Source organism: Gavia stellata, chromosome 1 (assembly GCF_030936135.1).
Source record: "Gavia stellata isolate bGavSte3 chromosome 1, bGavSte3.hap2, whole genome shotgun sequence".
In the NCBI taxonomy this organism is placed as follows: domain Eukaryota; kingdom Metazoa; phylum Chordata; class Aves; order Gaviiformes; family Gaviidae; genus Gavia; species Gavia stellata.
The window spans coordinates 81106015-81394372 of NC_082594.1; the positions used below are offsets into that span (position 1 = coordinate 81106015).

Sequence of the window (288358 nt, forward strand, 5' to 3'; positions counted from 1 at the left end):
GATGAGCCAGCAGTGTGCCCAGGTGGCCAAGAAGGCCAACAGCATCCTGGCCTGTATCAGAAATAGTGTGGCCAGCAGGAGCAGGGAGGTGATCGTGCCTCTGTACTCGGCTCTGGTGAGGCTGCACCGCGAATACTGTGTTCAGTTTTGGGCCCCTCCCTACAAGAAGGACATTGAGGTGCTGGAGCGTGTCCAGAGAAGGGCGACGAAGCTGGTGAGGGGTCTGGAGCACAAGTCTTATGAGGAGCGGCTGAGGGAACTGGGGTTGTTCAGTCTGGAGAAGAGGAGGCTGAGGGGAGACCTTATTGCTCTCTACAATTACCTGAAAGGGGGTTGCAGAGAGGTGGGTGTTGGTCTCTTCTCCCAAGTGACGAGTGACAGGACAAGAGGAAATGGCCTCAAGTTGCTCCAGGAGAGGTTTAGATTGGATATTAGGAAAAATTTCTTCACTGAAAGTGTTGTCAGGCATTGGAACAGGCTGGCCAGAAAGGTGGTTGAGTCACCAACCCTGGAGGTATTTAAAAGATGTGTGGATAAGGCGCTAGGGACATGGTTTAGTGGTGGACTTGACAGTGTTAGGTTTGCGGTTGGACTCAATGATTTTAAAGGTCTTTTCCAACCTAAACCATTGTATCATTCTATAAAGCCACACTTCAACCAGAGCTGTGCTGAAACAGTGATGACAGAAGGATAAAAAACATTTCTGAAGTTCTCTTCTAGACACATCTGAACTGAAGGGTCTAGAGCATTAGTACAGTCTTTGAGTATCATGTCAAGGATCATGCAATTTGTGTAAGACTTCCACAAATTCACATGACAAGCTCCAGCTCCATCTCACACTTCCCTGCAGCCTCTGTGTGTGTCTGAGATCTTATGTGCCAGGTGTTGATGACTGGCCCATACAGCTCTGCCTGGTCCTTGAGGTCCCAGACGGGGAGAGATACAGCAGAGGGGATGCTGCTGCTGGGAATGTATTACCTAGCACACACCAACCTCTAAAGAACCTCTACTAAATGGAAAACTCCCTCCATGCTGCTGAAAGCTAGTGCCATCTGGTCCTCAACCCATCATATGAAACAATGCCTTTAAAGACAAGTCTTGCAGGTGATTGCATGGTTGGGAGCAGTCTCTTATGCCATCCTACAAGTTGGACATCACCCCCAGCACAGGCCTTCACCCCATGAGAAAGTCTGAGAACCAGTAACCTGAAAGGCCCAATTATATTTAAAGGCACTAATTAAGAAAGTATACTAGCTTTTTTTTCCTTTCCTCATTTACCTGCAGGTTTTTAAAAATCTTTGTTTTAGGAGCTAAAGGCAGGTTGAGTTTTAGAAAGCAGATCTGAAACCCAGCTGAGGTATATAGACTACTGAATGTAATTAAAACAGCTTTTCAGAGGACCCAGTATTAATTCCAGAAGTGAAATGCATTTGGTACTGTTTCGGTTTCTCTGCTCTGAGAACTGGTATCATAGCCACAACCTTTTGTCACTAGCAATTACTGGAAGCAAAAGAAGCGTTGACTAAATTTCAAGTATGCCTCCATTTCTGTTTGCTCCTGCTGCTGAGAACATCAGGAGGTGGGACTGTGGCCACAAAGAACTGACCTTTACCGCTTAGACTGCAGCATTTCATTTTATTCTTTTTAAAGGTAAGCTTGATGCACAGATGACCCAAAAAAGACTGTGAAACCACTTGGCAGTTGAGAGAGCAGCTTGCTTCCATTTTTCCTCCTAGAAGCAAGCTTGCAGATGTAGGAAAGTCAACACAGCTCCCAGGCATCCTCATCTGTTTCTTGTAGCTAAAAGGGAGAAAGTCATGTCTCAGTCTGTCCCTGAAATATATGGGCAATGGCTCAACACACTTTTCATAAACAGCTACTCACTGTGCAATGCTTGATTTAAATAAAAATAAGCAATAAAGACAAAAGGATCCTTCATGTTTCTGTATTTGGATGAATTCACTAGCACGTATCATCTTTTACTGTTAGCTTCTGTCTTCTCTGTGCAAATTTCCATTGAATGCTAGCAAGTTTACATTTTACTTTTACTCAGGTAGGGTATTTAGCTAAAAATACATCCATGAAGAAAAGCCCTTCCAAATGAAGGAAATGAAAGTTGTATTAAGAGAGAAAATGATAGCAAGGGACTATCAGGTGAGAAGCCTGTAGAAACAGCTCTCCTTTTTTAGCTATTGTTTCTAGACTTTCCAAAGACTGTCCCCAGAAGCTGCTGGAATGCTTGTTGGATTGGACTGAATCGATTTTAAATAAAAATGTTGACGAAATCATGGGACACTGAGAGATGGAACCATAGCCACCTCTTAACACATTTCTCTTGCTTCTTTGGGTGAAAAGGGTTTTCAGTCATGCTTTTCGTCCAGTGGCATACACACCACATAGACCTAGCTTGTTCCTCCTGGCAATATTGCCTTCATAGGCTACATCCATCCCATGAAATAGCTGGCATGCAGACTTTGAATGCTGAAATCTGCAGCTCTGAGTGAGCTTCCAAATCAAGAACTGCATGCCTTCTTATTCAGAAGACCTCGTGTAGCTGACTGAATATGAGTTCCTTTGCCTTAGGAAATTTCATATAGTGATCATGTTACATCATTGTACTATTCAGACTGTATAGGCAATCTTACTATACTAATTAAATTAATTCAAAATATTTATATAATTACTAAAGCATGAAACCAGCCAATAGATTATGCCAATGCTGTACGTTGTTAGCACAGGCTGCCATATGATCTGGGCTTTGAACTGTATTTTATCCAATATAGCTCTAGGCATGCAGGGACTGAGCTTTCACATTTTTCTCTTAGAAGGCATTGCACAGGGACCAAAGGTTTTATCAAAAAAAATTATTTCTTTGCTTTTTTATGTGAATGGCAAGTTAGTGTTGGATTAAATTGTTCCTTTCCAAAGGGGATGCCTCTGTCTTTGAAACCTACAGGAAGGGCACTGCTGGCGCCGGAGCTGAGTTCAGGGCCTGCGTCACCTCCCATGGATGGAGACTCACGCAGGGTGACCCCAGCGTGCATGCTGCTCACGGAACCTGGCTGCTGAGGTGAAAAGTTGGCCCATGGCTGCGGAGGGTGCTGATAAATCCCGACACTGCTGTTAGCCCCAGCTATGCGCAGGGCCCTGCCGCTCTTCTTGCTACAAGGCTTCCTCCTTCCTTCCTTCCTTCCTTCCTTCCTTCCTTCCTTCCTTCCTCCCTCCCTCCCTCCCTCCCTCCCTCCCTCCCTCCCCTCCTTCCTCCCCTCCTTCCTTCTTTTCTCCCTCCCTCCCTCCCTTCCTTCCTCCCTTCCTTTCTTCTTTCCTCCCTCCCTCCCTCCCTCCCTTCCTTCCTTCCTTCCTTCCTTCCTTCCTTCCTTCCTTCCTTCCTCCCCTCCTTCCTTCTTTTCTCCCTCCCTCCCTCCCTCCCTCCCTCCCTTCCTCCCTTCCTTCCTTCCTTCTTTCCTCCCTCCCTCCCTCCCTCTCTCCCTCCCTCCCTCCTTTCCTTCCTTCCTTCCTTCCTTCCTTCCTTCCTTCCTTCCTTCCTTCCTTCCTTCCTTCCTTCCTTCCTTCCTTCCTTCCTTCCTTCCTTCCTTCCTTCCTCCCTTCCTTCCTTCCTTCCTTCCTTCCTTCCTCCCTTCCTTCCTCCCTTCCTTCCTTCCCTCCCTCCCTCCCTCCCTCCCCTCCTTCTTCCTTCAAGTCTCACAGCAAGTGAGCCGCTGAGATGGGTGAAATCCTGGAGGGAGACGCCCTCTGCAGCTCACACCCGGTTTTACTTGGCCTCTGCAAGTGAAACGACCCTTTTTTGGCAATGCTTGCTACAGTAGTCCTGAAAAAGAAACCTGTATCTCACAGAATCGCTACATTTGGGGGAAAACGGGTTTCCCTGATGGACTTTGCCAGCTGGCAGGCACACGGCGTGACCTCAGCTGGTGTCCCGGCTGGACCGCCTCGGTGGGATGCTCCCCGTCCCACGGCATGCCGGAGGTAGATGCTGCGACCTGCGGCAGTGCTCAGGCTTAGGGTCTATGTCGGAAAATTGAGACTAAATAAGTTCTTATCCAAAGTCTTCCCTTAAAATCAATGCTTTTGGCAAGTGATACGTATCTGTTCCCATTTGATGATACCAGCAAAACCTATAGTGTGTTTATTAATATTCATAATGGTAGAGACTGGAATCAGGAACTAGATCTTTGTTTTAATTTTGACATGTTTTCATATGGCAAGCAAATTCCTGTAACTATTTCACCTGGATATTTTGTTCCTTATTTTCTTGCTGAGTCTTAATACCAAGAGGTCCTAAGTACAGGCTTCTGTCTGGTTTTCCAAAACAGGCAAGTATGATAACTGTAATTCAAGTTCACCATCGATCTCAAAACTTCTTTTTCACCTTGATTTTTCTCTAAGTCAGTCAGTACTATCAGGTTAGATCAAATACGTTCTAGTGGGCAGGGTGTGGAGAAATGAGCCAAAATGAATCATTTCCTACACAAGCAATTTTTTGTGTCTAGACATTTGGTACCTCATCTAAAGCCCATCTTTGTTAGCTGGTTGTTCTCCAGTGTTTTCGGAATGTTTGTATAAGCCTTGAATTCTTTCATCCTGCGTGTTTGCTTGTTCTGTGTTTTTTGTGAATCTCACGGGGGAAAACCCCTTTTCCTATATTTTAGTTTTATAATTCAATTCTGGACACCATTCTAAGTAGCTTAGCACATGAAGGTTTGAGGGCTCAGTAATCACAGATACAATCTCATTTAATTCTGTGAGCAGACAGGTGGGTAAATTCAATCCATGAAGACATATATACTGATGTACTCTGAACAGCTCTCAGTGACATGGATTGGCCTGCTTGCCTGTCTTTTATGACCTTGATATCAGCAAGTTGTTTAAATGAATGTTTATGATGTATACAAAAAGCGTTACAGAAATATGGGCTCTGCACAAAATGGTATTTTAACATGGTTCAGGTTTGGTCTCTGTGTGCTCCACTGATTCAAACAGAAGGAGAAGGGAGTCAGCGCAGGACTCCTTTGATCGCGTTCTTTTCTGTCTAAGCATGTTCCCATCACGAGACACATACAGAAATGTCACTGTTTTGATGTGGAACTGGGACAGAAAGAAAACCATTCATTATTTCCTGTGGGGCTACTATGCTGTATGGCTGGTAACAACTGTTAATTAGATAGGGTGTTTATAATCACCTTTTAAATAATGATGTAGCAGATTGAGATAGCATTTATAAATCGGTTTGATTTTAAGTAGATAAAAACACAGTAGGCTATTCCGGAGCAATTTCCTCCATGCAAGAAAGGGTTAAATGTACATTTGCAATAATGGGAATTAATATGTCCCACAGGAAATCAGTCCTATCGGAGATACATAGATGAACCGGGAGACCGAAATGACAAAATTGCAGATGTTGCCATGTTTTGCTGATGTCAAAAACCGCTCTGTCCCATCCTCTTATCACTGGCATCAGCTTTGGGACTGAAGTAAGTATATAGTGGGCACCAGTATGAGACAACAGAAAGTGTTTGCTTAAGGCCATATTGTTATGAAGATATTTTTTATTTACTATTTCCACAGCTGGATTTTTTGCAACTAGATTGTATCACTGAATCTGTTAGGTTAAGGTAAGTAAATAGAAACGTTATTGCTTTAGTAACAAAACATAGTTGCAGATCTATCTTCTTGTTATTAGAGTGAACTTGGTACAGTATTTCTTCTGTCTTGAATGCAATGGGAGCAGGAGAAAAGGTATTTTAGATAACTCATAAAATATAAAGATCCCTAGAACCTTTGAGATCTACACAATAAAATCAAGGCCACATCTTCTCTGATCACAAATCATTCCTATAATTGTTCAGAAGGTTGTATGAAAGACGTGAGAAATGAACAGATTTATTTTTTTTTTTAATTAGAATAAACCCCTAAGTTGCACTTAGAATGTATAGTCAGCAAACAAACCTAAACTCCTCGGCTAGGCTAAATGACGCACATCTTTTCCACCACAGCGTTAGGATGATTTGAACTGGAGAAGTTGGGCAGGTTATGAACGAGCGTGATTTGTGAAGGTAAAACACTACAGAAACCTTCGTTGAAGTTTGAGGCTGGGAAGGCAATGGCAGCACACCCAGGCTCCAGCTCCTGCACAGAGCCTTATATTTCTGATTGATTCACGTGTTTCTGCTAATGCATTCACAGTTAAATAATCTAAAAATGGTCAAAGTTCAGTGGTTGTTATTAGACTTTGTGGCCTGGATTTGCTCATGCCTCTGAACTACAGTGCTTTCTGTCTGACGCTGGCCCCAGCAGCTCTTGGTAAGGGCAGCACAAAAGCTGGTCAAGCTGGGCTGCAGCACCGAAAACACAGCTGCCAGGGGAGTGGAGCGTGGCTTCTGCTGCTGCTTCGTAGGATCTCTTGCAACAGGCAGGATCCTGAGGATTTTGTCAGATTTCTTTCCTACTAGCCAGTAACCCTAGTTACTGATTGCGTGTAATGTGCATAAAGATCTTTGAGCATAATGGTTAATTACCAAGGAATAAAACAACTTGGAAAAAGATGTGAATTTTCCTTTTGTGAATGTAAAAAGGAGATTGTAATGGGAGCTAATCAGAGACCCTGACTTCTCCTCCTGATACAATGACATATACAGAATTAAAACTTAGACGTTATTGGTCTATGGGCATTAAACTTCAACAATTCATTACAGTTGGGGAAAGGTGACTACCAACCTCCCTCTGTTACATGTATTCTCTCCTGCTTTTTCTTTTTCACTAACAGGTTCACCTATTCACACCCAAATAATAATTGCCTTTGTAATTTTATGCTATGTTTCTTTCCAGTGCCTCTCTCTCTTCACATGGCAAGCGTGCCTGCGACAGAGTAGAAGACCTCCAGAGGATGAGCTCCCTGGTCAGCAGCTCGCACCTCCAGCTAGCTGCCTTTGCTCTGGGTACGGTAGGCTGGATCCTGTGCACCGTTTCAATGGGAATTGTGGAATGGAGAGTGTGGCACGTGGACAACACCACCATTATCTCCTCTGGCATTGCCTGGGTGGGGATTTGGAAAGTCTGCTTCATCAGTTACCTTCACGTCTCGCCTGGCTATAAAGAACAGTTCTGCCACAAATTCGGTGGCTATGACTCCACAATCCCCCATGAAATTTATGCTGCTCAGGGTCTCCTGTTGATTGCTATGTTCATGGGCTTGCTGGGACTGACTGCCACAATATTTGCTCTGAGAAATGTTTATATGGGAGTCACTCACAAAACTCTCATTACCCGTTTCTTCCTGGTGGGTGGCTTCTTCTACATATTCGCTGGTCTGTGCATCCTGATTCCCGTGAGCTGGAATTTCTATTCTGTAACACACAACCAGAGCATCGCTTTTCCTCCTTCTTACTACATGCCCTCCAGCCCAGCGGCGCAGGAAGCTGGTGCTGCCATTCCTATTGGGATTGTAGCTGTCATCCTCCTGCTGCTAAGTGGGACTTTTTCTCTCTCGTACAGATTTCCAGTGACCGCGAACACTATCATGAAATCCTGACAGGATAAATCCCCCCATGCTGTTTCAGAACAAGAGCATAGTCAAGAGATAAGGACGGCAGCACGAGTGATTTTATAGTCAAGGAACAGCAGAATTTAATTTTAGTCTATAGTAGCCACACTATTTTGTTATATGAACCATCTGAATTACCATCTTAGTTGTCACATATGACCAGAGGTTCATCTTTGAGATAATTGCTGTTGAGCAGCAAAACTGTAATTAAGTTTTACCAGTTGTCCTCTTTTGTATATGCAAACATTATTGATTAAGTTATTTTTTGTGTAAGATATTTACCATGCTCAAGGAGCTGACTCTGAATTAACTGTCCTGTTAGAAAAATGTGAAATAACATGTATTAAATGTGAACTTGTTTCCTTGTTGGTACTAAACTATTTTGTCCATTATTTAATTACATCTGTAGCAAAGTATGTTTTGTGACAAGTCAAGACTTTTAATACCAATAATATGAGTGTCATCATGGTTGTGTCAAATGAGTCTTCCCTGAATTGTCTTACAAAGGTCTTGCCAGTTTGTCTTCTTCCTCTAGGGCACATAAAGAGCTGTATCTTTTAATGCTTCTATTTTTCTTTCAAGCTATTTGCATTTTATGTTGCAACAGGCTTGCCTGTGGGCAAGGTGTGCTCTTAGTTCCTCACTTAGGCAGAGCCAAAAAGTCTGCAAGTGTTTGCTTCTTCATCAGACACTTCACCGATCCAAAGGTATTGCAAAAGACGGAAACAACTTCTACAAGTTACTGCAAAACTGCTGTCAAAATCAGTGCTCTCAGTAACCGGGAATATTCAGTACAACTTTCAGGGTATGATTCATCTTATGTAGACATCTATACCTAAACCAGTCACTTCAGGCTCCATTTATAGTCAACGTAGAGATAAACACATTCTTTTTCCAAAATAGATAGAATGTCTGGGAGATTACATGCTCCCTAAAAACCTGTTTCTCTTAACCCACTGTCATGGCTGTAATAACTACAGTTGCTAACTCTGGTGTACACAACCAAACTTCACCTAAGCTAGATAAAGTTAGGTGAAACAAATCTGTCATTTAAGTGGCATTTCATATGCAGTACCATTAAAAAAAACAAGTGAAATGTCCCAAACGCCATAATAAGGGCAATTAAAAAAAAAAAATTAAGATGTTGGGAGGAATGAGTAAACAGTGTTGACAAACTGATGATCTCTTGAAAACAGGTTCCTCAAAAAGTTACATTTTTAAAGAAATGCTACAGGAATCTAAGTAATTTAGTTTTACTCTTTTAATTGTCCTCCATTTTCTAAAATACTCATAGATCCAGAGAAAGAAGAAAAGAAAATGCAACAAAAATTTAACAATTCTTTACATTACAAGAAAAGGTAAAATGCCAACAAACCAGGTCTTATTGCTTGTGACTGTTACTAACTCAACTTGTTCTAGCAGTCCAATTTTGACTCCACATCTTCCACACAGTCTCGACTGTCTATACAGAATCCCTACAGCACCTTCATTTCCTCTCCAGTCTTCCAGTCTCTTCTGAAACAGCAGCTTATCTCATCACTGGTAAGTTTTTCATCTGCTGCAAGGGTTTATCTTTTGACTGTTTACAATGCTGTAAAGCACTTTCAAGTGGTGTTTCAATGAAGGCAAGTGATTTAATAGCTTCTTTATTCTATATTGTTTCTAGTTTGATTTCTACTATACATCCTTTACAATGTTGGTAGGTTTTGTTTTTAAATGTGCAAGTCAATAGAACTGTTATCTCTTCCCACAGGGCCTACAGTAAGATCACATTTTATCTTACTGTAGTTGTAAGGAAAAAAAAGATCTATCCATGTGTTTACGCCAGCATTTTCCCACACTAATAAACCACTAATATCCCCTGGCAAGGAATTTGAACTTTACCAGAAAATGACTGATTCTTCAATTTTTTTGAGTTCATGTATGCACAGAAATGTCAATAACCGCAACTGTATTTCTCAGCTATATTAACTAAATGATTGGGTTCAATTTACATTTATTCTTTCTGGCTGAAAGAAAAAGCAACAAACAACATCAGACACATGCCAAATTTCTGCATTGCTGCCACAGCTGTTTCCACCAGGGATTCTGTTGATCTCTCCTGATGTGTGGCTGTAAAACACTGGTGGTGTGCCCGACATAGGCTAGATGGTGAGGAAATTCCCCATCTAAACACTGGAATAGATTACCTAAGGAGATGTGTGGGGTTTTAAAATAACATTTTATCAAAAATATGTTTAGACAAATAGTGCCATGAAGACTGTAGGTATGAGTGAGCCTATCTCAGGACAGAGGGGTGAACTAGATGGAGCTCTTGGCATCCTTTCCCACTGTGCCTCGTAGGTGTCTAATACAGAAGTCTATCAATAGTCACATGGTCCAGATTATAAGTTGATATATGAAAAAACGTAGTCTATGGTCAAACACCAGGCTATATTAAAACTCCCAGTCCTTCCCTGAAGAAAAGATAGGAGAAAAAAACCCATCCTAGCTCAAAACAAGGGAGAGGCAAAACTTCCATTGATTACAATGGGGTTGAGCCTGTCTAACCTTGATCCCTTAAGGCTGTGTGATTCATTAAATTTCAGTGAATTTGCGTTCATTAAGATTTTGGTATTGGAAGAAAGTAAAGCTCTTGTGCTTTTATTTCACCAGCGAGGAGGCATAGTTTCTTTGTGCATATTTTCATGACACATTTGTTTTAGACTTTGAGAAGCTGAGTTACCTTTCAGTAGGTTAGTTTGTTACCATTTCAGTTGTGCTTGTATAGCTATTTTTAGGGTTGTCTGCAAAATCAGGCAGCTGAAATGATTTCGATTTAAAACTCAAAAATGCAAAAAATTTTTGGAACGCTATTTTTAACCTAGATTGCTTTAGGGACCTACACAGTAGCCTGGCCCCTCAATCATTTGTAGCAGCACAACTGAGGACAGGCAGCAAGCTGTAATGCCAAGACAGGAGTGAGTGGCTGGGGCCTTGAGGTAGAGAGATAAGGGGCAAGAACCTCTTAAGCAAATTTCACCACTGAAGAGATTGTATCGTGCAGCTCCATCTCCAGCTTCAGACTGGGACCCGCTGCCTCCCCAGTGACAGCACCACTCGCCTTGTGGACTCCACCCTGTCTAGGAATGTCTCCACGCTGGCCTCAGTCTACACATAAACCAGTCTCGCTTTATTTTTTCTGAGTTGACAATAAACAAGTATCTTGTGATTCACTCACATGTCTGAATTCACTGCTGGGGAAATGATCTGAATACCGAGACTCCCTTTGAGTTCTGCTGCGTATCTAGGCATAATGATAAGGCACCCATCTTTGACCTCCATAACATACTCCTTGGCATTAATCTACCACATGATGCATTTTGTTAACCTTATTTACACGTACCTTTTACCTCACCTGTCCATTCATGGCTGCAGACCAAAATGTGTATGAATATACGTTAACTGTTCCTCTCAAAGAAGGATACTCGAATAGTGGCTGGAGCCAAAAAGTGCCTAATAGTAAAACAAGCCAACAGCACAAAGATAACTGAGATTTTTCTTCCCAGGTGAATACGAAATTCTGACCAACATCATTTGTGTTCAGGTAAAGGAAAAGTGAGGAACTGGAGACATTGTATTGCAGCGTAGGTCATCAAATTAGTTGGGTTAAGTCAGTAAACAAAATTTTTATTCAAGTCAGCAGTTTTACATGAAGACAGTCCTAATTGCTGATTGTGAGTTCTTTAGCTGATTAAAAACAATGCCAGTCTCAGAAAGAAATGTCTTTGTTGTCACATGGCTTATGGTATATTACAATGATGAGAGGGAGGGTGTTTTTCAGGAGAGAGCTATTTTTAGACCTTGGACCATTTTTCCCTTAGAATTGAAAAACTGGAATGTCACAGGCAATTTCCTGCTCTTTAGGCCATTAAAATACTTCAGGACAAAGAGTTTTTCTTAAGTCTGGCTTGTCATAGTGTTTAACAGCAAATTGTTTTCTTAAAATAGGAAAGCAATGTACATTAAATTAAAGGTCCCCAGAAGAGACATGTTCTCTGTGAAAATCTACCTTTTTCAAAACTGAACTGGGATTCCTTTCATTCTTGCCAACATCTGTATTGTCAGATCCAGTATCGGCTCATAAAAACATATTTTTCAACCAACATATTTCCCTTTCCATTACTCAAATAATTTACTCTATTTCCCTTGCTTGAGAGAGGTGAAATTGTTCAATAATTAGCACAGTGGTTTGGAATGTATTGCCTTTCAATTATTGTGTCAAAACCAACTAGATGCCAATCAAGAAAATGTAAGTGAATCTCATCTCAGAATTATAAAACAAATAGATACCAGCTCATAATTGGGAATGGGGTACAGCGTGCACTGTTAGGATCCAATTCATAGAACGTCATGCCACCCCCTTTCTCTTGGGATATATGTGGAAAAGACCAAGTGCGAGGATAATTCCCAGAATGGTATTTTGAAGAAGCATATACATTATGGGCGCAATTTTATACCCAGCACCGTCCAAGGTTACTTACTGCACGTGCAGGCTGGTTTCCAGCAGCTGAATATGCAGACCCATTACGGAATAAATTGGTAAAGGTAAAAAAATAGATCTCACTTTGAATTAACATTGCCAAAATATTACCAGATACCTGCGATCAGCCAATGAGAACAATTTGTACCCGCCCACCCAGCCTGCCCCACATGGCCTCAGGAAAGACATTGCAAGCAGGAGAGAAAGCATATGGGAAATTGGAAATGAGAGGCATTGCACCCACTACGTAGGTATATCACAGCTGCTGGTTGACTGAAATTGAGGGGGAAAAATTCCTTGCACAACGGAAGTGCTTAAAAAACACTGAAGGCTACGGAACTGGAAATGAAGCATTCACAGCTTGGAGAAGAGATTGGAAATATCAGTGCTATTGCTGAATAGCAGTTCGAAGGTATGGGAATAAAACTGGCCAATATGGAGGTGTTTCATCTATCTGTAAAAGAACTATGTAATATCCAGTAGCCGGCCATGGCCAAAAAAAAGGACTAGATCTTGGGGTGAATTTGGAATTACTTAAAGCCAGATTTCTAGTGATTTGCCCATGTAAAGATGTGGTCATCCACTTACTGGAATTTCAGAAGTCCTGCTGAAAAGCTTAAGCTGTCCATATGCGACTTTTGGAATAATTAATGTCAGTGGACCTCAGAGCCTTATTTACCTCTGAGCTTTAGTATCACAAATATGTGTAAAGTCTGACCCATAGTCTTTCCATACGAGAGCTTCCCATTTGTAAAACAAAGTTAGTAGCAACTCACAAAAAGTTACGGCAATAAATACATTAAAGATTAGTATGATGGGAGCCACAGAAGGCACTGAAATAGATCTGCTGAACCACTGGGTTTTGTTTGTACTCCAAAGCCATACTGAGGGATACAGAAGTCCCTTGGGTATGTGAAGCTGTCTTGATGTTACTAGCAGAGCAGAGGCAGAAGAGGAATGGTGTCATGCAAGGGAAAGGAGGGGGCAGGGGAAGAGGGACAGCAAGGGAAACAAAGGAAGAAAAGGAGGGAGTGAAAAGGAAAAAGAGGCAAATTCCAGGATGTTATGAAAATACATAATATTATCACTATTTGACATAATCATAATAAATATTTAATAAAAATTTCAACAACAGACAGAAAGGCTGACTAACAATTGATGAGTCAAATACAGAAAAATAGATGAAGAAAAAAGCAGGAATCACGTGCTTCGAAGAGAAGTGAAAATGAACTGAAGAAAAGCAGAGGAAAAAAGAGGTAGATCATACAGAAGGCAACACTGCAAAAGAGCAGGGAGGGGGCCCACCATGCTCTTATCTAACTACACCAGCTTCAGCAGAGTCCTCCTTGATGGCAGTGACTCAAGTGGGAACCGCGTCCTTTTGCAGCACTGAGGACACCAGGGACCTGACCGACCGACTGCAGGCAGCAGCCACCTGTGCTGAACCCCACTGTGCTGCTCAGGCCAAGCAGTCAAATAACATACTGTACTTTTTTTTCCCCCAATGCATCCATCCTGGGCTGCGTTTGCCCATGGCATGGCTGTGGCAGTTTGCAGGGGTGTCTGGACCATGCTGTGTTTGGTACCACCTTCAGCGGATCGGTGTCAGGTATGCCAGGCTGGATGCTGGGTGTCACCTCCGGAGCAGCACCAAGCATGGCATACCAACAGCACCTCCATCATCTTCTCCAGCACTGCTTGGGTGGGAACCAGGAAACTTGAGCAGTCACGGTGGAGTCTCCAGGGACTTCTGAATAAAGGTCTGTCATAGAGTCAGACTCAGTGAAGATGTTACCCCCTGGAAACTTTGTTTGCTCAGATGCTTTCACTGGCTGCTACGATCCTGGGAACACTAGGAAAAATCTACAAGCTTTGCTCTAAGAAATATTTAGAAGGGTTGTGCTCAAAAATCCATATATCAGCTTTTTCCTAGCTGGGGGGGGGCGGGGGGAGGGGGGGATGTTGCAAATGTTCGCTGGCGTATGTATGTTAATCCCTGGGAGCTGCAATTTCTGTTCTGCAGCGTGCAGCCACGGTGTCCCATTTCCCCATCTCCCCATGCCAGCCCCGGGCGCAGGAAATCGGTGCTGCCGCTCCTACTGGGATTACAGCCCTTGTCCTGCTGCTCGTGAGTAGGACCCTTTCTCTTTAACATAAACATGCTATTGTGCTGGATGACAAGGCTCCTTCTGATAATACAGGCTTCAGATGCCTGTGAGAAATGAGAGGCAGGGCTACAGGATAAACATAGCAACCCAGTGACTTCATCTGCTCAAGGAGCTCTCTGGGTTCAGCTGTGACTCTTCAGTGACATTCATAATTTGCTGTTTGAATTCAGGGGACCAGAAATAAACTATGCGACAAATCATTTTCACCCAAAGAATTATTTCTTATTAACTAACTCTGAAACACTGCTATGTCCCGGTCGGGTAGCTGAGTTCAATTCAGTGTTGCTGATGAGTGTTATTTCTAAAGTGACCTTCTGCATAGGTGGACTTTGTTTTGTTTGTTTCTCAGAGGTATGTAAATTCAGTGTTCATTTAATTGAATTTTTGCCTACTGTAATCAAATGCTGTATCAATGGACTCTTTACCAAAAGGCACTTAAAGGATGCTTTTTTTAATAACATTGTTTTAGAACTGGCCTGCATTAGTTCACACAGAGATCATGGCCTGCATTATGCAGGAGGACAGACATGATATTTGCCATGGTTCAGTGTAGCTTTAAGTATTATAACCTATGGTAGGAATAAAATAGGATTGTTGAAGTGACTGTACATTTTAATGTAAGGGTTTCAAACTAACAGGTATAATACCCCTCCAGCAGGAAGGCGCTCAGCACATGCCAGTTCATCCTATCTTTCTGTGAGCACAGACTGTGAAAGCGTACCCCATGAACCTATCAATGTGATTAGCTGCAAGAGCGTTACCTTATCTTGCTGCTGTTTCTCAGAAATGTTTGTATCTGCCAGGACATCTTTCTATAAATGGCTTAATTTCCAGTGAAAACTCAGGAATTCTGAGACGTACATTTTGCAGCTGTACGTAGTAAACGTTGTTTGGTTTGCTAATAGTGCAGAATTCCCAGATGGTCCTGGTGACGTTCAAAGCTGATGCAGACAGTCACCGAAGTTGGTGGCAGTCTTCAGTGCCTCCAGGGTCCTTCTAGCTGCCATGCTCAGTCCAGGCCTCCGATGTTGCTGTCAGGTGCTGCTCTCTCTTTTGAAAGACTGGTCATCAACCCAGTTGAAGAAAGCATTGACATCACCCACACCCTATGCCAGGAGGAGTTTTGTCCACAAATTTCACAAGCTTTGACATGAACATTTAAACAGCAGTCATGTGAAGAGTGTTATTATCGGTCAGAAAAACTTGCTTCTGACAAAAGCATTGCTTGCTTCTCAGAGACCTAGCAGTGCTTCAGAAAATCTGTTTTGTTAGTGAAACTTCATATTTGTGGCAGCAAATACAAAGTACTGCAGAGTAGGTATAACCAAAATGAACCTGAGTGTGAAAAGATAATTCAGGCTTTTGGCCTGAAAAGTGAGTCTTACAGGAGTCTGATCATGGAAGTAAAAGGGAATTTAGGGAAGTACTCAGCATCTTGCAGGATTGCTCTTTAATTCTAGTCTAAAAAGGCTAAACTCTGATATGCAATGTAACTGTCTAAGGACATGCTGTCAAAACTTCTTGCTTTAAGCTAAAGGTAGTTTGAAGAAAACTATCAGAATTCCATAACACCTAAATTACCCCATTATTCTATTTGCAAATCATGTTGTTTCTAGAAAATCTGATGAGGAATTCCAATTATTTTTAAACTACCTAAATTCAAATCACCCTTATTGTAATAGCAACTCCAATGCCCTAAAAGATCTAAAAGATTTTTTTCTTGTCTAAACAACCAGTGCAAACTGAAGATCAAAAGTGAGACAAAAGAACACACAAGCATATGAGCAATGAAGGACAAACCACGGGAGGCACAGGAGAAGAGCAACACTGAATAGAAGAACTATTAAAAAAAGGTTGTGAGGGTTAAGGGAGAGGAAAGTTGAGAGAGTCACTGAGGAAAAAACTGTGAGAGAGGAAGGAAAATGCGAATGAAGAAGAGAGAAGCAGAAAGGGAAAGCGAGAGGTAGGTGATTTAACAAAGGCAGGGAAGAGTAAAGGATAAAATCTGGTTGGCGGTTCAGAAAATACAGGTTTTGCCTGTACAGGATTCAGTCTGAAATGGTCTTCTACTCAGAAAATGAGAATTGACACTTTTACTTTAGGGATTCAGATTCAGAAGGAACATAAAAAGAATAAGTTACACAGAGAGGTAACTTAGCTGACCTGTGATTTCATGGTTGACAGAGGGTCTAGTACTCAAATCTAGAGAGCTTAGAGTTGGTACATCTGGCAGTGGAGAATGCAAATGACTGCAGATTTATATAACACATATAAAACATATTTTGCAGCATACATGAGTCTTGGCAGTTCCTGTCCTCATACTAGTATTCATCTGCTTAAGCCTTTCTTGGGAATTAACTTTTTGAGTTACAGGGGTTTCTAAATGGATGGCCAACATCTCTATCCCGAGCAGGTATATCTATGTTAGTTTCTCTCAACTAATAGCTTTCTCTGTCTGTTTACTGCAGTCTGGTGAATTATGCTGCAAGAGGAAGATTTAACCTCAAAGACAGTTTTACACAAAATCTTAGAAATTGTGCTCAGTTACTGGAAAGTCAGCAGAAGAAGTCCACATTAACACAGCCTTTTACACATGCTCTCTCTGATGAATTCAGTGCTGGTAAGTAAACAAAAAAACAGAAAGTCCCAAAGAAAAGGAGTTCTTTGTCTTTTAAAACAGAGGCAGTTAACAGAGTATCTTCTGCTTTGAAGCTTTTACAAGTAACAAAAGTTTTTATATCAATCCACTTTGGCAGATCGGTGTTGGTGACCAAAGTCTGGATTAGGAACCACAAAAATGCTGTTACCCAGCTGTTGTGGTAAGTGATCTAACCACTGTGCGATGGCTAGACGCACAACTGTTGGGAGATGCACTCATGTCTGTGAAGTACTCAGAAAATTGTTTGCATTGCTCAGACAACACCTGGATGGCTGAACTAAGGATCAGTGATTTAATACATTCAGAGTGAGTAGTAAGCAAGTAGCTACAGATAGTAGCTTGGTTTTAGGACAGGTTGCCTTTTTGCCAAATCATCACTGGGAAAAGATTATCAGCTGACATCATAAAATGAAAGCAATTAACATCAGTTGAGAAACTGGGTCTTGTCCTATAATAGACATACATGAAGACTAAATATGCTTAAAAACTCTACTAACCTTAGTTCAGCATTTTCGGAGTAACTGTGTGGCAATGGGATTATGAAAAAAAACCCCACATGTAATTTGTGATGCCTGTGCTGGTTATTTGAATCCCCTTTTCTGATCACTTGTCAAATAATACTTTACTTATTTTGCATGAATTCTTTTTTCCTCTTTTTTTTATTATAGGTATTTCTGATGGGCTAAATTTTGCTTCTTTACACTGAAAAGCTGGAAGGTTATTATTGAGAGAACTAACTGATTCAAGCTTGGGGATTCTTGCAGAAGGAAATTGTAAAAACTAAAAGGAGTTGATCTTGACTGAGAAATTCTCTACTCCCATGAAAGGCATAAAAGAAAGTTTCCTTTCCTTATGTATTTAAGCAAAATTGTTAAAAGAGAAAGATTCCTCTTAAAATAATTTGTTCAAGTGTTTTAGACCACAGATGCAATTTCAGTGCTGTTGATTTGTAACTGCCATCCATGGCTCCTTGCCACGTTCATTTAATGTAAGTCTACCTCCTTTAACAATTTCAATGTTGATTAAATAAGTTAGTTTATCATTTTAAAATCGAATCGAATCGAATCAAATCGAATCGAATTGAATCATTTAGGTTGGAAAAGACCTTTAAGATCATCGAGTCCAAGCATAAACCTAACACTGCCAAGTCCACCATTAAACCATGTTCCTAAGTGCCACATCTACATGCCTTTTGAATACCTCCAGGGATGGTGACTCAACCACCTCCCTGGGCAGCCTGTTCCAGTACTTGATAACTTAATAGTTTGGATGCCCACATGTTAACATGCTCTAACGTGCAAATTTTAGAAGCCCAGAAACCTGAGCTTTTACAGCTTTGTTCCCAGCACATTGAATGGGAATAAAATTCAATATTTTTCTTCAATGGGATTTAGAAAAAAACCAACCACCTTCAAACCTTATGCACAGTGCAAAATACCACACAGAGTTAAATGTCTGGAAACTCTGGGGACATCCTACTCTTCTGTTCCTTCTGCTGAATCTGGGTAACCCAGTGGCAAAACAAAAATCAAGACTTTGATCATACAGAAGAGCTTGGCTGCACAGCTGGGAGCTCAGCAGTGCTAACCACAGAACCTGTCTCGTTGCTCAGGATAAGGAGGGCCTTGAACCCAGGTCAGTCACTTTTAAAAGAGATGTGCTCTTATAGTAGAAAATGGTGATTAACGTCCTTGCAGGCATTTTTTAAAGTAGCTGCCACTGCATGTTGTGATAGAAAATGGTGATTAACGTCCTTGCAGGCATTTTTTAAAGTAGCTGCCACTGCATGTTGTGAAGGGCTGGATTGTCTTGATGAGAGTCAAATGTGCCCTGTCTGCAGCTTCTGGGTTTTAGGGTATTACAGAGGTTTGGATGGATCATGTTTCTACAGTCTAATGGGCCTTTAACAGGAGTTACCTACCTGACCAGGAAGGTCTTGGGCTCTTGCTCAATACAGAACTTCAGGCATCATTAAAGCTTTGCAGGACACAAAAAGCACAACACAGACTTTGGACCACCCCAGAACTGAGGCCTTTCCTTCTGTCAATTCATACTCATCGCATGCACTGGGTTTTTCAGTGAATGTTTAGTTTTCTGCACGGCCAATATCATACCCAACAAAAATGTGCCAACAGCTGATCACCTTCAGGTTGAAAATTTCTTGTCCATCATTTTTATATCACCTAATTGGAATTGCTTTCCATGTGTTAGGGTGGGGTTTGTGTATAGCATTAATGCTTCCTATAGAATGGAAACTGTGGTATACTGAGGATGCTACTTTCAGCTCATCCGTGGACATTTTATAGTTCAGACTCGGGAAAGCCCCACATTATTTGAAATAACTCTTCTAAAAGTTTTTGTCATTTTTGTTATAATCCTCCTGCCTCCACAGAAATTACTGCCAACCAAGACTGCCCTATGTTAGCTGCTGCCATGGAGATAGCAGCGATAGGCTTGGGCTTTTTTTTCTCTGTGGAATATCTCCAACAAAGAGTTTTAAAAATACACCGCATTTTGTCTAGTGGGAGGAATCCTAAACACCTGTCCCAGCAACGTTGTTCTAATGCCAGTAGTCTTGAGTTCAGTTAGTAGTTAAAATTCAGGACATTTTTTTTTATCCTTAATAAATTTCTTCTCCAACCCAGGAGGCGGGTTCCTTCTCAGAAAGCTGGGGATGCTGTTTCTATTGATTTCACTTTTGCTGTTACACCATTCTTAATTGGGGTCTTAATGATCTTTGGCAGATATTTGGACTCTTGCAAACAACAGAAAAAGAAAATTCTTTCTGTCAACTCAGAACAAACCTGTCCTCCTTGTAGCTCTGGGTTATCAATTGATTCATGGTGCTCAAAGAAAGTATTTGTTACCGATAGTTGCTCTGGGACTGTCTGTGTGAAGTATCTTGCATTTTTAAAAGAACTTTTGCAACAGAAACCTGAGACCAACCTCTCTCACATTGCTGTTGGATGTCCTCCATGGCAAAATTGTACGTATGTAAGGGCTATCATGGATCTTCCAGCAATTCATGGAGAAAAACTTTATCTTTAGTTTGGCTAGCCGTTTTCAAACTGCATCTTTAAAACAGAAGTTTCGTAAAATCTCTGGAAAGGGAATAAAAAAGTGAATGATATCTGTGCTTGTCAGAAGATGGAATGGCACCCTATATGTTATGTTGTTTTGAGGCTTTAAAAAGCTTTGGCCTCTTATCTGTTGCTTTCATTAAAGTTCTTTACATTACGCACTTAAATATATCTACAGTGCGGGTAAGCAAATTTTGTCGCTTGTAGCACAGGTGTTGCACCTGTATAATTGGGAAGAGAAACCAGCTTTGGACGTCCTCTAGTAAGTGATGTGTCTCCTCCTGCCTCCTGCAGGATATTATCCCCTATTGAGGCCACACGTTGGCCTGACCTCACCAAATTCCAATCTGGTACCTGTGCGCATGTACAACACTAAAAGACTGAATGCCTTTATATCATTAAAGTTAAGATGGTGATATTTTACATTTTAGACTCAGCATTAAATTGTCTTTGATATATTGATATATATATTGATATATATATTATTATTGATTGGCAAAGTTACAAGCTATAGCAATGTGAGGAATCGTTTAGCTCTACAGTTGGTATTTATTTCCAGCTGTTGCCTTCTCTGTCAAGTTATTCCTTTATTAAAATTAAAAAGATCTTAAAAAGTGAAAGAAAGGGCAGGAGTTTCTTTTCTTGATGATGTCTGGTTCATGTGCAGACTTTCTACTTCTTAACATCCCATACTTTGGGAAGCAAAACTTGATGCAGACATTTGTTGTGGCACTGCATAAAAGTAAGTAAATCCTCCATTTAAAAGCACAAGAAATTAGTAGCGAGTGCTCTTTAAAAGCAAGGACTGCAAATATGAGAAATGTCATCAAGTGGGCAAACTTGTCAGGACTGGGATGGGGAAATACTGTCCACAACGGTCATGTCAAATATTTGCAGGTTTTTAGGCTAGCTTTACTTTCCATGGCTTAACTCATGTATATGTCCACAGCCACAGCTTTGTGTTTATTTTCACCTTTCAGAATGTATGAGGATTAGAAAATTTAATAATAATCTTTGTCTGTCTGGAAAGAGATTGTCCTAGAGTGGTTTTCTGCATTGCCACTAAGATCTTCCAGTTTCTTTGGGGCTGCCCTGAGTGCATGTGCAAAGTGGCTGCAGAAGAGGGCACAAGGAACCTTAGGCAGCATGATTGTGAGCCCATGGTACCTGACTTACTTCTTTTTGTAGCTAACTCACAACCCTGGTCTTCACAGTAAAGGAAGAAGAGGTAGGCTTAGCACTCTATTTTCTTGCCTTTAACTGAACTTGTAAGGGGAGGTACACACCTGCCAACGATTCACTAAGAAAAACAGCTGGGAGTTCAGCGGGTGGGCACCAGGCTGCATGAGTAATTACCTTGACATACTGAGAACATGGCAAACTTTATTGTAAATGTGTAGGTCAATGCAAAGTCACATATGTCACATATGACTAGCACCATTGTTTTGTATTGCAGAGAGGTTTTGGTAGGTGTGAACTTGCTTCATTTTTGAGAAAGCTAAATCAGAAGAGTCACTCTAAATATGCACCAGATGATACACCTGATGTTTTCAGAGATGCAGTGGGTATCGCCATTCTGTTGGTGAGGACTGTTAAACTTTTAAAAGGGATTCATCCTCATGAGCAGCCATGGAAAGCAAAAGTCTCATGATCTCACCAGCATCTCCCACTCGTGTTATCTGAATGCAGAGCGTTTGGAGTTTGGCTTTACAACCACAGCTTTGCCTGCACTGACCAGCCATGCTGGTAGACATGGGGGGTTGCAGTTCTCCACAGGGCATAACTGCACTTCAGAGCTCCCACGTGGCCCATCAACATCTCATTCACTGACTACAATGCTGTAACTCCAGCTGATGGCCAGTGGTCTCAGCTGTGTGCTTCTGCATCTGGAAGTTTTGCACCTACTCCCAGTTATGCCAAGGGTAATGTGGTCCCAACAGACTCTGGGGAAAAGCAGCTGTGGTGACAGAGATTTCCCAGAAGTCATGATCCGGGCCTTCCTTCTCAGACAAAAGGACTCCCAGGAGGGTCAGTTCATTTGGGATGTCCCTGCAGGGTTTGTCTGGGGGCTGATGGTGGCAGTAAACCCACAGTTCCTTCCCCATGGTACTTCTGTTTTGAACAATAACCAGACTCAGGGTCACAAAAAGGTGTGGACAGCCTGCACCATGCTCATTTGTGAACAAGCCAAAGCAGAAACAAGGCAGGCATATCACCACCAACAGAATTAAAGGTTGCTGTCACATGCAATGCTTTATACAAGCAATGTTGTCAGGGGCAGCAAGCTGGTAACATCTCTTGTGAAAGACAAACACAAGGACTACACGGGGCATTCTAGAGTGGCCTGCTGAGGGGTCTACAGTTGTGAAAGCAAAGCTTTCCTTTAAATAGCTTCAAACTATGTATATGGTTAATAATTGGGATGTTCAGTCCAGGAAAAATAGACAGATCTGAGAGAAAAGCCTGTGAAAAGGATGTAGTGTAAATGTCAGAGGCTCCTCAGGTTCAATTCTAGGGCCAGTTCTGTTCAATGTGTTTATCAACGATCTGGATGCAGGAGTTGAATGCACCACTAGCAAGTTTGCTGTGATACCCCACTGGGAGCTGCTGTTGACTCTCTTGAGGGACAAGAGGCCTTGCAGAGGGATCTAGATAGATTGGAGCATTGGGCAATGATTAATGGGATGAAATTTAACAAGTGCAAATGCCGGATTCTGCACCTGGGACAGAGTCACACCAGGCACAGGTATGAATTGGGAGAGGAGTGGCTGGAGAGCAGCCCTGCAGAAAGGGATCTGGGGGTGCTGGTCGACAGCAGGCTCCATATGAGTCAGCAGTGTGCCCTGGCAGCCAAGAGGGCAAACCACATCCTGGGGTGCATCAAACACAGCATAACCAGCCGGTCAAAAGAGGTGATTATCCCACTGTATTCAGCGTTGATGCGGCCTCACCTTGAGTACTGTGTGCCATTCTGGGCCCCACAATTTAAAAAGGATGTGAAGGTCCTTGTGCGTCCAGAGAAGGGCAAGAAAGCTGGTGAAAGGGCTGGAAGGCATGTCCTGTGAGGAGCGACTAAGGACTTGGGGTTTGTCTAGTTTGGAGACAAGGAGCCTGAGGGGTGACCTTATTGCTCTCTACAGCTTCCTGAGGAGGGGAAGCAGAGAGGAAGGTGCTGAGCTCGTCGCCCTGGGATCCAGTGATACGACGCATAGGAATGGTTCAAAGCTGTGCCAGGGGAGGTTTAGACTGGACATTAGGAAACATTTCTTTACTGAGAGGGTGGTCAAACACTGGAACAGGCTTCCTGGAGAGCTGGTCGATGCCCCAAGCCTGTCAGTGTTTAAGAGACATTTGGACAATGCCCTTAATAACATGCTTTAACTTTTGGTCAGCCCTGAAGTGGTCAGGCAGTTGGACTAGATGGTCACTGTAGGTCCCTTCTAACTGAAATAGTCTATTCTATTCTATTCTCTTCTGTTCTGGTTTTTTGGGGGGTCCTCAGCACCCTCGGCTTCAATCGACTGCTCTCCTCCTGTCGAGCGCCATGACTCGCTAACGTGGGCTTGGCCCTCCAGCACTGCAGAGCTCTCTGGAAGAGGTACGTGGCTTCTTGCCCCTTTCCTCCCCCCCAGAAAAAAAGATACCGGACACCGTCGGACCGCTGCAGGAGGGCCGAGGGCACCGCAACCTGCCGGCGGCCCTGGAGGAGGCCGGCGGAGCGAACGGCCCTCAGTGCCGCGCTGCCGGGAGGCGGCAGAGGGCGCCCGGGCGAAGCGCCGCGCCCGCCCGGCCCGGGCCGCCCAGGCCCGGCGGACCCGCCGGCGGCGAGCGGCGCGATAGGAAACGGCGCCCTCAGCCTGCCCGGCAAACGCCGGTGCTTCTGCTGGAGCACCGCAGTGCCTTTGTACCCCCTTCGCCCGTGCCCCGGCGCCGAAGGCTGCCAGAAGAAGGAAGGTGGATTTCACCGTTCGTAGCCATACCCGCGGCAGGCATCTTAACAAAGCACTAAACTTCCAGCGCGCACCACCGAGAGCAGATAAATGCCTTTAAAGCGATTTCTTTCTCCCTCTGCAGGCCCGGCAGACCTGTATGGTCTGTATGGGAAGGAAAGCGTCTTTCTTGGGTGGAGAAGGAGCGAGGGAGGCGCAGGCCCCGGTCGGCACGTGGAGGTGCTCCAGAGGGCTTCAGCTGCCCGGGCCTCTGCCTCTGGGTTAACGGGAGGCAGAGCTGCTTCCGTCATAGAGAGCGCTGGATCTGCAGGTCGTTTTCCTCAGAAGGTGGCCTCTCTCCACTGCCTACAAACACGACAAGGCGAGACCAGACTACTGGTCCAGACAGAGGAGATTTTTCAGGTGATTTATTGCAACCCCCGTAGCACTCCCATGGAGAAGACAAGGCGAGGTAGCGCGTAAGCGTGCATCACCGGAGGTGTCCGAGAGCAGGTTTCCTCAGCGTTTATCAGGAGATGCGTGGCCAAGGCACTGGAGAACAGGGGGTTGGACTAGATGATCTCCAGAGGCCCCTTCCAACCCTTATCATTCTGTGTGATTCTGTGATGCAGGACAGCTGTGATAAATCCTCTTCATCCCTTTAGCCCTTTTTCTCATAATTCCAGTCATTTAATTAATACCTTTTTTAATTTTAATTCCTTGTATAGTTTAATTGAATTTTTGCAGCACATGGTGCAAGGTATATTAGTTGTATTCATTCAATAAAGGTTTTTTCCCCAAAATAATACATAGTTTAAGAAACCTGAGCCTTTTTTTTTGTTCTCCTTTGAACACATTTTTTACTATTGATGTTCACAAAATGTTTCTTGAGGTCAAATTTAGAATTTGCAGGAAGGGGAATAAAGATGCTCTTAACATTTTTTTCTGAAATATCAATACATTTTGTCTTATTCCACTGGCTTTGAAGTTCTAGCACTTCTAGCAAATCAATTTCAGAAATTCATCTGACTCCAGTTATACAGGACTGAGACCATAAAGCTTGTTGAACTGTGCAATATTGGCATGCTGTATTGAGCTGGAGCCCTCCTAGGGTGCTTGCTCTGTTCCCACACTGCACGATGCTGCTGTGGTGTGGTAGACGGATGTTAGCGTTGCTTGAAAAACATATGTTCCCATATTACAAGAGAAGGTGCTGCTATGTGTATAACACAGGGCAAAATTAAATTTACATATAACATTTCCAAGGTTCTTCTTTGTTACACTGAGAATGAAGCTTAGAGGCACGGGTCTAGTACAGGAACAGCACTGTACCATAATTCTGGTTTAGTTCTCCTGAAAACTGCAGGTGAGTATGGCAACATGGGAGACCACTCTGTCTACTGCAGCCTGGGCTGAGACAGTCACTTGCATGATAAGTTACTGATGTAGCTACAAAGGATATGTTTATTTTACAGCAACTCTTTTTTTTTAATGCTGAATTATACTACTGTGCCAAAAATAATTATGATTATTCTGAAAGACTTTTTTCTTTTTCAGTTTTTAAGGCAGAAAGACAATCTTTGTCTTCTGAAGACCTCAATTTCCTACTGCCGGAGAGATTTTTCTCCTTTGTCTCTTTAGTTTTCCCGGTGCTTGACATTGTTTGGTAATCTCCCCTCCACTGCGCTGCCATATCTCTGACAGTTCAGGAAAGCGGACATTACAAAAAATTAGTCCTGAGAAACACACTGTGTATCACATGCCAAACTCTTACAAATGTTTCAGGTTGTTCATGTTTTAATCTGACCGATGAAGTCAATCTGGAGGAGGGCCTGGACAGGCAGTGATGAGATATTTGGATTCAGTTTCAAGGCAAACCATCAAACAGCATTTCTTATGCCAGTAAAAGGAAACCAACCTGAGGAGCCTTCTGGTAAAGACTTCCTTCCTTGGGAGAATTTATGGAAAGGGAAAAAAAAAAGCTTTTTATTTAAAAATAACTTGTTCTCTCAAAGACACAACTAGAAAGAGCCTTGACCAGGTAGGAAACACCTGATTTTTAATATTCTCTTTACTTTTAAATCTATCACTAAGGTATGTGGGTAGCAGAGTATGACATCCGCTTTAAACTGTATGATAAACATTCAGAAGGATTTATATAATTAGATACTACAGAACTAAGATAACACAACGGTGCAGAAATCTTATAACTGTCAAAGACAGCTAATGAGTTGCCCTTTGCTCTACCATTTAAACACATGCTACTTGAGCTGGTGTCATTCCACATTGATTTAAGGAAGCTGGGAGAGGAGGCTAGCTGCACAATGCACTATACTCACACACTGTTTGGGCTGGGAGTTTTCAAAAGATTTAAGGGTGATTGGTGCTCAACTGCTTTTGACCAGAAGTTTTTCTTTTTCTTTGACTGGAAGTCAGTATTGGACACCTAAATCTTTAAGTTCCCTTCCATTCCAGCTTTCAGGTTTTTATCTAAATGAAAAACTGTAAATTCAGCTGGGGTGGAAAAGGGAAACTCCTTAGCAAGTATCATTGATAGGTAATACAAGACAGAAGACAGAAGGCAAAAACTGGCTATGCAAGACTAATACTGCCCAAAAAATGAATGGTGCTACATCTAATTTAACTGAGATGCTGTCATGACAGCTCACATTTGGATAAGCATTACCCATAAATCTACTTTCTAATAAAGATCTACAAAGCTAGAAAGAAATTGCAATACTGTGCAGCAAGAGGGAGTGTTTGCGTGTACATAGGTATGTGTTGTGCCCTGCCTAGTGGCATAAACATTTTTTCTGGCTGAAAATTTTCAGGCTGGGTCTGGGTTCCAAAATAGATTGAGATGGAAAGAAAGAACTTAAAGTAACATTAATTTTGGGAAAAGATTTTAGACCTATATATAGGCAGCTTTTAGTAAAGACAATGATATGAAAGATGACAAAACATGTAATATGAAATACTGAATTAAAACAACAGACAGAACCATGAAGTAGGTAGAACTTCTATTCTTTGTTGATAATTTTCAAATATGGGTTGATCACCAAAATGCATATGCCATGTGAGTGAGCAGCTTCATGGATATGAATGGGTAAAGGTCCTATTGAACAATTTCTAGGACTGTGGCCAATATTGCAAACACGTTCAAAGATTTTATTTTCTTACAACCAGGACATGAAACCCCACAATCAGTATTAGTAATTAAATTGGTTTATTTTTAATTGGCATATATGTAATGATAATAATGAATGCATTGGTTTTTACTTCAGTGCTGCCATAAGAATCCGTGTGGCTATTTAGCTTTTTTTAAAGACTTGTGAAGATTGCAATTCAATGTTTCCTTGTAATACAAGAGATTTCCTTTGGAAAGATACCTGGTTTCTCTTTTGGTTCCTGTGCTGGCTTTTATCCTGCAGTACCAGGAGCAGGCAAACTGGAGGCTGTGGTTTGTGAATCATACCACTATCTCTGCCTCTGGCATCACTTGGGTAGGAATATGGAAAATCTGTTTACCTCCAAACTAGAGGTGTCTGTTGAATATAATGTAGTGTGCTGCCTTGATTTTTGTTTCAATGAAATATTCTTCCCTCTAGAAATGTTTGTTGTTCAGATGCTTGTGTTCTGTGCATGTTTCGTGGGAAGATTAGGAATACTTTTCACCTTCTCCTCATGGAAGGTATTTATGGAAACATTTCTCAAAGACCAGTTGGAGGTGAACACGTGAGGCAGGAGGAATGTCATTACGTCTTTTCAGGCCTCTGCTTCTCTGTCTCTGCAAGCTGGAATTTCTATTCTGTTGTAAACAATGGAAGTATCTCCTTTCCTCCTCCTTTCCGCCTGCCCTCCATCCCAGCCAGGCAGGAAATCGGGTTTGCTCCTCCTCTAGGGACCCTGTACCGCTTCACATTGCTTACATACGGGATCCTTCTCCTCTTTCTCCACTAACCTGTGAAGTCTTCTGTCGAGATAAATCCTGTGATCGCGCCACCTTAGCTATCGATCAATGGGGCACACTTGGTGCCAGCAACCGGTTGCAGGAAGCTCTTTGGCCTGCGATCATATACGTATAGGTAATCTTTGAGTTAGCTGTGAACAAATAAAGCTGACGGTTGGAAGGGACAAAAAGAAAACTGTTGTTTTTGCTAACTGGCTAACATTTGCAAGGATTTGGCAATGTGATTGCCAGCTGCTACAGCTTGCAATTGATGTCACCTTCTCTTTGTATATAAACATTAGTCATTTACTAAAGAATGTAAAAAACAGGTGTTCAGTGTTCACTGATAATCTGTTCTTTTAATGGGATGCTGTAAGACAGCACCTGACAGAGAACAATTCCTTGTATGCTTGCTGTTATTAACATAAACACACTTGTACTGTTACTTATGCAGTGCCATTGGTATGCATCGTACAGAAAAGATAAACAAAATGGCAGATTGCTAAGCCAGATGAAATTACAATTAACCTAATGACAGACAAAAAAAAAGGAAGTGTGGCAGGAAAATGTGAAAGAACATAAAAATCACTGCAAGCTATGCTCACTAACTTTTTTTTTCCTTTTTAAAGAGGCACTTCTGCATTTTGTGGTTAATACGGGAAGTGAAGGTCAAAGCCACAAACTAACGGAGGGAAATTTGGCTTCCAGACATGACTCTTTAAAAAGATTTTGAAATGCAGGAGTGCTTTTCACACAGGATGAGAGAAGATATGGAAGACCATGAAATTTGCATGGAAAAAACCACAGTGATTTGTGGAAAAAGGGAATTAAGCTATCTCCTGAAGGGGTGCCCTCCAGAGACCTTTAAACTTAACCTTACTATCAGCTGTGTAATGTAGCAGGACTGATGCCACGGCTCTGTCTACATTCAAACCTGCACATTTTGTTTGAACTGCCAGGAACAGATTTCATTAGATCATTTCAAATTTATGGGTAGACAAGTCCAAAATTAAATTAAGAAAGCATTTAAATAAAGTACATCTAAATGAGAATGTATTAATAAAAGGTACCCTTTTTCCTACAGTAGGTTTTAAATTTCTCTAAATGAGGTACACAGAGACATTTACATGTGGCTGCTTTGGCAGAGGAAAGGCTTACTAAATCAAAATCAGGCCTCCCTGCTTTTCAACCCATCAAGAACCCACTGAGACTGAGATTCACCCAGCTGGCTGCCATTGGTGCTGCCCCGAAGCCAGCCTGCTGGGTCAGTGGCTTGTAGATCAGGTCCTGCTCTCACAATCTTGACAGAGCTGCCCAGATTTCGGTTCCCCACCTTGTTCGTGGGGGCACAAGACAAAGGGAAGTGGGGCATGCAGCAGCAGGGAACGTCACCTTTCTGCACAGTGCAGGTAGCGGGCTCTTGCTTACAGGTGCTTCATTTGCTGGAGCTGGAGGTGAGCCCGTTCGCTTTGGTTAGGATGTAACAGCTGCATTGAGGAGTGATTTGTTCAAGTCCCATGTTCACATGATGTGAAACATGCATGTTTCACGTTTGTTGCCTATACCCTAACAACATAGTAATTGCAATAGGATGACATGATTTATGTGGCACTTGAAAAAAACAGCGTGGCTCTGAACTAAAGACACTGGACTTTTTTTCTCCCAGGTATAAGGGGGATGCTAAAAATAAGAATGGAGAAACTGCCTTTGCTAATTATGGGCTAGAATTTAAGAATGGTAGGATCCTGTTCGGCTGAAGAAGGAGCTTGAAAAGTCAGGACAGACATGTATAAGGAAAGCGTGATAAAGTATTAATCAGTGTAATACACAGTCATAGCACACTGGCAGTCTAACTGCAGTCAGACTTTGTGCAGATATAATCAAATTGTGTTTTGAGGATTAGTGGGGTAGCTTTGAAGATATCACTGAAGTGGTCCTCCTCTTCCAGGCAAGTTACACTGAGTTGATACACATTCAAAAAAACAATGGTCCAAAGAAAAAGTGATCTCAATTTTTGGTCACGTATGGTACTCACAACTACATTTTTAATGCAGGAGATAGACAACTACCTAAAAGCATTAAGTTCTTCCAAAAGAGTGTGAAATGCTCATCCGGGGGTGAGCAATCAAGCAGCACCCTAGCAGAGCTAAAACATTTTTCTGCACTTGTGACAGCATCATTTTCTTATTGTCACAAATTGTCAGGGCCTCCCAGCCAAAATTATTGGAATTTTTTCCATTGTGCATGAAGCATTTTTACACAATAATTCCATCTATTCTTAGCAAGATGTTCTTTGGTGTGAACTCTATCTATTGTTAGAAAGTGTTTTTGAGAAAATGTGATTCTAATCTTGTGGCTTTTTGCCTTGATATCAAGAGAATTACAACCAAATATGCAGTCATATCTTTTCTTAATAAAATCAAGTTACAGGATCTATTCATAGCGTAGTAATAAATAATAGTGGTGTTGGGGGAGGATTATATGTCATTTTACTTCTAGTAAAATGATACTCCCAAAGGGTAATGATATTAGGAAAATTAGCTGCTATTAACCTAGTTCATATACAGTCTGTCTCGTAGAAAAAAAAAATGCATTGGAATAACCTCTGTGGAAAGGAAAATGTCATTTATAAGTTTTTCCAGCCCTTTTCCAGAAAAGCAAATTTCTACTATTTCAGCCCTAAAGCATACCACTGACATATGCTTCAAGGGGCATATTTAGTACAGTGCGGTCCTAAAACGTCATCATAATATTGACACCCATGGCAAACAAAGAAACCACAGTCAGGAATCTCACAACAGAAAAGAGAACGCCACCTGAAATGGTCCTTTCTCATTTTCTAGACTTTCCTTTATTCTCACAGCGGAATATAGGATATTCTAAATATGCTGACCAAAACTTCAGCAGAGCTAGTGGTTATGGAAAAGGACATACTAATAATGTATGTCAGTTGGATGGCAACAGGAAGACCCAATGGACTACCACAGCTTTCATGCACACAATTACCACATTCTGAATAACACTGTAAATTAATGCTTTCTTTTTTCTTTCTTGTTTTTTATTTTATTTCTGTGTGACCTCCCTATCGTTCTATCAGATCTGATAATGAAATTAAATCAGTATAATCCATAACCTTCAATTCAGACATAGATCAAAATTATGTCTCACCAGGCTTAAGGCACATCGCACATACTGTTTGGTTTTGGGGTTTTTTGTTTTGTTTTGTTTTGGTTTTTGTGTTGATTCAATTCCATGGAACATTTAATGGCCTGCAGATTTGTTTTCTCCCAGTTACATCAGTGATTGGCCGAAGTGGTGTCTGAGACCTACAAACCAAGGAATAATTTAGTAGGCAACTCACCTTTTTAGGACAGCCAGGCCTGGAAGTTGGGCATGGCAGCTCCCTTTCCATCTTTAGACTGGATGTCTGCAGGATACTAGCAACTGCTAAAAGGAAAAAGCTTCAGTCCCTCAACTTTCCGCCATGCAGATTTCCCCTGGCAATCCCAGTGTCAGAGCTTGTGAGGGAAACACTGGCGGCCCTTGGACCCGCAGAGTCTAATGTCAGCGGCACTGGTCAGTGCTGTGCTGGTCATCCAGGAAGGTCTCTTCAGCTGCATACTCAGTGTCATTTTAAACCTTTCAACTTCGGTTTTGACAGAACTTAGCATTTTTCACTTTTGTGTCCCAAAAGCTGGAAGCGTTTAGAGAATGAGGCAAAACACTGCACAAAGAGAAAGTCTGGTGATTAAATCAGCTGCCTCCTGCCCCGGAGAACTGTCTTGCAGCCTTGCCTTTAACCACAAAATTATTCATTCTTTGTGATGATGGGCAGCCGTTTATAACAGATACTACTAAAGGGTGTTATCTTCATTATCTGCTCAGGCAATTCAAAGTGTGTAACTTGGACATAAAAATCCAGAGCTTCCAAAGCGGAGTGCCTACATTGCTGGTAGAATTAATAGAAAGGAAAATACATTCACTTTTCTAGAGGGGCACAGAAGAGAAGCGCTTTCTGCTTGGAGCTAGACCAAATCTTCTGTGTTATAATGGCATGACACAAGGAGTAACTCAGCATGGTTCTCCCCAGCATCAAACCGTTCTGAGGGTACTGACCTTGACATAAGGATTTTTCTGTGCAGATGAGGGATTGGATCAAGTAATGAAAAAAACCCTAGATTTTTAACTTTGTGCCAGATTGCTGTTTAGTGACAGAAGCTCACTGCTGGATACTGATCTTAATTCAATATAGTGAGCTCAGCAGATGCTTTTCCTTAGGCTGTATTATCGCTATACCAGGTATAGCAATATGGTTTTTACAGTACTAGGCATTACAGAAACTTGCAGATTTTCCTATAGTAAAGGTAAAATAAAGGAAAAGAGCCTTGATTTTACAAGTTTGATTTTAAAGTGCTGAGAGATCTTCAAATTAAATTTTAAAAGCCAATTACAGGTTTTTAAACACTGGAAAAAATTCTAAGCAGCCAAAATGATAATTTAAATTTTCCTTAACATTATATGTGATCCGCTGAGAATATTAATCCAGAGATATTTAAAAAATAATCTCTGGGTGTCAGTTTAAAGGTAAATGTTAATGTAAACTTAACAAGAACTTAAGGATATCTGAACTTTAAAAGCTCTTGGAGCACATAGAAGTCTTGTGCCTAGGTAATTTGTCTAGGTATTTTTGCTGAGATGATGTTCATTAAGGGATGATGGAGGACAAAAATTACAAAGGACAATCATCAAACTGATTTTGCTTATTTTTGTTTTCATGTTTTGAACAATAGAAATTAAAGAAATCAGAAATTCTTTGCATATATCCTGCATCTAGCAATGATCTGTTACACCACTATAAAATATAGACTTGATTTGTGAGGGTGTTATTGGCTTAAAAGAACAGTATCCATCCAGCTGCATTGGCAGTGCTGTCCAGAATAAATTAAAAAACCAAACCAAACAATAAAACCCAACAAAAAATAAAAAATAAAAAATCCCTGAACAAATATCAATGACTGCTATATTAGAGGAACTATTCTGGTTATGAATGTAATACTCCTATAACGTTCATATAATAGTACTGTGGCTGTGTTTTTCTGATCTGGGCATACTGGGGAATTCTGTAAGAAATTCTGCTTTTCTGAGCTTTGAGGGTTCTGAGGTTCAGCACTTCCATGCACATCCACCACATGTGAAACATGCACCGAAGGCCAAAATAAATCATTGAATTGTATTTTTGCCTTCATTCCAGAAAGGACAGACTACTGGGGACTATTATCCAACTCTGTTTTCTAATTTGTTGGTCAGTCATCATGGTGAATGAGGGACAATGATCACTTCAGTCCAAGTTGAGTGGAATAAAGAAGAGATTTCTTCCTCCGTAAGGCTGGGAAGATCACAAAAAACACATCATGGCAGGGATAGAGGGGGGATATGGTGCATCTGCATGAAGAAGACAGAGAATAATCACAGCTTCCCCTAGCACAACAGATAGAAGACATCAACTGGTAATAGCACGAAGGTTCAAAACAAAAGGTAGTACTTCTCAAAGTGTATAGATAAAGATCTTTGCTGTATATATTGAGGATGCTAAAACAATTGGATGAATTCAGTAAAGAAAATCCCTCGGGAGCTGTTGAATACAAGGATAGCAGCTCTGGGCCAGAACATCCTGAGCTGGAATTCGCTGGAGATTGGAAGACAGTTCTTGAAAAATGTCGCTATATGTCTGATTTGTCCTTACACTCCTCTGGGCAGCTGTTAGTGGCCACCGTTAGAAACACAGTACTAGGCTGGACGGACTTTGGTTTGACTTGATACAATCATTCTCATGTTACAGAGGTTTTATAGCATCTTTCCAGTATCCGAATCACAACGCTCATTGCCAGTGTTACTCTCGTATTACTGAACTGGAATGTATACTCACTGGAATGCGTGTGAACTGGCATGTTTCTTTAGATGGAAAAAAACAGGGGATTGCGGGGGGTTGTTCTGAGTTGTTTCTTTCCCTAAGAGTATGCAATACCACAGACAATACATCTTTGGATGAAAATGAAAAATGAATTTTAATAATGTGCTTTTGTAGAACAAAATCAGGCATATTCTGCACAGCAAACATCTTGTGTTGGAATAAATATCTCTCCAGTGATGTCAATGTGAGAACAAGCGCTACAGTGTTGTTGAAGTAATTGGGAGTCGCAGAGCGAATGTACTGGGGAATCCTGCAGAAAGCCTATATATGGTAATTTATCTAGAAAGTTCTCTATTTCTGCTTTTTAAAAGCTTTATGCAGGAAAGTGAATACATTTACTGTCTTTCAAATCGGCAGGAGATGCACACCAGCCTCCAGGCCTCCAAAAGCCTTCCACCGAGCACCCTGTCCGAGCGGTGCGCAGCACCAGCAGCAGAGCGAGGGCCTCCTCGCCGTGGGGTGGCATAGCATGTGCGCTGGCTCTAAGGCAAGGAGGCAAAAAACATGTCCTGTTGGGGCTGAAATGTGGTGGTCTGTGGTCACCGGGTGTATAAAAACATGCTGGCATGAGAGGTTTCTTTGTAAAATCTAACAGAACAAATAAATCTCCCTTACTTCAAGTATAAAGTGAAACAGAACTCCGGAAGAGAATTTTTTTCCTCCAAGTTTAAGTTAACTAACATTTGTAAAAAATCAAGCTAACTTCAACATTTTTATTTTTTTAGAGAAGTTGCCTTACAGCGACTTGTTACAATGACACAGGTAACACAAAATTGTCACTGCAGTCACTGAAGTTAGTATAATATGGGGTAAATATAGTACAATAAACCTTTAAATTATAATCTCACTGAGTTGAAATGTATTTTTGTACACTGAAGTTCACAGTTCTCTCTGCTCACATCTCCACAGGTTCTCCCTAGCACCCACCATCTCGTCCTCCAGCCTTTGGGTCCTCTAGGTCAGTTCCACCCTCCCTTCCACCACCCTATTTTATTTTGGGCACACGACAAGTTTGAGCTCAGACAGAATCTCTTTCTCAATATTATTTTTTTAATAAAAATTAATAGCAGCATGAATAATGAGGCAAAAGGAATAATAACATCCCAGTATCCAATCATACTGCAAATGGTTTGAACCATTAAAGCGTTCCAGGTCCTCTGTGGCCAATTGCAAAGACCTGGATTGAGGAGGAAAAAACAATTGTATTCTGCCAGGAGAAGCTGTTAAATTCCTGTGAGTGAATGTGGTCCTGACTTAATTACCACTTCCAAGAGCCTATTTATAGTTGTCTGGGAAAGCACTTAAGTGAAATAGGCTTAAGTTTGCAAATAGAATAAGTGGGTGAGTATTCACAGTGAAGACAGAGATGAGAGAGAGGCAACTGTGGCGTAACTACCCCCTACCCTCTCAAGCCATGCGGTGGGATGTTAGAGCAGGAGTTTTATATTGACCGAACTAGCTTGATGACTCATCAGATCCCTACAGAGAATTTTAAAAATCTAAAATTTTGAATGTTGTGCAATTTATGCACAGCACTTCATGATGAGCTTCAGACTTGAAAGTTGACTGGGACATCACGTACCACAGGAAGGCACATGAAAAGTTTCTTCTGTATCCATAAGAAAAAAAATTAAAAACTTCTCATAATTATAAACATCCTAAATGTTTTGATAGATAAAATGCTGAATCTGGGCATTTAAATGGTTGGCAAGCTGGGCTGTAGCATGAAGAATGGGATTTGTCCAGGGGAACGTAGTCAGTGGGACTTCCTGAGTATGAGCACTTACACTGTTCAAAGCAAATACTACTGACAGCTGATAAATAAGTCAAGTGAAACATTATATTGGGAATGATAAAGAGAAATTCACATTGACTTTATCCCAGGCCTTTCAGAGACAAATGAGTAGGTGCCATGAAATGGAGGATTAGAAAGGAATATGCAAGCTGGACATAAGCAGGCCTGCACACTCAGAGGAATTGATGTATATTTAAATCTATTGCTACAGTTATTTAATATCTAACTTCTATATATTTCATAACTTTTCTGTTTGCAGCTAATATAATCTTATTAAGCTGTGAAGCCTAGAAGAGTATATCTTACTGTCTTTACACAATTTGGTTTCTTTAAAATTTTCTGTTCAGTAATTCTACCTATATACAGTGTATTAAATCAGTGTCATAAGTGAAGAATTTTGGCATGCCATGGAATTTCAAATGTGCATTATAAAAGCACATTATATATATTTTTCAATGTTTTATGGGTATAATTATATGAGAACAAATATTTGTATATACATTTCATTGCAGTGAGAGAGAGAGAAAGATGCACACACATATACATGTACACATATCTCCAAACCAAATAAATATACATGCTGCATTTGACAACCTATTAGCTGGCTGAATTACTTTACTGCTGAGAAATCTGTCTTGGGGGAAGGGTCTCCTTGGGAGCACTTGATTCACATTCATTCAAAGGCTGACCACACCCTTAACACCTGAACTAAAATTACTGTAAGGCACTATTCTCTTCATGTGCCCAGATGTACTGTCCGATTTGTCATCTACCTCACGTGTCATCTATGCATACTATGCACTATGGCGATGCAACTCTTGATGCTATTTCCCTACCAGGAAGTGAAGCACCAAACAATAGCTTGTTGTTATTTCCTTGACTGGATGTGGACTACTGACCCAAAGACTGTGACTACAGACCTTCCATGGTCCATTTAATTGGAATTACTATGAAGAAAAGAAACAGGAGGAAAAATATCAATGACTACAAAAGGCTTGTAGGACTACTCCTTTTCTCAGATGGACTTGTTGCTGCAGAATGAATAAATCTTCCCCTATGTACATGCCTCTTGATAAAACACCCTTGTTTATGAAATCTTTCAGTTACACTTCATGTTAGATTCAGACTTCTCCTCTGTTTTTTTCCCACTGATTTGGGATTCTCAGTCTATTTTCTATGTGGAAATACCCTGTCTCAAGAAGAGATTCTTACCAGACCTGCTCAGTGTGTAGAGGGAAAGACTTGCTTCCTTCTCGTGTACACAGACACAGCTCCCTCCTCTGTCTCCCACCCTGAAAGCCCTCAGGGATTTTACATTTCTGCTTTCCATCTCGGCACCCTTCACACCTGTAGCTGAGCCAGAGAATGATCATCAACAGACTCTCTATTCTGGAGGCCTGCTCTTGGCTGTTCACAGCAAGCGAGGGTTGAGGGTTTGTTACTCTTTGTTCCTCTGCAGTGGGTGGCTGTTGATCACGCTTCCTACTACATACCGTATCTCTCAGTGTCATCCATTATGCTATCCCTGAACCCCTGTGTAATCCACAGGGACTGGCACTTGTCCAGTTCCCCTTCCAGGCCATCTCAATTGCTACCCCTATGGAAGAGCCAGTGTCCCACCTTCTTCCACATATTTAAACCCATGTGTCAGATCTTTCCTTTGCTCAGTGACCATCTGAAGGAACTTCACACACCACACCAGCTTGTGGCTGCAAAAGCGGGGCAGCCAGCCTGGTTTCCACCATGCTGGAGGATGCCTGAATCTCTGTATGGCAACCCAAGGAGACCCTTCCCCCAAGACAGATTTCTCAGCAGTAAAGTAATTCAGCCAGCTAATAGGTTGTCAAATGCAGCATGTATATTTATTTGGTTTGGAGATATGTGTACATGTATATGTGTGTGCATCTTTCTCTCATTTATCTTTATCTTTATATTTTTACATATGTGTGTGTGTGGTGAACAGAAGAGACCTGGAGGGACAGAGCTAATACGTGCCAGTCTCTTATGAACCTTGTATTCTGTTGGATATGGGAAAAGTAACAAGCCCCAGCTTGCAGGATGAGTGTGATAGCTGGCCATCAGAAGGACAATGATGACAAAGGAGCCTTCGCTTTGCCATTCCAGAAGACATCTATGATCACAGAGAAGTGACAATTTTTAGTTAGGTGTGAAGGCAGTCAGTATAAAGGACTCACACAGGCTAGAATACATGGGAAATTGGAAATAAATTGCAAATAAGTGCTCACAACTAAAAGATGAGGATGGAGTTGTTATTATACAACGAGGTAACAGTTCTGACTGGCTGCCATTTTCCAGCAACTGTGAGAAAGAAGTGGAATGCCAAAATGAGGTTGGGATTTTTATGCAGAATTAAGGGCTTTTCCTGTGGACAGTAGGAAAGTTGGAACTTGTTATCTACAACCTACAGCAGGAAATGTTATCTACATTTTCTATGGAAAATGTTGTGGTATCAATCATAGACCTGGGTTGGAGAGCATGTATAACTGAGAAGATGTGTAGGGAGAATCTGTGATTATAACCACTGAAGATGGTAAGGGAGGGTATATGAAGAAAAGTTATGTATGTAATTTTGAGTTAATGGGAATAGGTGTGCCTGAGGAATGAGAGAATGTGTGAGCAATGTTTGTGGGTGGAATAAAATGGAAGGAAAGGAAAACAGGTGTGGAATGAAGGTGTGTGAAATACATGAGAATTGAGATATGTATGTATATATGGAAAAGATATGAGTGAGACAAGGGACTGATGTAAATTTACATAGATATACCTTTATATGAAATACGATATATTGGCATTTGTGCAGATTGATTAAAATATGCACTGCAAGCATTTAATTTCATGTGGCAGACTTCAGTCTCATCTCAATCTTCCATGTTATTATCTGTTCCATACTATGCAGGTTGTCTTTGTTTGGCAGAGAGGTTTCTTTCTGCAACCCAAAAAAGAGAGATGCTGTAGTGCACCAGGTTCTCCATCCCTCTCTTTCCCTTTACCCTTATGAAGTATGACACTGTATTGGGTTTGTGTGGCAAGGTTTTGGTAGTGGGGGGAACTACAGGGGTGGCTTCTGTGAGAAGCTGCTATAAGCTTCCCCTGTATCAAATAGAGCCAATGCCAGCCGGCTCCAAGATGGACCCGCCGCTGGCCAAGGCTGAGCCCATCAGTGATGGTGGTAGCGCCTCTGTGATAACACATTTAAGAAAGGTGAAAAAACAACTGTGCAACGGCAGCCAGAGAAGAGAGGAGTGAGAATATGTGAGAGAAACAACTCTGCAGACACCAAGGTCAGTGAAGAAGGAGGGGGAGGAGAGGCTCCAGGCACCGGAGCAGAGATTCCCCTGCAGCCCCTGGTGAAGACCACACTGATGCAGGCTGTGTCCCTGCAGCCCATGGAGGTCCATGGAAGAGCAGATATCCACCTGCAGCCCGCGGAGGACCCCACGCCGGAGCAGGTGGATGCCTGAAGAAGGCTGTGACCCTGTGGGAAGCCCATGCTGGAGCAGGCTTCTGGCAGGACCTGTGGACCTGTGAAGAGAGAAGAGCCCACGCTGGAGCAGGTTTGCTGGCAGGACTTGTGACCCCGCGGGGGACCTACACTGGAGCAGTCTGTTCCTGAAGGACTGCACCCCATGGAAAGGACCCAAGGACCTATGCTGGAGCAGTTCATGAAGAACTGTAGCCCGTGGGAAGGACCCACGTTGGAGAAGTTTGTGGAAGTCTGTCTCCCGTGGGAGGGACCCAACACTGGATCAGGGGAAGAGTGTGAGGAGGAAGGAGCAGCAGAGACAACGTGTGATGAACTGACCGCCACCCCCATTCCCATCTCCCTGTGCCGCTCGGGGGGAGGAGGTAGAGAAAATTGGGAGTGAAGTTGAGCCCGGGAAGAAGGGAGGGGTGGGGGGAAGGTGTTTTTATGATTTGGTTTTATTTCTCATTATCCTACTCTGATTTTGACTGGTAATAAATTAAACTAATTTCCCCAAGCTGAGTCTGTTTTGCCCATGACGCTAATGGTGAGTGATCTCCCTGTCCTTATCTCAATCCATGAGCCTTTCATTATATTTTTTCTCCCCTGTCCAGCTGAGGAAGGGGAGTGATACAGCAACTTTGGTGGGCACCTGGCTTCTAGCCAGGGTCAATCCACCACAGACAGACATGGAAGAAGGAAAAGAAAAGGGAGGGAACAGCGAGACAGGCTCCGGAGGGTTTCATTGTAGGGTAAGGATGGCACAGAACGCATTCCAAATTAGTGCTTTGGCATGAAAACCACAGTGACTTTTTCAGGTTCTTCTCTTCTTGCCTTTTCATGTTACTCAAAAATAATCCTTGGTTCCTGAATGCTTTGTTCATTTCCTCCCAAGGAACAGGCAGAAGGATGAGGTAACATCCAAGGAAGGGTACCATTCTGGCCTGAAAAATAATTGAGAGTTCCTGGCTGGCATCTTGGCATGAGCATGCTGCAGACAGAGGGAGTTTCTATTCTCATGAGGCAATCATTAGCCCTATCATTTCTGGTTACTGTAGGCAGCTGTGTGCACAGTTGTCTGGATTCTTGGAATCAGGTTTTTCAACACCGTTATTCATAAGCATTTAAGAAGCTTCAGCTCCTAACTGAAGCTAATGATTTTTCTAAACACAGAAAGCCTAAAACTGAAATCTGGAGTCTAGGACAATTTTAAATCTGAGGTTTTTAGGACATATTCTCATGTTTAGCCTGAAAACTTTGCCCAGGCAGAATCTAAGGATTTTTTTCATGTTCGTTCAAGATTTAGGGAGATGTAATCTATCAGTTGCAGAAGCAGCTACAGTGCACCTGAAAATCTTGGACCTGTCCTTTACATAGCAGCATATGCATCCTCAGCTGCATTTATAATGAATCCATGAGATCCAGGCCCCAGTGGACATACAGGTCATGTTTTACACAGAACATGTGCATCATAATTCTGCCTGAGAAACCACAGCCCAGCCAAGTCCTTTTCTGGCTCTAACCAGGAACAATTTGCCAAAGTTAAGACAAGAATTTAGTCAAAGGGCTATGAGCTGAACTAAATGTTCCACACTCAATCCCGCCATTTCCCCTCTTGCCCACTGCTGGGTGGAGCTCCCCACCCTTATTTGAAATCTTTTTGCTGCCTCTATGGTCAGTCCCACACTGTTTTCTGCAACCTCCATCTACAGGTTCTTCACTGAAGCTTGACCCTCTCTTGGGACCCTGGGGACTGATGAGGAAGAACCAGCCCATGTCAGAGGGCGATGCTGCACATATCCTCAGCAGGGCTAATTAGTCTTGGTGGATTATTATAGCAACCTGGCTCTACTGCTTCCAGGTATTATGAACTAGTCCAGTGTCTTGGCATGGTGCTGTGCTGTGCAGACATTGTGCTAAGGTAATTGCTGCAAGGACATTAAAAGCAATGAAGTGAGAGCTGAGCTGTGGTGCACAGAAAACAGGGTTTTTTTTTTTGGAACAAGAAAGTCCAACGTCCCAAATCGTTGTTAAGATAGACCTGGGCCATTTGAAAATGCCTACCTCTGCTAAATAAAACTTCTGAAAATCTGGGAGACATACTTAAAATAATAGAAACTGCAACCCCTGAAAAATAGAGAGTTTGTACCGTGCCTTAAGTATGCCCTCTTTAAAATATGCCTCAAAACCATCTGTAACACACAAGCAGCACCTTGCTCTTGGAAAAACTGCTGAACTCTCGGCACCACACAAAGACAGCCTAACACCCAGTGTTTGCTAAAGCAAACTCTCTGTTGAGATGAGCTGATCCAAATATAAACTGTTGTGCTTTTGAAAATCAGATCTACAACCTTGCATTTACTAAATTTCACACCTTTACCACATTTTTAATCTACTTCACCATTGCCCTCAGAGCTTCACACACTGCTTTGCTTTCATCATTAAACCTGCATATTACTCTCCTATCTCACCTCACTGCTGACAATAGCCCTGGTAAGAAGACTCCAGTCTACTGCTATTGAAATAACCTGTGAAATATAGGTAAAATGCCTGATCTGTCCTATTATCTATACTGCCTCTCATGCACTGCTCTGTTCTTTGATAATTAATGGGAGGGGGAGGGGGGTGAATAAAAGAAAGAGAGAGAGAAAGGCCTAAGAAGTCAGGAGCAAAAGTCCTCTAATTTCCTGCATTTATAACCACGCTGCAGCAATTAATGTTCATAGAGCTGTAACTTAAAACGGTGAATGCAAGTGGAACATAATTGGAATTGCAATATAATCCCTGGCAGGGTACTGCCAATTTCAGGGGGCTGAGTTAAGGTTGTTTGAGAATATATTGTTAACTCTTTTCCTAGTTTTCAGCAGCTTAGCCTGCATTACCTTAACTCTTTATTTCCAGATTGTCAAAGGTTTAGCTGAATTCAGTGTCCTGGAAAGGCACGGAGTACCACAGGTCAACTTTAGCTCCGTTCTAAGTTTTGGCGAATTTAATTCCAGGAGGTAGCTGGAACTCTGTGTTCAGGTTCAGGTCAAATCAGATATAGCTTTCTGCCTGCTCTACAGGATGAGGATAAGGGACCGGGCGGAGATGTCAGGTGAGTCAGATGTATAATTTTCCACCATACATTATCCAAGCATCAGTACAGCATGATCGCTGTGACTCGTGTGGTCTTCAACACCTCTCCTGGCTCTGCAGCGGACCTCTGTCCCTTCCCCACATCCCTACACACATCCAGTTTGCTCAGCACCCCCGAGGCTCTTCGGGTGGGCATCGCAGGATGCATGACCCAGGGAGGGCCAGGCATGGCTCCCCTTTTCCTTCGTCCCCCCCGCTCCCCAACGGGACGTAGCAGAGCACAAGCCCCAGGGCGGGACAAGTCGGGCCCCGGTGGGACCGCAGCCACCTTCCCCGGCCCGGGCCCAGGCCGGAGGGCTGCCGCCCTCTCTCCGTAGCCGACGTGTCTGGGTTCGGGCCCGGCTTCCGCGGCGCGGGGTGCGGCCTCCCGGCCGGGCCCCACTGCTTCCCTCCTCCCCCGCAGGCCGGGCCGGGCCGGGGCAGGAGGACCCTCCTGTCCCGGCCCGGCCCGGCCCGGCCCGGCCCTCCGCGGCGTGGGAACAGCCGGGCGGGGCGGAGGCGGGGGCCCGGCCCTGGCGGAGGGAGGGAAGATGGCCGGGGCAGGCGCCGGGCGAGAGCGGGGGGAGGCGACGGCGGGGCGCTGCTGAGCGGCGGGGCGGGGGCGCTCGGGCCGGCGGGCCGAGCTCGAGAGCTGGGAGCTGCGGCGGTGCGGGGCAGGTCCCGGGAGGGGTTAGGAAGCGCGGCGGGGCTGGTCCCGGCGCGGAGCGGGGCTGGCGCGGGGGAGGATGAGCCCGGCGCGGCGCAGCCGGAGCCGCCCGAGTCCCGCTCCCTGCGGGGCCGCCTGTTAGTGCTGGAGGAGGAGGAAGAGGAGGAGGAGGAGGAGGAGGCGGCGGCGGCGGGCGGCCGCGGCCCGGGCGGGACGGGAGCTGCCCCGGCGGCGGCGGGCGGGGAGCGGGTTTCGACCGGAGCTGGGCGGTGGCGGCGGCCCGGCGGCGGAGCGGCCATGCCGTGGTTGAGTGGCGGGCGGCGGCGGCGGCAGCAGCAAGTGGCGGCGGGACAGGGCGGCGGGCCGCCTGCGGGCGGGCAGCGGGGCCGGGAGAGCTCGGAGCTACCACTGCCCGCCGGCTGGGAGGAAGCGAGGGACTTTGACGGGCGAGTCTTTTACATCGACCATAACACCCGGCAGACCTCGTGGATCGACCCCCGGGACAGGTAAAGGGCGGGAGCCGCCGGCGGACGAGGGACACCCCGGGGGAAGGAGGGCCCGAGCCCGGTTCACCCCGCCGGGCGCCGGCCCCGCCGCCGAGGCAGAGAGGGCGCGGAGCGGGGGGGACGGGGAAGCCTCAGAGCCGCCTCCCCGGCCCCCCCCCCCCCGCGCCCTCTCCCCTTCGGCGGCGGGGCCGGGCCCGTCGGCGACATTTTCCTTCCCCCGGCCGTGGCCGCGGGGAGGGTGTGGGCGGCGGGGCCGCCGGTGCCGCTGCCGGCGGGGCGCCCCGCCTCGCCTCACTTCGCCCCGAGGCGGGAAGGCGGAACGGGGTAGGGGGGCCCTGTCACACCGGCCCGGCTGGGCCGAGGCGCTGAGGGGCAGCCCCTGCCCTAGCGGCTGAGCAGTTTGCCGCCAGGGTTAGTGTTAAATTAGGTCAAAAATCCGGGAATTAAGGCTTTTTTTGCCCGTGGTGGGTGCTCGGACCCAGTGTTGTCTCTGGGAGGGGGAGAAGATGGGCAGGCGGGAGCACACCGCCTGGGTTTGTTCTCCTCAAGTGCTGGGCTAGCCCCGCTGTAACCGAATGGCATGGCCATCCTGATTTATTAGCCGGGCTGAACTAATTGGCAGCAGCAGGCTGGAGGCATGCTGAAGTAATTTGGTAGATTACCTCCTCATAAAAGATAACGCTGCGTGGAGGTAAGCAAACCGGTAAATTCCTGCAGTTAATTTGACAAATACGCGGTCTGCTACAAATTACCCGTCTGCTGCGTTGTTTTGGGATTGCGTTTTCACGTCTCTCGGGCCTGGCGGTGCGTGGTAAGATCGGGTTAGGCCTTTTCATTGTAATTAGGGTGAATAAATACAGACAGGGTTTACATATTTCAGTAGAATTGCCTTATAAGCAATATTTAAGCCTTATAGCTTAAAACTGGTGGAAGCGTGGACTATCTGTAGCGGGTACTGCCTGGTAAATACAACCTCGCTTGAAAGCATTTGCCTAAAAATTTCCACGCAGAGTTAGTGAACACAAGTGTCAGTATTCTACGTGTCTGCGAAATAAGAAACATATGTCTCTGTGTATACTTTTCTATATTAAACAATGTTTTTATAGTAAGTGAAAGTTGGACAAGGACAGTTTGAACCTCAGCCAGAGCTACCTTGCCAGAAGTATGCCTGGAATGTTAAGCAGGCCACAGAAACATTTAAGCACAGTCTGGGTTAAAGACTATAGTAATTTGAGCGATTCCTGCCATCTTGCACAATGATACATAACTGTTTAAATAGCCTGAATATTTACCTACCAGATGAAGATCTTTTGTCTCATTATTTAGACATACTTATGCATGCACATAGTTTTTTTGCTGAGGCATTAAATATGTCAGTATGCTTTAGATAGCACATTTTCCTACAACATGTATATGCATTTTAATGTTAGTTTACTTGTAATATGCTGTTGTAAAGGTAACTGGTGACATAGCAATGTGTCTGTGGCTTCCTTGCATGTCATCCTTTTCATTAAATTTCAGAGGGTATGCGGTTTCGTCTTCTGGATTATCTTGCATACAGACAATAATAAAAAAGATTTAGCCATTTACTACAGTGTTTAAATTCAGTCACCATTCAACTTAAATAGTATTGCTAAACTTATGACTTAATGTTTTGAAGAAATAATTGAAATGCCACATGATGCTTGAAAATTTGTCTCAGTATTTCACACCAATGTTTAAACTTAGATTTATTTTTCATATTGGGTAAGAACAGGCTGTAGAACAGAGATTGAGACATTTACATTGGGGCAGGTAGAAAAGACATGATGTTTTCATGAGCACTTACCAGTAGTTTCTACATAATTCAAATAGCAGGAGCTAGTTTTATGATTGCAGAGTTAATCTCTAGTTGAGAATAGACTACTGTTGTTACTTTAGTGAGATGTCTGTGTTCTTCTGTAGAGCAGAAAGTAACCAGTCTTTTTGGTTTTCATTGCAGCTATTCAGATTACCTTGGGCAGCAGCAAAGTAGGAAGGGATCAGGTTAGTTGTGTTCTGCCAACGTTTGGGAAAGAAAGGTCAGAGCAGTAGGGAAATGGTACCAAAGCTGTATTTTTGCAAACAGGAGTTGAAAAAGTGGAGGGCAGAATAACCTACTTGTATCATATCTACCTCAGCATTTTGAGTTTGGTATAGGGTGACAGAGATCAGCTCCCCATTTCTGTGTTTGAGTGGTTTAATTTCTATCCAGGAGGAACTGGACAAAACTATGGGACCTCAGGCCATGTTGCACTTGATCAGGGCTTTGAGAATCAGCGCCTCCAAGCTTTCCTATGGGCAGTAGTCTCATAAGCATCCCCACAGGCTCCTCTTTCCCTGTAGCTGGCACTTAGTAGTTTGTTTTTATTTTCAGCATTCCTGCTGAGATTTCTTACCCTTTTGTATAGTTTGGTTAATGAATTTAATTTGAAGGAGTTATCTGATTAAAACAAAATAAAAATCTCCTGCCTCCCCCCACATTTTTGCCATTGAAGCCAAGAAGAGAAGGAAATACTAACTGGAGAAGTTGAGGAAGGAGAAATGTGCTCTATAAAGGATTTTGGAGTTTGGGAAAGAGAAGGTGATGAGGGCAAGGGAGGTAAGTCAAAACAATACAGAGTGAGACGGGATAAAGGACTCAGAATTGGATGTCTTATGCTTTTCTATGGTAAGAAAAAGTGGAATAAATGAAGAAAAAAGAGGGAGAATAGTAGAAGAGTGATGAAATAAGCAGATTTGAGAAGCATCTTATCTTTGGTATCAAATCAGAGGTTAGGTTGGGGAAGATACTGTGTTGGTCTGTGTGGATTGTGCGTAATGAATAGATCACGGATGGTTGTCTAGCAGATCCTGTAGGTCTCAGAATGGAGCCATTCAGTGCATGTTTTCACCTCACGGTAGTAGTCGTCTTTTATCTTAATAGATTGTAAGTTCTTCAGGGCGGCGAACTGCTTTTTTATCTTGTGTTTGCACAGTACTTGCTATATTGAGATTCTGGTCAATAACTGGGGATTGTAAATGATCTTGTAAAAGACTGACTATGTTTGTGGTTGACATTGATGATCCTCCTGGCACTAAGGATCTTACTACTGTTGCTGTTTGTTACAAGGCTGTGTTTTCAAGTGATTAGAGCTTAGCCAAAACTGTTGGAGTTTGGCAAAAGCTTTCCAAGCTGGTGAGTCTTGTTAGATTTTTTTTTTTTTTTTTTGGATGTGGAAACTTCAGCTAAAATACAGTGTTGTTTTTTTTGAACAATACTAGAGGAGAGGGAGCGTTGCCTTCAGCTTCCTAATGTGGGTTGTCTTGTTTGAAGATTTAAATCGTCTTGTTTTGGAGTGAGGATTTTAAGCTTGTAAGGTGTAGCAGTGTTTTAGCATGGAGAAATCATCCATTTGGGCCAATTTGGGAGGCACTGAAAAATCAGTATGTGCTGGGTGAAGACTTAGATTTAGCAGCTGCATTTGCAGAAACTTCCTGCAAGCTGGACTGCTGGTATGTTAATTGAAATCAGGGAGTTTTTCTGTCCTGTGTCCTTCCTCATCAGCATCTTAATTCTGAGACCTAAAAGTTGCTTAGTTTGAGCACAGGAGAAAAACCCTGGCCTTGTAGAGGAGGTGGTTTGGAACAAGGAGTATGGGAATGAGCAGGGTTGGCCTTGGAAATTGACAGGGGGGAAAATTTCAGTAGGTTGTGGAAAGCAAAGCAATCAGGAGTTGGGGGTAGGGAGAAGGAGGATGGCACCTGAAGCCTGGGAAGAAAAAAGTAGGGGAACTGGACTGAAAACTAGTAGGGCAGGGAAAAACAGGTAAGAAGAAACCGGTCTGGTGAGGGTTCAGGGTGTGAGGGTGTCAGCTCTTTTCTTGGCTGTACAGGGAACCCCGAGGGAAAAAGAAGGAACGCTGAGTTTGGATGAGGAATCTTCAGAGTCAGAAAATACACATGCAAGGCAGCATGCAAAGTCTATGTGAAGAAGGGAAGATAGTTGGAAGGTGAAATATAAAAACTAAATGTGAAATATGAGGATGGGGATCAGGAAGTGTAAGATGTGCTGGACAAGGAGACTAACGAAAAATCAGGATTGTAGAGATTGGAAATAAGGAAGAAAGGGTAATGGGCTTGAAACAAGGAGCCAGCTTGAGAAAGTCACTAGACAGGTATCTACGTTATGAGGGGCGTGGAGTAGAAATGTTCAAGTGAGTAATGGACAGAAAAGTCCCGAAGTGCTGGCTGGTTTTTGCTGAACTATTTCAAGACTCCTCATTCTCATAATTTATTTGCTACAAGCAAATGTCTGTATTACCCAGTTTGCCTCTTCTCTCTGTGGGGTAGGACAAAGACAGTCCATTACTATTATTGTTTCCTGTGTTACGGCAAGCGGGAAAGTGAGATGTTCAAACCCATGTGCTGGCGTGATGCTGCACGATGTGATTTCCCTTTCCCCAGTCTGGTTTTATAAAGGAATAGGAGATCGCAACTAAGAAGCTTAAATCAAGAGAATATTTATCTCAAATATTCAAAGCTAGAAAATTCCAGGCTTAAATTGCTTAACTACTTCTTGTTTTGTATTAAGAGAGCATTTTTAGTGACAAACTACTTTTTCATGTATTGTCTTGCCTTATTTGATACACGGAAAGGAGCAACTGTGAGGCCAGATCAGAGGGCTATCAGAAGTGAAGTGGATGAGAATTGCTTCTAAAGTTTTTTGCTGAAATTGGAAGATGTGCCTCTCTCTAGTGAGGGAGAGGATCTTTTGGCACACCAGTGTGTGAAACAGTTAGAAAGGCAGTGGTCTCTTTGTCAAGGCAAGAGAATATCTACTAGGGTATTGGAATGTATCTGTCCAGTTGACATTGCTCAGGAACGCAAAGACAATCAGAAGAAGCATTTAAATGAAGATTTTTCACAAACAGCAGTTTTCTGGGCCTGGCTTAAACCCCTGCACTGAGACTCACAATTAGTGTCATTCAGTATTGGAATTCAAATGCTTCTATTCCAAAGCATCAGAAAGATGAAGGCAAGAGACTAGCACCGCTGCCATTTTTGAAAGTGTGCTTCAAGTTCATGTGTGTTTTCAGACTTTTCGTGTCTGCTTCCTTTTTGTTGTGATTGGATTATCAACTGCGTTAACACACAGTTTTGTTTTGAACTAATACTATTTGTGGAATGGGAAGAAAACAAAGTGATTGTTGATCATTATTTTAATATTCCCTCTGAAAACATTACAATGACTGGACAGATTTAAATCACATGCTTTATTTGACTGTGATGCAGTCTGTTAATGTAAAACATAAAATGTAACCTATAGGGTACAGAAATGTATTTCTGGAAGTGATGCTTTGAAAATGTTTAAAGGGGAGCAGAACTACAGAAATACTAGTTTGGCTGTGATTTTGTAAATTGGCTCTCTAGGCTGCTAGTGCCAAGCTCGCAAGAGATGGTGATGGCTGTAAAGGAAAAAAAAAAAGAATGAGTATGGATCTGGAAAATATGCTTGCCCATGAGAGGAAAAGAGCTGAATTTATTCAGTTGAAGAGGTGTTTAAGAAATGGTTTGAGTACTGTTCATAAAAAGAGATGATACCGGAGACTTGAGAGCTCCTTTGTTTAGTAGATTTATAATAATATCTGATAGTCAGAAGTCAAAACCAGAAATATGATATGTTTTTAATAGTAAGAGATACTAAATGTTGGAGTAGTTTTTCCACTCCTTTAGCTCTCTAGGTGAAATTATCTAATTCTTTTTTTTTTTTTTTGCCTGATTTAAGTCAGCTATCGCTTAAAGTCCCATTGTCTATGACCATCTATTTTTACTGGCTCCATTGTATGATATATCATTTGATCTATACATAATATATATAGCTAAATATATCTCATAAGGATTGGCAGAGCAGCCATCCTTCCATGAGAAAGTGGAGAGCTTCTCTATCTGGTTGTTTCTCTTAACACAGCAAGGAAGAAATCCAATTTATCCCCATCACTTCAGGCATCTGCAGTTGCATCATTTGATTACCTCAAGTTAGCAGTAAATACAGTGGACTTGATAGAATTTATATTAAAAGCATTGCATATAAAGTAGTACTTGATCCAGATGTTTTGAGTTTTCTGTGCAATGTCAAGCCTGGATGCAGCCACAGCGTTGATGGGAAAGCTATGCAGCTGTGCAACTGTTCTCCTGGCATGTGACTGGGAATACATGCTGTAGCACGTGGTGTTGAGAAAGGGCTGCGGTGCCCTAAGCCTCCCTGGGCAATCTGCACATATTTGTACTTTAGTTCTTGTTCAGAATAACTTAGTCAAATTTTTAAAGGCATGCTGTAGCTGACATTTGTTATGAAAGTTTTATGAGTATATATATATATATATGCCATGATAAATCTACTTCTCTGCCTTTTGGGAGAGAGATACATTGATTTTTTATTTTTTTTTTTTTCATCCTGGCCAGTAGGTTTTCGAACAGGCAGATATTTATATATTATGAGTGACTTCCATGAAAAAGTTTATGATTAGAAATAAATGTAGGTGCAGGCGTCCTAGAATTAATGTTAGTTGGCATTAGGTATGTTTTTCAAGCTGAATCTTTCATTTGATTGATAGATTATGATAACAAGTGAATATTAATCAGTTGATTCATGATAAATAATTCTAAATTATCACTTTTTTTTTTGTTCTTAATCTCAGCTCTCTGATTTAAATGTTTTAAAAAAGTAGCTTTTAATTTCTTGTCAGATTTATGTTGCTTGGGAAAAAGCAATGTCCGTATGAAGTAAGCATCCTCGTTTTCTGATAAACTACTCTTGTAATTCAATGTTCTTAAAAAAGAGTGCTATGTCACCAGTCACTGAGGATTAAAAATGTTTTTAGGAATATTTCAGTGTCTCAGAAAGTAGAGGTGGGAGGCATCCACTCTTTCTTCCTAAAGGTGAAAGGTTTTCCTTGAAGTACAATAGTAATTAATTATGGTTTACTTAATTGGTTTTTATTGGTTAAGCTAGATTTCTAAAGTATATCTATTTTAGGTAGCATAAAACTGCAAGACCTAATGCATGTGTGCTAAAGCATCAAAACAGCTATTGAGCCATGGTAACCTCATTAACAAAACAATGCTGTTAAGCTTCTTAACGTTTTGTTAAAGGTGAAGGTTTTTTGTGTGCGTGTGTAGTTTTTACCTCTAAATGGAAGTATTTTCAGCAATTAAATAGTGAATGCAGACACCTGCCTTATTGTATTTGTGTGCATACTAAAAGGGACTAAATTGGCACTTGTGACTTCAGTGTGTTACAGCAATGTGATGACAGATGTCCTGAGGGCTTTTTCTTGAAGGGTTCTGTGAGATGGTAGTGAGTGCTTCATGTATGAATTGGATCTTATAAACTGAGAAACTGTGATCTGTCAGATGTGGTCAGGGCTCAAAACTGTTGGAGAAGGTACTTTCCTATTTCTTGTATATATAAATCAATGTATATCTGAGTCAGTATAGGCATAATGGTTGTATTTATTGTCATTAAAACAGCACCAAGCGTTGTTAAAAGAAAATTGGGTATTGCATTAACATATCTTCTAAAGGCGGGGGGGGGGGGGAATTGTCTCCTTCTCAGGATCTATAATCTGCACATGTGAGAATGCAAGATTTGAAATGTCACAAGGCTAGGGCTGGGTTTTAAGTTCTATTATCTGGAGAAAAAAATTCCTATTTAGGCTTGGATTCTAGTGATAAGTTTAGTTTGAGAGATAATAACTTAGTGTTTTTAGTGAATGTAAATATAATGACAGCACTGTGCAAACATAAGAACAAATGACTTGTAGGCAATAAAAAAAATTAGAAACTTATCTATGGCAAAGCCCTGTTAAGAAGCTTCACAGAGGTGCCTGTTAAATGTCATGTTGGTTTATAATTTTGTGTTGTTTACCGGAAGGTAGAGCTTTGTAAAGTTGTATGTGAGGCCAAACAAGTATTTAGTTGATATTTTGGTGAAACAAAGTTAAACTAGTACTTTTTCTGTCTACAGTTAAAAATAGAACTTCCTGAATATCTTATCTGCTGCAGATGTGACAGTTCACATTCACCAGCAAAGCCAGCCAGTATTGCAGCTTTTAAGTAATCTTCAACTTGTTTCTGGTTGAAAGAAGCTAGCTAAGAAAACGCGCTCTACGTTCTTTTCCTACCTCTCTGCCTGCCATGGCAGAGCAGCGTGCATGTTCAGCAAGGTTTCGCAATACAGCACCCTTGAGCTACTGGTTGGCTGCTGCCAAAAGCAGCAGTGTCCTCCCTGCCAGCCACATGGTCTCGCCCCTCTCTTGCACTGGTACAGGTGCTTATCCAACCTTACGGTAAGACAAATTAGCCAAAAAATCCCTATGTAGTATTTAATTTGTCTCTTTTTGGGGAGGGTAGTTTTCAGCCGGTTTAGTTCCCTAAGCTGACTTAACCTTCAGGGCAGATGGGTATTTAAGTGGCTTATGTCAATTAAGTTTAATTCAGTAAGGAATTGGATTAGGCAAAAGTGATGAGTCAGTTTAAAACCTTCTTTGAGTAAATCTTCTTTGTGAATGGCAGTCCTGACTACTGATTTTTAAAATACCCTCACAGTAAAACAACACATCTCTAAACAAGTTTCAAGTTACATTTAGAAAAGAAGGATTCACTTTTCAGACATAAGATGGATGTATAAAAGCCAACAGAAGTCAATTAAATAGGTGTCAGAGTCAGTTTTTCAGTTGAGTAGCAGCTTTGAAGTGGCTATTAAGAAGTGAGAGGGCTACAAACAGCAGAACTGATTTGGGGACTGAGTTTGGGGTATCATCAGCAGCTTGGAAATACTCATGAAAGATTTGGTAAGTCAGTGGTGAGCGTTGCCATCTCTGTCAGGGAGCAAAGTTGGTGTGCGAGAGAATTGGATCTAGGACCAGATGGGTGTCTGGGGAGGATAGCAGCAGCACAGTACCTTGGAGGTGTGTGTGAGAGGGAACTGAATATAAGATCAGCTAGATGTGGGGAGGATCTTGACAGTGGACCACCTCCAAGGAGGATCTTGGTTTGGTGTAGAAGTGTAGGGTATAACTGGGGAAGGGTGGAGCATGAAAAGGCATGCCGAGGTAAGAACAAAAAACACAGGACAGCTACTGGGGGGACTTGGAAGGTGGCTTTGTCACCAGTGTTTGGAGCTATAACTCATCAAAAGATTATGACAGTGTGACTGGGGGATTTTTTAAGGGATCTGAATGGGTCAAGGTTAAAATTGCCAGGTTGCAGAGGAGGAGGTTGTAATACTTGAATTAGATGAACAAGATTTTTGTTTCTGCTTATGGAGAGGAGCAGGGACTTTGATGCTGTATTTTTGCCTTGCTACCAATCCCAAGCCTATTTCATGGAGATAAATCTGTCAGTTCTTAACCAGTCGTTGATGGCAAGGGAATAGGGATGTAGGCTTTGTTTTGCCATGCTACAAGGGTCTTGATCATTTCTTGATTCTGTTCCAGATAGGCAAATTAATTTGGACTTAGTATAATTAGGGTGTGCTAAAAGCATGGCAAGACATCATCTGTCACTTTTAATGGCCCATTGAATCGTTTGAGTCAGCCATTCAATACAGATAGCCTCCTGGTGAGGCTTGCTATAGATGCATGTTGCATGATCAAATAAGCTGGAGTATTTCTCAGTTTGTTTCTCTATCTGTGTTTTTGTGGGTGTTCACTAGAGTACGAAAGGCTCTTGGGTCCAGTGATGAGCTTGGTGGTCTTCCCATGGTTTCCAGGATGGAGGCAATTCTGTGCTGTAGTGTTAGATCTCTTGGCTGAAGGAGTTGATAGCCATCAAGAACTGAGTTAGTGAATATCAAAAACTGAAGCGACTATTTTTTTATTTTTGTTTTCAAAGACTTCTTCTATTTCAGTATATTTAATTGGAAATGGGACAAAAATAAAGTACAGTGATATCAACACCCTTGAACCAGCAGCGGAGAATCAAAGGCTATCTTTCATAGCTTTCTGAAAGAGTTATTTTCAAGATGAAATATCTATGGAGAATCTTGTTGAAACTATTTTGATTTATATTGTACTTGGGATGAAGCTCTTTCACACACACACAGTGATTAGGATTCTTCATGGCAAAATGCAAAGTTTGGTATCAAAGCTGAAAATGCATAATATTTCAAAATAAATTTATTTAATCTTGGATTACGGTTTAAACAGCTAAAAATAAAGACTTTAAAAAAAAAAACCCTTAATACACAACACATTCTTAGAAAGAGTGGCTTATCCATGTTTGGGAAGGCAGCTGAAGTACTGCATAATTATCTAATTCTATAGCATAAACAAATTGTGACACACTTCTCAAAGGAGGATACAGTCCAAAGTTACTTGACTTGAACAGCAATTCCATGTGTGCTTAAAAGGGAATTTCAGAATAAAAAGTAAACTACCGTTGTGGGTTTGGGTTTTTTTGGGCAATGTAGGGATAATTAGTAGGTGGAGAAAGTATTGTATGTGTTCAGAAATTACTGTTTAAACACTTGTGTGTCTTCTACTTCCCCCAGGTTACATCTTTTGGATAAGACTAAGATTCACGGTATGAAAGATATGATACGGCACGTAGGTGAAAATCCCTGAAACCCAAACTTCAGCATAAGTTAACTACAAAACCCAAGAAAAATTGATTGTACGACCATCATGGCTGTTGGATCATAGATCAATTTTAGTAGTATCTAAATTGCCTCTAACACTATAATTGATGACTAACTCAAATTAATGATAATCATCAGGTTATGAGCTAGAGAAAGTGTAACTGATGTCTCCTTTATGTAATAAAAAAAAAATTGGAAATGCATGTAAAGACTGGAAATGTAATAGATAATTTGTCAAAATCCAGTTAAAGAACATGTATATTCATATTGCATGTTCATATGCATATTTCCAACTGTATGCAGTGTACTGAGTGATGACATTAAGAAAAAAGTGCACACTACTTTGCGTTGGTTTGAGTTGTCTTATCTTTGCTATTCTGCCAGCTCATAGTTTATTCAAGGAAAAACCTAGTGGTGCTCTTGTGGTTATGGGTGTATTGAGATTTGTGATAAATAGGCACCATGTGCTCAAGGCTCTGCACAGGCATTTGAATTTCACTTCTGTGTTTAATGTAGCTACTCAGTTGGGCCAACTGAGTTATAGAATTCTTTGTTTAGAAAAATGTTTACTAGTACCAGCTTGCAGAACAGATGGTTAAAAATGCTGTTCTTTGAAATGATGGTCTAATTTTTCATGTGTCTCGAGATTCCTCTGGCTAATCAAATACAGGCCTTCCCTAAATACACCTACACGTGTGAGCTTCCAGTTTCTTCATTTGATAATTCTTCAGACAGTGAATTTTTCTTTTAGAAGTACTTTGATAATCAATTGTAGCCTACTTCTTAATCACAGTTTGATTTTGATGCTTCTGTCTTGTTTATATGGCAAAAGACATAGTTTTGACTAAATCTCCATGTTTCACAGAGGTTTTAAAAAAACTATTTTCCCCCAAAGGAAAGCAAAAGCGTTTTAATTAAAAACGGTCAGGTATTTTTGGATCAGCTTTATTTTGCATCTGGACTCGTTATCCATAAATTGTTGTTGGCTCTAGGGGAACTTTGGGAGTAAATCTCATGTCATCCAGAGGAAGAACTGTTATGAAAACTTCTTTTTGATTTCATTCAGTTCTCAACCCTTGGAAAAGGCAGCTTAATGCACACATGGTCCAGTATTTTAATGTACTGGTTTATAGCCAGGACTTCAGAAAGAAGTGACTCTCCAGTTACCTGTATTAATCAAAAGTAGCTACAACATACTTATATAGGAGTCCAAGAAATAACAGATTTCTTAAGCCTTTTACCTTAGTCAAGGGGACCATGCACACAGATGGAACGAGAAATTCTAGGGCTTGGCCTGATCCTTCCTTTCCTGTTTGTATTTAATAGTTCTCTGCACTTTGAGAGTCTACTGTACTGATTTGGCTAAACTACTTCTTTATTTCTCATAACACCGTGTAATGCACTGAATTTAAGAAGCATTTTTTTTTTTATTTTAATGAATGGCTAGTTTTGGGTAAGTCCCTTTAAATTGATCTGCGGTGTGGAGCATGATTACCATTCTTGAAGTGTGGTAGTTAAATGCCTTCTATTCAGGAAGATGATGAGGGAAAAAATTAACTGCTGAAACCTGCATACTTGTCTTAAGCAGTGTTAAACTGGTAGATTGGGATTTTTTTTTTTTGTTTTATTTGGGTTATTTTTGGATTTTTTTCTTTTAATAGGGTATAGCTACAAATGTTTTTCCAAGAAATTGTCAAATAAACCCTTTTATTTCTGCTTTTTAAAAAAAACTTCCTTTTAGCCTACTTCTAGAGTAAAATGTCAAGATGTTTATGATCAGGCTGACTCTTGGATTCCAATTGATTGATGGTACTATGAAGATACTGTATTTCCAGTTCGAGGAATTATTTTCCTATTGTAAAATAAGCTGCTTTGCAAATTCCTGGTTGTCTTTTTTAATTGTTTTCTGTATGTGCTTATATGAAGTTTTGGAGAAGTGTTAGAAATTTCTTCAGTTAAACATGATAGAAGGCTTTCAGAGCAAAAAGTCCTTTTACTCCATGAGCAGGTATCCAAACACAAATATGTGGGAAGGAGTATGTGGATGCTTTGTGCAATGTCATTTAATCACCTGAAATTTCAGGCAATGTATCATCTACAAGATTTCTTACAGCTATAGCCTCAAAGCTTCTGTTGGTAAACATTATTCTGACTTTACAATTTGGAAAGTTGGAGTTGAGAAATGTTTGTGGGAAATGATATGTGGAAGATTTGCTGAGCCATGATCAGTGTGGGGGTTTTTTGTGTGGGTTTTTTTGTTTGTTTTTTTGTTGTTGTTGTTGTTTTTGTTTTTTTAAAAAAAAGCACAATAGTGTTTCCTGTCATTGGCTGTGAATGGCACTCAGAACTTCCTAATTCTTTGTACTGAATCTGTTCTTAGGGATTCAAGGGCATCTTAGGGAATTATCAATTACCTTCATTTTTAATGCATTTTCAGAAACAGCTTGTGGGAATTTTGGCACAGATTTTGATATCCCAACCTTTTCTCTTCTAGGAGTGTGTCGTGTGCTTAGAAAAAAAAGTCTTAAGCTTTGCCAGAAGGGCATCTAAAAAATCCTTGAACATTGCATTGAGCTTAGGTGTAAACCTGTTTTCATGCTAAGCCAGGTCATAGGATGTCTTTCTATGACTTAACAAAAGGTAAAACACCAGATGATTCATATGGATGAAGATAATATGCATTTATTTATTTTAAACAAATGTTTATGAAATTTGTCACAGTATTCTGGAAATCTGACAGACTAGATAAAGCTCCAGTGATTGTGGAAAATAGTCCATTTTTATAAACTTCTCCCTTCCACTGAAATATCAAGTGGCTTGTATGTAGACCTTGTTACAGGTACAGAGTGAACTCTCTTGTACCAGAGTATGCTGTAATATCGTATTAGGTAAATTACTTCTGGGAATAATCTTGTAGATCTGTCCATGCCTGTTCAGGGATTCTGTTCGGTAACAGGATGATGTAGTTGATCTTGTTCTCTGGACATCCGCCTGCTAGGAGATGTTCTGTTTCATAATATCTGCCAAACAACTCTAAGGCGATAATATGCTTTCATTACTACTGACCGGGACTTAGTTTGGATCCTTGAGTTAAAGACTTTCTCTCTTTTGCTGGTTTCTGACTTGTACAAAGCTTTTTGGCGATTACCCGATTCTTTTGGAAATAGTATCTCAAAGAGGATATTGATGAAGTTTTTTCTTCTAATGGCTTACATGTAAGGGGTTCAGAATTTTTAAAAAGTTTTGTTGTTCTTGTTTTAAAATACAGCTGCATCATTTTATCACTAAAACTTACTGTAATAAATTACTGGAATATCTCCTTTGTGTAATTATGTACGGTATGTGAACACCTGGGGTTTTTGAAGTTTTGCACAGATGACAGTTTGCCCACACTGTTCTTCAGGTATTTGTTTTATTCTTTCTGAAGTCAGTTGATAAAGAAACTCATGCTTAATTTTTACTTTAATCACAACTGTAAGTTTCTTTTCTTTACATTTAGAATCTATGGAACGTTTATAAAAAGCTTTTCTGTTGTCTTTAAAAATAAATTACCCTGTGTCCACAACTCTGGTTTCATTAGAAATACCCCAAAACTGGATAGTGTCCTGGCTGTAAAAGTTTTCTCCCCGCCCTCCAGTCCATGAATGGTGTTCTTTAAAATGCAAGTCTTTCGAGATCATAAGTTCATTTTTCTGTCTTTGGCCTTTTATGTATGTGCCCTGAAGCTTATTTTTCAAAGTGGATGAAGATTTTAATACTAATACCTGTATCCAGATATTTTTAGGATATGTCTCCTGCAAAGAAAATGTTTTCTTGAGATGTTACACAGATTAATAGGCTTTCAACGTAATGTTAGTACATTACGTTAACAAGGAAATAGTTCCCCTTTACTGAGATCTCTGTCTCACATTTGGAATATATTGTTTTTTTCTCCCTGTTAGTGAAGATGGTCAGATGTCCAGACTTCTACGAGAATAAATTCCAAATAGTTGTCAGAGCACTTTGTTTAGAGAATTTCTGAAGGTTTTAAGATAACTACACCTGGTAGAATTTAAAATACATGAGTTTTGGTGGGGTTTTGGGGGTTTAGGTTTTGGGGTTTTTAGTTTTTTTGTTGTTGTTTTTTTTTTTTTTTTTGAGAGGAAAATCTGTGCTATGAATAAAATGCTAATACAGGAGTTTTTCCTCGAGTCCACATTTTACCCATTTTATATACTCTCTGTATGCTAGCAGGCACGCCTTTAAAATGTTGGGGTTTTTTTTCATGGTAAAAATAGCTTGCAGCTTATTGAAAAACAAGGCAGACCTGTGCCTCAAAATCCAAATGAAACTGCTGCTTAGATGAGGCTCTAAAGAGGGCATTTATATGTTGTGGAATGAATGGCATGCCTGCGCTAACTCCTGCAGGCCGGATATTTCCAAGGTATCAGACAGAGCTGTGTATACTGCTCTCTTCCCCCTTCAGATCCAAAGGTTTCTCCCTCGGCAAGGTCCGAAGGACCCGTGGCCCCAGTGGGGAGATCGGGGTGTGGATTGGGGGGCAGTAGGGGGAAAGACAAAATGAGCAAGGTAACTATATGTGTATGTTTGATTTTTATTTTCCACCCAAACTGTCCTGTGATAGTTCGTAGGCTCCTTATACTTTGTGAGCCAGTATTGTTTTTCTAATCATTGTTCTTTGAACAGTGTAGTTAGGAATTCCCTGTTCACGTTTTACTACAATGGTTTGTTTAAAATGATAGACCTCAGTCTTTTTCCTGACCTAAAACTAGATTAGCCTTGAATGTTGAAGAGGAGTCGGACAAATAAAGAAGATAGACTGTATTTGCTTATGTCGTGGAGAGAGGCCTTTTAACCATGGGCTCAGTTATACCAAATACCACAAGTCATGTTTCTTAAATATTTATTAAGACAAATAAACATAGTTATTGTATGAACTGGCACATCTCCAAATTCCTCTCTCTTTGGTTCTCATGGGTGGGTTGCTTTTAATCAGGAGAAATATTTTTAATCAAGACTTCGATATCTACTGGATTACCGAATCCAGCATTACCTCAGTTCTCCCCTCTGCCCCTATTGTTACATGTACGAAGTGCAACAAAAGAAACCTCAGCAAAGTTCAAGTTATAAAATGTGGCAACAAAGTGTCAGGAAATACTCAAATTGGGAATAAACCTGTCTTTTCTCAACACACCTGGTGCCTGCGTTAAGGAAAAAGTAGCATAGCTGTCTTATGTATTGCCATGTGTTTGCTTTCAAATTTGGGGGAAAAAAAACCTCCCAAGCCCAGCAGTGTTAGATGCACAAGGAATTGCAGCATCCTTATTATACACTTTGTTTAGGACAAATTCCTTGTATAACACTGCAAATCTATGTAATAGTGCACACCTGTTTGTATGGAACCGTGCAGGTAATAAAGCTATTGATTTTTCTCTGGGAAGTGATAAAATTTCAGTGTTTAAAAACAATGTATGACCTCCACTTTGGGTTTTTATTTTACAGAAAAGTTACTGCAACATAAATTGTGTTATGTCATGGCACAAAAGTTTTATCCAGTTTTGAAGGGATGGCATGTTCACCTTCCTGAGCTGGCTACTGACATCATTACTGGCAAGCGTCAAACTCATGAATATACACTTTACACAATGCTCTTGGGTATTTTTAATGCAAGAATGCCTGTGAAAATGTGCATGTGAAATTGTGATAAACCTGCTAAATTAATTTTTCAAGCCGGGAGATGTCAGATTTGTAAGGTTGCAGAGACTATAGCTGATCTGACACGCAGGCATGTCATTACAAGGGTGTTGCCAGTTAAAATACTCAGCTGTTACGGTATTTCCAGCTTAGCATCTAACTTTGTTCCACCCAGCAAATAGTCACATAAATAGGGCTAGCTGTGGATTTTTAAAGGAAATATTTAATGTATTTTTAAAGAAAATAACATTTGGAAGGGAAAATATTTGGGTAGCTTGCACGTGAATGTCTGGGGTAGGGCAGGGAGGTCCCTTGCAGGATACCAAGCTTGATGTGCTAAAGAAGCTCGCAGTAGATGTTATGTGGAAAACGTTACCATTTATAGAAATCAGGTATTTCTGTGAGTAGCAGAACTAATGAAGTCTGGTTTCCTGTGGGTTTGTGTCTTACAGCTGATTGACTTTGGTGTCTGGGAAGGTGAAAGTTCTGCTGGACGCTTTTTGCCTTGCATTTGGGGTATTTGCATCCACTTGCATATGAGCAGATTTTCTAATACCAGCTGAGGTGTAAACATGGGCTGCTCGCTTTCTCCAAGGCCTCCTACTTTGGCAAACTTTCATATGTATTTCAGTTATCTAGGGGCTTTCCCTAAAACTTGAAACTCATCAATGGAATAAAAACCAGATAGACTTAGGTCTGTTAACTAATATTGCTATTAATAAAAAAATCACATATCCATATTTTTATTGAAGATGGGGCTACAAGCTCTTGGTTTTTATTATGCCCCTGTTGTCTGCTAGCTTCTAGTAGCCAGTTCGTTGAAACAGAAGTAAATTCCTGAAAACCAAGTGATGTTTTTACCTAGTAGGTAATAGAAATAGATTTTGAGATCAGTGTGCCAGATTTTATGGTACAGGCTTGGACTATAATTGTTCTGTGGGGGGTGTGTGTGTGTGTAATGGATGCCCTATTCCACCCCAAATGAAACAAAGCATTAGACAAATTTAAGTTTCCAGTGTAGCTGTTAGGCTGCATTGCCTGTGGTATGCTGCCTGGCTTTTAGGTTTAGTTTCCTGTATGCATGAACAAACAGTGCAATCTTGAGTAGAGATCCAGAGTCCTGCAGAAGGTTTATCGGTGAGATACCTGCTATTAATATACCTCCTGGAGCTGTTAGCAGTCGTTCTTTGCTCATAAGGATCAGAGATGTGTTGCGTGAAATACTGTCGAGGTTGGTGGGTGCCATTGGTTTCGCTGTCAGGAAAGGTTGTTCACTTTAGTTTCGACCGTCATTAAGCACAGATTTTTTCTACCTGGAAAAGCTGGAGTTCAGTAAGCTTGGGTGTGAATAAACAGGGCCCTCGATCTTCCACGTGAATGCTTTTTGTGTAGCAATATGGGTGAGTAGTTTATTCCACTAGGTGAAGTAAGTGAGGTGAATAAGGTGAGTAAGCAATTTCATTATGAGATGCTCTCAGTTGTGTCTAAATGCTATGTTACAAAGTCGGCTCGTGCTTTGAGCTGGTCGGGAGCCAGGTGGCTGTGGTTAATTCATCACTGAACCTGAGCTAACAAGCCCTGTGTAGGCTAGGTCATATTAGATGGAGCTCCGTGCCACACTGAAGTAGCTGGAAGCTGTACGCGTGGGTGCCAGGGCAGAGCTGCTTTAGGTCTGCTGGAAACATCCTGTGTAGACAAACTCTAAAAGTGTTTATGTGGAGTAATTAATTTACTATATGAATTTACAGTACCTTTACTGTAATGTTACTTTCTTTACAGAGATCACTTAACGTTCTTTTTTTTGCAAGTTGTAGGCGCTAGTTATTTTTCATAGGGTTGTTATTTATAAAGCATACATAAAATATGTATTATCATAGGATGTATCACCAGTGTTAGTTAAATGTATTTTTAACTTTCTTACCTGTTGATTTGCAGTAGTATAGCATTTTGTATGTAATAAAGTTATCTTAAGCAAAGATCTTTGAAATAAAGCCATGACTTCAGGAAGATTTCTAATATAATCCAATCACAATAGCTACCTGGAAAGATAAGTTGAATCTTCAAAGTAGACAACTGAATTACTCTTTTCAAATACTTGATAGAAATAGAAAAGTGCTTTTAAGTTTTTCTTCCCAGTCTTCCAAAATCCTGCTTTAGATTTATGGTCCTATCTCCCAGCTTTATTACTGCAATTCCTCTTCTGACCTCCTCTTCTAGTTGTTGTGAAATACCAGTCCTAAAATGTTGTTTGCCTATTTATATGATGCCTCTCCAAAGCAAGAGGGGGTATGGTTCAGTGGTACTGGTTTGGGATTTGGGAGATTGGGGTTCAGTTCTCTGCTCTGCCATGTGGGTTTTTGTGTACTGTTATTTTTAAACTCCTTGTATTTGGTGTTCAGGTGGGTACTAATTATGGTATTTCTTAACTTTATGGTGGTATTCTGATTATAAATGATTAATGTGATTGTATGAATATAAATAAAATGAGTAATGTAAAGATTCAATTCTCCTCTTCTTGGCTTTGTTTGCTGACATTCATGCTTTTCCTTTGTAAAGCACTTCCTAAAATCAGTGATACTTCAACACTTTCAGTTACAGCCTTCCAAAGGCAGAAGATCTCAGTTCCTGAATCTTGTATTACTTTGCCTAGATGTTTGAAATAATGTTTTGCTGATGACACCAGGAAGAAATGTAGTAGTGAGCAAGCTTGATTTGAGGATGTGGTCTCTCTCTCTCCTTCCTTTCCCCTCTCCTTTCTACCTTGCTATCAAAGGCAGTAGGTATAATGTTTTTTAAGGAGCATTAAAAATTGTTTGGGTTTATTGATCTTCATATTACAATTATGCTTGCCAAGCACAGTACGATAAATGTAGATGTTTCTAATTTTCTGCAGGTGGACTTTGTCATGTGTTAAGCTGTGTCTTTTAGCTATGGAGCTTGAGTTAAAAGTTTTCTTTGTATTAGGTTGATGAGGTGAGTAATAGGTGTCTGCCACAGTATGGAACGGTTGGCAGCTTAGCCTGTAGCAGTTTTGTATGGGGAAAGCAGTAGCCATAAGGTCATTAGAATACTTTGGAAATTAATAAGATCCGTGTGACTATTGACTGTATTTCTAAATGAGTGTCAAGTACCCCTACATTTTCTCCTCCGAGACACTGCATCGTGAAGCATGGTCAGCATGTGCTGCTCCTGTGCCAGCCCCCAGGATGGGAGGCTGTGTCCCGCTCCTGTGTGCTAGAATGAGCTCGAGGAGCGCATGCTATGAGGCAGCGTGGTGACGCTGGCATGGTGTTTGCAGAGGCACCACTGGAGCTGTCCATCCTCATGTAGGAACCATCTGCCCTCAGCTCTGGAGGGCTGGGGTGGCTCCCAGTGCTGTGAGAAGGCATTTGGGTGCTTCCACGAGAGAAAGATGGAGACGGTACTAAGAAAGGAGTATCTTTGTCATTGTTGGGGTATCTGTGTATTTTGTACAGTCAAAATTTACGCTTAGAAAAGGTTGTGATGAACAGCAATGTGAAGGGGACAGAGTAATTTGTGCCGTTAATATGTGTGTGTGTGTGTGTGTATGGGGAAGCACATGTCTGATCTGGAAGGTGTGTTTGAGAATGCTTTTGTAGTTCTCTTGTTTTGGAAATTGGAGATCAAAGCAGTGTAGGTTCAAAACAATGGAAGAACATTCTGGGCTTAATTGTACGAAATACATGAGGATGAGCTGTTTACTGAGGACAAGGTGAGTTCGTTTTCATGGCTACTTTTGAAGGAAGCAAGAAATAAAAATTAATCTTGGATCTTTGAAGACAATGATTGTTTTTTTTCTTCTCAACATTAAAGTTTGATGGATGTTAAAAGTTGCCAGAAGAACTTGTTCATGCTTACAGTATCTTAGAATATCTTTTAATACCTGTTAAATTGAATCATGTGTTATACAAGCTGCTATTGAAAATGGCATTTGTGTAATTTGTTTTCCTTTTAAAAGCAATTAGAGTCCATATACAAGAGCTCTTGAAACCTATTTGTTTACTTTCATACTGTTCTTGGATCACATAAAATGTTACATTGTGAAATCGTTTTGGCCCAGTTGTCAATAAATTATGTGTTATCCTTTTAAGTATTCTGGATCTATACTATGGCAACAACGATGCCATCCTGTCCTTTGCTTCTGTCAGCATTCATTTTCTAGGAAGCAGTAAACGCTGAATAGTGCCCCTTTTATGTATTTGCTGGAATTTTGAGAAGTACAGATTATTCAGTCAGTAGAAATGTGCTTGCGTCCATGGGTGTCCGCCCTTAGCATTGCTGTAGTGCCACCTCAGAAAGCAGCGTGGTCTAGAGATGTCTTGGATAGTTGATATGCTGCCTTGCATGTTGCTCTCTTTTTTTAGAGAGTTTGGGGTTTGTTTTGGGGGTTTTTTGGGGGTGGGTGGGACCGTTGTTCTTCCCCAAATCAGCATTGCACTTGAGACTTGACTGGTGTCTTAAATTAGTGTATTTATTACTGCTTCTTTGTTGAGAGGAGTTAGGGAAAAATTAATCATCTCCATAAAACTAACTTTTGCAGGAATTAGAAGCATTAACTCATTGTGAGTAAGATGCATTGCTCAATATATGGCCAGAGGGAAGGAGGGGGTCTAGACGAGTCATATCTGTAAAACTTAGGCTTCCATTAAATGTAGCACAGCAATAGGGTTTAACTGGGCCTGCAGTGAGGCTCCTTGCACCAGAAGGCTGTTCTGAAAAGAGATTGAAGATGATAAGATAGGCTGAAAAGCAGTGTGGCTGAAGAGTGATTAAAAATACTTTGTTAATTGGGGGGGAATAGATTTAATGCAATATGATAACAATTTATTTAACTAGTGGTATCTTCATTGCACTCTAATTAGAATTTGAGGGCAAAACTGTCAAGGAAGCTAACTTCTCGAGGATGTTAAAAATTTAGTATCAGACTTTCACCTACGATGATGAGTAGGGAAGGGATGGACCTTTGCTCTTCTGACAACTTCCATCTTCAGTAATTCCTTGTTCTTGTGCTGTGGCAGTATGAAATCAGAAAATCCAAATCCTGTGAATAAGAATCCCGTGGATTTAACGCTGGGAAGGATGGAGAGTGGCGATGTATGTAAACATCTGAGTTCACTTATGGGCAAGTAAGACCTGCAAAAGGAAGCTAGAGGAAGGGTGACGGCAGAAGACAGGCTTTCCTGGCAGCAGCGGCGGTCTAGGAAATGGTGAGATGTCTTCTTCAAATTAGTTGTTCAGTTGTGGCATACATACAAGATGGGGGAGGAAAGAGGGAGTATTCCTGTTTCTTTTTCCACAGCTGTCTTACGAGAGGCTGTCTTCTTGCTTAACAGGTAATAGTAAAAGGTTTTTAGAAAATGATACAACATGAAAATGTGTGAAGCAGAGTAAGTGCGTAAGAGTTATTACCACATTTTTCTGGGAATTTCCTGTCATGCTTGTACACTTTCCTGCCTTCGTGTGCACCATCATTTCCCTTTCAGTTCACTCGGGTTTCCTAATAGCCTTTGAGGAGCTGGTGGTAAGTTTTTGAAGTCCTGGTCTCGTAAACAGAGTTTAGTCACAACGTTTTCAGCACACGTTAGGCATCTGCTGTCTGGAATAGTAATCGTGGTTCAGTCTGCTTCATGCCCTCCTTTTACTGGATCTCCTGAAGCATTGCTCATCAAACCAACTAAGCAAGCAGGCTTACAACACTTCTGAAAACTGTGGATTTTTTCTCTTTCAAGTTACTCAGAGATTCAATCAGTAGATTCATTGGAAATAGCTGGTATCGTTGTGAAAAGTTTGCCACCTGTCTCAAATTTAACACAAAGGGCTGTGAAATAGAGGGAACAGTTACTCTGACAAGGCTTCATATCATTCCTGTGGGCACGTAATTTTCTCTGTTTTCAAGGAAAGGAAACATTATGTCCCTTCTGCTAGCACTGAGAAGAGCTTAGATTTCTAATATGTCGGACCTAAACCCCCACTTCTCTTCTGAATGCATCCGTCCAACCTGCTTGTTACTCAGTACCAGACAGGCCTCTTGGATATAAAAATGTTTTTCTCCTTCTTCCTCCACTTCTTCTCCTCCTGCAGTTCATTTAATCTGCATTTCTGGTGTCTTTGTGGCTTTTCTGTTGTTTCATGTATGTGCTTTCTGCATTAAAGATAGACTTGGTCTTATCTGAGAAAAAGAAGAGAAGCTGGGCAGAGATTTTAATTGCAATTACTATGAAAAAATAGTTTTTAGTGAGCATATTGTTGAGCATATGTCTCAAAACACAGTAGTTGTCTCTCTTTGCACACCTTTCTTTTAATGGTTGTTTGGTCAATCAATCATTACATGTGTTTTAGCAGTTCATTTCCTTCATTAATATCTAATTATTTCCTGATTAGCTTCCAGTGTGTGTAGTTTTTTTAACCACTCTTAACAGATAAATGGATTAATTAGGTGGTTTCCAAACATGTTACCCATGTCAAGTTCCTGTGTTGTTAGGTCTTAACCTTTTACAAGCAACGATGGAAGTGTTTGTACTGGGGATTACTGTTCCTGGGGGTAACAGTACCATTGCTTAGCAGTGGATATTCAGAGGTGCTTTTGAGGTTTTGGTTTTTCATTTACTGTATACTTGACTTTCTCAGAAAAGAATCAGACTTTTAAAATAGGCTTTGTTCTTCCCCCAAACTTTAGAAGGCTCTTTAAGGTATGGATCCTGGTCCCTAAATGTATTCTTCCTAACCAAGATACTTTTGTGATGCATGTGTAAGTTTGGGGTTTTTTTTATGGTTATTAAAGTTGCATAGCCAAATGTAGACACATTTCAAAATGCCAGAATTAAGGTCTGCGTTGTCATTGTGAAATTGTCCTTATTTATGTGGCTGCATTCTGCTTTTGTTTGGGTGGGGTTTTTTTGGTGGTGCTCCCCCCGCCCCCTGCCCCCCCCCCCCCCCCCCCCCCCCCCCCCCCCCCCCCCCCCCCCGCAAAGGTTTGAGGCTTATTCTACCCTTAGGGCACTGCAAGTTGGATTAAGAGCTTTTTACAAATAGTAGGAGATCTTGCTCACCTCCCACCTCCTCTACATTGCCTTTTTTGCTCATCTGATAGCAAAATAAACTGATTCCATTCAGTAACCATGGGAAGAAAACAAAATTACTACTTTCCCCCTTCCCCATTATGTTTTTTGCAGTTCTAGTGAGTTGAAGCATACCTACTACTAGCTTTCTGGATGATCAGATGAGTGTCAGAAGTAGTAGTGCAATGAAATGATGGGATTGTGCAGTTTAGGGCAGCAGAGGGGGATGCATTTGAAGACAACAGGGATCTCTCCAGTTTGATGGTACCAAGCTGTTAATCCAGTTTTCACACAAAACTGTAGGTGGAGTTTATGGTGTCGTTGGAGGTGGGTAACTATGTTGAGTGGAGTGCACAAGGGAGAACAGAGCCATGTTCTGTTCTGGGTTTTCAGAGTCTCAGAGCGGAGGGATGTAGAAGGCAGCACCTGATACATTGAGAAGTCCCGTCTTTCCCCATCCTGCTGTTTCGGCTGTAGTCTGTTCACACTACTCCTAGCCATTCCCATCTGCTTCAGCTCTGCTGTTAGTCCTTCTCCCTGTGCTTCTCCTCCTTCTCTGTCTGTGCCTCCTGGCACCACTTCTTGCTTTCTGATTGCCACCTCCTCTTCTTCCAGCACCTGGTTCCTGTTCTCCTCATCCTTCTGTATTACGGTGTGCCTGCTTCCTTCTTTTCCTCCATGGTGTTCAGGTGCTAACAGGGATTGCGTTGAGACTGGAAGAAGAAACTGGCTTCCTAGTCTCCATTCCCGGAATACAAGGAGCAGGGTTGTGCTGGAAATGTTTTTTTGGAGCCGCTCCGTGCAGCTGGAGCAAGCCTCGCGGTGTCCTGGCACACTGGGGTTGAGTGAGTGTGTAGCCAGGAGAGATCCTGAGAAGCTGGCGGATGTTTGGTGGAAATTAAATCCGCAAAGAATGGGGCTTCCGTACTTCACAGAGTTACGTTGAGCATGTGCAACAGTATTCCCCCTCTTCCACTCCCCTGTGCCTTGACCAAACTTGAATGTTTTTCCATGGGGATAGTAGGAGACCTAAAAAATTCAGGTCCTGGTGTTAGTGCTGAGATTATCTGGGAGACTGCTGTAGGAATTCTAGCACAGGGGTGGGGAGGGACAGTATTTTTTCTTCTGCTTTATTGTTTCAAATGGCTGAACTGTTTTAATTGAAACTTCTCACAAGAGATGAGAATGAGGCACACCCTCAGGAGTGATTTCAGTCTAGCAGAATTAGAAGCAATCAAAAAAATTGCCTAATGAGGCAATGCCTAACGAAGCATACCAGACTTCCTAATGAGTGGGTGGCACTGCATTATAGTAATGTGTGGATGATACAACTTTATACTAGAGCAGTATTTGGGTACCTGCTTCTTTTTGTTTGTTGATAAACAGTTCAGATACTTATTCTGCAATGTACATCTTTTTCAATATAAACAAACACTGCTCTTACCACTGTGGAAAATATGCTCTAGGTCAACCACGAGATGTTGGGCTAGATGCAAGAATTACCAGCTAAAGTTTTGTGGCCTGTATTATGCAGGAGGTCAATTAGATGATGACAGTGGTTCCTTCTGACCTTAAAATATGGACCTGGACAGCTGGGGTCACTCTGTGCTGCCATGGTGGAAGTTAGAGGCTTCCTGCGGCTCCGACTTCCTCGAAGGCTCAGGGCTGGGAGGGAGGGAGCTGAAGCTGGCTTTCTGCGGCTCTTAAGTTCTCCTTCCTAGTACTGGAGCTGCTCTTGGATGGGGGGAATTGAACGCTGTGGACTGAAAATATCTGCGTTTACTAACTGCAAAGGAATGCATAAATACAGAAAAATACGCAAGTACAGAAGATTACCCCCAAAATATGTTACTGTGCAGTGCAAGGGGCCTTTGGGTGAGCAATATCCAAAGGGAAACTTTGGAAGACACACCTCCAACTTCTAGAGAGACTTGTCATTTACAAATGCTAATAATAATGCAAACCACAGAATTCAGTTTCCTGAGTTGCTGCAAATGGAAGCGTGTTTTTAACACTCCTTCTTTTCTAACACAAATGTAGGAAGCTGGCAAAGTAGCTAATTTCAGTGATCTAGAAAAGTTTAAAGTGAAATAATCTAAGGAAACGGAAGCCTCTATTTTTAACCTTCTCGGTCATGGGAGATGGGGAGGAAGAAGAATAATCCATCTACTGTTGAAGTCTCTTTAGTATGTTACTATAAATTTAATCTAATTTCCACTGCTGTTTTAGTGAAGAGGTACTTGTTACTGCAGATGTTCAGTTATGTTCAAATTAAGAACAGTGTTGGTTTGATGGCATGGTGTGTCTTCTGTAATTGTGCTTTATCAATCCTGTTGATTGTTTTTTACTTTCCCATTTTTTTGGTATATCTGAATTTTTATACTGTAAAAAAAATTAAATACATTACCTGTGCTGTCTTACTCTTTGATTCAGTTCCTTATACTGAAAATGAATTTTTCTAATAGTTCTAAATATTTTTTATATTGAGTTTGAGCAGGTTGTCTTAAGATCTATTTTTTTTTCTTATTGCACTATTAATATTCATAAAAAGTACATTATCTGGCTGGATTTATCTGGATTTTTCACAAAATATTTTTTTATTCCTGTATTTTAGCAAAAGCGTGACAATGAAATTGTGAGTAATTCCTCATATTACTTACTTGGAAGTATTTTATTGGTCTAGCTCAAAGCTTAAATATAATATATTGCACAGCTACTGACAATCATAGAAGTAATAGCATCAAATTTCATAACTTCAACCTCCTAAAAAATTTCAGATTAACATAAATCTGTAAAACTGTCTTTTTCTTTACGATATATTACTAATATTGATTGGGGAATACACTGTGTTAGTTTGCATTAAGGAGGACTGTAGGAGGCAAGTATATTTGGGGAATGGTAATAATACTGGGATAATTAAATACTGGGAAAAGAGGGGCTAAATTTTCCTAAAGGCTTGAAAATTACTGGCTGACAAAGGTGTCAACCTGGAGTGTGGAAGCAGTTGTAAGAGTTTAAGTACATATTTTAGAGAATCTTCTCCCCAACACCTGTATTAACATTATATATGTGTACCTTACATGAATTTGTATTCGTGACTGGCATGTTGAGAATCAAAAGCTTAGAAATTATATAAACTATCATGTCATAAAGTGTAAACAATTTGGCAGCTATCTCTGTAATTTTAAAGTAAAGGCAAAGAGTGAGCTGTGGAGAAGAAAATGTATCAAGGCTGCAAGTCATTGCAGAACCATTGCTTTTTTCCTTAGGTAGTTACTGGACTTTAAAGAAATTATTTTACTTAGCAGGGGGGTTGTTCTTCCAGTGGTATAAAAGAAGCAAAAATTTTTAGGGAGATACAGTTATGTTTGTTAGATCTCCTGATATATTTGGAAAATAAAAGACACATTTTAAGCTCGGTTTTCTTTAATGGGTTTATTTTTAGACCACTTTTTATACCTTAAAGGTAACCATTAACTGTTTTTGTAATACCAGTTAAAAGATGGAGCTTTTAAATAAGTAGGTAGATTGAGGATATCTGTATGTGTATGCAAATGTATACAATATTCACTAATGACTTGTCCATCGCCAGTTCTAGGCATCTGAAACATGTGCCTATATATGCTTGACTAAGGGTCTCTAACTCCTGGAAGAGCGGAAAAACCTTAAATAACGAGGTGACTGCCATAGGTCACCACTTGCAAGAAATGGAGTCTGAAACCAAAGCATCAAAGATCTGTCAATGTATTTCCACTTCAGTTGCGTAGAGCTAAGTCGAGCTTAGTGACTCTTCAGGCAAGTGATTGAAACAGTGCCCTTGGATCGTGTGTGTCACATTAGTTGCACTCTTTCAGTCCCACATAAAGTATTGCTTTATTAACGTAGTTCAGAAACTTAAGAAGAGAAGCATTCTGGAAAGCCTGTCTTACAGATCTGTGGCATAGTTTGGGCAGGGGTCTGCTGGAGCACAGTGTAATGCCCTCTCTGGTTACATGTTTTCCTCTGTGCCCCTGGGCACCCACTTCACTGAGGGGGGCTTGGGGCCAGGGCTGTGGCCTTTTACAAGGAAGAACTTCTGTGCTGTACAGGCAAAGTCGGTGCATCACAGAGCAGTAGCAAGTTAGAAGACATTACGTAGAAATGGTACAAGGGTCCATAAAACTTCCAGGAATGCGATAATTGAACATGTTTGAGAAATGCCATATGTGGTACTTTTAGGAAAAATACAGGACAAGTATAACACTGTTTTCAAGCGGGCTGGAAGAGAAGCAGGAACAAAGCTGTTCTGAAAGGTTAAATGAGAAACTCTTGTCTTGAATTTCTAATATTAGCTGGCAGTGTAGATTTTTCTGGGTGTGAGGCATTTGTTTACTGTTTTACCTCACAATTTGTTTTTAATAGGATGTATGTGAAGTCATAGTATGCATATTCTTTTGGCACTTATCTACACATCACTTTGTTCTGAGGCTTGAAAAGAATGGTCTCTTGAATATATATTTTTCCAGCCATTGTTTTATACTCAGTCCAGTTGCATTTACTTTTTCCTCCCATTGTTTGTCACTTTCTGCTTCATTTGTCTAGAAATGGTTTCTTGTAACTTTTAACATGTGTTTTCTCTTTCATTAATATAATTGAGTAATACTTATTGCTAGAAATAGTTTAATGAAATTAATTTCAGTAAAATTTAATTGAATATACTCCAAATATAGTAAGTTTTTGGAGGATTGGGGCTTAAAGTATTTTAAAACATCCAATTACTTACATTTTCACTGATAGTAGTGCTGAGCTTGTTTGTGCACATAGACATGACAAATGTCTGTTTCTAATCTCATTGAACATAAATTTACCTCTAGGGGAACACTAGTAGTTAAGTATAGTTTGGCTATAGCCTATTCTAAAACATCATTTCTCCCAGACTACAGAAGTATAAAATACCTTTAGCATCATGTTCGTTGGTATATTTTCTAGCATGATGGGCCTTCTCAGTGTATGAGAATGGTTTTGCGTCGGTTAATAAGCAGTTGTAGACCACATCGAGATGCAATTGCATATATACCTTAAGATTCTGGTGTTAACCTCTGTGCGTCTTCAGCTGCTTGCCTTCCAGTCGGCCCAATGATTACCAGTTAACTTAAGATTCTCAGTTTTGCTGACTGAGACTTGTCTAAAGTGTTCACAAAAGTGTTTTACAGTGCTTTCTTTATTGAAGAATGGTTAAGGTAAGCCTCTGTCATTTGACACTTTAATGGTATTTGGGCAAATCAATACATGGGGTGTGTGTGTGTATATATATATATATACACACATATATATATATATTTATTTATTTCTGATCTGGCTAGTTGGTAAAGAATAATGATAAATTTAAGCGGCGGGAGGCCTTCAGTAGTGCAGAGCTAACCATTACAAATGTACAGAAACTTGAATTACCAATGGCTGTTAGAACGTTTTAGAAAAATCTCTGCCATAATGTTTGGGATAATCACATAGACTGCAAAATTTTGTAGAAAAGTTAAGTCTGACCTTGCTAGACTAAAGGGTAAGAGCAAATGCTAGCATAATCTTTCTGGACATAGGACATATGAGGTTAGCAAGAGAATATAGTAGATGGGAAGACAGTTTTGAAGAACATTTGCTTCTGTACTACCCTAGAGGTAGCCAAGAAACCTTATTAAACTAGACATTGAAAGAGGCAATGTAGTAATGAGGATGTGCTAATCTTTTTTGATATAAAATTGAAGTGATCCTGCAAGAGTCTGCAGGAAGTATTTCGTTGCACGATAGTGTCTTGCAGCATTTAAGACCATTTTAGTTACTTGTTATTGAGATGTAAAGCTTCTTTTGATGCCTCCTTTTCTTCTAACATGTGGAACTTCATGGACTTGAATTTGGAGTGTTATGTCCCATTTTTGTTCCTCCTTGTCTGCTGGGGACCTCCCTTTTCCTGTCTGCTTCATTTTCTTCCTGCTTTGAACTCCTCTGTTATTCTTGTTCATGTGCAAAGGGCTTATTACTAAGAACTTGCTGGTAAGGTCTCGCAGATGCACCTTTTCACCATTCCTCAGATGACTCTCATTAGGAAAGTACAGGTGTTTCCTCCTCATCTGGTACTTGCATACAGAAGTTGTGACCAGCAGTCAGAAGAGAACAATTTTGTGTGTGTATGCGTATGCTTACACACAAGCACATATACAGTCCTCTGTGTAAGGGTGTAGCAACTCATCACCTCTCCCAGTGACTCTCCTACGATGGTTTAGTTAGCTGGTGGCATGATTGTGGCCAAGTAAGCTAGTCAGAAGTTTGAGTTCTCCAACCAGAATAGCCATTGCAAAACTAGGGATACAATTGCCAAGCTGTTTGTTAGACTGAACTGAACCTAGAAATAGACTTTAATATGTACTGAGGACATAGAAATCTGAGAGCTGTGTGACTTGCTCTTCTCCAGCAGAAGGTTGCAGAGTTGTGGTTTGCAGGATGGAAGAAATAGATAATCTGCAGGGCTGGCCTGTACTAAGTAGGACCTAAGTGACCAATAGCATGTAGTTGGAAAACTGTTATTCATAGAAATTGGTGAAACTAGTGAACTAGTTTCAGTGAAACTAGAAAACTAGAACACTGCTTTACTTGCCTGCTCTAAAGCCATGCTGTGTCTGGGCAGGTGTAGTGTCATGTTAGGCTTCTTACACAGGTGGAAGAATTCAGCTTACTTCTCAGATTCTGAAGTTCCCCATCAAATTTTTCTTGTCTGTCAATTTAGGCTTTTGATTTTTATCTGTTGGGTTTTTTTTTTTGAAATCTCTCCCAGTATTCAAGTCCTTAAGAAGATCTTGTAAATATTTAGAGATTTTGAGTAACAAAGGCAGCTTTATTAGGATTGACAAAAGAAAAGTCGTAAATATCTTGTGTGTTACTGTTTCTAGCTAAGAACATATTCAGTAGGAGGGTCCAATTTGACATCAGTTTAGTGGAATTGTAGTCTCCTAATTTCCCCCCCTTAACTGTTTTATCTGCCACATGTTCCTGCTGTCCTCCTCTTATGGCTTATTCCCAGCTGCCGTATGTAATTTTGTCTGTTTTCTGGTCTAGATGATGTCAAGTAACCTGCTGCCCAGACTGCCTTCCTTCAGCCAGCCCCTCCAGCAATTGCCTCTGCCCTGCTGCTAATCTTATGTTCTGGCTGGTGGCTTTGTACAGTTGCCCGTAACTTTGGGCTATCTGTGCGTACACAAACAAAACATGTTCTAAAGTGCTCATGGACATTCTTACTTAACCCCTCTGCCCCCATTTTTTTTATTGTTTATCCTCTGTAAAAAAATAATAAATAGTAGAAACAAAAGCAGATTTCTTAAAAGCACTGACTTTTAACCCAGCTATGATTTTTGAAGGAGGAATTTCAGTCATCTTGATGAAATGTGGGTATATTTTCAGCAAGAATTTCCCATAATATTTGTGTCCTGAATTTGGATATGGATCATAGCTGCTGTTAAGAAACGGATAGCTGCTTGGAAGACTTGGCTGCTTCTGTGAAACTGTTTCAGCAGTTCCTGAGCAGCCAGACAAGTTATGCGAGAGCTGCAATTAGACATACCATTTTATTTTATGTTTCAACATACTAAGCCAGTATTTCTTAGCTGTTTTTGTTTTTGGGAGTATGATAAAGGATACAAACAGAAGTATATTATTTCTCTGTTGTTGCTTGTTAGTAAATGTTTATTGTTTCTATAATAGTGAAAGGAGGATAGAGTGTCCTTGGGTACGTTTCTTGGAGATGTTTGTAGGCAATATAGACTTCTGTTACTTTGTCTAAGTCAACAAACCATATAGGTTCTCTCTTACTCATACGTGTAGCTTCACATACATTTTGCATCACAAAATCTAATTGTTGAGGGTTTTCATGGTCACCTGCCCTATTAACACTACATGTAGCAGCAAATACGTTACATATGATGAACAGTTTTCGTCTAATACCTGTATAATACCATGCCCATCAGAAAAGTGTTAGTGAGATTTAAAAAAATGTAAAGGGGCTGCCTACCATGAAAAAGTGAATTGTTTTTGGTTTGGAGTCAATTGCTTCAGTGTAGTGCACAACACAGGATGTTATGATCTGAAACGCTGTAGGACACAAAATCACTCCATTCAGATTTGGGGTGCCAAAATAAAGTGCTCATTCATTCTGGTCAACGCACTGAGCTTTTATAATGTTAATTCCACTTTTCCTGAATGTTTTTCTTCAACACAAGGTCACAAGAGAGGTAGATAGCTGATACCACTTACTTTTCTTGACCCATGTAAGCTCAGGTGGCTGTAAAGCAAGGGCAGTTATGGACTGAGGAGTAGGAGAGCTGATGAAGTTAAAGTCTGTGCTGCTGTGTTGCACAGATATTAGAGCTGCTTTTTAACCAGCTCCTGAAGCACTGTAGTTTACAGAGTGGGATAAAAAGGAATTGCCACCAGCTGCTTTGCCACGCTGTAAACAGTGTCAAACCATGGCTCAGGAGGTGGTGATCGACAAATAACTCAAATATTTGTGGGAGTAACATGCTTGTCAGCTGTCTCAGCATAAGTTGCCCAGGTTTGTAATACCATGTGTTAAAGGCAGTTAATGCTTGTTTCCATTTAAAAAAAAAAAATTTAAAAAATCATCTAATAATGAACACTTTTCTCCACACATAAAGACGTTGATTCATTACTATAGCTGGCTAGTGTCATCCTCTGCCTTCTGTTTTGCACATTGATGTATGCTGTGTTGGCTTTTGCTACTGTAAAATTAATTAAATCAAATACACTGATTTGACATTATTAGCACTCTTTCATGTGCTTATTTGCAGCTGTTTAAAAAAAAAAAAAAGAAAATCAGTGCAAAATATAATGTGGTCTTAAAAAGACTGAATTCCAAGTGACCTTTAGAAGAGGGGGGTGCTGTTATTTCCTTGCCGTAGGGTAGCATTTTATTTCTAAGGGAAATGTATCCCAGTGATGACTTTGAATGGAAGTTACCTTCTTTAAGTCTTTGTCCTGAGCACAGAATATCATTTGTGCAAGTTTCTGTCCAGCAATCTGTATTGTGGATTTATTTTAATGAGGGATTGAGTAGATGTTCAGTAAGTTACTTTATTCAGAACTCGACGTTTAATGATGCAGTAAAATAAAAATGTATCATTAGGATTAAGAAAAAAGTTATAAGGGATTTTTATCTTAAAAAGATACATATAGTTTGGTGAACTTTGTTGTACTTTTGACTAAGCAGTCAGTATGTAATTTGCCAAACCTTATTTCAAAATCCAGCTCGTTTTTATGACTTGGCTACTTGAGGAGAGCTGAGTCCATGACAGAGAACAGACAGTGAGGAAAACCATGGTGTACTGCAGAGGGCTGTAACAGGGGGATCTGGAGTTCATGGCAGCATTACCTGCAAACAGCCTGTGCCTGGCTGGTGTGTGCTGCCATGAGGTGAGGTTGCATGGGTCTAGCTGGTGCGTGGTTGTTTCTGAACCTTGTAGGAAGCTCCTTGCTTCAGCAGATGGGCAGCGTGTGCGGGACATGTCCCTGCCCTGCTTGGTGGGGCGGGAGGCAGTGGCCGCTGAGGAGGGGGGTGCTCTCTTGAGGGCACTGGAGGAGCTGGGTGGGTTAGGGCTGCTGGGAAGTCATGGCACAGCTGGGTGTCTCACAGAGAAGGTCCTGCAGGCCCGGAGTGCACTGCTACCCAGGCCCAAGCTATGGTGGTGGAGGATCATAGAATCATAGAATGGTTTGGGTTGGAAGGGACTTTAAAGATCACCTAATTCCAACCCCCCTGCCATGGGCAGGGACACCTTCCAGTAGACCAGGTTGCTCAAAGCCCTGCCCAACCTGGCCTTGAACGCTTCCAGGGATGGGGCATCCACATCTTCTCTGAGCAACATGTTCCAGTGCCTCACCACCCTTGCAGTGAAGAATTTCTTCCTAATACCTGATCTAAATCTACCCTCTTTCAGCTTAAAGCCATTACCCCTTGTCCTATCACTACATGCCCTTGTAAAAAGTCCTTCTCCAGCTTTCTTGTAGGCCCCCTTCAGGTACTGGAAAGCTGCTATAAGGTTTCCCCAGAGCCTTCTCTTCTCCAGGCTGAACAACCCCAACTCTTTCAGCCTGTCCTTATAGGAGATGTGCTCCAGCCCTCTGATCATCTTTGTGGCCCTCCTCTGGACTTTCTCCAACAGGTCCATGTCCTTCTTATATTGAGGGCCCCAGAGCTGGATGCAGTACTCCAGGTGGGGTCTCACGAGAGCAGAGTAGAGGGGGAGAATCACCTCCTTTGACCCTGATCACACTTCTTTTGATGCAGCCCAGGGTACGGTTGGCTTTTTGGGCTGCACTTGGGCACTATTGCCAGCTCATGTTGAGCTTCTCGTCAACCAACACCTCCAAGCCCTTTTCTTCAGGGCGGCTCTCAATCCATTCTCCGCCCAGCCTGTATTTGCACTTGGGATTGTCCTGACCCATGTGCAGGACCTTGCACTTGGCCTTGTTGAACTTCATGAGGTTCGCACGAGCCCACCTCTCAAGCCTGTCAAGGTGCCTCTAGATGGCTTCCCTTCCCTCCTGCGTGTTGACTGCGCCACACAGCTTGATGTCATTAGCACACTTGCTGAGGGTGCACTCAATCCCACTGTCCATGTCGCCGACAAAGATGTTAAACAGTACCGGGCCCAGTGCCGACCTCTGAGAAATGCCATTTGTCGCTGGTCTGCACTTGGACATTGAGCCATTGACTGCAACTCTTGGAGTGTGACCATCCAACCAATTCCTTATCCACCGAGTGGTCCACCCATCACATCCATGTCTCTCCAATTTGGAGAGAAGGACATTGTGCAGGACAGCATCAAATGCTTTGCACAAGTCCAGGTAGATGATGTCAGTTGCTCTTCCCGTATCTGCCAATGCTGTAACTCCGTTGTAGAAGAACACCAGATTTGTCAGGCACCATGTGCCCTTAGTGAAGCCATATTGGCTGTCACCAGCCACCTCCTCGTTTTCCTATGCAAAGGCATAGTTTCCAGGAGGATCTGCTCCATGATCTTGCCGGGCACAGAGGTGAGACTGACTGTCCATGAAGTGCCTCCAGGACTACAGCGTGACTTTTAAAAACAAAATAACAGCAACCCTCCCATCCTCCCCCTCAGTGTAAACAGCTCTTCTTGTCCCTGTCTGCTCAATTTCTTGGGTATTTTTGCTGTGCGGTTGGGGGAATAAGATCCATAACACAAGGCAAGAAGATTCATTGGATTTTATAACAATGGCTGTAATATAAATTCATATTTGAAAGGAGGTAAGAAAAAAACGTCTGGCTGAAAGCTTTTAAGTTTGCACATGATTTCTCATTTTGCCTTCTCTCTTTCTTGGCTTGCAACACTTCAGTAGTATACTCGGTGTAATACTTTACTTTGGATAAACTATTGCTAGGTTTATCAGAATGTGTAATTATTTTCTGGTTATACTGTTACTCCTTTTTAAATTGCCTGTTATTTTTCATATCCGTAATGTGAATTAATACAGTTTCCTAGCCTGTAATTCACATTTGTCAGACAAAATCATCTATCCCGTTAGATGGCTATTCAGACTGAGATGAGATTTTAAGTGAATGTTTCTCCTAGCTGTCTGTTGAGGAGTATCAAATTTTATTAGACATTTTCTGTCTTTGCTGTTGGACCTGACCAAAATCAGGAACAAAAATAAAAACACTGTTGGTCATTGCTGTTCTTGAATCCTTCCCTCTGTGTCTCCTACAAATGGTGGCTTTTCTTCAGAACTTGCAGGTTCTTTTTCATAATTAGCCCTCATGGTTAGTGCTTTCCTCTTAATCCAAGTCCACTGGAAGATGAAGTGACCCTGGATGTAATTTAGGCATCTAGATGTTGTCTGAGACATGGCAGCTAGTTTAACAGAATCACAGCATCGCTAAGGTTGGAAAAGACACGTCAAGATCAAGTCCAACCATCGACCCAACACCACCATGCCCGCTAAACTGTGTCCCGCAATGCCATGTCCACACGTTCCTTGAACACCCTCCAGTGATGGTGACTCAACCACCTCCCTGGGCAGCCTGTTCCAGTGCTTCACCACTCTCTCAGTAAAGAACTTTTTCCTAATATCCAGCCTAAACCTCCCCTGGCGCAACTTGAGGCCATTTCCTCTTCTCCTGTCACTCGTCACTTGAGAGAAGAGACCAACACCCACCTCTCTGCAACCCCCTTTCAGGTAATTGTAGAGAGCGATAAGGTCTCCCCTCAGCCTCCTCTTCTCCAGACTGAACAACCCCAGTTCCCTCAGCCGCTCCTCATAAGACTTGTGCTCCAGACCCCTCACCAGCTTCGTCGCCCTTCTCTGGACACGCTCCAGCACCTCAATGTCCTTCTTGTAGTGAGGGGCCCAAAACCGAACACAGTATTCGAGGTGCAGCCTCACCAGCGCCGAGTACAGGGGCACGATCACCTCCCTGCTCCTGCTGGCCACACTATTTCTGATACAGGCCAGGATGCCGTTGGCCTTCTTGGCCACCTGGGCACACTGCTGGCTCATATTCAGCCGGCTGTCGACCAACACCCCCAGGTCCTTTTCTGCAGGGCAGCTTTCCAGCCACTCGTCCCCAAGCCTGTAGCGTTGCATGGGGTTGTTGTGACCCGAGTGCAGGACCCGGCACTTGGCCTTGTTGAACCTCATACAAATGGCCTCAGCCCATCGATCCAGCCTGTCCAGATCCCTCTGCAGAGCCTTCTGACTCTCGAGCAGATCAACACTCCCGCCCAACTTGGTGTCGTCTGCAAACTTACTGAGGGAGCACTCAATCCCCTCATCCAGATCACTGATAAATATATTAAACAAGACCAGCCCCAAAACTGAGCCCTGGGGGACTCCACTTGTGACCGGCCGCCAACTGGATTTGACTCCATTCACCACGACTCTCTGGACTCAGCTGTCCAGCCAGTTTTTTACCCAGCAAAGAGTGCGCCCATCCAAGCCATAAGCAGCCAGCTTCTCCAGGAGAATACTGTGTGGGACAGTTTCGAAGGCTTTACTAAAGTCCAGGTAGACGACGTTGACAGCCTTTCCCTCATCCTCTAGGCGGGTCACCTGTTCATAGAAGGAGATCAGGTTGGTCAAGCAGGACCTGCCCTTCATGAACCCGTGCTGGCTGGGCCTGATCCCTTGGTTGTCCTGCACGTGCCCTGTGAGCGCCCTCAAGATGAACCTCTCCATAATCTTCCCTGGCACTGAGGTCAGGATGAGAGGCCTGTAGTTCCCCGGATCCTCCTTCCGGCCCTTCTTGTAGATGGGCGTCATGTTGGCAAGCAGTGTTTCTACTTTGGAAACACCTTTTCGATTTCCTGTTCAAGATTTTGCAAAACACAGGCTCTATGTGTCTTAATTTAGTTTCTCCCAGGGCAAGTTTTGCTCAGTAAGACTTAGGGATTTCAAGCAGCCAGGGCCCTCTGATGTGGCATCAGGGCCATGGAAGGGCTGAGGATCCCTAATATTTTCTGATGCCATGTGTTTTTAGTGATCTGGTTCTGTTTTTGAAGATCCATGACAATGAAATTGCTGCCCCATGTTATCTGTCAAATTGTGTTTTGGAGAGTGGAAGTATGCCTTTTCTTTGAAGCCAGAAGTGTTCCTTTATTATTTAAAGGTTGAGGTTTTCTGTGTTTTTTGGGGGTTGAAATTAGATTCTGTTAACAAAGTATACTAAAGCTGGGAGCAGTTTTGCACTAATTTATCTGAAATGGTATTTAGCCATTGCCTTTTGCTGTCTTCTTCCCACCCACTCACTGTCAGGAACTGATGCATTCAAGAAATATCTGTTGCTGCTGCATATTCAGAAAGCTGTAGTAATGTATTCTGGAAGCCTTCTGTGTGTGGGGGTAATGGATAAAGATTTGAAATAAGTACACAAGAAGGAGGAAAAACACCTTTTAGTCAGAAACAATTTTACTCAACTGTTCGGTTTTATTTTGTAGTTTTATTTTGTAGTTTGATTTCTGTATTCTAACTGTTTAGCTTGATAATTGATGCACAGAAAATATTAATAAAACTTGGGTTTTCAGCTATGTCTGTTTTACTGCATGCAAATACCAGACTTCCATTTCTTCTTAACGAAAACATTTAATTTGGGCAGAGTTAGAGGTGACAGATCCAAGGCGCATGATGGTGATCAAAGATTTTTCTCTCAGCTTGGTTTGCAGGATTTGGGTTATGTAAGCTTTCTTATCTATTTCAGTATTTGCTTTTGAAGGGTTTCAGAGTCACAGAAGATTGGGTGCCTAATGACTGAAGAGCATCATTACTTTTGGAAAGGATAAATGTTTCAAGATAATGAAGAATCAGCAAATCAACTAATCTGAAGTTATGGTTGGCTCTTTCATATATGCAAAATTGGCCCCCATGGATGACAGTCACATGCACCTGGGCTGTAGATCCAGTGTCCGCAACTAGTTAATGTTGTAAACTGGTCCCAGAGGAATTCTGTCTTCAGCTGGAAGTTCAGAACCTTCTTATTAGTGTCTCTCATTTGTCGTGGGGGGAACAGGTGACAGATAAAATGCCTTAGTTTATTTCTTTGCTACAATGAATAGTATAGTTCAGGGCAGCCCTGGTTAGTTTTTTATTTAATTAAAGATGGCAGCATTTTTAGTCAGTCTTTGTCTGTCTTTATAATACTTCGAAAAGTTTTTGCCTTAATTTTAATACTTGGAAATGTTTTAAAAGATGTACTTGTACCTTGTACAATTCTTTACATAGAAGCAGAAACGACCTGTCCTATTTTATAGTGCTTAAGCTAATTAAAAAAAGCCCAGAGGGTAAAACAGTATTTCCTGAAGATACTTAATTTCAGCAGACTACTGCTGTAATTTGTGGCTGACCTCTGATATCTATATCTGCATCTGTTCCATTTTGTCTTTGTTATTCTGGAAGCCCTTTGTTTCCCTAACTGGAAAAAAAAATCTTGTCCTCAGAGTTGTGCTGGTTAAACCAGAAACGTATTTTTTCAGCTGACTTAGTTAAATCAGTGCAAAACACAGGGAGAAACTTCCAGTTCTTGTTTTAAGCTTTGCATGTTTTGACCTAGATGAATTGAATGAAGAAGGTTCAAGCTACATAGATATAAATGTGACTGAATTGAGAATCAATGTTACGTTATGCTCTTTGTCTGAAGGGAATCCAATTTGGAGCAACTTTGAATATAGTTTAAAATGAGCAGCATCAAGTTAATAATGGTCTGAATCTCTGAAAGACAGCTTTTTATGTGTTCTTTTTCATACAATGTTTCCTTCAAAACCATTAATTAAACTGTTCATGCATGCTAGACAACATTGGAATGAAAACCAGTTAGACCAGATGCATTGGCTTTCTTCAGTCTCCCTTTTCCAGAAAGTGAACATTGTCCATGTCCTGGAAGTCTCAGCCCTTGTGGGATCACAGAGAGGGTGGTATTAAAGTTCTTGTAGTGTGAAAGGTTAGAGTATCACGTGCAGGTTTTACTTACGAATAAAGGGTGAGGGTGTGTTTGTATAACAGGCAAGCATGTCTCATAACTCATTCCAAAGAATATAGCGTGGTAATTTAGGAGCTGATGTCTAGACTACTCTGAGAAATTGTAAACATGATGTCTTCAGAACAAAACCATGAGAGTTTAAAAAAAAATGCTGCACCTTATATTTTTAATATTTGTCTGAATTCCAGGGAGATCAGAAGTATTCTGGCAATATTTGGTCTGCCTGACTGCTAGATGAATTACTGAAAGAATGCATATGCCAGTCCATAGTAACATTTTCTTTCTTGAGTACAGCAGCTTTGGATTTGCATGATTACATGATGTAAACAACTTACTTGTCAGTAATGGAAAATTTTTACTTAAATAGTGGTGCACAAGTTTATGTACATCTTTGTTTTATTAAACTGTTTATACATGTTTGAGAATCCATAGCATAGTATGATCAAGCTCTACATTATTTGACCTCAATAACTTGATCTTTGTACTGTTGTACAGAGCTGTTCAAAACAGTACATTTAAGCTAGTGAGGATAATTCTTTTTTTATTCTACTACAGTTAATTTCGAACACTTTAATCTCAAGAATACTACAATAGTTTTAGAAGGCAGGCAAATGCAGTTTTTCTGTTCTCTGAGTGAAAAGTTCTGTGCTTTTTGTTAGTGGTTGAACGGTGCGCTTACTGGACCATCGGAATAGCTGGAGTGTAGCTGTAGTAGTATTTCCACCATTTGAAGTCTTTACCATTGGATTCTTCTGATTGGTTTTGTTTTGGGGTGGGGAAGGACTTCTAGTTCAAAGACAGACATGTTCTAGTTCAGACAAAGGTATTGTTTTATACAGGTGTTAATCAGATGAAGTGCAAATACCAGTCCCAATGATCTCTCTATTCCACAGTGTATTTGTAAGCATAGTCCAAATCTGCTGTCAGGCAACCTTAATTGGGTATTATAACATACAAATGTTATAATAATGTTATAATGGAATTTCCATTGTATGCCAAATAGTATTATGCCATAGGTTGTGCTGAACTTAAGTCAGTCCCTAAATTAATGCACGTTTTTAATCTTTGCAAAGCTGTCATCATTCTAGGTATTGGAAATGCCTCAAAAAATAAACATTTAAGGTGTTGGATCTGTATCCCATCTGTAATTGAAATTACTATATTAATAGCTTTTCTGTAACGGAATTTTATGGAAGCTTTTAGAGGAAAACGTTATCTTAGGGGTTAAGTGACGATTAAAATGATGATTTGGGAAATAGATGTGATTCAACTGAATGTTAAGTATTTTTTTATTTGCATCATTTGTTCTTCCTAGTATTTTTATATATCTTGATGTTTTATAAGAGCATTGGTTTAGAGTCTTTCTGCAGAATTTGTAACCCAGTATTTTCAACATTCCTGTCAATCCTGAAATTGCTGTTTTGGTTTTCTATTACCCACTGGTCTATCAAGAGTTTGCCTAGCAAGGGGTGTGATATTTTAAGCTGCTAGATAGTAATGCTGTTACTTACTAGTTACTATTTCTGCTCTAATGGCTTCAGAATTCTTTAGAGACATTTGTTTGTTTCCCTTCTTTTTGAGAGAAAAGTAGTAATTTGGATGGGTCTGGACCAAAAGAATATCATTAATAGTTGGAAATGTATAATTGAAAAGAGGAGAAATCTATTATGTAGTGCTTTCTTAAATTCTATTTCCTTTTTTTAAGGAAAAACCAATTATACTGCTTTGACACCGTAAAGAAGTTAAAGCCTGTAAAGCTTCTAGTAGTTTTTAGCAGTGGTGAACTCCAGCTTCACGTTTATGTTCTTTGCAATATGGGAGAAAAACTGGCAGGACTGCATGCCATTGTAATTAAACTGTTAAACATAGAAACTTGAAGGGAGAAGCTTGTCTTACCTGTTTGGGGAGTATCTGTCAGCATGTTTAAATGAAACTTTATTTTGAAAGTATATGTTTGTAATGTTTGTAATTATTATCACATTCCTAAGCAGCATAACTAGTTTGTGATCAAATGATGGAAGTATCTTCAAAACATGTAGTAACATTCATTGCACTGTAAAGTCTGCACCTTTTGTATTTATTTGTGTTGTTTTTACTTTTACAGGATTACAAAGCCATTGACATTTGCTGACTGTGTCGGTGATGAGCTTCCTTTAGGATGGGAAACTGTTTACGATCAACAGATTGGAGTTTATTATATGGACCACATAAATCGTGAGTAGATGTATGATTATTTTGAGGAATCCTAGCAAGCTGGTATTAACTGATGGCACTAACTTTGTTTCTGATACCATTTATGCAGCTCATACTACAGTGGGAAAATGTACGCGAGTAATTTCTTGCAGTATCTGTTTTCTCGTCTTTCAAATGGGGGTACAATCCTTATTCCATTTGTAAAGAATTTTACAATCTGTGATTGAGTTATAATGTATAAAACTCTTTTGTTCTACTTTGTGATACTGTGGAATATCAGTAAATTTGTTGTTGTTTTCTGTCATGTGTCAATTAAGAAGATTTTCATGCTATCCTCTTGTATTTCTAGTCATCCATAGTTCACTCTTCTATATTGAAAAACAAAATATGTTCTGAGAGAAAAGTGCTGCGTTTTAATTAGAAGCACTATGAAACACAATAATCTCATCCTCTCTTAAGCAATGCATGTTTTATACTTTCATAAGTACAAAGTGCTATCACAAAGGCAACAGATGTCCCTTTTGGAAACTAAGAGGGAGAGATTTCCAACATTTTCCCTTTTGCACTATTGCTGAGCTTTGTATCACCACTGTCTGGCACATTTGCCAGCTCTACTTTTAAAAAAATGTCTTATCTTTACAGCTTTGTACTACTGCTGCTGTTACTGTTGTGCTTCTATCATTAAGCTGCTTATCGACAATGAGAGAATGCTTTCAATATTGTGGGAATTGGCAACTGGCAGGGAGGGAGAAAAGGAAAAAGTAGTTATATGGGCTATCACAGCAATGGTAAATAGTATAATCTGCAAAAACAACCTCAATATTACCTACTTGAAATCTAGTCAATTAAAAAACAGAAGTGTAGAAATAGTTTTTGGCTTCCTGCCATCATTGGAATTACTTGTGGTTTCACAATTACTTATTTAAAAAAAACAAAACAAAACAAAAAACACAACAGAATAACAAATGTTCCCATGATATTGTTTGACCCACACAGGCACTTATTTCTTGTGAAATTAACAAAGATCACAAATTAAATAATAAACTTTAAAGAGCTCTTAATGCACTGATCACAAGGGTCGATAGCCGAGACAATTGAAAAGCAATAAATACAGACTCTTAGGTAATTCTTACAATAACTCTGTTTAAAAGAAGTAGTAGCTTAATGTTTGCTGTTTGAACTGTCATGGTAACTTTAGTTAATGTTGAAGTTCAATAAAAAGTGAGGTTTACATTGGAATACAGTAATGGAGTGCACTTGCACCAACATATGTACATGTGCGTGAATGGACATATTAAAAAAATACAAACGAGGATATTGGCAACTCTTCTTTTTTTCCTTGAACTTTGTAAAAGGCTTTAGGAGTCCCTATAGATAATGAGTAGAACATGAACTTCCATTGCAATGTTGTGACTAAAAAAGCTACTAAAGCATCCTACTGATAGGCATCTTTGATAGGAATAACAATCACCATTGCATACAAAGTAAATCACTTGCTTTTGCTTTTCAAACTTTGTTATTAGCTGCTTACCACAGACACCAAGTTTGAACTTACAGAAAGGATATTAATCATTGTAGGCATGTCAGATCTGGCTTGCATTTTTTTCTGTGCAATTGAGAGCAAAAACTGTAGAGGAGAATCTTTGCAGAGAGAAATTGAATTCCCCAGTGCTTGATAGGAAGGCAGAGAAAGAGGAGATTAATATCAATGGCTCTGGGGAAGTAGAACTAATCGTAATAGGAATTAAATAAAGGTAATATATGAACAGAAGGATAGAAACTTCATAGGGCCAGTGCTGAACTGAGTGAAAGGAATCATTCTGCAATTAACAAGGCTGCAAAATTTGTCTCTTTCATGATAACTAATTACTTGCAGCCCACAGATATTATCCTAAATGGTAATTCAGCCATCACAGCAAAATGGGTTTGTCACCCTTAGGCTAATTCAGTGCTTACATATACAAGTAAGATTTATATTAAGAGGAAAGACAGAGTTGATATTATAGCCGGATAATCATTATTCAAAAATTGCTAGGATACTTGGTCCAATTTTAAACTGTGGACAGCAAAGGTACCAATCAAGACTGCATTAACCTCCTTTGTAGCAGTGAGAACTAATGAGTAGACCATCAGGTGCATCATGGGATGGTGTCACGCAAGTGGCAGAGATGGTGTAGGAATGGAAGAAATGTTTTTCTGAAATGAGTCCCTTACATTGTATTCTGAACTATGTCTAAAATACTTGGAGCGGCAACTTCCACGTGAAAACATTTGGACTGCCTTTTGTGGCTGACTGGGTTAAATGCTTTATACAGCATTTGAGTTCTCTGTTAATTGACAAAACAGTTGAAAGTGCTTCAGTTTCAAGAAACACTGTGAGAAAATGCAAGGGATATTTCAAAGACAGTCTTTCTAAAGTTATGCTTACCAGGGACCTCTCATACTTTGTGCACCATCTCAAGCTTTTTGCCCTTGCACCTTTTAAAAGGAAACAGTAATGCATCTGATTTTTCCAAGCCTCTTGCTATGTTTGTTTACCCAGAAAGTAATAAAAAGATTTCTAGGCAGTAACTTCCCATTTATGTTGAAATACCCCAGGAACAGAGGAATCTTCTGTAAATCTCAATGGTGCTTCCAACCCTGATCTCCATCTTGTTCTGTAAATTCAGTACTTTGTTGACACCCTTACTAAGCTGCTCTTGGCTCTTGTCCAACCATTGCTTAAAAACCTTGGTGGCTGCCAGCCACAGAATTCCTTTCCCTCCTCCTCAGAGTCTTGGGGGCCTTTGAAGTCTCCTTTAACCAGTTGGGCATTCCCCAGTGGGGGAATAATATATTCTCTGCATTTGTCTGGGGCTGTTCTTGAATTACTGTAGTATTTTTTTTATTTTTTTATTTTTAAATCAGTTCTAAAGAAATGAAGGAAGTGAATTTTATCATACAATGTAGCTTTAGTTTTGTTGTTACATGGCAAACTTGTGTAGAAATCCAGGGCAAAGTGAAGCCTTAGTATGTACTTTATAAAACAGAAGAGAACGTCACTACTGTACTGAAGTAGTTTTCTGCCTCAGAAGAATGCTGCTAGCTTTTGAGAAGGTTTCTGAAACAATTTGATAAGAGATGCAGTGCCCTGTAGTATAGGATCTCAGAAGCTTAATGTGTGATAACACCTTAGCCTTGGCCATTTATTGAGATTAGAACTATTAATTTCCTATTCAAAAAGAGACACAAGACAGAAAAGCTGGATCCTAGTAAATATTTATTGATTTGTGCACAGTTTCCATAGGGGATTAGCAGTTTTAGGAATATTAAATTTGCACAGATTTCAGGAATATTTATGGAGAGATGAGACAGTATTGCAAATTACCATGCCAGTGTGAACTCTATTTTCTTCTGCTTGCCTTGCATGCAGAGAAGGATTTATGGAGACTGGAACAAGCCACAGCACATCCTGTCCTGGGCTGCAGAGGTAGTTTGGGGCATTGGAACCAGAAGGTGCTGCTGGGAATCGAGGGTCCCTGGGATGCGGGGAGAAATTGCAGAACTGTAGGCATGATCTTTATATTGTTGCAATGTGAGGAGTTGTGGGGAGAGAAAAGTTACAGCTGTTGAGAGGAAAGGTTACTAGGAACCTAATACACAAATCTGTTGGAAGTACTGTTCGTAGATGAGCTTTGTGTTTTTGTTTATGTACTTTTCAGATGGCTTGCAAATGGTAGAGCTGCTAGCATGACCTTGACACCGTTAGAGTTCTTAATGTGTTGGGCTCAATCTTTTATAGTTTCTTATTTCATCACTGACACAAATACACTGAATTCTGTACACAAGTTTAATATAAAGCATAACTGGCTTCATCTCCCGTGAGAAACAAAGTTTGGAAGACATGACTAGGTGCTTACCTCCTGAGTGTGCTGTAGGTTCTGCCGTTACTTGGAACACTGACATTGTATCTGCAGCAACTTCTTACCGGTAGAGCCTCAATCATCAGAAATTAACATTCACTTAGACATGAGACTTTACATGGACATCCTCACGTAAAACATTTGCTAGCTTGAGCATCACCACAAAAAGAAAACAAATGAACCAATAATCTTTTAGGATTTTAATGCATGTGTCCTCCTCAAATGTCTTTGCAACTGCAAAGAGATTGCTATATCATAAAAACTTTGAAAATCAGTATATACGGGAAAGATTTTGTACTGGAAACTTATCTTTGATTTGTGTTTGAATACGAACTGTTCTAAACCCTGGAAAGGGAAGCATGAGAGTGGAGTTTCTTAAGACAAAAAAAAGAAGCAATTTAAGTGCTTTTGTGGATTTGAGATGAAAATGCTAACTTTTCTGTCAAATGACCTTATTCTTCTTAATTACACAGGTGTAGTCTCTGACCCTTCAGGTTGTTACACTTGTGAAGTTGTATGTAGTATCTTAAGGTTGTTCCACCATTTATAGAGTTATTGCTTAAGCATTAAGATACCTTTCATTCTCCTACATGGTTCTGGGTTTTTAGGTAGTTCTCAGAATTTTCAAGTTGGCTATGAGGGAAGGTTAGAGCCAAAACACGGTTTTCTTTGGGTTTGCTCTAGTTTGTAAAGAAAAGAATCAAATTTAAATGCCTTTTATATTTGAAAGGGCTTTTCTTGTTCTTCTGCATCCTTTCTTCTTCTCGTCTAGGCTGGGATGATTTTGAGAACTGTAGTGTTAGGTGTGCTAGTTAAGAACAGACCTTAACAAAATAATTTGTACTTTGTGGGATAACGTGTCTTACAAATTTATTACTATTTTTTTAATGCTTTTCTCCTTAGAGCTCACACAAATTGAGGACCCAAGGGAGCAGTGGAGAAGGGAGCAGGAACGCATGCTAAAGGAATATTTAATAGTTGCCCAGGAGGCACTCAATGCCAAGAAAGAGATTTACCAAATAAAGCAGCAGCGTTTTGAACTAGCCCAAGAAGAATATCAACAATTGCACAAAATGTGTGAAGATGACAGCCGTTCTTATGCCAGCTGTGAGTTTACTAGTCTTTTCTTGATTTGTTCACCTGCCTCTCACAACATGTGGTGTAAAGAATAGTGTCAAGTGTTTCCATCACCCGGTTCTCTGAATGAAGATCCTGACTACAAAAGTGAGGCGCTGTCCTTTGACTTTGCTATTCAGGGACTTCTGTTTCCTGTTAGGTCTATTAGAATATGCCTTTTTTTACATTAAACAGGGATATATCCCAGCTAGCATCTCTAGCCGTCTTGGAGCCAGCCGTAGTGATGCTTGGTGCAAGGCAACAAAGACAAGACTGAATGTTGCTGGACCAGCCACCTACTCGCAATCCTAAATTCATAGATTATTCCACCGTCAACATGGGAGGAGAACCATCAGCTTAGGGAAAGCCTTGTGCAGATCCACGGTCGGTTTATTGACTTTATAAAGAGTTAGGGACTAGGTGTGGTGGCCAAGAGTACCTCTGACCGTGAAGTAGGAAGCGGTGTTTCATTAGCGCACCTCATTCTTGAATGCCAGCTTCTGATCCTAATGCTGGTGGTGTAGGTCGTAGAGCCTTGATTTCCTACTCTTTTCATTCTTCAGATGTGTCTGGTAGCTTGGAGTAGATGATACACTTTTTCTGAAATTTGAAGTTGTCCCGCTGTCATGGCTGTTGGCTGGTGCAACAGGAAAAGGTGTCTTTGCTGAAGAGTCAAAGCAGTCTAGTTCAAAGAAGTGTATCAGATGGAAACACACACCAGCCAGGTGGAAACGTAGTGGAGTTTCACTGCGCTGGTGGCTTTTCAGTGACCGCTGTGTATATAGCCGTTGTTTAACTGCAGGATTTTCTGGTAAATGCCAAGTACTTGATAAGTATGGGAAGCTCTGCTTAGCCCTTTCTGAAAATGTTCAAGAAACCTGACTGTGGAGGGGGCTGGTAAAGCAGGCATCTGGATAGAAGCATTTAGCTAGTGATCCAGTGGTATTTATTAATCCAAGGTAATTCATAGGTATGCCAAAATCCTGAATAAAAGATATTTTCTAGGGCTGAGGTGTTGTCCCAGATGGTTTTAACCAAGTGTTCTTTTACTGTTGAACTGGGATTATCTCATTTTTTTTGTTTAGTTTTAAATACATGCATTCTGTGATTTAGATTGACATAACTGAACAGTTGTAACTAGTCTTAGTTCTACCTGTTATGTTCAAGTTTCTTAAGAATTATTAAGAAAGATTGATTTTTTTTTTTCTTATTAAGAAAGACATTTTAAAAAAGAAATTATTGTTTAAAGAGTATTTATCTACTGTTTAGAGACTTGGAATATAGGGTAAAAGATAGTGTCATCAGTATTTTTTTTAGATTAAAAAATCTAAATATACATTTATTACAATACTTTACTAGGAGCTTGAGCTTTTTGTTTTTTGAAAATTTGCAGTAGTTCTGTGGGATATTTTGTTGAATTACATCAGGTGAATATATAGAAAGAAAATTCTGTTGAAGATGATAATATACTAGAAAAATATAACCTGTTTTTCATATTTTTAAAGCTCTTGGAAAACCAAGTTGCTTGAAACAGCAACAAAATATGACTGAAAATTACAGAATTGGAGGTTATCTGTAGCATGAATGCAAATGCTATGTCAATTGACTTTTATGTTTCTCAGTCTTCTGACAGTTTATTTTTTTAGGTATATCTGTGGAATTGATAATGAGATACTGTAAAATCATTTAAATATAAGCTTTCACTTTTTTGAGGTGAAAAATATTTTCATTTTCTACAGATGTGTTAATATATTTTATATTGGTTTAAGGTCATATGCATCTGTTTTGAGGAAATGGGATGGGCTGATTAGTCAGATGATATACTTAAAAAAAAAAAAAAAAAATCCCTTTGGGGATTAATCATGCTGTCAACTCAAGATTCCCCAAGGTTTCTCCGCTTGTTTTTCTTAATGCGACTCCTCCATGTCACTGTGGGATGCTTGCTTCTCCATTTATTGTACAGAAATCTTAGGCTCCTAATTCAAGTGCAATTAAATGGTCAAAGTTGGGTGCTTATATTGCAAATATGCCTGCCTCCACCGCCACTTGCTTCAATCTGTTACGTTAAAAGAATTAAAACTTCACAAACTGTTTTCCTCCTCTTTGCTTGTGGGTGCTGCCATTGACTCAGTGTTGTGTGCTCATGAGTGGGAGGTGGTGTGAGCTCAGCGGTTGTAGGCTGGCAGGGAGGTGCCCATGCAGCAGTTTTGTGACTCAGTTGTGATCAGCACTGTTTAAAAAATCCATAGAAAATCCTGGGTTTAGAGAATTAGTCCAGGCATGACTACTCATTTTGGCAAGTCCCTGCACGCTTGACATGACCTTGGCGTTGCAGTATTCTTTCGAGAGTTGAAAGGCTCAGTGCAATGCACACGGATATGGGTTTCAAAGCAGCAGCCTTCAGCTCTACAAAAGGATGGTAGGTCTAACAGCACAACCCCATCCACTCGCATACCAGGCATTTTTCAGTGGGCTAGTGCTGCCATGAATGGCTTACTCAATAAATCATGGTTGGTCTTGCCTAGCCTGTCTTCTAGGACCTTTACTTCATCTGTCTAGGCTTTAGCTTGTAATGGTACAGCTTGAAATCATTGCCTGACACTAGATACGCTGTGTTAAGGGCTCACTTGCCAGAGGCTGATCTGTATGTCGGTTCCCTAAACTGTTGCTTTAGGAGACAACTTCTCTCTGTAGCTGATTGAATTTTGTTCTGACAATAGTTTTGTTACTTTAGTCCCTATCATACTGTTACATCCACATACCTAGGAGGCAATTAGCAATTGTTAATGTTACACAAATTGCTCGCATCAGTAAATGCCACCATCCTGTCATGGAAGCTCATTGATTTTAGGCAATATGCAGTACTGCTATATACAATTTTTGTTGCTGTTGTTATTCAGGACAAAAAAAAATTCAGGCAGGCCAAAGATAACTTTTCAGTTGTACTTTAGCACAGAGGATTAATTTAAAACCTAGTGACTTGTAATGCAAAGAATGAATGCAATGGTCTATTAAATAGTGCCACATCTTAACAAGTGTATTAAAGAAGAAAATAAAATAATGTAAAATGCTGTTTTTCATCTGTTTAGCATTCTCTGGATTTTCAGCTAATACCAAGTATGACCCATATCAGATTAAAGCAGAAATAGCCAGCCGTCGTGACAGAGTGAGTAATCTTTTTTCATTTTGTAAAAATACGAATTAGGCATGGGGAAGGGAGGGTGACTATGTGTTTTTCTTTTACCTTAGCATTTACGCTGGGTATTGCATGCATTTTTGGAAATATAATAGTAAAAAATGCTTTTCTGTTCTGACCTATTGTTCTATTAAAATGAGTCTGTATTGTGAGTGACTTGCAAAGTAATGCTTTTTCCATGTTACAAGCGTAAAGATTTTTGTCATGGATATCAGAGGCAAACTCAGCCAGGCTTACAGAAATGGCTTTCTTTGTGCAAACTGCCACAAGTAGTAAATACTCTGCAGCCAAATTCTTTCTTGATTAAGTGCAGTTCAAACCCACTGTCTTCATGTTTTCCCATTTACCCATTTTCAGTGGGGTTCCATGGATGTCACTGAACTCTAGATTTAGCCATTTGTTTGGAAATCTGTTCACAATTCAGTAGTCATGTTGGCCAAATAGAACTTTTTTAGCTGATATGTCCAGAACTCCTCTATGAGGGAAGAGGATTTCAAGCATTCTGAAAGTGATAAGCAGTTCTGTAACAAAAATGTTCCATTTTCATGTTTTATTTTTTTTTAACTAGACTCATGCTTTTGGTACTGTCTTTGCTGAAGGAAGGATAGATGACTTCTTGAATTTATCCCATGCTGCTTTAGCAAAGAGTTAAAGTCTGCACATTGGTTTCCAGCAAATTGATATAGCAGTCATAAACATTTATAAAAAACAGTTTATAATATTAAACTCTAGAACCTATTTCTAAATTGTGCATTTCTTTTTATTAATGGATGAAATGGGATTTAGCATGCCAGGCACTGAGCTCACAAAACAAATTAAAAAATACTTATCTTTGCAGGTTAGTGTTCCAGTTTTGTTGTAGTGACCACTTTTCACATGAATGCCTCTGAAAATAAATCCTGTTCAACACCCTTCAAAGGCGTTTTTTCTATCTGTGTATGTTTACTACATGCTGACTAGTGTTTGCTTGTTTTACATACTCTAAACGTCAGCATATTCTAAACAAGAAAATAAGCCTTATTTATTTAAATAATATTTAAAGAAGATAAACAAGGTCTTCACTTATATGACTATTTCTTTCTGTTCCTGCATCTTAAAACAAAATGATCTCCTAAGTGCATAGGATAACCTGTTCAACTGAATGTGTGCATAGGAATTGAGTTGTTTCAGGTAATAGAATAAAATGTGCACTATAAAGTGTTTGTGTACCTGATGCATTTTTTTCATTTTTTACTTTTGGTGAGTGGTGAAAGAGTTGGTGAGGGTATAGGAGTTTTTTGGGGGGCTAGTGTGATCAGTTTTGAGGAGAGGGCAAGAACACATGGGGAAGGGAGGGCCATGCAGGATGGTGGGAATCTGGCAGTCCTGGTTTGCATCCCCGGAACTGCTGTGAAGCCCCTTAGTCTTGGAGTAGAGCTGACAAAATTAATCTATGCCTGGATATGTAGGAATTTTCTTTTACTCTTTTTTTACTCTTTTTTAGTAATAGATTTGTCATTTATTTGTCATTTATTGGCATACATGTGAAAATCAAGAGCGCTCTGGGTAAATTTTAGAAAAAGTACCAAGATTGATAGCTTGAGAAGAGAGCTTTTTTCCTTCCAGCCTCTGCCCCTCTTTGGGCTCTCAGTTCAGTCTTACACCTCACCACCACACACTGAAACACCTCCATTCCCCGCCAAATGTCCGTCTGTTGTCCCTTGAACCTTCCTCCCCCCGTTGCCCTCAGGTATCTATCAGCTTTGGAGGGCAAGAAGCTATTTCTTTGCAGATTGTTCTTGGTGCCGAAAGTGCTCTTCTAAGGTGTGCCTAACCTACTCAGGTAACTGTTTTCATAAAACCACAAAAATATGTTTATGGAGAAATCACTGCTTTGTCACTTTTGCTTTATGCTTGCTAGTTGGATCAAGGTAATTGTCGGGGGATTGAGAGGGCAGGACTATATGAGAATAACTGTAGAAAATCATGCTGCCGTTTCTGGGAGAGAGGCCAGTTCTGTTGCCAGTGATTTTGTTTTCCCAGATTGAAAAATTAACAGCATTCAATGTTCCATCTTTTTTTAAGTTGACTAAAGAGTTGAAGACAGTTGAGAGGTGTCTGTCTGCTACAAGGGGAGAACAAAAATCATATGGATTGAAACTTGCTAGCTGTTAGCATAAGCTATTAGAGATAGAAAACCAATAGAATAGATGTCGAAATTGGTACTTTGAAAGCTGAATGTTGTGACAGCTGTTTGATTGGATCTTATGATATTTCAGAAATTCTTCTGTTATTTTAATGCAAATTTTAAAGGAAAAAAGATAACTTAGATTATAATCTTAAGTTACTTTTAAAAATTGGAAATTTTGTATTTGAAAAAATTGTTTTTATTATGAAAGTTTCTGTTACATATTATTACTTTAAATTATTTTATTATATTCAGCTTTCTAGGCTAAAACGAGAATTGGCACAGATGAAGCAGGAGCTGCAATATAAGGAAAAAGGAGTGGAAACTCTGCAAGAGTAAGTTAAGAGTTTGTGGAAGGGTATTTTTTCTCTTTACTCTATTCACCTTGGAATGAATTTCTTAGAAAACCGTTGCCAAAAACCAAAAGTTTGAAACCTCTTAATTGCTTTGCTTCAGAGTTTCTGCTGTGATAGTGATGCAGGGTGAGAACAGCGTGAAATGATAGAAGAAGGGTTGGACAGAATTGATTGGAATGGTGATTTCATAGATCCACATGCAAAAACAGGCCCTGTTCTTTAACTCTTCCTGAAAATGTTGTCAAGGTGGAATTAGATTTTTAAAATATTTTCCATATGTTTTCTGGAGATACCTACCATCTGGAGCACAGCCAGAAGCACCATGCAGTGGAGTAGTTTTTCTGTGAACTGTACCGAGGCTTTCTGGATGGGCACAGTACTTCTTCTGGAGGGGAGGCTGTACGCCACAACACTGCTTTTTCCTTTTACCTGATGGTCAGGATGTCTCATTCTGCACAGTATAGCTTATTTCTGTGCATACAGTAGATCAAATGGTCTGTGAGACCTTGGATTTTGTTGTGTGTGTGCAGAATGAGTGCATGTAAATGTTACTTCTTGTCTCCTCCTGGGAGGGAAAGGTAGCTCAGGTCAATTTGCCACTGCTCCCAGGGCTGTTAGGCAGCGTGTGCTCTGTTTCCTGCACACTCAGTGGTGGCAAAGGTTGTGAACTGTTGTGACTGACTCTCTCCTTGCCACTCTTACTGCGTGCCATCAGATGTAACCGAGTGACTTCCATCTGTGTGCTGCTTAGTCTCCTACACACGTAGCATATACGCGGGATGCCCAGTGGGATAGGGAGAGAGATTGCCAAGCCATGGAAAAGGTGGCAGGTAAACACAGGTTGTTGCTACTTCCAGATCTGTTCACCAAGGCCAGAGGCTAGACCATATGTTGAACAGCTCTTGGATTTGCCTTGGATATGTGGCCATGCGTTTAGAAATCTTGGCCTTCTTTCCAGCATGCATGTGAACAAACTGCCTTATGCAGGCACTTCCTGAAAACATTGGAACTGTTGCATGTCTAATGTGTTTTGCAGCATAAGTACAGTATCTGTGGAAATATTTTGAAACTTTGGATTTATTGTGTTGGTGCTACAAAGCATGGGCACACACTTTTGCTTCAGGAATTCTGGCAAAGTTCCAGGGATCCCAGAGCAATTAGGTTACTTATTTTCCAACTTTGATTTTGATTGATATTACATTAACAAAATGATATGAAGGGAGATACTCAGATTTTACTTTTAAAGGAGAGGGAGAAGCCCCTGCACTTCATACTGGGTTTTTGGTTTTTTTTTTTTCAAGCTTACAAGGCTCTTTTGTTTTATAATGCATTTTAAAAGCTTCAGAGAAGAAAATTTGTTCAACCAAAATCCTTCATTGGCAGATATATAATGTAATCTTTTTCAGGCATAAATATATTTTTATTGACTACACAGAGCATTTACAGGTAGTTAGGGGAATTGTTAATGTATGATATTAACTGAAAATTAGTAAAATAAAACACTCAGTATATTGAAACAACAAATATTTTAAGTAATATTTTAAGTATAGTCAATGTTTTAGGATGGTGGCCTAGATATGTAAGCAGTAACAGAACAAAATCAATTTTGTCTTAAGATTCTTAATCATATTTTCTTTTAAGTGGGTAAGAATTACCTTGCCTTTTCTACTTTCTTTATTTGTTTTCCTTCTCCTGGTTATTGGGTTATTTTAAGGGTATAGGATCAATTGTTTTAAAAAAGGACTAGCCACTTGACTAGGATGATGAAAGTATTTGAAGGCTGTTTGAAACTCAAGATTGTTTTAATTAATATAATTCATTTAAGATAGTCCACCAAAGTAGTGCGACTTTTTGAAAAGTAAAGTCTGTGAATGATTAAGAATACAAATGTTAGTCTTGGATTTTAGCCCAAGTGAAGTTGCCCATACTCCAGGATGGGGGTATAGGAGAGACATTCAAGAGTGGAATTATTTTAAAGCATATCTGATTAGTCAGTGGTCACTCTAATCATCTAGTTTAAAAGTTCAAGCATGACAACTCAGTGCTTCAGTGCTGCTCATTGCTGCTGTTGCTACAGTCACTCTCTGTCCTGTTGGTGCACTGAGTGGCATTTGTTGTTGCTTGCTGAAGCTGGAGAGAACGTTTTGCCCATGTGTTATCTGGGATTGCAGTCAGTGTTTGTGCCTTGCTGAGCTCTGGTCTCTGCAGGACTTCTTCACTTGTGAACCAGAGGCTTGTGGGCTTGGTTTTGTTTTGTGTTTTTAAGTAATTTTTTAGTTGCCTTTCTGGTAAGATACATGCTTTCTTTTGAGTGTTTGGCTTCTAGTAGGAAGTGAGCCAATTTGGAGAGTACTCATGCTGTCTGAGAACTGAAGAGACAAGTTTTTCTAGCCTCCTCGTATAGTCAGCAGACAAATCAGGCTAAAATCCTAACTGTGCTCTAGGTTGTCCCTGGGCGATCTCTCCCGTACTCCTTGTAATTGTTGGGAGAAAAGGGTCACTCAAATCAAGCACCAAAGCTGAAGTATTTTACTTTCTGCATATCCACGAAGTAAGTGTACTGTCTGAAAAGAAACTCATTGCTCCTTTCTTAAAACAAAAATCCTGTGATTCCCTGCCTCTCCTCCCCCCACCTCCCCCCCCACCCCTTTTTTTTAAAGTTTCTTACATCTCAGACATTTTGCCTTTTTTTTTTTTGGTCTGCATAATTTTTCTTCCTTCTTGTGCTAGGTCAAATCTTCAAGTAACTGCCAAACTGAGAATGGCATGCATCCTGTTCAGCTGTTTTAAAGCCATGTTCTTTGCTTTATTTCAAGTACAAGCCAAGAACAATATTAGGAGCTGTCACACTTTGGGCTTTACATCTGGCTGAATGTTTGCTTTGAAAGTCTGACTAGAATGGCATTATGAGCAGGTATCAGAACCTGCTGCCATGCGACTCCCTCTGCAACCTCTGGTTGGGTATAGGTCTCAGAGGAGAGCCAAATTTTATGGTGAGGGTGGTTAGGTTGCTCAGTGTTTCCATCATTTTGTGTTGCTGTCTGATTCAGATGCCTTTGTTAAATGCAAATCTCTTGCATTGACATTTTCCACATATGGTGTCTGCCTTGGACTGTGTTTTGTTTTCTGTTCTTTTTAATTTTAGTAAAATGGCTTAGCCATTTTTGAGGAGAAAAAAACCAAAACAAAACCACAAAACAACTAGAGAAAAGTGGGGTTTTGTGGAGGGAGAGAGGATTGAGGGTTTTTTTTAATAGCTCTACAACTCCAATACAGTCAGAACTTCAAATTTTGTAGTGTTGCAGCTTTTTGTTAGGGCTGTATTTTCTACACTTTCATCCAAATTTGGCAATGCTGTGATAAGCCTTTGGACATCAGAGTCTGCCTTTGCCCACTCGAGACTTTCTAGAACTCACCGTTTGAAGCCTCCAGAGATCCAGCCCTGTGCGATGGTGTTCCTCGGCCTCCACGGACGCGTTTGCCCTGAGGTGCGGCTGATCCTGTCGCAGTCCAGAGTTAAAGTGTTAAAGATGAGCCTTTCCTGGAATAAACTGCTTCCTCTGACCCGGTGGCAGGGATGAGAACGGTGGCAGGGACTGAGAATGAGGAGCAGTTCCTCCTCCCCTGTGTTTTCAGTGACCCTTCTGCTCGCAGCCAGGAATTTTGGAGGAAGAAGGCGTTTAGCAACAAAGGAAATGAAAACTCGGCCAGTTGGCTGTGAGAGCGGAGCGAACACTGAGGGAAGTTGGGAGAGACAGGGAATTAGGACTGACTAAACAATTTGTAGCTACAGACTAGTTTAGAGGATATGGGACCTGACAAAAGCTTTAAAATTAATTTTTTTAACTCGACTACAGACCTATGCTTTGGTGGGGATAGGGAGTCTTGCATATTTGAAAGCATGTGGAGGAAAATAGAGGAACAGGGAAACTGCCCTATAGGACTGAAACTCTTGCAAGTGTCTTATTAGAAACGTCTTCCTCAGAAAATGTATATTTTATTCATAGTTTTGTGTATGTCCTTGTTGAATGTCCTTTCTATTCATCCAAAGGTTTAATCTGTATTTGTATCATGCTATTTTCCATTAATAAAATGGAAGATTCCTGTTAACTTTGTGCCTTTCAAAACTAGAGCTTTATGAAAGGAGGGAAAAAAAAATTAACAAGCAATAAATTGCAGGTAATTTTGTAAGATACTTAAGTCAGTTTGGGTTGACAGCAATACTGATTTAAGCTCAAACATTTCTGGCAATAGAAACTTTTCTGATTCTTTCCTTAAACAAATACCAGTTCATAAGTTGGGCTCCAAAGTGACGTCTAGGAACATGAATATGTGGGTAACTGGACAAAAATCTGGTTGAAATTAAATAATTTCCTTTTCCTGAAATGCCACCTTGGACCTGGCAAACAGTATAATGAGCAGTTGTGTAGGAGGCATTTTCTGGTCTAATATTTGGGTGGAATCTATGTTCTTAACATTACTGTAACCTTCAGATAAAACCACATGTTATCTTTTTCACGGAACTTTTAGTGAATTGAATTAGTTGTTTAACCATGGATTTATCTAATCTTTTCAGGTTTTTAACTAAAAATTAGTGAAGACTCAAGTAAATGTCTTAAAAGAAAAACAAAATCAACCAAACAAAAAAACCTGACTTTAATCCACGTGACATTGAAGTCCTTTCTGGTCCTTGAACCAAAAATCCTAAAGGCTTATATATTTTCTTATACAACATGGGGAAAATTGCGTTTAAGTAGAAGGTGGAGGTTTAGACTTACTTTGTGTTGTCTCCAAAAGCAGGAACTGTCAGAAAAAACCAAACCAAAATTATAGAAACCCAACCTGCGTTTTTTTCATGAATATTGTGAGCTGCACAATAAAACCACAGGATTTTCATTCAAGCCTTTTGATTTTTCATTTTAATATTTTAATTTTAAAGCAAGTAATCGGCTGCAAGTGGCATTTCACTGATTTTGTTTAACTGGCAGAACACAATGAGTGAGTGTTGTTGACACTCTTAGCTTAATATAATACCTACCTTGAAACTTTTAGTTATGCTCAATATTTTAAATAGAGTTTGAGAATTCTAGTCATATATGTATAGCACACCCTCTCTTACTACATCTTTCTATGAACTGATGTCCTGTGTAATGACCAATGTATGTTTTATGTTTAATTCTGTTAACCAGAGACACCTTATCCTGGAGGTGTTCATTCTTGGCATTGGCTTAGGGACCATTGCATGAACCACCTTTTTTTCTATATACGCACTTTTTATGCTAGGTTAACAGGAAAATTGAGGTTTTCATATTTTAAGAGGAATTTAACACAATTTTCACTAATTGCTGTGGGTAGCCTGTTAAAATCCCATAGCCGTTTGTTATAAATCCAAGACCAACTGGTAAGTTCTAGTAAGTTCTGCAGAGTTTCTGGTCTTGTTCTTTATCTGTATATCAAAGCAAATTATTAAGATGATACACTGGACTAGGCTTCTGTGTCCTGATCTGTTGTCCATTACTATTGCAAAGTGTCGGGAAAAAAGCTAAAAATTCAGACAGTGGTTGTCCCACTTAAGAGAAGATGAGAGATTTTTATGTCAAGATGGAAATGTTAGTAGTACTTCAACCTGATGTAGTGGGTAGCGCTCTTGCTCCTTGCTGAGTTTGCATTTGAAATCTTCTGGGATGGTCCCATGTGATACTCCCTTAGTGCGGGACGATGATGTCTTCTAGAAAAGATACTCAAAGGTGTCCATAATGGCAGGAAAGCACTTGCAATAAAATTTTAGGAATTAAAAATTTCTTCCGAAGAAAATGAAAAGCATTTGTTAGAAACTTCCAAACCAAGATCAGATAGAAGTCCTGGAAGAGATGTTGCAATGTGTAGTGCTGCATGGGACTGTGACAGCTAGGCTGCTAATATCTTTTATCTTTTAAGTTATTACCGTGTAGATTAGTTCTAGGTTGATTTTGCTTTTGTTGCAGGAAATAGCCCACAGACATTGCCCATAAGTAAGCTCTATATTAGGACATTAAAACCAGAAAATTTGTTGATTCTGCAGAACCTGGGTAGTTAATTGCATTGCTTTGTCTTTAGAGTGTACTAGGCACTAAGTGCTGTGTTAATTCCACGTAGAGTATCATTTTATCCCTGGAAATAAAGTGGTACATGAATATACAAGAGGTCTGAAAACATCTATGCTTTTTCTAATTATATGAAAATTCCTGAACTTGTCTTAATCTTTTCAACAGGATTGATCGTAAGATGTCAAGTGCTCATACAAATTATAGACTGGATGAAGCACAGGCTATAATGAATGAGCTTCGCACCATAAAGAAAGCTATATGCACAGGCGAAAAAGAAAGGCAGGACCTCATGCAGGTAAAAAATATCTTACTGAACAAATAGCTGATAAAAAGTAATAATCTTCCTCTATTTTCTTGTTTGTGATTGCATTGGGGTTACCAAGTTTAAATAAGGAAGTGGGGTGGCCTAAACTGATTTTTGTTTGATAATTGTTAATAGCAGGCAGCTCAGAAGAGGTGAGTAGTCATTGTCTGTGCTGTGAACGTAAGACTTCATATGTGTTTCATATTTTTGTCTTAGATAATGTACTATCCTTACATTTAGATCAATGCCTTTATTGAATATAGCTTTCCATTGCTGCTGACTATATCAGAGATTGCTATGGAGTAATTAGGCGGCATTTAAAAATAAATCTTTACATTTTACAGTATTTGTTTTTCATTTTGTTTAATGTGTTCATGTATTACCTATAATGAAGTAGGACTGAGAATTCATGTGCTAAAATGTTTACCAGTTTATCTACCAAGTTTTTCCTTTTATAAGCACTTCACAAATTGGATCTCTATGTCACTGTGCCACAGTTTAGCAGCTCTCCTTTTTCTACCCCAAACTCTCCTCTTAAGTACCCATATCAAGACAAACATTAATTTCAAATGTTCTCACAAACCCCTCAAAGAGTATGATTAAATACAATGTATACGAAAACGATTGTGCGAGCTTTAGATTATTTTATGAATCGGAGCATGAGGGTTGAGGGGAGATACATGCCTGAGTAGTGATCTAACTTTTAAATGGATTCTGCATCCTGCTCTGAGCTCTCAGTTGCTGTGTCTGCGTTATTAAAGTGATTGGAGCTTGATCAAACAGCCATGAGCCTCTGCCACCCCAGGGACTTCAGTAGAGACATACCCAAATATGCTGCAGATACACAGGGGTGACAATGACAGTTCTCTTCATCCAGTCTTCAAACTGCTATATGGAAAAAGGCATCTTTGTAACCTAAATTTTTGGGACTGTACTGAATCAGTATTGCCATTCAAATATTTTCTTTGGGTTTTCTCTCCAGTAGTGTTGCGCTGGGTTATTTTTTTTCTTTAATTATTAAATGATATGGGTAGGTTGTAATCTACATATAATGAATTTCCATGGTTATACAATTATCCAGTCTCCAAAGCATTACCTAAAGGTCAGCTGATGGCCCACAAGTCCTTGTTCAAGTAGACAGGAAACTTAAGTCACTATGAAAGAGAGAGTCGTGGTGAATGGAGTCAAATCCAGTTGGCGGCCAGTCGCAAGTGGAGTCCCCCAGGGCTTAGTTTTGGGGCTGGTCTTGTTTAATATATTTATCGATGATCTGGATGAGGGGATTGAGTGCACCCTCAACAAGTTTGCAGACAACACCAAGTTGGGAGGGAGTGTTGATCTGCTTGAGGGTAGGAAGGCTCTGCAGAGGGATCTGGACAGGCTGGATCGATGGGCCCAGGCCAATTGTATGAGGTTCAACAAGGCCAAGTGCCGGGTCCTGCACTTGGGACACAACAACCCCATGCAACGCTACAGGCCTGGGGATGAGTGGCTGGAAAGCTGCCTGGTGGAAAAGGACCTGGGGGTGTTGGTCGACAGCCGGCTGAATATGAGCCAGCAGTGTGCCCAGGTGGCCAAGAAAGCCAACGGCATCCTGGCCTGTATCAGAAATAGTGTGGCCAGCAGGAGTAGGGAGGTGATCGTGCCCCTGTACTCGGCTCTGGTGAGGCCGCACCTCGAATACTGTGTTCAGTTTTGGGCCCCTCACTACAAGAAGGACATCGAGGTGCTGGAGCGTGTCCAGAGGAGGGCGACAAAGCTGGTGAGGGGTCTGGAACACAAGTCTTATGAGGAGCGGCTGAGGGAACTGGGGTTGTTCAGTCTGCAGAAGAGGAGGCTGAGGGGAGACCTTATCGCTCTCTACAATTACCTGAAAGGGGGTTGCAGAGAGGTGGGTATTGGTCTCTCCTCCCAAGTGACAAGCAATAGGACAAGATGAAGTGGCCTCAAGTTGCTCCAGGGGAGGTTCAGGCTGGATATTAGGAAAAATTTCTTTACTGAGAGAGTGGTGAAGCATTGGAATAGGCTGCCCAGGGAGGTGGTTGAGTCACCCTCACTGGAGGGTGTTCAAGGAACGTGTGGACGTGGCACTGCAGGACAAGGTTTAGTGGGCATGGTGGTGTTTGGTTGATGGTTGGACTTGATGATCTTACAGGTCTTTTCCAACCTTAATGACTCTGTGATTCTGTAAAATGTTTCTGCCTTGGCAACTTTTAACATATTTGATATTTTGTGTTGGCCAAGTTTTAAAGCGATTCTCAGTCTTCCACATGCCTCACTAGCAAGAAATTATTAGAAAGGCAGTTCTTTATGGATGCAGTGACATACATTTTAGGAAACTAACTGGTAATTTGAAGACTTGTATGTGAGATCTTGGGGCAGCTTAATTACTGGCCTTGTTTTCACTCCCCCACTAGACTTTTTTTTTTCCCTTTTCTTTACATTTTCAGTCCTCAGTGGCACTAAATCCATCTGTAAACATTGAGGTGCCTTGAAAATCATATCAGTTAAACCAACTTTAAATGCACTTGCAGTTTCTTTAAATACAGTGTTGAGGGAGTTAGAAGTCTAGGATCAAGCTTAGGATCAAGGATTGGGCAATGCTGGCAGCACCAAAACATAGAGGTCGCACAAGACAGAAGCGAAAATGAAAAATGTTGCCATCCTTCTTTGTGGGTCTACATGGCATACAGGAAATATCAGTCTAGGAGGTATCATTTTTGTAATTAATGACAATCTGTTGTGATAACATCCAATAATAGACATATAGTCCAGGAGAATATAGAAGATAGTTCTTCCACACAGGCCTAGCATGCAAAACAGTTCTGCTTGTTTTGTTGCAATCATAATAAGGGATTAAATGCCATAGTTTACAAGATCTACAGTTGTAAAAATTATGTATTTCTGCCAATTTACTGTGCTCTGCAAAATTATCCCGCTTTCTGTCTGATTTTTTTTATATTTTGACCAAAATAAATAGAATTATTTTTGTTATCACCAAACATTTCTGTCTTTTGCCTTTTTATGATTAGTTGAAGATTGTTATGGATTTATTTTGCTTTGTCAAACAAGTGCAACTCTATTTTAAGTATATTCCTAATGAGTTCAGAATTTGATTTTTAATTTCCTACCAATTTTGAAATTGATTTGTCCTCAAAAATGCTAGATTTTAAAGCTATTGTTGGTAAGACAAGCTTTCTTATGAAAAACTTTTTGTTTTGAAACCTGTTTATAGAGGAGTTTGAAGTATTGTGTAAACAGATGGGGATTTATTTCAGAGAAAGGAAATAGACAATTTCTTACAATTCCTTAATTTAAATCTGGCCAGTGTAAGCAACAGAACTAAACATAGTAGAAGTGACTCAGTCTTGTGTAGGTGCTTGGAAAATTGTAGCTGTCATAGAAATATGGTAATTGGATTGAGTTGTGTGGGAGAGAAGGCTGTCGAGGGAAGGGGAGTGTGGTCAGTGTTAAACTGGGTGCTGTGGTTACAAATAAAGCCAAATATGCAGTGTCACTGCTCCAAGAAAGTGGGTGAACTTTTTACATAAGCTTGAGTAATCAAGGTGCGTGGTTAAGTTCCCGACAGCAATGTGTGTGTCTCTCCCCTCCCCCATCCCTTTCATACTTTTGTTTCTGTTCCAGTATGTGTATATGCTTTTAAAATGTTGTCCTTTATCCTTAGGAAGCATTGGAGTTTGGTTTTTTGTGGTTTTTTTTCTTTCTTTTTTCTTTGCCTTTCTTTTCTTTACCAGTTAAACAGGCTAAATAGGTTAGATAGGAACTGCACTGAAATTCTGTGTGGCAGAGAGCTCCTGAATCAGATAGCAACAGACAATGATGAAATGACAGTGCTCATTTCTTTCTTTTTGAGTAGGTCTGGGCTGCTGTGCCTAGAACTTCACATCCATATGATAGGCTGGTCTGGCAGTTTCTGTGGGATCGCCATAAACAATCCATAAACCCCAGATGAAAGATGGATTCCCCCATATAGCTGGGGAGGTTATTACTTCTAGTAGTTATGTAAATTGTTTCTATCTAAAAGTATGCTAAGTCAGGTTGTAATTTTCCATGTTAGAATTGATGGAGGCTGTGCTTTCACTCATCCAACTAGAAGGACTCAAAGCATATATATGCTTACCCTAGAGCATAGTCACCTATGCACGTAGATGTGAGTTAAGGTGATGCTACATGGTGATTGCCACCTGCCAAATGCTATGTAATTTTTAAGTAGTATCCAGGGTTCAGCAGCTGTGCCTGAATAGGAAGCCTGGCCTGCAGCCAAGCAGCTCTTCATTACCTGCCAAGGAGATACTGGAGGGCATCAGGAGCACACCAGGAGTGCACTGAAGTAGCTGAAGTACAGACAGAAGCTTAAAGTTCTGGCATCAGGATCTTTGGTGTTACATATGCCTGTAACATAGTATGTGTTAGCCAAAGGTGCCAGATGGGACATAGCTTATTTGGGAGAAACCTCAGGCTTTCTGAATCCCCAGTTTTTGTTCATGTGACTGGCTCTGCTTTACTGGGAAGAGGACATGTTAGATGTTTGTGTACCTATGATTTGAAATTATTATTTCCATGTTATAAACCCATTAGGGATCCATCTTGATCCTCCATACGGCAGGAGGCTGACAGGACTGGATGATTTCCAGTGAGTTTTGAAGAAGAGAGTTAGACAGGAATCTGCAATTTTCAATTTTCAGAAAGTGGAAGGCACTCTGATTTTCTTTTTGCCATGTCATGGAGCAGTTCATTTTGCAGCAAGTCTTGGAGGATAAAGAGACACTAGCGAGGGACTTACGGGAACGTAACTTGAAATTGAACTTTGCTGTCTCAGGACTGAGAAGAAGCAGTTTTGTTTGTCCTTCCTACTAAGATGGCACAGTTCAATTGGGAGGTGGCAGAAGAATTGGCTTTTTTGGGGGACCCACGACAAATTGAGCTTCTGGAGGCAAATAGCAGTAGCCTTGTCCCACTGCCAGCATGTCTGGCATTGCTCTGCACTGTCCTCTGTCCCTGCCAGTGCTGAGCGCAAAATCCCAGCCCTGCTCAGACCTTGTAATACCATCAGACAGAGACTGAAGAGGGAGCAGCACATGCTCTCTGACATGCGGTGTGTACCTATGTCTCTCCCTGCCTTTCCCCAGCAGGAAGAAGGGAAATTGTGTGTGATTGCGGGGACAGCAGGGATGAGCACAGGCCCCCCACTCTTGTGACTAGGGAGCCCACTTGTTCGTTTGTCCTGCACCAGGCTGGGTATTTTCCCTTTTTTTCATCCCAGGGGAGGCAGGCCTGAGGGAGGGACTGGTACATAATGAGAACATTTCAGACCTGCTGCAATTCCTGTGGATGCTTCCTAGGCTCTGAAACTGGATGCCTTCGTCTACAAGGTGGCCTTGCTATTCCTGTGAGCAGCAACCAGTTGCTGCTACACAGGTTCGTCTTCTTGACTCCATTAGTTGAATTTGTTGTAAGAAAAGGCAGTATTGATGTGTTACTCTTTGTAAATGGCACTTTGAAAACTGAGAAATCTCCTGATAATTGGATGTGGACAATAACTGGGGCTTGTTGCAAATCAGCAGTTGTCAGAGCCACTGAGATTCCTGAAGGCCAGCCTTTTCCCAATGCATGCTTCAGATTTGTCTCTGATTCTGTAGTTTAGGCACCTGAGTAAGCAGTTTTAATAGTTTTTTATGTGTATTTTCGGAACCAGATGGTTTGATTATGTTATGATTTCTAAATTGATACAGCTCTTCAAATTTCTGATAAGTTTTTTTTCATGTAATTTAATTGTCCTTACCTTCTGGTGAGGGGACAGAATTTAATCTTTTAATGTCTTTTTTTTTTTTAATGTTCTTTTGATGCATAATGCTTAGAGTGTCTGTCATAGATGACAGCCTGCACAGTGATTTTGTTATTGATACTACATTATCTGTAATTTTTGAAAAATAGAGAATGCACAATCAGAAAATAAAAGCAATATTAACAATTTTATCTTTTTTTAAAGGAGTTGTAGGAGCCTGCCAGCCAAGCTTATATTGTCAAGCAAGTTATTGTTATAATTTTGTGTGATTCTGTCTTAGTCCCCTTTCCCCTTAAAGACTGCTTGATGTCTCTGCTTTACCCTCACAGTTTGTGTCATTGTCTAGACATCTCAGAGATGTCCCTTGCTTAACCCAAAGTGTAAAATATCTCTTAACTATGTGAACCTTGGGTAAGAGAGCACAAGGGTGAAATCAGCTGTCATAAAAATCTAATCAATACAAGGTATTCATCAAGTTGGATGTGAATAGCAGTAGTGGCTAAGGAATGTAACCTGTGCAGAAGATGGCAAAAAGGCAGGTGAATCACATTTGTCTTCCCTATCAGCTAACCTGAAGGTTGACAGCTGCTAGATTTGAAGAACTATAAGCCGTACAAAAGTTAAAACATTAATAGATCCAAAACAAATAATTTAAAATCTGTTTACTGTTAGATGTATCTTTTAAAAGGAGAGGTTTATTTCAAAGCAAAGCTTCTGCATCTTAGTAACACTACAATGAATTTTACTTTCTGTAAATAGCTCTTTATAGGCAAGCTACCAGTCCTATTTCTAAAATAGATTTTTTCTTTGTTTTCTATTAATAAAAGAATTATAAAAATCAGTTTTTCTAATTTTTTTTTTTTTTTTTAACTCTCTTCTCCTGTAGAGCCTGGCCAAATTAACAGATGGATTCAGGAATAGCTGTTGTATTACAGATTCCCTGCAGGATCTCCAGCACAATTCTAGTTCGCTCAGCGACTCCTGCTTACCTCAACAACACTGCGATGCTTGTTCTCAGACTGATATCACTGGAGAGGTATGCGTTCCTATGTGAGACGTTTGCCATAGAAAATAAGCTGCTTTTGTACTATAGCGATACATTGTTACTTCCTGTTTTAATTTAAGATGTGTTGGCTGTTGCAGAACAAAAAATCCAAAGCAATATTGGTGGTGAAAGAGTTGCGTTTGCTTATTGTTTCCAGAGCACGTGAGCGGGGCTCATGAGTGGTGGGCTTTGTGGTTCTGCTACTTGAGCGTGGTACAGGGGCGTAGCGATGTGCTCCCAGGTCAGTGACAGGTAAAATCAGCTTCTGGACTCAGCCAGCCCGGCAGAGCACTTCTTGCATCATCATAGGTTCATCTCTGAGTAACAGCTCTTGCTGAGGTGTGCATGGACCTCTTCTCTTCATGTCATCAGCTCTGACTTACTGCTACTTGTAATGATGCAGGAAGGGAGAAAACGCTTTAGCCAGCTTGAAGTCGCAGTAGACACTTGCTTGTGCAGTAGTGTGAGATGTTAGTATTCTGGTAGTAGTGATGGATGTATTTTTTTTTTTTTTTAAATCTTGTTTTTACCATGCTTGTCATCATTGTTCATATACATCAAAGCTGTAGGGTAGACCTCTGTTTCTTTCCTCTGTCTGAGGCAAGGGAAGTATTTGTTAGTCTCAAAGTATTTTTCTTAAAAACTAACAAAACTTCTAATCTAGTCTGTCATACCTTTATGCTCAAATATGCCTTCAAATATGGTATTTGAGGAGAACATATTAGTATTCCTTGGAAATGGTTCTGTGTCAATGAAATTGTGTATTCCAAATAATAAAAATTTGGCTTGCAATAGTACTATGGCAGCCTAGCTGTTCTGCAGCAGTAAAACATTTGCCTCTGTGGATGAGATTGACAACAAAGCAAGAAGACAACCTGTTGTAGTTTGTTAGTACTGTAGTTTGGATGTTACTCCACGTTTGGTTAGAAATTTTTATTGAACTACGTAACTTTTTAATTGTAGGCTTTTATCATCCCATTTCTCCTCTATTGTCTTCTTTCACTGCTGACTGGTTGCCAAGTTGGATGTCTCCAGAGGGCCTCTGCAGAGGAGGAAGTCTGTGTTTTTGCGAAGATACACTCCTAAAGCGTCTAAGAAAACTTAGCTAACACTAGGCTGTCTTCCAGTGTGTTAGGTAGATGGTGCCTTTGGGATGTCATTTTTCGGACTGGTGGTGGATGTGATTATTGAATTCCGAAACGTATTACCAAAATGAACATAGCAGCGTTTTCCCATTCACAATACACGTTGAACGCCATGCAAGACAAGCCAAGTACAGCCTGAAAATTGTGTTTATCAGCTATAGGTTTTTTGTTAGGAAAATAAAATTACATAATTATGTTAATTGTTTTCCTGAATTGTTAGTAGTCGAATGTGAGTAAAAAAGAGGTGGATTTTTTACATGTGTAATGATGAAGAGAGCAAAAGCAACAGTTAGATGAGAAATCCAGAGGTGCAGCAATGCACTCAAACAGGGACTTGGGTTTTAACTATTAGACCGTACGCAGACTTCTGAAGAGGGGAACTGGTGATGCCCTAAGATGGAGAGAAGTTGCTGTAGAAACTGGACTGTATACAGTGGGAGTTGTAGCATAAATGCGCACCCTGTGATTGGTTCAAGAATCAGGTGATGTTTTTGTAATAGTGTTTAAAATGCACTAATGATCTAAGTGCTGGGTAACATCACAGTACAGGGAATGTAATCTGAATTACTTCTAATTAGCCATAAAATAGCTGTATCAAGTAGTAAAATATTTCAATTAAAATACTCTGTGTTTTAGGCTTGGATAAAGTTGAAAAACTTTGACCGTTCATCAATGATTCGATTTGCTAACCCTTGATTTCCAGGATCATAATTTATTGAAAGGGCTCATTTATCTTCTGTATTTTTAGCAATAAACCAGTTTTGTATTTCTAAAGCATGAAATTGATTTTTATTACGTTACTACTTAAAGCATTGAGGTTTTTTAGTGAGTCCAGTAAGTGAGACTAATTTATCCCTTTCTTTATTGTGAAAGTGGTTTTAAATTCTCATTTCTCCCTCTGTTTCCCCCCCCCCCCCCTCCCCTCCTTGCTCTTCAACTCTGCAAAAGTTTGGGTTTGACGACAAAACGAGACTTGTAGACAAAGTAAGACTGAACTGGCAATATGAAGAGGCCAAGAAAAGGTAATTAAAGATAAGTTTGTTGGTTTTTATTTTTACTCTTGTGATGAAAGTTTTCAAAGTAGAACTGGAACCAGCCTCCTAGCTGAAATGGCTTTAGGAAGACTAATTTGCTTACTGTTGAGTAGTTCACAGATAATAAAAGCTTAGGTAAACATAAGACTTTATCACAAGATTATTATATTTGTTTGCAGAGATAAAGCTAAATGTCAGCCCTGTTCTACACTTGTATAAACACAAAATTGCAGTAGTTTAATTGAACTGTTTTAAATTTTTTTCCTCCTCTTTTCAAACCTCAGTATAAACAGTCTTTAAATTTACGCTTATCAGCCTCGTCTCTCAGTACATTCGGAGCTTTGCATACCTGTGTTCTAAGTTCAATGTACTGAAGTCGTGAACTCAGTGTGAAGAAAGAATGCAGAACTTCTGTGAGATAAATGAAGATGTTCAGAGCTGAACAAAAGGGTACATAAAAATAAATGTTGAGGTTGGAAAAAAATCTGATAAAAATTTAAAAAAATATTACTTTAAATAGATTAATTCTTCACTAAGTCCTTCAATCTAATTGCTTATTGTAAGTATTTCTTTTGTGAAGGTCAGTCTTGCAGTTGTTTTTCATGGCTTTGTAAAAGTAATCTATTCTTATTTAGTATTATTTTAAAAATACTACCTACTAGTATAGTTTAGCGGGTCCTCATTTAACCTCATTATTTTCAAACTATTTGCCACATACTCAGGACAATAGTGTAGGTATAGATGATGACTTGAACACAGAAATTTTATGCACTTACGATTACTTTAATTTGTGCTGATGGAACATTCTCTTGTTAAAATTGATGGACACTTAAAAGATTCTGTATAGTTAACTTCAAAAATCATAGTTTTAAACTTGTTTTTAAGTTAGGATTTTTCTTTTTTCTTTTCAACTTTGTCTGTTTTGTCAGTTTTTTACATCTCTCAGAACAAGGGTTAAAAAAAAGTTCAATACTTTTGCCTCATTTTTTTCATATTATGGTGACTTTTTCTTTGGGGGAAACAGTAATGCTGTCATGTCTTGGCAGGGATTGGAAGCTTTATAGGCAATTCGCCATTTTGTTGTTCTTGGAAAATTTACCCACATTTGGATGCAATACAGGCTTCTAAAAAAAAAAATTAAATTGGTGCAAGCACATTAGAGATACACAGCTAAAGCTTCAGGATTTGTAACTGGAATGAAAGTCTGCATTGTAAAATCCTGCATGTGAATACCAGTGACTCTTACCTAATAAAGGTTAAATAATTGGGCAAAAAAAGGGCAAAACAAAAACCCATCCATGTCCTTTTTGGTCACAGGCTTAACCCTTAGCGCTTAATAGTCCAGTGATAATTTAGGGGTTCATGACAGTTGCTGAAAGAAGAAGGATAGAATTCAGTTTTATACTGTTTAGTTTAGCAGAGGCACTGGTGCTGTAAAGATTGCATTAACTGTTTTTAGTTCAGTTTTCCCACATACCTTTTATATGTGTTTTTCAAAACAATTCTCGTGTGTTATTGCAGGGAAAAGATAGAGTGGTGGGGGGTGGGTTGGTTGGTTGGGGTTTTTTTTTTTCTTTCCTTCCCCCCCCTCCCCCCCCCCAGTAGCAGAAGCATTTCTCAGCTGGAAATGCCGAACATTTGTTTATGCATGGAATGCATTATTTCTGAACATCAGAAGTGAGCTGGGGTTTGCTGTTAATTAAGTGTAGAAAATCTGGGTAACTAACTTTCCAACTAGAGAATAGTAATTGCAGTAAGGGTAGTTTTCCTGTCCTGGGATAGCAGCTCTGACAATGGTCCGTTACTTAGCAAAAGCATGTTAGTTGCTCTAAAATAGTAGCCTTGTTCTGCCCAGTATGTTGTACGGAAGTAATCAGCTTTCAGCTTTTGAGTGGAACTGCACAAAGCTCATTGCCCCTACCAGTTATCTCTGTGGTTGCATTCTTCATTTATCATGCATTCCTTCCCCTTAGCTTGCTGGCATTTCTGTAGGGCTTTTGTCTCTACTAAATATCTTTGTGTTCGTTCTCCCTTGGCTGGTGAAATATCTACTGTTACTGCACAGTGTGGGTGACGGAATGTGCTGCGATGGATTAAAATCTACAAAGTAGAAAATTAAAATGCTACAGTATGTCACAGCTGTAAAGCCATATATTATGACTACTTGCTTGTCAAACAGGGTGTGGAACCGTATAGCAAATAAGTACAACAGACAAACTGTCTTATTTCCAAGTTTTAACCGGGAGACTTTTAAAATACACTGTAGGAGAAAAGTGTGTCTTTTCCCTTAAAGGAAAGCAGGAGAAAAGCCCCACAAACTGAAGGACAGTGTGTTGTGTGAATCTAGCCAGAGGATCATACAGCTCTAGATATGAGCAGAATATTTGCCATTTGTAGTAAAGAAGTTTTCAAAAATAAAAATATGTTCTGTGTATATGGTGTCTTAGCAAGGAAATGTAGTGTTGGGGTTTCTGAATGAACTGTCTTGAGGAATTCAGGAGATGAGACCCAGTGATAGTAGAAAAGTTGGCTTATACTCCCAAAATATCTCTCCTCCCTCATGAAAGATAATTTGATTTTAATTCCTCCTTCAGAAATCTCTCTTAATTAGGGAGTGGTTTGGCCTTTGCATAAATTAAGACATTCGCATAGCTTTTTTTTCCCTTCAGTTTCCCACCGGAAGGAAGTTGGATAATTTGCAATTTAATTTTTCCCGTGGGTATTTCAGATGTTGTGAGCTGGGGGTTCTGACATCTTCAGCATGCTGGGGAAGAGGTCCTCTCTCCTATGTCTGATCCAGGCTCTGGGAGGAGGCGTGTAAATTCTACTTTTTAACTCTCCAGTCATGCTGAAGAGAGGCACAGTCACTTTTCTTCTGCTCTTTATTCTTCTCTTCCCTCCGCCCCCCATTATTTTAAAATAAACTGTACCTTATTTCCATGAAATTTCTTCTCTCAGATCTGTCAGTGTGGCCCTCCAGCGAAGCAGGAGGGAGGGAGGACGGTCTTTTTGAACAGACAGCCCCAAGCTGCCTGGATAAATACCGTTTTTAGTTTCGGTTGCTATTTCAGTGAGACCACCTCTCATGAAAGCATTTGCACACTGGAAAGTGTACCCCTCCAGCACTTTTCTGAATATACTGTTTCATAGAAAGAGAAATCAAAAGCAAATTGTTTTTCTTTGATAACTCTTCAGTTATGCAGTTCAGTATAATGACTACATGAAGTATATTAGCAAATGATCATGAAATGTTATTGCTGCAGTGCCTCATATCCTGTGAAGTGTATTAATCAATAGATGAAAAATGATCCCTCCAATAAGAAGCACCAAAATTCTTAACTGTGATTTTTTAAAATTTTTTTCTGTTTTTTTATAATCCAGTCTGATGGTAGCTGACTTTAATGAACTAATACATCCAAGCATCTTCAACCAGCTTGTCTAATTTGGGTGCAAAAGCAGTAATGTGTTTATGCCTTCTGTAAATTTGAATTCAAAGATGTTATTTTTTCAATTCAATTGTTTAAATTATACAGTGGCTGTCAACAGACTTATTTTAGCCTTGAAAAAGCCGCCTCCTCAGCTATGCTCAATATTTCCACATTGCCTTTAAGAATGTTACTTCTTTCTTTTCAGTATAGTCGCTGAATAGTTACTTTGTTGCAAACTTGTTGTCTCATTACTGAAATTAATTTTCAGTTGGGCTTTTAAAAGCACTAGCAAGTTTGTCAGTGCAATTTGTGCTTATGCTGACAAAATACATGTTGGTTGGATAGTGATAGCAACATTCCAGTACTGATACAGTAACATAGTCAAGTATCTTCCTGTTAAAATTCATCTTGTGTAGGCAGGTTTCAAGGTGTAATTGCCTAGTTTCTAGTGAAATTCAGTGGATTTGTATGCTTTATTCTGCTAAATTAATATGAAAATCTGATTTAGGGATGAAGTAATTTGTCTGGTATCACATAAATATCTGGCTCAGACACGTCAGCTAAACCTAAATCTCCCAGTGTCAGTTTTTAAACATAAAACTTTTTGGGGGGGTTATAAAGGGAGCTGAGCCATGCTCTTGAATTGTCTTTAAAGTTTTCATTATACCAGTTTACCTGTGAATTGGGGAAAATACTAATTCCTCTCCTCCATTGGTTTTAGCAGGCTTTGCAGTTTTCCTAAAGGTGAATACCTAATTTTATCTGCAAAATGCCAGTGGACTTTAAAGGTTTCATGAGTGTCTTAAGCCAATTTAAGTCCTCCCTGTTATTGAATCGGGCTGCCAGGAAGGCTGGATATTCTACACAGCATACTCGTGTTGTCCGCCAAAGCCACAGTGGCACATACTTACAGGACCAGCCAAAGTGGACACAGTGGAGAAATTTTGTGAGCATTTGGCTGAGTACCCCAGCTTCTTGTTCTTTCCGTTTCTTTCTTCCCCTTTCTCTAGTCTTCCCCTCTTTGGATATAAATCATAATCCACTCTCAAGAGGGTCCATAAATACCAGAAATTACCGAGTTCTTACACCCTTCATTATGTGTCTTCAGTCCCACACTCACCTCCTCTGGGTATTGCACGTGGGAGAAGTTCCCTGTTACCTGAAGTGGCAGAGAACTGGGTCCAATTATAAGCCCATTATAAGCCTAAGGAAAAGAGTAAACTGGGCTGGTTTGTGTTGATCGTCTCTGCATATTTGTGTGATTTTAGCCACTGTTCTCCTACAAATCATAACTGTGGATTTTTTTTCTTTATTTTATACCCACCGGTCTTCCCATTCCACAGGTAACAAAGGCCTCAGCTGTAGAGTGGTCTGATACGTCTCCCAAAAGTCTAGGCATTTAAATGTAGGAGGCTATTGGGTTTTTTTTCCTTGGAAAATTCAAACAAAGTAACTTCAAAGAACTTGTTTAAGCTAGAAAGACCAGAGCTTGTAGGTTGGGAAGTGCCAGCTGTAAGATGCCCATAATTTGTCCCTTTTATGAGCATGCATTAGGACCTTTGTATTCCTTCAGAGTATTTCCCTCCCCAAGACACCTGTCTAATTCATAATCTGAGTAATGGTCTAAACATGGAGTTAATTGTAATTGTAAACCACACTCTTTCATCTCACAAAAAGTGATTTTTACTTTAATCTCACTTCTCATGCTATATTTTAATAAATAACCTGTTCTAAACTGACATGTTCTTGAGCCCAGCAATATAATTTCATTAGTGCTGGGTTCAGTTAGCAGTCTTGAAAACAAAAGTTCTAGATGCTAACAAAATCTTTTCGGTTCCCCAGATATTTCGAATGACAAAAGGGTTGCCCTATTTTGTCTAGGGTGGGGTCTGCATAGATATATAATGATTTAGACATGCTGTAAACTCTGAAAATACATGGGTTTTTGCCCCATGATGCAGTTTGTGTAGTAAACTACCGGCTGTACTGATCTCCACCCTCATGCTATGTCTACATTATGTTGGGCTAGGCATCATTCTACGTACATTATGGCCATTTCAGGGTAAATTTACCATTTCGAATCAGTGTTTACTTAAGATCACCAGGTGAAACCTTTGTCACCCCATCTGTGCCCCTCTTGCTTCTCTGCTTAACAGGACATGTTATGTATTCATCTCCATTTGAAATTTTTAAATACTGAAATAAGCAGCCTAAGTCAGTCTGCCTACCTAGGAAACCAGTCATTTGATACCACCTACTCCAGCGAGAGTGGAATGCAAGCTCCTCAGCACTTGTTATGCAAGGATGGGAATGGGCAAAATGCCTGGAATGTTGATGGCTTAAAATTAACTGTTTTTTTCCCAGGAATATCTTAAATTGCTGTATCAGTAGGGACCTTGGCATCTGGCATTAGGCCAGATAAAAGTACTCTTTTACAGTGACTACACCTAAGAAGTAGTATCTCAAAAAATACCCAGTAGGAAGGAAAAATGTGTTTGCTCCTAAATATTTTTTTTTCCTTTAAATTGCGACCTATGTCAAGTCTTTGATTTATTTAAGTGGGTGTTTAAGGTAGGTGACTATATGCACTAAGTCTGAAAATGCAAAACAACCACTTTTTGGTAACATACCAAAAGTGAGTATGGCTGATGTAGTATAGGTATAAAATCTGGCATGGACAAGCACAGTGAAATTGTTTATTTATGCATTTATTGTGTTTGGGAGGAAAAGCCTGTGTTGAGAGAAGATAAATTCCAATTATGGAACATGCTTAAGAGGATTGTTTAGTCTGGAGAAGAGGAGGCTGAGGGGAGACCTCATCGCTCTCTACAATTACCTGAAAGGGGGTTGCAGAGAGGTGGGTGTTGGTCTGTTCTCCCAAGTGACAAGCGACAGGACAAGAGGAAATGGCCTCAAGTTGTGCCAGGGGAGGTTCAGGCTGGATATTAGGAAAAATTTCTTTACTGAGAGAGTGGTGAGACAATGGAATAAGCTGCCCAGGGAAGTGGTGGAGTCACCATCACTGGAGGTGTTCAAGGAACGTGTGGACGAGGCATTGTGGGACATGGTTTAATGGGCATGGTGGTGTTGGTTGGTGGTTGGACTTGATGATCTTACAGGTCTTTTCCAACTTTAGTGATTCTGTGATTCTGATTCTGTGATTTTTTTATTATGTTTTTAGCAGAACTGAACACGACTCCTCAGATACTTTTCTTAGGTTTGAGTGAGTGAGACCATACAAGCGTTAGGGATGTTTTCCAGCCAAGGAGATAAAAAGTTTATCACTGGTAGCTTTTTGGAACAACTTGCCATACAGAGGGATTCCTCAGTGGACAGCAAGCAACAGAATTCCCTGAAAACTTTGGTTCATTTGCAGGAAACACAGGCTGCAGAAAACTGGCTTGCTGGTGCTGAAGTTCCCCTCCCAACAGATTCCTGCATTATGTAGTGTTTTGCGAGTGCTTTTTCTTTGCTTAAAGGGAAAACATCAAGACAAGAAGAGCTAGCAGAAATGCTAAGAGTGTCAAGGGAATCAAAGTAAATACCTGATCAGATTTTGGAACTCTTCAGTGATACAAACCCTGTGCACAGCAGTACTTTTCCCTTTAATAACAGTATAATTAAGTTACAGTATGACAACTTCCTACTTTCAAAGCATTGTCATAACAGAAATTGAGGGGAAAAAGCAAACTTTAATGTTATACACAAAGGGAGTTACATGCTCTCAGCAAGCTCAAGAGTCTAAATTAAAAACCTCTTCTATCAGAGGTGGTCTTTTACTCTACAGCTGAGCGGATTCAGTGCTTAACTAGCGCTGAAAGGGGGGATCCCACCTTTCTTTCTTGCCTGCTGGTACTTCTCTCTTCCTTGTTGCCTGCATTGGCATTTATTTGCTCTTATGGGCCGCTTCTTAACCAACTCACCCTGCATAAGAAAAATAGCTAGCAAAACAATTGTGAGTGTTAAAATGAAGGAGAGGGTCAGTCCTTCAGCTACCTTATAAAACAACCCAGAAACTTCACCAGACACATCTTACCTTCTTTCATCCACGAGCTGTGTAAGAGGTTATGAATATGGTCGCTCAAATACACTGCCAGGGCTCATCTGATTCACACTTGCTTGCCAAATTATGATAACCCAATTGTACCTGAATTCTGTAATTCTGTTGAAAGGACCTTGAGTTCCCATTTGTTTCATTTGGCACCAAACACTTGAAAATCAAGCTGTATACGCCTTCAGGAGTGTTTACTGAATCTTCAACAGCGTAGTAGCCTGGGTAGGGGAGAGGAGGGATCCTGAGTCTGCTCGCTCTTCCTGGCCCTGACGGTTGGTCGATGAGGCGAGGTGTTCTTCAGGAAGCTGCATCTGGAATTCATGCACAATAGCTGAGGCATGAAATGTGTAGACTATACGTATTGATTCACAATAGTGCTTTCAGTAGCTCTTGGCAGGAAGTTGCTTGTTAATGGAAGGAGGAGGAAATGGTATTGAAGGGCTTGATAAAGTATTCTGCTTTAGACTAAAATGTAACATAACACCCAAGTTCTTTACTTGCTGTAAATTAAATCTAAGGGGAAAAAAAATCTATTTGACAAAATTCACAGTAAAATTCCTATTCATATATGAATGCAGTCATTGCAAAATTACTTATATTGATATTTTATTTCCCTTCCCCTGATAATAAGATGGCCAAATACTTTCCAGATGTCAGTATGAAATAAACATCACACGAGGTTTTGTTTTTAAATGGGGAAAACCTTACCTTTGTCATGTCTATGCCTTTTGTTTTATTCTCAAACACATTATCCCACTGTGGATCTTCTGTTTGCTTGTTATGTGTTTTTACCTTGCATTGTTTGTTATTATCTTTTCTTTTTTTACCAGATATTTTGGAAAAAAGATTACTTAAACTAACTTACCAAAAGAATGAATGCATATCCCACTTTTATAGCTGGCTTTAAATGTGCTTTTATTTATTTATTTATTTATTTAAAGGGTGATAATGTTTTATGGTGCACTGAGCTTTGAATGCTACCATTTCAAAGTGAAGATGAAACTGAGGTGTACAAGTGCATAACTGTTGTACTGTTCTTTAGTTTAAAATGTTCAAAAATCAGAAAGCTAGATTTTTCTCTTACTTACTTTTCAATTTAACTGTAACGTTCTAAAGTGTCTAAATTGCCCATTGTAAGACAAGCACAAATACCTAGCAGTAAAAGAGTGTTCTCCCTGTTATGCTTATATACCTTTGATTTTGCCAAAAGAAACATTTGTGTAATTTCTAGATTTAGTGTTCTTTGTAATATTTAGAAGAGTTCAAAATTTGTTCTTAGCAGAACTTTTTCTTAAAATGTCAACTGTGGAATTATTCTTACAATTGTTGTTTTGTGTAGTGGTTCAGCATGTTGAGATATAGGAAACTACTTTTGGCTATAAAGCCTACTGCAAAAAAAAAAAAAATTAAGTTAGCTTATTTAATTCCTTGATTTGATGATGGATCCATCTAAAGCCACCTGTATTTCTTAACCAGTAAATTTTTTTTCCAGACCTATGTTTTTGTTTTACTGACAGCTTGCTTACTCTTAAAATGTTGTTGTTGGTCAGGATTGCCTAATATTTTCAGCCTCTTGAACCATTCCTCTACTGAAGTGGGACATGAACATATGGACCTATTGTCTCCAGAAGCATCTCCCCTTCATCCCCCTCAACTTCTCATTGCACTTTTGAAATCCCAAGTTAAGATCTGATAGTGGAAGAATGAGGGATAAAAGGATGTTCATCAGTTGTACAGGCAGCAAACTCAAGAGCTCTAAAATATGAGTTGATTTACTACATAATGAGAAAGCTGTGAAGATGCATATTGTCCATGTGATAGATAAATGCACTGTAGTTCTTATACAGCTACACACTTAGGAGCACTGCAGTTCTTTAGTGTTTTAAAAATACACAAAACAACAACAACAAATAAACACCTGAAAAACCAGAAACAAATAATCCTTCCAAACTCCTCTAAATTTTCTTGTTTCAAAATTTAGAAGAACAAAGTCACAGAAGTCAATAGGCTTCATCTTTTGGTATTTTTCCTCTTAATTGTCTTCATTTTTGACTCTTCTGAGTTTTGAAATATATTTATCCTCTTTTAAAGAGTTTCGAATATACAACAGCAGTTGGCCTTGCTAGACAATGAATCTTGGCCAGGAATGGCTGAAGCAGACAGGGACCGTCTTCAGCTCATCAAAGAGAAGGAGGCTCTTCTTCAGGAGTTGCAGCTCATTAGTCAGCAGAGACGATCCCCAGAAGACATTGCACGTTTGGAGGAAGAAAAAAGACGCTTGGAGGATGAAATTCAACGGGCTCGAGCAACGTCTGCTCATGGGGCCACTGAAAGGTTTGGGAACTTAAAGTGTTTTTTTATCTACTCTAAGATCCATGTAGGTAGTTTCAAATGGAAGAGTAGGGAATTTCACTGGGTTTAAGAAACAACAACAAAAAAACCCTACTTAGAGTAATTTGCTTTCAAAAAAGTAATAGACTGCTCCTGACTGCCATTATTTAATTCTGTCTGTCTTGAAGTTTTCTGAAGGAGAGTTAGAGTGATGTTGACTAGTTAGTTCTCCTTTCATTCATCTAAAAAGTCTGAATAGGTAGAAGAGATCAAAATAGAGTCACAAAAGAGTCTTGGAAAAATTCTGAGTGATGCTGTCTGATAATAGAGACCTGAATAACAGTACTTGGACAGTGAAAGATTTTTCTGTTATTTTGCAGTGGAGTAATATTCATCTCCAAAAGCATCAGAACAAAGATCCTTTCCCATATTTAGTTTCTTTCTTAAAACAGGAAAGTAAAATGATTATGTTTTTACTGCCTTTTGTATACAATTTTTCCTTTTAATTTGCCATCTCAGCAGTGGGAGCACATCCCAACTCTGCCATTCAGAGAACATAGTAAACAGAGTCATTCTTGCAAACATAAGTTAAATATCAAGTTATATGTGAAAACAAACAACTCCCAAAACACAGTAATGGAAACACTGTGTTTATTTCAAAGCTGCCCAGTTTTTCCTGTAGCCAAAGAAATGGACAAAACCTCTTAACCTCTTCTTGTTACCATAGTCTGCTTCCAGTGAAACCGAGAAAATACTTGTTCTTGTTTCCCAGACTTGCTTCTCTTAAATAGTGGTAAAAAGCCAGGTTTGACACTTGAGGAAAACTACATGAACCAGCTTTAATGTGATCTGTGTAAAGATTAATATTTACATAATTAAGACACTTAAAATATTTGGAAGTGCCTTCCATATACAAATTTTGAGAACTTCAGTTCCTTTGAAAAGGCTTAATTCAGACAGTAAATTCAGGCAATAAATAGGAAGTTCACAGCCAACCTGCAGTTCAGTGTTATATATTTTGCAATTTTTGTGATATTGTTACATTGGCTTTCCAGCTTAAACTGACAGAAAAGGGAGTTCACTTTACACTGCAGTGTAGTAAATTTTATTTGTTGTTTTTGGGCTCTCATGTTAGGTAGTGTATACTATGTTGGCAAGAAAGCCAAGCTGTTTTTCCATGTAGTTCATGCTGTGGAAACCAGCATTCCAATGTGTTACTTGATATTTCAGATGCTAGCAAGAAGTTGAGTAGAAGTTAGAATAATATTGAAGGGCACTCTATTTTTGTATAACAAATTGGAGGAAAGCTTAACTATCAGTAGCCCTAATTTATTTATTTGTTCTAGGCTCAGGAATAATCAAAACTATTCCTAGTTCTGCTTTTCTATTTCCACTTTCTCCTAATTGTGAAATACAGAGAAGTTTCCTCTTTAAATAATAACCAGTTCTGTTCTGTTACTGAGTTTTAAATTCAGAGTTATGCGCAGATCAGAACTAACTTAAAATCTGTATGACAGAGTTGAGGTTTTTTGTTGTTTTGTTTTTGTTGGGTGGTTTGGGTTTTTTATGTGGGGTGGCTTTTTTGGTTTTGGTGTTTTTGTTTGTTTGTTTGTTTTTTAATTTGCTGGCAGCCTTAGTTGGAGGCATCTCTTGCCCTTCAGCACACCTTACAGCATTGACGACTGTGGAGTGTAGGTTCCTAAGTTTGTTTTTCAAAGTAGATGGTGTGGATAACCCCTTCTTTCTCCTGCAAGCTTTTGAATCATTTAAGTTTCTTGCATCCATTTGTCTTTTTTCTTTTGGTTCCTTCGTGCAGTGCCTTTATCATGTACATTTACGTAGCTGAGCTGTAGCCTTCTTTGCACCACTTGGTTAACATGGTCTGAGGTCCACAGAAGCTGGAGAAAAGCTTCAGCGTTGCATGCGCTCGGGCGTGCAGCTTCTGCCGTGTGGTTGCAATGAAGGGAGCCTCCCCGGAGGGCGGTGGGGTTGCTGGAGCGAAGCGCTACAGCCCCTTGCCAGCATATGAATTGATGAAGTTGGACACCAAAGAAGTTGAGAGATTTACGCTTTTACTGCTAACAAATACATATTTTTTTCATATCTTAACCATCCAAAGTTTATTGAAACTAATCCTGTCATTTTGTTTTATCCAGAAGGACTCCCTTTTTGTTGATTTTTTTGTTTGTTTGTGTGATTTTTTTTTTTATCCTGCCCATTAACATGTTGAATTCTAGCAGCTGTCTCTACAGTTGAGGAAGGTCTGAAGCACTCAAATAAGTGTCATCCGCTTTGTCCAAACTGTCTGTCAGAATCCCAATTTCCAGCCAACTTGTGAATGCAGGGCTGGAGCAGTAACTTTCTTGAACATACAAATGTACAATACAAAACAGATTAGTACCCTGATTTCATTTTGAAGTTCAGTGATTGGGCTTGGAAAAATAAAACACCAGGAATACTTATAATTCTGGATTCAGGAAGAGAATGAATGTGATATCAATAGATAAAATCTATTCTTCAAAGTTTTAATAATCTCAAAATACAGAATTTAAGATATCTTATAGGTGTATGAGACCAACAGCATTATAGGTACATTCTATTTGTGTTGTGGCAGTGGTACTGAGTAATTCAGCTGCTTGTTACTAGAATGGGCAAAAAATAAGTTGCAGTGAGAGTTTTTTGTCATAGCTTAGTATTCAAAAAGCTCTTATCACCTGCTTAAATGCAATGATATATAAATGTACTTGAAAGACTTAGAATTAGAGCTTAAAGTTGAGTTTTATGGTTACTGCTTTAACAGAATTCCTCCCCAAATTTTCTTTTTATCTTTGAAATTTGACACTAATTAGCTTGGATAATAGGGCTATTTGGAATATTTTTTTCCTGCCAAGGTGACAAAAGCCATAGTAGTTCTCTGTGTTTTACTGGCACAGTCAGGTTGATGCAAGGGAAGAAAAAATCTTGTAGAGTCTGATGTTTTTACCTAGGACTTTTTATGACTTTGCTAATTGCTGTAATGTATTTTCAACTTCATGACTCTTACATTGTGTCTGTGTCTGGGAATTCTGCTGGAGTCTTGGTTCTTGTGTTCTTGCTGGAATTTCCATCGCTGCATGAGAGCTGCGTAAATTAAAACTTTTCATTAAACAGTGAAACTTCTTTTTATATTCCAAACTGCAATCCAATGATATTTTTCTGTACTTGGAAAGCTCCTAGCACTTCTTGAGCGCTACTGTAATGAAGAAAAATAGTAATATGTATCTGTTTAATTATAGGATACTGTTACAGGAAAAGAGAAATTGTTTGCTTATGCAACTAGAAGAAGCTACACGTTTAACCTCATATTTACACTCCCAGTTAAAAAGGTGAGTTATGTAAAACAAGCAGGTTTTGAAGTTTAACTGCAGCAAAGTAGAATATTAATAATCTATAAAGTTTACCTTTTAATACTTTTATGTATGTGTGCCAAGTAGATTAATTTTTTACTAAATTTGTACAGTTTGGTCTATAGAATGTGATGATTTGGATGGAGTTTTATAAATAGTATTAGTGATGGCTATTTGGGCTAGATTATTATGTGTATTTGGGAATTTTATATGTTATCATTTTCTGAAAAAACCCATTGTAATATTGTTACAGTTTTACTAATATGAAGAGAACGTTCTCTTAAGTTCAGTGAGGTTTAATATTCTGATACCTTCTCCAAAGGAGGGGTTTTTTGATCCCTGGTGAGATGGCAAAATTTTGCCATTTTAATACAAGAATGTGCTAAGACCCACACAGAAGCCCAGAATGTTTTGCATATTCATGCTCACGGCTGCCTTTTTAGATGCAGCTCTTGGGGATTCCTCAGCTCAACACCATGCCAACATCAAAAGCTCAGTTCCTGTCCTGTCTCACTTCATCTCTCTGTCACTTACATTCTTCTCTCCCTAACTGTCTGAGAGTGGTAAGAGGAACTGGAATAGAATTCATCCTAAAGTCTTTTTTATTTTGCACTGGCAAAAAGTGTGAGGGTGAGGCTTACACAGCAGTTTGTTAGGACTTTCCAAATCCCTTCTGACTTTTTCTCCTTGATATGTTTATGACCCATCATTAGCGTAAATTCAAGCTGGATCATGGTAATCTACCCTTCCTGGCTTTACATTGAGTCCAGTGATCCAGATCCTGCTCTGGTCTCCTTTCTGCCAAATTATGGCTGCTTACACATTGGAGGAAAGGGTAGTCTAGTCCTGTTGGACCCTTTGTCTTCTGGCATGTGGTCCTGATTTGATTGTTACTTGGGCTGTTCCAGTCATGGTTGTGGTTGAGAGCAGGGCAAGAGACACGATCTAGTCCTTAAAATGCCAAATCATCGCTCTATGTCACTGTACTGAATACATGTAAAGTGGCTTGTGTAATCTGGATTGACGTTTTTATGTCTGTGCTGATTATATTTGAAACGGCCCTTTTTGTTTTGTCTTTCTTTGCCTGCCGTAGTCTGTCGGCTAGCACCCTCACGATGTCCTCTGGCAGCAGCAGGGGATCCCTGGCCTCCAGTCGAGGATCCTTGGCCTCCAGCAGAGGCTCCCTCAGCTCGGTCAGCTTTACGGACATCTATGGCCTTCCGCAGTACGACAAATCAGACAGCATTACAGACTATGGGCAGCATTTACGCTTTGACATAATTCCCTTCGAGTCTCTCACAAAGGATGTGCCATACGCTGATCCCATTGGACACTCGAATTTCCATAAGCAGCGGAGGTCTCTGGATACCCCGCAGTCCCTGGCGTCCCTGTCATCACGGTCCTCCTTGTCTTCATTGTCCCCTCCAAGTTCGCCTCTGGACACTCCGTTTCTCTCTGCATCTCGAGATTCTCCCTTGGCTCAGATGTCAGAAGGTTTTGAGGAGATGGCAAGCATGGGAGCTCTGGAAATGCTCAGGGCTCACACCACAGCGTTGGGTGACGATGATACACAAGGAACAAGCTCATCTCAGACGTCCACTTACCCTGTGGACAATGAAGGGCTGCGAGAAATGGGACCACAGCTGGCCACTGTCCAAACTGGTGGAGGTGAGTTTCTGGACATTATTGTTTTGTCACATTATCACAGAAAATGTCACACAGACCTAAGCATACTAGCACAGTAGAGAAGTAGAGATTGTTCCTCAATTTGTCTTCTTCCATCAGTTAAAAAATACATGGTAGATGTTAGCTGTTAAAAAAACCAACCAAACAAACAAAAAAACCCCAAACTTTAAATTTAGGGTAAAGATGTGAAAGAGTAGAGAAACCCTTGTAAATAGATCTTAAAATAGTTGTGAATTGGGTGAAGTGAAGGGAATGGAGTATGGACTTTCTTTGGAGTGTAATGCATCAAGGAATAAATATTTCGGTCTTGGATTGGGAATTAGTAAAAACGTGCGTTTAGTTACGTCTGAGGCCCTCAGTTGTGCCCATGTTGCCATTATTCTGATAATTTAAAGCCACACAAACCCAGGGGAGGTAGGGGGAAAAAACCCAAACACAAAACCAGGCACAAGGTAATGCTACTGACAGTGCTTGAAGGCTGGCTGACTCCATGCTGAATTCATACACACCCCAGACCAGGTTCCCTTGTCCAAGTTCTGCGATGGAGCAGGAGCCACGATGGCATGGCAGTGTCGAGTGCATGTGCACTGCGCTCATGAGTAGAGTGCTTTGTCAGCCAAGGAGCATGTTTTGTTGGGGGTGTGTGAAAAGTTAAGTGTCCGCTTGAGTGGTGGTCTCAGAGAACCTGTGCTCTGTGATTGCAGAGGAGCGACGTGTGCAGTTACCACAACACACATACTGTAGCATTTTCTTTTCCTACTTGACTGTGAAGTTATGGACTTGATTTAGCTTGCATTGGTGGAAGCTTCTGAGGCACTACAGATGAGAAATATAAATTAGAGACATCAAAAGAGGAAATAGAAACTTTTTTAAAAAACAAAACAAATATAAAAACCTGAGCATACAGACACATGAGAAATTTCTTTTCAATCAATCAAATGAAAGACTGCTGTTAAAATGAGAAAGAATGTTTGTTCATGATGACTTTTTTGGTGTTGGCTTGCTCATATTGCTATTAAAACTGTACCAGTAGAGAAGGGCTTTTAGAGAATATTTTTAATATTAAAGATTGTAATTCCCATCCCATTTCTATATCCAGAATTCTGTATTAGCAATTGCATAGAATGTTGCATTCAGGACTTATGACATCAGGAGTAATTTGAAATATAACCAGAGAATGTATCATATTACCCTACCAAAATCTTATTTGTTAAGTGATAATGAGAAGGAACATTGACAGTATCTAAGGAAAAGCTTTCAGCTTTTTATTTTTAAAAATAAAATGTCACCACTATGCTGAAAAGCCTGTATTGTTCAAACAGGATGTGAGCCTAGACTCACCTAACTTTCCTTAACGCAGATAGCATTGCCAGAAGGTACTGCTGCAGAATTTACATTTACTAGATGTAAACATTTCTAGTGCCCATATTGCAGCATTCAGACCAAAATAAACAGAATTCCAGAGACCAGCATGTAAGCTTGTGCTTAAATTCATGCCATGAAGAGGCTTCCTGAGGCTTTCTTTAAACCTCAGATCAGACCACAGCATGTCTTCGCCCATTGTGGTAAGTGAAACTATGTTAGTAGTTCATTTATAGCTCGTATGTGTTTCCTAGAAGTGAAGGCCTGGTCTGAGGGCCTAGGGAGCAATAGGATGAGGGTCAAGTTCCTGCTTTGGTTTTCCTATTCTCCCTTCTCTGTCACGTTGCTACACATTTCACATTTCTCTGAAAACCTCTGGCAGAACATGCCTGTGCTACCTGCTGTCACTGCTGTGGTGTTCAGCTCGTAGTCCAGGGGTTACAACTTTTCTCTGTGTACAGCAGGGTGCTTCATGTTGCTTTTCGAGGAAGAATGTATGGTTAAAAGGTAGCCAGGCTGTCTTTTTTTGAGATTTATTTTTTAATATTTGAATTTGAAAACAAATTGCTTAATAAAAATTCGTTTAACCTTTCTGATTTTTGGCTGGAGTCATGACTACTTTGAGCTCCACACTCACTAGCTGGTGGGTTTGCAATTGTCATGCAGTTGTTTGCAAGTAGCAGTTGGAAGTTTCGAAATTATTACCGTTTTGTATTCTTTTCTTGAAGAATTTGATGGAGCACCAAGCTCATATATCGCAGCTTGGGAACCCCCCAGATGTTGGGGGGTTTTGGTTTTCACTAAGATACTGCACAGTGTGCTTTGCTGCTGCCACCCAATGGTCTGGTAATGTAATGTGAAGCTGGAAAACCAGTAATTATCAGCTCAAACAAATCTTTTGCCTGTTCCTTCACTAGACAAAACATGAGGTAGTTTTTGCAAATTTTGGAGGCCGGGAGGGTTAAACTGCACATACTTTGCCCTGAAGCAGCACTTGAGCAAGTTCAAGCAGTTCCTCAGGAACTGCAATTTTTGATGTTCAGTTGCTGATCTGTTTTCTTGTACTGCATCTGTTTCAGGAACATACTTTGAAATATGTTAGTGTGTGTGAATGGAAGGAATATGCCTGAGAGGTTAAGTCCATCGCATTTATAAAGCTGGGAGTGGGAGGAAACATGTTAACAAAATACTGGGCTTTAATATCCTCACTATCTCTTCCTCTCTATCCTAAAATAATCTTTCAAGTGCTGAAGTTTCCTTTAATGCCTAAATAATCTCTTGTTTGGAAAATACTGTCATAGATCTAAAAGATGATTTATCATTGTATGCTTTTCATTTTGTCTTGTTTCTCATGCTGCACAACAGAAAAATTCACTGTAAGTGAACCTGAAATTACTTGTGCTGTTTTTGCCTGTAATTCCCAGTGTGTTTTTTCTGTGTGAAGTGTTGGTTGTTTTTTTGGGTTTTGTTTGGTAGTTTTGGGGTTTTTTTTGAGTTGCATGTGAAGAAAAAGGAGATTTTGCTACATTTGGTTTTGTTTGATATTGTGCTGTATCTGTTTAATCATTATGGCGTACTTAATATTTTGCTATGTCAACTAAACAATATATTCATGGCTGTAGTTAAATTCCTGGAAAAAGTGTTCTGCGAGCTTCAGCTTTATTATATCATAGTAATGCCTGACAGCATCATAGTAGGTAAGGTCTGTTCGTGTCTCTGATCTAGTTTTTATGAGAGTATTTGACTGTTATTAGTGCATTTTGAGCTGATGTGCGGTATTTGTAGTCTCCTAAGCTTGTGAAACATGCTTTAGATTTATTTGTATATATTTTTAGCTAATGAAATCTTGGACATCAAAATTTCCTTTGAAGTTCACTTTTTCAACTAATGACACCTTGAGAATATTCTTTTAATCAGGGCTGTCTTATGTTTATCAAGCTTTGGCACCCAGTAGTTCTGGAAAATCATAGATATTGTTCACTGATTTTTCTTATTTAAATGAGAAAATGAAAGGTAATTGTCTATCTTAGAAACTTTATTTTTAAACAATTGTTTAGCTTCCAGCATTGGAAGGTCTGTAACCTGTGCTAAACCTTGTTCTGTTTAAACCAAAACCTGATGTTTCTTTCTTCTTGACCAGTTTTTCCTGCTGATTTTTTTTTTCTAGTCAAGGGCATGTTTTGGTGTTTGCATCTCTCCCAAATTCTCTGGGATTGTCCAGATGCTGTCGAATGCTTCCATGGCCTGCAGGCAGCAAGCTAATCATTGTCAAGTTACAACATTGTTGTAACATGTCAGTTTTTCATGACATTATATTGGTGCTTCAGACCAATTTTTCCTTCCAGACAAATTGGAAACATGAACCTCCAAAGGAGAGAACCCATGAGGTCTTTTGTCCACTACATCTGTACAAAGTGTTCACATAGAGGGGCGAGCCAAAGGTTTATTTACAAAAAAAGAAGTCATCCTAGTGTAACTTGTTGAAATTAATACAGAAATTACAGAAGCACTTTCATACAAAGTTTATACACTTTTGTGAAGTTTGGCCTCTTTCCAGTGATGTAAAATTATTGGGAAACTGCATATTAAAAGGTGTCTCTACAGAGTGCTAGTTTTGATTCTGCATAAATACAAGTGACAGAACTCAGAGGTAAGCTCACCAAATTTAAAAGTTCTTTAAAAAAAAAAAAAAAAAGAAAAAAAATCAACCAAGAAACCAAATCCACCACTTTGTACAAGTGATGTGGAGGAGAGTGTAGTTCAAATACAGCTTCTGTGCTTTCTGTGAGCTAGCTTGAACTGGCTCTCATTTGTGGTGAGGATGACAGGAGTAACACTGCATGGTGTGTGATGTACAGTAAGGGTGGGATGCTGTAATTGGAGGTGGGGGGGAAGGGTGGTTCTTTCTCCAGGCACAGAGACAGATGCAGACCGGGCTGTTCCTGGTCAGCAGATAAATTTCCTGCATAGCTGAAGGTGACTAAATCCTTCACTGAATTTGGTGGGGAGGTCCATAGGGCTACTTATGGATCCAAAAGAACAGAGAACTGGCTCTGCTGATATACGGGAATTTTAGCTCCAAACAGGACCGTGTGATTTTTGGAACATCTTTTGGGATTTTGTGCTGTTGGTGGCCTGATAACAGGAATGTACCTCAGGCTGGTGCAGGACTGCCAGGCTCAGTGCATCCCGTCCCACAGTGGATTAAAGATAACCGTAGCCAGACACTTCTGTTGACAGCAGCAGCGTGGTTGTGTTAATTTGGGGGACTTCTATCAAGCTTCAAGGCCTGATGTCCTGTCCCGGTGGTGCTTGGGTGGGAGGTGAGATGGGTCCCATGCAGGGGGGCGGCTCATTGTCCATGCCTTAGCTGGGCTCTGCAGGTGGAGCTCAGGCCGTGGGCTGGCATTCTGCTGAAGGAAACTTGCAGATTAGGTACCAGCATTTTATTTTTGATGCCTTACGATAATGTGTAACAGAGGTACTTAACAAGTTGTTACTTTGAGCAAGACGTGTTTCACCCTTAGTCGGGGGCGGTAAGCTGTAAATGTCAGCTGGTGCTTGCCTCCCGTGCGATGTGCACTGCGCTGCTGTCACTCCAAATGCTGTCTGTTGAAACTGTGAATGCTTCCATGCTGTCTAAGTTTCTGAGCATGAGTAGAAGCAAGTAAGATGCTTTCCCCACTTTTGAAGTGGCATCTCTTTGCCATTGCTTTTCTGCTTTGAGGACAGTCATTGAGCCTTAAGCAAACGGGGGGAAAATTGGCAAAAGTTCTTCACTGCACAGAGAAGAAACTGCATTTCTACAAGTCTGTTTAATGTTTCTCTCTAGGATGCAAAAGAAAACAACCGCAAGTTAGGAGCTGTCATTGAAGTGTCGAAACCTTACCTCTATAATTCTTGAGCATTACCACTTGTGCACGTACCTTAAAGGATTGGTAGCTGCTATACATAGTTGCCTGTGCAAAACCTGATGTATAACATGATTTCTATTGATACACTTACAACATGAAAATGATTGCTGAGTCGCTATTTATGGTGTTGCTGGTGGTTCAGGGAAGGGTGGAAGAGGGGGTTGAATATCGCTTCCTCCTCCCCCAGTCAATTTTCAAAGTAATTCACCAAGAATTTGAAAAAACAGTGGTCTAAGTGAGTTGGAAGGCGCTGGTTCTTTCTGATAATGCCTCTCAGTCTGTAAATAAAAGCTACTATTATGCGATGGTATAAACAGTATGCTTTGAGACTTTGTATTAGGAAACAAATGAGAACAAAACCTCACATTGTGTTATCAGATAACTTCTTAAAAGAATTAGTCTCTGTGTTTGTTTTCAGCCTATTGTATATTCAGTAGGTAAATCTTAAAAGATTAGGATATCATGTATACATATGTTGAATTAATGTAAGTCTTCCTCCAGGAAGGATTATTCTACCAGAAAAGCATTTAGTAACAATGCAATTGGTTTATACTTAGTCTTGTCAGAGAGAAATTAGCCACAAACTTCCTTCCTCAGTTCTCCCACAGAAAATCTCTGATCGATTGTATTCTAGGTTTCAGAGAATCACAGAATCACTACGGTTGGAAAAGACCTGTAAGATCATCAAGTCCAACCATCAGACTTGAAGTTAGATGAAAAAGCAACGAGCTGTGTTTGTGACAACTGTTTGGCCACTAGTTTTGATACAATAAATTTTTCTTGTTTAATTTTTAAGATATTGCCTTGAGCTGATGTTGTCTTCGCTTTTTCTCCATGACAGCTGTAACTCTGCGAGGAGACAGTGGTAGAAGATCGGAGAGGAGAGCCAGGCGAGTTTCAGCATGTCTCTCAGATCATTCACTGGCTAGTGACAGTGGCGTGTTTGAAGCTTTAAGCAAAAGGTTAGGTGTATAAATGCATAGTAAGCTGGAAATACTCCTGTTCTACCACATGGTCTGAAAGAATTCATTGTAAATTTCTGAATACGCTTTCAAAATTGCTAATTCTTAGTGACGTAAGAGTATTGGGTTGCATGTTTTAAAGGAAAGAAGCTTTTTACATCCAGTTCCACTGTCATGGAAGTGCCAAGTCCTTTTCACTTTATTGGCTCTAACATTTTAACACTATATACTTCTCCCTTGAAAGATAGTTTTCTCAGCTTATTAGTCGTAAATCAGTAATTTTATTTCAACCATCTATAACAAAATAAAATTACACAGTGTGACTTACATTTCTGAGTAGCATGTGATAGAAGTGTAACTGCAAGGAAGAAATACATGAACTGCTGAAAATCTAAAAATGTGTAGGTTGACTGAGTGATTGAAGGATGGGTAAAGATGTTATTCTATACAATTGTTTTAACACAATAAACAGTAACTGGGAAGAAGATAAGATTTTGAGGATGTTAGAGAGAAGTGGAAGACAGACTAGACACTAAACTACCCTAAATATCTTGAAAGAGGTATTCTAAAAAACTCTTTATTTGAAATTGTGAATTACTACTTCTGTGTGTTTTTAAATAGATATCTTATAGAACCATAGAATCATTTAGGTTGGAAAAGACCATTAAGATCATCAAATCCAACTGTAGGATCATTGAGTCCAACCGTAATCCCTTCTTAATCCCTTCTGTATTGCCAGTCGCTCCTGTATTACCAAACAATTGCTTATATTCATAAATCACAAAATAAATGTTAATTTCATTATGTTTTAGCAGCTTAGGTCAGTATGTAGTTTACAGTACTTTGTGTTCCTGCAGGAATGAAGATCTGGAAGAGCCTGTTTATGGTGATGCTGCCAGTAGTGAAGAACCACAAATACATGTTGGTTTTCTGTGAGTAGTGTTACTCCTCTTTCCCCCTGTCAACTGAGCAGGAATTGCTCACTAGTTTTCTTGGTTTTGGTTTTTATCTTTTTAATAAACTTAACTGCAGTGGACAGTTTTAAGAAGTTTCTGAATTGAAAGCCAAAGTTTAGTGGAGGTACAGATTAGTCATCATATGCTACTTTCTGCTGGGATAGTGCCTTAACCATGCTTCATTCAGCGTCCTTTTAATGCTGGCTGATAAAAGGGCCTTTGTTACTTCTTTCAGTAGCATTTTCGCGGTCTGGGCCATTAATGAGTGTATGGATATAGGAATACATCTCTCTGTGCGAGATCTGACTTTTTATGCCAGATAAAGGAGGATTACCTTAGGAAAGTCCCAGGTGAAGAGACACAAATGCAAATACAGCTCTCAAATAAGGCTTTGAAGTCCTGTGCTTAGGGCATGCTATTGTTAGTAGTGGGAGCAGTGTGGGGAAGGGCAGATTATAGCAATGCAAGGCAGGATGTGGTATCTTAGCCCTCTAGAATCGTCTCTACCCCTTGGAAAACTAATTCCCAAGATTGGGAGTTTTCAAATCTCAACCAGGTTTGTTAGCTCCATTTCGAAATTCATGCTGATGTGAAAGAGTAGAATTTTTATTTGTTTTCATTAACCCATGAAAATAATGCAGACTGATTTGTCTAATGCAATTGATGCTTTACACATGCGCACACATACACACACACATATATATATGCATATGGTGTAACTGTTTAAACCAAGGAGTGTATTTTATAAAACCTGTTCAATCAAGAGTCACAGTAGGGAATATTATTCTTTTCAAATTGAATAATGTTTAATTCTCTTAGTTCTGATAACTTTGTTACTGTAGCTAATATTATGACTAACGTTCTGTTATCAGAGTGCGATACCTGTAATTGCTTTTGGTTAAGAGATTTTAAGAGATTTGTTTAACAGCAAAAGGTGCTTTTACATTCTTAAAATCTTTTTAGTCTTTCATCTCTATCTCTTAAACAAAGTATTGACGCTTGTTGACTAACAAAGAAAATTTATTTTCCAGGCATGACAGTGGAAGCGAATCTCTGTTAGTCCACGTATTACAGCTGAAGAACTTTACTAGCCTAGTTGTTAAAGAAAACTGCAAAATGTAAGCTTAAATTTCACCCGAAGTCTGATCATTGCTTGTTTTGTGCCACAATCGTAAATACCATAAATTTGTTTGCTGTCATGTAAAATTAAGCCATTTCTAGAGAAGTTGGTATGTCTTAGTTTACATGAGGATGGGGTTAATTTTATGGACACAAAGCGTCCATTTTCTAGAACCTCTGTCATAATGGTCAGATAACAAGCATAGTCTCTAATGACCAATGTTCTTACGTGTTTCTTATGCACAGGAAAGTTTGTTCAAAAACATCAAAGTCATTCTTCCATCACCCCATGCCTTCTGGCCCAAAAGCTGTCTACATTATTTGCAGTATTCCAGAAATATTATCTCCTGTACAACTTCTCTACAGCTTATCTGTGATGTATCCCAGAATAAGCTTAGTGTAACTGTCTCAGATGCCTACTGTAACATCTATATTAATCAGTGAGAGAGATACCTTGCCCTTTATCTTAACCAAAAAAAAAACCAACAAAAAAACCCACCCCAGGACATCTGCAGGCTTTTGTGGCCATTACAGCTCTCCCTGAGTATCTGTGAAACACCTTTCAAAGATAATTTTAACACAAATGCCAGCTGAGAATCAGTACAAACAATTGAATTATTTTAACATCTGTTGGCCTGTGCTACTTTTTCAGATTCCATATTGCATTATATAGAACGTTGCTTAGTTTATTCTAATAAATGTTTCTTAAATAATGGCAATGTTCCCATGAAACACAGTCTTATCTAGTGATACGTATCTTAACATATTTTAAAGAAATTTGACCCATGAAAATTGTTGATCTTTATCTCTGGGGGAGGTTGTTTCAAAACGATGGAAAATGGAGGTGTGATAACGTTGTTGTGTTGTAATATAAGTGATTCTGTGGGAGTTGTTAAATTCACATACATCTCACTGAATGAGTTGATCTTTGTTGAGAATACTTGATCTTGCTAACTGTGCAAACCTCTAGTGGAAATTCTTCATACCGGTGAGTGCATCAGTATCAGTCTTTTGCTATAGGGAAAAAAATGTGAGCATTGAGTAGTACTCAGCCATGTTGCCTTGTAATTAGAAAAATAAGTAAGTGTCATCTGAAGAAAGTCAAGTAGAGTCAGCAAGGTAAAAAAAGACTCCAGAGGTTTTGTTGGACGTTGTGATCAAGGCAATCAGACATCTAAGCAGCTCTCAAAAATGCAGTTCTGTTCCCCATCCTTCTCTGTTAACCACTTACGCTGGAATCAATCAATTGCATGGCTGCAGGGTAAATTAATTAGTTTGACTGGTCAAAAAAGAAGTTTATCTTACCAAAACCAGAAAAAGCTTTTAGCCAGTTTAATGAATTCCTCCATGCAACTGTACGTTCATTGAATCAGAGTTATTGGGGCAGTGGGGGCAAGGTTACCTTCAGCAGCTGATGAACGGAGGAGTTGGATTGCTCTCTTTTTACAGCATGTAAAGCTATTTAGCTAACTGGTGCTCCAGACAGCAGCACTGCAGTTCCACCACAGTGAGCTCTTCCACTTGTCCTCTAACCATTTACTTGCCTGTCAGTGTCAATCCCTCTCTTGTGGTGGCATAAGAGTTCATGCAGCCATGTAGTCAACTTGAGTGAGCCTCTGAGCTGGATTTTTTTAATCCTTAAACCTTATGTTAGCTAGGTTAGCTTTTTAACCCAGGTACATTTTCTAATCTGTGTTCACAACACAGTTGCATGAAGCTGTTTGCTGGCACAATGGAAAGCATGGCAAAAAATAGGATATTGCAGGGGCTGGACAAGCAGTCAGGACAGGGAGAACACAGAAACACTTCTCTAAGTAGTTCTGCTGCCTTCTGTCAGGTTAAAATGGTTGTGGATTTTGATTTTTGGCTTGGAGTCTCAAGTGAGATAGTACCAGATATTTAAATTTGTTTTTTAAGATGGCAGGTGGATGCAGATTGTAGGCTTCTGCTGTCCTTTTATGTTGAGTTTCTTAAGCAGGGGGTGGGAAGGGTATGCTTAGTGGGTGGAAGGAAGAAATGGATCAGTGACACGGGGCAATTCAATCGCCTAAACATAAGCATGTGTTTCCATTTGAAATATCATAGCATAGCACTTGGCCTCCAGCTGCTGCTGCTCAGGAAGGCTGTAGCTCTCCCATAGATCCTATGTCATATTTGCTAGCCCCATGTAGATGCCTTGGATACCTCAGGGCATCTTAAGTGCCACTTGGTGCCTCTGCTTAAGCACCAAGTTAAAAAAAAAATTAGTTTTAGTTAGAAAAAGATAGAGTTTCCGAATCAGCTTTGCAGTTCTTCTGTGTTAAGAATACAAAGTAAATTCCTGTAATGAGGAGATCCCAGAACAGATTCTTAACGTAGAAGTTACACTGATGTTTTTGCTTAGCTTGATTTTTGTGAACTGCAAAATAGCTTTCTTTGTCTGAATTGTGCTATTTGTTTATTTTGCTGTTCCCAGTCATGTGAGAGTTTATTTGCCACCACTTGATTCAGGCACACCAACCACTTACTGCTCTAGAGCTTTGGAATTCCAAACTCCGTTAATATTTAATGAAGTTTTCCGAATCCCTGTGCATTCAAGTGTTTTGAAATTAAAATCACTACAGCTGTATATCTGTTCAGTTGACCATCAGCAACAAGAAGAACTGTTGGTAAGTGGTCCTTTTTCTTAAAAGCCATGTGATATGGGAAACTAAAGTTACTTGAGGAATATTTTTTAAGATTAAAAAGAGGAAGTGGAGACTTTATCTTCCCTAAGAAGTGCTGATAGAGTTACATGTTAATGTGTCCGATTGTTCACGTACGTAAGTATAGTTCTGTTAATAAAAAAGATGGGATTTTTAATAAGTTGAAATATGGGCATTTTAGGTTACATAAAGTCTTGGAAATGATTAGCAAAATTAGCAGAGGTTGAGAATTGGAGCATTTTAAGCAGTTTTGAAAGTAATGTTATCTGTACTACTGTTTACTGTTACATTGCAGAGGCATTTTGAAAATTGATATGAGGTTTACATTTATTGCGATGGTATTTGGTAGAGAAGTTGTTAATATTTTATTTACTAAATGCATTTCTTACAAATGTCTGCTTTGAGGAAAGTTCAAAAAGCTGCCATTGCTAAATTTTGATGCCATAAACTTTTCCACCAAGACTTCATCTGACAGCTTTTAGACTATAGTGTGCTCAAGACTTCTGTTTCTGCATGACACTGTAACGCGTGTGTGATGAATCAGTATCATTAAAATAGTTTCCTAATGAAAAGATAACAAATACAAACTCCTTGCTGCTATATAACAGTGGGCGAAGAGGACTACTTTTTTATCAATTTTAACTTTGTTGCAGGATAGTAGTGGTCCTGGCAGTTTTCTGTTACACCAGCCTTTTACTTTAAACTGATTGAGATATCTGATGTAGATGCATTCAAATAAATGTAGCAATTGTTGAAATAGGTTACATGTGTTGACTGTGTTAACTTTAGATGTGTTAAATGTTAGCTTCATTTCGCTATTGTCAAATGTAAATATGCTTAAATAAACTTGCCTTGGGGCTGATGTCCTGGCTATTTTGAGCGAGTGGGCTGCCATTTCAGTGAGGGGTTTGAATGAGTTAGTGAAATTTTTTTTAAACCTATCAAAGAAGTTAAGAGGTACAGTCATCTCACTGTCATGCTGGCCTATGGATAAGAGGTGTTTATTTGAGAAAATCTGGTCAAGAATGCATGTTTGTTAGTCCACCTTTAAAACTAGGTAGCGTCTTATATAACAGTGGTCTTAACTTTGACAGAAGTGGACCCAAGGTCTTGTCTGCAGTAGGAAGTTTTGTCATTTTTGCACTAGAGCGTAATGAAAGAGAAAGCATCTCAAGAATGGGCTGGATATATTGGTGTAAAATGCTTTATACTGGTTGTCGTGGTTAAACCCCAGCCAGCAACTAAGCACCACACAGCTGCTCACAGCTGCCCCAGTGGGATGGGGGAGAGAATCAGAAGGGTAAAAATGACAAAACTGGTGGGCTCCATACAAGCTACTATGAAGAAAATTAACTCTACCCCAGACAAAACCAGCACACCGGTATAGCCTGTTCCTCTGGGAAGCTAAATAGCTATTTCAGTATAAAGCATCTTTATATGGACACAAGTGCATCTAAATTTAGGGCGCTTTTATTTTAACTGGTATTGCTGAATTAGCAAAAAAATGATAGGTCTTCAGGTTATGTTGGTAGGCATTTTTTCTCTTTAATAGTCTTAGTGTAGTTTTGTCAGAAATATCTTTGTCTACAGGAGTTGGTAACATACTTTAGGGTAAGTCAACAATGCTACTCAAAAAGAGAGAAACAATGCCATTTAAACATTATGATCGTTGCTCTCTTCTGCTGTAAATTGAAAGTAAGCATTTTCTCAAACTGAGAAATCATTTGCTACCTCTCTTTGGAACTGCTGTGATGGCCTCTATCAACAAGGCCTCTGTCTTTCAAAATCTCTTCCACTGAGATTACAGGTTTTTTCATCTATTTAATCATCCATATATTTCTGAAGTTCTTGATGACTGTTTTCTTTTCAATTAGATTATGCCAGTTTAATGCTTTCCTAAATGCAGAAGCCAGGCTGGAGTTTATCCTAAGTTATACAAATATTTGTACATAACAGGGAATGAAAAAAAAAAAAGAAATATTCTGGCAAATAGTTCTAAACTTTGCTTACATAGAGAAGTAAATCTACTAAACTGGTGGGATGGTCTTTCCATTCCCCCAACCTTTTACTCATATGCCCTGCCTTGCTGAAAGATCTTTTTCTGTTTTCCTACAGCTTTCTGAAACTGTGCTTCCTTAAGTTGGCTTATTTCTTCCCTGGTGGCCTCATCAATGTTGAGATAAGGGAGTTGTTATTTTCCATGATTAGCATATATAGCTCATGCTAAAACATCAAAGAAATATGATTGCCTTTCGTGCAATCACATGGCATTGCTGTTTCACTCCCAGTTTCTGATCTTTTACAGTTCTGACCAACCAATTACTCCCCGTGTCTTAATTTATTTGAATTCTTGAGTGTAACATTTGTCTTTTTGCGTTTCATGGTTTGATGTCACAATGTATCCCATTTTTTAATATAATTTTAAATTCTGATCCTTTTCCCATAAATTTTACAATGTGTCTGTTTGATTCATAAATGCTTTTACTATTTCGCCATCCAAGTTGTTAACAAATGCATCAGAGCAGGCACGTGACAGACCGCTAGCAGACCCACTTTGGTTTCTTCATCGTTTTGAGCGAGCTCCAAATCTTGAAGTAGAGGTGAAATATTAATTAGTCCTTTCAGTACTGATAATTACTAATTGGGTTTGATGGTGATTTTCTACCCAGTTAGTCATTCTCTTTGTAGTAACAGCTTCTCTGGCTTGCTTTCTTAGCTGCTTAATAAATGCAGTGTGTAGGGCAGTGTCAGGCATCTTAAGAGTCGATGTATGTTTTTTCCAATATTGATCACAGGAAAACAGCTTCACTCTCTACCTCTAAAATCAAACCCAGCATGTCTTAAACATTTTCCAACTCTGATGCAAAAGTGTAAATATTCGATACATGTTTCTTTCTTACACTGCATGAGAGCAAGTGGGTAATTAGAAGATATCTCTGTTTTATATATAAAAGAAAAGGCATCTGTGTTTAGCCTCCAATATACTGACATAAAATGATGTTCTCAGTAACATGTTGTATCCCGTTATGACATTATTTTGTTAGTCTCAAAAACTTTTCTCCATCATCCTTTATACATCTGTTTAAACGGAGCCCCAGGGAACATTCATCTTGGAAAAACAATACAATGATTTTTTTATTAGTATTATTTTCTAATTAACTGTTTCTTTACCTGCTTAAAGTTGAATGCAGTTTCTGTATACATTTCATACTGCCTTTACAATTAGAATCATTGCATCCAGCTATTTGTTTTGTGAGAGATGAAAACAATTTTTACATGATTTTTCCAGTTATAGAAATGAAAACATTCTTAGCATGTGGTACATTAGCATGGAAATGAACAGGTGGTAGAGACAGCCAGGTAAAGCCAAAAGCAGTAATTAATGGCTAGCTAATACAAAATCATCGCTAGGTCCCACTAGTGAACTGATTGGGGAAAAAAAAAAAAAAGCCTGGGTTTGCTCACAGCTATTTTTCATTTAGGTCAACACTACTCAGAAGTTTCTTACACGAGGACTGTCTGATGAAGTAGGGCTACTTTAAAGTTGGGAATACTTTTAGTGGGAAGCCTCCATTAAACCTGTTTTCATCTGAATCTGGGAGATGTAAGGATGGCTTGGAAAGTGGAAAAATGGCTTTATGGCCCATTTTGACTACCTTATGATGTAAATAGGCAGAAAAAAATAAACTGTTTTACACAACATTTTATCTTCCTTTGGAAGATGCCTTTGAGGACCAGAGAACAGAAGGGTATCTCAGAATATAGTTCTCTCAAAAGAAAACAGATTAAAGTAATATAGTTAAAGTAATTTTAATTTAAGAAAATGTAGAAAACAGGTATGTAATTGAGAGGATTTTTTAAATAAAATACTAAGAGCTGTCACCTGTAACAATCCTATCTACCTCAGTCATAGAAATTTTATTTTTCAACTTAAAAAAATTGAATATCTGCTCTGATCCTTCCTGGTAGTAAGCAAGAGGCAAGAAATTCAGTATCTTAGACATCATAACAGAACAAAACTGTCTCTTTTTAAGAGACACTATTAGTATTTAACAAAGTGGGTTTTTTACATTATAAGTAAATTGCTTTTTAAATGAGAAGGTGTCTATCCTGCAGTGTATGATTATCTTACTGTGGCCAGTGTTTTTTGTTCTTTACAGGGCATTGCTCAGATAAACCTGACTGATGCAGAGAGTTCTGGTGAGATGCAGCTTCACTGGTATACTCTTCAGATCTTCACTGGTTCAGACCCCCAGAGGGCAAAGAACAAAAACCAGTGTGAAGAAAGTATTCCCCGGTCTTCTGGAAATGTAACTACAGTTAAAACAGTATGGCTTTGAAAAAGTGATTTGGTTACTTTATTTGACCTGCTGGGTGGTTTGTGATCTTATCTCGGGTGCAGTTTGTTTTCAAGGTGCAAAGAAGGTGATACTTGAATTTAGCTCTTGTTGCAAGAGCTGGATTTTAAAAGAATAACTAACAGCTAGATCATGTCTGGACAGGTGCTTGAAATAGTACTTTGTGTATGTTTGTATGCACACTTCCAGTCCAACTAACTAAAACTCATTAAAAATTTCTGCCACAGCACTTCAAGAGTTTGTCAAGAAAGGTTGTGCAATTTCCATCCTTGGAAATTTTTCAGCCCTTGACTGGGCCCTGAGCAACCTGATGTGGCTAAGAAGCTGTCCCTACTTTGGGCAGGACATCAGTCTAGGTGACCTCCAGAGGTCTCTTCTGACCTAACTTGCTGGATGGTGCTCCACAGTGAGATACAGTCTGCCTGGTTTCTGTGAGAAGTTGTGTTCATAGAACACCATGTATTTTTTGATTGTTAAGATTCAGGAAAGATTTTTTTTTTATTTTCTTTAAGGAACATACAATGGCTGTGTTTTTATTTTGTTTTCTCTGTATAATATACATTAAAAATATTGGCTTGTTCTAACAGTTTTATCTGAAGTCTAGTTTACCTTTCAGGACGCAGTGACAGCCCTATTAGCTAGGACCACTGCCCAGCTGGAAGCAGTTGAGAGAGAGTTGGCAGAAGAGAGAGTGAAACTGGAGTACACAGAGGAGGAAATCCTAGAAATGGAAAGAAAGGAAGATCAGGCAGAAGCCATATCAGAAAGGTAAAAATAGTAGTTTAAATACCTCATCAAACAGCCGAGTGATATTTACATTATGGGTATAGTCTGAAATACAGCAGGAGAAACAGCAGGTCCTTATTTTGAGATCTGCTCCCTTTTAGTATTACAAGTATAAATTTCTGTTATTATGTGATGATGTGCAAACAGGAGAAAACCTTATTTGGATGGATGGCTGAGTTCAGAGGACTTGGAATTTGGGGAGTGGGAAAACATTATATCAAACAGAAGCTTTGCTAGGGAGGCAACTGTAATGGGTTTGCAACAGCACTGTACTAAAATAAATAAGATTTTGTGGTGACATGGGAAAATGTCAAAGAAAGATATGCATTACAATGCTTATGGAGTGAACATGCAACACAGCTCTTACTATTTCAGGGTTTATTACAATGCTATTTCATCGTTAATAATACTCCTAGTTTGTTACATGAGTTGCATTGTTCTTTTTGTCATTGTTTTCTTAGTACTGTTGTAAAGACCAGAGCATATGCTTTAAGAAAATTAGAGAAGGTGATTTTTTTGGGGGGGAGGGCATGAAATGTATTTGCTTGACTGCATCTGCAGAAATGCAAGCAGGACGTTTTCTCCCGCTGAAAATTCTGTATTTTTATTGGAGAAATAATATTCTAAAATGATAAACTGACCTGGATAACGAAATATATGAATGTGATGCATAATTGCATGGTTTTTTTTAATACCTACAAAATTCTTGTGATATTCTGACTTTAGGAGTTGGCAAGCAGAATCTGTTGACAGTGGATGCAGTAATTGCACCCAGACTAGTCCTCCTTATCCAGAGCCATTTTGTGGTGATTCGTTAGCTGGACACATGTTTGCAACTCAAGCAGGCCAGTACAGTTCTGGAAAAACGCAGCCTCCACCACTAAAGGTAATGAGAGAAGACACTGCAGTACGGAAACTGCCATGCTGCCTGGCGCACACAGAGTGTGTTACTGCTGCTCCTTGAGTTTGAGTCCGAATTGATCAGGAGAGAAAAGAATCACAAATTACATCAGCAGCCCTGTATGAGCCCTGCCTTCAGGATAGTGATGTGCCTTTTGAGTTGTTAAAATTGCCCTCTTTAAGGCTGGGTATTTTTGTTTGCTTACTAGTTATTTCTGGACGGAATTAGTTTTTTATGTCAAAAGGCAAGCTCTTTTTACTGTGGCCTTTATCTAATCTGTATCTGTACACACTCGTGTCAATGTCTGTGTTGACCTGAAATTGTAACAGAAAAGATCATGATCAAGTTCCAGTGTTCTTAGAAATGAGAATTTTTGAAGGAATTGTGAAGAAGGAAGCTTAATGTTTTAAGACTTGCATTGCTGTTTCAGTGTTACAATAAATACAGCTGAAATTTTCAGAACAATTGTGCTGAAACTGATGTATTTAAAATCTTTTGTATTCAAGATATGAGACATTGAAAGTAATCCTGAACAAGCTGAAATCAGCACACTTCCATTGAAGTAGAGGAACATAAGCTGTTTGTGTTGCCTTTAGGGAAGATCATACCTCCTATTAAGGAGTGAGTTATCTTAAAGTTTGGAAGCCTTGCTAGAGTAGCATATGTTTTCTGTATTTCTGAATATTTTAGTGTTCTTGTATCATTGTTTCAACAGTCTTTCAGTTCCCTTTTGTTGAGTTTCTTCTCTTCATTTGACTTCTTCCAGTTTTAAGGTGGTTGCTTTCTTCAGAGTCGCCTTGCTTATTAAAAGGTGACTCAGTTTTCTTCTGTTGAGGCTGGAGATCAGGTGGTAGCTTGGTTAATGCCCGATTCCAGTGCTGAATGCAGTCTTTGTGCTCTGCAGCTATGATTCACGTTATAACTACATCTCATAATTGTTACTGTTCCAACGAAAGCTGCTGAAAGGTAATCTTACAATTTTGAATGACCTAGTTCTAAAACTTTCTAAAAAATGAGGTGATTCATCCTCTGTTCTCAGTGCCTATTAAAACTTGAACCTAGCTAGCAGGGAACATTGTTTACTTTTGATATTGTTGAAATGTCTGGTTGTTTTTGGTGAGAGAGAGAAAATAAGGAAAAAAATAAAAAATTGTCCTTCATTGAAATTTTAGGTGGATAAGGAAACTAACACTGAGGATCTGTTTCCTGAAGAAGTTGCTATTCTTCCAAAAGAGAGAACTAGCCGCAGGCCCCGGGGTTCTGCTTTTGTTCGCAGTAGCACTATTGTTCGTTCCCAGACCTTCTCGCCTGGAGCACGAAGTCAATATGTTTGCAGAGTGAGTAAGGCTTAAAAAGAAGGGGCAGGAGTGGCCTCCACACAAGTATTTTGTACATTTTTGATAATTTCTTCTTAAGACTTTATTACATTTATAAGAAACATATGCTACTTTTTAATACTAATGAATAATCTTTCACTGAATTAAAACATTGCCATGCGGAAGAGGTCCCCTGAGTTTTTAAGAGTTCAAACCTGAATTGATTTCATTTAAAATTAAGAATCTATGACAAATTACATATTAAACTCTTTTCCCTGGCAACCTTAGGTGTTAGGCTAGGGTGGCTGGTTTTATAGAGGTACGGTGCTGTCTAATGAGGTATATAAACAGCTCAGAAGCCACGTTTAACTTACAGATACCTAAAACTTTGGGAAAGGGGACTGAATGCATAATCTTAGGGTTACTGCATAAATACTCTTACGACTGTGGTTGCTGTCATGAATGTCAGTCACAGGGTGCCTGTTATAGTGGGACCTAGGATTCCTGGGTGCACTGGTGCAAGTAATTGAGAATTGGCACAACAGTTTTCAAGCTCGTGTTAGCTAGCTGCTACGTTCAATGCCAAAAGGCTCACAAGCAGTTGGGTTATGGTATTAGAGATCAATACATGGCTATTGATTTTGCAGTATTGGTGGAATGCACATAGCTTTAATCATACTCTTTCATAAGCTTTTGAGAGCTTGAGTTTGAAAATGCAGTAATAGTTTTTAACTTTTATGTTTTTTCCTAAACGAAGGATCTTCTGGTTTTTGCTCTCTTACTTACATTGCACACAGTGCATCCGTAGACCCCTTCAAATTCTTCAGTTTAATTTCTGGATTTCTGGATGATATAGGCAGTGTGAGTAAAACACCCTCACACACCAGAAAAAAGATAGTATGAAAAGGAGAACATTATTAAACACCCTCACTTAATCTGCATTTACTTAAAATTGGGGAGGGGAGAGGAAGGGGGAGGGGGGGGAAGTAGGAGACTGTAGTATTTGTGCCTGTTGTGGTTTAACCCCAGCCAGCAATTAAGCACCACACAGCTGCGTGCTCATTCCCCCCGGTGGGACAGGGGAGAGAGTCAGAAGAGTAAAAGTGAGAAAACTCATGGACTGTGATAAAGACAGTTTAGTAAGTAGAGCAAAAGCCGCGTGCACGCAAGCAAAGCAAAACAAGGAGTTCATTCACTGCTTCTCATCAGCAGGCAGGTGTTCAGCCATCTCCAGGAAAGCAGGGCTCCATCACCCATAACGGTTACTTGGGAAGACAAACGCCATCGCTCTGAATGTCCCCCCTTCCTTCTTCTTCCCGCAGCTTTATATGCTGAGTGTGATGTCATATGGTATGGGATATCCCTTTGATCAGTTGGGGTCAGCTGTCCCGGCTGTGTCCCCTCTGAAATTCTTGTGCACCTCCAGTCTACTCGCTGGTGGGGTGGTGTGAGAAGCAGAAAAGGCCTTGACTCTGTGTGAGCGCTGCTCAGCAATAACTAAAACATCCCTGTATTATCAACACTGTTCCCAGCACAAATCCAAAACATAGCCCCATACTAGCTACTATGAAGAAAATTAACTCTACCCCAGCCAAAACCAGCACAGTGCCCATGACAGTAAATCCTTCAGGAAGAAATATTATTGCCTTTAACTCCCCCCTGCCCCTTTTTTATGTTACATTGTCTTGGATATTTAGTAGAATGCTTGATGAAACTTAGCTGTAAAACATTGATGGTTTTGAAGTTTTCTTAAATTAACTCTACAATATGAGCACTATTCTGTATAAATTTTTATGAATGGCTAAAACTGAAAAAACTCGTTGCTTAAAACAAGGTAGTTTCAGTGCATTTTTAAAAATAAATCTCAAAAGCAAAAAAAAATAAATCCAGATTTCTTAATGTAGACAACCTGTTGTAAGCAACCTGTATTTTCAATATCTTTTCTAATCAGCTGTATCGCAGTGACAGTGACAGTTCAACTCTGCCAAGGAAGTCCCCTTTTGTCCGGAATACGTTGGAGAGACGTACTCTACGGTATAAGCAGGTATACTTAGGAAACTGGTTTTTACTTTTCACTAAGCTGCTAGAACACTAGTACTTTTATACCTAATCTTTAGATGACTACAGGTACATTCTGATGCTTTTAGGAAATGTATAAGGCTTCTGTAATGTAATTGGGGGAGGGGTGTGTGTTTTGGGTTTGGTTAGGGATTTTTAAGCTAAAAGGTAGACACAGGAAGTGAAATACAGTTGCGAACAATTATTGAGGAGTGTGGTAGACTAAAATTAGTTTAACAGAGACTGAATGTGTATTTATTTACATGTAAACTTTGTTAAATCTTTAAAATCTAGTTTATGATGGAGGGTGCAGGCCCAGAGAAGTGTGTGTGAATGTGACAGTAAAACACCCAGCTCCCCTCCCATGCAGCCTAGCAAACCATAGTAATTGAGGCCCAAGCATTCAGGAATTAATAGGTTAAGCTCTTCTTTTGCCCCTGTGCCACCCCACATGCTGCAGAACAAGTGGGCAAAGAAGGGCAAGTAAAGCATTAATGCCTTGTATATAAATAGCATAAAGTTTAGCCTGGTCAACAGAAGTTAATTTTTTGCTGGTGTGGGCAAATAGGCAGCTATGCCTCCCATTTTGATTCAGAATGTATCTTAAAACCAATATTGAATAAAGTCCTTTAAGGGGAATCTTGCTTAGTACAGTATTTTCTGACATCATGACTCAGTTATGAGTTTTTTCGTATCGCATCCCTTTTATTATCATTGTAACATGAAAGTTTAGTCCATAAACTTAGATTAGTTAAATATTGATAAGCCAAAAGGAGACTGTAAAAGGAGGTAGTAGAAAGTATTAATTGAAAAAGTTTATGTATGGTACAGAAGACTCCTACAGCTTGTTAGCCTTTTGCTGTGGGATATAAATAATCTCTCCAAAAGACTTTGTGTGTGAAGTAAGTACAGAAAATGTATCCTCTACATAGCTAAAAATAGGCCGGTGTACCGTGTTGAGAGTAATACATTGTGCATTTTATTTGAATCCTAACAACTCAGCAGTCCTGCAGATCATCTTTGGCTGAGCTTATGGCAAGGACATCCTTAGACCTGGAGCTGGATCTTCAGGCATCCAGAACTAGACAGAGACAGCTGAACGAGGAGATATGTGTTTTAAGAGAGTTGAGACAGCGTCTGGAAGATGCCCAACTCAGAGGGCAGACAGATCTACCCCACTGGGTCCTTCGGGATGAGCGATTCCGAAACTTGTTGAAGGAAGCAGAGAGGCAGGTATGGTAACATGAGATGAGCACTCAACATATTCAGAAACTTCTGGTTTCAAAATTTCTTGATTGTGACAAGATGTCTAAAGAGCTGTTTTTAGGGACCTTCAAAAAATGAATGTTACTTCTATATTCTTGAAGTTAGTACAATAAAAATGATTGCATTGATTATTACCAAACTCTGTATTTATTTGAAGGTGATTACTGGAGAATGGCACTAGTTGCCAATGGCACTTTTTGTTTTGGTTTGGGTTTTTTGGTCTTGTTTTGGTTTGGGGTTTTTTTGTTTTAGATAGTTATTATTGGAACTTTAATAATTTCCTTACTTCTGATCTTTGAAAGAAATTTTGCTGATTTGATATTTCATTTTTTACAAGTATTTGGAATGTTCTCTAAGTAATGGTTTTTCCTTTTCTTGGAGAAAGAAATTATAGGCAAAAAGTGGGAAAACCCGCACACAAACAAAATTGCTGTTGGATTATTTGAGACAAAGAGTGAGGCTAAATTTATTTTAAGGTCTTGTTTGACAGATCTATGTGCAGTAAATTTCATGAATTTAATACATATCTGTCTGAAGAGCATTAAGAAATGAAACAATACTGTCAGTCTTTTGCATTTATAGTTCTTAAATGATCAGCTATTTCAGACAATGTACTTGTGTGCTTTTACTGTGATGAATGGAAAAAAAATCCATTATTTCAACCTGAGTATTCTTGTGTTTTATTTATTCACATGTCCATTTTAAGCATTATATTCTTGTTTTCAGACCAGACAGACCAAATTTGAACATCACCAAGAGCAAGCAGCTGAAAAGATGCTAAAGAAAGCATCAAAAGAAATATACCAGTTGCGTGGGCAAAATCAGAAGGAGCCTATTCAGGTGCAGACTTTTAGGTAAGTGGTAATGTGTACTGAAATAGCAGAGCAATAGTTTATTAGAGAGGTTAAAGCTCTCTGAAGCATTTAGGTGAAATTCTGTGTGTCTTCGATATAGCCAGTACTTTTTAACTGTATATTGATTTGGACACATAAGTTTCCTTTGAATTATTTGTAATGCAAAGAGCCAAAGCTGAGGTAAAATTTCAGTGTTACAATTCTAAAACAGATGAAATTAAAAAAAAAAAAAAGTCTTCAAGTGCAAACATAGCTTAGGTGATTCTTTCAACATAGCCTAGTCACTAAGTTCAAATGATTTGTCAGTTCTTCAAGCTTGTGGGCATAAATAGTTCGTTTAATGTAATACATATACATTACTACTAACACTCTATCCCTAAAAATTACTCAGTAATATTCCAGCTTTCTGTCAAGAAGCATTTTCTTTGGACTTTTTTTCCTATTTCATCTGTGTTCACATGGTATGTGTCCTCTCTTAGCTTTTTTTTTTTTTGACAGTTTATTTTGTGTACAAGTGGCATTGATAAACAATGTCCACATTTCACAGGAAGACTTTATTACTTCAGCATTAAAATTTTTCTTATTTTTATTGGGAGAGTTACAGTAGGAGTAAGAAAATGTTAGTGCAGCATAGATGTGGCAGACAGCTCAGCCACAATGTTAGATCATACTATTTCATCCAGTGTTTAGTTTATTAGAACTTTTTTGCAGGGAATACTTAAGTGAAATAGAAAAGCTATCTGTCCGTCAATGTAATTTTTTTTTTTGCTTGAATTATATTGGAAAGGTCTTCCTCACAAAGGTGGGGAGGAAGTAAGAGGAACAGAAATTTCAGGGTTGTTTTTACATCTTATGTTTCTGGTAATAAGAGAGGGTTTTTATGCTGTCTATGGAGATATAAAAAGATATGGGGAACTGAATAAAATGAGAAGTAGAAAATGAAGCAAAAGCTGTCTTCCTTGTTTAAATTATTGCCCTTTTTATGCACACATCCATTTCTTATGACGCTTTACAGCATGTACTGTTTGCTCAATAAAGAAACAAAAAGATGACTCTGCTGTCTTTTTTTCCTTTTTTTTTGTAGGTATTATTGCAAAATGTACAAGGGTGAACTTTGTATTGCAGAAGGGGCTTATGCAGGGCTTGTCCTGTGAAACCTTTTTACAGTCAACTATGACTGATGTTCAATGAGTGGTATAAAGCTTCCACCTAAATTTTCAAATATAGTAATTGTGTTCAACGTAATGTTGCCAAAAGTATACAGTGAGGTTTAACAGTTTTTGTAAGTTTCTTGTACTTAAATAAACCATCAGTTCAGTATGTAAGTAACAAATAATAACCACTAACCAGAGTAAAGAAACCATGTTCTTGGGGAAAAAAAAAAGTAGGTATATATTTGATTGACTTCCTTTTTATCTTGTTTTGATCACAGAGAGAAGATAGCTTTTTTTACAAGACCAAGGATTAACATACCTCCTCTGCCAGCTGATGATGTATGACATGTTGCATTGTAAACATGAAGTATTTATCGCTTTTATTTTAATGAAGTTATTAGATTAGCCAAGTTTCTTTAAAAAATTGTGCAAAAGCTAATATACACATTTTGTAAAAAATAAAAAAATAAAAAAAGTAAAAGTAAACAAAAACATATATATAAATATATATACATATATATTTTATAATAGTGACTGCAACAAGGCTTGGTTTTTCCTTGTTGTGAAACTGACATCTCTGAAGACAACTTATTTTATAAAAGATCGACTATCCTGTTAAGAGCGTGTACAGTTTTTATGCTGTTTTATTTGACTTAAAGGCTGGAAGACAGAAACAAAGTGAGTTCAGGCAAATTCACTGTAGTGTAATTTATTTATAGTGCCTTTTTTCCTTGAAGGAAAATACCTACTTTAAGATGTATTTTAAGACTGAAATTTTGTTCTTCAGTATTTGTCATACAGTAGAATGGAACCATTGAGCTGGTTTTGTTTCTGATACCTGAAATGAAAATACTATGTTCTGAAATTGTCACTTTTTTCAGCTTTATTATCTGTAGCTTATTATGTACATTGTATCCTTTAGCACTGTCTGTGTTATAGCAAAATATTATCACCTGCAATGTGTTTAACACTGATTAGAAGTGATGTTAAACGTTGCAGAATTCATTTGCATGTTCTTACTGTGCACTAATAGATTGTTTTCATTTCAGTTGTGTCTAAAGTATTTTTATATTCTTAACTAGATTCTCAGTTTAAACGGAGGAAGGAAAAGGGTGACAGGTCTTTGTTTTGCTGTTTAATGAAAAGGGAGTTAAAAGAGCAATGTGAGCTAGCTGTGTGGAAAGACCGCTACAGGAATACTACAGTTTTAAAGATTCTGATCTGATTCAGGAAAATACATATGTGCTGATTTCGGAAAGCAGCTGCCTTAAGTAAGGGTGCTTAAACACATGTTCATCCTAAAGGATGTGCTTTGAGGTTACTGCATGCAAGTTCTGTTGAACGGTGACACCTTCTTTCTGGAAGGTGTATAGTTCTGGAAGGTACAGCTCACTTGATTGCTAGTTGTACCAGCTAAAATCTGGTAAGAAATAATTTTACTTGTGACTGTTTGTTTTAATGAAAGACTGTCACCCTAAATTCCCGAGAATGCCAGTTTTGTGTCCTTGCATCCTGCAAGTATGTAAAAATACTTCTTTAGTAAGCTACTATAATAGAATTTCTCATACTTTTCTAATTATACATTACCTACAAAGAGAGGTGCCCAACACAAGACTGACTTTGCAAATTGCTGGGATCTCCTAGAAGGAGGATCATGCTCTTTCTTAATTAAAGGTCAAATTGGTTCCAGATTTTTATATATCAGGAAATCAAAACAACAGCCAAAAACTAAACAGACTTACCAGAACCAATCAGAATATTTTCAAATATTTTGTAAGTAAGTAAGTGTTCTTCGTGAGTTTCAAGATCTTATAGTCTGTTACGTTGTCAAAGATCAGAAAAACCTGAAAGGGAAACTGAATTGCTTTTACTTGTCCAAGCTAAGGCAAAAAGTAATGGGAAAAAAGACTGTAAACCTAAGTCATTAATCAGTGAGGATGATTAACACAGACATTTAATTTTAAGGTAGTATTCCCTGTTTCCTAGTGTGGCCTATAATCATTACGGGTGTCAAGTGATTCGATCGTATAGGAATATATGTGAAATTAAAGTACATTTAGCATTTATCATGCTAACCATCCTGAAGTCTGTTTTTGCCAGTAAGCTTTGGTGGGTGTATCTTGGGTTCCTTGGGCACAACTAGACATATTCAGAAACTATGCAGATAAAAACCAAATCATGTAAGAAATTTTTAGTGTTTGGGTAAAAGTCTAGGGACAGCAGGCTTTTTGGTACTCATTACTTGAAAAGACCAGCTAGTCAGAATTTCGTGTCTCACTTTCAGTAGAGGCCCTTACATAGTAGTGTTTATCAAAAGTTACCATGCAGTGACACCAGAAGTACTTACCGTATACTAAGAACAGACAACACCATGCTCCCATGAGGGTGGTCAGATACTGGAAGAGGTTGCCCAGAGAGGTGGAGCCCTCTGTCCATGGAGGGGTTGAGGACTTGACTGGACATAGCCCAGAGCAGCCTGGTCGCATTAGGCCTGCTTTGAGCAGGGGTTGGGCTAGGGACCTCCCTTCCACCCTAAATTGTTCTGTGACTGTGTAATGAAGGGGCAGTGTCTGGGGGCCTCTCTGTCAGGGTGTTCCGTTGGTGTTTTTAAACAGTGACCGCTGTGAGACGTCGTCGGTGTATCTTGTGGGTCTGTGATTCTGACTGCTGTAATGAGTTCTTTCTTGATGTCGTAATGAGTTATCATATTCAGTATTCATCTCTCTTGTTTTTGTCACAGTTCTGTATGATTGTGTCATTTTTGTATTATTTGAAAGTATTTCTTCTACAAAATAAAATAATCTGCCATAAACAGAAATAGTTTTGTTATATGTCAAAGCATAAGACATTTTTTGAATGGTTTATATTTGCTACATTCATGATGATTTCATAAAGAAATTTTGTATTTTTAATAACACTGTCATTTAGGTGAAGGTAATGAATTTTTAAATAAAAGTAAGAGAGGAAATCTGTGAAATCAGAGATCCTAGAGAGGTTACACTGAGGACCTGAAAAAGATGCAGAGTGTAAGGAATGGCAGGTATGTTCTCCCATGTGCTTATTGCTCACAATAAACTGACAGCTGTATCAGAGGCTCATAATTGAATATTGCCGGAATTCATGGGTAGCTCCACTTACAACACATTGAACTGCCTTTTTTTCTAACAGAAGTTTGTACTTTGTAGATTCGTATTGGAAGCAAGTTGACATTATTGGTTCTGTAATATCCGACTTACAACTAATTCCAAGGTTGAAGACACTCAAAAGAATACGAGTGAACTTTTTTAGGCTGAACTTTACTGCTGCTTTCACAAAGGAAACGTTAAACCTGCATCATGGCAGAAAGGCCATTTCTCAGTTTCTCTCTGCAACCCTAAGCGGCCCGAGCACAGGCAAAATCATAGTGCTGACATATGACTCCTGTCTCTGTCCAGTATTTGTAAGGCGTTAAGACTATGACGGAGTTAGGTTATTTTTAAACTGTCTGCTTGAAATAGTCACTTGGAATACCAACCTTCTCTGTTTCACTACCATCAGGATCAACAACAAAAGCTGTAATGGGTATGTCGGTATGGGTTTTCTGTTATAAGAATGAAGTCTTACGTGTGTTACTTGCTGCAGTTCTTGTAAGCACTTTGCAAGGCTTAAAGGTAAGTGCTGTATAAAAACAGCAAATTTTTTTTTTAGGAATTAGGAGAACTATGTATCTTGTTTTCAGTGGATGTAGAACCGAAGTTTGAATTTTTAGGGAAGAGGGCACTTTACAGCTTTTTTTGCATCCAGTTTCCTTTTTAACTATAGAGTCATATATCTTTGAGAGGAGGAAAAATGTATTTACAAGAGAGACCTGAGAAACTGCAGGCTAGCAAAAGCAAGAACAATCTTTTCCAAAACATCATGTGAAGAGTATTTTCTTTTTCCTGAGACCACTCAATTGACTAAGTATCATTGGAAGAAAAAAACCAAAGAGTACAGCTGATTGATATTTTTTTTAAAATCTGTAAATGTCAATTAAGTAGTTTGCTTGCACTTTGGACCATCTCAGTATTCTTGGAGTTAAAAGCTCCTTAGGAGCATTTTCTGGCTTCTTATGATTTCTAATAATCCCTTGAATTTGTACATACATATCTAAGTTATAGAATCACATTTTCTATGAAGAATTAGGTATTCTGTCCCTTTAGTTTGTCTGCAGTTAGACTACCCAACTAAAAATACATTCAGCAGAGACTCGATGAGTTCGGCTGTGGTAATAGAGAAGAGAAAATTAGGAATTTAATTTCGGAAAATCTGTTTAGGAAAAAATAGGAGATTGAGACCCTAGCGCTCATTTGGTTAGTGCACAAAATTACTATTCTGTGTCTAGGACATCGTGTTTGTCTTAGAGAGTGTGTCTTGTGGCACAGAAGTTCCCAAGTATAGATGTTTGTGTCTGATCAACTAAATGCTGCTTGCTGTTTTCCGTATTTCCCTCTCATAAACGGATTAGGAAATTTGCAGATAACATTATCAAGAAAGTAAATTAAGTGCTCAGTGTTTGTTTAACTTCCTCCACAGAATTCAGTTGGCCTATTAATATGCCCTATTTTAATGGGCACAAAGAGCAGACACTGGCAGGAAGTTAGGACCTCTACCACTTTTCCACACCTCATTGGCATGGTTATAGTAGGCCTGGGGCTGTTACTGATCTATGAATGATGGAGAACTGCGATCTGCAGTGCTCTGTATGAAGGGCATAATTAAATCTCTTCTCTAAAGGCATGCTTCTCGCTCCAGAAAGGTGTGGGAACTTTGGCTGAAGAAAGCTAAGTGCTCAAATTTCATAATAAACTCCAAAATCTGTGGCTTCTGTATGAGGAGTCCATATCAGAAATAAGGAGTACAGGAACTTTCTTCGGCTTATAGCCAACATTTGGAGGAGTTGTGTAGCCATTCTGAAAAAAGGTTTTGTACACCCTGTATCAACTGGCTTGCTTTGCTGTGCCAGGCTGCCTGCTTAACGCATCCGTAAGTACCTGCTCAAACACACTGGGACAAAAAGGTCTCCCAGAACTGTGTTCCTTAGCCTTTGAAGTGAGTGGAAGCCACGCGTGTGCCTTCAGATATTTTCTCGTGTGCTTGTGCAAGATCTCCCTCTACCTAGCTGTTGCATCTGCTTGGTAATACAAAGCATATCCCTGGATATCCTTAAGGGTAAAACCAGTCTGCACAATATTCAAATATGGGAAAATGAGCAGAAAGGCAAATGTCCTGAAATAAAACAGCATTGCATGTGTTCAAACATGTACACGATCTTCACAAAGAACAGTTAAAACCTCTGCCTTGCAGAATGTGATCCTAGTGGCTCATACGAAATTTGTACAATCAGAACTTTTGAAATTATTATTTTGTTGTAGAACTCAAATGCATTATAGAGTATAATATTCTTTAAAAAAAACAGCAATCAAAACCCAAAACCCCCCTCAAAAATATGGTTCTGAGATATAATACACAGTTAACCAAAATATGAAAGGATAATCTTTTGTTTGTTTCTTTGTTTTTTAAATAAGACATTTTAGGATGTTATAGCTTTTAAATATTTGATGGTCAAATTTAAGCAGAAGTTTTGAAAAGGAAAAATAGGCTGGTATATCAGGATCTTTCAAGCAGTGACAGTTGCATTGAAGAAAAGGCAGAAGGCTGCAAGCGGAGTGATTAATGGATGGATGGGGGGACAACAGAGAAGTGAAGGTAACGGGGATAAAACCTTTGAGGTAAGCTTGCAATGCTTAAATACAGAAGATGGAGGGAAGTCAGTCTGGATAAGCTTGAAATGAAGCACCGGGAGAAGGAAAAATGCAAGGGATGTTGAAATTGTGGTTTGTCTCATTTCTAAGCTGCTGTGATTACATATTTCGTAGAGATGAAAGAAAATACGACACTTGAGCATTGCTGCAGAGTCAACAGGACTACTTCTTGGTTTGCACACAGCACACTTGCTCTGCTTTTTCCTCGTGAAAAATGTGATCGCTGTTGCTGTTGTAAAAAAATCCACAAGCCCTTTTAAAAATAATTAGCTCGGGTTAGCGGAGGGAAAAAGCAGCACATCTTCTAATGGTGACGGAATAGGTAGGGCAGGGCAAAGAGGCTTGCAGTTTAATCCTGTGGGATTAGAGAGTGGTCCGTCTCCCTCTGGCCCCGTCTCCTGTCAGATATCCTATAGACGGAGGATGCAGTCACATGATTGTTACTGCTTCCTCCCCATGACATCACTGCTTTTGCAGCCATACCACCCAAGAAAGGATGCTATTAAAATCTTTGGGACTGGGCTAAATGATGTTGCATTGCAGGTAAGCAACATAATTCTTCGAAACATTGATTTGCCAGTTGCTCTTGTGCGGCCATCCTGGAGCTCCAGCTCTGTCGGGCAGAGTTTCTGCTGGAAAATAAAGCGGCACTGTTTCCCTGCAAGCAGAGGGTTTGCAGGTGCAGAGGCTGCCTGCTGGCTCTGTGCTGATCTCCCGGCTGACATCTCCAGTAGAAATGCTGCCAGATGGAACTTTAAAGCTGAAGAAGGCCCTTTGTCCCTGTATTTTGCTACAGCTCCTTCGGGTGTCTGCTGAATTCGGTATTTACGGGAGCAGCCACCATCATCCAGTCGTGTGGAGGAAGAGCAGCAATATTGCTTTGCTTGCATTCCCTGCTTTTTTTGTTTCCTCGATGCCTAAAGGGAAGTTGTTGTTGTACAGATAGATGTGTCTAAGCTTACAAAGGAATGAGGATTAACTTGCTTAGGGGGTTAGTAGATGTATTTGGGTAAAGAGACTTTTCCTTTATTGTTAATTTTTGCTGACGTGGTGTGAAAGTACCTCGTCCGGCAGGTTTCCTGCGTAATTTGCTGTAGTGTAGGGTACGTTTTGCTTGTCGCCCAACATAAGCATGAAAAATTATTTTCCGGAATGGGCATACAAGATGACAAGCAGATTTTTACTTCTTAGACAAAATGCCAATCACCAAAAGGCTGAAAAATCCACACTGAACTGCTTTTTTGGACTGTTGGTATTTATAGGAGCAAAGTCCAGAGTCTGTTTTCTTTTCCTGGTGTGGGTGTTTAATTATGCACTCTATACAAATATATGAAGACATATATTTGTGGAGAAAAAATGGTCACTCTTCTGTGGTACTTTTTTTCTGTATTGCTTTTTTAGTATATTTTAGGGTTTTTTTAGTATTTTATTACTTTTTAAAATTATTCTAATACAAATGTTAGAATGCAAGAAGCTAAATTTTTGAGCTTATACTAGTCAGAAAAATAAAATTATGCCTTTTTTCTTTTTTAAGAATTCTGATAAATAATTCTGTGCCTTTGCCAGAGAACGGAGGATGACTCAGCTGCAGCTTCATCAGGCAGAGAGTCAGGTGACATTTCACTCCTCGTCTGCAGGAAGTTTTCTTATTTTTGAAAATCCTGTTCTTTGTTCAAATAAATTTTTCCCACTATTGAAAAAATCTGAAAATTTGGCAGGCCTAGGGTCCCTGTGTGCACACCCATACACTTGTGGGGGAGATTTTTGGATCTCCCGTGCTGCAGGAGGTTGTACGTCCTAGTGAAAGATGAATTCTGGTTTCCAGTGATCAGGTATGCAGCAGTGTGAGGATCAGAACATAAGGGGTGGGAAAAAAAGTATATAATGAATTATTGAAATGAATTAAGAAAGTACAGTGTTTCTTCAAAACTGATAAGAAAAATAAATTTCAATTGTATTTATCTCCAACAGAACCTTTGGGTTTTTTCCAGGACTGAGCCTCAAATGCAATAGAAATACAAACCTGGCACTGTATGAGGTGGCAGGGGGGTTACATCCTGACGGCGCCTGTGCTGGGTTTGTTGTCCTGACTGCCTCTGAAAGTCAAGGCTGGGTCAATTCTCTCCAGCACTGCGTGTGAGTCGAGCCACGCTCTTGCTTACCAGGCACACCGAGGCTTGGCTCTTGGCCCACTCAAAGTGCAGAGCAGGGCTGCCACACGCCGGTTTTACAAGCGCCATGGGTTTCCCCCCCACCCTGGATCATATTTGAATGCCCTGTGGAAATATGTGTGGGGCAGTGGGTCTCCTGGTCTCCCGATTTGAGTCAGGCACCTTTTGTGCAACAAAAGACAAGGTACCAGCCTTAAATGTATGCTGGGGCAACTCAGAAATTAAGGACTTAAGTCCTTTAACAGTTATTTGGTATAAAAAGGTGACCCTGGAGACATCCCCAGCTGGAGGGCTCTCTTCCCGGCAGCACCGGGGTGCTGTGCCCCGACTCCAACACGGGGCTGCATGGGTGCTCAGCCCCTGCGCACATCGGGGTCTGCCTTGTAAAGGTAGTACCTTTCAAAGGTAGCTGCTGGTGTCTTTTAAACAAGGACTGGAGGAGGAGGAGGAGACGGTGTTGGAGGGGAGTGTTTGCCCCAGGATTGGGTCCTTCCTGTCTGCCTGGAGCAAATGGTCTCTCTGGAATGCCACAACCTCCCCAGTCTGGGAGCTACTTCATCATGAAGATGTTGTTTGTTGGGCTGGAGGGGAAAGTGAGGAGGATCATGACTGTAGCCCAGCGCTTGTGCAGGGTGAAAGGGGAAGCTCCCACCCCTCTATCTCACCCACGGTTCAGGACCATCTTGCGTGTGTTGGTGGTCAGGGTTGTGTCTCATGAGCCTCCCCCAGGTCTGATCCGTTCTCAGCTCGGCGTGGTGCATGACCCTCAAACAGTGATGTAGTGCCTGTAGGTGCCAGTCCTGTTCCAGTTTGCTTTTGCCATCAGGCTACAGCTTGCAGGGTGCCCAAAGAGGGGATGTGTGTGTGTTGATTTTTCCATTTAGTGAAATGGGATCAGGTTGTAGAGTAGGAGTGTAGTGTGTGTGTGTGTGTGTGCATACATACACACCAGGTATGGGATTTTCTGAGATTTCTTCATCTCTAGTCCAGCAGAACCAAAAAAATAACACATGATCATTAATGCCAAAAGAGAAACTCTGGCAGGGTTACGGTAGGCTGCTATTCCTAAAACACTTTTAACGTGTTGCTCTCAAACATCACCCCAAGGAAAAGGTTCCCCTGTCTTGCAGGTGGGGGAGCTTCCTCTCGGCAGTATGAAGTAACTCATCTGTAAGTGAGCAGCCCATCGGCATCAAACATAGCGGTAAAAAACAGTGCCCTGCAAACAGGAAAACATTACCCTCCATCTGTGTGAAAATGACTCACTGCCTCCACTCAAATCATGAGAAGTGACATGGTAGAACAGATTAATGGCTTTTCTACCGCAGGTTTATCAGCTTTATTTCAAGCTGAAGGCTTAAAAAGGTTTTCAGCAAGAGGTGCATTTAATGCCATTGAACACCCCATTTAAGCGGAGAGCTTTTATACCCGGGCATTTCCCTTCTTGACAGTGCAACTCTGTTCTCTCTGAACGTATTTGTCTTTTTTGCAATCCAGGAACGATTTTTCTGCCCCCCTCCCCTCACAGTTCTATAATTTTTTGAGTGAGGAGACAAAGAACAGTACTGGAAACCCAAACCTGGTGCTGCAAAGCTTGACCATGTACGTCACGGAAAGGAAAACTGTACAGCACCCCTGATCCTTCAGCCCCAGGTTCAAGCTCTGTGGCAGTAAAACCAGCTGCTCCAGGAGGGAAATTTTTGTGAGGAAGGGGACCAGAGGGAAATCAAGAATAGAAACTATACATGCTGCTACACTGGTAGCCTGATTTCCAGTCTGTCCTGTCTTCTGAAGTTTAATTTCTTACCCCAGATGCTGAAGGCTTTCTGAACTTTATCTAATCAAGTCTTGTTTCCTTCAAGAAGCAAGGGTGTGCGGGGTTGATGCAGGCCCACAGGACTGATCTGCCTAAGCAGACGGGCTGTTAGCAGAGGGGCATCCTTTAATAAAGATGTTTCAGCTCAGTTTGAAAAATGCAGATGGATGTTCCAGAGCCAGCAATGCTTCCCTCCTGCTTTTTCCACAGCCCCGACATCAATGCTAACAACTAAATTTATTGAAGGGACCTTTAAGACTCACTGGAAATAGAGAAGTGATTTTAACATTTTTTTCTATGTTATGTGAGTGCAAAAATTCCACTTGGAGCTTGCGGGGAAAGAGCTGGGATTTTTTTTCCTCTTCCCTTTCTGACGTAACTCAGCAGCTGAACTAAGTTTGCTCAGACTTTCCAAGAAAACTCGAATGGAGAGCAGACACATGATATTTCACACCGAAAGGAACTGGCTTCAAAAGGGAGAGTCATCCCGGGAAGGAGCGGGGAGTGGGACGCGGGGGTGAGGTGCACTCCCTTGGTGTATTCACCCCTCGGGGGAAGAGAAGCATGGTGACCCAGGAGCCTCCCAGGAGGAGAAAAGGAGAAGGGGAGTCAGGCCGTTGCTGAAGGGTTGGGAAGCCCTGATGGTTGGTTATCAGCTCCGGGGGTGTGCTGGTGCACCCGATGTCCCCCCATGTCTCCCTTTGCCTGTGCTCCTGGCCAGCCCCGTTATCTCCTCTGCGCTTGCCCCGTGAGCATGTGTGGTGGTTGAGGGGGGGCAGTTGGAGGCTGTGGTTTGGTCTGGAGGAGCCTTTTGTGCTTCAATTTTCCGCCATTTATCCCAAATGTTCCCTTCCGCCTTCCCTTTCTCTCCCAGGCCCTCTCCCCTCTGATCTGGTGCCCGGTGTTTTTTGAGGTCTGCTGTGGCTTCATAATTTTTTCCATAGAGGTTACTCAGGGTAAAGCTGCACATCAAAGATATGACTGTATTTAGCTTGCCCACACTATCATAGTAGGAAACTCCTTAATAAGTGATGGTGGGGGCATACAGTAAAATGCTGCAATATTTTACGGTAATGTTTCCCATACTGCAGCCTGCCTGTACTTGTGTAGCAGAAGACTGAGGGTTTGCAGTGCTATTTACTCGTATATGGGGGCTGCACAATTAGTCCTTGAATGGGAAGAAAAGCATTTGCCAATTTTAATAGCCTGTCTTCCCTCCGTATTTTCCCAATTTAACTATTCTCCTTTTTTTAATGTGCCATATTATGTTTCCAAAAAAGGCCTGTAATGGGGTTCAGTGTTTTCTTATTTTTCCAGGAGTCTCAACCTTGCTCTGGTCCAAGGCTATTTAAACTTTTTTTTAAAAACACCATTGTTAAGACAGAAGGTCAATAAATCAATCAGCTTGCTCAGTCTGAGGCTTCTAAGGTGAATAATCTTATATTGCCCATGGATAATTTTTCAACCTGCAGAAAACCGGTCATTCAGCCTCCTTGCTTTTGCTGAAGACATCTTCTGTGTGAAATCATCACCCAACAGCATCTTACTTCTTGTTTAGAGGAATGTTTCATAACCGTTTACCTGCAGCCTATATCCAGTAGGGTGCGATGTCACATCGCCAGTTCTAGATAATCTACTAGAGGTGTGGTGGATGGTGGAAGGAGAATTACATCTACCCCCCTTTGTCTTCTTGGCTCCAGGGTAAATAGACCTCGTTCTCTGAGCCCTCCCCAAAAGGCATATGCCCCTAATCATATCTCTATACTTTTCATTCATCTCTTTCAAGGTGACCCTGTTGATAATCTTGCTTGCTGACTTCCTGAGCTATCAGGCCCATTTTCTCTGGCCAGGTGGTGCTGAAGACCTGTGGAGTAACTGTGCTCAGCTCTGGGAACTTTCTCCCTCAGCCTTATCCTCTTCTGGCTCTTTCTGAATGCCAACCTCTTCAGCTCATTCTGCAGGCAGCACTGACCTCCTAATTACCTGGATTCAAGGCCTGGGTGGACAGTACTCTGCGTCCATCTCTGTGACTAGGTCTAAATCCCTTGGGATGGGATGGATGCTGGCAGAGCACCCGGCTCTCAAGTCGAGGTGCCTTTGCTCGGCAGGTCACGTTGAGCACTTAATGGCCATGAGGCTGGGGCACCATGCTTGGCTGTTTTGAGAATATGGTACTAGGAATGATCAGTACAAGTACTAAGGGCACAGGGAGTGACAAATCATGCATCAGCGTGAAGGAGTCTTGTGATGATAGCCCGTTAGTAAACCACTAAGATTGTATTGTTCATTACTGGGTACTATGGAAAATAAATTCCAGGGATTTTCACAGCCCCCATGCTCATTAGTTTGTGTAGTACATGCTGTCATGTCACAGAATGATAGGGGTTGGAAAGGACCTCTGGAGATCATCTAGTCCAACCCCCCCGCCAGAGCAGGTTCACCTAAAGCAGATTGCAGAGGAATGCGTCCAGGTGAGTTTCGAGTAGCTCCAGAGAAGGAGACTCCATAACATATCTCGGCAGCCTGTTCCAGTGCTCTGCCACCCTCAAAGTAAAGAATCACAGAATCACTACGGTTGGAAATTACTTGTAAGATCATCAAGTCCAACCATCAACCAACACCACCATGCCCATTAAACCATGTCCCACAATGCCTCGTCCACACATTCCTTGGACACCTAAGTTCCTCCTCATGTTTAGATGGAACTTCCAATGACCAAGTTTGTGCCCGTTACCTCTCGTCCTGCCACTGGGCACCACTGAAAAAAGACTGGCCCCATGTTCCTGGCACCCACCCCTTAAGTATTTATGAACATTAATAAGATCCCCCCCTCAGTCTTCTCTTCTCCAGACTAAAAAGACCCAAGTCCCTCAGCCTTTCCTCATAAGAAAGATGTTCCGGTCCCCTAATCATCTTTGTAGCCCTTTGCTGTACCCTCTTCAGCAGCTCCCTGTCCTTCTTGAACCGGGGAGCCCAGAACTGGACACGGTACTCCAGATGTGGCCTCAGCAGGGCAGAGTAGAGGGGGAGGATAACCTCCCTTGACCTGCTTGCCACACTCTTCTTGATGCGCCCCAGGATGCCATTGGCCTTCTTGGCCACAAGGGCCCATTGGTGGCTCATGGTCATCCTGTTGTCCACCAGGACTCCCAGGTCCCTTTCCACAGAGCTGCTCTCCAGCAGGTCAGCCCCTAACCTGTACTGATCCATGGGGTTATTCCGTCCCAGGTGCAGTACCCAGAATCACTAAATCATAAGGTTGGAAAAGACCTGTAAGATCATCAAGTCCAACCATCAACCCAACACCACCATGCCCACTAAACCATGTCCCACAATGCCACGTCCACACGTTCCTTGAACACCTCCAGTGAGGGTGACTCCACCACTTCCCTGGGCAGCCTGTTCCAGTGTTTCGCCACTCTCTCAGTAAAGAAATTTTTCCTAATATCCAGCCTGAACCTCCCCTGGAGCAACTTGAGGCCATTTCCTTTTGTCCTGTCACTAGTCACTTGGGAGAAGAGACCAACACCCACCTCTCTGCAACCCCCTTTCAGGTAATTGTAGAGAGCGATGAGGTCTCCCCTCAGCCTCCTCTTCTCCAGACTGAACAACCCCAGTTCCCTCAGCTGCTCCTCATAAGGCTTGTGCTCCAGACCCCTCACCAGCTTCGTCGCCTTTCGTTCTTACCTGACACCTGCCTTTGTTGAATTTCATCAGGTTCCTCTCTGCCCAGCTCTCCAGCCTGCCCAGGTCACGCTGAATGGCAGCGCAGCCTTCCAGTGTGTCTGCCACTCCTCCAGTTTTGTGTCATCAGCATATGTCATGTCGTATGAGCACAGCTGATCTGACCAACCATTCAGATCAGTGGCGTGCTCAACTCCAGTGAAGTCATGATTGAAATGACCGTGCATCATTTCAAAAGCATTGTGTCTGGAGTAGGATCTCCCTGTTTTCTCATTGCATGTATATTGGTACCGGAGCATAGAAAAGCTCTGAGATGCACTCTATTCTGCTTTTGTGTATTGGCTAACTCATGCCACATTTGGAAAAGATGGAATAGAGGATGCTTTGGACGCCCTGGAAAAGTCACTCCAAACAAATGTGAATTGAGGAACTTGCAACAGGCCTTTAGGCTTCTGCTTTCTTCCCCCAGCCTCTTGCCAGGTTCACTTCTACCTTAAGCTATAGCAGTGGAGTCACTGAAGAGAGGTATGTCTTGCTGCCTGCATACTGTTATGCTTCACGTAGCAACTCCCCCACTACTGTCTTCAAGGAAAACAGCATAAAGATGAAAGCGTGTAGGTGAACGTTCATCTGCTAGAATCATTTGAAGTGTTGAAGTAATTCAGGAACTGTGATCTGTTGAAAGTAACTTGAAACTTGTTGGAAATGCATTAAAAAACGTACTGCCTGCCTCAGTGCAATGAGTCCAATTAAAACAGAAAACAGGATGAGGAGAACGTAGCATGGAACTAGCATGTCTAGTAGCAGTAGGCCAGGGCCAAGACTTTTCCTTTGATGACTGTTCAGCTAGTTGTTTCCCATCGGTATACTTTTCAGCTTCTTTGAACCATGGGATGTTTTGGTCTGTGCTTGCCATGTCAAATACATTTTAGATCCGATCAGTCACTCAACATAATACCTAGAATATCAGTTCACAGACAGAGCTCTTCTAGCTGTGGCTTTTACATTTGCACATGCTGTAACAGTGCTATAAATCTGAGAGGTTGTCAGCATTTCTGTTGTAAGGGTAATTTATCGCTCTTCTATAAATCTTAGCTCCAAGCTGCAGTGCATCATACAGCTGGTCCAAATCACACTATGAGTTTACTCACTGTGAGACCTGCAGAAAAAACCATGACCTTAAATATGATAATGATACTACTTTTTAGTTCTTTAAAGAATAACAAAAAGTGAGTAAATGTAGCAGAAGAGACCTGCAGTCCATGCGATACTTGCTGTGCTTGTTAGCGTGTCCCAGCCTGTCGGGCAGCTCACCGTGTTCGCACTCTGGCTTCTGTAGGTTGTTTGCACTAATCTCTTCTTTGCTTTCTTCACATAGGAGGCTTCAGTGATTACTTACTTAAAAATTATCTGGCTTCCTGCAGGCCTCACAAGCTCGTCTTTGCACTTGCTCTTTTGATTCTTACCTTTTGCTGCTTTCATGCAATGTCTCAGATGTTTGTAAGGGCAGCATCTCTGCCTTTCTGGTTTCAGAATATTGTGCACCAAGCACGGCTAGCTGGGAGATCTGGGGCTGAACATCAGGTTGACCTGGCACAAGGTTTCTGGAAGATGTCTATGATTATGTGGCAACCAGGAGAGCCTCTATCAAGAGGCACAATTGCCAGCGTAGCACTGTGACCTCTCTCGATTTGTGAATTGATCCCTGCCAGGACCTTGCTCCATCTACAGGACCGCAGTACTCTGACATGGGTCTAAATCCAAAGAAATCTGCTAACCAGACTCCAAGGAGGAACTTTTTGGAGTTCAGGAGATACGTAGTTCAGTCAGATTTCTTTGTTTCCTCATTCAGCTTTTAGCAAGAACCTGTTTACAATTATTAAAGCAGAGTGTTGACAAAAATGTTCAGTTGTAGGTATGCTAAGTTATTCAGTAAAAGTGAGTGCTCACTGCGAAGAGCTGAAGGCGGCTCTCTACTGAATTGCAGGGAATAAAATGGCAGATGTAATTCAAAGTCAATAGAGGCAAAGCAATGGGGAAAATGTCCCTAAGAGACCACAGAATGATGGGCTCCAACCGGTTGCTGCCTCTCATGGAGCATAGCCTGGAGTCATAGCAGACTGCTCCATGAAAATGTTGGCTGTCTGCCCTAGGAAAAGCTGGTGGAATGCCAGGAATTATTAGGAAAAGAATAGGGGACTAAGCAGGAAATGTTTGCCCTTACACAAATTATGTTGCATCAGCATCTGGAAAAGTGGTGGAAAGGACAGCAAGCCTCATCGAGAGGGCTTTAAACTAGATTTGAAGGGGGAAGGGGATGAAACCAGGCTGCCTAGAGATGAGCCTAGGGGTGGCATGCTGATGTTGAGGGCTAAATCGATAGCCCAGCTCAAGTGCATCTGCTCCAATGCACACAGCATGGGCAGCAAACAGGAGGAGCTGGAAGCCATTGTGCAGCATGACAGCTATGACATAGTCGCCATCACAGAAACGTGGTGGGATGACTTGTATGTCTGGAGTGCTGCAACGGATGGCTATAAGCTCTTCAAGAAGGATAGGCAAGGAAGGAGAGGCGGTGGGGTGGCTCTGTATGTTAGGGAGTGTTTTGATTGTATAGAGCTCAAGGATTGTGACAACAAGGTTGAGTGCTTATGGGTAAGGATGAGGGGGAAGGCAAACAAGGCAGATATCCTGCTGGGGGTCTGTTATAGAACACCCAACCAGGATGAAGAAGCCGACGAAGCGTTCTACACGCGATTGGCAGAAGTCTCACAGTTGCAAGCCCTTGTTCTTGTGGGGGACTTCAACTTACCAGACGTCTGCTGGAAATATAACACAGCCGAGAGGAAAGAGTTCCAGAGGTTCCTGGAGTGTGTGGAGGATAACTTCCTGATGCAGCTGGTAAGCGAGCCTACCAGGGGAGGTGCCCCACTTGACCTGCTGTTTACAAACAGAGAGGGTCTGGTGGGAGAAGTGAAGGTCGGAGGCCGTCTTGGGCTTAGCGACCATGAAATGATAGAATTCTCAATTCTTGGTGAAGTAAGGAGGGGGGTCAGCAAAACCACTACAATGGACTCCCGGAGGGCAGACTTTGGCCTGTTCAGGACACTGATTGAGAGGGTCCCTTGGGAGACGGTCCTGAAGGGCAAAGGGGTCCAGGAAGGCTGGACCTTCTTCAAGAAGGAATTCTTAAAGGTGCAGGAGCAGGCAGTCCCCATGTGCCATAAGAAGAGCCAGCGGGGAAGATGACCAGCCTGGCTGAACGGGGAGCTTTTGCTGAGACTCAGGAAAAAAAGGAGAGTTTATCACCTTTGGAAGAAGGGGCAGGCAACTGAAGAAGAGTACAAGGATCTCGTTAGGTCATGCAGAGAGGGAATTAGAAAAGCAAAAGCCCAGCTAGAGCTCAGTCTGGCCACAGTCGTGAGGGACAACAAAAAATGTTTCTATAAATACATTAACAACAAAAAAAGAGCCAAGGAGAATCTCCATCCTTTGCTGGGTGCAGGAGGGAACATTGTCATGAAGGATGAGGAAAAGGCTGAGGTACTTAATGTCTTCTTTGCCTCAGTCTTTAATAGTCACACCAGGTATCCTCAGGGTATACAGCTCCCTGAGCTGGAAGACAAGGATGGAGAGCAAAATAAACTCCCCATGATCCAGGAGGAAGCAGTTAACGACCTGCTATGCCACCTGGACACTCATAAGTCTATGGGGCCTGATGGCATCCACCCAAGGGTACTGAGGGAGCTGGCGGAGGAGCTTGCCAAGCCACTCTCCATCATTTATCAACAGTCCTGGTTAACAGGGGAGGTCCCGGATGACTGGAGGCTTGCCAACGTGACGCCCATCTACAAGAAGGGTCGGAAGGAGGATCCGGGGAACTACAGGCCTGTCAGCCTGACCTCGGTGCCGGGGAAGGTTATGGAGAGGCTCATCTTGAGGGCGCTCACAGGGCACGTGCAGGACAACCAAGGGATCAGGCCCAGCCAGCACGGGTTCATGAGAGGCAGGTCCTGCTTGACCAACCTGATCTCCTTCTATGACCAGGTGACCGGCCTAGTGGATGAGGGAAAGGCTGTGGATGTTGTCTACCTGGACTTTAGTAAAGCCTTTGACACTGTTCCCCACAGTGTTCTCCTGGAGAAGCTGGTGACTCGTGGCTCAGACAGGTGCACTCTTTGCTGGGTAAAAAACTGGCTGGATGGCCGAGCCCAGAGAGTCATGGTGAATGGAGTCAAATCCAGTTGGCGGCCGGTCACAAGCGGAGTCCCCCAGGGCTCCGTTTTGGGGCCAGTCTTGTTTAATATACCTAGATATATGATCTAGATGAGGGGATTGAGTGCTCCCTCAGTAAGTTTGCAGATGACACCAAGTTGGGTGGGAGTGTTGATCTGCTCAAGAGCAGAAAGGCTCTGCAGAGGGATCTGGACAGGCTGGATCGATGGGCCGAGGCCAACTGTATGAGGTTCAACAAGGCCAAGGGCCGGGTCCTGCACTTGGGTCACAACAACCCCAGACAACACCACAGGCTTGGGGACGAGTGGCTGGAAAGCTGCCCCGCAGAAAAGGACCTGGGGGTGTTGATTGACAGCCGGCTGAATACAATCCAGCAGTGTGCCCAGGTGGCCAAGAAGGCCAACGGCATCCTGGTCTGTGTCAGAAATAGTGTGGCCAGCAGGAGCAGGGAAGTGATCGTGCCCCTGTACTCGGCACTGCTGAGGCCGCACCTCGAATCCTGTGTTGAGTTTTGGGCCCCTCACTACAAGAAGGACATTGAGGTGCTGGAGCATGTCCAGAGAAGGGCGACGAAGCTGGTGAAGGGTCTGGAGCACAAGTCTTATGAGGAGCGGCTGAGGGAACTGGGGTTATTCAGTCTGGAGAAGAGGAGGCTGAGGGGAGACCTTATCGCTCTCTACAACTACCTGAAAGGGGGTTGCAGAGAGGTGGGTGTTGGTCTCTCCTCCCAAGTGACGAGTGACAGGACAAAAGGAAATGGCCTCAAGTTGCTCCAGGGGAGGTTCAGGCTGGATATTAGGAAAAATTTCTTTACTGAGAGAGTGGTGAAACACTGGAACAGGCTGCCCAGGGAAGTGGTGGAGTCACCATCACTGGAGGTGTTCAAGGAATGTGTGGACGTGGCATTGTGGGACATGGTTTAGTGGGCATGGTGGTGTTGGGTTGATGGTTGGACTTGATGATCTTACAGGTCTTTTCCAACCTTATGATTCTGTGATTCTGTGATTCTGTGACATCTAAGACACAGAACAACAAAGGGACAAAATACATGTCAAGCCATTATTCAGCAACATCCAACACCTTTCAGTGTATATAAGCTCTGTCAGAGTATCCGAATCTCTCAGATGCTCAGGTGTTAGGAGTAGCTATGAGTTATATTTGTTACTAATTCTGCATGTAATGGTGTTGCAGTATATTCTTTTGAACTGGTAGCGTCGAACTCACGTGATGAGATGTGGATGTCTACCTCTGACATCTCTTTGTAATCAGTGAACAGAAACTAGCGCTTCTGGGGAAACAATCCGTCTCATGCTAATGTAGATGTCTAAAATAAATCAGATAAATTGCATTTGAATAGACTTTACGTCCCCTCATCAGTTATGAAGGGAGTCTAGTTTTTAGTGTCCAGAGTCTAGTGCAGATTTCTCATGCCACATGAGACAACTCGCACCACAAATGATGACTGCAGTCATCAGAGTGGATTGCTGCAGTACATCTGGCTACAATTCATCTTTGGATGAGATTAATTTGCCCTTAACCTGGGTGTATTAAATTAAAATATCTGTAACTGAATTATTTGTGTAAGACTCCAGTTCTGCTGGCAGAATTGGAAGCACCTCTGCAAGCATCTCTAAGAGGGCAAGTTAGCTAATCCTGAAATAAACTTTGGAGACTGTTTCAGGTGCCAAAGTGAGGTGAGATAAATAAATGCAAAATAAAGAGAAAGAAAGTGATACTTGTGGTGCTTAGTGCTAGGACATAAGATGGGAACTGTATAGTACTCAGTCCAAAAGTGCTGTAGCCAGGTTTTATTGACTAGAATTGAGTTTTGCATAATCTGATATCACATCTCTGCTTTCAAAAGCATGGTACCTGAAATGAACTTTAAGGCTGATAATCATCCAGCTAGCTGAGATTTCCAGGCATTTGTACGCTACCTAGAGTTCAAAGTTTGTTTGTTTTCAATGTCTTCCATAGCCCTGTGGTCTCTAGCACATTTTTCTCTCCCTGGATATGTTGTATAGCACGTATTTTTGGGGTAGATTCAGGCTGAGATTGTAATTATCCTACATACTTGTGGTCTGGCCTGGTATTATCCATCACAATACTGTCATGTGCTGGGCATTGACAGCATACATAAAAAGCTATTTTTTATGTGATATAACTAGCTTGTTGGGTAGTTTTCGTGTAACATTAAGGAAAACTTGCCAATGCTTTCAGCACAAGAGTTCCCAGAAGTTTGTTTGTATAGCGGGGGGGCTGCCTTATGCAGGCAAGCAGTCTGAACTGCATGTCCTTTACAGGTCCTTCTTTGTTGTATGGAAAGAATAGGTTGAAGTAAATGATCTGCAGAATATCACAGCGTTACAAATAATAGCACGGTCTAATCCTTTCACCTCATTTCAGCTTCCCATTCCAGCCCTCGGTCAAGGTTTACAAGACATTGAACTCAAGGTCCACTTGCAACTTCAGCTCCCTGGTGTCAGCCACAGCATCCCACCTTCAGCCTCTCAGTTCCCTTAGCAAATGTAGAAGTGCGCTCTCATCTGCTTGGCTAAGTATGGCTATTCTCAACTCTTACTCCTCTTAACTGCTGCTTTGTAAATCGCCTCAATCCTGTGGCAGCTTATTTGTGCTCAGCAGCGTTGCGTGGGACACCTGCTCTGCATTTGGTTGCCTTCCCCGGGCTGCAACTCCCTTGCTTGATTCTCTTTCAGACAAACATGCTTGGAGATTACTTGATTTCCGCACTTAAAAGTACTTCTACAGAATTATAATGGTCACCTGCTGGTTGCCTGTAAGATGATGCTTTTCTCAGCTGGTTGTCTGTGTTGTCTGAGAAGTCCTACCCAGTGGAGTGCAAAGAGTAGACACCAACAAAGCTGAGTATTCATGCTTGTTACATCCCTAAAATCACCTCTGGGGAAAAAAATTAAATGGAGACGATTCAAGTAAAACAGTTTAAAATGAAGAGAGGGGGAAAAAAAGGCAGTAAGTAAAGGGGGCCAAGCAGAGCAGCAGGGTGTATGGACAGTTGATTAAAAGCTTATCTGCCACATTTTTGCCTGTTCCAATTACAGAATTGGGAAATTTCCTCACAGATTCAAAGATCCAAATTCTGTACTCATGAAATCCCCGTCTCTATACTTGACGGAGGAAGGTGGGTAGCAGTCATTAGTAGTGTGCTAGCCTTGTCAGTGACCTGCAAAAGTTACCTTGTATCTGTCAAGGAGCTACAGGCACCGCAGGGTCAGTTCTATAAAACCCCTAAAGTCTGTATCTGTCCCCATTTTTTCTTACCTTTTTTTCTTGTGTTTTTTTTTTTCTTGTAACCCCCTATTAGCTGGTTTTTTTTAAGCTTGCCATTTTATTTTACAAACCCTAGGTACTCTCTGAAAGACCCCATCTCCCAGGCACCTATTTTAGGATGGATGGGATTAATCACTCTTTAGAGCAACACTTTGTTAAATGATGTAGAAGTGCGCGGCCGCCTCCTCCAGCTGCCCAGGCCCAGGACACTCCTGCCCAGCCACTGGATCCCAATCCATGGACCCAGGGTCTCTGCCCAGGCTGAGGGATGCCGCTGCCACTTTCCCCTCTGTAAGCTCAACCAGTAGTGAAGCTGAGCACGTATCCCAGAGGCACACACACAATTAATAGCCCTTCAATTAGTGTGAGTGGTGAGGTTTGTTTCTTGACATTGTCTCTATGTTCGCTTTGTCAGGTCTGTGTCTCTGTTTATTTTGTTTCTGCTTTCCCCCTTTTTCCCATAGTTTTCCAATTGACAAGGTCCCTGATCAGACAACCTTGCTGGAATAGACATTCTCACATTCCCACGTGCCCTCACCAGCAAGAGTGACTGACCAGATTTGGTTCCCATCACTGCCTCCCTTATCATTTGCATCAGATTTGTGTCCCTGTATGCTCTTGTTCATGGCATCCTCCTTTTCTTATTATCCCTTGCTGCATTGAAAAAGGTCCTTGACCATATACCCTTGAAGGAGCAGGCACTCTTCTGCCACACACCTTTACACACATCTTGCTCTGTCTCTAGAGGCAGCCTAGGTGGTTCTTACAGTCCAGACACCAAACTTTCTGATGGCTGAGATTAAGCTGGATCAATCCAACTCTGTGTGCCTAAACTACTTCATTTAATAGATTCTCATGCTACTAAAGGCTCCTCTCATCTGGAATGTTGTCAGCCATTTCTGGAGCTTGTCATATTAGTGACTACCTTGGGACCTCACCTTTAAAGGAGATAGCAGTCATTTTTGCACCTAGCCAGATGTTGCTGAGCTCTCTGTGGGAAAAAGAGGTATGGTAATTATGAGTTAACTTCTTCATGCTTTGCTTATGTAGATGGCATGAACAAGGTATAGTTTCCAGGGCTTCAGAGCAATGGGCATGGTTGTTTCTCTGCTTTCATATCTGTAGTCTATAAACCCAGAGAGCATGTCCCCAAAAACTTCTGGGCTGAAAATGTCCACTCAGCCTGTGCACCACACTCTAGAGTGTGTGTTATTTCACAGCCTACTTTGATCTCCTTTTTAGCTATCAAATGCCTCTGGCAACTGCTTGTTATAGTTTGGGGATAGGTATTGTTATATTTCCTCTTGTGCTCTAGCAGGACATGTGGTGACTGTTTCTGCCCCTGCTTTCTTAGAAGAAAATTTGGAGAGTTTGTCTATGGGACATAAGGTAACCGCCCACGTTCTCCTAAGAATAGTTCTGCCCCTAGCCCTTGAGAAGCAAACTTGAAGAAGATACTGCATTTCTATACCTGATGCAGAGTAGACATATTTTGATATCGAGCTTTGCCTTCTGAGCAATGGAAGGAAAGCGGATCAATGCAGGGAGCTTTGAGCATGTAAAACCAGACAACACTGCAGTGTTATGACTAACGGTGCCATGTAAAATCTGCAGTTCATGATGAATGGTAAATTCTACTGCATTATAATTTGTTTTCTGAGCTAGTGACCTTGCTTACTTGATGATCTCCCTGCAGGCAGGGAATTTCTTCCAACATGTGATCAGGATGTATCACTGCAGAAGAATTCCAGAAACATCCTGGGTTTTGGGGCTCTGTTTGCAGTGCTGGTATTTCTGCACTTGAGCACTGTGCTCTTTGTATGTGCTTTGTAGGGTTTGCTAAGCTGTTGAAGTAGTCTTCAGCAAAATATTTTTTCTAATGGCAATGCATAGATCTCAGCAAGTGCCCACCAGGACTGCTGACTCACGCTTTCTTGACTTTGTGGTTTTTGGAGGTATTTTGGAAAACTTGATTCTGAAGTGTCTGGCAAAGCTGCATGAATTTATTGACATACTTGTTTTTCCTCTACATACAGACCCTAATATGGTCAATGCAGGAGACATGAATGGTTCTGGCAACCTGATGGATTTTCTGGATGAGCCTTTCCCTGACGTTGGGACCTATGAAGATTTCCACACCATTGACTGGCTGCGGGAAAAATCACGCGACACTGACCGCCATAGAAAGGTAGAGTTGTCTGGCTTTGACGCATCGCAGTCCCTGGGTTACAGCCATCCTGGTGGTGAGAAAAACAAGCAGTTTCCTGAAGTTATTGTTTCCTACCTTGTATGACTTGAGGAGGACTTCTAAAAATATGGATGTGGTATGTCTTGAGTTTGTAAATATGAAAGCACTTCCGGCAACTTAATCACCAGAGCATCTCTAAAAAATAATTGAGACTAGGGGGAGTAGAGAGTAGAGAAATTGTATACACCTTCTAGGAGGTTAAATATTGTTTGTTTTAAACATTATACATTAAAACTCTGTCAGCCTGAATCAGCAACATGTCTATATATGTTTAATTTCAGATTACAAGCAAAAGTAAGGAATCCATATGGGAGTTCATCAAGAGTTTGCTGGATGCCTGGTCAGGATGGGTTGTAATGCTTCTCATAGGACTACTGGCAGGTACATGTGTGTTAGCATTACAGTTATGCCAAAAACCATCTCATCCAAGTTTGCTGCAGTGCCATCTGCTTCTCTTTTTACTTCATTGTCTCTCCACTGATGTTTCAAGCTAAAAAGACAGCTATGCATCCATACAGTTATAAACCTTAACAAAAATACCCACTTGCAAACTCTCCTGCTGAGTGCTGACCTAAAAAAAATGTTATTCACCAGTAAAGAGATTTTTCTATTGCTTCTGGAAACACGCATCTGAGCACTTTACACTCAATGGACTACTTTGACTTTCTGAATCTTTGATTCACAGAAGTCAATTTTATTGGTAGGATTTTTTTTTCTTGTCTTCAGTTACTTTAATTCCGCAAGTAGATATTACGAAGTGGGGAAAATGTTGGTTGTGGACACTCAGAGAGGAGCTTTGTAAATTGCTATATCCACTGGGTTATCTTCTTTATACATGCGTGAAGGGAAAATACAGTTTCAGACTCAGTTTCAGATCTGCTTCCAGGCCAGACAGACATTACATATTTAACAGCATGCTCAAACTCACACGGCAAATTCATTAATTACCTGAATTGCTCCTGTCTTCTGCTCAGTTTAGCACATGCTCCAACTTGGAAAGCTGCATTTCTCTTACCAACTTGAAACAGCTGCCATTTTTTATGCTTTTTCAGTGATATCAGGGTGCTCTTGTATCATGCACGCATGATATAAATTTCACAGTTTCCAAGTGGTGTGAATTTCCTGCTTACCAACTGTCAAGTTAATATGTTTATTACAGTTGTTCAGGAGCCTCAGAAGTACTGGCGAAGTTCTTGAGAAAATGTTGCTGAAGTGACATTTTTCGCAAATTATATTATTTTGTAGAGATACACTTGTTTCCACAAAAGCTTTGATGGGAGGGTGAAATGGAAAGAGAGTCCAATGGACTGTGTACTACCAGGGCTGCTGAACCCTGCCTGAAGTCCAGGGTTAGCCTCATCTGGGATGGAGAATTCTGCTTGTGAATAAAGTTAGCGCAAGCTCTTGAGGGCTCTGTTAACCTCCCACAAGCTGGTCAGTGATCCCCTCACTCATACAGAAAATGTGGTGTACACTCACACACACCCATTTTAGTAAAAATATCCCAGAAGGTTTGCTTCAGTTCCAGTTTGCAATGAAACCTCATGCTGAAATCCTCAAAGTTGTTGAAAGGCAGAGTTGCTGACCTCTGGTAAGCTCTAACGCTGGTGCATCCAGCTTGGGAACAGAGGTGGAGGGTAAGCTGCAGCTGAGATGTGTTAGCTTTTGCAACCTTTTCAATGGCAAGGGTGCAGAACAACATGTTGTACCTTGGAGTCAAATCAAATTAGTCTGTTTTTAAACTGAGGCAAGGACTTGTGAATCAGCTAGAGAACAAAAATTACCTGCGTGTTCATGATTTCGGCTGAACTCTGTAGACTTTTTCTGCCTGCTGTTGAAACGACACATGTGCTCTGTGCCTCCAGCGTTTCTGGGACAGGACAAAGATGGAGAGTCACCATCTCAGCCTCAGCGAGGGGTCAACACCCCTTTGATGAGTGGGGGGATTACTGATGAATGGATGAGGTTTCTTTAACCAGGTTTGGGGAAGGAGAAGGTGAGGTTGGTGGTGCAGTCAAGAGGCACTTCATGTCGTTTCCCTCTCTACTTGAAATATTGCCTGCTCAGAGAAGCTGGCCTGCCACGAGGACACTTGCATGATCATACAGGGTTGCGTGGACCAGCCTGGCTCCTCCATGGTTTCTCTTCCCCTGCTGAACAGGCAGAAGCTACCGCTGCTCCAAGGGCAGCCTGGCTCAGCTGCAGGGGCACTGGGCGAGCTTTTGGGCAGCTGAGTCCAGGCATTACCAGAGCCAAGGAGAGGAGATGGCAAGGAGTAGGAGAGGAGGGGAAAAGCAGCAGGAGTAGTATCCAGGTGTGAAGGCCTTGTGGAGCACCCTGCCCCTGCTGCCCCCTTGCAAGGGATGGAGCGCAGCAAGGTGGGACTCCTGAGGAAGGGCATGGCAGGGGCCTCCACATGTTTCCAAAGGCACTTGGAAGAGTTACTCAGGCCCAGGAGTTTACAGTGAGCTTAACTGATCCAGAAGCCTAAATACCACTGATTTGGTCAACTGAATCTTTCAGGTTTTGCAACACTTCAAAGGCTGCACCTCCACAGCCAACGTGGCCAGAAGTAGTAATCTCTGCCCTCTGATGTGCCTGCCATCAGGGCCTCTTCCCTTGTGCATGTGCAGCTGCACAGTGGGGTTGGCTCTGGGAACTGGCCTTGTGGAAAAAATGGGTTTTGGCCAGATTAGTTTTCAGTTGATCAGTGGGCTCAGCAGTGTTGGTCACCACAGGGCCACAAGCAATCAAAATATTGCTGACAGGCAGGAGCTGGTGGAGGGAGGACGGAGAGGACCATCCCGTTTGGCAGTAGCCCTCACTCATGTCATTTTTGGAGTGTCATTTGACCCACATCCTCCATTAGTCCCAGAAAAAGCATAGGTGGAAAAGTGACCTCAGCAGGGGGTCTGCTCTGGCTTCCTGCTCACAGCAGAGCCAGCTTCAGAGTTCGATCTGTGTGTTTTGAGTAACACCAAAGTATATTAAGAATGTAACAGCAGCCATTTGGGATCAGACCAAAGTTTCATGAGTGATTGTGCACATGTAAATTAGCCTGAGCGGAGCCCCTCGCTGTTGCCACAGACCAACATGTAACACCCATGAACGCTGTTAGGTGGAGATCGGATGCAAACTGCTCACAAGATGCTCCAGACAAAGATGCTGAGTACTACCTGGGCCTTTCTCAGTCAGAAAGTTTGCACACTTTTTTGAGAATTACAGAGTAATGTATTGGGAAATGAGCTTAAAAATTGTGGGTGTGAGTGCCAAATTTTTAGGCACTAGTTTTTAAGGAATTCTGAGTTTTTACTTTGCCCATGCTGCCTGCAAACCAGTGGCCATCCCTCAATCTCATCATTACTAGCCAACTGAAGGTATATGCTATTTATCAGCAAAAGAGTCTGTGTTTTCTAAAGCTACGTGACAAAAAGTACTGTTGTACTAATACTGAAATGCTCTGGTACTAGAGCTGGGTGTGCAAAAATCCCCTTTGTAATTCAGTGCCATGCCACTTAGGTGATGCAGTTTTCTGGCAAAGGTACATTGGGAAAAATACGTTTTCAAAACAAATTTTTAGCATTCTATTTAGGGCGTTGTAAAGGATGAGTATTAGCCATCATCAACCAAAGGAAAAGGAGAGAGCTAAAAGGTTAATATCTAAAATGAAGTTCAACATTTTCTGGCTTTGGAGTGCTTCATTATTTTTCATTCTGGGTGGGAGGTTACATAGAAGAGGGAACAAGTTCAGTTCCTTTGATGGAGAAGTAGGGAAATAAATTTATGCTATATTGCAGAGGTGCAGTGGCATGTCTAGACAGCCATGCTAAGCACCAGAAATTAAAGGCTTGACTTTCTGAGATGCTGAGCACTCTGTAACTTCCATTAATTTCACTTATAGTTTCAGAGATTCAGAACTTGGAAAAATTCTAGCCCTGGTCACCTGGCTTGTGAAGCATTAACTATTGCACTATTAGCCTGCAAGATTTCCTTCTCTGTCAAGCATGTAGCGTTTTCCTCTTTATGTAGATCCCAAGGCATTTGGCAAAAGGAATTTTTTTTTTCTAGATGCACATTTTCCTAGAGGCACTGTGTTATATAATATATATAAAATATATATAAAATATATATTAATATATATTACATATATTAAGATATAATATATATAAAATATATAATATATTGTTATATAATACAGATGTTTGTTCCTCACTCTGTTTATTAAGTTTATTGGGGAAAAACATTCAAAAGCCTGCCTTCCTTTGCACTTCCTGCTAGGTAGCATTAATACTCAATTGGCTGATTAAGTGTGATTTGAACTTTAAAGATTGGTGTAGCTGCAGAGGATGATAAAGGTCCAGCAAGAGATGCAAAGGCACAGCATTTGGTGCTCATGACCAAGGGCCAAGGATTCTTGGTACTATTTCCTAAATGAAGAAAAAGTTTCATTTCAGAAAATTGGAGGAACATTTAGAGTTTACTGCAAAACTCAGTAAACTACACGTGCTGACGTTAGTAGCAATGCAGTGATGTATCATCACCTAAGAATATGGTTCGTTGATTCCATAGAAACTTGGGAAAATGGAAAAGCAAGAGAAGCCAAGGTCTTCATGAAAGAAAATAATTGGTACAGACATCATTACTCCCTGCTGCAGCCTTTTTTTGTGATCTTGTCTAATGTATCTGTATAGTTCTTCAGATTATTCCTATACAAAAAAAATTCTTCACTGCTACCCGAGTCACACTGTGTGGTGACAAGTATCCTTAAGGGAGTGAGAAGATATACTTATGTGTAAGGCTCTGTGAACACTGGTGGGGTTTTTCTGTTCTGTGGAACAAAAACCAGGTTACACATGCCTGAATTATTTGAAATGTTTTTTTTTTCCTCTTTCACAGAAATGAAGATCAGAAAACTTTAGTTCCAGGTCAAATAAACTGGCTCTTGAGTGCATCTGTGTGCCCCAGCTGCTAGGGGATAGAGAAGCAGCCCACACCCCTGCTTCATGTAATTGCATTCTTAGCAGGAGCCACAAAGCTAAAACTTTTGGAAATATAAACCCAAACCATTTTGCGTTTTCCAAAACATTTTTTCAGTGTTTCAGTCCTACTGAAATGCACTGATGAATTCTGTTCAAATTCATTACCGGTTTCCTGAAATTGTATTAAGGATTACCAGTAAAAATGTAGTTGACTTCTACTTTCCATTGTATATGAAAGGGGTTTCAATAACACTCGATGACTCTTCTATCAGTTGGTGGTTTAATGCTTTCCTGAAACTACGGACATAGAGACCTAAGGCAGGTCTGCCTTTCCGCGTTCTGGCTGCCCACAGTCTCCCTGTTCCTGCTGGTGTTGCGTTCGTGAGGACACATCTGCTCTGAGGGTGCCGGTGCTGGGGCAGGTTATTACTGCTGCTGAGCAAATACCCTAGAAAAGCAGGATTTTCTTTTTTGCGTCTGACATCGCCAAGTTTACTCGTGTCTGTGTCCGGTGGCCACCGGGTGTCACTGTAGCTCTGTGTAATAACCGGGGAAAAACTGAAATAAGGGTTAGTTTTGTAACGAGAGGATTCGAAGGATAATTTGATTCTGCATGTTTGGATGGCTACCAAATGTACACGTTGAGAGCCCGATTCCGTTAAGTTCATAAGTCAGAATTTGCCATCCACACTGTTTCTGTGCTGAAACCATCCTTCTAAAAGGTTGCTGTGTTGGGGCCAATAAGGCTACAGGAAAACATATGTATCCTCCTCCTCCCCCACCCCTGAAATACACGGTGTGGTTTGAGACCTGCAGCTTAGTATGTGTGTAGAGACCCTGCATGAACTCCTGCTTATCTCAGCCAAATGGCGCACCTGCCTGGGACAGACTGCAGGATCAGGCCCTACATCAGTTATGCCTTCCCTATTTGGCAATCAGTCAGTATGAAAATGGTAATATTTAAAATAAAAGCTTATGAGAGAGCACTGAAGGTCAGACAACAAGCTGGTGTGGCTCTTTCTTTTCAAACTCGTTATTGCCCCCAGTTCTTTGGTATAGTCGTGCTTACATTGCAGCTGCTTCCCCAAATCATGTTTTTTTGCTGTTATTATAATTAGATATATTTTCCTTGCAACTTGATATTTTTTAATGCCACGGTTTCTTTTTCTGCCTTTCTTTTCCCAGGCACATTAGCCGGAGTGATAGATTTAGCTGTGGATTGGATGACAGACCTGAAAGAGGGTGTCTGCCTGTCTGCCTTCTGGTACAGCCACGAGCAGTGCTGCTGGACGTCTAATGAAACTACATTCGATGACAGGGACAAATGTCCCCAGTGGCAGAAATGGTCTGAACTCCTTGTAAGCCAGTCTGAGGTACGGGAGACCTGATTAGGTTGGGGTCACAGCAGGCCAGGGAATGGCCTTTTTTCGTGATTGCTGATGTTCCCTCCAGAGAGTTCCTCTGAAAGAGAAAGTAATGAACTGAGAGTGTTGCAAAAAAAGGAATTTCTACAAGTAATACCTGCTTAACTTGGGAGAGGTCCCATTGTTTCTGTGTCGCGTGTGATGGAAATTGGAAAACTGTGAGATTGCTCTCTCTTTTTATCAGTATTAAGCCAAAAGTGTTTCATAACACTCATAACACAATCACCAGGGAACCTGAGCTGCTATCCATTTTTTTTTCTTTTAAACACAATTCTATCGGACAAAGAAGATGATCCCTGACAAGTACTTTTAAGAGAAAATCTTCGGGATTGCAGATGATTTTTTTGTATTCAAATGCTGTGGGCAGTAGCGGGAGCTGCGTAAGAACTGCTTGTTATGCCCTTGCAATCAGTTTCTCTATCAGATAGCAAAATATTTAGCTAGCACCTAAAGCTGGGGAAATAATGGTCTCCCTGGGAGATGGCCAAAGTGAAAAATTTGCAGGGGGAGATGACAGGAAGGGAAAAAGCTGATCTGGACTGACATGAAACTTGTATTTTAAGAACTTTTTTCCTATATTTTTTTTTAAATTGTAGTAATTTTAAATACAAAGAATGTTGTTTCAAAGCAAGGCAGGTGAAAGTTTTGTTTTGAAGACATCAGAAGAAGCCTTTCTATACTCCTTTCAGCAGATTGTACTTTTATAAAAACATGAAAAGGACATTTTCTTTTCAACATAAGTTATTCAATGTATGGAATAATATTGATCCCTTCACACCTCAAATTTTTGGGCAGAATTATTTGGGCACCCCCATTTCTACAGGTGACTTGAATGTGACAAAAATTGAACATGACATGGAGGTGGGATGAATGTGGCCTTGAAGAGAACTGGCTTAAATACGTAATGGGACTTTTAAAAAAATATCTGGTAATGCAGTTTGGTCAATAATCGGAGAAGAAAATATATACTTCCATAGGAGAAATCATCTCCAGCCAGGCCATTAAAAAATGGGTGACTTGGATCTTCCCCCAGTGTCGAGGTGGTCTGGTCCTGCAGAAAGTGTTTGAGGGCACCTTCATCGCCATACAAGTTTGTCATGCACATTCCCTTCAGTGCTGCTTTAGGTTTACAGTACAAGTAGTACCAGATGAGAGCATCTGTGAATATGTGTAGCCCAATTTTCCATAGTTCTAATTAACCGCAGTGAAAGTAGCAGGGCGCTCATTGTTCCTGAATATTCCCACCTTTTGATCACAGGCAGAAAACTCTCTGCACAGTTGCCAGTCCACAGTGCCAAGCTTCCCTTTGCCAGAGGTTTGCTAGGTTCACACTGCTTTTCATCAACAGATGGTTTGGGTGGTTGTGTCTTTGTAACAGTGAAGAAATATTACCCTGGTATAAAGTTGTAGGTCTGGGGATGATGTTGTAATTTAAGAGAACAAAAAAATGTGGGAAGGGAAAAAAGAGGAGAATGTTACAATTGTTATGGGACTTGGAAATCCTGGGCATGTGTTTGACACGCTGTTACTCTGAAAGTCTAGTATATATGAACAGAGCATATCCTTGAGAAAATTTATTGCTTTCACCTGCTACTCGAAATCAGCAGTCATGACTGTTGTGTGCTGGGGTCGATAAGAAAGGTATCAGCTAGGTGGGCACTGTGAAACTAACCACTTTGTATTCGAATCGGGCTTCTCACCCTCTAGTATACTGTTGCAGTGGAAAAAAAAGCCTTGGCTTAGTCTTAGGCTCTTTCTCAAAACAAATGGGTCTCTGAGATCTGTGGGCTTCTGGCTGCCACGGCCCAATGGATGCCGTAAATATTAATAATACAGCTGTCTATTACTGTTACACTGAAATCCCAGGCAAAACCCAACAAAAATGTGAATATGGAAAGTAAAAATTCTGTTTTGCAGCAAAAGGCTTACAATATGGGCAAGTTTTGCGTGATTCCTGTAGCTATAGAGGACTCTAGGAGGGATCAAAATACACTGAATTTGACTGCACGTCAGGATAATTTTGGGGTTTTTTTTGTATGTTGCTTCATTTTGTGCCTGGTATTTGGGTAACAGATCTATAAAATGTACAGTGCACAGAAGGACTAATCTGGAGCACATTTTAGACAGAAAGTACTTGGAACAGTTTCCCTAAAGGTACTCTGGTCAGATGTGTCTTCTTTTTTATGCATGACTGTGACTCTTTCTCATCATAGACAACTCAATTTGACATTTTGAGGACTAACATTTAGATCAGTTCTTCCTTGTGGTTTTGCCAATTTACTGCTGTGATAAACCCTGTACACATGTTCTCACTGAGAATTGTGACATTTCCTACGGCATCTCTTGAAAAATGTTTTCATTCTAGTCCTCCTATAAAATAAGCCCAAAGCAGAGTCTTGATACAATTTATTATGGAAAACATAATAACACATCCGAAACATACCAGGCTATGTTTTCTTCCCTAATCACTCTTGTGTAGGCCAATGATAACCTTCATCCCTCTGGTCCTGAACTGCTTCCAAAGAGCAGGTGAAGAGTTTTTTGATACAAGAGAGTTTCAAAACCTCAAATTCACTGGACGAGTGGGTGTGTTAAAGCACATCAGATGCCATCCACTTCAGCTAGATCTCTAGGCAGTATCTGGTGACCCAGAGCTTCCCTATTGTGCATATCCAGGTTGGTCCTAACCTCAGCTTCACTGGAGCTGAGGACCCCATTTCTGGTGCCTCACATCTATCCAAAGCAGAGGAAAGGGCCTTGTGTCTTCCATGGCTCATGACACTGGATCCAGCAATGGACTGGATTCCCATCCCAGGGCTTCTGGATGTCCTGTCATGAAGCTGAGACCTGCAAGACAAGGAAGCCCCTCTATACCTGGAACCCAGTTCCCAATTTGTAACGTCCACTGGAGAGTCTGCAAGCTGTGAGATCCCAAGTCAAGTCAGAGGAAAGCTCTTGGCCTCTGGAGAAAACAAGCATTGGTCAGCCATGGATGGCATCCTGAGGGATGTATTTTATGTCACTATTTTGAGTTTGTGAGGGTTGTTTTCAGTTGTGCTCCATTTGTACCTGAATTGGACTGACACCAGATCTGAAATACTGCTAGGTCTTGCAAACTAAAATGCAAGGTTTTGCTCAGTTCCCCTGCATGCTTCATTACTATTGCTGCCAGGGTGAGTCCTACAAGCCACTAGTGGAAAAGGTCTTAGCAGAATCATCTGTGCTGATGAGCATTTTCAGCCTTTGTGATTCCAGTGTACGTGCTTAAGACTTTTACTGATTCAGGGCCTTAGTAATGGCATGTAATGAATGAGAAATGAGCCATTTGCTACACTGAATTCCTACTCCTTCACTTCCCAAAGGTTTTCTTATTATTAATCATTAGAAACTCCTGCAGTTGGACCTGCAGAATGCCAGATATCTAGAAAATGTAACAACAAGAGTTGTCCCAAGAGATAAGACTGAACTGGCCATATAGACTCTTCTGGGGTCCTGTCACAGTGCTGTAGGTGTATGTGTGATTGCAGTAATGAGCTGACATAGTTTTCATGTGACTTCTGAGATGTGAAAAAAAGAGGAAGTAAAAAGAAACAAAGTTAATTTGACTACAGTGAATTTAGAAGCAAAACTGCAGCTTTTGCTCAACATTGTAGGGCCAAATTGCTTTAATGGCATTGGTCTTCTTTGGAATTACTCCAGGTTCACACTGACAGGAGAATTTTGCCCTGGGGCAACATATCCAGAGTTTTCTCTAGAGAAAGAGCAAATATTGCCATAGCTGTTTGTAATTGAAAGCACTAGGAGAGGACATTAATGAGGAAATGAGACTGTCTTCAGCTGTAGCAACAAAATCCATGGTTACTACAGACAGATGTCAATCACTGTAAGTGTGGGATCCATGACTGCTTAGTCTCAGGGCACTGGGGGATGGCATCGTATTGCTCTTCTGCTGTTATCAACAAAGCCATCTGCTAACTTGAGCAAGCACAAGAGGACCTTAACGAATTACCTTTCTTCCAAATATATCCATAAGGACAAGGGCAGTGGTTCCCTTACTGTCTTTTCAATTGGACAGAGACCTGGAAAATGAGGCTAGCAAGCATTTGTACTGTGAAAGGGTGAGTCCTTGCAGGCTTGCGAACAGGGAGACTTCTCAGCTCTAGGCTTTTTTATGACTGGGAACTGGACCTGGCCAGTTCTGTTAACTGAAGACACGATACAACTGATTAATGCCTGTTTTCCTACTTGATTTATCATAATATTGATATCCAGGCTGCTGTCCTGCAGAGCAAAGACAGGGGCCCCAGTGTTCTTGAGCAGCTGGGATTGCATCCGGTAGGAAGAGTTCACTTAGGGGTGAAGGATTCATACCAATTCATGCACTGAGATTCATCTTGTTTTTTATTCTGTAGTGTCATTTTGCTAGAGGAGATTGTTTGAAGGCTTAAGCTCCTTGTATCAATTCGATGCCTCTGACTAGATTCTCTTTTGTCTGTGTAGGTGGGGTTTTTGAAATTAATCTAAAACATTATGCTTGTGAAGAGGGAGGGGTATTCTAAGGCAGATTTTAACAACAGTTTTGACTTGACCATTGGAGACAGGTAGGAAGCTTGAAGGTCAGTACTGACTATGCTTTCACTATGGCACTGCACACTCAACCACTGCTAATGATCATTAGCATTTCCATTTTGTCAGTAAAGTAAAGCTATTCCGCTCGAAGATAGGTTTTATTATTGACCGGAATGCTTTTAAAATATCAGGGCAAAAATGATTGAGATGTGTCTGAGTGGAATCTGCCAAGCTATTGTGTTTTCAAAAGATTTTCAACCCTATCACAGACAGCATCATATAGAAGGAAAGAATTTATTTATGGTTTTACCCTTCCCATTTGTGAACTGAACCGGCTACTAATATACACAGGGATGTAATTTGAAAAGATCAGGATCTGCATGGAGAGCTGACGTTTGAATACCAGCCCTCAGAAAAAGATGTATCAGGGTCTCATCCCCTATCACCCACCATGGGACGAAACAGCACATTCCTTCATTAGGTGCTTTTTAATCACCAATTATTTTTGCCCTTGTGGCAGATTTGTTTGACATTTTGGAACTTTTTGTGGTTGGCTTAATTTTTTAGTGCTTGAAAGATGCTCTGTTTAAGGTGTTTGGGTCCCTTGCAAACAGACTGTATGGACTGGGTTAGGTATATATTAGTATGCTGCTTCTTTCCATAAGTAATAAAATTGTTGGAGTATATAAAGCCATTTGTCCTTACTGAGGAAAAGCAGCAGCTAGCATGTAAATGAAAAGACCAGGCTCCAGGCCATCATGATCCCCAGTAGAAGGATGAGATTTACCACCCTGCATTTGTCTAACAATGTTTGTTACTGTTATTTTTCTAGGGTGCAAGTGCTTACATTCTAAACTATTTTCTATACATTATGTGGGCTCTATGTTTTGCTTTCCTGGCAGTCTCCCTGGTCAGAGTGTTTGCTCCCTATGCCTGTGGCTCTGGAATCCCAGAGGTGAGTTTCTCTTCATGGATGAATATCCAAAAACCAAACCAAACAAAGAAAAGATAATTTGCTACCTTCTCCCATTACAGAACTGTTCTATGAGATAGCATAGGAACAAGAAGATTGTCTTTCCAGCTCATCTACTTTCAATCCTTTTTCTAACATGCCTTTATGGTGCCCATCTAAATTTTTCGTAGTAGAAAATGTTCAAATGCCACTGTGACAGATTAATGTACATACTTCTTCATTGCCAGAGCTTGAATTAAAAATCGACGGCTCCCAGTTATCACTTTAAGGACTCCAACTTATTGTGGCTGAGACACATACTCATTAGAAGATTATACAGAATTTTCCTTGGATGAAATTACTTGGACCAGTTACAAAAACAGTCATTTTCTAGGCTAGGCTTTAAATAAAACCAAAATAAAATAAAGAGGGAGGGCTACAAAGCTAAGGTTTCCTAAGCTACTGAAGATGCGAGATGCCCATCATTTGGGATGCCTGAAAAGTGTCTGGCTGTCCATCTTCTGCAAATTGTGTCCTTGTACACCATGTCATGCTGGCATGACAGCGTTACAGCAGCCAAAATCTCTACTTGGTTTTCAATATTTTACATATTGAGCCTCAGTCCCTATTTAAGCTGTTAAAATGAGGAACCCTGTAATTCAAGCAGCATAGGTACTCAAAATTTTTGAAATCAGGGCAATCTTTTGTTAAAAGTGCTATAGAACCACTGGGATTACTACTTAGGAATCTAGCAGACAGAATCAACAGCCCAAATTTTAGAAATCTTGGCATACTTTTTTCCTTCATCTCTAGGAGGAGCATCCAAATGATTCATAGCCAATCAGGAAAAAAACCCACCACAAATAATTTGAAATATTTAAATAATTTCCATGTTTCAAAGTAGTCACATGTGTGTGTTTGTTACATATTTGATATATCTATAAGTGTTTTAAAAAAGTTTTCATAGTTAATTGTAAATCTATTTTCCGAGTGGTAAATCTCTCATGTGAGGTGAAGCTCAACTCCAGTCTCTTGCCAGGGCTAGAGTCCAAACCCAAATCCCACCTTGCAACCTGTGTGCCATACACGTGCAATGTGCTCTATTCTAGCCACTCTCATGCAAAATTAAGAGGAAATGTGTAAAAATAAGATTTTTTGGACTTTCTAATTTCATAATACTTGCATGCTTTTATGGCAAGGCCATTCCAAATATTTAGAACGTTTTTTTTCTCGTTTTAACTGTGAAAAATCTGCAGTTGTTTATTTGCTTTTTTCTGCTTTGTTAAAGTTGGGTCTAGTTTAACTATGATCCTGTAAGCCAAGGAGATATGCAACAGTTTCGTATTTCTATTGATCTCTGTAAGGCTCCTTACCAACACAGGGGACCACCCATAAGAACAGTAAAAGTGTGGTCTGCTTAACCCCTGCTCAGATATCATTGTGGGAAAGTTGCCATACCTATGGTTTCTTTCTCTCCATCACTGTCTCTTTTCAAGCAGTCTGCGATTTTTTTTAACTCCTCTGGGGTTTTAATTCCATTTGCAAGTTTGGAGTAGAAAAGGTTTCTTCACCTCTTCAACATGTTCTTCCTGCTTTCCAGATAAAAACCATCTTGAGTGGGTTCATTATTAGGGGCTACCTGGGAAAGTGGACACTTTTAATCAAAACAGTCACCTTGGTTCTGGTGGTATCTTCAGGCCTCAGCCTTGGGAAAGAGGGGCCATTAGTCCATGTGGCCTGTTGCTGTGGAAACTTCTTCAGCAGCCTTTTCTCAAAGTACAGCAAGAATGAAGGGAAGAGGAGAGAGGTGAGGTTGGTTCAAATAATCTCTAATTTCCCTGTCCAGATACTTGGTGTTTCAAAGGACTCATGCCTTGTACGTAAATATTTGCTTTGTAGGTGCTCTCGGCTGCAGCCGCCGCAGGAGTTTCTGTTGCCTTTGGGGCTCCAATTGGAGGTGTGCTTTTTAGTCTGGAAGAGGTGAGACCTGGCAGTGCACTTGCTTCAGTAAATATACTTTCACTTGGTGCCTTTTTTTAATATTCCTCTTTATTTTTCAGATATTTATATGCTTATTTTTCTTCTAAAGCAAAAGTAATCTTTGATTTCTAGTAACAAGAAATAGCCAGGTATTTTAGCATAATTTGAGTAAAAGAAGAGCACTGGCTTTCCAGAAAGAAATGAAATTATTTAATCTGGAAATGTATCACTGTGCTGAGCTGTCTCCAGATTTCAGCTTGCTGCTGCATGGGCTGAGCTGTTGAGCACCCATCTTATCCTCTCTAGCCAGCAACTTTGGATTTAGATCTATCGATTTTTCAGTGGTTGCTGCTCCCTATCTGAAATCTGAAAATGCCTTTTCTGATACCTTTATGAACACATTCTGGCTGTGGTAAGGACTGGTGTTCCCAGTAAAGCCAGATGTAAAGTCACAGATGAAACAAGCAGCGATGGCTTACTGTGCGCAGTGCTCCAGTGAATAATTAAAGCAAATACCCTCTGTCACACTCAGTGAAGTGTTTACGGTCTCTGCTTGGTTTTAGGTCAGCTACTACTTTCCCCTAAAAACCCTCTGGAGATCATTTTTTGCTGCTCTCGTGGCTGCCTTCACACTGAGGTCCATCAATCCTTTCGGAAACAGCCGGCTGGTCCTGTTCTATGTGGAGTACCACACCCCCTGGTACATGGCTGAACTCTTTCCCTTCATCCTGCTTGGTGTCTTCGGCGGCCTCTGGGGGACCCTCTTTATCCGATGCAACATTGCCTGGTGCAGGAGGCGAAAAACCACCAGACTTGGGAAATACCCAGTCTTGGAGGTTATAGTGATAACGGCTATCACCGCCATCATCGCCTACCCCAACCCCTACACCCGGAGGAGCACCAGTGAGCTGATCTCAGAGCTCTTCAATGACTGCGGTGCCCTGGAGTCCTCGCAGCTCTGCGACTATATCAATGATCCAAACATGACCCGGCCAGTGGATGACATTCCCGACAGACCTGCTGGTCCTGGAGTCTACACCGCCATGTGGCAGCTTGCCTTGGCTTTGGTGTTTAAAATTGTCATCACGATATTCACTTTTGGCATGAAGGTAAATCGGGGACAGGTGCAGAAGCTGTCACGAGCACATGGCACATGCTGATGGGTTGCCATCAGCAGCTGTGGTCTATCTGGCAGGGCTTGTGTGCCTCTGACCTACACCCAGCCACACAGGTGTAGTTGATATGCCTGCTGGTTCACCTGCTTGACAGCACCTTGCTCTGCGGGCCCCTGTCACAGCAAAGGGACGAGCCCTGCTTTTCCACCTTCTAGTCATCTGCAGTTTTATTAAGTGAAAAAGAAATCTGGGTGTGAATTTAAATTCTTGCCAATAAGCAAATTCAAGATGATTCCCACTGCAGCTGTCTTTGAGCTCTCTCAGGGATATGGACTATTTACGTCATTGTTTGTCTTGTTGGATTAATGTCTTAATGTGCCTCAAGGCAGCCATGCTCAGGGAAGTATTAGTTTTGAATGTACTGATTTACACATTTAAAACCTCACAAAAATATAAAAGTAGCTGAAAAGTTCTATTTCTGAATCTTTTTAAGCACTGTATCTTGGAAAAAAAGAGAGAATGAGTGGGAGGACTGACGGATGTATCATTTGATTATTCTGGATTTGCAACTTTTTCCTTTCATTCCTCCTCCCCGCCATAAATGAGTGATAAAAGGTCCAAGAACAATTTATCCAAGCTTTTAATATATACAAAGCTGTTCATGGTGAGTTTTATATACCTGATTGCTAGAGCCCAAATATAACACATATCTGTCTGTCTACAGCTCCCATTATCTGAGCATTTAGTTCTGGATCTGATTGCAGCAGATGATGGGAAGTTTTTCTGATTTATACACTATATGTTATGCCACGCTCAAAGCTAAAGCATATCATCTTTCTCTTAAAAACTAGCTGGAACTGAGGATCCATCTTTTAGAAGGTTTGTTACCCCAAAAATAGTAGGAAGTTGTTGGAGTTTTGCTTTTCTTTCGTGTTTTCTCCATTTGGGATGTCCTTGATAACAAGAACTACTAAATGGTAGAAGGTCACTTAGGACCAGTGACTGAGTCCTACTGATTTCCTGAGCAGGGAGAATGAGTGAAAGTTTAAGAGCGCAGGTGTAATGTTTCTGGAGGATGATTTTAAATCAGATGCCCTTCACTGCAGAAAAGTGATTTGTGCTGGAGCTGGCAGCCAGTTGTGGAAAAACTATTCTGGCAAAGAACAGACAAAATATCTTTACTCATCAAATCTAGAAAGCCCAATCCGACTGTATCAAAAAAATTAACACTATATGGTGGGGAAGATAGCTCCTACTGTTATCAGTCCTAATGCTCCTGGGCTGTGCAGAGGTTATTAGCTTAGTTATCTAGGAAGCTCAAGGTATATTTTCAGAATCAAAAAGGTAGAACAACCTTTCCTCTCTAAAACCAACAAAAACTCCATGCAAGCCCTTGCAACAGATCTGAGTTGTTTTCTCCACCAGGAAATTTGTCTCCAACTTGACAGGTGCACTTGACATCTAAGAGAAAATGCACTTAGCCAAGGCAAAGTGAATTTTCACTTTCTTTTCTTTTTTTTTTTTTAAATACTGTTTTTTAATGGTTTGTGACTTGTCTGTATAGCAGACAACAAGGTAATGATTCACAGAACTTCCTGGAAAATATATAGCAAACTGTGATGAAGAAATGGCTGCCTCTGAGCAGTAAGCCTCCTTTCCCTAAATTTTTATTCTGTGTTTGACATTTCATTTAGAATCTGGTCTGATTTAGCCTGAAAGAGTAGTAATAAAACCGTAAAGTATTCCACGTGATACAGGTTGAAATCAAGATGTTATTTTCAGTTAAGATTATTCTCATGCCCATGACAGAACCATCAGCAGGTCCTGACTTCCTGCTGAGAAAGCAATAAAGGCAAAACCAGGAGCATCTTGACTTTAAAAGCAGACTATTATTGAGAAATACCATTTATCTACCAATTTCAGTATGATGCAGCAGATAGGATTAAAAATTACTTTAAAAAAATGCATTAAAATTTTATAAAGCTGTTAATACACATATAGCCACACAAACTCAGTCACTGCAGAAACCTAACTCAGACCATGGGGAACATTACTGTAGGCTGCCAAAACCCTATGGCTTTCTGAGCTAGCATTTAATAAGGGAACGGTGTTGTCTTACCACTAATAATAAATTGTTTGATCAATAAGTTCATTATTAGTAATTTTTGTCAAGGTGCTCATGTGTCTGTATTTTATTCAAGATCCCTTCAGGTCTTTTCATTCCTAGCATGGCTGTTGGAGCCATGGCTGGCAGGATGGTTGGGATCGGAGTAGAGCAGCTGGCATATCACCACCATGACTGGATCATCTTCAGAAACTGGTGCAGACCCGGGGCAGACTGTGTTACACCAGGACTTTATGCTATGGTGGGAGCGGCAGCTTGCTTGGGTACAGTACTTGCTGATCATTGCTTTGTGCATGGATAACACTGATGTTTGGGGACGTACAAATTGTTTATGAAGGCTTTGTGTTTGTGTTAGGTGCTATGCTGGCATTTCTGGATGTAAGAGATGTGATGGGCTAAAAAGCATAAAAGCATGGGCAGCTTCCTCACATGGTCTCTGCAGTGGTCTACCAAGTAGTCAACAAAAGAGAAGCTTGCGGTCACCAATGCCTGCCTATTCCTTGTAATCTGCCAGAAAGCACATAAAAGGAAAGGAAAAAAATTAAAGTTAGGCTACAGGTTTCCAAGAAGGAATGTTTTTTGCTTGTTTTTTTTTCCCTTTTGATGTATTGAAATCCACTGTAGCTGGACTAATGCTACTTCCTTGTTTAGACTGTGCTCTTTATCAGTGCAGGGAACAAAATTCCCAGTTCTGGTGAAATTTTAAGCTACACAGAGGTAAACATTCTGGGTCTTATTTTGGCTGTGTGTCACACTACGGTCAGCTGGGCTGTCTTTTGGTTTTTGTTTTGACCACAGGCAAATATCTGATTACATTCAATCAACAGGATTTATTGGATATAACAGGAATGATCTGTTAACTATTAAAGCAAGATCATTGAATAATACCTCACATATCAAATTTCTAGTCATAGATGCAACAGCAGTGTTACAAGCATACCATCTGAACATGTTTTTGCCTGATCATATCTTTCCCCTTCTGTACTTGTATGTTCTACCTCCTTTTGTTGTTGTTGTTGATACCATCATTAGACGATGAAATAATAGTGGGGAGGCGTAACACATGATTAATGTAACTGGTAGATGTGAAATGACAAATGTACTCAGGGAAGGACTGGAAAAGTTTCAGTTTTGGAGTCTCATGTTAGAAAAGTAGGATCATTTGTGTGATCAGTTATAGGGGAAGGAAGGGTGGGATTTACTTGTCTAAATTTAATGTCTGTAATGTACACATCAACATCTGAGCTAGCTGTGTTGATACCCTTCACAGTCAAAACAGAAAAATGAGATACTGGAAAGATCAGTCTCATCTGGCGATAGACATATAAAACCAGGCAAATGAACAGATGAATTTGGCCTCAAAAGTACCTGTTTTTCTCCAGAGATTATAAAGGCAATCTAGATCACCCCTTTGGATGTGAACACCTACAGCAGTGTAAACACATTAAAATAGCTAGGATGAATCTTACTGTCAAAAAGAGTGAAGCATTTCCTCTTGTTCATAAATGTTCTTAATGTTCATAAAAGAAATGATACACAAAAATTGATCTGATATTCCAGTTAATCTGCTAGTCAGCAATCACTTCCTCTTTCAACAGGTCCAAATCTAGGTGCAGTGATTTTAATAGTATGGTGAGACATACAGCAGAATGGTCACTGTCTCACTTAGCGTAAGACATACAGACTAAGTATTAAATGATCCTTACTCTGGTATCTGCTCTTAGCTTTTCAGAGTTGGAAGTTTAAGTCATTCCTCAGATGAAAGTCATATCCAGATCATTGTGTTAAAAAATCAACAATTTAATTTTCCTGTATGCTGCTAGATTCAAAGCGTCTTTTAATGACTTGTTTCTGATTTCTCTCATCTAAACTGGTGCTGTATTTTGAGGCCTAAAAATAGCAGATTTATTAAATTCACCTTTTGAACAGAGGCAAAGAAATGTTACCTAATAATTCAGTGATACATACACACTTGTCTGCACTTATGTGATTATTTTTATCCTTTAATGTAAACTGAAGGAGTAAGGAGCTTACTTATGAAAGTAATACAGAAAGACTAGATTGAAAAATACAGCTACAACCCTGTGTATGGCTGCATGCCTTGATGGCCTCAAAAGAAGTTGTATGCAGTTCAAACTGTATGTTATAATGATAACAAAAGCTTGGGTTTAAGCTGTAACACAGTTTCTGCAGTAGCCCTAAGCTATCCTTACATAGGACTTTGTAACCATGTCATGCCCAAACATAATGCTTAACTCTCTCTTCAGTATGAATGCGATAGGTAAACCAATGTGAAGACCAGCTCTCAATGCTCCTACCTGTACCACCCATGGTACTTACCTGATTCTTGGAGTAATTTTAGAGGATTAATGGCAAGATTCAGTTTTAGTTTCTCAAGTATCCAGTATAGCTGATTTTTTGGCATGCTTTCTGGTTTGATAACTCAGTCTTTTAGCATTCAGTATTTTCTTGTCAATGTTAGCATCTTTTGCTTGAGCAAGTTCACTCAATCTTTCTGACGAAAATTGCAGTAGATGAAAAATCTCTTTCTTCAGTGAAATAAGCCCAAAAATACTTCACAAAGTATAAGCGCAAAGTACTCAGCATGAATAATCTCATGCCTTTTTGAGTGTAAAAGTCAAAATTGCTTAGTATGTATACTTCAAGAGCACTGAGGGAAACTTGACTGCTTTCCTTGTTGGCAGGTGGTGTTACCCGAATGACGGTCTCTCTGGTGGTGATTATGTTTGAGCTAACTGGAGGCCTGGAGTACATTGTACCTCTTATGGCTGCAGCTGTCACAAGCAAGTGGGTGGCAGACGCCTTTGGGAAAGAAGGGATCTATGAAGCTCACATTCATCTGAACGGCTACCCGTTTCTGGATGTGAAGGATGAATTCACCCACCGAACCCTGGCAACTGATGTCATGAGACCAAGGCGTGGTGAAGCTCCTCTCTCTGTTCTGACGCAGGACAGCATGACAGTGGAGGATGTCGAGACATTAATCAAGGAGACTGACTACAATGGCTTTCCAGTAGTGGTTTCTAAAGACTCAGAGAGACTTATTGGATTTGCACAGAGACGAGAGCTGATTCTTGCAATAAGTGAGTAGAGTATCAGTGTACATAAGTTTGATTTTGACAGGAATTTTGATAGGGTAGGATGTTACCAGTGTTATTCACCTTGAAGAATGGATAAATAAGAACCAAACCTAACTTTTTCCCCAAGTCTGGCTTTTACTAGTTGCTAGGACCCATAGCTGGAAGCTTTTCTATTGTAGCATACCATCTGGTAGACTTCTGTGGGCTTGACTTTTGTGGGCTTAATTTTGTTGTCACTCACAACAGTACAATACAATTCTGCTAGAGACAACAGAGATAAATCTGACTCATATGTCCAGAAGTTTTGTCAGAACCAGATGAAAAGCCACTGCAGTGCTGAGCTTCCTGCAGTATCCATGGGCCGCTGGTAGCAGCTGGGGCAGTCGTGAACCTTTGTCACCCTGTGACGAAGTGCAAGTCCCTGTGCTTCTTTTTGTTGCACTATCCCAATTTGTCTCACATGCAGGCCTTTTGTGCTAGGGGTGGAAAGCTTTTCAGTGGAGGATGTTGTTTGGTAAAGATGGCTGAGTTTTGTCAAGCATCCAGTGGATAGCTGGCTGGTTGCCTGAGAGCCTGATCCAGGTCATTACAGGTTTTCACCCATCAGGTCCTTTCCTGGTTGGCCTGATGGCTAGGTGGGGATTGAAAAGACAGGTATATTGGATGAAAGCAAGTGTTCCCACCTTCCCCATAACCAGGGCATCCAGAGCTGCAGAGGTCTGCGAGCCTGGCCAATCAACTCCATAGTGTGCTCCCAATTCTGCAAGTCCTGTGGTGCTGAGGGCCAGCCGGGCAGGCAGGCAGGCTGCTGGCTGGGCATGGTTGCTCAGGGAGTGGAATGTCTGGTATATCCAAATCTCCTTGACATGGAATTATTCCTCTCTGCATGGGCCTGTTTCGTTCCTCTGCTTCAGGCACCTTTAAAAACTTTTTGTCTCAGATGGAAACTCCCATATTCTTCAGAAAAGAAAATCCATAAATTGAAAATCAGGGCTATTTTAGAGGGCCACTTTCCTGCTCGCTTCTCACAAAGCTAAAATAAAATTTGAAATAACAGTGCTCTTTAAAGCACATGGTTTCTTAATACATATTTATTTTCGTCTCCTGGATGTAAAAAGACTCCATCTAAGTAATTAGACCTAAAATTTATATTCATTTATTTAAGGACACTCAGCTGTTACTTGATTCCCTTCTTCTCATCCCATAGCAGAAAGTCACCAATGCTGCATCAATACTACATGCAGAAGAAGAAAAGAAATGACAGAGCCCAGTTTTCTCCCCTTAAAATGTAGTGCGGAATTCTCTTCAGTAAGAAATTATTTTCTGATTTTTTCCCTTCTGTGGTGTAAAATAGCATTTCAGTTAGAGAAAATAGTTTATGAATTGAATTAATTTTGTATTTAGCTATATCACTAATTTCTCAAAACACAGGAAAGCAGAACGAGGCTTACTGCCAGTTCTACAGATCCTCTATTTGTACAATTGTAGTTTAACTTCCAAGGAGTTTGGCAATCTAACTTTTTCATTAAAAGCCCACTATCACTGGTTGTTGCTCCTTCCTCCCTCCTCCAAAAACAAGCAAAAAAAAGTCTCCATGACGTTATAATCCTCTGTATACCCATCTCAGTATAAGAGGATTTTAAAGACACCAAGATGAATTCCAAGGCTGCTAGCTGCAATACCCCTTTCAAACAATTGATTTTCTGAGGGCTAATCATGTTCCTTTGGCAGTAACAAAAGATGCCTTGTATGGCCAAGCTAGGAAAGTAAATATATGTCTGAAGGTTTCACCAAATGTGTAAATGCCACAGGCTGATACCATTTATAAAATAGTTTGTATTTTGTCCTGCTTTTGCTAATGATTTTCAAACGTCTTCGGCATTCTCGTGTGAGAAGTAAAAAAACCTTAATGAGATGTATTTAGCCTACCCTGTGTCTGGCTTTTACACTGTCTGCGCCATATGATGGCTGTAACACTTGCTGCCATCCTAACTTTATAGCCTTTTGCATCTCCTTTGCAGGGAGGTATGTCAGTGGGAAAACTACATGGAGTGAAGATGTAGAGCCCTCACTTTAAAAGCAGAAAGATCAGACACTGTCTGAAGCGAGTCAGAGAAGTTTGAAGAACTGGGTCTTTTGATTCATGTTATAAATGGCAACATGGCTGAATGGGCTTGCTAGAGATGCATGAAAATGTCCAGCTATGCACTGATAACAAAGAAATCAGTTAAAAATAAACTCAGCGAACATTTTAGATCGAAATGGTTTCCTGTTTGAAAGCTGTTTCTTTGACATCCACATCTTCCAGAGGAAAAGGTACTGTTTCCTGATCAGCTCTAGTTAAGAGCATCTTTCATAGGATTTGAGGCAGAACTGAGATTTAAAATCAAAAATTTCTCTGCATAGATCAGTTTTCCTAAAATCCTCACCTGTCAGGGACCTTTGGTGACCCTTTTTCTCTTGGGTTGAGTATGACAGCGCCTGATGTCATTCTGTGCTGACTCTGTGATAAATTATTAATATTTCCAGTATGGTTTGTGTCTTTGTGACTTAAAATCTGGATTTGGTTTCACACATTGCACTATGTAGAGACATGCTTTCAACCAAGAAGCTTCAGCTTCTTTCTCTGGCCCAATAAATTGTGCATCAGCAGTGTGGCGGCCCAGGGAATACTCTGGAGAAGCATTCTGATTCCCTCACACAACTGATTTCTTGGATGAAGGCAATAGCTGTTGAGTCCCGCATCAAATATACGTTCACACACAGCTCTCTGCCTCATGATTTACCCTTACATAATTTCTTTCTTACTAAGTGGAGCACTAAGTATGCTCTAGAAATGCATCCAGTCCCTGTAAAGTGAATGGCAATGCCACTTCCATTTGCTCAGAAGCACCTCCAGGAGGATTGTGTCCTTCCGCTCGTCCTTGTTGAGCAGGTAGGCAGGTCAGGTGGACAGAGCACCTTCTGGGAATAGGTGTTTACGTTTTAGACGGCACCTACTTTACAGTCTTATGGAGGGGAGTATTTGACACTGTAAAGCTCTTCTTAAATTTGGACAGCTTCAGAGGCATCATACAAAAGGCAGAGTCTTGGACACAAGCCAGGTGGCCTGTATAATGTACTTTTCCCAGTGTGGAGTTGAAAGATCAACATAGTTAATATAGGCTGTGAACTGTGAGCTCCTGAATATAAGAGGCCATTTCACATTTGAGAGAACTAATTCACTCTCTAGCTATGACAAGAACCTTCTGCATAGATTACTCTGTAAAACCAGACATCATCATCCATTTGCTTTGCTCTTTCTGTTAAGCTATATCTGTTTTTCTTACCCACTGACTACAAAAATGATCTGTTCTTCTGTTTTACCTTTACTCTAACTCCCTCATCCAGTGAGTCTGCATAGAAAGTCCACCATTTTTCTGATGCCACTGAATTTGCTCAATAGTACTACATCATTCAAATCTCTCAAGAGAGATGTTTGGCTTGGAAGAGTGAAGTCATGGCTTTGGCTAATCACTGTTGTTCAGGGTCATTGCTGCCTTAGGAACAGCAATGTGGTAACTGAAATGCTTGGGCCTATTGTTTTGGGTGCAGCTTTGGGAAGGAAATACCTAGCTGTCAAGGGTTTTTGTCAAAGGGTGGGAGTTACCTTCAGTTTGATTAATGTTAGCTCTTACCACAGATCATATATCAAAGAGCTATGCAGGCATGTTCACACTTGAAATTAGATGTATGAATCAAAACAAGATGAGACAAAGTTAGCATCATTCCTATAAATTGCAATAGGGCTTGTAATATGTGGGGTGAGAAGGTTGAAAATCATATACTGTGCTGATATTAGGTTTGAGCCAGCACTACTCCAGTTCCAGAAATATTACAAGACAATGATCGTTAAAGGGAAAAAAATGCAGCTGGAACATGTTGGAAACCATTACTGTCTACACATTACAAGTCACAGGAGCAGGTTTCTGCGCTTTGATTGATGGCAATGAGCTCCAAGAATATATACATATGCTTTGAGTATGTCTGATTTGCTGTACCTCTCAAGAACAGAAGCAACCTATATTAATCAAAGATAATAATTCCAGACATTTCCGAGAATTTATCCAAAAAAGAAGAAAGAGTTAAACCCTCAGAGCCAAACACATGATATGCTTATTCTGGGGAGAGAGAAGCTGTCTATCATTTGGAAATCCATCTCATATACTAGTGGCGCCCTGTACTGTTGAGTAGAAATAAGGTAAACACTACAAAGAAAATAAACCACTTCAATGCTAAGAATTCTTGTTGGAGCATACTTTAAAGTAAAAGGCTTATACTGATCATGTAAAGTCCAGGTGTAGCGTAAAGTTCACTTCATAGTTTGACCAAGTATGAATGAGAGCTTTTGAACTTTTGAAGGTGGTCAAATATGTACTGTTGAGAAAAATGTATCAAACTCATTTACTGCTATATATTGTTCTTCCCTTTACTATTTTCCTTTAAGTAGGATGCTAATTTTTTTCTGCCCTTTTAAATCTAGATATGCAAACTCTATTTAAGTATAAAACCACAAAATTCACCCTGCATGCCAGAGGGGTGTGCTGGTCTAGAACAACACCCACACTGCCCCCAGATCCCTGGGATGTGAATTTGTCTTTCCCTAGCTTTGTGTTCATAAATCCATTCACCATGCCCAGATTTCCCCCACTTCACTGAGAAGTCTGGGAACAAACATTCTGCTCCAAGCCAGCTGGGACACTGCACAGGCTGTTGACGCCACTGCTTTGGGCATATAATAGTAGTTTCTGTTGTGATTCTCACAATGGAGGAAATGACATATAATCATTTGAATTTGACAAAAATTGGATTAGTGATGTTTGTGAATGCAATGAGCTGCATATTTATTCAGAAAAGCATTATCCCAACCAAGCAAAAGTACGTGCTTGTGAAAATATCACTTAGATTTGCTTCAAGGGAACAATGTCTCAAGGAAATTCAAGTTTGCTCTGAACCCCAACTTCTGGGACCTCAGTACATTAAAGACAAAAAGCTACTACTACCTTTGCTTTCCAAAGAAGGATATTTTTTTTTATTTTGTTATCAAGTCTAACTCACTGTCTATCTTGATCTTTCTGTTGTACAGAGAATGCAAGGCAGCGTCAGGATGGGGTGGTGAGCAACTCCATCGTGTATTTCACTGAAGACCCTCCAGAACTGCCACCCAACAGTCCCCATCCACTGAAGCTGCGGCGTATTCTCAACCTGAGCCCTTTCACTGTCACTGACCACACGCCAATGGAGACTGTGGTAGATATTTTCCGGAAACTCGGACTCCGGCAATGTCTTGTCACTCGCAGTGGGTGAGTAAATGCTGAGTCAAGCACGCTTAGAGAATCTGAGGAGATTTTCTTCAGCATTAACAAAAAAGCCATTTTACCTGTTTAAAGCCAAGTATAGACAGTAGCTAATTAATCAGCACCACTGAGACAGTTAAGTGAATATTTTGATTTTTGACTGTTTTGTGAATGGAAGAATAAGGAAAGCTTGCCCTGTATCTCTCCAGGGCAGCAAAAGAAGTCAGACTCAGAACCAACATGGCCCTTGCTGGGTGTCGTGTTTCATTCTGTTCTCCCAAATCCTTAGTGTATTGTCATTTAGATGAGGTAAAGATAAATACAAAATAAACCGTTCTGACTCCGACTATCACTCGGTTTTCAACAGAGGCAGATGTGGCAAGCATTATTGTTTGCAAAGGATGTGCCTGTTTCTAGACATCCAGCTAGATTAGATGCTTGTGAAAACTGTGACAGAGATGTCAGTGGAAGAAAATTACTATGTTCAGCTTTCTTTAAAGGAAACCAGAAAGGCATATAAACCAAAAGCCCACAAAGAACAGCTGAAGAAGTGTGGGCAAATATGAAATTAGAAGAGTAAAAAGCTGTACCATGTGCACTAGAACATGGTATAATTTCAACGGGATTTGAGCTATTTTGGGAGCATTGCTCATCCCAGGATCTAGTGGTAAGAAGAAACTTTACAACAGGATAGCAAAACCAGAGCCATCATTTTCAAATGTGGAAGACTAAAATTTAGTCTTCTACAAAAAGCCTTACTGTTATTCAAACATATTGCAACTGTTACTATCAATGCAGTGTCCTCAGCATTAAGAAAATAAGGACCATTATTGGTACACAGATTTAGGTCCTGATTTTAAGAGCTTGGATCTGGAAATTTTTATCTTCAGTTCTAACACTTACAAGAAATGAAAGGTGAAAAAACTATAGCAATGACATAACTTCAAATTTCAGCGCCTCATGGCCTTCAAGAACTGGAATATAAAAGCCCTTGAATCACAGAATCACTAAGGTTGGAAAAGACCTGTAAGATTATCAAATCCAACCATCAATCAACACCACCATGCCCATTAAACTATGTCCCACAATGCTTCGTCCAAACGTTCATTGTACACCACCAGTGAGGGTGACTCCACCACTTCCCTAGGCAGCTTATTCCAGTGTTTCACCACTCTCTCAGTAAAGAAATTTTTCCTAATATCCAGCCTGGAGCAACTTGAGGCTATTTCCTTTTGTCCTGTCGCTAGTCACTTGGGAGAAGAGACCAACACCCACCTCTCTGGAACCCCCTTTCAGGTAATTGTAGAGAGCGATGAGGTCTCCCCTCAGCCTCCTCTTCTGCAGACTAAACAACCCCAGTTCCCTCAGCTGCTCCTCATAAGACTTGTGCTCCAGAATACTGAAGGTTAGGAAATTTTTGACTCTTGGGGTCAGACATCCCATAGGCCTCATATTTCTTGACAGATATAATTCATTTAGCTTCACATAAATGAGAAATTATCTCTCAAATTTGAAGGAATTTTGCTGACGAACAGTGAGAGTTTCATAAAGTCTGTGCTTTAGCTTAGTCCATGTATTACTAAACCCCATGCCCTAGTTCAGGGCACTGGTGCCTTGGTTTTGTGCTGTTGGTCTTCTGTAGCCTGAGCTTAAGGAAACTCATTACTTTGTTGTACAAAGTGTCAGTAGTTGTAGCTCCTCACTCGGTCATGTTCCCAACAAAAAGAGGTAACAACACAAACTATTTCACTTAATGATCACGGCTGGGGTAGTAAAAATACATGAGGTGAGAATGCTTTTTATAAAATATAATCATTGAGGAATGGATGAGATGGACAGTGCTATATGGAAGCAATCACAAAATGTCCCTGCAGCTGAACAGGGGAAAAGACCAGATGATATATGAGATTACTGCTGACCTTTCCTTTCCTTTTCTCCTCTAGGAGGCTGCTGGGTATCATAACTAAAAAGGATGTATTAAGACATATGGCTCAAATGGCAAACCAGGACCCTGAATCTATCATGTTTAACTAAACTGGTAAAAGAAGAAGAAAGTAACCCCAAAGGAATCCCTTCTAGATTAACACAAAGGCTATGTTTGGTGTTTCATTTTGTTTAAAAAGAAAATGTAACATGTATGAGGAATGGCCCAATATGTCTCTGACAGAGGGAGTGGATACAGGATGGCACTTATTTAATGAGGAAGGCAGTTTAGAAGCTCTGAGCAGCTGCAGACATCAAGCTGTGTTTCCTTAATGAGATTCCCAACAGCTCAGTTGGAATGTTGGTTGGTGTAAGTGATGTGGTGCTTACAGACAGAGCCAGGAGTGCCAGTGGGATGCATCAACGTTCACAGTAACTCTCGAGGCGGGTGTGAAGACTAGCAGACACTGTTTATATATAAGCTGTTAACAGATATAAAGATTTGTGTTCCAAACTAGAGAGTGTGTATGAGTAATGTCAGTTGTTTTTGTTACTGAAATCATGGCTATTGATTTGTTACTGAATTATACCGTTTTCATGAGGGAAAAAATTGTCATGTTTTAAAATAAAAAATGTTGTCATCTTCATTTATTTTTATAAAAGTTAAGTGAATCAGGACTGGAGTTAAAGGAGCAAGAACACACTTCAACTCACTTCAAAACGTAGTGTCCCCTGCTCTCTGCTTTAGTCCTTTTTAGCATTTCTGTCAATCAGCTTCACCTTATTAATGTTGAAATGTGACTTATTTGTAAGGATTTATTATTTCTCTATGCAATTTTGCATACAGGTACTGTAATATTTAGTATTATGTGGTTTGCTGTGACAACAGGAAAAAACATGGAAGCCTGTGGAGGAATTTTCAAAGGCACTGAAGGGAGACTGGTATCCAGCTCTCGTCAATGTTAGTGACAAGAGATTGAATCCCTCGCCTGTCTCTCCTTGTGTACATCATCATTTTTCACAAGCTAATGAAGTTCCTCATTGATTCCTGGTTCTCCATGTAGTTCATAATTGCTATTTCTTGGCATTTGTTTGCACCTGCCAAGAGATTGCTGAAGTTAATTTAACAGTCACAGATGTTTATTCTGTAGCAGATCTATTCTTTATACATCTGCCAGTCACAGGACTGTGGAATCCATCCCCACAACACTGTGGCTGGATAAGATCAAAGGGACTGAGAATGCAAACAACGATGCAAAGCTTTAATTATTGATCTGTTTGCAGCAAGAACACAAGATTTAACAGCCCCGGGACCTCCAAGTCACTCAGGTAAAAATGCTAAATTTTCCTAAACCCTTTTTCTGGTCCTATGTGAGATGCACAGGGTCAACATTGTCTGTGTTAATGTACTAGCGCTTCACTGCTATCAGTACCAGAAGACCAAATTCTTCTCTCAGTAACACGTAATCCACACTGCCCAGTGTTTTCTTTATAACTATAAGATTAAAGACTGGAGAGAGGCTGCATCCTAACCTAGATGCCCTGAATCCCCTTCAGACCCTCTAACAGTCTGGACCCTTCATTTAGGCATCTAAGACCTCTGGTATTTTTGTTCAAAATCATAGAGACACCAGTAGCTCACGTCCATTGCATCCAGATGGTCTTCGTGGACATAGATGAGGGAAGTCCTTTCATGCCAGAAAAGCCTGTTGCTCACTCCAGGCAAAAGCCAGACTGTTGATCCAACTTGTAGGCAATGTGCATGATTACTGCGTCCCTGAACCGAGACAACTAGCCAGGTGCACCCTAAGTTAGATGCCCAAAGTTGCATGTCACGAATTCCTCCTCTTATCTCCAGTGACCCTGCTTCCTTCTGGCATGTGTCCCACTGCATTCACACAAAGTTTGGCCCAAATTGTTTAAGTAAAAGAAACAGAAGTAAAGGGATAATTTTAATCTGCTAAGTACTCCATTTAACAATAGTGTTTGCAACAGACTGACATGAATATATGTAGCGCTGGCCAAAGCCCATAAATATTTCAGTGTATATTTTTTTTTAACTGAACATCTGCAGTACAATGTATTATTAAAGGGATATTGTTAAAACTATGAAAACTAGTAACCCTTTCCTTCTGAAAATAGTAAATACAACATAGTATTGTTGTTTGTTATGTTTTTCTGTGAAGCTATCATCAACCAAACTCATAAAAAACCGATCAAGTCAACAACCAAGCTCCTAAACATCGGATTCCCTCTTTTGAACAGAGATGACATCATAAAATCATTGCATTCCCACAACTAAACCCAAAAGGGGCTTAGTACGAACGTTAGTTCCTACCCAAAACTAGAATCTAAGGGATTTGGATAAGATAAATAGGCTGACTTTTGAGGGCAATCTTGTTCTGAAATTAAAACTGAAGGACTGTGTTCTACTTTTGACTTCTATAGCTCTTAATGTTAACACATACATGTTTGATGAACACTTTCTCCATCTTCCTTTATGTTTACATAGGAAACAAATGTGCATACTCTCCCCACTTGAACACTAAAATACCTCTTTCACTCATAAGCCAAGAGAAATAAATTGAGAAGTGAATTTATCTGCTATTTGAAATCAAACTCAAGGCTTCATTTATGTCAGGGAAAAGGAGAGTTCTAAAGCCTTCTCTGTTAGCCAAGGAAATTTCAGTCCATGCCGCATTAGCATGTAGTCCATGGCAGAGCTAACACTGGAGAGCATTGATAGTACTGAGCGCAGTGTTTGCTAACGGGAACTAGGATGATAAATCAACACTGAAAAAGTTGTCATTTCCTGAGAAAAAGACACAGCATCACCTAACTGAGGTTAAATCGGCCATGAATACAAACTCACTTGGGTATTGACTTGGATTATCAGCTTAAACTCAGTCTATGGCTATGCATAGGCATAAACTTTTGTGGCTAATTCCCATTAATACCCAGAAGTCTGACCCATTAAAACCAACAGTCAGCCCTGTGATCACTTGTCGCCTCATCTTATTAGACTGCATATGAGGAGCCCTCAGGGCTTAAGAACAAGATCCATAAAAACAGCATGGTGGTTTGTAAGAAACAACAACAGAAGGAACGGCGATTTATGCACTTATTGCAGGTGCAATTTGACCCTGGGACTACCCCGCAAGCAGAGGGCAGGTAAATGGGGGTCTAGCTCTTTTCTGTCAAACAGGTTCCTCTTTAGATGGAATGGTTTAAATTTCTAAGGGGTCAAGAAAAAAAGCTTTTTATGTGTAACTGTATGTGGATGGTTAGACTGCTGCTCCTTGTTTAAAATACGTTAAACCCCCTTAGAGCAGGGACTGATATCTAGCTCTCCAGAAATGACATAGCCATAGCCAACTTCAGCTGCTGGGCATCACCAAGGCTGAGGCGATGCTAGAATGACAAGAAAGGTTTTGAAAATGTACAGACTTTGCTAATGAGAAAACTTCACATTTCAGACACTTCCAAGTCTTTCTGTTGAACTTCCTCCATGCTACAGTCTTCATTACTCTTTTTGCTTGAGTGGCTGAACGGGGAACAGTCTTAATATAAATTAATAACATGCTTTTCTCAAAAAATGCAGTTCTGATGTAATGATTTAATGTATTTCCCCATAACAAGCCCATTATCAGTCACTGTTTTCCATCTGTATTCCCAATATGTTTCAGAAGTTACTGAATAGACTCCAAGAGGTATAGATCTCAGCCTTAAGTATTTATTTGAATTTTTAGAGCTCGAGATAGTCACGTAGCCTGATCAATCTGAGAGTTACATAAGTACTTTAGTATATAGTGCTCACTTTATGCAGCCTGAGTTCAATCATCGTGTTCAAGCAGTTGGACTTCAAAGATGTCAAACTAAACAAAAGAACAAAAATCTTTAAATGATGCAAGTTCAGTATTGTACCTTTGTTTTGCATGAACTGTATTAGAGTTACATTCAGCTTCCAATGTGTACTTGAAGCAATCTGTACCAGAAAGTTTATTATTAAAGTACAGAACATGGATGACATAAGCCAGACCTTTTGGCTGTCACAGTGATACTGATTATTAATTCTTATACTTTGATGAAGCAGGGAAAGAATGTTTAAGAGTTACAGGAGACCCACTGATTCCGTGATGGAATGACACTATAATTATGAATATTGTTTTGCTTTGGCTTTGTTTTTTTTAATTGTAGAAAACAGTATATATGTTGCACCTTATCAAAAAATATGTTTGGACTCTATTTTTTAAATAAAACTGACTTACGGTACTGGAAACATTTCTTGAACATCTTATTAATTGGAGAAGTATTTCACTTAATGTCTCTGTATGATTTTGATGTTTCCTTTTCCCACCCATAGGGATAACTCAAGCCTGATGAATGATTTAGGACAGCTAATTCAGTTATGCGTTAGCTAATATTAAGTAGGGAGTTAGTAAAGTTCACACAGTGGACTTCAAAAAATCAGCCTTAACAGTCGGCTGTTTTATTTTCAGAGAGAAATGTTTTTTACTTTAGGATCATAAATTATTAATGGCAGGTTCGATCATGCCCATTTAATTGGATCACACATCCCTTAAATCTCTGACAGAGGCTAACTTTTAGGTAGTAGCAAAGAATATGGGCTTCATCCTGATTAACATACTAACCAAGCAAGTAGAAAGGCACTATGGCTTTGTGCAAATGAGACACTAATCACTGGTTTATCCAAAAGAAGAATTACAGATTTCAAGACATGCTCAGAGGACAAGTTTGATGAAAATGATACATCAGCAATATCCTAATTTAAGTTAAATTACTCATTTCAGAAGCTGGTGCTGTATTCCCGGGTCCTCCAGCTTTTGTCATGCATGGATTGCTGTGGCGCTAACATGACCCAATGTGCACACCAAAAAGCCAGGAGGCATCAGGCATGCAGCAACTTAAATAAGTAGTAATAGTTCCTGTAGTCTGTAGTTGGTCACAAGGGACTAAGCCTTAGACCTACCTGTCATCACTTGTGATGGCACAGCTGGGAAATGGAAGAGAAAATGCTGAGAGAAATTCAGCTTTGCCCTGTTACAGCTGTGTACCGTGTACCCTGGCCTGTGTCCTCATTTCATCTGAACCAAATAGCCTATTGCCACCCATGTGCCTTTTTGCTCCTTTAGGAGGCCCTTCCTCCTCATATATTTCCTATAAGCAACTTTATTCCCCTGTGTTGTCCTGCTTCTCTACTCCAAAGGCGATCTTGCTTCCAAGTCCTCTCCACTGTGGTGGCCCGGATGCCCACCAAGCACAGTCTTACAGACACTGTATTGCACGCAAGAAAGGTGCACCTGAGGTGGATGGGACCCTCTCATGGCATATGGGATTTTGTATTGCTCCCTGCTGGAGGACATGGCAAACACGGTGTTACTGGCACCGGTACGCTGCACTGAGTTTTTTTGACTGGGTTTTGGCTTGCTATCTTAAATGCAATACCAAAAACATGGACTTTGCAGAAAAATAGCTGCTGCATTTGCACAGATCAACCTACTCATGTTCACCATCTCAACCAGTAACTAGTGAATTCACAGTGAATGCAACCAGGAGCTGGGACATGACTGTGAGAACTGTATCCTGAAGCAGTTACAAGCTCTTAGGCAGAATGAGACAGGAATTGCTGACCTGTAGCTGCAGCATTTAGTGAACTCTGCATCCCTCCTTTAATCTTTCTTGCATTCAGAGCATAATTAATATGTTCAGTTTGAGCACATTATAAGCACAATTTGAGCACAGTTAATGATTTCAACCCTTGCTATCCTCAGAATTATCTCATATAGTCTGGGTCAAAACAGTCTCAGTGTTCCTACATATACAGTGCTTTCCCCAGCCACAGCAGTTAACTGGTTAGGAAGACGCTACCATATGCAACAGCCAGATTGGGGAGAGTCAGTATTTGGCACTTCAGCTGTGTTTCATTTGAGAAATTATTCTGCAGCCTGAAAAATCAGTGCACGGCTCTTTGTGGGGATTTGCAAAGGCTCTGGGGTCTGTTCCTGGCTTGCATGGCATTCAGAGCAATGTCTGCATGGGCCAGCCATCATTATAGAACACATACCCTACAGATTAACCAGCTTTTCTTAATCCACAACTATTCAGTAAAGGGCACAGAAAAAATGTGCAGATTGCTTAGGAAACTAGAGAGTCAACTATATTAGCTAGGGAGAATCTCTTCATTGTCTTAATGGCATCTAATTCTCAGGAGAACCATCCCCTCTGAAGTGCTCACTGGCTAGTTTCATCACTAGGATGGAGTAATACCTAAAATAAAGCGAAAAATCATATGTGTTTCTATCGAGTACAACAAATGCTGTTGTTTTTCTTTCCTAATGTATTATAAAAGACAACTTTTTCCCCCTTTGAAGTAAGCTCGCTCTTCCAACAGTTGGTAGTGAGAACTGGAGTGTGACTGTTCTGCACACAATTTGACGTGGAGTGCTTCAGGGCTGGTACGTCAAATACTAGCTGAGTGTTTCTCCTTTGATAAATGCAGTAGAAATGAGTGGCTGCAATAATTGTGCCATGGGAAAGGACCATTCCAAATAATTAAAAAGTGAGATGAACTGTAGTTCTCTACTTCTAAAGTTTGCCACTGGGTAACATGGAAAGGTATTTCCCTATTATGAACCCTTATGATTTATGAAGTATATTTATGTTGACATCATTACCAAAGTTGCATTTTGCCTAGAGACAAATTTTACTCAACTAACTCTCAGATTAGAAGACCTTTAGGCACCAAAATCTCTGAATGACTTAGAGTGGACAAAGAGACTCTTGAAGTCCCCAAGCCTGGGAAAAGGGACACCTAAGCTCTGCTGTAATTCAGAGATGAGGTGGAGGACACAAACTCTACCAAAGGCCCCAGAATGGCCCCAGTCAGCACTGAGTTCCAGAGGTGCCGTCACCAACCCTTTCCTTTTTCACAGTAGCCTCATGGGTAGAGATTCTTGGGATCTGGTAGGGCTGGGATCCAGTTATAATGTTAGGTAAATGTCCTGTCTCCATAATACAGGTCTTCTAGGTGTTGAGTGGCACCTGACCTCCTGATATAAACACAGCTCACTTACCCCAGCAGAGCTCCTTCTTTGCTAACTGCTGCTCTGGTTGGCTTTCTGGCAAGTCAGAAGGAGCATTGCCCTACAAGCATTTGTAGACTTCTCCTTAGAGATGTCTCAGCTGGCTATTCTGAGTGATGTTGAGATGCAGATTCTGTATCTTGATTTTTATACGAAATTTAGGCTCCTGCTTATACTCTCATAATTACCATACTGGAGGGGGGTCCATCACATTTTTAGTCCTTGCTGTAGCCTGAACACAGGACTTGGCTTCATGTAAGTACAGTTACAAAACCAGAATGGATAAAGTCTGAGTTTGCCTCTGTGAAATTCCTCACTTTTGAAAATCCTGGTTTCCAGACTGCTGATCAGTTGGTTCACAGTTTCTGATTCCTTAAGGTATTTCACTGGCACAGAATATTCAAATGGTCAAATGGTTGAAAAAAACCCCAAGAAACAAAGCCAAAGAACAGAACATCTAACAGTCATTTGTCATTGACCAGAATATTTAATCTTCATCTATGCAGTCACTGCTTGAGCTCAATCATCATTTGGATTATTGTAGTAATTCATGATTTTTAATCTCTGTCCTACATTAAAGCACCTGTTTCATCATATTATTTATTTATTTATTCAGTTAATTCAAGTGGTACTATAATTGGAGGTAGAACAAAAGGTATAAACACAGTCTGGCTGAAGGTTTTCCACATCACAGATAATCAACATTGAATCTGAGTTATGTTTTGGCCACATCTCAACTTTTAAGGAACACTACCACAAAGCACTAGTCACAGGAGTACAAGGAATAAGTCATAATCTCCGCTATACTTCTGCTTTCCAAGACTGCGGGAACGAACATCTATGAAACGATTCCCTTTCTCTTTACCAAGCCGAGTTTGGGCAATAGAAATCCCTGCACTTTCAACAGCTACAGCAGCTCCTGTTTAGTAAATCTCGCTGTGCCAGACTGCCTCCTTCCAGATACACAGGCACTGTTCCAAGTGTACCACTTTTCCCTCTGCGTAAGGATAACCAGGTAGGGCAGGTAACTAACTCCCTCATCTCCCTCCTCCTTTTTGCACTTCCCTGCTCTGCTTTGAACACTTCTGCCTTTCTTCTCGTTCAGCCTCCAGTCCCAGCCCACTCTACCTCCCTGCTGCAGCTTTGTTGTAATAACCCAAAAAAACCCAAACCGCAAACAAATCAGCACATCTGCTCTTTCTGTTGAGGTGGGACTACTGTGAAGAATGCAAATTTGCCAGCAACAAAGTCATTAACTAGGCAGTAGTCTAGTTCCCAGCATTATTTCCACTGAATAAACATTCAGTGCCAGTGAATTGTAAAAGACAAGCTGTTGAGGGACCAGGACCAGAAGCCAACATGCTCATCTTATGGCCTGGTCCATACAGACCACAGTTACAGATTCCTTCTCATTTGCTCTTCTTCTGGCTCCATGTTATACTGCCGGCTTCTTGGTGTTCAAGCTTCAACAATGTAGATAGAGAGGAGGAATTATTCCCTTGCCAAGATACCTTTTTCTCAGGAGAATGCCCTGTTCATGCGGATATGAAGTATTTTGCCTCTCTTACTGAAGTTGTTTCATTTTCCATGAGAACATGCATTAGACCAGGGAATAAAACAGCCTTTTTGGCAGTGGTTACATTTGCTTATGGATGGAGAGGCAAGAACTGAAGGCAAGGCTCCTGCCTCCTAAAGGGATACTGAAACCATCAAGATGTTCGTGTTCAAGACTTAAGTCTGTGTGTGCAGGGAAACAAGGGAACTGTGAGAAGTGGCTAGAATAAATGCCAAATCCAGACGCTGTGAGATCCAGCTGGATATTCCACCCAGATTAAGACTTGTGGAGAGGCAAAGTTGAATGCACATCCATCCTCCATGTTTCTAACAGGCAGCACCCCACCAAGACAACCAACACCTGCAATTTCTATTGTAGGTGCCCAAAGTTACACCAGACATCGTATAGGAAGTGTAAGCCCTTCACATCAGCCTGTTAACACTGACCATCCTCACCACTGTAAAAACCTGCAATAGCTGTGATAGACATGGAGGGAGTGAGGGGCAAGACTAGAACGTTTTGCTATGGCAAAGGGGCATGTTGGAGCACATGCAGGTGCCTCGTGGCCAGCCCCTCACAGACAAGTATGGGACCTGCTCTTCTGTGGATCACGCAATGCGGTACCGCAAAAGGGTGAGCTGTCTCTTCCCACCCACTTACAGAAGTTTACTCTTTCTTAAATGGAGAATTGCAACTCACTATTGACACAAGGTAAGGGACAAGAAACAAGCGGTTGACCCTTTCCACCCCTGCCCCTGCCAGGGTAATGCCTTCATCCTGTATCCTCAGCAATATATTTATTTATGCATTCGCTTGGTTCCTGACACAAAGACCCTCCAGCAAAGCCTGACCTATGCCACTCCTTTCCCTTGAACTGCTGGCACACCAAGCCACACGCACAGAAACACCAGGAGCAATTCTCTACCTAGAGCAACATGCAACAGAAGTTAGAGCAGCAACGTGGACACCTCCTCCCCAGCACAGCCAGAGGCCACCGCTGCCACCACCTCCTCCCATCTCCATTGTCCTGGCGCAGTAGGGCTCTGGAAAAGAAATGCCCAGAGGAGAAGGCGGAGAAGTGTGATACTAGGCCAAGGATCCTCCCTGTTGGGACTGACCTTTTAGCGGGTCCTCAGAAGGCCTGGCTGGCCATTTCCTTCCCACCACCCCTTCCTGCTAAGCTCACAGCTTGTCAGGGGAGGAGTATTCAGGGAGTAACTAACTGCATCACACTACACAGCCATAGCAGGAATCGCAGTTAGCTTATTTTCCTACAGATGCACACAGTCGGCCTTTCCCAGATCAATGGAAAACCAAATCCATCATTATGTCTACCACAGCTCCATCTGCACCGAGCACGATGGGCTGGCAATTTATCACAGCAGCCAGCCATATTTAGGTTTTCTGTGAGCTTCAAAGAGAAGATCTAATCTGTTACACGGATATTCAAGTAGCAGAGGACACTTGCGAGAGGCCAAGGTCCCTATGTGTATGGGGACAACCAGCAGCGGCGCACAGGCGCTCTGTGCTGCTTCTGAACCAGCAGACGACGTTTCAGGCACTCCTGCAACATGCTGGGGCAAACGTTCCCCTCACCTGCTGCTGCACCGATTACTCGGCATATTTTGTGATCCACTGGCTCCAGATTCAGCCACAATATTTATTAATCGGTGTCAGGGTAATGAACGGGGGGATGTAACGCAATGGCTCCAGCGGGTTCAGGTGGCAGAGGCCCACTAGGTGGCATTCGAATCCTCGGCATGGCGGCGGCGGCAGGCCCGGTGCGGCAGGCCCGGTGCGGCAGGCCCGGTGCGGCAGGCCCGGTGCGGCAGGCCCGGTGCGGCAGGCCCGGTGCCACAGGCCGCGCACCGGCTGACAAAGGCCCTCGGGGTGTCCTTGCTGACCGCTGACTTCTGATTCTTGTACGAATCAAAGCTCTTTAATTGTTTGCTCTAGATGTGTAGTTTTTGTCATGAATTTTCTTAGATATGCCAATTAAAAGCTAATACTTTTTTTTTTTTTTTTTTAAGCTTGATACACTGATAGTCTGGAGGGAAAGGGAAAGGAAGAGGAAAGAAAGAAAGAAACCTTTTTCTTTGTTGGGACTATTTGGCAGGGCTACAGCGCGACTGTCTGCTTTGGCTTCTTATACCACATATCACATCTGTAAAAACATAGTGGGGAAAAGGAGGAAAAAATAATCTGCAATGCTTTCCTGGTGGTTTCTGTGAGGCTTTCATGTAACCAATACATTTTCATCAATTATGCATTTAGGTCACAGGAAGAGTTGGAAGAAGGAATTCCTTTGCCATTTCAAAGTTGCTGTCAGGAAGAAAATATCGCCAAGCTGATGGAGCTAGAAGAAATGCAGTTTTGTTCTTCTGTCCTGAAATTTTTCTTCTCCACTTTCTTTACCATCATTTCTATTTGCATAAGAATTTCCCCTGGCATAGCAAAGTCTGTGTAGGGAATGCACAGAGGCCCTTAGAGCATGGAAATCTCTTATTTTGCAATGGCAATTCTAAAACATACGTAAACACTATTAGAGAATTGAGTAAAAGGCCTTCCCTGTAAAGCATTTGGTCAGATCTAGAAAACAGCATAGGCTCCTTGGTGGGCAGCATTACCATATGTAAGCTTTAGGCTTCTGTGCAATTTACAACCCCAAATTAGGTGCTTAAATACTCTTTTAAAAGTATAATAAGAATTAAGTACTAAGGACTGGGTTTCACTGTAGCCAGCACACAGAGCAGACAAAAGCTGATGTTAGCTACTGAAAAATACCAGAGAAGACCTTAAAATCTCACCTCTTCCCTGTATTGGAGATCACAGGAGTCTCCCGTCCCTCTGGATCATATGCCTGAGCAAAGTCTCAACGCACTTGCTCACTCTTTTCTTGTGAAAAATATCTGAGAAAATGCTTGTGAAATGCATTGCTTGCTTGAGAAGTGTCTTGTGGAAATGCTTCTGGTGCTGTGGCCTGCATCTTACATGTGCTTAGAGCATTGAGCAGGAAGCAGAAAATGAGGGCTCAGGTCTTTCCACACCCCCCCCCCCCCCCGCCTCCTTCTTTTCAGGGGGCTGACACCCCCCCATCCCACCACTCCCCCAAGTAAAGGCAGGAGGGAGAAGAGAGATATTAGTGCAGTTAGTAGGAGAAGGAAGGTCTGTAGTCCCACCCCTTCTCTCAACTCTGCTTATGTATTTTACTTACCTTTCTTAAATGTACAATATATCGACAGGCTTGGGAACACGGACAGAACTGAAGTCTCCCACCTCTGAAGTAAATGCCACAGCAATTAGGCTAGAGAGTTTCCCTTCGCCTACTGTGGCCCAGCTTCAGCAGGAAAGGCAAAGACTGCTTTTCTCTCTGCTCTTTCCTAGCTTGAAGGTCAGGGCAGTCCCTTGAGAGGTTAGGCTGTGGCTGCTGATAGCTCCAGGCTGAGGAGGGTCTTACAGCCAGGTGCTGCTCTTCTGGTGCATCGCTTCTTTCTTGGTAAGTAGGTTGTGACATTCAGCAATGCCAGAGCACCAGCTCAGGCTGGGGAGAGGCCAGATTTGTGAGCCCCAAAAGGTGGAAGGTGGGTGCCAGAAGGCTGGTTTGGCTAAGACAGACCAAGTTCTCCCATGTGCTGGAGACTGTCTCCAAAAGCTTAGGGAGTCATGGCAAAGCACGTAACACTTGTTTAGAGATCTGTAGCTGGCTCTGAAAGATACGGATCCTGAAGAGGAAGCAACACAACTTGTTGCTTGGGCTAGCAGCAAACCTCTCTCCTAGGAAGAGTGGAGAAAAGATTAGTGGAGAGTAAGTGTTGTACCTACAGAAGTAGGTGTTGTACCTACTGAGCTAGAATACCCCGGGACAAGGGTTAGTGTCTTGGCGTAGCATGTATTGCCCTGTATGAGCTTGTTTGGGTCAACGCAGCTGGCAGTGAGTAAATTGATGCCTACTGACTCTGAGGGTTCTGAGGGAGATGATGGAGATTCTGCGAAACCTCATTTGAAGTTGTTAGGGACCAAAGCTGCTTACTACAAAGCAGGTACATTTACAGCCCTGGACTGAGGTCTCTCTCTGCCAAGAGCGAAATATAGAGTATACCTCTTTAATCCAGAGTAATTTTTATTCAGTTGATTTCATTTTGGAAGCTGAAGAGCTAAGAACTACTTCAAAGGTTAAATTTAGCATATTTGTACTATACATACAGAATCATTTAGGATATTTAAATTGATTCTTAAAATAGTCTCCCCAGTAAGCAGAAAAATCTCCTAACTGGCTTAGAAGAAAAAAAATAGTGTTAAATTCTGCTATAATTAAGGTTACACATGCAAAAGTTAGCAGTTTGCTTATGTTTATGAAATAAATCTGTCCTGTGAGACAGGGCATTTGGAGGCAGGGCTCTTTCATGCCTTCCTCTCGGAGGTGTCCTACTTTCCACAGAATACTAAATATGCATTTCACAGAATGAGAGTGACTTTCTGGAACAACCTTTAGGACTTCTACCTAAGGCCTGGGGTTCTGCTGTTCCCTAGCTTTCTTTAGTAAATTATTAATTTTTTAGTCAATGTTGACCAGTAAGAATAGAAAAAAATAAAGTTCTCTCTAATATCATCTGCTAGTCCTGGTATTCTCCTGAGGATGACTCCTAAATCACTGGGCTGCTGACTAGCATTAAAAAGTGAAAATGGCATTTCCGAGAGTAAAAGTCTTCATTTCCTTTACTTTTCTGGAAAATACGATGAAATGGATCATGCTGAATGAAAGAAAATCTTTTTGTGACATTTTTGTGAGGAAAAAGCACTCAAAAATATTGCAGTGTCCCCCCACCCAAGAATTTAGTTTTATTGCTTAAGCAAAAGCATTAGTCATTTCTACAGCCCCTCTCAACCCCTTGCGGGCACTTAAACTCAGGTCTTACCATTTCTTCCAATGCTATGTCTTACTAAATTGGGGGAATAAAATCTTGTCCTTTGTTAGAGTAAATACTAAACCATCCGTTTACTTTGTGGGGCCTAAGATTTACAGCCTCTTTATGAAAGATAAGAAAAATCAGGCTTTGAAATTCCTGCTGACAAATTTTATAGCAGTGGAAGTATTAACTTTGCTCGTCTAGTCAATTCCTACTTTGAATAGTTCTGGTTTACTTTGCTCTAAACCCTGTTTACTTTCTGTTTTCCAGCATTGCTATCAGCTAGAAATTACCTTTCACCCTAGAATGGTACTTTTTTCTATTTCTGTGCAATAGTATATATGAAAGTGTGTTAAGTGCTTTTAAGCCATGGACTGGCAGGTGCTATATAAATATTTATCTTTGTTATGATTGCTTAAATCAGAAGGCTCAGAGATATATAAAAGAAAAAAACCTAAGTAGTCCCACATTCTGCCCTTGGTTTTCACATCTATTTCATAATCAATTCAGCGAGAGAAATCCCTCACAGAAAGAAAACATTCAAACTGCCTTGCAGCACAAAACAGGGATAATTTTAATCCATGTTCAATTCCCAGATTTACAGTCACAGTTGATTCAATTTTGAAATGATCTGTGAAACAGTTTATCCCAGACAAATGCAACTAAAGGGTTTCATAACAAAAAACCTCTTTTATATTCTCTTCTTTGCAATCAACCCGGATTGTTTATTGCTTTCATTGAAGTGGAGTTTATTCAGAATATTCCGGCTAGTGGGATGGTGGAAATGGGAAGGATGTCTTTCTCTGGGGAAAAAGACTATGTGGCACTCAGCAGAATGTGTGTTTGCTGGACCGTTCTTGTGCTATTGTTCCAGGACCACTAAGGTTTACGTAAAAAACCAAAAGTTTCAGAGAAGCCAGGTGCCTTATATTATATGCTTGAGTGTTCCTTCCTGACTGAGTTGCTTTTCCCATTAGAGTTTTTTGTCCCATTCTCCATTTGAGGTTTGTTTCCTGTTCCTTTTCATTTCACCTTAGCTTTTCACGCAATGACATCCAAATAGAAAGAGACAGGCATTGACATGGTTTTCACTCTAAAACGGAACTTCCTGGCTTTTATGGCTTATAATCAATCCCATAATGTCCTGTGATTTCTATGTATGAGTATCAAGGAGTAAAAGGGAGTTTATTTTGCCTGCATGCAGACAGGCCAACTTTCACACATTAGGAGCAGCAACTAATCACCCACAACATTTCCTGAAGTTTATGGCGCTGGCAGACAGCTGTTTTTGTTCTGATATGATGGTTTCTTTGCAGAATCCTGCTGCCAGCAGTGTCTCAACCACTTTACTAGTGCTCCATGCACCACACTTCCTGAGCTATGGCCTTTAAAGCTCCTTTCTACTTCATACACGCAAAAGCAAACTAGACTGCCAACAAATACTAAGGAGACAGACGTATTGTTACTGTAGCTGTCTGCTGTACCAAAAGGAAATTTCAGTTACCAACACCTAGAACTAAAAGAAGAAAATGATAACATGTAGGCATGCATCCCAGATCGCTCAATATAAGCTTTTAATCTTACTTTTTGGTTTGACTTTTTTTTTCCCCTTTTAAATCTAGGCCCTTGAAAGGGGTAAAAATGCATTAACTCTACTGTTTATCATATAGGAATTCAAAAAAGTTACCTATATTCTCTGAAAGTTAACCAGTGTTACTGTAAATACATGTATCCCACACACGTTATAAATGTATGGAAGTTTGGTCCTTGCCTAAATAATCATTGATAATAATATTTAACAGCTCTTTAATATTTGACTTGATTAATGTTGAGCTTAAGAGAGTGAGGAAAGCACTCATTTCATCTCTGCAATGCTGGCTACACAGCTTTGTCTGTAATGTCCTATCCGCAAACTTGTTCCAATGCTTCTTGTTTTCAAAGACTTAAAAAGTATGTTCTTGAAGCCAAGAATATACCCCATTGCCAACCAACAGTCCAAGTATCTGTCTTTAAACAGAACTAGTGCTGGAAGACTGACATCTTATGCCATGGATAACATGAGGCTGAGTTCACAAAGACTGGTGTGGGACACACAGAAATGTTCCCTTTAACCAGTTCAGCCTGATGATTGGAAGCCTGAAGATAAAATCTTCTAGGAATGAAAACCTTAACAAATTCTGCAGATCTTTGAACCACCATCAATTGTTAAATACGGGAGAAGAAACAAGTGGATTGGGAAAGGAGAAGAGTTCCCTTTAATCCAACCCTTAAAAAAATATTTATGATCTCTGAGTAATGAGGTATTAAAATCTGAACATTTGAAGTATATTCACTTTATTTCACTCCCACTGATGCAGAAACATTTGTAATTATGCAAATTTGTTCAGTACAGTCATGCTGTTTTTAACTTCTGTCTAATTATTATTTATACAATTATAGTTCCTAGGATCCCAGCCACAGACCAGAAGGCTACCATGCTAAATGTAGAAGACATGTGAAAAAATGTCTTGAACCTCAAAGATTATAGGAAATCCGCCCATTAACTTCAATGTTGTTTTTCCAGTTGGTTTTATCATGCCTCTAGTTAATCTGCTACACAGAAAGACAGTAGCAAGCACAATTCACTAAAAATAAACACAAAGAACAGATCTTTAAACCTGGCATGATTTGCCAAAGCATCTAAATCTCTATACTGCTCTGGCAGTATAATGCAAGTAACATTTTAAAATTCATTGAAAAGCTTTAAGTATTTTGTTAAAAACCATATCAACACAGGTTCAGTAAGTAATGGGTAAAGGCATTATTTTATTTGTCTTTTATGTGAGCAATTGTGCTTATATGAATAAAAAGAACAAGTCCCTAATGCAGGAATTATTAGAGTGAAATTCTGTGGGGCCTCCATTATACAAGAGCTCAAACTTGTCAGTTGTAATGGCCCAATCTTGTGTTAGGTCTGAGGCATGTAGATTTAAAGAAGCTGAAATAAATTAATAAATAATGCTTCTTTTTGAAAGTACCTGATGCACAAAAGAAAACCTTGTCCCAGAAGACACCAAAGAGCACTTTTCTCAAGCAGCAAAGAGCTGCTTGGCTCTTGCAGAGCTACTGGGAAGGATTTTCAGAGCCTACTTAATTAGATATCAAGAGATATTTTCTCTTCAGGTGACTTCTCCAATGACTCAAAAGCACTGCCATAGCTCCCGCCATGCTCCTTTCCATGACAAAAATCGAGTTCTTGTGACTGGACAATATCCACTGCCTCAGCTGGAGAACAGCCTTCAGTCTCAACAACATGTAGTGCAATACAATGTTATTGTGAGGGTGGGTCTGATAATCAGGTAGGAAGGAGGAAAGAAGGTATATATAGTCATGTTTTAACTACTAATCGCAGGGTACAGTACAGCCGTACTTGTAGGTGCAAGGCTGATAAGTACAGACAGGCACTGGAAACCAATTTGACATCAAATAGATTCCTGTTAAATGTGTTAAGTGTATTCATATTGGGAGTGGTGTCCGGTGGCTTGTTTTAGGATTCAGGCCACATTAGCCAGAGCATCACTCCAGCCCCCAGTGAGACGTGTCCCCTCTGGTGAGCCCGGTGAGTGCAGCCCCAGCAGAGCTCTGCTGAGTGTGATCCATCCCTGCTGCCATCCTGCGCTTCATTTCCAACCACTGAACAGATTTCCCCCTGCCCTGAGCAAGACAAAGATATCTAATGGTGGTCCTCCCGAAATCTCAGGGGTCCCCTGCTGTTAGCTGTCTGCCTGAGGAAGGTTACTGTGGCCAGTGCCCCAGCAGTAGAAACGTGGGTTCAGAATTAAAGGTAAGAAGTAGTCACAGCTGAGGCCCTCCTATGGGGCCACATAACAGCGTGCGTCCTATTGATCAGCACAAAGCAGGACAGGTAACCCTTGAGAAGCAAGTATTTGCACCCTTCGTACCAGGCAGCTAGCCTGCGCTCATGGGACCCTCTTGAGATCAAAATAACCATAAGCCTCTACTCTGAACCGTCTGCTGGATGCACGTGCCATTTCTGCACTGGCTACCTAGGGTACCAGCATCCCTCATCTGGAAACATAAAGGTCTTAAATGCCTTAAGCAGATGGTGTGAGTGACTCCCTCCTCTGCTCCACCTCGTCAGTGGGTTGGCAATTGACGGTGATGCACACAGGTGAGAGGAGAACAAAGGAAATCACCTTTATTTCTGGAAGAAGAAAAAGAATGTTCTATTTTTCTTTTAAAGTACGTAGGATTACTGATTCATTTATTCATAGTACTTGGTTTTTAATCTGTCAGGGAATAATGACCCATTATTTTATACTTATGGGAAATGACACTTTCTAGTACCTGGTATTTGCAGCTGTCAAATTATATATGTCAGCATCTGTCACTCTGCAGTGGTGTTTAATGAACAAGTTTTGCATATCCCAATGAGCTTCTACTAGAAAGGAGAAAAATATTAACACCTTTTCTGGCAACTGTAGGGGCTGACTGCTTCTTTGGCATATTCACTTCTGCTCCATATAGCCTTACCATATACAGCCTGGACTGCACCGTCTCAATGGCTGTAACAGGCATGATTAAAAACACTGACATACAGATTTCTGCCCATAAACTGCAGAATGGAATATCTTCCTTTCCTAATTCAAATGACTTAATGAAAAATGAAAATAACAGCATTAAAATGAAAGTATGGAATCTCTAACAGCATGAGCTGTCAATAAAAATTTAAAACCTTTAGGGCTTTGTCCAGTTAGTTTGATGTAAAGACAGTCCTCCATGTTCCTCAGGCACTCTGTGAGACTGTCTTGTCCAACCTGCACCCAAAACCTTGCCAGAGGAAAAAGCAGTGAGTTACTCATCACATCACAAAAATGAGGGGGAAAGCAGCAGATGATCACATATTTACATGTTTAATTTTGCTATCCTAAGAAACCAGGAAGTTATTCAGTTATCGAAAAGGAACCACCAAAATCCTGTCTAGCAGATTATTCCCAGATAAGTATGGCAATACAATACAATGTCTAGAGCATCAAATGTCTCTACAGGCTTCTTCATATCTATAGCTCTGAACAGCTTCATCTCTTTCAAGGACATTGTGTCCAACTTACAGCTGATCCATACACAGCGACAAGACCCTTCCTTGATAGATATTCTTTACACGAGCTCACAGAAAGAACCTTTTCCTTTTTTTGTCACAAATTCTTCATATTTTTCTATATTGCAAACATATCTATTTTATAACAAATTATCTGCTGCAAGATACAACAGTTAACCTAGGCATTATTTAACAACACTAAGTGGGCAAGCACATCATTAGCACACAGGAACAACTTTGCTTGTAAGGCTCATTGCATCACTGTGATTTACATAGAGCAAAAAGGACAGAAATCAGATGAGTCGGACAGCAAGGAATAGGTGATGGTGCTCCAGGGAGGAAGCATGTTGTTTCCCCACTGAAAGGCATACTAGTCTTTTTTGTTTTCTTTTTTTTTTTTTTTTAAATGTAAGAAAGGCCCCCATGGCAACTCATATTCTTCTCTAATGAGCTTTCCAGGATTGCCAGGGCTTCTGGGCTCTTCATGCAATCTGTGGGCAGGACCGTGGACCTGTCTTAGAGACACAAATCCATCCTCAGGCTAGAAACTTTGAAAGGGGCAACACATGGGACTTTGGTCTAGGCCCTTTGCTGCAGGACAGGCCATAACCCGACCCTTTGATTTTAGGGACGACAGCTACGGTATATTAAAGCAGCTGTATTTTCCAGTATTGGGTTCTGTGTGTTCTAACATGGTGTGTTAACTTTTCTCATTGGAAATTCGATGGGAGAACCACACAGAATGGCAGAATCACTAAGGTTAAGTGAGTCATGCAGGAAAAAAGTCATGCTGAACTTATAAGATCAGACACAGCTGCTCCTCTTATCAGGTATAAAAACTAAGTATTTCAGAATCAGAATCTTTATATTTTAAAGAAGATCTTGTTTGCTGAGATTTCCTACCTTTGATATATGGCAGTTGCCAAATCCCTGTACACTCTAGGTACTTAACAAGTCTGTGAGCCTACGTGTTTTCCATGGCTGAATGAGGAGTTAGCAAGAAGTAAGAACGATCTGCCAGGAGCCTATTTCCACCTTGTTTCCTGCTTAGACCTACTTTTCTACAGTTCAAATAAGGCACCGCAAAGGAATGCATTGAACAGAAACTGGTATCAGCATAGTTGAGTCCTGGAAATTAAACAAAGTTTTCTGCTGATGAAACTGGTGGATGCCACCCAGAGGCAAGACACGTTCATACACTACATACCCTATGTAAAGACAGCTGGGAGCTGAAGGATGAGGGCAATGAGACTCACCATCCTGCATAAAGTCCTAGAAACTAAAACTGATTCCTAGGTCCAACTTACTCATACCCACAAATATCTGTATTGTTACACAATACATTTAAGCACAGCAATCATTTAAGTTGTTCACTCAGTTACACCATTCTAATAACTGAGCAGAAAATCAGCCCCAGTATCTTTCTTTCCCCATAGTATTACGTATGAAACAATATATGTCAATGAGCTAATAGCCCAAGTGGAAAGCCAAGCTGAAAATATAGCAATACTACAAAGGAAAATAAATCAGTGATGTCATGAGTTCATGAAGCACTGCTGTTAAAAAAGAAGAATGATCTTCTGAAATTCTCCTTCCGTAGTTCCTCTGGCCAAAATTGGTTATCAGATTTGAACTGGATATATGAAATTAATTTATTTCCTGAAAGTCAAGTTTTCAGCAGAATTGCTATTCTTAAATAGCATTTCTTGGTCTGCTTAAAGCTTCCTAGCATTAAGTCTGATACACCCAAATAGCAGTGATTCCAGTTATTTGTTTTGGAGGTTGATTTACAAAAAGTTTTATGCCAAGCCCTTCATTTATGCGTGTATTGACATTATAAAGTACCAGTATTCACTGTGATTGGAACGTATCTTAGCAATATTTCAGATATTAGCCATGGGATTAATCTGACTAAACAGATTCCTGCAATGTAGATGTCTTTTACATCTAAACTAATCACCTTTGGCTTCCTCTATATGGAAAGGAATAGAGGCATTACAGCACAATCTACCTCATCCTAAAGTCAGCATCTAAAATACATATCCAGTGAATCTCACCGCGTATCTAATTCTCTCTGTTAATGAAGGAAGAAAACATGGAGTAACTAGATGAGCTGTTACACATGTATGAGACAGAAATCTAAAATAAAGTGAGGAATTCCATAATCAGAAAATATTAATGTGAATCAGGTTGTATTCAGATTTATGGTGATCAGCTCAGTACTTACATGGAAACCTGAGTACTCGCTGCTCCTTTCTATCAAATATGGTATGTAGTAGGGACCATCTGAGCTGCATGTTCAATGGGGAACAGTAGAGTTTGCTAGATCAATAAAAATCAGTATCAAGAACGCTTAACAACAAAAATGAGCGGGTGGAAAGTTGAGCTCAGTTGGCAAAGGCTCAAATTAAAGCCCTTCAGTGAAATCATTGATAGTAACCCATGAAATTAGAGACACTGACCTGAAGCACAGGTTAGACCTAGCATCACAATATTTTTAGCCTTCTAAAATGCTTCAAGACAGTCTTTCCTGTTTTAACTATTTGGACATTAATTCACCTTATTTTAGTGCACTCACAAAACCTTATTTGATTCGGCAAATCGCTAAAGTAGAATATAAACCAGCAGTGAACTAATGTAGTTTGTGTGGCATTAAAGAACATGCGTGATAAATTTTGGGTTTTAAATACAATAAATCAGTCATTTAAATTTAATATAAGCTGCATAATTTCATTCTGCTTCATTAGCCTATATAAACACAATAAAATCTGTCAAATGCAAACAAAGGGCCTCCTAGAGGTGATATTTTAATTGTAATAAAACTGTCATCTAGATTAAGAGGCCAGCTGAACAATTCATTTCTTCATAGAAGTTAATGCTATTCTAGAAAATGAGCATTAGGTTTAATTTTTCCTGATGTGCTGGTGCTCAGGAAACAAGAATTTTGTTTCTGTCCTCTGCTGCAATCAATCTGCTCCATGGCCCTAGCATCGCAGGGGGAAGAAAAAGCGGGGGGTTAGGTTGCAACATGAAGCTCTGCCTCTGCTGTCTCCTTCAGGCTATTGCCTTTCACATCAGCGGTAGTTTAGCTTGGAGACAGGATTCAGGGGAAGGCCTTCTAAGCTAGCCAAACATCCTTCAACATGCTTTAGTCAGGTAGGAAGAGGGGTTTTTCCCTGATGCCCCCTGCGTGGACCAGGGCACCACAGATGCACGCCCACCCTCCCCTGGCATATTGCCTCCCCCAGGAGTCCCTGAGCTGTTCCCCTGGCCGGTTATTCTCTGCGATTACTGCTCAGCCACGAGGGCTTGCTGTCAAAATTGTACCTGCTTTTCCTTCCTGTCGCCAGCAGGACCAAGTATGTAACTTTTCTTGTTTTTCCCCTTAAAATGTTAATACAACTCATGGCTTATTTTAGCTGGCTGAGAAGCAAAACACTCAGCTCTTCCACCGATTTTCTTTAATTGCTTGACTAGATGTCTTTCAGCTGGTAACTATGAAATATTCAGAAGTGACATAATCTAATTCCAGCTGGGATAGTTGACGATCAGAAGCTAATTTTGCTGGCTTTACCTCCCCCTCCCCTCTCTCCTCCATATACACTCATACTGCTCTTCCATGTTTTTTTACTTCACCTGAGAACCTGTATAGCGTATACAGGGAAAAAAAGCAGTGAGGGCCTCGTTCATCAGCCTGTTGTGAAAGCACTAACCTGCACTGAAGGGAAAAATCATCTTTCGTGGTAAAGAGTTATGTGCAATTGTTTACCTTATCCTTCGAATTTTAATTCATAAAACCATTTCCTCCCTAAAAATAGAGCTGCATACTTTCTGAGGCAGCCATTTAGCAGTCAGACAGAAAAGCCACCACCATGCCTTTGACTCTGATTTCTTAGTATCACATTTTAAAAAGAAACATCTCAGCAGCTCCTCTAAGTGACAGAAACAATATAAAGCTTTAACAGGGGATGAGAAGCTTCTTAATTTCTTCACCAAAGAAAAGAATCTGCCAGGAATTTTATGGATGCATTTACATTTCTTCATAACTACTTCTTAAAACCGTGTCAGTCCCTCGGATTTCTTCATCGCTGGTCTGGGTATCTCTGCTGCATGCAGGGGCCAGCAGCCACTCTTTCATTTGACTAATTGGGCACCAGCTCCTGCCAAAGCGGAAGCCTTTGTAGCTGAGGAGGAACAGTTACAGCTTTAGTTTCTGAGGGCAGCGATTTCTAACACTGAAACAGTCCCAGCATTTCTGAGGAGTTCCCCCTGCATTACACCCAGAGCCTGCACCCTTGCTGCCCAGCTGCAGGGGGGGTCGGGGCAGAAATACCTCCCACGGGACCCACGGCTGCCCTGGAGCCAGCGCTGCTCCCTGCGTTTCGGGGAACAGGAACGGTGTTTGCGCAATTGCCCATGGAGCAGGTTAGACACATCCTGATGATCGCTACTGTCCCCCAGCATTTTTTCTTCCTCACACAGCACAGAGCTCTCCCTGCCAGGTATTGGGTCTTGGAGCAGAGGGATCATCCATCTTCCTATGACCCAGCCAGACAGTTTTAACAGGAGAAAGGTCTTGGATCAAACCCAGTTCCAGAATACAAAGTGCCGTATTGGCCTTACTAGAAAAACTGGTGAAGAAGTCTTTCACACATGTAAGATATTTAATGAATCCAAACCAAAACATTTCCACGTCCCTTTGAATTTCACTGTTAAGGTTTTCCTGGCCCCCAGAGGACTCTCTAATCTTCAGAAGTGAAAGGCCAGTGTATTAAAATAAATATCCTGAGGGGTTACCAGATCGCTGGATATCGCCCTTGTTTTGTAGATGAAGGGAGGGGAAACACAGTTTGTTTGTGGGGGGGGAAAAAAAAAAGAAAAAAAAGCCATAAGAGACGAGGACAATTTTAATGAGTTCAAGATGATGTTTAACTGTTCCTGAGGAGCGCAGCCAGGCAGCCGGTGTGCGTGGCGGGAGGGAGAGGAGGAGAGCTCCCCACCGCAGCGTGCCGTTCCGCTGCCCCTGATACACTTCCCGGGGCTCACCTCCTGATAATGTGTCTGTAGTCATTTCTTCACTCAGCACCAGCTCAGCACCCGCTGGGCTGGGAGGCTGGAATGGGGGGCTCAGGCATCTCTCCTGCCTGCACAGCCCTGCTCTGCCGGTAAGGCACCGGAGCCATTCCAGCACCACCGCTGCCGTGGCCCAGACCATTCCCGAATGTTTAAGTGTTTACAGAATCCAGGCTAAACCTGTAAGCCATTACAGATAATTTCAACATCCAGTAAAAACCGTAAAGGCTATCTCTAAACTGGCCGCACCCCAGGTCCAGCCAGGAGCAAGGTGCAGGGGCACACACACCGGCCCCTGCCCCTTCTCCTCCAGCCTGGCCATCTGCCTGCAGACACAGAGCCCCAACGCACAGCTGAGAGCTGAGATGCCACCAAACAGCTCTCCGTGCAGCCCTGGGGTGTTTCTGCACAGAGAAGCGCAGTGAAGCCCAAGACTCCCCTGTTTTGAGGCAGCTGAGCCCATGAAACCAGCTTGGATCCAAAAAGCCTATGAAGTGCTTTGTCTGACATAGTCCACCCGGCACCTTTCCATGCTGACATGATTGTATAGCTTTAGGAAGGGAGTTTGTTTTTAGCTAGCCACTTCAGACAGAAACCTGTATAAACACAGCCCTGTGCAAATATATATAGCCTGTGCAAATATTAGGATATTATGCATGCAAACAACCGATCATTTAGTTCTCTTCAAAGTCAAAGGTCCCCGGAGCGAACATTGATAATTGCCTATGTGAGAGCATGATGCCATTTTTCCAGTTGAATTTAAAGTCAGTAAAACTTAGCTTCCTAAGATTTGGTTTCAAAGTTTATCATCACAGAGGCTATCAAACTGTGGTCATTTTATGTGGAGCTGGTAGTGGTTTACTACAATAGAATAGAGATCAATACAATCAGCTAATGTCTTTGGACTTTACAAGGGTGCTATTGGCTGAAGTCAGTTGTTTTAAGTCATTCATAAAAAGACTATGATTGGAAAATATTTTTCCCTTTCTTTTTGCTGCCTTTTGTTTTCCTGGAGTTTAAAATTACCCTGACTGTGTGGGCTTTTCATCCAGCAAGAGAGAGATTAAATAATTTCTGCACCTTTTTATAGCAGGAGGAAGTACTGAAAATAAATGCAGTTATAAATTCATCATAAGGGTTTTAAGTTTGTCACAGTGAGTTCTTCCTAAAATAGCTGTGAGTCATTCACGCTTCCTTTGGCATATTACAATTTTTGCCCATCGGGAATCTTCATACACTCACTCACATACCTTTTGATTTAACACTAGAATCCAACCAAAACAGCAAGGCAGCAACCAGCCATTTCCAATCCGTTGAAATTCAGCAAGTTTTTACTCTGATAGCTTAATGTAACTGCAAGTCACTTGAGGCATCTGTATAATTAATAGTATGCTTGGCAGTGTTAGGTAGAGTACCAGCAATGATATCTTTAAGCATTGACACTGGTATTGGTATCTTCTTTGGCTTTAGAGATGTAACAAGGGCTATTAAATGTATAATAAAATTCATTCAGCTGCATAAAAACCAATGTAGCTCTGCAGTTTAGTAGCACCAAGGACACTGGGTTTGTTCTGCGGTTCAGAAGAAATATCCCTGGCCATAGCATGCTGGCTATTACATATCTAACAGAGGAGAGATTTTTCCTGTTGCAGGACCTCCAGATAAAAGTTAAAATAGTGATATCTAGATCAATACTAATGAGTAGTCTCTATTATCTTTTGGCAGTAGAGAATCATATTTTCAGATACTCAGCAGATGTAAGATAGGATGTGAGAGCAGGTCCTGCTAAAATCAGTTGAAATTTTTTGTACAGCTATCATTGGACCAAGATTTCACCAATATGTCAAACGTAACAGTTAGCAACAGAATTGAGAAGAAAAGTTATTTCCCAATCTTCTGACCATTTGTGAGGTTTTGGTTTGTTTCCCATCCAAAAAGGAATTGGAGAATCACATTTCTAAAATTTCCATTGCCCAGTAGCCTGAAGTATTTTTCTTTGGGCAGGGAGGGAAGAAGAAAAAGGGAAGATTAATAAAATGGAAATAAAATAGAAGCAGGATAATGGCACAAATCTAAAAAAGCAAGAGATGTCTTCATAGAATCACAGAGCGGTTTGGGTCGGAAGGGACTATTAAAGATCATCTAGTCCAATTCCCCTGCCATAGGCAGGGACATCGACATCTTTCACTAGATCAGGTTGCTCAAAGCCCCGTCCAACCTGGTGTTGAACACTTCCAATGATGGGGCATCCAAAGCTTCTCTGGGCAACCTGTTCAGTGTCTCACCACCCTCACCGTAAAAAGAAGTCTTCCTTGTATTTAATCTAAATCTAACCTCTTTTACTTTAAAACCATTTCTTCTTGTCCTATCACTAAAAGCTCTGGTAAAAAGTCTCTCTCCATCTTTCTTATAAGCCCCCTTTAATACTGAAATGTCCCAAAAAGGTCTCCCTGGAGCCTTCTCTTCTGCAGGCTGAACAACCCCAACTCTTTCAGCCTGTCTTCATAGGAGACGTCTTCCAGCCCTCTGATAATTTTCATGGCCCTCCTCTGGACCCTCTCTAACAGGTTCATGTCTTTCTTGTGCTGGGGGTCCCAGAGCTGGATGCAGCTCTGTTTTCTGACAAAACACCTTGTTATCAGTTAACTGAGTAGGAGTGCACCTGTATTAGATGAGTCTAGGAACAATGGAAAGGAGAGCTAATGTCAAGGCCAACATTTCTTCCCTGGGCTTTTTCTAACCTTTCCGAGCATCATATGTGTGATAAAGGATGTACTGAGTTCTCTCAGCAGAATTGGTTCTGTCTATAGATGCTTAAAAGACAGATTTTAACTTTGCATATATTCATAGAGATATTCCCGTTTCAGCAGACTTCAGTATGGTTCACTGGCTGCATGCAAGAATGGAATTTAATGGCGAGACTTTTGAATATACAGTGGGAGTACAAGAAGGAAACATAGGTCAAAACCAACAAAACCTAGCTGAGACTTCTCCTGTTTTGTTTCACCCTCACCTTTTCACAGCATAGTGCACAGGAAAACTCCTGGACTCAAACCAATCCTCATCCATCATCTAGAAAATGCAGAAGCAGAAGTGATGTGGGAAAATTCAAAGGTCTGGTTTTTTCAGTTGTTCTTGTATTTAACAACAGCTGGGATTTTCCTTGCAGATAACCAAGGAAAAAAATAGGGGAACTTTGGGACAGATACACTGGAAAAAATAATTAACTATCACAGATTTATCAAATATTTGGTATGTTTGTATTAAAGGGCAATACAGTTTTACAGCTTGAGAGCTGTAATTTCATTATTTCTGTAGAAGCCAGTTATACCAACTTTTTAATTACTTCATCTATTTTACCATAGAATTGTTAGAAAATCCTTAAAGGCATCAAAAATGTATATTCAGGGATTTCCAGTTGTTCCAAAAATTTTCTTAATCCAGAACTGGACACCACCTACTTTATAAAATAATGAATTGAAGGCAGTTTGTGTGTATTATGTGCTCTACAGTAGTCAAATATCTGTCCAAAAGAAAAAAAAAACACTTGAAGAAAAAATACATTTCTACTGAAGAAAATTAAGGTTCATATGTCATTGAAGGTTATTAAAGCTGGGCTCAGTGCCACGTTTTGCCGTGATCCTTGGGATTCCAGTAAAAGATTGATTGTTTTTTGCCCAACAATTAAACTCCCCTGCTTTCTTACAATCACACAGAATGATACCAGTTAGACTTGTAATAAATTGCTTACATTTTTCTGAGCATGAGGTCTGTTGATTTTGTAACACTAAGCATTTTCTTTCTTTTCTCTGTCATGTTTTTTTGTCTATGAGAAGCCATACGGAGGATGTCGTGTATTTGCTATATGACAAATTTGCTGTTCTTAAGGAAAACCACACTGGCTACGTTGTAGGTAGAATATGTGGACATGGGCCACAATTCTGTGGCTTTACCTTAAAATTTTTCTGGTAATTGCTCACAAAGACAGAAAATTTTGCCGACAAAGCTATTTCTCTGAAAAACTGAAGTATTTTTCCTTGGATAGAGGATAGAACAAAGCCCCCAGCAGAACAAACAGCAGCGCTGTGTAGGAAGCAGTTGTATGTGACTAAATGAATGGATGAACGGTTTATTTTTCCACCTGTGAAGCACCACATGCCATAACCCTTTCACTCTTTAGCTTTATGCCCACTGTTCTTGTCTTCCTCTTCCACATCTCTGTTTGCCGTTTTCTCTGAGTAGTTCATTGGAATCCTTGGAGAAGGTGCCTCTTCCAGGCCTGCTCCCTGGGAGCTGCCTGTGGTCAATGCAAGAGGGAGAGAGGGAGACCTGCAACTCGAGAGGGCAGTTCAGCAGGTCCTAAAACAGCTGTCCAAGAGAGGTGGCTGAATTGCCCTCTAAAGGCTTCTAGCATTTTTTAAAGCAGAGCCTGAAAGGTTAAACCAGCCCATCTTTTAGGCCAGTGAAGATGGTTCCCTCTTGGAGTAAGTAGTATAGCCATAAATAACCTGTCCTAAGCTTGTGAGACCTGCTACAGTATTTCATCTGTGCTTCAGACAGGCTGAGTTATAGAGATCTGGTTGTCATAGCACATGAGGTTGAGAAGAGCTTCAAAGCAGCTATTTCCCACTTAGACTTTAGCAAAAATTCAGTCAAAGTATGAAGGCTTGCAAATTAATAATTCCCAGATGGCATGAAAGGAGCTGCTAACAAAATTCTCTTTTTATTCCTTTACCTCTGTTATAAGTTGAGCCTGGATAACCAGCTCAGACTGGCCATCTAACCTTTAAACTGATACAGTTATGTCCATTTTTCATCCATATTTCTAGCTGCGAGAAAGTCTATGAGCTGATTTAGCGGCTCCCATATGCAGAGTGACTGTCATATCAGATCTGACCCTATCTCTCTCTATCTTAGCCCATGATGGTCTAAGAAAACCATGGTGGGAGTCAAAGACCAACTGTGTGGAAAATGCAATGTTTTTTGAACATTTGCTGTCAGGCCTTAGTGTAGTCCAATCTTTTTAGACTCTGCCCCACTGCTGGGCTGTTAAGCAATTTCACACCTCCCCAACATCAGTAATTGTTGGAGTGGCTTCTCTCCTGCTCTTCTCTGCGGCACCTTACGTGTGTTGAGAAGTGTGGTGGTGCATTGGGAAAGCATTTTTGTTCACACAGCTTGCTCCCTGGCTGCTTTACTCCTGTTTAGTGTAGCTGTAAACGTCTTCATTATCTCTATACACACATAGAAACCCCAGTAAAGAAATTCCTTCACAGACCAAGTAGTTAGGGACCGTGGGTGAAAGAGTGAGCTGCTCTGTCTCATGTTTTTCAGAGATGGGGGTACTTGAGCTGTGGGAGCTTGAGCTGAAGAAAGCTTCCTGGAGATAAACTGATCTTGTGCAGGTTGGGATTGCTGGCTGAGAGATAACAGATGCCTCTGGCTGGAAATTGTTCTCCTAAACACTATTTCAGCACCTCAGGTCATTGCAAAACTTCCACTCATATTCCTTGCCGATGAAGTCCCCCATATGAAACTTCTAAGCCTTATGTTAGTAAAGCAGACTTGTGTACAGACTGGGTACTGAAATTTGCATCCAAGATCTACTTTGTCTTGTGTATTTTTTAATAACTCATTTACTAAAAAATGTGGGGCTGTCAGCTGAATTCCTGTTTTTCCTCTTTATTGCACAATTCAAGTAGCTCCAAGACAACTAAAAGAGGGTAGAAAGAAAACACCAAAAATTAACAATGCTGCAAATGCTAATACAGTCTTCAGTGAGTTGAACCATAAGCCTCTTCTAGGCTCATGCATATTCCTTTTTTAAAATGTATGTGTGAAAATGTGTATGTATTCTTTCTCTCCTTAGCCAGGATATTCGCAGTGTTGCTGCTTGCATTAAAAATTCTCTTCCTTTGACCATTTTTTGACATAGTCCCCATGAACTAAGGAAATGAGAAAAAAAAAAAAAAAGAAAAGCGGGGAAGAATTTTGGTAAGGGCTCCTCTCTCCTGTCATCTGGGGATTATTAGTTTACAAACCCTCAACCTTTGACCTGGTATTTTTGCTGAAGTCTGAGTGAAGAACAAGCTCCCTTTGAAGCTCTCCACATCATGTACCGAGGAATGCAGGATCGCCAGCACTTTGACTGTTTAAAGCCTGGGTGAGTTATCGTAGCAGGTTTCACTGGCTCAGGATGGGGGCAGGGTTCTTTCCCCTCATGATCAATCAGGAGGGAACCATCTCATCTAATTTTTTTTCCTCCGTAAAAGCTGTCTATCTATTCTCAGTATTCATCAAGGCACCCTCCATAGAGACACGTAGGCACCTAGAGAGGGCATTTCAGTAGACATGATAGGATGTGCCTGGAGGTGATTATTTCTCTCCGCTGAATTCAGGGGGACACCAGACAGATAAAGTCTTATCAGAAAAAATCAGCCAAGCAAAGACTCCAGTATATAGACACCATTCGAAAGAAGGCCAAAACCTTATTTCTTCAGTGTTTGCAAAAACTCTGTTACCCAGCACTGTCACACTCAGCCATGCAGATAAAGGATTTGGGAATAAGGACTACTGCTCCCAAAGAAATATCTTTATCTAAACATTTTCAGACAAGTTCAGTATAAACCATCACAAATAAAATCTTGGGTTTTTTTTGCTTCTTGTTCCAAATAAATAAAGAAGGCTGAGGGAGTCTTATTTCTTATCATTTGCAAAAAATTAGTCAAGTCTTGGTACTTTAAAGAGCATTGCCAACTTTCACGATTTCTGACAGATCTCACAATAATTCACACCACTTACAAATGTCTTGAAATCATCCAAGATGCAAGTTTTTTTTAAAAAAAGAGAAAATAATATTTTAGCCATTATGATTGCAGAGAAAAGCTAAAATATGCATATGACTGAACTGCACTTTAAAAAGTAATAAATTCTAGAATATCCTATATTAATTACATAGACATGTTCATTCTGTTATATTCTATTTTGTTCTCTTTGGCTTTATTCTATTCTACATATTTAAATTAAGATTCAGCCAGGTGGTAATGCCTACATGTTTTCTGAACAGGGAATAAATTAATTAAAACAAAATCAAGATCACAGCAGTGCATGTAAAAGCAGTTGTGCATGAAGAGCTAAATGTATTCCAGAGAAGATATGAAAGAGTAACAGCAGTTTCCCAGTTGCTTCACTGTGTATTCTAAAGACACTACTTCAAGCACCTATATTTTCCCACAAATACATATATCAGTAAGTGTATTTTTCAGACATATTAGCTTCATTCCTAGAAGTTAGTGCAGAAGGAAAGAAAAAAAAAATATTGGGTGAAAAGAATTGGAGCTGTTGTTTGGAATGGCATTATATTTATAGCCGCTTTACTATACCAGAAAATTAAGAATTTGTATTTGCATTATTCATTCCTACTTTGAAAAAGGACAAAATGGTTACCATCTAACAAGGGCCTAGCAAGTGAATCATAATCTTAAAAATCTGGGACTGACTGAGTTGAAACACGAGTGCCTTTCTGAAATGAAAACAGCCCAGAGTACTTCCCACTTCTCCCTGCCTTGTTCGAAAGGGAATCATAGCTTAATGCATTACAATACATGAAGTTAAAGGTCACAGGGGCAGTGGGCACTGGAGCCCTGTGTGGTGGGACCACCACAACCTTGGAGCAGCTTGCACAGCCGGCCCCTGGGTCGCTCCTTCCAGCATGAGCCAGCCTGGGACACCAGACAGCTCTTCCCTCCTCCCAGCCGCCCTCTTCAACAGCTGTCAGGTATAATAAGGCTTCCAATTTGCAGCACAGCCTAAATGACAAGTCATCATATGTTTTACCCAGGAAATATCCCAAAACCAGACAGAAATTCACTGAATTGTGCAAGACAACCTCGCTAATGCACTGAGGATGAAATGGAGACAGTGATGTCAAATGTGGTAAAAGAAGAAAAAAGCTTAAAAGGCAGCACGTTTGGGAATACTAACAGAAAGGATGCAGACATGCCAACGAGTGCAGCTGAACACCTTTTAACCAAGGGGGAGCTGGGAATAGTAGCAATATGTCCCAGAAGGCAAAAAAATCCCTTATCTACTAGGATTTATTTGTTACTAACATATATTTAATATAAAAGACAAACAAAAACTGAACAAAATGGTGGCCTGTTATGTTTGAGCTTTTTGGTTAAACGTGTACTTCTTGTCAGAAAGGGAGAAAATAAGGACCATAGCTTCAAAGACAGAAGGTTTGATAGTAGGTAACAATAATGTATTGATTTTTCTTGCCCTTGGCCCTGTGACACAGTAGGTAGGAAAACTCTTGAGAAAGACAAGAAGACTTTTCTATTTGAAAATAACATTGCTTTTACCCTCTGTCCTGCAAAACCGTGTGTGTTTTGTTCAAATGAGATTTGTTGGCTGTGGTACGCTCTCTGTCACAGCATCACCACCATTGTTTTAGAACAATAAAAGACAGGGATGAAAGACTCCTGTCTTTCTTTTAGCAGCAGATGAAGACTGATGGTGGCTCTATGGTATAATACGGGTAATGTGGATGTATTGTCTGGAACCGACTCTCAAACTGGGATTCATCCTACCTGACTTGAGATGTCTACCATAAAAACGTTTATACCTGGGTTCCTCACCCATACCTCTTTTCACAGTCAGGGAAATGGAAGAGGCACTCCCAGGATTTGGCTCTTACAGCATGCATAGAAACATAGAAACGAAGGGAGGTACCTATTTCCAGAAGAATTTCACCTGTTAAGTCCTTGCTAGGTAATGCAGCCAGATGACCAACTCAGATGTAAACATCTACATCTGGTCAATTAATCACATCTGTGTGTCCTGTTGACTGAATTCCTAGTGTAGTGTGGAAAAAATGCACTGATGTCTGCAAAAAGATGAAAGGGTTTAGAAAGTAACTGCAATTTTAAAATATTCCTACCTCATTTAGGAGTACAAAATCAAGTTACTGGAAACAAGTCTTCCTTCCTGGTATAAGGCACTTCAACATTTTTCCAAATGTCTTATTTTATCCTTGATATTTGATTGCATATGTAAACATGTTGCCCTTTGTGGGAAGCCCTTAGAAACAAATATTCTGTTGTTAAAGTGAAAATGGATCATGGCAAGAAGAAATAAATAAGTCGTCGTTGTGCTCCTGAATTGTTTATGCAATTTTTCTTTTCAAAAGTCTACCTATTCTCCTACAGGTTTGTTTTGTTCCTGACTTGTTGCTTGATAACCTCAATTTGTGATTACCATCTCATTTAAAAACCCATAATCTGAATGCAGCAGACAAACAGCTGGTTTAACTGATAGGTCAGTGTTGCACACATTCAGTACAGTCTCTGAGCATGGAATATTTATTCTGACATTTAGAATGCAGTTTTGCTTCTGTGCCTGCCCTGAAACTATTGGAAGCAAATCCTGATGTCCTTACACTGTTTTATCATGCTTGTTACTGAACCACTTCTGTCCTACACTGAGACTTCTTGCTATACTAATGCACTGCTTTAGAATGTAACACTCATTACTAAAAAGTACATAAACCTTACACGTTTCTAAAGCAAGTCCCAAGAGATTTAGGCTACTTTCTTGTCTCATCTCAAAACGGTTTTGTTTATGTCTTCCCAATAAATTTTTTATACTATTTCTTGCTTTATATGACTGCATTAAGAAGCAGAGAAAAAATCAATATGGACTGGTTAGAGCACAACATTTAAAATAGTAATATTAAAGAGTTAAAAGCAATGTACAGAGAGGAAAGCATTTAAATGAAACAGACCAGGTGAAAAAGAAATACAGTGCATCATGCACAGAGAATGTGTTTATTGGAGTAGTCCCAGTTCCACATCAAAGATATTGCCATAGTGGCTGGAATCCATAAAGCATTTTCAGTGCCAGTAAATGTTTCACAAAACCATGCAGGGAAGTCTAGGATGTTCTTTTTCAGTATCATATTAGAGGAAAAAAAAAAAACAAACCCAAAATAACCCAGACCAGAAGCTGTTAAACCTCTGATCAGGATTTCTTCTATCCTTTAACGTACTAGAAGACAGTTCTTTCAAATACAAATTCTGATGTGAAAGAAAAAAAGAAAAGAAAAAGTTGGAATACATGCTGTCTGCGGAACAGCAGCCAAAAACTGCAGCAGGACACTCGGTATCAAAACCACGAGCAATCTCACATAGGTGCACAGCAGATCAAGGGGATGACTTTGAACCAAGACCTTGTGTGTGTTTACTGTGATCTGGAGTTCTCTTTGGCAGAGAGGAGAAAGGAGTCGAAAGCAAGAACCTGGGCATGCTGAAAATGTGTCTAGAACAGGGCATGGATAAGGCCTTATCATCTGTGTTGACTTTGGCTGTGTGTGTATGTGATAGCTAGAACTTATAAACCTGTCAAGAAAAAGGATGTGGAAGACGAACTGAGAAAGTCTGGTGCTGGGTTTTCTACTAACCTGCCAAGGTCAGTTTGGGCTACTGGAATCAAATGTTAGGTAACGGGGATTTATTTCTGAAATATTTCTTCTTTGGCAATGGGCAAAACCATGGACAAACAACCCAGATATATGGAAATGACGTGATCTGTCACAGCAAGGTGTGAGAACCTGCGTATATAGGAGATTGTCCCCGTTCAGCTATACCTCATCCTGGTCCCAGTACCTCCAGCATGGCCACAGCTTAAAGCGGTGCTATAGAAACTAATTTTTGCAGCTGTCTTGCAAATCATCATGTTAAATATCACTTTCCCCAGATGAACATCAGACACTGACCATCTGAAGGAATGTAAGCATAGCTACTATGCTTTTACTATGTTTTTGCAAGGTAACTTTCCCATTTCCCCTACTCTCCTGTCTTTGATCAGTTGCTCTTGTTCTTGATATCAGAGTCAAAATATCTTGGGAATTTTATCAATTTATGGTCCCAAAATTATTTATTGGCCCACACCTCTCTGTGTGCTAGATTTAATTATATGGAATGTACCATTCTGAGTTTGCAAACTGTTACTATGTGGCATTTTAGATTTTAATTCATCTCACCTAACTTGAGAGATAGAGACTTCCAGGGGCAGTTCGTCACTTCCACAAATAGATATTTAATACAGGTAGGACAGCTTTGGGATAGGAAAACAGACTTGGATAGCTCATCAATGGAATATAGAGTAAGCATAGTAAACAAGGTCAAACACTGATTTTTTATTCAATTGACATAGGGTGAAATGTGTCAACCTTAAATGTCCAGCTACATCCCTCATGGAGATTTTTCAACAGTTGCTTCCAATGACTCTCTGGAGCTGAGAAAAATTCTGTATGCTGAACTATTTGGAAACATTGCCCTTTAAAAAAATATCGTTTGAAAATGCAGTATGTTGAGGTCAACATCTTTCGTCTGAAAGTGTTTGGATTTAATGAGCATTTCAAAACAAATATGAGGTATGGTTTCTGAGGTAGTTCAGTCTGGACTTCTAACTGGTCGACCATCAAAAGTTGCATTGTTCAGACCAGGCACCCTCTTTACACATATGGTATTGATATGACTAATTAGGCTGGGATTGTTTATTTTCAAGGAAGTTTAGGAAAAACCAAAATCTTCCATGAAAGAGCTCTTTAGTTTCCGGTCAGTACTAGCTGTATGAGCTATATCACCAGTTATGATAAAGCTCTTCTGCCAATTAGTCTCCTGGCTCATTTCAATATTTGATCTCATCTCCATTTTCTGAAAAGGTAGGCCAGTAGTCAGATGGTTGGTATGACCCTTGTCTTATATCTCTTTGCTTACAGCTTTACTTCAGTTACAAGGAGCATGCACATATCTAAACTGTTTTGAGCTGTCACTAGTCACCTTTGCCTTTATCTTCACAACTCCGTTCACACACAGCATTATCTGCACCAGCCTGAGCAAGTGGGAGCTGAGCACAGTCACTAAGCCAACATCTGAGCAAGGGACCAAAGAGGTTTGGTGACCTGTTCAGCCACCTGAAGAAGCCGAGCCCCTGTTTCAGGAATGAAATATCACATTCAGTAAGAAAACTCAACATGTAAGTTTTTTAAAGCTCAAAATTATCTCACTCATCTCTGTTGATTTCAACAGTTAGGCGTGGACTGAAAGTCAGAGGCAGTAATACCAAAAGTCCACAAGAAAAAAAACATTCTGACATGAAATTCAAGACAAATAATGTCAGGAAACCTTACAGGAAGGTTTGTCCCATGAAGATACATAACAAGACTCTCCAGCCAAAGAAGACAAAATCAGTATCATGAAAAACATCCAAGCAAAACTGTACCTCGTGCCCTTTGGAAGTTCTTCTATCACTTCTGCATCTCCTAGGCTTAAAAAAAAGGAAGTGATACATAGTTTACTTTTTGTTCTGGTTTTGTGATTCTGCCAATAACTAACAATTTCTCATGAAAAGAAAGTCTTATTTGCATTTTGATTTATTAGTTACCCATGTAGATCTCAGCTTCCTAAGATTCAGCCTGGAGATGTGGGGCTCTGAAAAAGAGCCATTTGGGTAGTAATATCAGGCAGGCAGTCCCTATGTGCTGTAAGAATAGCCAGCAGGGAAGACGACCGGCCTGGCTGAACGGGGAGCTTTTGCTGAGACTCAGGAAAAAAAGGAGAGTTTATCACCTTTGGAAGAAGGGGCAGGCAACTGAAGAAGAGTACAAGGACCTCGTTAGGTCATACAGAGAGGGAATTAGAAAGGCAAAAGCCCAGCTAGAGCTCAATCTGGCCACAGTTGTAAGGGATAACAAAAAATGTTTCTCTAAATACATTAACAACAAAAAGAGAGCCAAGGAGAATCTCCATCCTTTACTGGGTGTGGGAAGGAACATTGTCATGAAGGATGAGGAAAAGGCTGAGGTACTTAATGTCTTCTTTGCCTCAGTCTTTAATAGCCATACCAGGTATCCTCAGGGTATTCAGCTCCCTGAGCTGGAAGACAAAGATGGAGAGCAGAACAAACTCCCTGTGATCCAGGAGAAAGCAGTTAACGACCTGCTATGCCACGTGGACACCCACAAGTCTATGGGGCCTGATGGCATCCACCCAAGGGTACTGAGGGAGCTGGCGGAGGAGGTTGCCAAGCCGCTCTCCATCATTTATCAATGGTCCTGGTTAACGGGGGAGGTCCCAGAAGATTGGAGGCTTGCCAACGTGACGCCCATCTATAAGAAGGGCCAGAGGAGGATCCGGGGAACCACAGGCCTCTCAGCCTGATCTCGGTACCAGGGAGGACTATGGAGAGGTTCATCTTGAGGGTGCTCACAGGATAACAAGGAATCAGGCCCAGCCAGGACGGGTTCATGAAAGACAGGTCCTGCTTGACCAACCTGATCTCCTTCTATGACCAGATGACCGGCCTAGTGGATGAGGGAAAAGCTGTTGATGTTGTCTGCCTGGACTTTAGTAAAGCCTTCGACACTGTCTCCCACAGCATTCTCCTGGAGAAGCTGGCGACTCGTGGCTCAGACAGGTGCAGTCTTCGCTGAGTAAAAAACTGGCTGGATGGCTGAGCCCAGAGAGTTGTGGTGAACAGAGTCAAATCCAGTTGGCGTCCGGTCACAAGCGGAGTCCCCCAGGGCTCCGTTTTGGGGCCAGTCTTGTTTAATATACTTATCGATGATCTGGATGAGGGGATTGAGTGCACCCTCAGTAAGTTTGCAGATGACACCAAGTTGGGTGGCAGTGTTGATCTGCTTGAGGGTCGGAAGGCTCTGCAGAGGGATCTGGACAGGCTGGATCGATGGGCCGAGGCCGTTTGTATGAGGTTCAACAAGGCCAAGTGCCGGGTCCTGCACTTGGGTCGCAACAACCCCATGCAACGCTACAGGCTTGGGGACGAGTGGCTGGAAAGCTGCCCTGCAGAAAAGGACCTGGGGGTGTTGGTTGACAGCCGGCTGAAGATGAGCCAGCAGTGTGCCCAGGTGGCCAAGAAGGCCAACAGCATCCTGGCCTGTATCAGAAACAGTGTGGCCAGCAGGAGCAGGGAGGTGATCATGCCCCTGTACTCGGTGCTGGTGAGGCTGCACCTCGAATACTGTGTTGTTTTGGGCCCCTCCCTACAAGAAGGACATTGAGGTGCTGGAGTGTGTCGAGAGAAGGGCAATGAAGCTGGTGAGGGGTCTGGAACACAAATCTTATGAGGAGCGGTTGAGGGAACTGGGGTTGTTCAGTCTGGAGAAGAGGAGGCTGAGGGGAGACCTTCTCGCTCTCTACAATTACCTGAAAGGAGGTTGCAGAGAGGTGGGTGTTGGTCTCTTCTCCCAAAAGGAGAAGACAGGACGAGTGATGAGTGACAGGACAAGAGGAAATGGCCTCAAGTTGCACCAGGGGAGATTCAGACTGGATATTAGGAAAAATTTCTTTACTGAGAGAGTGGTGAGACACTGGAATAAACTGCCCAGGGAAGTGATGGAGTCACCCTCCCTGGAGGTGTTCAAGGAACATGTGGACGTGGCATTGTGTGACATGGTTTAGTGGGCATGGTGGTGTTGTGTCGATGGTTGGACTTGATGATATTACAGGTCTTTTCCAACCGTGATTCTGTGATCAATGAAAGGTATTTTTGTGTTCTATTTTTTCTATGTCTTCTTTGCTTTTGGGCAGGCAAGCATGTTGGCCAAAACAAAGCCCATAGGCTTGTCATTGAACTTCTCTTTGGATTCAACCAGCTCTTTTCTATGGAGCTTGTGCAAAAAGTTGGTGTTCAGAAGTACCACTTTTTGTCCAACAGTTTGGTGTATTTCCAGCAGAGGCCTGTGACTGGGCAACCACATCAGGACCTGCATTTACATGTTTCCTCACGCAGTGTTTATACAGACCCTCAGGTTTGTCTAGAAATTAATGTCTTTAATACAAGAACACATTCCTTGAGTCTGTGCCTTTCCATTAATAAAAGCAGAGCATCTTCACAAGTACAGTACCTTTCAGAGAGATTCATCTCTTCTGACTCCAGATAGTAACAATGAAGATATCTGCACCTGACATTATTGAATCATCTTAAGCTTCATTTGCAGTCAACAGAGAAAACCTCTAGGGTGTGCTTCATCAGGCTTATTTGAGATTTTACAAAATGATGAATTGCACTTAGAAGAACGTCTTTCTCTCTATTGACTGCAAAGTGAGCCTGGGATGTTTACCTGAGGTGTAATTATCTAGTGCTATAGCTTGTATCATAAAAAGAGAGAAGGAAGGAAAGAGGCGTCTTGTTGGAATAATGCTTTGCAATATAAAGGCCAGTACTGGTACTTCAGGCCTCATAGCTAATACTTCTGACTATGATCTTTAAATATAGGAGTCAGTATTTCGCTGCCTCCTTTTAACTTGTTCATTGGGTCACCTGTAACAGCTTAATAGTGGCACTCCTGCCTCTTCTGGCAACTGTTGGCCCAATTGTCCAAAACTAGTAGGATCTGATTCTCAACCTTTCTGGACGCCTCATTAGGCTTACAGCTGGGCTCCAGTTTATCAGTAACAGTCTGAAACAATTTTAATCAGTGTTGACCCCCACAGCCAAGCAAGCAACCCTATTAAAATTAATGAGATGGCAACCCTGTAAGAGCAGGCAAGACTGACTGATGGGGAAGCTACCTAATGGCAGCAGAGTCTCTTGACAAATCTGATGCACTCAGGTGTCTTGTCAACTCTGCACTCACTTTATTTTCTCATGTGAACCAGCAGAAATAGACACTTCTACTTCATTCCACCTAGCACTCACTTCCTCAGGGTGAATAACTGCCCAAAGCAATCCAGTCTTACTACTCTCAAAGGATCATATAGGAATTATGCAGCTATGTTGTGGCCATGTAATTCTGACAATTTGAAGGAACAATTTGTAGGAGAGTGAGATAAAAAGAAAATGCTACTATAGGAGGTGGAAGTTTCCTTTAAAAGCTATTATTCCACAAGAAATAAAGATGAACAACATTTCAAATCCATGTATTTTTAAAAGAAGAATGTTGATTTTTTATGTCTGTTGAAAGTTCATATTAAAAATAGTATATCTGGTACTGAAGAATGTTTATAAAAAACCTGAGGTTGCAATGGTGTCTCTGGGGAATTGCATTTGAGCACTCCGTGTTCCTCTACTCCTCAATTGTTTGAGGTCATCTTTCTTCAAAGCACATCACAGCAAGGGATTCCTTTTCTAGTGAGAAGTAAGAAAATGAAGGACCATGGAAATTAAGCCTGATAAAGAAGAGAAATCAGAGTGCAAATTGTTAGATTCTCATAGGTGCTGTTCTGAATTAAAGCTTTTTTAAAAAAATTATTTAATTGAAAGGTATTTTTTTTTCCTCCATGAAAAGGGAAGCTCTGTCCTCACATAGCTCTGTTTGACAACCATTTGGAAACATTACAGAATGGCCTACAGATCCCATGCACATACAGCCCCGATTTACCATCTTCTCTCATGTCTTCCATGGCTCAGTATCCCATCTCATGAGGTATCACACCAGAAGGAAGAGGTCATTTCCAAAGGAGTATGCTAAAGACTTGAGTGCATCAAGTCTTATAATAAGATTAGATTAACTCCACTGAAACTAGTAGAAAATGCTTCACATGCTACCGTATTCTAATTCTGAGCCCTCAATATATAAGACCCCAGCACCTACTGGACATTGGAAGTTCATGTTTCTTGGCTGATGATAAGTGTTGCGGATTGAGAATTCTTCTGGTTAGCATCAGGGACAAAGGGTTTCTGGTTTTCTTCAGCTTTAATCCTTTAGCTGGTCAAGAAAGTTATTTCAGAGAGCATTAGGGAAGAATACATGGAAAGGGGACAGACCCCTTGGTGCTATGTAGCTTTCAAATTCTGAGGGAACAACCAAGCTGCAGGAAACCTCTGAAAGGGTGCAGTTTATAGAAAAATTGTCAAAGCTTTCATGCGGGGGGACTGACTCCATGGTAAACTGGTGGAGAGCTGGAGAAATAGCTCAGAGCAAAAGCGTCTTCGTTTCTTATCAAACACTCCAAGGTTATCGCAAACAGCCTCATACATTTTGTGCTGCGGGGATCCATTGAGATTCCTTCCCCAGTGACCCACACTGCCTACAAGTTCCTCTCAACAGATTTTTGTCTGACCTGCTGGGTAATTGCACATGACCTATAATTGCAGATTTCTTTTTTTCTTTATTTTAATTCAGTGAACAAAGCTGTTGGCCTTACATTTTTGAGACTCAGTATCTTATTTTCAGGAGCTGACATTAATATTTAAATACTCTGTGGATTGGGTTACCTTTATGTTTTGTACATAGACAACCTAAAAAAAGGGGGGAAAAAGGCAAAAAAGCAGCAACCGTGGGATTGTTTTCAATTTTTAAATAAGCTGGAGCATATTTAGACACCTGTACTTTTTGCAATTGTCTTAAAAAGAAACTTTCTTAGATATTGTACCAGGTTTTATATTATTTTTGCAAATTGTAAAGAAAAATACTCAAGAATTCTGATGGATACAGTGACCATGCAATTTCCCGTCCAACTATAACACGGGCAGCTCCACCACCAGAGAAATAATAGCCTTCAGTATTTCAGAATGAGTGTTTATGAAGGCTCAACAGAGTGCCACATTAGAAATTCCATAGCTCCATTTGTTAATGATATTTGGAGTGAGTTGGAGCAACCAAACTCAACCTTGATTACAGAAAGAAGGACAAGATGGTAGCAGTCACTCCTGAGCATAAACAGCCTGGGAAATTCTGTACAAGCAGCCAGGAAAAAAGCAGAGTCGTGTTTCTGCAATCAGGAAAGATAACAGGACAACTGAAGATAAACATGAAGGACCCAGGCAGTGCTCTGCAGCATCTAATAATAGTTTGTTCCCTGCACCTGGAGACAACAGGACTGTGTTCTGGGGGGATGAAGCATGGAAGGGATGGAAGGCAAAGGGTGACTAAAGGCAGTTTGCTATATGTTTTATAAAATCTCCTTCTTCCTTTTCTTTCTTCCAAATCTGAGGTACTGAACTTTGCTTCCTTCAGACAATGTGAGACAATGTCCCCATCACCCACATATTCTCCCTCTCAAAATTAAGCAAGGAAACAAAAAGACAGGGACAAATACCCTGATCACTGGGGATGGGAAAGAGGAGTGGGGTCCTCTTCTCTATAATGGGTCTTGGCTTTGCACAGAACCTTTTTCCAGCCATCTCAAGAGTGAGGTACTGACATGGCCTAGAAGCACGAGTTCTCTGCTACTGGAGACTGAGCCAAGCTACTTTGGGAAGGAAAGTCTGCAAACAGCACTGGTGACTGCTGTCATTAAGATGAGCTTGGAAGGGGACAGCATTGTTGCACTGTGGGTGCGACAAGGGACTGTGAGTGGCTACCAAGTCACATGGCAGCAGCACGTCCCTCCTATGTTGGTTTTTCTCCGTCGTTCAGTAAAGCCATCTCTCAGGAGTAAATAAGAGACACTGAAACAAAGAGTCAAAAAAGAAAGCAGGTTGGTAAGCAAAAAACATACAAAATATACTTGTGTATTGTAAACTCGTCGTGGGTCAGAAAAATCAGTGAGACAACTCATGCCTAGTTATTTTTTTCAGCAAAATCATGCAACAACCTGTCTTTTAACCAACAGGACTCATGGCACAGCTGACATTGGGAGAAAATATATGTGGATTTGACAGGGTGTGCGCAAAGAACTGTGGGAGCCGTGAGGCGCTTTTGACAAGTTCCTTTCTTGACAGTACCAAAATTCCAGCACTGCAGCTCCTAGACACTCACTTTGACAAAGAGAGAGAAGCAGAGTCCCACAGTCACCCCATTAGTGCCTTTCAGGGCCAGGGCAAGACAGCTGAGATGCTGTCAGCATCAGCTGCACAGACACTATGGGAGATTGCAGTGGTAATAAGAATTAAAGTTAATAGGGATTTGTCTGAAATGAGTTTCATTTCTGTCAGGGTCCAATGTGAGACTAGGATCCCTTGGGATACAGGAAAAGAATGAAGCAAGCACAAAGCAGTTTAAAATCTTAACATGAGTTTGGCTACTTGATTCTGAACTAATATGTGAGTGGATGCAGAAATGAGGGAAGGAGAGGATGCTAATCAACACTCTGCTGCTAGTGTTGATTAATAATTGCTAATAATTAAAATATTAACAACGGTTAATAGAGGAAAACCAGACTATTGGCATTGATTTTTATGATCAACTCTTACTCTCTTCTTGGAATCACCAATGTCCTAGGGATTCAATGATCCTGAAGCCTGGGATAATTTACTCTGATCTTTTAGAGTAAGATTAGGAGTGAGGGAATGCATAAAAACAGTCTGTGTTGATTTGTAATGTCATGCAGTCTTGCTGCCTTTCAGTGTCTTAGAAAAGAATCAGTGCAAATTATCAAAAGTAGTTTGCCTGGGTTTGGGCAAGGGTTGGGGTATTTTTGTTTTCATTTTTGCATTTTTAAGTGTGCCAAGTTAATTTGTATCACATATCTCACTGAATTTTAGTTCTGCTTTATGGTGCTAGTGATTTTGAAGGCAATGCAGTTATCTGGATTGCAGTCTCAACTATAAACAGAATTTAAACTTTTTAGATCAGAAGTCAAACTAAACATTTTACAGTAGGAAACATTTGCAATGTTTATTTTTATGTCAGCATTTTGGCCTGACCATGGGTGTTGCATATTTATTCAGAATATTTTTCTCTGAGTACTTCTCCTTACCTCTTACACGCATATACATTCTGCAGACTTTCCAGGCAGATTTTAAGCCACCAAAGGTACCTGCTCATTCAGCTTAAGAGAGAGAGCTCTTGGTAATGATTTCTTAAAATAACTAATAATTAACTAGTTGAATGTCTCATGAAGTCATGCATTCTGCCTTAGGTGCTTAAACTCAAGGAGTGAAATATTTTCTTTATTTAGAAAAAAATCAGAAAAGTGATACTAACCTGTTTACAAGGAAAGTCAGGGATTATATTTAAGTACCAAAAGCCTGGCTCCATATTTAGCCCATTACACTCTGTGGCTCTGTTCAACTTCAGGCAGCGTGTAAATGATCAGCATTTTGGAGAAAAACCTAACAGCAAAACCAAAGAAACTTATCTGCGTGCTTGACTAAAAAACTACTAGCCTGACTTTAAACAGTGTTAGTCAATGCATACATGATTCTCATTGTCTTCCATTTTTCTCTCTTACCCTTGTTTTCCCTCCAGATTAGTTCCTCTTCACCTACCTTATTTTTTCCCTTTTTTACTGTACATCCCTTTATCTGATTACTGTGGAAACATAGTAATTACTTGATATGTTTCCTTACAAGTATATGCATTTATATTTATCGGGATTTAATATTTTTCTCCACTTTCTGACAAAGGGACACTTTATTTAAGTGCAGATTTCACATTTCAAGCAGATTCCAACAAGTCGTGAAGGCTCAGAAAGAGAGTTCTCCAAAGCAGCTTTGCTTAGGATTTGCTCCACTTCCTCTTCGTGTGACTGCCTTACCAATAACATGCAGATAGGCCATGCCAGTGAGCTGTGAGCACCCTGCCCAATGCAAACCCACTGTGCCTATTCAAACAAATGGGTTCTCACATGTCACACAAGGTATTTCTCAACTATTCTGTGTCCACATTTTCTCATTTGTTACCCGCACAGATGCCTTCAGCAGACAAGAGAGACACACTTAGTATTACCTCCTCTCTATCCTCCTAAATTGTGACCTAATTGCAAAAGGATAATTAGATGCCCACTCTGAGCTGCAGCCTTACGTTGCTTCTTCAGCTGAGATTGGCATCTATTCCCTTGGCCCAAGATCTCCTCTTTTACTGAAGCCCTGATACTAAATCAGACTCCAAAAGCTTCTTTTTCACATCATTGAACCATTCCTTTCTTTTTGCTTCGTTAACTTCTTTAAGGTACTTGGTCTTCCTCTTATTTTGTCACCTACTATCATCCAGCAGAGAAAATATTTTTTCCATGAAAGAGTAGGGAGAGGTATTCTGTCCTCTTCCTTTCCCAACATGCCCTAAAACCCACCATAAGCCGTGGCCTGCTGCCTCTTGTATAGGGCTCGAGACTGACATGTCCCACAACCTGGAAAGTCGCAAAGCTGTACAGGTTTGAGAAGGCAGGGATCTTGAGGGTCACTCTTTACTGTGAGGCAGGTGACAGCATTAGAAAAGGAAGGAATGCTTGTAAAGACTATCTGAGCTTATTCTCTGGGTAGAGCTTTGAGGAAGGCATTTTTTGTAAGCAGCACATCCAAAAGTTTGGGTTGGTTTGGTTTCTTTGAATGGAGGGAGGTGCGGAGAGGTTTCCACCCAGCAGGTCATGAGCAAGTTCCTTCTCTGTGATGGCAACGCATTGCTGTATGTGATCATAACAGAGATCCCTCCAGCCAGCCAGCGTAGTGGGACAGCTTCCTGAGGAACCGTGGGAGTGCTTCGTGCCTACACTCAAACTGTATTCAAAACTCTTAATCAAAACAGAATTTTTCTTGATTAAAAACAAGTGTTATGAATCATAGACAGTTGCAAACAACTAAAACTCTGTTGTTTGAGGTCTGGAGCTAGAATGAACTGGAAAAAAAACAGTGAAAAAAAGGATTTATGGACTCTATGTATTCTTTCTTTTATCATTCAACTGAGTGATTTAAGAAAAGGTATTTTTTTCTTAAAGAAAAAGGATTTTAGCATATGTTGACAGTATTTAGTCTGGGCGTAGAGAGCCTTTTATGAAAGATTTAGGTGCATTTCTCTGAAGAAAGCATGAGGTTTAAAGGCAATTTGAACAGGCGTGATGCACCAAAGTTTTTGCAGTCTCCTTTATTTTTCTATGTCAGGTCCCTAGTTAAATTCACTTGTTCACTTTCAAAACCAAAGTTCCTCATAGTTTAAGACAATTTAACTCTCCTTAATAACAATTCAGTGCTATATGCAGTTAAGTTCAGAGACACAGAAACACATTTAAAATGTCAATTAACTCACATTTTGAAAAGATATGATCTGAAAAGTGATCTACTTCAAAACAATGGGTCTTTAATAGTAATGACTGATAATCACACATTATATTTTACATATTTAGAGAGCTGTACAACATATTACATAAGTGATCTTATCCCTATGAGATAGGTAGGGATTATTGTCCCTAGTTTCATAGGTGAGAAAACTATAGCATAGTGATTCATTCAATATGATATACTATACAAAAAGAAGTTTGCCAATAGATTTTCTAATGCTCTAAGCATGAAGGACCAGCTATGCTAAAGGTATCTAATTACTTAATATTTAAATTCACCTAAAAAAGAGCTAAGAAACTGGGCCCACTACCCATTAAAAAAATTAAACAGTGATTGTATGTAAATAATTAAATAAACCTGTAAAAACCTAAAAACCAATGGTGTGGAAAACAGAACAGTAAGAATGGAAGAGGGAAAGATTCATGTGGCATAAAATACTCAGTGATGTAAAATTCCACCTAGGACTTTCACAGAAAATGCTCTTCGAGATGCATCAGAGAGATTCAATCCAGAAAACGCCCTCTGTCAAGTAGGCGTCTTATGTCTGAACATGTTTTTTGAGTAAAGTATTGCAGCTTTCCTGATTCTTGTGCTCATCCACAAAAAACTTCCTGCCAAACACCCACAATGTTTATAACTATCTATTTTGAGAATTATTTCATAACCATAATTGAAACAGTAGGTGAAACAAACTCTTGGAAAACATGTTCTTTAAAATAATGTTGTATGTATGGATATCTAAAAAGATAAAATAGAATCATTACCAATCTACCAGCACGTTCAATAAATTAATGTTAAAAATGCAACAAAAATAGTTCACATTTAGGGATATAGGCAATGTTACAAGCACAGGAAAAAGTACAAACTCAATGTCCCCAATGTACTAAAGTTTTCCAGATGTTGACACTATGTCTCAGATGACTAGACAAATGCTAATTCCAACACAAATGGCCAACCAATGAAAGAATACAGAAGCCATCCTATTGCACCCAGCCAAACCATAGATGCAGCGCTGACAAGAACATATTTGCTCAGGGAGAATAAAAAAGCCACAGAGGAAGAGCCAGGAGTTATGTCTCCCTTGTGGTAGGCACTGTATACCCTTGTAATAAGAAGACTGTCTGCAACTCAACTTACGTTTCATGCAGTTTGGCTGTAAACAGTGACAAATAGGTACTTCAGCCTTGTGAGGTTCCGATAGTGTACAGTTCTTGGAGATTTCAGAAAAGAATTAGTGTGTGTTTAACTTCTCATTTTAGGAGTTCTGAAGAAGCAACAGAAAAATTACATATTTTAATTTTTAGGTCTTGAAGACAATTCATGTGGATATCTTCTCAAATGGGATATCTATCAGTTAGGGTAAAAAACCACTGTAATGCACAGAATTAACGTTATGTGAGAAGGGCTGTAGTCTAGTTTTAACACACCGCCATTTTGCCAAGATGAAAATCTTAAGAGCAATCCAGTTATTTACATCACACAGTACTTAGTAAGAAAGGTGAAACTTACTGCCACAGGATGTTGTAGAAACCAGAATCAAGTATGACCACAAAGAGACTGAATAAATCAATGAAGGAAAAGACCATTGGTGACCATGAACACAGCATAGGTCAAAATGGAAAGAAGGTATATAATGGTTCAGGCCGCTTGTGAGAAGATGGTTTTAGATGTCTACCTTACAAATGATTCAGAGTACTTTATGTTGAAGCATACGTTCATGTTTAATCACTGGAGAGAGTTAGGTGACTTCTGAAGGTTGTTCAAGTGCCTGAAGGTAAACTGTGCAAAGCCACTGGGATAGGTTTCATTACCACAGAAGATCAGTGTTTTTAATACTCTATGCCCTTGTGGCTAAATGGAGAAGCAACAATTGAAAGGCCTTGATGAGAAAAATCCTTTAAATTCTTTGCTTCCCCTGCTATGTACCGTGCTCTCTAATAAGAAAGTGATATGAAGATAGCCTTTATCTTGTTTCACAAAGTGCATGTGCTAATGTTTTCATTATGCAGCTCAATAAGCAGCCTCCCTCCTCCTGCAGAAATCAACCTCTCCAAAAATCATCTTTATGGTATACAGATCTACATGCACACAGAGATTTTTTCCCATACAAAGACAATTTCAAATGTAACTGCATTACACCCCTTTGCTAAGAGATGAACTTTCATATCCAGTGTAGGAAAATGCAGTCATAACGATTTCTTTTCTGTAATAATTACTCCTTTAGGCAAAGAGTGATATTGCCATGTGTTTCAGTTTAAAATATTCTTGCTTTACTTTTCTTTTTCTGTAAAACATTAACAATCATTCATTCTTTCTGTGAGTGGTCAAAGTTTACCACTAGGTTTTAAGAACGTTCTCACTTTTTTGATAAACACCTGCTTTTTCATTTAAAGAGCTCAAACTGTAGTCCAAGTTAATCAGCATATAGTTTTGGACTTCCAGATGTAGGACATATTAAATCACTGTGGCTTTTAAGTATACAGGAAATCCTTTTGCAAATGCTTAGTGCATATGGTACTTTTGAAGTTGTTCAAGTTCATTTTCTCCCTTCTCCTTCCCTCCCCTCCAAACTTTCTCCTATGCTTTTTGTTTGTATTTTATATGCCTCGTGGATGGTAATGCCATGGACCTTTGAAGGCCATTTAGTTGCCTAAATACAGGCACACAGTTCTGTGTCAGATGACACAGTTTATGCAAGATACGTGCACGGAAACAGCAGACATGGCACGGGCCAGCTGGGAAACCCACGTCTTGCTGGAATAGCAGGAGATAGGTGAGACACCCAACAGTGCCTAAAACAACACTGCATGCCTACGTTCAGGCAGCTGAGTCACAGAATCACAGTATCACTAAGGTTGGAAAAGACCTGTAAGATCATCAAGTCCAACCTAAAAAAAAAAAAACAAAAAAAACAAACAAACAAAAAAACCCAACCAAACAAAAAAAAACCCACCACACAACAACAACAAGGCACAACACACCAAAAACCAACCCACCCAACACCACACAGCACCATGCCCATCAAGCTACATCCCACAATGCCACATCCACACACTCCTTGAATACCTCCAGAGAGGGTGACTCTACCACCTCCCTGGGCAGCCTATTCCAATGTTTCACTACTCTCTCAGTAAAGAAATTTTTCCTAATATCTAGCCTGAACCTCCCCTGGCGCAACTTGAGGCCATTTCCTCTAGTCCTGTCACTAGTCACTTGGGAGAAGAGACCAGCACCCACCTCTCTGCAACCCCCTTTCAGGTAGTTGTAGAGAGCGATAAGGTCTCCCCTCAGCCTCCTCTTCTCCAGGCTAAACAACCCCAGCTCCCTCAGCCGCTCCTCATAAGACTTGTGTTCCAGACAAGTCCTGCTCTAAATGTTGGCAACATACCGCAGTGTACATCTGTCTCTGAGCTGGGTGTCTAACCTCACTTTATAGTCAGTGGTCAGAACTAGGCAGGACTCTCCACTCTAAAGCTGGCAACTAAAATGCTGTGAGTCATGCCCAGAAGATCTGTTTCTCTATGTTGTCTATGAAAGGTCTAAACACCAAAAGCTAGGTGAGATGAGTTACACCTTAATGTCCACATAAACTGATGCAATCTGTGAAACTACTGGTCAATTCAAGTATTGCTTTGTATGAACACAGAAAAATTTGGCCTTGTATTACCTCGTTTTTATTTAAAATTTTCTGTCATTAATTATGGTAATTAAATTCCTTTACCTTCCCTTAATTAAGGGGAAGTAGAGGTTTTCCCCTTTTCCACTCACATTTTCATTTGACTAAATGAATTTTTCAGGAGTGAGCAAGTAGCCCATTCTAATTTGTGAATTATGTAAATATTCAGGGTTATTTAACTGCTCAGGCTCTCACAACCAGTATTAAATTAATTCTAGGTTCCCACTACTAGAATTTTCTGTTTATTAATATGTTTATGTCCCATCATGTGAATAGGATGCTACATGCTCTTTGCTGGGGAGTATATACTGCAGTTCATATGGTACAAGTACTTTTACAAACACTATAGTCATTGCAAATGTTTCACAGATTGAATTTATATGACATCACAGAGTAACTCATTATATGAAAGAAGCTTTAATATACTGCAGTCTTCAGTGTTGCTATATGAAATATGACACACTCTTTATGTACTGTATGTGAAACATATGTCTGTCCCATATAAGAATTAAGGGCACAATGCTTTCACTATAAACACCTGTTGCCAGCCTATCTAAAATATGACTATCGTTTTCACAGGATCTGAAACCCTTTTCCCTCATGGTGACTCTGTGACATGCTGCCATACCCATTTTAGCGAATATGGGGACAGCACAGCACAGGCTGGCAAAGTGACACCCCAAGGCCACGGGGGAAATGTAAGCTAATATGGGCACTGGAAAATTTATCAACCATCTCAGCCTGCATCATCCATGCTCTTCAATTTCCACAAATATGCATTGTTAACCTGTATCTCTTCCTTTTGTGGGTTATGGGGTGATTTCTTTATCAAGAGTTTTATTAAACATTCTTCTAAAATCTGATTATAATGTTGTAATAATCTTAATCTTTGGTGCATGTATTACATACAAGATAATGCTTACTACTTAAATTTTACGATCATCACAATATAATCATAAAGGAGAAATTTAAAACTATTTATTTTTAAAATAGTTTGCTTTGTATTAGTAACTCATATGGGGTGAATATAAGAGGATATTGAAATTGATTAATAATTCATTGGTTTGCACTAATCTGGTCAAATTTAGACAGGAAATCAGCAATGCTGCAGTGGCCTCCCTTTAGGAGTGAAGGGACAAAAAGCTCAGCTAGTTTGAGGGTGGTTGCTCAGTTTACCAGAAAGATTGTCTGAAATGGCAGAGGATCAGACTCAGTGACCCAGAAAGTCTTTTCCAAGCCTTTACTCCTCATTTGAACTTTCATAATTCCTGCCATTTGATTACTTTCTTTTTCAAACGTCTTACAAGAGGCCTCCAGCATTTTCCTTTCTAGCTTTTCATTTTTGTTTAAAGAGGGAAAAGATTATGTTTAAAGGTTGAAGGTGGACTTCACTGAACTGTCTTCTCTTGATTCCGTGCCTTACTCTCTTTCACGTCCTTTTCTTTGTGTTGGTATTTGCTTATTTCTCATTAATTCACTCAATTCCACTGAGTAGGTTTTCCTTTTAATTTGCTGTATTACTCATCCTTTCAGGGCATTATGTATCTGGAGGAGATGAAATATAATGCAGCTTCAGTGAAGCACTGTAGATTTTCTTCCTGTCGTCTTCTACTCATCCACCTGATGTATGTGCATGGGGCACCAGCAGGAGATTTGAGGAGGAGTTTGCAAAACCATGAGAGTCATTGATAAAGAAAATCTAAGAGAAGATAAGTTACCTTTATTAAAAACAAGCCTCTGGGATTTATTTTTTTTAAATCCAGGAGAGGAGGATTCCTGGTAAAAATCAGAAGTCAAAGGCTATGTTTAATTCATCTTTGTAAGGTCAAAAGTAAACAAAACTCTCCCAGAGACAACCTGAAGTATTAGGACCTTATCCATCGGTGTAGCTGCTCAGTCCTGAGTACTATGAAGTCAAGCAGAGGCTCCAGAGCAGGAGCTCCTATGACGATCCACAACACCCCTGTTCTTGCTGAGGGGTTAGATATAGAGGACAGGGGATCTGAACAGTTTCAACGAGGCTGTTCCAGATTCTGCTTCTCATTTACTATTATTCGTTACTGAAGTGGTGCAAACTGGAAGAGAGCTTCTTAACAGGGTGCGATAGATGGCAGTTTGGAAGACTCTTTTTAGATTATTCTCTGGAATCAATGGACAGCCAGCCCTTTTCTAATGTGGACTAAAGGCAAGAGGCCATCTGCGATAAAAACATGGTCCAGGTCAGGTCTGAAAGCATCAGCTGGAACATCATGCACTACTCAAATCTTGGAAACTGCCCTTCTCACACCCGTTATGAGTTGTGCTGGTTCTCTGATCACAGCACAGATCTGGCCCATAATGTTGCAGAATTTCCACAGAAAATGTGTGAAGATAAGGCCTGATACAACAAAGTGCTGAGCAAAATCCATTGCTTATGACACCTATTCAACAAGAGTGCAAATAGGGCCCATTATGTATCTGGGAGCAATTCAAAGGGAAATAATGAGAAACCTATGTGCTAGACTTAGGAAGCAAAAATTGAAAGTTACTGTATGAGAACGGAAAAGAAAACCTTCAAATTTGGTAGCTTTCACCTATTTTTTTTTAGAAAAAAAATAACAAAAGTGGTTTTAACAGAGGATATTCTAAACAAAAACAAGTATCTCAAGTAGATCGTGCATTAAAAGTAATCACACACATGCTTAGAAACCCAACCCAACTGGCTTTGTTCAGGCAAAAGCCCGTCCACCAACAGAGTAGTTCTTGCCTGAACAAAGCATGCTGGACTGACCCCTCTTGTATAATATAAGGCAGGATTCAGTTCAAGATTAGGACGTCTAAAAAAAGATAGTATTAGCAACAAGCTTGCAGTTGCCTTGTGGTAGATGTTTAAACATCATTTTAGACGCTATAGGGCCTTCTGCTTGGACCTGCTTCTCCAGATCTCCCATGATTTCTGTGTCATGCCTGCTGGTCCTTTGTGGATACACTGGATGTCCTGGCACATCTCAGTTAACATGAAGTGCCTACCTTCAGGCTGAGTTTAGCAACTGATTTTCTCCTGTAGCTCAAACATAGACACCTCAATTCATGTATCTTAATCCCAGGCTGAATCCTGCCCCCATATTGTCCAGTGCACCACTGGAAAAGAGCCATGGTGACATTACCTGTGGGGTTCTAACAAAGCAATAAATCAAACAAAGGGCAGAAGCTTTATTTAGTAGCTGCAGTAATGATTGCCAATAATTCAGCTGGAGCAATTGCACTGACCTGCAAGAAAAGAAGTGATGAGAGGACAGTAAGACAGAAGAGATATGAAGCAGAAAGAGCATTTTGTTGACATTTTTCCCTAAACCACATGATTTTACAAGGAAAACTTTCTCTGAAAGTATAAAATATATGAACTAAAGACCAGCAGGCTTTCTGTCGTATTTTTGGTGTTTGGTATATTGTATCTGCCATTCAGGTATGTGGACAACTCTGAAGACCAGGTGGCACTTGTGTGATAAAGCTTCACATAGCACTAAGTCCCTAGTTATTCATAAAAGAAAGGTCATAGAAACAAAGGTAGATTGATTGAAGGAAAGTAATAGAGATGTTCACATAAGAAAGTGTGCAGGACAGATGTATGAATATTATTAGAAAAATTCATGATGAGTCCCCATGGTGAAATGAGCAGCAGGTGCCGGACCGCTGCAGGGGAAATTAAGCAGGCAGTTTGAAAGGGCAGGTAGATACCATAGCCCTGAGGCACATTCATTATAGCAGAGGAGATGTGAACGCTCCCTTAGCACATGCAATTACATTCTGCTGATTTGAAAACAACTGATTTTATTGTAAAAAATAAAGTCATGAGTGGCCAAAAGCCAAAAGAGCTCTTGATATTTTCTGAGGGCAACAACTTTTCTATTAAATGGAAGCACCAGACAAGTCTGGAGCTATTAAAGGAGCGCTTCAGGGAAGGCATTATTCTCAGACTGCAGGACAGGAGCAGTGGAGAGTGCTGGTCAGACAAAATTCTCAAAACCCAGAGGAAGAAAGTCATTGAAAAGGAATAAGGTGATTTTAATAACACTGGTACCTCTACAGAATGAATACTTCAGTTTAGGTTTTTCTTAAAGATCTCCAACACATTTATCTTATAAGATGGCAAATGAAATCCTATTCTAGTGAAGGCCAAATACTGCTCCCCAAGAGATAAATTGAGAATAAATTCACTGACCTCAGTGGAGCTAGTGTGGATTATACTATCGTGTCATGAAATGAAAGTACAGTTTGGCTCTTGCTCTGCTAAGCAAGGGAACTGTCAACTTTATAAATGAAACCAGCCGCATAGCAACAGCCTGGTTTCCCTCATCCTACACACACTCTGCTTTTAATTTCCATTTGTATTAAGGAAGCTTTATTTGGGTCATTAAGTGTTTCTGTATTAGCACATCTGCCTTTGACTACAGAAACCAGTGATATGGCTTCCAAAAGTAGCAAGCATGTCAGCAGTGAAGGAAGAAAAGGGAAGATCCAGGAGAACAGCTTTAAAACATCGTAAAACCTGTTAGTTATAACTAATTATTTTAATCCATATATTAACTGGCTGAAAATACAAGATGAGTTGCAAGATTTTATAAATACATCAAAGACTTCTGGTTACATCAAAAGATATTCACATTCTTTATCTATTATGCTTAGGGCTTAAGGTTTGCTATTCAAACCAGTTGTCATTTTTTCCTTTGAAGAGCAGATGCTCTAAAAGAGCATTGATACTTCAAAAGAATGTACCTTGTACATGGGGTAGTACTTAGTAAAAATTTTGTCTTATGCTCCTCTCTCCCCATCTAGCAAAAGAGAATCATAAAACTAGTTAATACTTATTGTCAAAAACTCCATCACCATTATGTTAAAAAGAAATTTCCTCATATTTTGCCCTGCTTCAGCCTCTTCTATACTTGTTTGAGAAATAGGAAAGGTCTGGATTCACAACTACTCGAACAGAGGGGCAAAATCATTACCCTTGCATTAGTTTGTGTTGCTAAGCCTCATGCTATATGTGGGAAACCTTATTGCTGTGCAGTCTTAGTGCGCTTTTACTTCCGGAATGGTCAATACGTTGACAAAGGTCAGAATTGCTCACCTGAAGCTGAAATCAAATCTGCATTTTTGAGACCTTTCCCATAAGATTTAAGTGAACTTTGAGTTGGTCCCTCAAATGCTTCATAAGTCAAGCAGAACTGAGAATTACGTCATAGAAACATCACAAGGTAAGGGGAAATGCGATGCTTCTCCCCATCAGAGAATACTAAAATGGCCATAAAATTTGGAACATAGGGGTGTCAAGGAACGTAACTAATGAGTGGGAGACAATAAAGAGGTAGAGAAAGTTATATGACTGTAAGTGAAGAGCAAACCAAATGAGCAATCCTGCTAAGGAAAAATTGCTACAAAGACGATGGACCCAAGCCCTCTCAATTTAAGGTAAAACAGAGGGCAATGCCCACAGAGTGGGAGCTCAGTTTGGATGTTAGGAAACGCTGGAAGACTGGTCATATGAAAAATGTAGGAGGGCAGTGCAGCACTGGAACAGATGCCCAGAGACATTGTGGGATCTCCCTCTCCGCAGGATTTCAAGTCGTGGCAAGACAATGCCAGGGCTGACGACCAGCAGTAGCCCAGCTTTTTGAGCTAGATGACTCCAGAGACTTCCTCCAAACAGCATTTCTACAACAACTTTATGTTTTGGTGACTGAAGGGCAGCATCTGCTTAGTATCACCGTGTATTTGCTTGGAATGAATCTTGCTTACAATATGGCAATACTTTGTTCATGCTGAACATGAAAGGGCAGGTCTGTTGTACTGGGGCGTGTTTGTACTCAGTATAAACCTGTCACATTATTGGCATTTTGTTCAAAATTTGTGTAGTAGAAGGCTTCCAGTCAGCTTCTCCCAGTGTCCTTGACACCTGTGGAGAGGTTTCACAAGGATTTTCAATTCCAGGAATTGCTCCTTTAAGCACAAATAGAAGCTGGCCTTGCAAGTCTTATTGGTTCCCCTAGCCACCCATAACAGCGAATACCTTACCTATTGTATTCATTATTCCAGAGAAATTGCTAATCTTAACAGGAAACAGTCACTAAAAGGAAGCAGAAGTATTTCATGGTTGTGTATAAGCTTTTTTTGCTGCCACTCCAACTTCTTATTAGAGTAGGTAGCTACCAGCTTCACCTTTCTGCAGAGAAGTTACCCTAGTTTTTACAGATCTAGCCTACAGCAGTTTGAATAATCCTACAATACATCCAATAGTTTTAAACAAATTGTTTTTATTGACAGACAGGATTACTATGAACACCGGGTGTAACCTAAATACTTCACTGAGTTAATTTCTTCTCTCAGATAATGCATACGTTTTAGAAAAGCATGCAGTCTTGATTTTAAAACTGCTGCTGCTGTAGAAACTCCCATTGTTCTAAATAACCTGTTCCAAAGTTCACCTGTTCTGGCTATTGCAATTTTGTATTGTACTTCTAATTTGGTTTTATTTCATTTCAGCTCCCATTCACTGTATTTTGTTATATCAAAGGTTGTCTCTTCTGTAAATAATGTCTAAACAGGGCCACCTAGGTCATTTTTCAAAGAATTTATAAAAGCACACATTAATAATGTATTGTCCCTTATGTGCTTGAAATTATACAAACACTTTAAACACTGCATAGGAAATCCAGTTCAGCTTTCTGTTCCCTCTATTATTACAAGTAAATGAAGATCAAATAAACCAGAATGAGAAAAGAAATCAATGAAAGTACAGTACATGTATGAAAGCTCATTCCCATGAATTTATAATGATGGTAACATTGGCTGGCCCATTTTTAATTTCTGTCAAAGGCAATATTTAAGCATCTAGTGCCATGCAGTCAATTGGAGATTAGAGTTTTGTCTGAACTATTTAACTCTTCTACAGGTTTAGAAAGGGAGGATCCCAGAGGTGCTTCTCTTCTGAGTGATGAGCAGAGGTTTAACCCTCTGACTCATATCAATCTTAATGCAGATTGTGTCGCAGATTATCATCTTTCCCTCCCCCACCCCCACTTGTTAAGGATAGCATGTGTAAATAATAAGAAAGCAGCCAATTTGGTTTGTTTAGGTTCCCATTAATGTCTGAAAGGGGCTATGGTTGGTCTTTATAAATATATTAACAAAGGAAATACCATGGTGGAGAAAGTGTTATTTAGGTTAAGGAACTAATATAACCTGGCCGTAAAGAAGCTTAGGCTGATAATTATAAGACTTCTAGACATTATTACAGTGAGGATCTGCAATAGCTTTCTATTTGGAGGCATTAATGCAAAAAAACCCCCAACCTAATTAGCTGTAAAATAGAACTTGATCAATTGTAAACCTATGGGGTTACTTGATGTGACTGCCAGAAATGACAGGGGACTGAACTCATTGAAGTCCCTCTACTGCTTTGATTCTTACTGGAGTATTTCAACCCCTCTCTGTTGTTCTCCTGCCTGGCCAGAATTCCTCATGTGGGACTTTACCTGTATTCATGATATGACAGAGAAAAAACAGGACTGATAATTTCATGAGACATTTCAGTTCATTACACCATGTTCCTCTCTGACCCAAGACCTCCAGAGCAGTAGTTTCATCATCCTTTTTCACAGCAAAGTGTGCATTTCTCCAACACTGGTGTGTCTCTCTAGAAGTGCATTCACTAGCTAGGTATAAATCTGTAGGTACATTTCTACTCTGCCTGACCTCTTCCTCTGCTAATGACATTACCAGCTCAAGACTTGCACAGATTCCTTTCAGTGATGATTTTCCCCACACTTCCCTGAGGAAAAAGGAAGTTTCCTCTGTCTTATTCCACTGCCATGTGTATACGTACCCCATTTTGGCATGCTGAGAGTATGACATCCCATCACCTGCACCTCTTACCTGAGATAGCAGGGCCAGCTGCCCACCTGCGCCCTTACTGGCTCACATGTCCTCTTGCAGTGGAGAGCACCTCTGAACCTCAAGGATCCCAAGAGAACCTGTGACCACGTGTTTACATTATATTGTCCTCCACAGAGCTTATCAAGCATGGTAATGGTAATGCCAAAGACAGCTCTCCAGCTGCATCTGTATGTCCAGCTGCAGACGAAGTAGGCACATACTTCATGAGATTGCCGTCATGTAGGTACTTTGGGACACGCCAGACAAGATAAAGCTTCCCAGCCTGACAAAACTTTTGGCAGAGGACAGAGCCACAAAACATCCCGTGCCTCTTCTAAGTTCACACATGTAAAAATGACAACCTGTGGCATGTTTAATAGTTTATATCTACTCTCTCTCTCCTACCTTATTATATGGAGTCATACCCATTAATCTTCATGAAAATAAGTCTGTGCTATAAAAGAATGGCCAGCAAGAAGTTTTATCCTTCATACTTTTCTTAATTTGAAGACACTTTGCATCTCAGGAATTTTGAAATAGGACAGAACAGGAATTTTGTCTTATTATATCTTAATGTATTTTAGATTTGGATGGACACAGTTACCCTAGAAAGTGCTCTGGGCATGGTATCCTTCAAGCCTGCTTTAAACAGGATTGGATAACTAGGAAGGAAAAATTACCTGCATTCTGTAAAGCCTTGTCTATAGGCACTTATCGTATTCTACCCCATGAAATAATGAGGCAGATCACCACAAGGGTAGACCAGATGGATAAAATAAAACAGCAATTTCTCTTTAGCTATTTGTGTCTTCTTTTACCACACACTGTTTGTTTTTTTTCTGTTAGCCGACTCTAATTTCCTCCTCCCAGCTTGCAGAATCCATTCATTTTAACGGGACATAAGACACCCTAAAGCCATGAAGTTGAAGAGGTTACAGAATTTAATCAGCTTGTTTACATTATTCATCCTTTTAATTTTTGGCAGCCTACATTTTCTCCATCATTCTCCCAGGGCATTTTTGCAGCAGTAAAGCTTTTCCAGACAAAGCTGCCAAACCTGAGCTTTCAAAAGTTCTCCCTTCACAGCTCAGGTTGAATGCCACTGTAGTCTTACTGGAGGAGGCTCCAGATTAAATCAGGAACCATTTCAAGCTGTAAGGTCTGTAATGGAAAAAAGGTTGAATTTGCTGTGGAATTAGGATATCTCCTTGTTTTCTGGTCAGTCTGCATGGGACATATCCCAGGTGCTTCCCTCCTGGTGCTTAGAGCTCCACTTTTGCAGGGGCCCCTGCCTCCCATGGAGGCTTTCCCCAGAGCCCACATGCCTTTCATGCCTGTCCTGCTACAGTTCTCCTGGACAAGTAGTGATTGTCGCTGCCATGCAGGATTTACCCATGAGTCAAGGGGCCCAGGGGATATTGTTATTCTTTATCCTCTGCTTCTAACATAGCCAACTGCCATGGCAGAGAAGCTTTTGGAAGGATAGGCACAGGAGAGAACGCACTCACAAGCGTGACATGTAGGGAGCTCGTTGGAAGGGATAAAGAGCCCCTTTCTGGCTCCAGAAAGTATAACAAGAAACTAAGCAAAATAAAACAAGAAAGCATTGCAGAAAGTCAGAGGAATTATTCTCTAAAAGAAGAATTCCAGTTGCTGATGCAGAGATTTGGGATTTTGCAGTGCATAGCCCATCACTGTCAAAACCACGACTGTTTGTGAAGTAACGACCATCTGAGGAGCAACCTTCTAGCGCTTCAAGCTATAAAAGCTGCAGATGTCAGGAGTATCTTAAAGGGAAATAGCTTTAAGAATGAAGTGTTTGAAGAAATCTTGTTGAGACATACCACGCCGAGTATAAATCAATGCAATCATTCCTGGAAAGCCTGACTGATAAATTTCCCTATCGCATAGTTTGTGGGGGTAGCATAAAATGTTTCCTGCCTTACTCATGCAAACATTCCTGGTAATTTCAGTAAGACCCAGACTGAATCTCGGAATAAGGAAAATAGGATTCAGCCAAGAGTTTTCTAGCGTTCATGAAAATTCCTCAGGAGTCAGAAGGAAAATTATAGTTATTTTCAGGTAGCCTAGAATATAAAAGGTAATGCTTGCCATGGACAGGGGAATTTCAAATTTGATAGAAAAGGTGTTATTCTGATTAGATTCACTAGCTGCAGAATGCAATTTCTACAATACTGCAGTGAGTTGGATAGGTTTTCCCCCATATTATGGGCTTTCTAGAAGACAAAAATGACACATGCAAGAATACGGCATATAGTAATTGACAAATTATGTGTCTCAGTCTCACATGCATTAAGTTGATGTAACTAGACTCTTATTTACAAACCGTTTAAGATCTTTACTGAGAGGTGATACAGTTGCGTATCACAGACAATAAATACATATACTGGGGAGGAGATTAGGTTCGGCTGCAAAACTACTAAACTACTCAGCAGACAGCATGGTTCTTTTGTGACGTTTCTGTCCCTTCTAACAAGTGGTGAATCAAAGCAATGCTTAAGCAAACGGGCCAGCCACCATTTATCCCATTTAGGGAACATGACTACCCATGCAGATTGGAAGAGTATTTTTACTGCTGAAAGTATCATTCTTTCAGGACAAAGAAAGTTCAGTTCACAAACAGTTATCTGTTCTGTAGCAGCCTGGTGCCTTTAAAATGCAAGTTGACAGCAGTTCCCGGCAGCGAGCTGGATGCAGAAGACAGCTGAGGGGAATGCCGGGAGGAGCCGGGCTCCGCAGAGGCAGTGCAGAGAGTGAGCATCTGGCATTGGGGGACTGTGACCCCAACCACTGGAAACCACACACAGGGAGACACTTCCCAGCACTTGCAGTCACATCCTTTCCAAGGAGATCAGCAATTCTCGTTATAGACTTCCTTTAGGACTTCAGTAAGCACCGAGACTTTTCTTCCCATCCAATGTTAAATCAACTGCAGAAACAGAAAATGTCTCAGGACCCTTTGGGAATGCTTGTTGGCTATCTAAGCAAAGACACAGTATTATATAGCTGTGGGTATTGAGTCCTTTCTTGGATCAGTTTTATTTTATTAGTCACACATAAAGTTGTATCATGCTGGTTGCTTGCCCTAAGCCACACAGTAATAATTAAAAAAGGAAAGAAGAAAAAAGTGGCATTCAGGGTACAATTTCCAGAGGTAATTATTTTGGTCCAGTCAAAACATTATCTTTTTTTTCTAACACATGAGGATGAAAAAAGGCAACAGGTTTCCCCAGAATCACAGAATCACAGAATCACAGAATCAGTACGGTTGGAAAAGACCTGTAAGATCATCGAGTCCAACCTGGGGGGGGGGAAAAAAAAAAAAAAAAAAAAACAAAACAAAAAAAAAAAAAAAAAACAAAACACACAACCACAAAAACCCACGCCACACAACAACAATAACAAGCCACAACCCACCCAACACCACACAGCACCATGTCCATCAAGCTACATCCCACAATGCCACATCCACACGCTCCTTGAATACCTCCAGGGAGGGTGACTCTACCACCTCCCTGGGCAGCCTATTCCAGTGTTTCACCACTCTCTCAGTGAAGAACTTTTTCCTAATGTCTAGCCTGAACCTCGCCTGTCGCAACTTGAGGCCATTTCCTCTAGTCCTGTCACTAGTCACTTGGGAGAAGAGACCAACACCCACCTCTCTGCAACCCCCTTTCAGGTAGTTGTAGAGAGCGATAAGGTCTCCCCTCAGCCTCCTCTTCTCCAGGCTAAACAACCCCAGCTCGCTCAGCCGCTCCTCATAAGACTTGTGTTCCAGACCCCTCACCAGCTTCGTCGCCCTTCTCTGGACACGCTCCAGCACCTCAATGTCCTTCTTGTAGTGAGGGGCCCAAAACTGAACACAGGATTCGAGGTGCGGCCTCACCAGAGCCGAGTACAGAGGCATGATCACCTCCCTGCTCCTGCTGGCCACACCATTTCTGATGCAAGCCAGGATGCCGTTGGCCTTCTTGGCCACCTGGGCACACTGCTGGCTCATATTCAGCCGGGTGTCGATCAACACCCCCAGGTCCTTTTCTGCAGGGGAACTTTCCAGCCACTCATCCCCAAGCCTGTAGCGTTGCCTGGGGTTGTTGTGGCCGAAGTGTAGAACCCGGCACTTGGCCTTATTGAACTTCATCCGGTTGGCCTCAGCCCATCGATCCAGCCTGTCCAGATCCCTCTGCAGAGCCTTCCTACCCTCAAGCAGATCAACACTCCCTCCCAACTTGGTGTCATCTGCAAACTTGCTGAGGGAGCACTCTATCCCCTCATCCAGATCATCAATGAAGACATTAAACAAGACCGGTCCCAAAACCGAGCCCTGGGGGACTCCGCTTGTGACCGGCCGCCAGCTGGATTTCACCCCATTCACCACAACCCTCTGGGCTCGGCCATCCAGCCAGTTTTTTACCCAGCGAAGAGTGTACCTGTCTAAACCACAGGCCGCCAGCTTCTCTAGGAGAATACTGTGGGGAACAGTGTCAAAGGCTTTGCTGAAGTCCAGGTAGACAACATCAACAGCCTTCCCCTCATCCACAGGTTTCCCCGTGGCACGTTTCTGTGCTTCCGCTGCAACAATTAAGTTAGCATGTCACATCTGCTATACATCCTCATGAGGGAAGATAGTCAGGATCCTAACCCAATTCGTCCAAGAGCAAGAGATCTGAGATGCCTGTTTCTACAACCCTAGAAGCAAAGTCATTATTACGGCTGAGGTATGTGACTGGTACTTACATCCTAGACCTTTTCTCTGTACCTACAAGCAGTTCACATAATTTAATTTTCTTGTTTTCCCATTCCAACATCTCTAATAATCTTCTTTTTTCATAGGACTGTTAACCTGGTAACCAACAATTGATGGTTTGTATATAATTGTGTATATAATTGTATATACAATTGTATAATTGTATATACACACAGGCATGTGTATATACATCTAAGGCACTATCAAGTAAGGAAATAGAAATGGAACCAGAAATTAGTCAACAAAATGAAAAAAGGGTCTCAAGTTGCCAGAACTGTTTCTAATAAGTGATAATAGTTTGAATTTTTAGACTTTCAAACTAATAGCTTTGGCTTTTGAAAAAAAGAATCTCTCTCCCCAAATAGTTTAAATGTAAGTGGAAAAAGAAAGTTTTGGCTCAGTCCTGACCACAGCTTATAAAGGATCATTCAGCCTAATCCAGTCTTCAGCAGTAACTAAAATTGTGATGCCAAATTTCTGTTTCTAGCCCAAATTGTTATATATAGCATGCCAAAAATGTGTCTAGAAGAACTAACCTGCCTGACGTTAAAATGTTTTCTCTGATTTACAATGTTTAGTTAAAAATGTATTTAGGCCAATAACAAGCATAGCAGGGTGTAATTTAATTTGAAAAGAAATTTCTCTAATGCTGTAAAACTCATTGAGAAAAGTCAGATTCATAAAAGGTAAAGGGAAATGCTGACAAACCATAACTATCACAGTGCTAGAGAATAAAATGGCATTAAATAATGTGCATATTTTGTGAGGTATTCTTTTTATAATTGACAGTAGAAACATGTATACTTTGCAAATTCTAATCATGGCAATCACTGCCAGATCAGCAAAGGTTTATATATAACCTCATCTGCATAAAGCAACTGCAGTGGGCTTCGTCCCATCTAAAATTAATGAATTTATAGATTGAGCCCTATGTTCAAACACCTCTATTTAGTTGTCTACCCTACCCTCTGGATGCGAGTAAGGTGTTACAGCAAATTGAAGCCAGTATCTAGAATTACTTTTCATCAGCTGAATAGCTCTTTAGACCCAGGGAGGGGGAAAGTTCAGTTGCCTGAACAGGCCTTTCGGGATGGTAAATGTTTTCTCTGTTTAAGACATTTTCAATTGTTATACACAGCTGCAGCTGCTGCTACAGAAAGTCATAGATTGGGTCTGCCAGCCCTGGGCAATGAATTCCTCGGGTGCCCTAGGGCATCTCATTTGGCACTAGCCAAAGTTTAGGTAACTGAATCTCACCTTTTGTTTACTGTGGTTTCTAGAGGCTCAATTCAGTTGCCTAAATAAGGGTGGCCTAAAAATAGGCCATTTCAGAGGACCCAAGATGTTGGGAAAATCTCCTCAGGTACGGCAAATATGGGTCAGGCCTTATGGTAGACCCACACTACGATGGGCAGGCAGCCGGCAGGCAAACAAAATATCTTACCTAGCTCATCTTAAAAGGCACTAGGTGCTAAGTCGGGGCAACTGAATGGAGCTGTCAATGTTCATTAATTTTAACAGGACCACAAGAGTTTGAATCTGGAACTGAATTTCTGGATGACTCCTGTGTTAAAGCTGGCTATCTCGACTTCCTCCGTAGTCAGCAGACAGAGACGCTTCCAGGTCCCTTGTCTTAAATGTTTATTCCAGCATAGAAGGAACCTTTCTGCAGAAAAACCTCACCCACTCTGCATTCATTGGAGAGGGAACCTATATGAAAAGCTTACAGGAATACAACAAAGTTAAGATGAGAAAAATGTCATCTATATTGTGTATTATTATTTCAACATGTCAGCCTCTTCCCTTTGTATTGGTTCGGATAAGATCCACTGAGTTCAAAGGAAGATCTTTAATTTTTAATGAGAACAAATGTAGGGCCAAAGAGACTTCAATTCACTGAACTTAAAAAGAGTTCTGTGTAATAATATGCCAGGTTGTTCTGCTTTTATAGCCTACCTGTTTTAAGTGAAATACTTGGTGGGCTTGTATTGACAATGCATCGAATTTCTGGTTAATCATAGCAGAACCACACTTCGGTACCAAATCCTTTTGCCTTTATATTCTTAGGCAGGCCACTCGGAAATTAAATTGGCCAGTTGTGTTCCTCTGCGGTCACTTACTGTCATGATGAGAAAATCTCTGTAGAGAGAGGTAAATTCTCCTGCATGAGCAGGTCTCACTCCAGAAGCTGCCCAGAGGTCCAGAAACAGAATCCTACCTCTGGATTTTGCTGTTGCCAAGCTATAACAATCTATTTTTCAAGCAAGGATGGATCTAGTCTTTAAAGCAATTTCAGGACAGAAACCATTTTGCCACCTTCAGAAAATTGTTGTGGAGGGTGTTTCTACTTGGTTTTTGGATTTTTTAAACAAAGACACCCAAGCTAGTTTTGTGACTGCTACTGGACCATACTTTGATTAGATGCCTCCCTTAGAAATAAGAACCATAGCAGAAAAGTGAAAGGGTTGTCTATGTTACATGCTTTTTTAACACAAAAAACCAAAGGAAAAAGCCACTTGCTGCAGAAAATACCATCTCTGCCTCTCTCCCTAAGACATAGATTTAAAAAAAAAATATTCCAATTCTCTGGTATTTGAGCAGCTGGACAGTTTAGACAGAGTAGTGTGTCTTTACTTACCTAAAATATACAGTTTCTAGGTGCCAGAAAGCAAATAGAAGAAATCACCATGTACTGCTGTACTAAATTAATTTAAATTGCTGTGCTAAATTAATTTTCCTCTGTACTCCAGATTAGGTTTCTATGGATTTTACCTTAAAAATACTGACTGTCATATGTATTTCAGTACTAGTCTGGACTCATCCTGATTCAGTTGCGAAGTATTTTGCTGTCAGGAAGATCTCACACTGTTTGACTAAAGTTGTTCTCAAAACAGCAGTTCTTCAAGTGATTTCTAACTGTGCTATGGTCATACTAGGTAAGAAGCACACATGGTTGATATCAGATACATGCATTTTTAATGCTGTTTATCAGAAAGGGGTATGACATCAGTGCACATGGTAAGGGGCTTTCAGTGGTGTTTAATAAGATCAGTGCTACAATTTACTGTGAAATTGAAACAGAGTTTCATGCTGAGGGCATAATCAATATAAGAATAAGATTGTGATTTGCTAAAATATGAGTTTAAGAGAATAAAATGTAAATGGAGTTAGCAGTAGGATCTGACTGAAAACAGGCATCTTAGCTTTAGCTTTTAGGAAAAGGAGAATACCTAATTTTGATTCAGAGCAGATTCATGATTCAGCTAAAACTTCACACCGTAAATTTTCTTTTGACCCATTCGAATATGACAAAGGACTTCGCTGGATGAGACAGCAGCTGAAATCAAAACTTCATTATCATTTACTTTCCCACAGTGATCACCCAGTAATGAGAGAACATGCCCTTGCAGGCTGTACCGCGTGCCAGGACAGGGCAAGCCCCCTCCGTGACTGTTCTCCGGGGGAGGATTCATGAGAGCAGAACATCTTACCCTGAGGAGAAGCTGGTGAGATGCCTTTCAGCTCAGTTACAGTATTCATCTCTGCAGCCCGTTTCACAGCTGAGCAAGGACGTGAAAACATTCAGCATCTAACGGCCCGATGTGGACAACGCCAGCAGCAGTGTGCTTGTACTTGGTCATATCCACTCCCCTCTCTTAGATCTTCCTGTATTGGCTCAGTTCTGAAAACTCACAGTTTGACGTTCTCACAGGGAAACAGAAACCAAGCTAAATTGTGCGATGCTGAGAGGAAGAGCCACAGTGTGCCAGTTCATCAGACTGCTGCGTACTACCTCAGCTTTTCCCCAGAAAGTGTGATTTCATGCCTTTTATCAAAATATCCCCTAAACCGGTTCTAAACTCGTAATTTTGAAAACATTGTCATTATGTAATTCTTTACATTTTGCAAAATATCCCTAACCGTGTTAGAGCCCCAAATGCTACATTTCTGTCCCTGAAGGTTTGATTTCCAATGTTTGAAGTGGTAAAGCCCCACCTCCAAACCCCATGCATTTCAGTTTTATCCCTCCGTTTTTCACTTGCCAGTGCATACAAATGAAGACCTAGGTAAACCTTTTCAGGATGCTAATGGCAAACTCTCCAGTTCCCACGGCAGTGCTAGCAGGGTGCAAGGCTAGGAGGAGAAAAGGAGGAAATCAGCCTGTCACTCTGGGAAAGCAATGCCTACTGATACAAGGAGCAGTCTAATCTCAGTAGCCTTTCTAAGCAGTTTACATGAAAAAAACAACAAACAGAGGGAAGGAAGGAAGAAAAGGATTTCTGTTGTAAATTGACAGGAATGGCTGTATTGGGTTTCCGCTGATGAAATCTCTCCACAGCAAAGGGTTAGCAGGAATAAAGGAGGCTTTATGCCTTATTAGGGTGAGAGAAAACAAGACATAATGATGAAGCTGAATATGTAAGCAAGCTTCTCAAAACTTACGCAAATATTCAGGGATTTACACTTAATGTTTCTGGATAAGCAACACATCTACCAGTTTCTTTTTTTGGTGATTTTGGTGGAATTTTTTCTGTACATGGCTCAGCTATCTATGAGTGTCCAAAACAGAGGTTTTACACTATAGTCAGAGATGATAGTAACTCACTAGGCTGTTTTAAATGCAAATTAAAACTTACTGAAAGCAGACTGGATTCTGGATAACCATACTAGTAGTGTGCTAGTAAGAGCAAGTTATTTTAACATAGGCCGTACAAATCACATTTATATATACAATCCAAATATTTGGTCTTTACTGCATTAGCAGTGTGCAAAACGGAATGCATTTGAGAAATCTCTGGAATATATTTAGTACCGATAGACTGCACAGAAGAGAGATAAACTTCTAGATGACCTATTGGACATGAGACTAGTATTCAATGGGGAGATGGTAAAAACCTGAAGTTTTAAAAAATACAGATGTAAAATTCCTTACATCATTCTGAAACCACACACTTCAGAGATACATTAAAATGACAACATTGGAGCACTGGCACTTACGGAAATACTAGGTCAATGAAGAAGTGAATCTCATTTGATGAACTGGATAACTGGTAACACACAAAATCTAAGAGCTTAATTCAATTCTTGAATATTATTTCCTAAAGCAGCGAGAATGCCAAAGAAAGCATGAGGAGAAGACTTAAAGCTTTCAATAAGGAACATAATAACCCAGGGTACGTCGATTAGATGTTCCGCTCTCAGGAACATGCAAGACCTCTGGTTCCACAACTCGAAGTCTCTGGCAGCAATATTGGCTGCAGGATTTCCCATTGCTACCTTTTCCTGAGTTCACCTGCACAGTTTCTTGAATGATAGACTGTGAACTCTACCAGGGAGCCAGTCAGTTTAGAATAAATTTTGGCAGGTTTTTACAGTTTCGTTGGTTGGGCTTTTTTTTAGTTCAGAACAGCTGCACAAAGACTTGTGCTAGAGCACGGGTCATGATTTCCCCCAGCCACTACTGCCGATGCACACTTTGTGTTATAAAATCTATTAGCCTCTATGTAAAATGTTAATATATGAAAACAAAGACTGCATGAAATGAATGCATTAAAATTGGTAAAAGATAATTACCCAGAAGCATCCTAAAGGTTTGAATGCCATCTTCTTCTCTTACCCTCAGTCTACCACCTCACATCCTTAAATATACAACTTCAGTCAGTACTTGCTCATCGTTTACTGATCATAGGACTGAATTTAACCAGCCAAGTTAATTTTAACAGGTAATTTTTACATTCTTTATGACTCCAAGGATTTGTGTGGGAACTTCAAAAGTTAATTTTACAATTTCAAGAAAATTTCCATGATATAGGCATCCTCCTTGCATACCAGATATATTTCACTCATCAGAAATGCTTTCTCTAGGCTACCCTGTGTAAACAAACTGATCCCCTGCATTTCAGAGCTTGTTGCTGCCCAGTCTTTTTGGGGGTTCTGGACTTGACAAGAGTGGACCAATAACCTGTTTAGAAATGCTCCTTTGGAGAACAAATTTCCTCAGGTTTAGCCAGCAATCCTAAAGTGTAACATAAATATTTTTATAATAATTGCAAGGATTAAAAAGTAATCACTATGTTTAAAGAGAGATGCACAGAGATAGGTAAAAACATACCTGTTTACTCTGGATTTTGGTAAGCTCTGTAAGGGTTTCCTACTGCTATTTCAACGAAAAAGCTATGGGCTGACAGTGAGGGTGCTTTTCTTCTAACTAGGATAATGCACAGAGACAAAAGTCCTCTCATATATTTGGCTCCACACAGAGTGATCCATTACTAAGGAACTCTTCCCAGCTGGTGCTTCTTATGATTAACAAACTTTATCAAGGTGTCAGTTTTACCACATCTTGCAACTGCTGGCTGACCATCAGAGTCTAACTTCTCTTCTGCATCAAGAGATTTTTAAAATTTGGTGCGTCAAAGCCAGGCAGAGGTCTTGCCTGTAGACACAGATATTTACTGAAGATAAATAAAATGTCCTGCTAATGACCTAGTGCTTCTGAGTGCTGCTCATAATTTTCAGAGAACTGCTGGCTTTCTAGCAGTAAGTTGAGTACTAACTTGTCTGTATTATTTTGCAATAAACAAATGGAGGGTTTATATTCTTTCCAAGACTCTTTATGTTTGCCATACCTATGTATTAATGCTACCCTAAGTGTCTTGATTAATCGTCACCTTTCAAGTACCCATTGTCTTTGGAACTCTGTTAAGGTCAGGAATAGCTTTTTGCAAGGAGTTTCAAATGTGAGTTTAGAGGTATGCTGAAGTGCATAGAAAAGTGTCTAATGCATTTTGATGAATTATTTATTATTTATTGCAATAATTAACTCATACAAGTGGAAGAGACAATCTGCAAATGCAGAAATTATGATAAATAGGCGGTACAGCAAATAAAAGGTACTAATTCAAACCCTCTGAATCACAATGTGATACAGATGCAAAATAAAGCAGAGCCAATGTATAGGGAGGAACAGATGGAATTCCTGCATCACAGAACAAATCACCCTGGGAAACATCTGGAAATTATCAGGAAAAAAACAAACAAACAAAGAGGTCCCCTTAAACCCTAGAGCTTGCTAATCACAAGTCATTGGTAAAAGAAGCTGGAAAACAGAGGTACAGCAGGTATTGTGAGCAGAAATTAGTACAACTAAAAGAAGAAAGGATGTGTCAATATTTGATAGTTGCTATACTTCGGATAGGATATAGTGTCCTTAAGCAGAGGCTGAGCAATGTCAGGATGACATTGCATGTCCAAGGCATATGGGAACATGGCAAAAGGCTGGTTTTTGGAAGGGTTAATTAAACATGTTCTAACACATTAAAACACATAGAGCAGACAAGACAGTGCAGAGTTCAGAAAGGGTTGAACTGTTCTAGTTGGATACCTGGGCATCATAAGTGTCTGAACATGGCAAACTAAATCTATGTATATATGTGTGTCTAATCCACATGGAGTGCAGGAAACACACCCACGCCTGCCGCCGCAGGGCGCTGTGCCAGCTGAGGAATGCCCTCTGCCAGTCCTCTGCTTCAAGGCTCTGCTGCTCAACGGGGCTGTGCCCTCTATGGTGCTGCTTGTATGGACACCCAGTCAAAGTGAGCCACTTCACAAAGACCTGTGATGTAAATGTAATCCCTGGTTCAGTTAGATTGGAGGAGAATATTCAGCTTTCTTAGTGACAACTCAGAGCACCTCTTCACTCTGTGCATGGGTTTATCTGGAAGGCTCCTCTGGAGTATCTTGCTTGACCCGTGAACTGGGAAGAGATTCCAGATCCTCACTCTACATTTCAGATCACGGTCTGAAAGCCAAGCATTTAACATATAGGTACCACCTTATACAACTTGCACATGCTGTAGGTCTTTACTGATATTGGCCCTACATCATCTGTGGTTCTGTACAAAGATTTTCTGAATGGTCCTGGAATGCACACAAAACATGTTCGGGTTTTTTTGGCTTCAGTTGCATGTTATATTATTTTGGAATTCTGGGTGTTTTTAGGATCTGCCCCTGCCTAGACCAAAGATGCTAAAGGAATATACCCAAACCAAGATATTTTACATGAGCAAAGAAAGGTAGCTTTGAGTGATAACTTTTAAAAAATATATTACGGTAGTCAAGATGGGAAAAATGTAGTTCTCATTTACATGGTCAAGTCAAATAAAACAAATTAGGTCTCAGTTAGTCCTTCATTTCTTTACCAAATTTATAGTTCCCATATGTAAGATTTGTCAGTCTTATGAGAATGGCCAAACTAGCCCTAACTACCTCTGGTTTAACTTGAATTTAAATGCTCTTATGTGCCTATTTTTATAGAAATAAAATCTCTTCAGGGTTAGCTTATTATTTTTCCAACTTGACTTTTTTATATGTGTAATGTTTTAGACCATATACTTCAGATTTTTTTTTCTAATTTAGCTTTAGTAAAGTGGAATTTAGCTTTAGTAAAGTGGGAAGAATTACTCTATAAAACTTTGCTGGAGAAAGAAGTCTAAGGAAAATATTATCAGAAGCAAAGAAATGTGAAAAGTTTGAGACATGAACCATGGTCTGCGACATACATTGTTTTCTTTAGCAAAACTTTTTTGTAATAGGAATGGTGGCAATGACATTTTAGATTGTATCAATATTCATGTGACTACAATTCATTTCAGTTTGCTTTCTAAGTTTATTGTGATGCTCAGGGTTATACATCTGCCAGTGATGCATTGCTATATAATGAAGGTAGTAAAAAAGCAATGAAGAATACTATCCTGTCTTCAGCAGTCTGTTAGAAGGATCTTGTGCTTGTATAGCCTTTACAACCCTGTAAGAATCGTGTTGATTAGCACTGAGCATTGAGACACATCATGCAGCCATGACAAAAGGAATATGTGTTTTTACTTTCTCTATCAATTTGTTATTCAGAACCATTAGTTATTTGGAGCAGATACGGTAGCTATCTGTAGTTAATATGGAAAGTAAAGGATGTATAAGGTCGCATTTGACAGAGGCAGCTCTTTCACAGAAGAATGGAATAGCATATTTGGATCTATACTTTTATATGCTTTTACTTATACACTAGTGGTTTGTTTATCTTCTTAAAATCTTTATTGGCCATAATGACAAACGAGACCGGGATTAGGAAATTTTACAACTGTATTTTAAGAACTTTCTCAACAAACATCTTCGAAGTACTCTGTCCCAGGGAGAGCTTGGAGATACATTTGTTTCCAAATAGTTCCCAGGAACTTTTTGCTCCCACTTTTATTAGGCATTCACAACAGGGAATGACCTTAGAAAGGAAGAAATACAAAAATTATTTAGAGGAGTTCAGTGAAGAAAACTTAAAAATTCTGACAAAGGAATCTGCCCCAGAAAGTATTGTAAACAGAGTCTAAGCAGGACAAGTCCTCCTAGGACTTGAGATAATAGATGTGTGCAGCACTGAGGTGCTAGTAACACAGTCACCAGTGAAATATGCAGAACATGATAAGCAAACAACTGGGAAGAGCCATTTGTACTTTTTTACCTCAAAATCTGTATTCATAGCTTCATTCACTGTGACGGTTTTTATTATGTCTTGATATGATCTTTCTACTTGCCAGACATATATACATTCTTTTGAGATTTCTGGGAGGCAAGGGAAATTTGGCCTAAAAAGTAGGAAAAAAATTTAACTATACCAGCCATTAAAAATGTCTGCAAATGATTTACCGTACATCCAGCTGCATGAGGTAGATGTGTTTAAATTCAGATAAAGTTTTTTCTGTAGGTACTAATTTCACAATCAGTGTTGGAAGTTTTTCTCTGTTCTTTCATTTTTCTCCAGATTGCAATTAGTAATGCTTTAAGAAATGGCATGAAAACAGAAAATAAAACCAGTAACATTAACCGTTCCTTCAACTAACCGTCAAAGTTCCCCCACAATTCTCCCAAACCTTTCTCCCGCTCCCCCAGAAAGTATTGGGCTTGTTAAAACTTATTTTTCCCTGCAGCATAATACTGTTAGAATTACATCTGATTTAATTCCTTCAGCTTGTAATGACTTTAATTCCATTTGCAGGTCATGTTGAAACAGTCTTTTTCAGACGAAGATTCGTGGTGTCATTTGCCACCCTTGCAGTGGAGAAAGCAAGCTTGTTTCTGACTAAATAAGACCGTATTACAATAGAAGAAAAATATGCATCATGTTTTTCCCCGATTTTTCTCTTCCATCCTCATCCACAGAGTATTTTGCTGAATAGGGAATCCTGCCTTAGCTCCTTTTGATTCCCAGTTGTGTAAGTGTGAATATATAAAAAAGTGAAACATTCCTTAGTGCAATAAAGTAGAATACTTAATTTTTATGCTTTTTCTTGATTTGAAATGTCAGAATTATTTTCCGTTCACTAAGCAGAGGAAGGCATAAAAAGTAAGACTTACCACTGACTGGTGGGGTATGACAGGTTTATCAGAACGCAGTTCAGGTCCCTGCGTCATGGGATAATGACTGCTTATAACAAATGCCTGGCTGTAATGGGAGGCATTTGCTTCTGAATAACATGCTGGAGCACTCTGGTGACACACCGAGGTTCAAATCCCAATTTCAAATCAAGCAGAGAACCCTTGTTCCCAGATTGTCAGGGAAGTGGATGTGTGTGAAGGTGAAAATCCCCACGGCTGCAGTTACCCCTGAGTTTATTTGAGAAAGCAATGACCTGCCGCAAGCTTCAGGTGAAGGTGCCTGGCAGCGGGCCTGAGCACGCAGAGGTGTCGGCAGGAGAGCTCTCAGCAGGAAGGAGCTAATCTGCACAACCAAACCCTCCCAGGGGTATTTCTCACTAACTGCCTGCCTGCTGGAGGGTAGCGCTGCTGGGTACCACCCTCTCTCCACGAACTGAAGAGGCAGCGGTCATCCTTATGGAAGCTACTGACGCCAATAGGCAGCAGTGACCCCAACAGTATGGTGTGGCAGTCCTGAGCCATGCACTCCAATCTGACATAAGCTAATCTTTTGGAGAATAGTTCAAGCACTGATTTTTGTTGTGCATTTCTGACATAATCCCCCAGACACTACTCTGCGACCGCCTCAGCTCAGGGCTAGCATTTGTGCCTGTGTAAGCACGCTGGTCTTAGAACATATCCAGACTTTATGTTTTCCCTTTTGCCTGTTGGGAAGCTGCTTGGAGAGGGACAATGCTGAGTTGAGACCTGAGCTTTCTCTTCCTAGAGAGCTGAGTAGGTGCAGAGCAGAACAATACTGACTGTAAAGAACTTACTGTGTCTGTTACCATGAGACAAATTTCCTTCCTGTGTCTCTCTTGGGTCTCACCATTGTAAAGGACACCCAAGTCATGCAATACCAAAAAATTCACATACCGTTTACCTGATATTCACCATTATTCTGGGGTACCTAATCATATCCAGCAATATACTCCACCTCCAGACCTTCAAGCCTTCGAAGCCTTTGTAATTTGTTGATTTTTTTAATTACAGGCTGAAGGTTATACTTCTATTGCTCCTGGTTTTAAAATGAAAAAAAGTACAAGCTGGTCTTTGCCCAGATGAAGACAACATTTTAATTCTGGTAGGCCAAATGGCACCTATTTAAAATTGAGCACAAACGGAAAATGAAAACCATCTCTGTCACTTCTCAATAACCACCAAATAAAAAAACTTAATACTTTTTTTTTTAACCTTTGATATAGGAAAACCACACGTGTATTCCCTCTACTAATCTGTTTGAACAGAAACTTCTTATTTGCCCTATTGCTGTCACTCAGGAGAGGAGCTGCCAGTCGGACAGAACAATATTCCTCTAATCACTTCAAGGACCATCAGAGAATGACTGTACTGTTTTATTTAATACCCTGCTTGAGAGCAAAAGCCTCTGCTGAGAAGCAGGGAACAGACCATATGCTCTTTCATGCCCAGAGAGACAATTTTGTTAAATTACAAAAAGGTTTGTCTCTGACTGCTTCCTTTGCCCATGCTCCAAGCTGGACAAACATGCTGCAGCCCAGAAGACAAGTACCCTGCACTCTAGGGGGGCACTGTGCCCAAAGTCATATACATTGTCACTAAGCATACGCTACCTACTGGCCTTGGCAGAACTAGTATAAGGAGAGATGCCACCAGTATGAGGAGAGATGCTACAAGCGGAAGAGTATGCATATGTTGACATGACAAATATGTTTTTGAATAAAGGCAAACTCTAAACACAAAACCACAAGCATACAGACAGATGTTTTTATTGATGTAATGGTTAAGTAGAGGCAAATTTATGAGATGTTAAGTAACAACATGTTTTTTTGTTGAAGAAAAAAATAAGAGCAGTAAACGACAAATTATTGTCAGGAATGAGACCCAAGTTCCCAGCTAAAGGTACTGAGCGAATTCCATGAAATGGAAACCAAAAGAACACAAACTGTCAGACCCAATTAACAGAGCCTCCTACTGCCTGTGCTTAATGTCAAAAAATTATGAGACATCCACAGGGAGACAGCTGTTAGACACTCAGAGATACTGTTACTGACCTTAGTAGGAAAGGTTAACGTGAACCACGAATCTGAATATCATCAGCGTGCTTGTGATAATGAAAGCCATATGACACAATCAATGCTTCAAGGAGATTTAAATTTAATGAAAGATCTGAAAGGCTCAGGACAAAGCCCTGAGGTTCGCTGACACTCACAGAGCTTATGACTGCAAAAAGTTCGATCAGCATGTGGTATTGAAAGGGTGGTAAGACCCAAATCTCACCCCAACCCATGGAGCTTCTCAGACGACAACTGTTGAAGCGATGCCAAAGGCAGCTGTTCAGCTGAGCAAACCTGAAGAAAATCTGCAGAATGTCACTCAAGATCCTTGTTTCCCCACAACAACTGGCCTGAAACTACAAATCCACCTGGTTATGCACTAAACAAATGTTTGAGTCAACACATGCTAAAGGATGTGTGTAAGGAAAGACCATAAAAAGAAGTGCAAGTTTTAATGAACTTATCGGAGGCTTTGTTTCAGTCACGCTGAGAGCTTCATATCAGGCTTAGAACATGAAAAACTGGAGTCTGGTGTGAATCCAGAATGACTCACTGAAATAATAAAAATGAGAATTTTAAATGTGGTTTCCTTCCCTGACAGTTCAAACTGTTAAATTAGGCCCATCGCAGCATGGGTAAATAATCTTTCCCCGTTCTAATAATTAATTCCCTAGCTGTTGGTCGCCTTACCTAACCAAAGCATATATTATGTTACTGGCAGACAATAAATATATTGACATACTAGTTCTGGTTTGAACTCTGATGTAGACTCCGAATAGGGAGACTTAAAGTATGTTTAACTATACGTAAAGATTCACATAATTTAAGCCATGCATTGTTATATTGCATTCCTGAATATTCAAAAGGTCAATAAACTTTTTCTTCTGTTGAGATGTATTTGTATTACTGTACTGTTCATCTCCATCACTAAGACTTTTTAAAGGCTCTGAGGTCACTTGAAAGCTAGGCTGAGCTATACAGTTTAAAACCGGATGTATAGGGAACAGTCATTCACAGACAAGGAAATGACTAATTGGGCTGGACTCTAACTTCAGTTCAGCAGTATCTCTCAGAGATACTATTTCCTGTCAATGACTTTTAAGGATGCAGAAGTGCTGTAAGAAATTTGCTTCAGAAACACAAGTTCAGTCTCTCTGAGAGGATACAGACATCTCTGGAAATTGCAGAATCCCAAAACAGAATAAAAAATTCAACACAAACAGTCCTTGGATATACTATTCAGTAATTAACACCCATCCTGTTCTGGAAAACATGACAGACAATTGCCAATTCTGTCTTTGACTTGCTGTATATATTTTGCACAGATAAACTTCATAGATAAGATTTTTGTACCACATTGGTGTGACTGCACATCTGTTTCCTTTGTTCTCTTGCTAATAAGTTTTTTCCCCCAAAACAACTCAGAAAACACATATGAGATTTTTTTTTTAAATGTGTAAAGCAGTAAGGAGTCTTCCAGGAAAAGTCTTAAAATAAAAAAAAAATTCACAGAGTTTTAATGTAACCTGAAATTCCTAGAATGTTTTCAGGAATATTTCAGCAGTGACTGGATTGATAACACTTACTGGCTCATCATTACACTACTTGAACACCATTGTAGCACATAACAAGGAATAAGCAACTACTGGTCCTGGTGAACTTCTAGCCTAGTCCCACTCACAAAAGCCTAGTGCCCTTATTGACAGAGCAAGTTGTATGTAGCTGCATTTTTTTTCCTAGTCTTTAAGCTCTTGTTCTGCTCTGTCTGTGAAAATGGTAGCTCTCGTGGCACCGGAGGTTATTTAACATCATGAAATATTTTGATTGGAAAATATTTATTTTCCATTCTTTTGTGTGTGGAAATTCTCTTGGCTTATTTTCTTTTTTTTTCATCCTAAAACTACAAGGTAGTCCCACAATTTGGCTTTCCTGGCTGTGTGCCAGCCCAACTTCGATAAGAAAGATGGTGAGAGCTCCCCTGCTTTCCAGGATCCAGTGGATAGGGTGCTCTCCTGGCGTGCCAAGCTGGCCAGCTGTTCCACTGGAGGACACCTGTAATTCCAGAGCTCCCTGTTTCCTGTGTAAGTCACATAATCACTACTCTAGTTGTCCAAATGAAAGAAATTATTTCAGGCACTAAAACCCATTTTCCCAGAACACCTACTACAGAGGTAGTAGCTCCCTAAGCAAATGCAGAACACTGATGCTGGGACAGCCAGGCATGAAATTCTGGCCTGTCTTTGGCACCACAGTGCTGGCAGTGGCAAACTCTGGTCTGAAAGCCTATTGTGTCCCCATACAGGGTCTAGAGCTCCTCAGGCCCCTAAATGAGCCTGGCAAATTTGGCTCCTGGGCTTTCAGGCATTGTGGCACCACCTATCACATCACCATGGACCCTGTGCTGAATACCTGCCTCATCGGATGTTCCCTCACGTGCACAGGCACACACGTGTGCATGTGCTTGCTTTTATTTATTTACATGCAAAAGTATCCTCAATATAACTACATTATTAACCTGTTCTTATACATTATGTATAGACAGAAGTGCAAGGGCAAGACTGTGAGCAATACTTCAACAGGTTAGCTTGAGTCCATTTCTCTGTAAGCATGCATAAAATATGTGATGGTGTCCTATAAAAACTTGGGCATTTTTATGGAGAGGGAATTGTCAGATGACCTGAATGGACACTGAGCAAACTATGAAGAACACGTGCAGACAGCAGAGGCAGCCAACAGGTGCAGCACTTGGTGCAGCAGTTGGTGCAGAAGGGTGCATAAGAGGGGGATGGAAACCCTGCACACGTGCTTGGCAATCAATGGTGGTGACATGCCACAAGGCACTGTCCCCAGCATCCGCTGGAGCAACTACCCCTGGCACAGCAGAAGCCTTGACCCAGAGTGAGCTCGCCCAGGAGGATGCAAGTCCAGGGCACTGAGGGGTGCCCAGTGCCTCCCTCTGTGGGCCAGGGCGGAGGGGCTCCCTGCCCACAGCCCATGTGTGTGGGGGGAGGCTCTATGTCAACAGGGAAAGGAGCTGGGAGAGGAGGTCAGCAGGCCTGAGGGATGATGAAAAGGAGAATGACCTGAGCTTCTCTGGGACTCTGTGGAAAAGAGGAGCCTCAGAGGCAGGCATGGCCTGTGCCTATCAGTTTAGGAAATGGAGACATGATGGCAAAGGCTGGAAGCTCATGACTTTGGGCATCAGGGGAACGACTGCTTCTCTGCCTGCAGGTCTGCACCGACGGAATGGGTTCAGTGCCCTGGTAGCAGCCAAGGGGCTGGGAGCTCTCCCCAGCCCAGAACTGCAGCCGCTGAGCCTGAGCCCCATGGCAGCACCTGGAAGAAGCAGCTAGTGGCAGCCATGGGAGACTCCCTCCTGTGGGGATGGAGACCCCCATCTGCCAACCTGACCTGCTTTTGGGGGAGGTTGCTGCTTGCCAGGAGCTAGGAGGGACTGCTGAAGCTTGTCTGACTCTTGGTTCTCTGCTACTGTTCCACACTGGCACCAACAATAAGGACAAGGGAGACCTGGGAAGTATCGGTCATGGCTACATGGCTCTCAGGGCAAGGGTGAGAGGCTTGGAGGTCCACATGCATATTGTTTTCTCTTCAGTGCTGTCAATGAGGGGGAAGGGCTTCAGCAGGAGCGGATGGATCCTGCAGCTCAATGCCTGGTTGTGCACCTTGTATTGATGAGGGCTGTCTGGAAGAGATAGGATCCAGCTGACCAGAGAGCAAAAACATTTTTGCCAACAGGCTGGCCAACACATGGAGAAGACCTTTAAAGTAGGAACAATGAGGGATGGAAATGATGACCCACAGGCAAGAGAGGAAATGGTAGACTGGGCTGGTGAGCTTGTGCACATCAGTGTGATGTGCACAAGTGAGACTTCGTAATCAACAAAATGGGGCCAAAGGAGGCCCAGCTCAAGCATATGCATGCAGATAAGGAAGTGTGAAGAGGACAGCAAAAAATATATGAACTAAATAAATGAACGATGAGGTGCATTAAAAACTGGCTGAATTGACAGACTCAGATTGATGTGACCAGCGGCACAAAGCCCAGCTGGAGGCTGGTCACAGGGGATCAGTACAATTGCCAATACTGTTTGGTATCCTCATTAATGGCCTGGATGTTGGGACAGAATGCACTCTCAGCACGTTTGCAGGTGATACAAAACAGGGACAAGTGGCTGATAACGTAGATGTGTGTGCTGCCATCCAGGGTGACCTTCCCAGGCTGGAGAAACGGGCAGAGAGTTACCGCATGAAGTTCAGCAAAGACAAATGCAAAGTCCTGCATTTGTTATTTCTGAGGAGGAATAACACCAGGCACTTGGGGCGTCAAGTGGCTGGGAAGCAGCTCAGTAGAAGAGGACCTTGGTGGTCTGGTGGACATCAAGCTGACCTTGAGCCAGTGTGGCAAAGAAGGCCAACAGCATCCTGGGCTGCTTTAGGCAAATTGTCACCCCCAGGTCAAGGGAGGTGATCCTTCATCTATATTCAGCCCTGGTGAGACACCTCTGGAGTGCTAGGTACAGTTCTGGGCTCTTCAGTACAAGAGAGACATGGAGATGCTGGAGTGAGTCCAGCGAAGGGCCACAAAGGTGATTAAGAGACTGGAGCACCTTCCGTATGAGGAGAGGCTGAGAGAGCTGGGACTATTCAGCCTGGAGATGGGAAAGCTCAGGGGGATCTTGTCCATGTATATAAATACCTGGTGAGGAGAGCAAAGAAGCAGGAGTCAGACTCCGCTTGGTGGTGCCCGGTGACAGGACAAGAGGCAGTGGGCACAAACTGAAACACAGGAAACTGTTTAAACATAAGAAAAATACTCTCAGACACTGGCACAGGTTGCCCAGAGAGGCTGTCGATGCTCTGTCTGCGGAAAGATTCAAAGCCTGACTGGACATGGTCCTGCACAACCTGCTCCAGCTGACCCTGCTCTGAGCAGAATTGTTGGATGAAATGATCTCCAGACATCTCTTTCAAACTCCAGTACTCTGTGGTATGCCTATTTAAGTCAAAAGATGTTCATTTTTTAGAAATGTGGTAATTAAAAAAATGCTTGTAATAAAGCCTTATGCCACATGACATTAATTTTGCCCTTATCATACCTGTGTGTGCTGATGTACGTGTGATTTTTTTTAAGCACATATGGAAGCACCCATGCAGAAATCTCAAAGGGAAAGACTGATATGCTCACAACTAATGCAAACACACACACATTTCATTAGACATTTTATTAGCTCATTTCTTATCCTGAACTTGTATACTGCATAAAACAATGAAGCTCAAGTCTTGTTTGGTGTCCCTGTGTCCAATGATAAATAAAAACGTGTCTTAGCTGTAATAAAGTGTTAGACAACAACAGTTACCTGCAAATTACCTGTGGTTTTCAGACAAAATACAATTCTTTGATGCACTAATGCAGCAAACTTTTTTTGCTAAAATTGAGAGTGATATTAAAAGGTACATTTTTGCATATTAAATGTTTTCATAACACCATTCTAGTTCAGTCAGTGAGAGTTTCCAGTTAATACCTCACAGACAAGTGAGAAAAAAATTTGATCTCATGCAATTTTTAAAGAATACCAAGCAACCCAATCTTACTTGGCAGGGGTTTGTCCACCAGCTAGGAAAGAATCCATTGTTGGGTCAGCAATGAATGTTGTCTGCAGCAGGAGGCTTTTAGTATTTCAGCTGAGTTGTCCAGGCAGTGTGTTACTACAGTCACAGAATCACAGAATCAGTACGGTTGGAAAAGACCTGTAAGATCATCGAGTCCAACCTTAAAAAAAAAAAAAAAAAAAAAAAAACAAAAAAAAACCCCCACAAAAAGAAAAACCACAAAACCCACGCCACACAACAACAACAACAAGCCACAACCCACCCAACACCACACAGCACCATGTCCATCAAGCTACATCCCACAATGCCACATCCACACGCTCCTTGAATACCTCCAGGGAGGGTGACTCCACCACCTCCCTGGGCAGTCTATTCCATTGTGATACCACTCTCTCAGTAAAGAAATTTTTCCTAATATCTAGCCTGAACCTCCCCTGGCGCAACTTGAGGCCATTTCCTCTAGTCCTGTCACTAGTCACTTGGGAGAAGAGACCAGCACCCACCTCTCTGCAACCCCCTTTCAGGTAGTTGTAGAGAGCGATAAGGTCTCCCCTCAGCCTCCTCTTCTCCAGGCTAAACAACCCCAGCTCCCTCAGCCACTCCTCATAAGACTTGTGTTCCAGACCCCTCACCAGCTTCGTCGCCCTTCTCTGGACACGCTCCAGCACCTCAATGTCCTTCTTGTAGTGAGGGGCCCAAAACTGAACACAGGATTCGAGGTGCGGCCTCACCAGAGCCGAGTACAGAGGCATGATCACCTCCCTGCTCCTGCTGGCCACACCATTTCTGATACAAGCCAGGATGCCGTTGTCCTTCTTGGCCACCTGGGCACACTGCTGGCTCATATTCAGCCGGCTGTCGATCAACACCCCCAGGTCCTTTTCCGCGGGGGAACTTTCCAGCCACTCATCCCCAAGCCTGTAGCGTTGCCTGGCGTTGTTGTGGCCAAAGTGTAGAACCCGGCACTTGGCCTTGTTGAACTTCATCCGGTTGGCCTCAGCCCATCGATCCAGCCTGTCCAGATCCCTCTGCAGAGCCTTCCTACCCTCCAGCAGATCAACACACCCTCCCAACTTGGTGTCGTCAGCAAACTTGCTGAGGGAGCACTCTATCCCCTCATCCAGATCATCAATGAAGACATTAAACAAGACCGGTCCCAAAACTGAGCCCTAGGGGACTCTGCTTGTGACCGGCCGCCAGCTGGATTTCACCCCATTCACCACAACTCTCTGGGCTCGGCCATCCAGCCAGTTTTTTACCCAGCAAAGAGTGTACCTGTCTAAACCACGGGCCGCCAGCTTCTCTAGGAGAATACTGTGGGGAACAGTGTCAAAGGCTTTGCTGAAGTCCAGGTAGACAACATCAACAGCCTTCCCCTCATCCACTAGGCGGGTCACCTGGTCATAGAAGGAGATCAGGTTGGTCAAGCAGGACCTGCCCTTCATGAACCCGTGCTGGCTTGGCCCGATCCCTTGAGTATCCTGCACGTGTCCCGTGAGCACCCTCAAGATGAGCCTCTCCATAACCTTCCCCGGCACCGAGGTCAGGCTGACAGGCCTGTAGTTCCCCGGATCCTCCTTCCGACCCTTCTTGTAGATGGGCGACACGTTGGCAAGCCTCCAGTCATCCGGGACCTCCCCCGTTGACCAGGACTGTTGATAAATGATGGAGAGTGGCTTGGCAAGCTCCTCCGCCAGCTCCCTCAGCACCCTTGGGTGGATGCCATCAGGCCCCATAGACTTATGAGTGTCCAGGTGGCATAGCAGGTCATTAACTGCTTCCTCCTGGATCATGGGGAGCCTATTTTGCCCTCCATCCCTGTCATCCAGCTCAGGGGGACGGATACCCTGAGGATACCTGGTGTGGCTGTTAAAGACTGAGGCAAAGAAGGCATTAAGTACCTCAGCCTTTTCCTCATCCTTCATGACAATGTTCCCCGCCGCATCCAGTAGAGGATGGAGATCCTCCTTGGCCCTCTTTTTGTTGTTAATGTATTTATAGAAGCTTTTTTTGTTGTCCCTCACGACCGTGGCCAGGTTGACCTCTAGCTGGGCTTTCGCCTTCCTAATTCCCTCCCTGCATGACCTAACGAGGTCCTTGTATTCTTCTTCACTTGCCTGCCCCTTTTTCCAGAGGTGGTAAGTTCTCTTTTTTTCCCCAAGCCTCAGCATAAGCTCCTTGTTCAGTCTTTGACAATTATCAGGAGGAATGCAGAAAATGTCAAAGCATCTGTTTTCCACCACTTGCATATGTAAAGGCTTTCTAAGAAAACCCACAGGTACTTGGAGCCCTGAATGCTTACTGCAGTACCAAGGATAGGGAAGCAGAGACCACGGTTTTCTTTGCTCTCTATATTCCATTTACTATTTATTTGCAATTTCACTTCTTTTATTGTGTTTTCAGTTATGCCCCCTGCTCAGCTCCTTTTATTTTCCAGTTGTTGCAAGTGCTATTTTATTTCTTGTTTCTCCCCTTCTTCCTATTGTATCAACTCAATTTTAAAGCTAGGAACCTGCTAAACTTCCGATTTTATCTGGATCATCTCGGGACCTGATGCAACATCTATAGTTTTTTGACCATGATTTTGAAACCCCTCTGTGACCCTCCTCTTCCTGCTGTGGAAGGGATGATCCAGAAACAAATTGAAAGCTGACTCCTGCCCAGCTCTGTGCCTGCAGTCTCTGCATGATCCCAAGACAGTGGTTGTATGTGGGAAGCTCTGGCATAAGAAGCACCATGGTAAAAAAAGTACTATAAGAAGAAAAAACAAAGTGAGGACTTCAAGACTTCATGGAAAAGGGAGTCCTATGAGATTATGGGAAAAAAGACAGCAGAAGGATGAAGAAAAAATGTCTGTGGAGAGCAGGTGTGCCTGTGGGGACACATTTTGAAGAGGAAGAGAGGTGTGAGTAGAGTGGGAACTAACAAAGAGAATTATTCCTGTCTGCCTTTCATCTGTTACAGAAAAAAGGTCCATGATACACTCTTAGGCATGTTGTCAGATGAAAAGTAACTCAGAATTAGAAGGGAAAATGATGACAGGTTTACAACATAGTTATTAGACGTCCCAACCAAAGCTGCGAAGAGCCATGGGGTAGCAATGAAGGGTAGCCATTGCTGACAGTAGATAGATTTAGATTTGATACCCTGTAGAGAGAAATGCCTCTTGGTCCTGAGCACAAGGTGGATTTTTTAATTCCTTGTGCCCTGTGGCATGTCTCACTGGAAGAATGCACGTTTTTTTCACAGTCGTTTCAATCAAGGTCTAGAACTTGCTGAGGATGTCCTTTCAAAATGGCAAAAAGATGTAAAAGATCAAGGAAATCTTAACAAAGCTTTGGAGCTAAATGAGTAGGTTTAATTCCTCATGATGTCAATAATTTGCTCTGTAATTACAGCTTATACAGTAATAAAGATAAATGATAGTCAGCTAAAATTATCTAGAAGGATAATTGTCTCCTTAAATCACACAAAGACAACCATTTGCATATGGCAAAATCCTGGTGTGTTCTTTAACAGTCCTGTCATTTGTGCTGATTTTCCAACAATATGCCAGCCTAATTTGGTTTGGGTTTGTTTTTAAGTACACATATAAAAATGATTGCTCCAGACTCTCTGGTCATTCATGCTGAGGCTGGATTTGGTTTATGCTGCTTTCTGTGGGACACCAGCCCTTTTCTGTTTCAGGGTTAATACTCCTGGTCCAAGCTGCCCACATGAACAGGCACAGGCTTTACCCTGTTAGAAAGGCTTTCTTCCCTCCCAGCAGTGCCTGTCTTGCAGTTAGCTTTTCATGGTCATGGGAAACATGGATTTCCAGCCCAACTCTTCAGTCTCTCACCAGCATTTGAACCTCACATGCTGGCTGCAAGACCCCAAGCAGGGCCACATGGGTCTTGCTGCTCTTGATATCGCCTTGCTATATAACTCACCACAAAATGGGGACATCTCCGTTTCTTGGGGTTGCTTTCTTTCCCAAACGTGACTACAGCTTTCACTGGGAACACCGATGCCTTTCTATGCACATTCAGTGGGTAGCTGCTTAGTTAAGGGAATAGCTGAATATTTTTTTCTTTTAAAAAAGATGATTTTTGGCAAACAGTGTGGCAACTAGGGATACATCATGTAGAAGCTGAGGAATTGTGGACTGCAGGAAGCTCTATGTATGACACCTTTGTGTAAAGGTTGCCTCTGTGTGTGCATATGTATGTATGTATGTATCTATCTATCTATCTTTATCTGCATGTATATATTATTTGTATTTTCATTTCTGCTTAAGTGTAGTGTGATCAGTAATCAGTAAAGGCTAGTTACAGTCGACATTCAAATACTGTCTTTGAATTAAACCTGATACCAGCCGGTTGCAAAGAACTCTCACCTTACTTTGAAGAAGAAATAAACTAAATGCGACAGGAACTCACAGGGGCAGAAAACTTTCAGTTGGTCTGGTTGGTATTAACCACCTCACCACCCCAGCATAATAAAACTCCATTGAACACAATGAAACTCTAGAAGCCCCTAGGATTATGTGAGCTGCCTCCTACAAAGCAGGTTTGTACTTTTGCTGACTGGTGAAAACCAGTGGAAAAACTACTGTCTGCTGCTAATGGAAATTATCAACACCTTTTTCAAAAAAGCTAGCTTGTCAAGCTCCCTGAAGACAGCCATAGTTTCAAAAAGAGTAAGGAAGTTAGAAAAGGCACATCACCCATGTCCTTATCTCCAGCCTGGGAAAATTGCTGAGAGGCAGGGAATGAAAGGCATGTCACGTCCACCACCATGCTTGGTAACTGGGCTGAACTGGTCCTCAAGGTACTATAATATTACTTAGGACAATGAATACCAATCACATCCTAAAGCTCCTATTGTTTGGCTCTCTGCAGCTCCAGAACTGCAGAGCATGAGTTACAGAGTCACCACACCTAGAGTAATTGGCATTACCGTGGTTTTAATTATTCCTCCTTAACAAAAGTCAGTAACTCATGGTAGGCAACAGTCTTTTTAGCGCAAGTGTTCTTTTTTTCATCTTTTCAAAATATAAAGATAATATTTGGGATTGTGATGGGATGTTATGTGATGTTAGGCCCACAGAAGGCTGATGGTGCTCTGGTGTAGCCAGTGACATCATAAGATTGCTTTTCTCTCTAGGAGGAATCAGTATCTGGAGGAAAAGCTGTTGACTCAGACTATCCACACCAGACTTTAATAATGCTGCCTAGAAGAAAAGAATGAACTAGCTGAAATACCATACTCCATTTCTATGTGTTGCTCTATTTATGAGACTGTATAGAAGTAGATGCATTTGACAATTGCCTGGACAATTAGTTATGATGTTAGCAGTGAAAAATGCCTTATTTTAATAAACAGCAGTGAAAATAATCTCATCTAGTTTAAGCTGACTCAAAATAAAGTTGTGAGTTTAGCTAATCATCCAGACTCCTGCATTCTGTGGAGACTTACAGGCATTTATGAAAGGTGATTCATCCCACCCTGGGTATTCAGCAGAAAGTGGAATAATCACTCTTTAGAGGTGTCTGTCCTTCTCCCTTGGCTATAACAGGAAGCTAAGTGCTAGTTTAGGCTAAATGATTAGCATTTAATTGGTAGGCAAGATTAATCCCAGTTCATTTTAAAACTTCCCTGGCTACAACATGCTTTATGCCTTCCCATGAATTCTGTAACATACTTTACTATTGCCTAGAGGTGGGAATGAGGCTGTTTCAAGCTCTGGAACACAGAGGCAGACTTCTGCCTCGTGCTAAGCTGCTGGAGCCGCATTAACCCCTTATCTCAACTTTCTTCTGGGTTCCAGACATGGCTGGTTTGAAACCTGGATTTTATTTATCAGTGGTAACGATGAGTTGAGTCTTACAGAAACGCAAAGATATCCCAGGCAAAGGCCCTAAGAGACATAAGACTTTTTTTTGCTGCGTTTCTGTTGCTTAGGGGCTTCATGTTAAGAAGAGTGGTGACTTTCCTGCTTTTTTCAGGGCATAAGACTGAACCACAGACATTTATGACCATGGCCTATCTTGCAGGATAAGGACTAAAAATGATGCTAGGTTGAGATAGGATTTTTAAAATGAGGAACAAGTTAGATGCCTGATCAAGAATGTCGTATGAGAATGGGTGTAAATTGCTCTGCCTTCTGCCTCTAGCCTTTTCTTCCTCCCACTCTTCCCTGCCATTTTCAGCTCATGCAGATTTCTCAGTGTATTTTAATAACGTTTTTTGCCTCCCAAATTCTGCTTTCAGTGAGAATCCACTTTGATCATGATAATCAAATGAATTTTTCAGTAGTGGTACATTAAATTTCAGTTGTGTAGTACTGAGTTTGGATAACAATTCTTCCTAATTTTTTGTGTAAATCTGATGCTTTCTACCGTCATTGTGCAGCACTGAGAGAAGTGAATCACTGACCCTTCCTAGGGGAGAGTCATATAACACAGCTTCAGGTTTCTGTTTCTGAGTTTTATAACAGTAGTAACGTAAGAATTTATTGCTAACCTGATACGCAGGAACAAAATCTTGCCACTTAATAAAGCTATTAAAGACTCTGGATTTTTCCCACATAAGAGATCAAACTTACAACATTACCTGAATTTCCCTGGCACTACTAGTCAGTATTTAATGCTGTTGTACAGAATCATATGGTTTGTCCATAGATTTTATAATCCTGGAAGATACTGTGTCTGGAAAGTGGTTTTATTGCAATTCAGTACATCCTAGATATTACCATCAAAGATTAAACATCTCTCTATCAACAGTGCTTGTTAGGGAAAGACACCTGGTGTACATACAGCAAAGGTTATTGTATTTCTCTTTCACAGTAGAGGTTTTTAAGTCTTAACAATAGACTAGCTTTTTATAGCTGAGATTAAAGCTGAGAATATGACAGCAGAGAAAGGTGCTCCTCTGTTTATTGAATTATCTGATGATTTAAACAGGAGGGGAAAAAGATAATTTTCCCCAAAAAGCTGCTTTTTTTTTTTAAGCAATCATATGTATAATGCCAAGTTCTAAAAACAGTATTCTTCTAAGAAATTTTCCACCTCCTTTGTTTCAGGTAAACCTATTTCTCAAAAAGGGATTTTTGATTTGTTTAAATCTTGAATTACATGTTTTCATGTGCAGCTGAAACTAGACTAATTAAAAGTGGAATTAAGGTAAGATTTCTTTTTTAAAACCATAATTCTGCTACATTAATCACGGGAAAAATTTCAATATAAAACCCCTCCATTACTGAAATCTTTAAAACCACCCTGAGTGCACACTTACTTAGGAGACTCACTCACACTGGAAGGTACTGGTGTAAACCACTGAACGAAATTGAGTTTTAATGCCAAGGGTGGTACAACTCTGGGGCTGGCTCTGTGAGGCACCGCTGTGAGCCTGGCTCAGTGCTGCTCCTGCAGAAGTGCTGCCGGGGGTCCCTGAGCCCTCTGCTAAGCTAAGGCCATGTGAGCAAAGAAAAGTGAAAACAAAGACAGGAGTGAGTCTGTAATGGTTAGTCCAGAACTTCAGAGGGAAATACTGATGTGAAGGCTGTAAAACCGGGTGGCGGTGGGAAGTGCAGAGGCAGATGATGGCAGCTCAGCGAGATAAAGGTTCAGCCACACAATGAGGGATGGCGCTTCCCTGCCTGCCTGATGGAACGTGTGGACGTGGCATTGTGGGACATGGCTTAATGGGCATGGTGGTGGTTTTTTTTTTTTTGGTTGATGGTTGGACTTGATGATCTTACAGGTCTTTTCCAACCTTAGTGATTCTGTGATTCTGTGATGGCTGCAGGGCCAGCACAGCCTTGCCAGTGAGTGGTGAGCATATTAGTACTTATTAGCCAACAAATACTTGCTGTGTACTCACAAACTGTGTATAGTCCCTCCTCCAGTCTTTGCACAGTCTGAAAGATGCCCAGTTGGCAGGTGCCCCGTAGAGAGGGGTTACAGCTATGTCGATATGCTCTGAGGGAGCTGCACCCATAGCCAGCGCCCTGTGGCATGCGCTGCCTGCCCCTGGCTAGCAGCTCCCTCCCTGTCCCCTGAACCAGCCCGCAGACTGCCCTGGCACACTCGCACACAGTGCCTAGTGTCCTCCGAAGGGCATGTTCCTGCTCCCTTTTATTGCCACAGTCACAGCAGGCTT

The 288358-nt window shown here is 40.8% G+C and overlaps 3 protein-coding genes across 3 annotated transcripts; all 3 read left to right on the forward strand.

The window, feature by feature from the left end:
- Positions 1-6904: 6904 nt before the first annotated feature.
- On the forward strand, positions 6905-7549 carry CLDN34 (claudin 34). The gene has a single exon (XM_009820301.2). The coding sequence runs from the start codon at positions 6905-6907 to the stop codon at positions 7547-7549; it is 645 nt and encodes a 214-aa protein (XP_009818603.2).
- Positions 7550-43293: 35744 nt separating this feature from the next.
- On the forward strand, positions 43294-152070 carry WWC3 (WWC family member 3). Its single transcript, XM_059816278.1, has 23 exons — positions 43294-43408; positions 84457-84566; positions 89351-89554; positions 92653-92729; positions 95182-95261; positions 101534-101663; positions 108365-108514; positions 110617-110690; positions 120276-120518; positions 123791-123880; positions 124995-125569; positions 131705-131825; positions 132683-132757; positions 133813-133899; positions 136356-136548; positions 140745-140912; positions 141559-141710; positions 142455-142614; positions 143802-143966; positions 145897-145989; positions 147009-147236; positions 147996-148123; positions 149556-152070. The coding sequence occupies exons 2-23, from the start codon at positions 84551-84553 to the stop codon at positions 149620-149622; spliced, it is 3276 nt and encodes a 1091-aa protein (XP_059672261.1). The 5' UTR covers positions 43294-43408; positions 84457-84550; the 3' UTR covers positions 149623-152070.
- An 830-nt stretch (positions 152071-152900) lies between these two features.
- Positions 152901-200629, forward strand: CLCN4 (chloride voltage-gated channel 4). The gene is made up of 12 exons (XM_059816146.1): positions 152901-152927; positions 172313-172464; positions 172806-172905; positions 178689-178876; positions 184329-184451; positions 186049-186255; positions 186348-186428; positions 186992-187537; positions 189745-189931; positions 192374-192772; positions 197895-198111; positions 200049-200629. Exons 2-12 carry the CDS (start codon positions 172321-172323, stop codon positions 200137-200139), a joined length of 2283 nt encoding a protein of 760 aa, XP_059672129.1. The 5' UTR covers positions 152901-152927; positions 172313-172320; the 3' UTR covers positions 200140-200629.
- The last annotated feature ends 87729 nt before the right edge of the window (positions 200630-288358 follow it).

Excerpts from the sequence above, each read along its gene's own strand:
- CLDN34 (XM_009820301.2), top strand. The coding sequence starts at position 6,905 with ATGAGCTCCCTGGTCAGCAGCTCGCACCTCCAGCTAGCTGCCTTTGCT.
- WWC3 (XM_059816278.1), top strand. Across the intron at positions 141,711-142,454 it reads GCAGAAGCCATATCAGAAAG|GAGTTGGCAAGCAGAATCTG; the intron begins GTAAAAATAGTA and ends TTCTGACTTTAG. Across the intron at positions 143,967-145,896 it reads GAAGTCAATATGTTTGCAGA|CTGTATCGCAGTGACAGTGA; the intron begins GTGAGTAAGGCT and ends TTTTCTAATCAG.
- CLCN4 (XM_059816146.1), top strand. The coding sequence starts at position 172,321 with ATGGTCAATGCAGGAGACATGAATGGTTCTGGCAACCTGATGGATTTT. Across the intron at positions 186,256-186,347 it reads ATGAAGGGAAGAGGAGAGAG|GTGCTCTCGGCTGCAGCCGC; the intron begins GTGAGGTTGGTT and ends TTTGCTTTGTAG. Across the intron at positions 187,538-189,744 it reads TATTCACTTTTGGCATGAAG|ATCCCTTCAGGTCTTTTCAT; the intron begins GTAAATCGGGGA and ends ATTTTATTCAAG.